This window comes from Cydia fagiglandana, chromosome 18, assembly GCF_963556715.1.
Source record: "Cydia fagiglandana chromosome 18, ilCydFagi1.1, whole genome shotgun sequence".
Classification (NCBI taxonomy): domain Eukaryota; kingdom Metazoa; phylum Arthropoda; class Insecta; order Lepidoptera; family Tortricidae; genus Cydia; species Cydia fagiglandana.
This window is the reverse complement of record NC_085949.1, coordinates 1,620,019-1,880,651: the sequence shown is the minus strand read 5'-3', so window position 1 is coordinate 1,880,651 and position 260,633 is coordinate 1,620,019. Positions and strand designations below refer to the sequence as shown.

At 38.7% G+C, this 260,633-nt stretch overlaps 4 protein-coding genes and 3 long non-coding RNA genes across 13 annotated transcripts; 3 read left to right on the top strand and 4 right to left on the bottom strand.

The window, feature by feature from the left end:
• Window positions 1–21,382: 21,382 nt before the first annotated feature.
• LOC134673217 (senecionine N-oxygenase-like) lies at window positions 21,383–26,181 on the bottom strand. The gene is made up of 7 exons (XM_063531164.1): window positions 25,982–26,181; window positions 24,667–24,805; window positions 24,054–24,225; window positions 23,512–23,784; window positions 23,253–23,413; window positions 22,667–22,795; window positions 21,383–21,583 (listed from the first exon to the last, which is right to left on the bottom strand). Exons 1-7 carry the CDS (start codon window positions 26,179–26,181, stop codon window positions 21,383–21,385), a joined length of 1,275 nt encoding a protein of 424 aa, XP_063387234.1.
• Window positions 26,182–37,433: 11,252 nt separating this feature from the next.
• LOC134673239 (nephrin-like) lies at window positions 37,434–216,946 on the top strand. 7 transcript variants are annotated; one of them, XM_063531193.1, is made up of 17 exons: window positions 37,434–37,634; window positions 73,733–74,242; window positions 137,209–137,332; window positions 191,065–191,273; window positions 191,809–191,922; window positions 192,210–192,395; window positions 192,942–193,090; window positions 193,722–193,866; window positions 203,016–203,146; window positions 208,784–208,943; window positions 209,996–210,153; window positions 210,639–210,795; window positions 211,133–211,239; window positions 211,898–212,090; window positions 212,438–212,615; window positions 213,230–213,408; window positions 213,762–216,946. In XM_063531193.1, the coding sequence occupies exons 2-17, from the start codon at window positions 74,161–74,163 to the stop codon at window positions 213,845–213,847; spliced, it is 2,358 nt and encodes a 785-aa protein (XP_063387263.1). In that variant the 5' UTR covers window positions 37,434–37,634; window positions 73,733–74,160; the 3' UTR covers window positions 213,848–216,946. The 7 variants fall into 7 exon arrangements, with proteins under 7 accessions (XP_063387263.1, XP_063387268.1, XP_063387261.1 ...); XM_063531191.1 differs by having other exon boundaries at window positions 37,436–37,634; window positions 211,133–211,290; XM_063531196.1 differs by lacking the exons at window positions 37,434–37,634; window positions 73,733–74,242 and adding an exon at window positions 136,208–136,243 and having other exon boundaries at window positions 211,133–211,290.
• On the bottom strand, window positions 82,385–85,756 carry LOC134673337 (uncharacterized). The gene is made up of 2 exons (XR_010099465.1): window positions 84,836–85,756; window positions 82,385–84,680 (listed from the first exon to the last, which is right to left on the bottom strand). It is a non-coding gene; the product is annotated as an uncharacterized LOC134673337 (long non-coding RNA).
• Window positions 85,780–88,201, top strand: LOC134673336 (uncharacterized). Its single transcript, XR_010099464.1, has 2 exons — window positions 85,780–87,659; window positions 87,743–88,201. It is a non-coding gene; the product is annotated as an uncharacterized LOC134673336 (long non-coding RNA).
• A 17,049-nt stretch (window positions 216,947–233,995) lies between the features above and the next one.
• Window positions 233,996–236,758, top strand: LOC134673089 (putative nuclease HARBI1). The gene is made up of 5 exons (XM_063531028.1): window positions 233,996–234,576; window positions 234,937–235,072; window positions 235,200–235,341; window positions 235,435–235,719; window positions 236,565–236,758. The coding sequence occupies exons 1-5, from the start codon at window positions 234,467–234,469 to the stop codon at window positions 236,672–236,674; spliced, it is 783 nt and encodes a 260-aa protein (XP_063387098.1). The 5' UTR covers window positions 233,996–234,466; the 3' UTR covers window positions 236,675–236,758.
• A 464-nt stretch (window positions 236,759–237,222) lies between these two features.
• Window positions 237,223–238,231, bottom strand: LOC134673061 (uncharacterized). Its single transcript, XR_010099407.1, has 3 exons — window positions 238,038–238,231; window positions 237,483–237,605; window positions 237,223–237,257 (listed from the first exon to the last, which is right to left on the bottom strand). It is a non-coding gene; the product is annotated as an uncharacterized LOC134673061 (long non-coding RNA).
• A 475-nt stretch (window positions 238,232–238,706) lies between these two features.
• LOC134673574 (uncharacterized) lies at window positions 238,707–239,910 on the bottom strand. Its single transcript, XM_063531571.1, has 3 exons — window positions 239,407–239,910; window positions 239,142–239,274; window positions 238,707–238,898 (listed from the first exon to the last, which is right to left on the bottom strand). The coding sequence occupies exons 1-3, from the start codon at window positions 239,454–239,456 to the stop codon at window positions 238,707–238,709; spliced, it is 375 nt and encodes a 124-aa protein (XP_063387641.1). The 5' UTR covers window positions 239,457–239,910.
• Between the last annotated feature and the right edge of the window lie 20,723 nt (window positions 239,911–260,633).

The window sequence follows — 260,633 nt, the reverse complement described above, 5'->3', positions numbered from 1 at the left end:
TTTAACAATTCTGGCCATGGGCCATGTCATGGGGGGAGAGTTAGGCTCTCTCATAATAACTAACGAACCAACTTTAACATTTGGTTGGCTATCGCGCCACTTGGGACGACATTGTAATACATTCAAATAATACTTATGCCATACCTTCCAAAAGTGGCCTTTAACCTTGTTACAGATCTCCCAGAACTTTAATCTATTATTAGGTAACTCGGCCAAGTCCGCTTCCGGGAAGGATGTCATAGAAGTACCAATCAGAAAGTGGCCAGGCGTAAGGTAGCTGTAATCGTTAATATCGTCAGCAGTTACAGGCAAAAGTGGCCTAGAATTCGGGGTCCCTTCAATTTGACATAAAATAGTATTAAGTTGTTCATACGTCAGTACATAAGCCTGCAATATACGCTTTAAATGGTACTTAGTGCTTTTAACAGCAGCTTCGGCAAGACCAGCAAACACTGGTGAATAGCTTGGCACAAAGTGAAAGGCAATACGTTGCTGTGCCGCATAGGATTGCACCAGAGTCTGATGATCCTGTGATGCATTTAAATTGTACAGCTCAGCTAATTGGTTCTTTGCCCCCTTAAAGCATCCACCATTGTCACAAAATACGTCGGTCGGAAGGCCTCTTCGCGCTATGAATCGCTTGAAACATGCAAGGAAAGCATCAGTGGTTAAGTCTGAAGAGAGCTCCAGATGTATAGCCTTTGTCACAAAACAAACAAATACGCATATATAGCCCTTTGTCTGTAAAGCTCTTCTTACGCGAGAATTCTTTACTGCTATTGGACCTGCAAAGTCGATGCCGACTTTTTGGAATGCTCGGCAGGCCGTGACTCTTTCAGGTGGCAAAGAACCCATCAGCTGTTTTGCACACTGAGCTTTCATTCTGAAACAAGGTAAGCATTTGTTAACTATACTTTTTACATAGCTAAGACCATTTACAATCCAATATTTATCATTTAAGCTTGACAATAATAACTTGGGCGGAGAATGTAGCAGCCTAAGGTGCTCGTGCTTTACAATAAGCTTTGTTATGCGAGATTCCCTCGGTAGTATTACAGGATGTCTTTGTGAGTATGACACATTTGCGTTTTTTATTCTGCCACCAACTCTCAGCAAACCATGATTGTCAAGAAAAGGATGTAAGGAGTTGAGCGAACCTTTAACATTATCTAAGTTAGCCTTGAGACTCTCAATTTCATGTTTGAAGTAAATGCCTTGCTCACGTTTTATAATCTGAAGTAAAGCTAATTGAAGCTCCTTAGCGGAGAGATACTCAAGATTATTTGTGTCTTTAGTTTTTAAATTAGAGCAAAACCTCATTATATAGGCCATTACCCTTACCATTTTGTTGAGATCAGAAAACCTTTCTAAGAAATCGTAAGGATCTGATCCTTTTTGGGTAACTAACGTCACCTTGGCACTAGAGGGCGCCTTTTTCAATTCAGGTAGGTCATCGATTGTAGGAGGGTTAAGCTTATCATTAAAATTATAGTTACCTTCCTGTAGAAAGCTTGGGCCGTGCAGCCACATGGGTATGTGACGCAGCTCATCTGGATCTGTACCTCTGCTCAAGCAGTCGATCGGATTTTCTCCACTGGGTACATACAGCCAGCGCCATCTATCTGTGAGATCTCGAATCAACCTGACCCGATTGGCAACAAAAGCTTGGAGCCTTAAAGGCTCTGTTTTCACCCATGCTAGCGCAATTTGCGAGTCAGAAAACAGATATACATCTTGTATATTTAATTGCAATTTTAGCGATTCATAAACTCGAGCGATTAGTTTAGATAATAGTAGCATGGCACACAGTTCTAAGCGAGCTATGGTGAGCGTATCCTTATTGCGGGGGTTGATTCGAGATTTAGCACAAAGTAATGAAAGTGAAGCATTACCGTGTTCGTCGACCACCCGAAGATACACACAACAGCCGTAACCAGTCGTGCTACATGCATCAGCAAAACCTATCAATTGCAATGCAGAAGCATTGGAGGGTATATGCAGGTTCCTATTAATAGTGAAGGGTTCCATTTGAGATAATTTGGAAGCAAATGAAGACCACTCCTGAAGCAGCATAGCTGAAGGAACCTCATTCCAGCCTATTTTTTCAGCATATATTTTTTGCATGAAAGCCTTTGCCTTCATGATAATTGGCGCTATAAAACCTAGCGGATCATAAAATTTCGAAATATAGCTTAATATTTCTTTTTTGGTAGGTTTTTCCTTTTTAAAGGCCTCGGGGCAAGAAAAAACAAAGACATCGTCTCGCATATTCAGTTTTAAACCTAACGTCTTTAAATATAAATTATCTTTCTGGAAGTCTAAGTCATCAAACTGCCGTTTATCGTTGGGAATGCCCTCTAAGACTCTCTGATCATTAGATGCCCACTTGTGTGTATTAAAACTACCCTTACTTAACAACTCCCTTAATTGCGATTTGGCTTCCATCATAACCTTTAAATCGGAGTTTGAAAAACACATGTCATCTACATAGGTGCAATTTCTTAATATATAAGCTGCAAGTGGGAAATCACTTTCAAACCTACCTGCTAACTCTAGTAAGCATCGAGTGCTTAAATATGTACTACACTTTTGCCCATAGGTAACAGTATCTAGCTGTATGCATTTTAGAGGCTCATTAGGATTACTTCTCCACAAAATATTTTGCAATTTGGCATGCATAGGATTAACATCAACACATCGAAACATACGTCGTATGTCTGTGGAGAAGGTATAGTTGCCTAATCGGAACAAAAGCATTATGTCAAACAACTCTTTCTGTACCGGAGATCCGTTAAGCAAAATGTCATTGAGCGATACCTTTTTGTTAGTTTGCAAAGAACAGTCAAAGACTACCCGGGTACGTGTAGTTTTGCTAGAGTCATTAATTACAGCATGATGGGATGCAAAGTATAGAGGATCATTCTCAAAATCCAATTGATTGAAGTCAATATAGTGCCCATGCTTCAAGTCCACATATTCATTGATGAACTTTTCATAATCTGATAGCAAATTTATATTTTTGTGCAATCTTTTTTCGAGGTTAAGGAACCTATAATAAGCCATATCAAAAGAGCTACCAAGCACATCATTGACCTCATTCAAAGGAACTTTCAAAGGCAAGTCAACCTGAAACTTGTTATTTTCTAACACCGTTGTGCTCTTAAAAGTATCTTCACACATTTGATGCTCTGACATGCGTTCACAAAAGGTTTCAGGTATGCTCTCTACATTCCAAAATCTTTGTAGACTGTCATTAAGACTTGAGTCACATTGTGTACATAAAAGCGTTACCTTATTTTTGTCACTGGTTTGTTGTCGTGGTAAACCCCCACCTATGATGTAGCCAAACTTTGTATTTACAACCGTCGGGTGTGGACTGGCTGGGTCTTCAACAGGCTGCGCAGACCGCTCCTGCTGACCTGGAACTGGCTCCAGAAGGAGGACCTGGAAAAATATGTCAGCACCTAGAAGTAAATTGATCTCAGACGGCTGATGGAAATCAGCATCAGACAGAGTGATCCCATCAGGTATATTAATAGCGTCCAATTTGATCGCATTTTGTGGCAGCTGGCATGTAATTTTTTCCATTACATTGCAATTCGCAGTGACTCGGTAAGGCATGGTCAAAGAATACACATCTAAAGGTATAGAATACTGTGTATCAGTACTTTTTCCTCCAGCACCAATTATGTTGCTGTTGTCCTTGCTTGGGGTCAATCCTAAAACATTTATTAATTTAGTGGTGGCTAAAGAGCTTTGTGAACAACAATCTAAAAGAGCTTTCACATGAACCTCACTACCTGTCCGTGAATATAACTTCACTCTGACTGTGGGTAATAGTACCCCATTATGCCCCAAGTTTGATATTAAAGAAACTTGGGGTTGGTTAGCCGAGTCCGGATGCAGTAAGGTATTATGAGCCTGTTTGCAAGTACTGCACCGGAAATGAAAGCGGCACTTTCCATTGTGTTTGTTTAGACAGACAGAGCATAGGTCATTATTATTGCTGAAAGCTATCCTTTCACTACTAGTAAGCATTTTAAATTTGCTACAGTCAAATAGTCGGTGATTAGACTTACAATAACTGCAGGCAGGCGAGGCAGTCGCTGTCACATTCACCACTGCCTTGTGGTGAGACTTCCCGGGTGTGGGCGACGGCTCAGCACAAGGCAGTGGTGAATGTGACAGCGACTGCCTCGCCTGCCTGCAGTTATTGTAAGTCTAATCACCGACTATTTGACTGTAGCAAATTTAAAATGCTTACTAGTAGTGAAAGGATAGCTTTCAGCAATAATAATGACCTATGCTCTGTCTGTCTAAACAAACACAATGGAAAGTGCCGCTTTCATTTCCGGTGCAGTACTTGCAAACAGGCTCATAATACCTTACTGCATCCGGACTCGGCTAACCAACCCCAAGTTTCTTTAATATCAAACTTGGGGCATAATGGGGTACTATTGCCCACAGTCAGAGTGAAGCTTTATTCACGGACAGGTAGTGAGGTTCATGTGAAAGCTCTTTTAGATTGTTGTTCACAAAGCTCAAGAGCCATATATATATATATCGTATATCAGCGGTCTCTAGTTGAGTTCCGGCTCGAAGGACCAATGTTCAGCGGTGAGGTGGATAATGCCGGTTCAGTTGAGGCGAAGATAATTAAAACCGTCTTGTATAGTCACAAATAATTATATTATCAAAAGCACAAGTTACATATTTAGGTGTAATGTGAAGTATAAAATATACTCGTTCCCATGGTAATATAATTCAAGGATAGAACAATACCATAGATAACTATGAAAAGGAATTAGTCTTCTGTTGGACTTGCCAACAATTACGACTAACTATATAGAGACAAGGTCTTAAGTGCCAGCTCAGTAGATTCCACAATTATGTCTACGAAATTGGACCCTACTCCAACTACATAAGGTCGTAAAATGTGTACATATATATGAGGGTGTCGTCAAAGGCACGTGCACGTGGATTGTGCCGGTCTGGACTTATTGCCCTCGTGGGTCTGTCTTATTTCGACTTTAGAGTTTAACCTGGTAAATACGAAATTTTCCTATTTCCAATTTCAACTTTGTTCTATAGTAAATTAGGATGAATTTCGGTTGTTTGAGGAAGCGATGAAACAAACGAAATGCTACTTTACTTGGTTTTACAACAGTTGGTGGTACAAAAGTTTCTAATTAGATTGAAACTATTTGAAATGGAATGTACTTTCATCATTGTGTTTAATATACATGAATATGCAGTTTTGAGAAAATTGTAATATTATAATGTGACAAAGAAATCATCATCATCATCATCATCATCATCATCATTCTAGCCTTCAGTCGCCCACTGCTGAGCATAGGCCTCTCTTCGTGCATGCCACCTATCCCTGTCCCGGGCTAGTCAAACAAATAGGAAAGATTTTAATTATCTAGACCAATGTAATAATGGAACTAGATTGCAATTATTCAAGGCCTTTTCCATTTCGATAATTCGATATTTCGAGATAGTCATTTTACTGAGTATTAACTGTTAACTTAATGTTTAAATCAATCTAAATCTCAATCGCTCAAGGGTTAATTGGAAGAGATCCCTGAAAGGGATAAGTTCGCCTTTGTACTAATGATGTGTGCTCTTTCATGTTTTATGTTTCTTTTTGTACAATTAAGTATTTTACTACTACTACTAAATTAATATAATACTTATTGCATGCTGTGATTGCCTCTATGTGAGGGATCAATACTAAATGTGCCCTTTTAGTATGTGACTTACTTATAGTACTTACTTATGTAAATTGTATCGTCGCTGCCCTTGTAAAATCCGCTATGTTAAAAAACCCAACTTTACAGGAGACACAAAAAACCTTGTTAATTTTTCAACTGTATTAAGAACGCGAAAACTGGGAATGTCAAAAATTAAAGTTTTCAGTGGGACGTTAAATGATGAAAAATTTGGAAATTTTAACTTCTTATTTTAAGAGCTATGTATATCTTCTGTTGGTGATCCTAATGAACAAAGTGTAAAAATATGTGTATTATATAGTTATCCATGCCGTAATCGGCAACGGCGACCCTAGCTAATTACGAGCGTGAGCTCTGATATGGCTGGCAAAGCCGAACTTACTTTTAAAAACTCTATCGCAGGTGGGACAGTAAAGTTGACCAGAATTATTGTAAGTATAATTATAGGAGGGTTTCGGCCGGGATTTACGTATCTGACGTTTCGCATCAAGGTCAATGAGACGAGCGTCTTCAAAGTTCTTTACGCTCATCTTAACGCGAGAACGCAATGTGTAAACAAAGTGTCTAACGTATAAATGCGTCCCTCGTTGGCGTTGATGTTGGCCCAACGTGAAGAGGAGCCTTTATAGGAACCTATATTATTACAGTTGCCGTAACTGGTGACCGAAGAGCTGGCGGCTACCTCGCACATCGTATCAGCATTGCGATACAGCGAGGAAATGCCGCCAGCATCCTTGGTACAATGCCTCAGGGGCCTATTTTAGATTTAAGCTAGTTATTAATTTCGTTTAGTAGTACCACTGTATATATATTGTATGTAAATAAATGAATAAAAAAAAATTAGTAGAGTTAGGAATAGCCTCCCAGTTCCAACATGTCCTTTCTTTTTTAACCTATGCCGTCCTTTTCTGTCTTTTTGACCGCCACTGCGTGAAATTGAGGCGCGCGTTCACACAACTAACAAATCTAGTTACGAGGCCTTTGGTAAGTCAATAGGGAATGCTTTTGATAATAACACATTCGGGGATACGATTTAAGGATGACTCACGTTAGACCGGGCCGTGCCCGGGCCGTAGCTTTCGGTGCTTACTTTTCTATGACATGACACAATACGCCATAGATAATGATGCGCCGGAATCTCAGGCCCGGACACGGTTCGGTCTAACGTGAGTCATCCTTTAAACTGACAGATTGAAGCGCTGGTGGCCATGGCCTAGAAGCCATGGTAAGAGCGCGTGACTTTCAAACCCAGCTCATACACAGTATATATATATACATATATAAGTATGCAGGTGTAATTGTGTCGCTTAACTTCAAACTCGGGTAAATCCATTGGACCGTCTCAGCAAATATCTACCCTATTACGTTTTCTTAATACCAAAATCGCATAATCTGACAGATGGATTTACCCGAGTTTGAAGTTAAGCGACTCAATTATTATAAGAGTTATATTATAACATAATAGGGCACTTTATCTATCAATCAAATGTTATCGAAAACAAAATCGGCAACAAAATAAAAATCGATCCAACTATGTATCTGACTGTACCTACTTGGTTATTTTTATAACTACCTACATCAATAGCAGATCTACATGAATACAGCACTGTGTGTAAACACTAAACAGCCTTTATTAGCCGGTATATCGAACCATCCACAGACCAGAGATTAAACTAGATACCGCAAACTATCTTAAGACGAAACAGGAGCTGAGTTTTAAATATTTTAGGTAAATATACCCGTCTCGCTAACGAAAGTGGCTCCTAAAACTAGTGCGATAAGGACAAGGCGAAAAATCCTGCGTAAATATCTCAAAAATCGAGGTGTCGTACTTGACTGTTTCCTCCTCCAAAACTTAATCGATCGTAACCAAATTTGGAAATCTAAATGATTATGAAATTATCTGTGTCGGACCGTTTTGCTTTTTTGGCTAATTGAAATCAGTTTTGAATACTACGCCTCTCATTGCGGCATAGTCATGAGGCAATTTTGGCCATTTTTGAAGGGCTCTAGCGCCTTAAAAAACAAAAATATCAAATAATAAGCAGTTTTGACTTATTTACAATATGAGTGGTGGTAATTGCTATAACTGTTCCAAATTTTAGGTATCTATATGTCAAACGGTCTCTGAGAAAAACGTATTTTACTGATTTGCAAGACCGAAGTGATCCCATAAGTGTTCCGTAAACAAAGTTTTGTACGGAACACTAAAAACCAAAACGGTCCGACAGAGATATTGACAATATTAATCTGTGCTGAAAAAAATCATTGCTCTAGCTTCAAAACCCACGGAGGAAACAGTCGAGTACGTTTGTATGGAGAAATGACCACTCCTGTTGGCTCTTAAGGGCGTCCGCTACGTCGCGAGGGTGCAATAAGAGCGGGCGCAAGCACGCGGGTGAAATTGTAGGTAAAATCCGACGCACGCGCGTCGTAAGTATTATTTTATTTGATGGATCTATAATATTGGCTGTGTAATATTTTAGTTTGGTATTGTTATTGGGTATGTATGTATGTAGGTGGATCTGCGCGAACTTCGAGTCAACAATTGGTGACTTGGTGAGAGGTCACAAAGTACCGAGAAAAGTGGCGCTGTCTTGTGTCGGAGGCCAACTCTCTTATTGGGTCGCTGAGCCAACCGAGTAAGTAAGTGAATTATTGTCTTTCGGTTGGGTGGTTCAGTTGGATGGGTCTAGTGCTAGTTGTTGGTCTGTGGGCTCCGTTTGTTTGCGATCACGTTTTATGCTCGCCATGTGTTTTATTCAGGTACTAATTCCAATAGATGGGGATAAAGTTCTCTTTGTCTGATCGATCAGCTCTGACCTCGACAAGAGTACGAATAGAGGACGGTCATAGAACCAACATGGGGCCCGATTTGACTAGAGAAAGAGACTGAATAGATTTTTTCGCAGATCTGCAATTTACAAGATTGCCAATTTGTCAAATAAGTCTCAAAAGTGCGACCAAAATTGGAATGATGTCAAGGACGCTCTAATAGGTTTTTCCACGTACAAGCAACTTCCGTCCTTATAGGAAGCGGCAATGTGGTACATTTTGCTTGAAAGTCACATGTGACGTAAATGATTTGCTTTTCTAACGGTACTTATACTTATTCCAAGATATAATAACCCATTGTATCCTCGGTAGGGTTTGCAATCCGGATCCGAAATGTATGAAATTATCCGGATCTGGATCCGGATCCGCGGATCTTCCCATATATTTCGGATCCGTCGTGCAAACCCTAATCCTCGGAATACAGCATTTCGTATTATCCAGTCCGCTATACGTTTTGGTGCAATTAAGCGGCCGCTAGGGGCCACCCCCTTCTCTTGCTTTCTAAAGTAAATTTGGGAAAGGTATAATTATGCAAATATCTATGTTGTGTTATTGCAAACGAGATGTACCTATGGGAAATTCAGAATAGTGTAAAATCAAGATCAAAAACAAAATCGGATTCCGAAGTCCGAATGATGCTCCTCTTATTTTTGTTCTCAATAACAAAACAGCTTTATTAGAATCACCCATTCAAAAAGTTTATTCAAAAACCTACCAAGAGCGAGTCGGACTCGCGCACGAAGGGTTCCGTACATTTTAGTATTTATTGTTATAGCGGGAACAGAAATACATCATCTGTGAAAATTTAAACTGTCTAGCTATCACGGTTGATGAGATACAGCCTGGTGAAAGACAGACAGTGGAGTCTTAGTAATAGGGTCCCGTTTTTACCCTTTGGGTACGGAACCCTAAAAACCGTCATTAATGAATTGTTTATTTAACCGACACCCAAACTATATAAAGCAATCTCGATAAAGGCCCGCACACACTGGCAAACGAGCGGATTGCGTGTTAGTGTGGAGGTGGCTTAATCCCCTCGGTAATTGTGTGAGGGTGGTAATGGTAATCGTGTAATGTTTCGAAATTTATATAAACATAACCAAGTTTCTGAGGGATATAAGTTTTAATTAAGTCCGTTTTGGTTTTTGTTCTCATTTAAAATAAGAAACAAGATGAGAAAAAATAAAATTTATTTCATTGGACTATATCAAAAAATTAAAACAATCATAATACGCTTAAATTGTTACATAATTATTATAAATGTATAAATTGTACAATGATGGTTTAGAAAAGTAAACATAAAAAGAATACTTGAATAAGCTTAAAATCACATTCGATGAACAGCAAACCGTCGACGAATTGCGACAAATATTGGTAAAATATTGCAAAAAGAAACAAAATATAAACGCGAGCCAACCCAAAATGTCACACGCACACATAACCCATTTAAATCTTCTACCATTTGATGGCACTAAATGGGAATGTTTTGAACAACAATTAGAATGCTATATTGCATTGAATGACGTGCCACAGGAGAAAAAAGTGCCCCTGTTGTTAACAAAAATAACACCTCAGGTTTTCGAAATTTTGACGTCTCTGTGTAACACAAAAAAACCTGCAAGTCTCTCTTATGTTGAGCTTACTACAATTTTGAAAAACAAATACGTACCAAAAAAGTCTATTGTTTTGGAACGTGCGACGTTCCGAAGTCGGAATCAGCTTCCAAATGAAAAAATAGAGGATTATGTTACAGAACTTCGGAAGTTAGCTAGCAAATGTCAATTCAAGGACTCCGAGGATCAATTAAAAGAAAAGTTCATCGACGGTGTGCATTCCAAACTCATTAAATTTGAATTACTAAAAGCGGATACAAGTCAGACATTAGAAGATTACATTACTTTGGCTAGAACGGTAGAAGCGGCATTAAAAGAAACAGGGCAGAAGGCAGAAGTGGAAGCTAATGTTTACTATCAGCAAACTAACAGAAACAAATCATTTCAAGGTAGACCAACAAGAGGGAAGCCAAGCATGAATAAAGCTACTAGGTGTTTCTGCTGCGGTGGTCACAATCATCTGCGTTCAGAGTGTACGCTGCGCCAAAAATATTGTTCGGAATGTGGTCAACAAGGACACATTTTTAAGGTCTGTCCCAAGAAGAAGAGTTTCAAAATTAACTGTATAGAGAAAGAGGAAACCGAGGATATCTCAGAAAACCAAAAAATGGATGAGTACCGAATGTACTATGTAAATGTAAGTAAAGTGCCTCCTCATATGTTAAGTCTTAATGTTGAGGGTTGTATGGTAGAATTTCAGCTGGATACAGGGTCTGAGGTTACCGTTATTCCATTAAAACAAAAACAAATGTTATTACCTGATAAGGACATTAAAAAATGTAATGTTTTATTTAAAAATTTTGATCAAAAGATATCACAACCATTAGGAATAATAGATAACTTGACAGTCACATTGAATAATGTAACTAAACAATTAAACAGTTTTGTAACTGAGAACACACCATGTATTATAGGGAGAGACTGGCTACAGGAGTTAGGATTATGGCCGCCCCAATTTGTAATGTCAAATGAAGCAAATGTAGTAAATAAAAATGTTAATAATGTTTCAGAAGCCAGAGCTGCAATAAAGGAAAGGTTCGCAGAAGTATTTAGTGAAGGATGGGGAAATTTTAAAGGTGAAACCATCAGCCTTAAATTAAAAAAGGATGCCAAACCAAAAAACCTGCCGGTACGCCGAGTTCCATTTGCACTTCAAGACAAGGTAAAAGCTGAAATTTCTAGACTTTTACAAAATGGTAGAATTGAACCCGTGGAGACCAGTGAGTGGGGTACACCTGTGGTTCCAATTTTAAAGGGAGATGGTTCGGTAAGGTTATGTGGAGACTACAAATTAACCGTCAACCCACATTTAGAAGTGGATCACTTTCCATTGCCTCATATAGAAGAGATATTTAATTCCCTTAATAATGGAAAATACTTCTGCGAGCTGGACCTGAAAGAGGCGTATCATCAGGCACCATTAGACGAAGCCTCAAAAGATTGTACAGTTATTGTTACAGAAGTGGGCACATTCAGGTATAATTATCTTCCTTATGGTGTGAGCACAGGACCAGGGTCATTTCAGTGGCTCATGAGTAAAAAATTATCAGATATTCCAAATACTGCTATATTTATAGATAATATTTATATTAGTGGTAAAGATATCCAGGATACAGTAGACACTTTATCTAAGGTTTTAGAGAGGTTACAACAAAGTGAATTTAAGTTAAAAATACAAAAATGTAAATTCTTTGAAAAAAGCATTGACGTGTTTGGCTTTACGATCGACAGCAATGGTATTCGGGTAAATAAAGAGAATATAGAACCATTACTGCAGGCCACACCACCCACAAATGTAACAATGTTAAGGTCATTTTTAGGCAAAGTTAACTATTATTCTCGTTTCTTAAAAGATATGGCCAGCATATTGACACCATTATATGAATGTACCAAAGAAAATAAATTCAAGTGGACGCACCAATGTGATAATGCTTATGTTATGATAAAAAATAAGCTGGCTAACATGGATAATCTAACTCATTACGATCCTAATTTACCTTTAATTTTAAGTTGTGACGCATCAGAGACAGGCTTGGCTGCAGTAATTTCAAATAGAGACAGAAACGGGGTCGTAAAACCAATTGCTTATGCAAGTAAAAAACTGAATGAGACAGAGATTAAATATTCTACTATAGACAAGGAAGCTATGGCAGTAGTGTTTGGTGTGACAAAATTCTATAATTATACATATGGTAGGACTTTTGAGTTAGAAACTGATAGTGCAGCTTTAGTACGCATTTTTGGCCCAACTAAAGCCATTCCTAAAATGGCGGCAAAAAGGTTGCAACATTATGCAATTTTTTTGTCAGCATTCAACTACAAAATTCGACACATTAAAACTGATAAAAATCCAGCAGATTTTTTATCACGGACCCCTATGCTAATTAATAAAAATCAAGATGCTATGCATCCTATTTGTACCGATGCAGAGATAAGTAATATTTATTACATTCAAAATTGTGAAATTAATAACTTGGACTGGAAATCTATACAGGAGGCAACCAGAAAAGATGTAACATTAGCCAAAGTCATAAGATATACCATGGACGGATGGCCTGACTTAATGATGGACAAAGAATTGTCAACCTATGGTAATAAGAAAACTGAAATAAGTTTTGACAGAGGTTGCCTTTTCTGGGGTTATAGAATCATCATACCGGAGTCATTAAGACAGGCAATCTTATTTGAACTACATAAAAGTCATTTCGGTACTGTACGTATGAAGCAGCTGGCACGCTCTTACTTCTGGTGGCCAGGCATAGATGCAGAAATAGAGAAAATCACAAATGATTGTCTTACTTGCCTTTCAGTTCGGAATAATCCCACTAAGGGGCACCAGAAGTCGTGGCCAGTGGCTCCATCTGTATGGTACCGCATTCATGCGGATTATTGTGGACCATTTTACAATAAAATGTACTTAGTGGTGGTTGACAGTTATAGTAAGTGGCCAGAAATTATAGAAATGAGCTCGATAACCTCATCTCGTACGATCGAAGTTTTCAATAGTCTTTTTGCACGTCATGGCAACCCTGTCCACTTGGTAACTGACAACGGGCCGTCCTTTACATCGGCTGAATTTAAAGATTTCTGTAAGCTGAAAGACATTAAACATACCTTTACTCCTCCATACCACCCTGCGACCAATGGAGCAGCAGAAAGATTTGTGGATATATTTAAAAAACATGTCTTAAAAATTAAAGAAAGCAGAGGAAATACAATCCAATCTGCAATTAACTTATTCCTTTTCGATTACAGAGTAACACCACATAGTACAACAGGAGTGACGCCTGCTTCGCTCATGTACAATAGAGATCTCCGGTCCCGGTTCGCTCTGCTACGACCGCCGCCGGTTACAGAAAGAGCTCAACATATGTTAGAAAAGCAGAGGGAACTGGCATCGGGGAGTAGAAACATAGAATTTGTGGTGGGAGAAAAGGTAATGGTTAGGGATTATAGGAAAAACAGACAACCTTGGATACAAGGAGTTATAGTGGAGGAATCGATTCCTAACACGACGTATATCATAGACGTGGAGGGGTGTAAATGGAAGCGACATGTTAATCAAATGTTGAATTGTAGCCTTAGTTTATTAGAATAAGATACTCGCAGGCCATCCTAGGATGTGCACGTATGTGTGATGCCAAGAGTAAACGTAGCAATAAGAATGTTATGTGAAAAGTTAACTACAACTATATAAAATAGGTTTTTATAGTTAGCGAAAGAAGTTGTAAACTTAAGTACAGTCATTTTAAGTTTATATTGTTTTAGGAATAAGTCTAGCGTAAGGTAAAATGTAATGTTAGGGGGGTAAGGGGTGAACGGTAATAACATCTAACCGACCCTACTGTCAACCTCTCCTGCTCGCATCGGTGGTTCGTTATGAATAGCCGATGGCGATGGTTCCCAGCCATCGCGGTGCCCCCTGCTAGATAACAGACGAGGCTCTGGCGACCGAGCAAATGGCGGTATAACCATTCACCTTGCCAGGCAACTGGCCAGAAGAGGCTTCAGCGACCTTGAGGTTCAAATACCCTCTAAAATGTCTGGGGCGGAACGGAACGGGAAACGACCGCATCTAAAATCCCAAGAAAACCACCATGAGTAGAGCTAATGTGATAAGTAACGACTGGTCATGCGACCCGGCTGACGCCCGGCGCCAGGGCGGTTCCGGGTCTCCTGGTGTGAAATTGGCTACCGGCTGCAAGCGAGTTCGTCCGCAGGCTCCTTGCAGAAATTGGGCTACTGCTGGACAGATACCACCAGACACAAGTCGACTCACTACCAAAGAAAATGCTCTCAAGATAGGGACCTGGAATGTGCGTGGCATGCAGATGACTGGAAAGATAGAGATAATAGAACAGGAAATGACTAGATATGGATTGGACGTGTTGGGACTGAGTGAGACGCATATAAAGGAGAGTGGCCATTGCATATCACAGAGTGGCATGCTCAGGATCAATGCCGGTAGTCAGGACAACAGTTTCAGCGGCGTGGGCTTCCTAATTTCTAGGCAGTTGCGTAATAAGGTGCTAGGGTACAATGCCTTCAGTGACAGAATTGCTACCCTGAAACTTGCGGCGCACCCTAACCCGATTGTGCTGATGCAGGTATATGCGCCTACATCAACTTCGTCAGAGGAGAGCATAAGCCAGTTTTATAGTGACCTAGAAAGGCTATACCAGGACGTCCCGAGTAAGGAGACCACCATCATCCTTGGTGATTTTAACGCAAAAATCGGAAGCACTCGTCACGATGAACACCTCAGAGAAGTTGTAGGGAGCTATGGCCTAGGTTCGCGGAACGAGCGGGGCGAGAGATTGCTCGACTTCTGTGCCGAATATGGGCTAACCATCATGAACTCGTGGTTTGAGCAACATCCGCGACGTCTCTATACCTGGCAATCTCCTACAGGGCATCGTAACCAAATAGATTATGTTTTGGTAGGTAGAAGGTGGAGATCGTCTATTCTATCCACAAAAACACGTCCTGGAGCTGACTGCGGCAGCGACCATCAGCTGTTGGTTGCTACCTTCAGGATCAGATTAAAAGTGATAAGGTATCAAAAAGCCACGAGGGTCATAAAGTTACCGACGGGCGCTGAGGAACCCTACGAAGATCTGGTCAAATCCCGTTTGTGCACAATGGATATTGACCCTTTTGAATCCGCAAACGCTACCTGGGAGTCATTGAAAGCCGTTGCTCTTGATGCAGCCAAACAATTTCCTGCAAGTACTGGTGCCAAGGCAGAGTGGATGACTGACAGTACCTGGAACGCTGTCGAAGAAAGGAAAGCATTGAAGTTGCAAGGCCTGTCTACAGAGGAAGAACGAGTGGAATATGCTCAGCTCAACGCCTGCGTTCAGCGTTTATGTAGACGAGACAGAAGCAAGTATATCGACTCAATATGTGACGATATTGAAAAGCATTCGAATGCAGCTCATGCTAAGGACTTGTTCCAGAAAGTCAAATTACTCGCCAAGGAATACAAACCGAAGACATGGTCCATCGGAGATGAGAGTGGCAAACCCGTCGTTGAAAAGGAGCGTGTTCTGGAAAGATGGAGGAACTACTGCCAAAAGCTTTACAGTTCAAATGTGGAAGAGGCACACATTAACAGGCTTGATTATACAGTTAAAGAACCAGATATCCTAATGTGCGAAGTGGAAGCTGCAATTGCGAAGCTAAAGCTGAAAGCTTGTGGTGGTGATGGTCTTACCGCACAAATGATCAAGCATTTAGGTACTGATGGCATAAAAATTCTCCACAACGTTTGCCTTAAAGTCTGGAGGACGGGTAGCTGGCCAGACGATTGGACGGAATCGATCATAATTCCTCTGCACAAGAAAGGTTCCACCCTTAAATGTGAAAACTATAGGACCATTTCGCTCATTTCTCATGCAGGCAAGGTTTTGCTCAGCATTATCAACAAACGACTGGAGCACTTCATTCAAAAACAAATCGCGAAAGAACAGGCCGGGTTTGTTAAGTGCAAAGGGACGCGTGAGCAAATCTTGAACATTAGGCAGCTCATAGAGAAATGCAGAGAATTGAATGTACCGATGGTGCTCTGCTTCATCGACTACGCAAAAGCCTTCGACTGCATCAGCTGGCACAAAATGTTCGGAGTAATGAGGGAAATGGGTATACCAGAACACCTAATATTCCTCGTGCAGAACCTCTATTTGAACGGTAGCACTAGAGTGCGGTTAGATGACGACATTTCCCATCCCTTCAAAACAGAAAGAGGCGTCAGGCAAGGCTGCATACTCTCCCCTCAGCTTTTTAATCTGGTCGGAGAACATATAATGCGCCGTGTACTGGACGGCTGGAAGAGAGGTGTAAGGGTTGGCGGCCAATTAATAAGCAACCTTCGGTTTGCCGATGACACCACCATTATTGGCACCAATGAAGCTGAACTCTCGGAGTTATTGCGCAGGATCGAGGATGTCAGCGCAGAATATGGACTTCTCATCAATAGGAGCAAGACCAAACTTATGTTTGTGGACCGAGCGGACCAGATGCAGAGGACTTACGAACTGCGTGACCTGGATACGGTGCAGGAATTTGTGTACCTGGGGTCACTAATTTGTAATAACGGGGACTGCGATAAGGAAGTGATAAGGCGTGGGCAAATGGCCAAATCAGCTGTCAACCGGCTGGGGAAAATATGGAAAAACAGAAACATCAAGCGCAACACAAAAATACGCCTCATGCGCACTCTCGTTTTCTCCATATTTCTCTATGCAGCGGAAACTTGGACCCTAAAAGCTCGCACAAGGGCAAGAATAGACGCGTTCGAAATGTGGTGCTGGCGCAAAATGTTGGGCATCTCATGGACAGCGCATCGCACCAACGTGTCTATTCTGAACGAGCTCAACATAAAAACCCGTCTATCTACTATCTGTCTCAGGAGAATCCTCGGCTTCTTTGGACACTTGGCCCGGCGGGAACCCGACAGTCTAGAGAAGTTGATGATCGGTGGCCAGGTTGAGGGCAGAAGAGGCAGAGGCAGAATACCTACACGCTGGTTTGATGCCATTGAGGCAGTCACACGCGTCAAGTTCCAGGGCTCTATGCGGAAGGCAGAAGATCGGCCAGGTTGGAGAGCAATCCAAGAAAACGCAACTTATGGCGGTCACGACCCTCAGTCATGAGGTTACGACGAAGAAGAAGAAGAAGGTAAAATGTAACATTCCAGAGAACTGTTTAAAACTGGTGGGGGAGAGTGTGATATACTCGTGTATGTCAGCTTTAAGTGCCTATGGTCGCTCTTATCTGTGGGCTGTCTCGCTCTTCTCCAATATGGCGTCTTGATTGTAAGATCGATAAATTAGTGTTCCAATAAAGAATACAGCATTAATTAATTGCGTGTTATTCCAAGTTATCACACAAGGGACGCAGCCATGTGGTAGAATGACATAGCAATATCACTTGCTCCCTCTAACGCATAAATACGTCCCTTGGAGTGGCCGGTGTTGGCCCATCGTGTAGAGCAGCTATAAGGGTAAAATTCCATTTCTGACCGCAGCTGCACTACTAGTAGGTACGAACGCGTCTGTGTTATTATCAAATTCCATAATAAAATGAATGGTAGTGCTGCTGTCGTTGGAAATGGACTGTCACCTTAAGTAGCATGTATTTCATTTTGAATCCTTGGTAATGAATGCAACAACATCTAAATCGGTCGTCGCGACACAAATAAACATCACACATTTCTTTACATCGATAGCAACGACTGATTTGTGATCGGTGCTATAGGGACCAGAGTAATTATTTGAATAATGTAAGTAGATAGGACAAGTCGACTTAGTATTTGACCGATTTCAATTTTTTTAAGAAGGGTTATCAGCTTTTTCTTAACACTCGTTGCTAGGGAATGCTCAGGGGACTGAGATGGGGAGTCCCTATAATTTCTTGTAGATCTCCATACGTGGCTCCAAATATTGCTCCAAGATTCTAAATTTATAAAAAAAATGATTATATTTTATTGGCTATGTTGATATTTATATGCCGATTAAAGATAAAAATATGTAGTTTATTATTCATGAGGAAAACAAATACGGAAGTATTAAATTTGGTAGGCGAGAAGAGATCTCTGCTAAACACAATCGAAAACAGAAGGGGAAACATGTTGGGGCACCTGATACGCCACGATACTTACATAAAGTTTATAATTGAAGGCAAAATAGAAGAACAGAGAGGCAGAGGAAGACCGAGACGTGCATATATTGACCAGAGAAAATTAATATAGTGACGTATCAGGAGCTCAAAACAGTGGCAGAGAAAAGAACGGAATGGCGACTACTCCACCGACAAGAGCTAGGCTCTTAAGTATAATGATGATGATTATTCTTGTACGCATATTACAATGCGCTTATGAACGTCAAATCAAGCTACACCGGCTCCAACCCTACACCTCTGCCTCGAGAAGATTTAAATCCCCCCTCAATTGGAGGAGTGTATCCCAATATGGGATTTATAAACCATCACTACTACCATGTTGTATCACTTATAATTATGAAGCTGTGATATAGTTATCATATATAAAAACTATTGGAACACATTTACCCAGTAACAAAGTAGGCACATTTTACAGCACATTATTTTGTATTGTTTGTTTCGCTTCTCTGCCTGTTTAATCTTAACTGCATGCGTATATTTTTAGCAAGAATTCAGCATCAAAGTACTGAAGGGCTGGCCTTGAGTGGTACCCCACACATCGTACAGTCAGCGTCAGATCTGTCGGAGCGGCCAAGGTGCTCTAAAATATCTGAATACGTCTGTATTGTCAATTGGTCACTCAAATAATTGTTCTACATGGATGTTAGGTTGGTAACTTGACAATAATCTAGTAGTATTTCCTATATTGTGTTATCTGTGGCAACTCTCTCTTACATCGAAGATGGCGTCAACTATACTTACTTTTGATATGTGCTCCACGAATATTAATTTTAATAAACATAATTAAGTGTACTCGGTCTTTCCTTTCACCATTATAACAATGGAGACATCTCTGTTCGTTAGATTATAAGTACTTTTGAGTCCTTTGACGTGTACTAGTTTTGATGTCAACAAAATAAATAAAAATAAATATGTATAATAAATATGTATAGTTGTGATGTTTGTTTTGTCGTGTACTAGTTGTGATGTTTTGACGGGGACAACGCGGTCCTCGAAACGTCGGAGGTAAATCTTAAAACTTAAATATGCGATTAAGTCCCGTTGTGCAGTTTCATAATAGTTTTGATGTCGACTGTACTGTCGTAGGTACTTTAGTGGTAGTACGTACTTGCTGTTGGCTTAAACACAACGTACAACGTACCTAGGATGGTACGGTCAGCCAAGAAAGTGGTTTACCACTTTTCGACTCGATCAATCAGATGATAAAGTCGAAAAGTGGTAGACCACTTTCTTGGCTGACTTTACATTAGATTTTTTTTGTATCTTTCTCATAGGATATTTGGAATTTATACGGCAATCCTAACAAATTCCCGTTAAGTAATAAAGTTCAAAATTCTCTGACAATTAATCAAATAACTTTGCAAATACTCGACAAAACGCTAATTCGAACTTCTGTCCGCTCAAATGACTCATACCTACTTCAAACTTTAACGCTAGAAACGTCTTATGTCCATACAAACTGCCAGGCACTTACGCCCTTTTATACAAACGAAATCTCTGCTCAGAACAAAAAAGTCTTATGTTTAAATAAATTCCACGGCGCTTACGTAGTTTTAAGCGGAGCTGGATAAAACTAGTGTTTAATAATAGAGATATATCATGTCTCCGCCATTCGCGATTCGTACTCGAGGCGAACTTTCAATTACGAAGTTGGACCTCTGTACCTGGAGTGTAGCCAGCGGTGTGGTGGTGACAGGCAACAGTAGGCCATCCTTTACCACATATAATAAATAGAATAGAATAGCAAGCACAAACACAAAAAAGAAAATTATACAAACATAGAAACATAAAAGTAGAAAGTACCACGAAATGGTCTCACCTCATCATGTTGCTGGCGACTTCCAGCGCTGATCTTCCGATGAGACCATCCGTTGAAACAATCACGACAGGTAAATGACGCTTACGCTTATCCGCCACTTGATGCTCCTCACACTGCTCCTGGCTCTGCTCCTCGCGCTGCCGCGATGTTGCCCTCTCTGGCCACTACTTGCTTTACTCGCCCATTTAATCGCAATGCTCCGCACTGGGTGTTGCCGGTCCTTTGACTCGAGCCAAAATATGTACCGACAGTTAATATCTTACCTGCGGTGTGAATGCAACTTAGAATCTATACAAATACATCAATACAATGTGTCAAGCCATTTCCGACAGTAGAAAAAGCGGCAAATTAAAAATGTAGGCGCGAAGGTTATCATCACATAAAAAAATTGAATTTCGCGCCCTTTTTTACTGACAAAGTTTTTGACAGACTATTATAGAAATTAAGTACCTAAGAAGACTACAACTGACATACTGTGTCTTTCTCTATTCAGCGCAAGTCCGATGCAGTATGAAATTCGAGAACTACCCGCATAAATCCTATTATTCAATCGAAATGCGACGACAGACCAATGTCACAGTTTTCTGACAAAGAACTTCAGAATCGCGCTTTATATTGGCCAGACACTATCAATATCATGAGTACCTAAATATACTACACATATAGTACTATACAGAACAGTATAGTACTATATAGTACTTTTTAAATAAATAACATTATTACTAGTGATATTGTAGGTACTGTACTCGTAGGTAGTGATTGGAATGAAGTAATAACGGCAACGCTTCAGTATTGGAAATGACATTACTATGTCAATAGCGTAATTATTGGAATGATGGAATTACAAAAAATATTAAATTAGAATAGGATAATGTATTGGTGCTTCACCTGCGACAGTCTTTGTGCATTCCGGTTTTTTGAGTTTTCTGGTTTTTACCTAGCAATAATTTGAGTCATGGCTGTCCTATTTAAGAACTAGTTTGTTGATGAATAAAATTTAATTTTCAGCTGAAATCTAAATTAGTTACAGTTTATGGAATTTCAGCAGATCCAAATAAAAAATCGACTGTGGGCCTTAATCAAACAAAATATCATACCACGGGTAAGTTCGACCAAACCACCTCTTTTTTATTAAAACAACTTTGATTCCGGATTAACAATATTTTCGCCGAACTATTAACCATAGTTTGAATCACGATTTAAACAACAATATCACAAATTTCCTTTCTCGGATTGTAAAACCTTTCAAAATTCTGATCATCGAGTATTTTATAGTCATAATCCCTGTAGTTGAATAGATCTTCCAGCCGGTTCTTGGCGTTGAAGTCCCTCACAATAGTTATTACTGGCGACACGCGGGGGATGCTAGCTTCGGCAGAGAGGTTTGCGAAGTACTGGTCCTGAGAAAAAAAAACAGTTTTAAATAATTGACCTGATTATGATACGTTAGGACTAAAGTTCTTTGGTGAATAACATTGTCCGTGACACATGACGTCAGCGTTACGTTACGCGTTACGCGTTACGCGTTACGCTCTATCGAGTTTATGATTTTTCCCCACCTCAAAAAGTGCTCAGCGCCGCTAAAGAAGTTTTTTCACTTCAAAAACCAGACAGGTGCGAGTCGGACTCGCCCACCAAGGGTTCCGTACTTTTTAGTATTTGTTGTTATAGCGGCAACAGAAATACATCATCTATGAAAATTACAACTGTCTAGCTATCACGGTTCGTGTCGTGTCTAGTCGTTCGTCGTCTATTCAGCCTGGTGACAGACGAACGGACGGACGGACGGACAGCGGAGTCTTAGTAATAGGGTCCCGTTTTACCATTTGGGTACGAAACCCTAAAAAACAAAGGCATATAAAATATCAAAACGGGACACTCACGTATCTTTAAGTGGAACAGTGTCCGACATGTTTCGCTGCATAATTTTAACCTTAACCTTAAAATAAGGAACAAGATAATTGGTATTTATGATATAGGTACCGTAAAATGGGGTGAGTTGGGTGAAATTTGACTTTCAAACCTCGATAAAATTTTATTTTTGCATGTGAAAACTGAATGGTGTATATAATAAGTGGTTCGGACGTTTGTATTTTAGTTTCTATTTTATTTTGGGTAGTTCCATTTCATAACTTTGACTATAAAGAGGAAAACCCACCTCACCCCGTAGTGCCTCGTATTTGGGGTGAGAGGGTTTTTCATACAAAGGTGGTTTTGGAAGATTGTTGGATCGATTTTTTTTATTTTGCGTATTACTATAGCTCCATTTTAAATTGGAATACATTATTTTTGTAGCAGTAGCCTTAAAATCCCTTCTCACCCCCCTCTCAAACTTGCTCTCCCCATTCATAACCCACCTCTCTGCGCGAAATCTACTCACCCCGTTTTACGGTACTTACATATTTATCTAATACACATTGACCTAGCCCCAGATTAAGCAGCAGATAAAATTGTAATATGAGTAATATACGCAAATTGCTTACCTGTTGATCAGCCAAGAAGTTGACATCGACGATCTTCCTGCCCCCGGCTACTTGAAGCCAGGAATTCATCATATCATCTTGCGAGGGCAACTCAAATTTACCCGCTGCTAATGATGCTGCGTAGTTTGCCTGCGGTGATAGAAGGGCGAAGTTAAGGCAAGTTTCCAGATGCGACGGCATTGCTGGGCAATTTAGTTGTGGATCTGCCGCTTCAGGAAATGATAATCATCCGAGACATCAACAGTCGCCTCGTACCATATAAACGCGCTGGTTAAAATAAAAGTACTCTATCTTAAATAAGACACTTAGGGCCACTTGCATCATCTCTCTAACCCGGGGTTAAGCGGTTAAACCGTTAACCCAATGACTTGTTGTACTGATAACCATTGTAACTTAAGGTTCCAACGGTTAACCCCGGGTTAGTGAATGGTGGAAGACTGTAAGTGTGCCTTAAGTATGGTTTCGTAACCGGATTATCTGTCTAAACTAACTTTCCACCAACATGGCAAGCGACAGCGCTTCTACTTTCCACTGCCACTTCAGACGTCATCCGCATGTAGACCTAACTCACCTGCACAATACTGACCTGTGCATCTATAAGCTTTGGAATTATCGGCTTGGGCAACCCCAGCAGCACCATGCTAGGTCTCCGAACGTTCACCATGTGCTGATAGACCGGTAACACGAACTTTCGCGACACGGTCAGCCCGCAGCTCTCGTGTAGGAAGCTAAAGTCAAAATCGTATCCTGAAAACAGACATTTGGGACACAGATTTGCAATTCTGATTATAAATCTCCGGAGCCTGTTCCTTTTCAATAAACTATTAGTAGAGGATATTACATACCCGTGCATAGTATCACAATATCCACCTCCTCAAAGCTGTCATCCTGAAACACCACCCCACTCCTCGTGAATTTCTTGACATCAGGCTTCTTCACATAATTGGCCCCAAAGAACGGCTGGTCGTACTCCAAATGGTGGCTGTGGATCAGACGCGAGCTTTGATTGGTTAGATGCATGGCCATGTCCAGCCCTGAAGGGCCAGCGCCAATCAGGAGTATCCGAAGGTTTCTGAACGGTTCAGGGTCTTTGTATTTCTGGATGTGGATTATTTTTCCTGGAATGAAACAAAAAAGATGTTTAGCTGTCGAAATTAGAACGATTAACTGAGATTTCTAGTTTAAAAGTAGGTTATTAGATGGACTAGAGTTGTCATACATGCCAGCTCAACAGCGACGCTATTGTTTCGAGTAAATAAATATATGAAACGGCACTGAGATTTGAGTAAATACAAATAAAGCCTATTTTGCTCTTGGCAGTGTCATCAACTCATCATGGTCATAGGCATGTTATCAATTTAAGGTCTCGCCAGCCCATCAAAATTACCTTCGAATTTCTCCTGACCCTCGAAATTAGGTATCTTTGGCAAACTCCAATGCCCAGTGGCGACTATCACGAAATCACAAGTCATTGTGCTGTTCTCCTTCGAATCCGTCTTGATGTATGAGATCTCCCATTGGGTATCTGCCCATTTCACTGACGTCACTAAAGATCTGAACTGAAAATAAATAAATCTGTGAAAATATTTAATCTTTAGGACTGGATTGGCTTGCCTAAATGTGACTGTAACGCCGCATTGGAAACTGGAAAGTTTCCTCAGAGCCTCCCTTATAAGAAAGGTTTGCCAGGATACAATAGTCTTCTTCTTTTTCCCTGCCCTTATCCCTCGTTACGGGGGGTCGGCTGAAACATGTTTTTCTCTTCCATTCTCCTCTGTCTTTCGTCACATCAGCACTCACTCCTTTCTTTCTCATATCCTCTCTCACACAATCCGGCCCTCGTTCTTTGGGTCTACCAGAAGTCAGGAAAGGGCCATCTTCTACATCTCAACTTTAACTCTTTAGCAGCATAGTTTCTTGTGTTGTTATTTTAGCAATTCCCATGGTCTGTGACGAGCTGTTGAGCACCTTGCTACCTTATTTTTTGCTGTTAACTGTACCTGTATGTATTTCTCTAAGTCGAATGCCTTGGTAAAGTTCTGCATGTACTTGTAGAAGCAGGGTGCGGTTGGATAAGATGGCGTGGTATCAGGGAAGGGCCAGTTGGCAAACTCCATGATCTGCCGGGGAGTGTTGGTCCTAAAAAAATTCTTAATTTACTTGTGGCTCTGAGAGATGTTGACCTCGCGAAACCTCATGGCCATTTTGAAAAAAAAAACAGTTAAAACCGAATCGACTTTTACTGCTCACAAAATTTCACGAGAATCGGTTTAGAAATGCGACCTTCCACTACGCATCAGTAAGCTGAGCGTGGCAGTAGGTATCTCACCCGCAAGATAAACTAGAGACCAAGAAATGTCAAATATTTTGGTAGCCCACGCAGTGCAAGTGTTATTTTAGACATCAAACTTCTTGTAATTATGAGGTATAAATAAATACTTGCACTGTGTGGGCTATCAAAATCGTTGCAGACTTTTCTTGGCCTAACTCTACCCGTATATTTCAGTATTCATTAGAAAGGAGTGGGTAGTCTAGTGCATTGGAGCTAGGCCTATGGACATATTAAGATCACATAAAAATGTTGCATCATAGATAGCAAAGGTATTTTAAATATTTATATTTCTAAATAGACGACGATAGACAAGATGGCGGGATGACCTTGACGCTTTTTGCAGCGACTGGCGGGAACATGCACAAAACCGTGACGAGTGGCGGAAGAAGGGGGAGGCCTTTGCCCAGCAGTGGCACACAAATTAGGTTATTGAAAAAAAAAATTCTAAAGGAAAAGAAGCAACATAACGCGAAGAGTTGAAGACATGGCTTACGTTGCGTACTCTAAGCACGGATACGTGCAGGAGATTTCAATGCACACTGATGGTTTCTAGTACTATGATGCATCTGGTATGGTTTGTACTTTTGAAGGTATAATTTGTAGTTTTGTTAGAGTTAGACCATTTATTATACGTCATCATTTCATAGAAGGTTGACGTTTCAAATAACACTTGCACTGCGTGTGCTATCAAAATCGTTGCAGACTTGTCTTGGTCAAACTCTAGTATAGTTTGATGTGTAAAAACACAGGAAAAGGCCCACAGATTACCAGTTCACCGGACGTTATCAGCCTGTCAGTTGTTCGGAAAAGTAAAAAAAGTAAAAGTAAAAGTATTTATTTTCAAGAATATAGGTTACAGATTATGTCAGGGGTCTCCGCACTAGGCTTTGCCTGTACCACGGGGAACCAGGCACAATTTTTTAACAGAACTAGTATCGTCCGGCGGACTGGTAATCAGTGGGCCCCTTTAGCTAATTAACAACCTCAGTTGCTTATAAACTCCTGTAAACGGTGGCAAGCCATCCTCTTCCAAATCGGTCTGGAACCTCCAGTTACCACCAAGGCTCCGCTGTGCTTCTAGTAAGGAGAACTGGACGCCTTGTTGTTTTAGGTAGCGCGCAGACGCGAGCCCGCCGTAGCCAGCACCGATCACGCATGTCCGTCGAGATAGCTGAAACAGCATAACGGCTCGACATTGAGCGACTTGCGACGGTGGCAGCGATAACCATAGATTGGAGCGGGACACAGCGATCGGATCTTTTGTTCCCTATGGTTGCCGCTGCCGCCGTCGCCAGTAATCCCGTTAGACCGGGCCGTGTCCGGGCCGGAGCTGCCGGGGCTTACTTTTCTATGACATGACTGGTGATCACGTGATGCTTTCCACAGAAAACGATGCGCCGAAAGCTCCGGCCCGGACACGGCCCGGTCTAACGTGAGTCATCCTTAATGTCGTGGCCGAGCCGTAAAGGTACCTATTTATCGTTTGGATTCAGACTTTACCAGCATTACTGCAGCAGTATTGCAGAGCGATAATACTGCCGACAGTATTCCCATTGCTAGCTATTCTCTACAAGAAGGTTAAGCAGGCCACTGACGAGCCTTCTAAATGGATGCTGTTACAATGGATTCATCCAAATGGACGGCATCCTAATATTAAACATTGTACGTGTTTGACATTCACGGACCGATTTTGGATTGCAGCCACGCTATTTTGACTGTTGGAAGGCTCGTCAGTGGTCACATTTACTGAGGTGAATTAGTTAGATAATTTCGACATTAGGTACCTTAGGGTTTTCTTTCGTTGAATGTCATACTTAAAAGAAAATATTGGTAAAAAAATATTTTGGGATGTGATACTTTGGGAAAGTTTTTTGGCCCATTAATTGTAAACCACCTATCTAAGTATACATACATTTTGCCTAATGTGGACATTCTTATTAAAATGCTCAATTGTAATTTAAAAAACTTACCTCTGTTAGACCATCCTTTGCCTCCAAAATCAAAATAACAATAGATAACACTATCACGTGTTTAAACTTAACCATTACTTCACTAACATGTATTTATTTAAAAAAACTCAAAAACTAACACAGCGTTTGATCCGGACAGAATTTTAACAAGACTCACAAAACACGAACAAACAACTTTTGGAATAGGTACCTAATCATCCAAAATGTTAATTGACCACTCTTGAACCTTGTTACTATGAAATAAGGTTCATATTACAACTTTTTGAGTAGGTACCTAATCCTAAATGTTCATTGACCACTCTTGAACCTTGTTACTATGAAATAAGGTTCATATTACAACTTTTTGAGTAGGTACCTAATCCTAAATGTTCATTGACCACTCTTGAACCTTGTTACTAAGACATAAGGTTCATATTAAGAGTGCCGCTGTTACCCAGGTAGACAAACTACTTTGGTTCGACCTTGAGTGTTAAAGTTATAATAAAAAAACCGGTCAAGTGCGAGTCGGACTCGCGTTCCAAGGGTTCCGTACTCAATTTATAACAACCAATGTATTTTTTTATGTGGAACGTGAATGAAATGTCTTTTTTAATGAATCAAAAACGAAGTAATTAAGTCCGTCTCACCCTTGACTGCTCATTTCTAATCGGTTTTCATCTATAGGTAAAGAACTATTGTGTATTTTTTTCACACTACTGGGAGTTTCGGAGATAAACGGGGGAAATGGTCGGACAGACAGACAGACAGGAGCACGAGTGATCCTATAAGGGTTCCGTTCTTTCCTTTTGAGGTACGGAACCCTAATTATAATAATAATCAGGCGTATTCCGATTTTAATAACAGGTTTCGCTTTATAAACCCACAACCAATAGGGAATATTGGTTGTGGGTTTATAAAGTTGCAGTCAATGTTCTGCCGCCAGAGTGCAGCACTAAATCAACAAGTAAAAGCATAGAGTAACTTATACATACTAGGCCTTAAACAGTTTTTTGACAAGTTTTCATTATGACATTGATGCAGTTTACAGGTGGACTATCACGAAACGCGATAACCTAAATTTCGTTATCTGCCTCTCTATCGATCAAATAAGCAAGAGTGATAGAGAGGCAGAAACCGAATTTTCGATTTTCGTGTTTTAGCGGTAGGGCATGTGATTATGCGAGTGACGCCCTCTACGCAGAATTTTGCGTAATATTCCCATATTTACCCAATATTATAAATAGCAAAAGTGGGATCAAACAATTCCGCAGAACAAACTAAATCTAAATCTAAAAAAGTTAAAAGCCCCGATCCCATCGCCGCAGGTCATTTTCCTATCTATTTCCAAACACGACCACGGAGGCCGATTCAGGTATCCAATTTGATATGGGTTTGAGTTGACGCTTTCCGGCCGCAGAGCAGAATTACATAAATATATTTACAATTATCCTCTAGCCGCCCAGAGACCTATAAAAAGGTCTCCTGTTCCATTCTAATTTGAACTTTGTGTTGACAAAATAAAATTCCATTTTGCTTGGAAAGGTTTGACGTATGGGCGGCTAGAGGTTATTTACTACTTTCACGAAATTGAGAGTTTTTAATTTTTTTTCACTGCTTTAATTTTATTTTAGTAGTTAGTATTTGAGTTTGTAGGATTCCCTACCTCAAAAGTAAAAAACGGAACCCTAATAGGATCACTCGTGCATCTATATATCTGTCTGTCTGAGTGTCTGTCCGTCTGTCACAGCCTATTTCTCCGAAACTACTGGACCAATTAAATTGAAATTTGATACACATATATGTATAAGCTTGTGACAGTTGTGTCACAAAGACGGACATGTGACGGAATGGAGCAAACTTGGATTACCTACATTAATTTAGGAACAAATGAAGGATTAAGACGGTTGCTTGCGGACAGCTTGCTGTGGGCTTGTCGGTGGACTAATCGCCACTCTTCTTTTTTCTGGGCCAGCCTTTTAACTTTTTTTTGCTGGGAATTAATTACTCGAATCTTACTCTTACTCCGTTGGCTCAGCGACCCAAAATGAAACTTGGCCTCCGACACAAGACAGCGCCACTTTTCTGGGAATTAAGCTGGAAAAAATCTAATTTGGCGGGCCTATTATTGTTATTATAATATATGTATTTTCATTTCATTTATTTGGCGTGTTTTATCGTTATGATTAATTCTTTATTCCTTATTTTTAAATTCTATTTGTACTTTATTGTGTTTAAGGACTGTTAGTCTGAAATAAACGCATAACATAACATTATTGCGCGTGTGATGTGATCTCCCGTAAGGACTCAAGGTCATATCAAAATAAGACGTAATATATAAATTTCTTGATACAGAATCGGGCCCACGTTATTTGTTTTTGCGCCAATCGATATCGTGTTTAAACTACACTGCGGTTATTACAAAAAGAAAATGGCGGTGGCAAAAACTATGGGAAATGTTGCTTACGTACCTATAATTGCATTGATGGATAATCCTTTATAGGTTACGACACATTGACGACTAGATTAAGGTCGTAAGGTTTTAGGTAAAGGGGTTAGGAGGGGGGGGGGGAACCCCTTATTCATAAAACTTTACGGGCCTGATTTATTTAAATTACGTTTTATCCCTTTCTTACAAATACATAAGTTAAAATGACAAATAAAGACAAACGAATATTAGCTAATTGAGGTTTATATTTATAGCGCGTTTGCTTTGATAATAATGTATCTTATTTTAATTTTTAACAAGCGCAACGTCTGCGAACGATGCTATTAAGCTTAGAATAAATTGAAAAGTGGAAAAATTACTGTCTTGGGTGAAACTTGAACTTACGGCCTTTGGATCGAAAGATGAAAAATGAAATGATGAATGATGGTGGAAAGATTTTCTGGCTATGGATGAGGTCTTCTTGGTGGCTCAGAAGGCATAGCGCTGGAGTATCGATCCAGAGGCCGTGAGTTCAAGTCTCACCCAAGACAGTAATTTTTCCACTTTTAAATTTAATAAATATATCTAATAACACAAAAGTGGCAATAAAGGTCACAATATATAGTGTGGAAAGATAAGTCGGGCCCTGGAGGGAAGCTACCTTAAATCCTTAAGCTGGCTCACTTTACTTAAAGGAGACATTCCTTTATTTTTTAAAAGAAACATAACCGCATTTAAAGATTTTTCTGTTTTTGTTCAATTTGGCTTGTCTAAAACAATCTTGAGTGCTAAACATTTTATTTATTTATTTATTTATTTAAACTTTATTGCACAAAACATAAAAATAATGTACAAATGGCGAACTTAATGCCTAATTTTAACATTTTATGGATATTTTATACGACAGTGTAAGTGTAAGACTTAATGTTTCTTGGAGAAATGTTATCATTAACATTAACTGTATCGACTAGTACAATAAAATCGCGAGTTTTTATTTTTTGGAATTTTTAGTCGTTTCGAGTCCCGGGCGAGGCTAGTGAGTTTAAGAAAATCTTAAAATGCAGTTTTGTTTTTTTTTTAAATAAAGGAATGTCTCCTTTAAGTAAAATGAACCAGCTTAAGGATTTAGGGTAGTTTTCCTCCAGGGCCCGACTTATCTTTCCACACTGTATAAAAATGGCAATAAATACAAGAAACACTCAGCAAACGGCCGCGAGTCTAATGAATCGTGACCATGTCGCCATATTTAAAAGACCCTTCTATAAAATTACAGGTTGTAAGCAATATCGAAGCCTACAATTAAGCGACAGTTCTGAGACAGCCGTTACGTCACGCGACAAGGATATTTCTTTCAATTCCGTAATTAATGAGTAAGATTACGATGTTACAAAAGACAATGTTGTTGAAACTATTCTTAGACTAGAGGTTAAGACTATAGGTCGCCACCGTAGACCGGGGTGACTTTGGACAATTTGGGGTTACTTTGATAGATTTAAAATGGCCATAGAATTAACATTATTCATTATTTACTGAAAATTTTCCTGTTACTAGTTAGATTACTATATATTCATATTCATCTGCTGTAAAAAATCTCGCATAAATATATATTATGGCTTAAAAACTAGAATTTTAAACTCGCCCCTGTATTTGAAAGTCACCCCGTTCTACCGCACTTACTATTTGTTTTAACCGACCTAGGGCCCGATTCGGATTTTGAAATAGACCTCTATTAGACATCTTTTAGACATCACCAAGGTACGATAACGATATGTTTAAGATCTAAGCTGTCAAATTTGACATTTGCGCGATTCTGGAGATACTCTTGAACGATTTCCACAGGATATGACTTAGAAATCCATTTCACATCTAATAGATATCTTACTCTATTTAACGTAAAAGTGACATTGGTTGCCCGAATTGCGCTGCAAAAGAGAACTAGTTGATCTAGTGCGTGTCGTCTCTTGTGAAAGTTGTGAATATCTTGAAGTTCGAATACGGCAGCTAGTTAAAAACATCTAGATTTACACCATGAAAAGTCTGCAGCGATTTTGATAGCCTACGCAGGGCAAGTGTTATTTTTACGTCATAATTTCATAGAAGTTTGACGGTTAATATGACACTTGCACTGCGTGGGCTATCAAAATCGCTTCAGACTTTTCTTACTCGTCTAACTCTAACATTTTAGTTTATGGTGCAGGAGGCAAACGAGCAGATAAATCACCGGATAGTAAGTTACCGTAGGCCATGGACACCTGCAAGACCAGAGGGGTTATAGTGCGTTGCTGGCTTTTAGGATAGGAATACGCTCGTTTTCTTAAGGTTTGAAGATCGCATCGGTTCGCCAATACCACGGGCGATATTTCATTCCACAGAATGGAAGTCTAAGCATGGCTTGTGAAATTCATATATCAATAAAATATAAAAAAAGAATAATAAATATTACAAATTAGATCAGAATTTACTTACAGTGTACATCAGGCGGGGCGCACGCTTCTTTGCCATCATCGAGGTATAAAAAAGCGTAATAAGTCGTCCATCCAAATATATACAATGTTCACTGACACACCTCCAAAACAGACGGCGCCCGTCAGTCCTTTCAGCTTCACAACAAAAATAAATGCTCAGAAACAAACGTACGTATTTTTGTTGCCGCTACAGACATTTATTTATATAGACCGCAATTCTTTATAATTTGATCAGCATTCAGTATAGGTAGTAAGTAAGTCTTATCTAAAAAATAAATTAAAATATATTTATTTCAAGAAATTAGCATTCCAAGAAAATAGGCTCAGCCTGAAACGTGGGAATCTTAGAGAAATATCGAAATGTTGCGGCTCTTGTTTTAACAGAATATATTATTTGTATCTCCTTTGATTTCACAGGCTTATAAATCCCGGTCCTTTGAGAGGCTTGCGTTCATATAAATCCAACACGTAGAGGCCCCTTGAAGACCTTTGATGTCATGTATATAGAACCTTGGAACCCGTCCACAGGCGCAACAATAGACACCCATGAATAGGGCATGCAGTACCGGTCCCGGTACCAAGAATTTCATTTGGGCATTGCCAGAACCGGGATTCCCGGTTCTTCCCGGTTCTCAAGGCATCTTTTGATTACTTTTAAGAAATTGTTTCTGTAGCGTACAATCTTTATGAATGACTTATTTTCATATGAATAAATGCGTAAGAATTAATAAATGACTTATTTTATTATAAACAAAGACTTAATTGGCGTTTCAACCTATTTTACGAAATTAACCGGCACACATTGCCTCCGCCTGGGCCGAGCCGAGCCACACGGCCGTAGCGTAGTCGATGCACTCAGCACTATGACGGCACGAATGCCTACTTTACTAGGTTAGTTTGTCGGGTTATTTGGGTCCCCCATTTCATAGCACCATTATTAAATGTTATATAATGTCCTGAGCTAAAGTACTAAACATTACTACTATTGAAATGGGAATAAATAGTCATATGATGAGAACCGGGAAGTACCGGTACCGGGTCTTCAGTACCGGTTCTTTTGACACCATAAAATTCCCGGGAATTCCCGGGAATATGAGAACCGGGAATTCCCGGGAGCATGCCCTACCCATGAACCGGCCATAGTAGTCATTGGGACTTGGGACTATTGAAGAAAAGGTGAACAGTATACCGGTCTATGGATTGAAGTTTGGGTGGACAATGAGACTGGGCTACAGAATATATTATTATTAAAGCTACTACATAACATTATAATAAGAATTTATGGAATCGCGTTAAAATGGGCTAGTCAGAAAATAGTAGTGTTTCTGCATCAGAATACGAGTATCATACCTACTACGAAAACTGACGGCTTTCGGAATAAACATTATAAATTTGCTCACCAAAAGAGGATTGAAAATATTATTATTTATCTTCAAAATGTACAGATATTAACGAGAATATGATATCTACATCTTCAGCTTATCCACCATGGTATATGGTGTAGAAGTAATCAATACACTGAATGCCAGAAGAATTTAAATTGTTCAAAATTTTGAAGGAGTTATGTCGTTTAGGTGTTGTCAGCCGTTTCGGCACCCGACAATGGCAACCGGGATATGGAAGCATTAATCTCAGCCTTCGTTTGAGATTATCATTTGTAAGACACACCGGTTTCTGGTGAGGTAAACATGGTTTTTAGAAAATTAAGAATTTAAGCAAGTTAAACTAGGCAACCATGTTTTGGGCAATGTAGTTATTTTTTTGGCTAAAACATATATTTAGGTAAAACTTATAAGGTGAAGTGGAATACAGATGTAGTGCATAATTATATTAATTATATTCCGTCATATTTTCACGGAAACGTACGGACGGACGTGACTATTTCAGTAGTCTCAGTACAAAAAGTACTACTGAGGTTGACTGAAGTAGCATGACAAATACGAACGTTTCCAAGAAAATACGATGGAAAACAATTATGCACTACATCTGTACAACGAGTAGTTCTTTCAGGCTCTATGAGCTGTGTATTGTGTGCGAACCCCCATAGCTCCGCCATTTTGGAAATCTTTCCAAAAACTGCATTGAAAACACCATCCATTTTCTAACCTGCCCACAAAATTTCACGAAAATTGATTGAGAAATGTGAACTAAAAAGGTAAATAGCCGAAGAGCGCGACAAACATTTTTGAGGGTTATTTTCCAGAATTGTGCCTGCGTCTAAACTCCGACGAATCATAATAAATGTATGAAAAGTTTGACAGAGTTGAGTCTGACCACAGTCATATTGTTTGAGAACAATTTTTGAATTGCATGCTTAACGCTCGTTCGGTGAAATAAGTTTCTTGGAAAAGAATTGTCTTTTTCAAAAATCCGTCATATTACTCACTTGACCGCACCAGCAGTGTGTCCCATTGTAATTAATTCAAAGAAAATGAACAAACAGTAGATAGAATCCGAGCGTGATTCGAGAACAATTATCATACACACACAATGCTAGCGCGTTTGTTATTTTGTCCTAGGGGAAAAATGTTTTGATAACTGTTTCAACTGAAGAGTTGAGTTTTCGGAGAAATACGCTGGTTTTAAATAAATACAGCGTAGGATAGAAAAACCGGGCAAGTGCGAGTCGGACTCGCGCACGAAGGGTTCCGTACCATAAAGCAAAAAAAAAATGGAAAAAAATGCAAAAAGAAAACGGTCACCCATCCAAGTACTGACCACGCCCGACGTTGCTTAACTTTTGTCAAAAATCACGTTTGCTGTATGGGAGCCCCACTTAAATCTTTATTTTATTCTGTTTTTAGTATTTGTTGTATGTGTATGTGTGAAAATTTCAACTGTCTAGCTATCACGGTTCGTGAGATACAGCCTGGTGACAGACAGACGGACAGACGGACGGACAGCGAAGTCTTAGTAATAGGGTCCCGTTTTACCCTTTGGGTACGGAACCCTAAAAACTTACCAACAGAAAGTTTACATTTACACTTAAAAGTCTGTCTAAATATTCATATCTCATAGAGTTCCTTCGTCTATACTAACCCTGCACCGATATTATAGTAAAAAATCATGATAAAAAAAAAGTCATTTATTGTCGCAACAAAACTTACATCAACAAATCTAACAAAAAGAAAACAAAAAAGGTTACAGGTGCTAATGCTACTAGGGTGATTACTATTGTTATAGGCCTCTCCATAGCAATTGGTCACTCTTAACAAATCAGAAAGAAACAAGACAACGGAAGTCTTATTGTTAAGTGCGGCCCATTACTATGGAGTGGCCAATAACTATAAGTACATATAATAGCAGTCATCTTATAGGTATAGATATCATATTTTCATATGAATTTGGCGTTTATGGATTGACATTCACACTGTCGTTTATAGCATCAGATGTCATAAACCTATTGGAATAAAAAAATGAATTTATTTCAGACAACTTTTTGGGTCCATATTTTGTTAGTAAAAATTTCAGCACTTAAAAATTAAACTTACATATAACTTATAATGATCCGATCACAACTTTTGCCTAGGAACCTAATACGTACCTTTAGGAAATAGCGATATCTGTTTTGAGTTCAGCAATTATGTATAACTGAGTAAGTACAAGTTTTTCTTAAGTAACGAGAGTACGAACGAGTACTTGTAAATCACCGTGTATTATCTTGCGAAACAATAAACAGTAAAACCTCTAAAAATGAAATTTCATGCAATCAATACTTATGATTTCATGAGGCTTTTTCGCAATAACATACCGGGTGTGGCCTGTAATATGAGCAAAAAATTAAACTGTAGGCTGTACTCCTCATACTGACCAACATTAAATGTTTTTCAACGACTTGTTTTGCGACTTTGTTCAGCGACTTTTAAAAATAACTTGTGGTTTGATTTTTACGAATTATGTTATGTTTAAGGCGTGACAAACAACGTCAATCACAATGATATGGCGTCCATTGAAGATAATATTTATTTTGTATGAAAAATAGAGAGTCAAAATACTTCATAATTTTTAAAAGTTGTAGAACAAAAGTGTCACCGTTTGAGGAGTACAATCTATGTTTTAATTATTTGCTCATGTTACAGGCCACACCCGGTATATTATTATGTATACCTACCTACCTAATAATCTTAAACAATATGACCCCAGAAAACTCAATAAATATTTATTATAGAGTTTATCGTAATGAGACCAGACATATGTATACTTTTACAAACCTACACTCAACATCTCTTATAGCAGAAATTTTAACCAACACTGTTAAAATCTGAATTACCGTAAACATTTTTTGTTCCTTTAATAGATGCTCCTTTAATAAATGCTCCTGTAATAAATGATTGGAAAAGGAAATCTATTTGTCCAAGTAAGTAACTATATTAACGGTTGGTACCTAATAATTAGTTAGGGATGGAACGTGAGCCGAACATTCGAATATTACATCTATAAATTTCTCATATGTACTCGTAACCTCCTAAGATCCTGCGTACAATTAAAAAAAATGCTTCTCGGTCTCATGAGTACAATATAAATTAGAATTAAAATCATTTTATTCATATAATTATCTGTTTATCGAGGTGTGACTGTTGCTGCCTATGAACAATAACGCGTCCCCGCCAGATTTCTAAAGAGATATTCTAAACAAATAATTAACATATCAATACATTCCGAACTACACAATATTAGCGGCAAGCAGATTTGTCTCACTAAGAAAAACTGAACAAAATTGTGAGCCTTATTCTTTGTGTGGTAATAACTAGTTTGGTATGTCATGAGTTAATGATAAGATTACAATGCCAGTTATGAGTTTTGCCGCTTTCAAATTGTGTAATATCAAATCGGAGTGAAAATCAAGATGTCAAGGTTTTGTATGTTAAGTATTAAGTAAATATATAAAAAGATAGGTGGGTAAGTTTTATTTATTTATTTATTTATTTTATTAGTTTTAGTTTTAATTTATTTAGTCTATACTTAATTTTAATAATAGTTTGTTAATAAGTTTTGTTATTGAATAAATTTTATCGAAATTGAATTTGATAAAAGTAAATATATAAGGAATATTTCATGAAGTTGTCTACTGTTGTCCCGTACAACGCGATTTTTCTGCAGACCTGCTGGTATACCAGCAAATCTTCAGAAAATTTGCATTACTTCTATAGGAGTTTTTTTTTCTGTGACAAATAACATTTTGACAGCAGATACTTACTTAACCCCTCTTAGTCTATTTTTTTATTAGGTAGACTAGTTAAAATGACATTTCCTAGTATGAACATAAATAACATTTCATAGTATGAAATGTCATTTTAGTCTACCGAATAAAAAATAGACTTTAAGTCAAGGTCACTTTTTCAAGGATAATTTTTCCAGACGCATAAAATGGGTTAGTCATAGGAAATTTTACAACCAGTCAATGAAAAATGTGGGATATCTCACTAATTTGTCAACTCAACCGACATAGTGTCCCATCGTGCCCAGCAGGAAAGCATTTATTTTTAACTATGGTGAGTAAACTAGAGGATTAGTGCATTCCGCTCAGTCCGCGAGCGGCGCGCGCGCTGGCAGTATCCTGAGGCCTTAGTCTCAGTTTAAGAAAAAAATCGCGTTCCCTTTACTTAGTTGAAAATACTGGCCAGTGATAGTCGCATGTGTCTTACCTTTACCTGGGGCTTATAAAGGTTGGATTCATGTCCGTATGCCTTTACTTTGTTGAAAATATTGGCCAGTTGTTGAAACTTTTGTGAATTTGGATTTCGAATGTGACGGTTTGTGTTGTTTGTGTTTATGGATATGCACTGGATGTATTTAAGTATGTCTGTTTTGGTTTTGTTTAATAGTATTGGGGTATTTTATTATTATTATTCAATATTGGTAAGTAATTCCTGGTGATAGGTGAGCAGATATAAATCTACAATGTACAAGATTGCCTATCTTAAATCACGTGTAGGTAAAAGTAAATCAATGAAATACTCAGAAAATATAAAATAACAAAAATAAAACAAGTTATTTTTTATATTAGACATATATTTAAAACTTGCATAATCTGAAAGGCCGGCAACGCACTTGCACCCACTATGGTGTTGCAGGTATCCGTGAGCGATGGTAGTTGCTTACCTATTTGCCTCCTATATGATAAAAAATGTTTTAAGCGAAAAAAGCGTTCAAAAACTGTAAGACCTTCCATAAAACTATATATTCCTAGCCTAAATTAATCCATATTTTTACCATTTATGTAACCGTTATTTAAGAAATTATTAAGTATATAAAAGCAGTAAGTGCCACATTTTTATTAGAATTATAACAAATCCTACGCTTCATTCAAATGTGTAATCCTCTTAACTTAATGGATGTAGCCACTTAATGTAACTTAACGTAACTGAATTAGTAATATTTTTTTCACCACATTTAGCCCGTGGCGATGTCATAATATAAGTTTGAATTGGCTTCCTATCCTATAATGAATGCGTATGCGCATGCATTACAAGGACGCAGGCGACGCGATTCGCGAACAAGCAAGGTCTAATAGCCCGTAATGACGCGGTCTCACGCATAGGGGACTACCTGGCTAAATTCGATACTTCCTCTCGTGTTTTTGCTTTCCAGCTGCGAACGTAGTGTAAATTTTTGTGACAAAGTACAGACTACTCAAATCGTCATCACCATCTCCTAGCCGTTTTCGGCCACTGCGACTGCTTTCTACTGCTAAGAGTGTCGCTGGTGCGCTATCAGGTGGCTAACGTAGACAATATTTACAGCAAATGAGCGGCCACACTCGTTGCAGGTTAGCAGGTGGCCACAGGTGGTCTGGTTTTTAGCTCGTCACGCTTAGCGTCGAGTTCTCAAATAATGCCTGCATGTAGAGGTATCATCATCATCATCATCTCAGCCATAAGACGTCCACTGCTGAACATAGGCCTCCCCCTTAAGGGGGGTGAATGCCATAATCGCCACGCTTGGCAGGCGGGTTGGCGATCGCAGTCGAGTACACCGAATTTGAGGGACGCTGCTGCCCGTCCACCGGTGGTCTTGGACGTGGTTTAAGGACATACCCGGGTCCGTAGTCCGGGTCCGGGTCAATGTAGAGGTATGGTCTCCTGCAAAAATATCTTGCGCTGTGTGCAATAATATCTTGCGCTTGGCAGCATTACTGCAGAGCGACATTACTGCCGACTGCAATACTGCCATGAATGCCAAAATCGATGTTACTTTGTCGATGTTGCAAATTTTGTCACAAGTCTATCTTAGTTGATTTAAAGTGTATTTATCCTTACGTGTCTTATCATGTAAACAAACGTGACGTCAGTATCATTCAATACAACAATACGATTCATAGACAATCTACCTAGACATCGTAATGTCCATTCTCCATACTCCAAGAGCTTGGCATCAAGCAGCGTCTGTCCTCCATCGTTCAAGCTCGCATCCTCACTTTCTTTGGACACGTTTCTCGACGTGGTGATGTTTCCATAGAGCGACTAGTGGTGCAGGGCAAAGTAGAAGGTACCGAGGAAGGTCGCCCATGAGGTGGACGGACCAAATAAAGGCAGCAATGGACGGCCCTTTGCACGAATGCGCTAAACGCGCACCCCTCAGGGAGGAGTGGAGGCGAGCCGTCAAACGTGTCACAAAGGGAGACTTCCAATGATGACCACGACCGCTCTGTCAAGAGTGACCCGATCACGAAGAAGAATCGTAATGTCAGATGTTTTGAGGTGATCCGTTCGTTACTGCGATTTTTCGGTAGTTATTTGGTTGATATACTTTGTTAGTTTCTTTAAGTATTCTATAAGTAATTCCAGAGAAAAGTGTGATAATGTCTTACAGAAGTGTTTGTTTATATGATAGGACAAGTAATAATAAATAAGTACCTACACTTTATCTAGGCGTAGTTTTGATAGGTGTAATACACTAGATAGACATGCACACTGCATCCTCTATTAAGCGTTTAACATATCTGAACTGTGTGTCACTGAGTGGGTGTGTATATTAAACGAGCACTAGAATATGACCGTGTTACAGTATTACACCGATCCATTGCGGCCTTGACATTGCAGTAGGAACTTACTGCTGTTTATTGGAATATTACCAAAAACAATTGTTTAAAGTAGGCACATTTTGCGGTAGGTAGAGGTACTTAATTGACATATCAAACTTTAAATCACTCGCATGCAATAGGCACTTTGTGCGGGCCAGCTGATAAATAAAGATCTATATTTTTCGCTCTTAAAACTGTAATTGGAGAAAACTGCCATTTCCCTCAAAAATTTAAAAAATGTAGGCGCGAAGTGTTCCCGTTGAAAATTTATATATCGCGCCTCTTTCTACAGACATTGTTGTTTGACCGGCTATAAATGGAAATTGTTAGAGAGATTAAACAATGCATGAATAAGTGAGGTTAGAGTAAAATAACGATATCCCAACGCACCTCTAAACGAATGATGGATGTTCTTTATTAATCCAATACAATATTTATCCCCTTGTCATTGGAGACAATTACCGCCTGCTGTGTTATGGGCATTGTAATTAATGTTTGTTCTTTCTGCGGGTCGATTATTAGATTTTTATGGTGTGGCATGTAGATTATTATGGCGGTTAATCAAATTAAATCAATGAGATAAAATAGTGACGAAGGATTTTATAAAGCACACAAAGGCCGTCATGAAATCTCTTCATAAGCATTTTAATGTATTAGTTACTTAGATTAGAAAGAAAAAGACACAGTATTTTACACAAAAGGATAAAACAAAGGCTTCTACTAAAATATCGTTAAATGAACATTAGAACAGAAAGAAAGAAAAATAATATAATATTAATAAATAAATAAAACAATGTAGCAAAAAAAAAGAAAGAAGATTAATTTATTATTTTAAAGAAAAAAATAAAAATATTATTATTCTATTAATTTGAGTGCTAGATAAAATAACCCTTAGTGAAACATAAGGCTCGGTCGTATTAAAGAAGGGGTATTGGTGATTGGAACACAATTAATTTCCACTAACATTCACAGTGTTAACAAGGATAGCTTCAGTAATGCAGCCGGCAGCATTACTGCAAACTCCATTACTGCTGCAAGCTGCAAATGTGAACAGGTATCGCTGTTGTGAAGCAGATTTTACCTAACCAGTGTTGTGCACAATAAAGTGATTACTATTACTAAGTACTACTACTAACGAACTCGGCACCGTCGACTGGACAGAAACGGCTTCGGACAGAGTAGCATGGCGGTCTTTAGTGTCGGAGGCCAAGATCCACTTCGGGACATTGAGCAGTAGTAGTAATACTGTTGCTGGTGTAAATATTCTGAAGCTCTGAACCTGAACGGTACCTTTATGAACACTTTAAAAGCATTTTAATAACTCCCACACCCCAAAAATGCCAGAAACGCGTTAAACGTAATTTTTATCTCAATTTCCCATGAATTATAAAACACCATTTAGCTCACAGGAAGCTAAACGTATTTATCTAATTGAGTCCGTTTCCTGCGTTCATTTTATGGCTCTTCATTTAGTCTGTTTTAGTTTTATTTTAGTTCCGGTTTTAAGAGTTGATTTGCTTATTAGGCTAAATTCTTCGGCCATCCTACCGGCACACTAGGCCTTCTCGTGTGTTTGGTTGCTAGTTTTTTAACATTTCCTCATCTGTATAATTCATACCAAACTAATCTTCTTTTATTTATTAGCTTTAACATTTTCAGATGAAAACTTTTTTCCTAACGTTTTCTACATACCTAAATAGAATCAGTGGGAAATAAACGAGCTCCTATAATTCCGCATTTTGGTGCACATCATTGCACCGTTTTTGAAAAGAAAAACTACTATTTTTCGGAGAAAAAAAATATCGATTTGACAGCTGTTATAGTAAACGGAGAACGGACGCACATTACGTCACCTGGCGTTGTAAAATGTCAAAATTCTCCGAGTCTTATACCTTCAAACGAGCAAAGGATGACTCACGTTAGACCGGGCCGTGTCCGACCCGAAGATACCGGCGCAACGTTTTCTATGGAACGCATCACGTGATCGCCTGTCATGTCATAGAGAAGTAAGCGCCGGAAGCTCCGGCCCGGACACGGCCCGGTCTAACGTGAATCATCCTCAATTCTTGTATTTATATATTTCGAGGATCTCGGAATAGGCTCTAACGATTTCTATGAAGGTTTTCGGGGGCGAAAAATAGATTTAGCTAGGACATATCCCTGCGAAATCGTGCATTTTTTAGTTTTTATATTTATGTTTTCCGAGCAATAATGCTCATGTGTAACCATTATTTGTCTAAATATCGGTCGCACAGGTATAAAAAAGATGCCATTCGGTAGGTAGGGTACTTCATTATTTTTTTTAGTAGGTACGTTTCACTTATAACAAACTTTTATAATTATAAATAGCCACGCCAAACGGCACTGTGACACTGACATGGTGCTACGCGTTTTAATTGCGTTGGCGCCCGGCTTATTTGATTAGTTCCAAGAAATGTTTGTAGTTTCAAAGGGATTAAAGTATGATTGGCAGTGTGACATGTTGTATGTAGGTGAGTAGGTTTTATTTATTTATCTAAAATGTATGCACATAACTACATTTTCGTACTAAGCTGAGATAATCTGATAGCGATATAATTTTTTTTTATATTAATAGTATTAATGCACAAATAAAGAAAAAAATACAAATAGCATACCTACTAAAGGCCAAAAGGTATTCTACTATTCTCACCCGTCAACTATAGGTCAAATAAATACCTTTTTTTGAATTCATTTATTCAGGTAAAATAATTACACCGTTAAGTACAATAAATGCGAAAAAATGTAGAAACCAGTTTGATTTATGCCTACGTCTTTTGAACAGTGGTTGCCCGACACATTCTTTGTTTTAGTAGGTACTAGAGTAGTATAGTTAACTCTAACGATATTTAAGTAGCAAAGTGTAGGAATTACATAGCAAACATCATAATTCATACCTAGTGATTCGACGTTTATGGTATCACTTCCACACAAGTTTGCAGAGTTAGATAGGTCCGATTATTACTTATTAATAATTAATTATTACTGATTTATACCAGGGGTACAGACCTCTAGTGTAAATTTCATTCGATAGCGTGACGTGACATTTTGAGTTTCCAAAACGCCCGGGTATTCAAAATCCTATACAAAATGAGACTTAACGCAAACGCGTACGTCTCTCACCATCGAATGAAATTTACACTAGCACGGCTACCATCAGTTTGGCATTGACATAAACGCTATCGTGAACGTAATTTACTTTCTATAGGTATTTACCGTTTACTCGTACTAATTAAATAATAATTCTTGCTCTTTTTTTTAGTATACTTAGATAGGGACAGTATCGTTTGGAGTGGAGTAAAGTTAGGCACATAAGACCGCAAAGAAACATAAAAACGTGACATACGGCACGTTTATTCACTGAAAGTGAGTGAATAATACTCTGCCAACTGATGGTAGAGGCATAGGAGTTCTGTACAGTCGCCATCATATATATCGGAGCGGCCAAGGTGCTCATAAATATCTGAGCACGCCTCTATTGTCAAGGCGTTAGAGTTCGTGTTCAGATATTGTGAACACCTTGGCCGCTCCGATATATCTGACGGCGACTGTACATTTGTCAAGAACAAAACATCAACAATGACCCAAGCCACAGCGCGTATAATTGAGCGCGTATACTTTGTTTCCGTTTCAAGCCGCACTCATTCTCGGGAAATATTTAAATAGACGGCGCCACCGGAATTAGATTGTGGTATGTGTCATGGCGAAGTTAGAATTCAATTCTAGTTGAGTCATTGGTTAAACAGTTATTTTTATAACTCGCCTAGAATTCCGTAACGTCCGATGTGAACATCCGAGAAAATGACATTTTAACATAACGATTATAATCGACACATTCCCTTTCCTATCCTCCTAAGGCCCAAGGTCCTACCTATAGTACTTATTCAGTTCGATGAAATTTAAATCATATTCAATTGGAACAGAGTCGCATTTGTTTTGTTTCGTATAATTTTCAAACAAAACCAAAATCAACTCTATTCCATGCACTAAGGGTTCAAATTTCAGTGGCAAATTCTGGATTTTTCTTTTGTATGGCTGGGCCTTAGGAGGCTATAAGCTGACACCTTATATATGTATGTGTCGCAGTAAGATAGATAAAGCCGTTATATAGTTATAACCCTAGGGATATAATTATATGTCGTAACATAGTTATAGGAAAGTGATTCATTACTATCTTACTAGGAATATAACTATAATACGTCTTTAGTTTAGTGATATAGTTATATTACTGGATTAAGTTTAGTGAAATAATTGTAGGTACCTAGGAGTACGGCGGTGCGGCGGAGGTATAGTTATATCCCTAGGGATATAGTTGTAACTATACTGTAACTTCTAAAATAAGAGAATGATAAAACTAATAAAAATATATGATATACATTACCATAGAAAGTTCCACCGAAAATTGGTTTGAACGAGATCTAGTAAGTAGTTTTTTTTTTTTATATTCATAAATTGTAAACCGCAATTTTATTATGTTACTTGCTGCTACGGAACCCTTCATGGGCGAGTCCGACTCGCACTTGGCCGCTTTTTTATTTAAGTATGATAAAATAAAGTATGGTAAAACTAAGTATTTCACATAGTAAGCAGTTGCAATATGATTTATGAATCATACGACTAAAAGTGACATTTAGTGTTCATTTCATACTTTGTATTAGCGATCAATAAATATCTGCGATCAAAAATAGAATTTACGTCTCTTTCGCACTTTAACGCAGTGAAAGAGACGAATGCACCCCCTGATCTTTCTGAGAATTAAAATAGATGACACTAATTAGACCGGTCATAAAAAGTTCACTTTGAACTTTAATACTAAAGCAATAAGGTTCTTTATTATTGTAAAAAGATAAGGTTAATTTTATTCTGCTTATTTTTAACTGAATTTATTTGAGTATTTTAAAACTAAGCTTCTGTTGAAACCTTCTTTCAAGTCAAAGCAAGTTAGTGAATGTCAAATTAAATGTAAACAAGCCATTTATTTTAATAAGTAGAAGTTATTTTTATGCTCAGTAAAACTGACGAAAAAATTCAATTAAGTAGGTTTTTTATGATAAAAGATGATTAAAAGTAAACTAAGCTCGTAATAGTTTTGGTGATATTTTTCTCTCTCAATAAGCTATATTACATTAATACTACAATTAAATATTTTCTTGTCTTTTAACAACCGTCTCAAAAGAAAGAAAATACAAATCAGTTTGGCAACAAAGCTGTTGAAAAAAACCTGTCCGCACCTAGTTTTGGCCTGAGTTTCTCATATATCAACACAAATCCTAAAATACCAGGCACTACAAAATTTATTTCAAGCCATTACCATCCATCATAACAGCATTCTTCACCCTTGTCATTCCTCACTCCATTTATATTTCTAACATTAGTTTTAGTTCAATAGTTTTTATAATTAGTAAGACCATAACTCAAACAATGTGCTTCAAATCATACACGGCAGGGGAAAGTGCTACCGACCGGACCAAATCATCTTTGGTTTACGAAATGTCACTAAGATCAAAGAAGTTTCCATCAAACGCCATCATAACAAACTACAATGTTATATTTGCTTCCAATTTGGCCTTTTCTTCATCAACATTGAGTTTCATTTCGTTTGTTTCATCTGTAAACTCCGAAATCTTGAGCAATTTCATACATGCATCTATCGTTACTCTTTCTACTTTGAGTTTAAGGTTGATTTTTCCGTGATTTAAAAGAAATACATTTGGAATTGTACAGGGTGTCAAGATTTATGGCAGCTTTTTTTAACACGATGACAAACTTAGAATCGGCTTCAAATGTTTTTACTAACGACGCGTTGTAGGGATCCCCTGACGTTTGTGACGTTTCCTTTATATTTTAGCCCCTAAATTCCTTTTCTTACGTCACAATTGTTTGTTCCTTGCCTCTTGTATCGTCATTTCCTTCTTGAGTTCTTTTGTTACATGATCTTTGCGGGATAAAGGTTTTTCTTGACTTTGTGCGTGGATTTTTTTAGCGGACGGCAGCGGATGGAAATCTGTTTTATGTGCAATGTAAAGGACAAGTGGTTTTAAAATGGAGTAAGACTTAATATAGCCTTGTGTTGGACCTCAAATGTGTGATATGTATTAAGGTATAATTATCCCTATCACACAAGTATAGCCTGTCCGATTTTCAAGATCAAGTTCGCCATACTTTTACTATGGCGTACTTGATCTTAGAAAAATGAACGGATTATACAGGATGTTACTGACCATGGGGCTTTAAATTCAGGGCTCGATTCTACTCGCTAAACTGAGCTACTTTTATTATGGCACCAACCCCGAAATCCCGAAATTTTTTTTTACTTTTTCATACATTTTGGCTGATCAGATGTCGACGTTTTCTATGGAAAAGCCAAAAAAAATTCCCCGATTTTAGGGTTGGTCCCATAGTAAAAGTTACTCAGTTTAACGAGTAGAATCAAACCGTGGAATTAAAGCCCCATGGTCAGACACATACTGTATTATCTATACTTTATTTTTGAGTGCAACTAACCACAGCGCATTCATAACTATAAAGAGCTGATTTGCATCGCATGCGAGTTCTCGCGTCGTCTAAATGAGCCCTTTAATCGTGATTTCATTCAATAAGATTGTTTTAACAATAAGTACCAATTCATTATTGTTTATATCAGTGTTAGACCTATGACGACCGGATAAGTAACGTAATATAAGCTGTCAAGTTAATAAGGTAAAGGTACAGTCAGCAATACATTGATATCCGTTCATTCAGTCAAGTACCTACGAAAGAATTGCTGCGAAATATTTTGGTAGTACTTAGATAAACAATGTCAGGTATAATAAACTTCGCAAAAATAATTGAGTACTAGAAATACCTTAATAATAATATTATACCTAAATATCACTCAAGGATTTTTCTGCTCCAGGGGTAATCGGTTCTATAAAAATTATGCAACTCTCATATCTAATTCGATCTTACGGAGAACTTCAGACAGAGCAAACTCTCTTAATAAAAAGTAACTTCATTCTAATATTTTTTTCCTAATGACGCGGTTGTAAGATAGTATGGCTGGTAATTTAAGAAGAGTTCCGTGAACAAAGTTTTGTACGGAACACTAAAAATTGCATTCCGCCCATAGACTTGGTATTTCAGGACCGATACGACCTTTAAAACTTCATGAACACAGATGGATCTAGTCCCACAGGAAGCTCAGTTGTGGATAGGTACTAGACGACGACATATATGAATTAAAAAAAGTTATAGCTGACTTTACTTGAATACCCATTCCGTGTCGTGCCTAGTCATTTAACCGTCGCGTCAACCATTGTTAGTCAACTGGGGCCTATTTTTCAAACGTTGTACCAAAATTGGTGTCGAGAATCCTTTTCAAATGCTAATTCCTTTTGGCAATTGTGTAACAAATCAGGTCAAGTCTCGTAGTTGTGTATATTTTTGCTTGTAAATAAGATATTTATAAAAGAGCTGAAGGGTTTTAAGTGAAATGTTGTAATGCCAAGGCATTGTTTGAGTTCTCGCTTGGAAATATGAAAAAGCGACATCTAGGGTAACACCGATATTTTTTCAAGTACTTATTAGTACATTATTGTCGAGGCTCGGAAGTAGCTACTTGCAGGCTGAGGATTCGTTTTAAACGGACGACCTTGGGAGTCCGTTTAATTGAATCCGAAGCCAGCAAGTAAGCCTTCCAGCCGAGTCATATATAGTGCTTTTCTCAAAAATGGTGCAAGAAATATAAATATCATACAAATATTTTACAAAAGCAACGTTGTTACGTATATATTTTCACAGAAGAAAGCCCTTGCCGCCTTTTTATTTTTTTAATAAAAATATAGAAGTGTATTTTTCTGCCGAAAATACGCCAACCTATTTGAGACAAAATAGTCGCGGTACTATACTAATCATCTGTTTGGCTGTTTAAAGCGCATGTGCCTTCAATTGATATGGCCATTTCAACTTTTAAAAAGTTTGGAACTCGACAAATAATGGAATTTGTATGGAACATTGCGGTCCCAAAATCGAGACTGCAATGTATTTAACTTTTTAATTCTTGACTGACCATAAACTAAACGCTTCGCGACCTATTTTTTAGCCGGCAAGGTCGACTTTGCCGTCCATTTTTGAGAAAAATTACTTTATTTATTTATTATCTCAATATGTATGTATGTATGTATGTATAGTTCTAAGTGAGAGCGTTTTAGGAGGTAGGTGCACATCTCTTGAACTGTATAACTTAGCATTAACTATCATGTACTTACTTTTGTTGTTTCTCCAATAAAGAAAATAAATAAATAAATAATAAATTATCTTACAACCATCGTTATTGGTAAGAGCGTCGCGTGCCCATCTCAATTTGTCCAACTATGATTTATATCGCGTAGCTATGCACAAAAGAAGGACACGACGCGATAAGTGTCGCCTCAATTACGGACAATCATCTCGCATAACTGCGGATTATGTGCACTTAACCCCTTAAACGCTATGCGTTGATAAAATAAATATGTCCTAGACGCCATTCACCATAAGGGTTAAAGGTTGTTCTTAAGCTGTTAAATGTTTACCTTAACTTATTTAGAAGAGATTTATGTACATGGTCGTTCACTAAGCTCTATTGACATCTAGATACTAAAATGACAATTCAATTTTACCAATTTGCTGCCCAATGTAAGAATTATGTACTTACTAAAAATGACAGATCGGTCGGCCAAATTGAAGCAGCCTACTGTCATTTAAATTAGTATATTGTTATGGGTCCTTATAAAAAAAAGATATGACTGTGGTCAGACTCAACTCCGTCAAATTTGTCATATATATTTAGTATGATTTTGGGCGTTTTCAAAAATAAATATCGAAAACCCGATTCTCACAGATCCCGGTGTTTTTGGGTTCTTTCAACTCAGAATCACTAGCATATTCAATTCTGATGACAAAATAAAATGTCCCAAAAATTTGTATGAAAATTGTACATTGTGGAATGTACGTCACGCACATACAAGTGAAAAATTGTTTCATACTAAAACGTGACGTAATGGAATGGACATTTTGGGACATCTCTTTTTAATGGTGGGATGGAGAATGCTGTCGATTCTGAGTAGAACGAGCCCAAGAACGTCCAGATGTGAAAGAATCAGGTTTTCAATATTTATTCGCCCTATGGAAAACGAAAACGCCCTTTTACGGAGTTAATAAATCAGGGGAATGGGCCTTATGGTTTGATTAATCCTAAGGATAGTAAATTAAACGGTATGTCGTTTAGATTCCAGACAGTTAAAGTTATCGTACATCGGTTGTTATCTTTTCTTGTAAATCGTTATTCTCTAGTTTATAATGGCCAATGTGTAGCAGCGGCATTCGTTTGTTATTTACACTATTGCACAATATAGGAAAGAAACCGGACAAGTGCGAGTCGGACTCGCCCACCGAGGGTTCCGTAAATTTTAGTATTTGTTACAACAGAAGTACATCATCTGTGAGAATGTCTACTATCTAGTAGCTATCACGGTTCGTGAGATAGAGCCTGGTAACAGACAGACAGACGGATAGACAAACAAACGGACAGACGGGCAGTGGGGTCTAAGTAATAGGGTCCTAGTTTTACCCTTTGGGTACGGAACCCTAAAAATGGTTGTGTTTGGTTGTCTAAACAGAAATGTAGGTGATAGGTGAATAGGTGATAGGTGAATTAAATAGGTGAATAGGTGAATTAAATAGGTGAATAGGTGATAGGTGAATAGGTGATAGGTGAAGAAGTGTTAGGTGAATAGGTGATATGTGAATAGGTGATAGGTGAATAGGTGGTAGGTGAATAGGTGATAGGTGATAGGTGATAGGTGATAGGTGATAGGTGATAGGTGAATAGGTGATAGGTGAATAGGTGATAGGTGAATAGGTGATAGGTGAATAGGTAATAGGTGAATAATTTATTGGTGTGAGCACGGATATTTTGTTCCTGAGTTATGGTGTATGGGTGTTCATAATTATGTATTAAATAATATCGTACTTAGATACCAAGAGAAATACTGTGATGTTTTGAAGGTTTTTCTAAGACATACGGCTCGATTCGGTAAATGAATTAGAGATTCACTAGATATAAAATAGTAAAAATATGTGACGTTCCACGGCAAAAGGTACCTTATGGTGGCTGGCGCTTACATCGCATAGCGCCGCAATATGGAGCGGCGTTAATAATAGCGTAAGCGCCAACCGCCATAAGGTACCTTTTCCGTGGGACGTCACATATCGTATCTAGTTAATCTCTAAGTAATTCTTTTCCCGAATCGCGCCGATACCCACAGTTATTTATTTGTTGTGCATTTTCATGAGGGGGTTTCATTGGCGGGACCTTGCTCAGCACATAGATTGGAAAGAGAGAGAATAAAAAAAATTGTTTTATTAATCATGGAAAAATAATTCATGGCAGTTTATCAAACACACGGTGCTCTGATTTATATTAAATTGGCATCATATTGTTTAGCGCTGAATGAATCTTAGTAACGTTTAGCGAAAATCAATATTTCCTAATTATGAACAGAAATATGTCTTTGATGTAATTATTCTGAAACTAATTTGGAATTCCAACAGAATGTAACATAATTTATATTAATAAAGCTTTTGTTAGGTACTACTATTTTTTTGTAATTAGGAGTTCTGGATAAAAGTATTTAAGGTAAGTCAAGCGTAGCGAAATTAATTAGATTTATACCTTTGATACAATTTTGCTTCGTAAAGAACATTTTTTTAAATCTCTGGGGTCTGGATTTTAAATTACAAAGCATTTTTTACTAAGACGACCGTGTATCGGGTGCAAAGGTGCCCATCACACTTGTCGCGTTACCGTGCGGCGATGACCAACCTTTGCACAACGTACGAACCTTTTACCTTCTGAGATCCATTTATTTTGTTTTTGAATTTGGAACCCTTAGTAACTCTCTAAATGTTCAAAATAGATTGTAGAATATGTATAGTCTACCACTCTACCACCACTACCACTCCCACCTCTCCACCAACACTACCACTTTTCGACTCTATCAATCAGATGATAGGGTCGAAAAGTGGTAGACCACTTTCTTGGCTCACCGTACTAAAATTTGTACGCAGCCCGTACGCAGCTTCTTAGGAGGTTAAGCTTTAGCATACATTATTGTTAGAATACAATACGGATGGTTAGCAAAAATCGGATAACATATTCTGGAAGTGTAATATCTGCTGAATTTATAATCTGTTGTTACATTGTCGTTCTTTTGTTTGTGTAAATATCCTCTCGACAAACAGCAGCGCTTAGATTTCAACCAATTAGCAACCGTCAAGTTGCGAGGATGGCACACACGGACATAGATGAATAGAAGAACCATTATTGTTGTTATAGTAGACACTTAGAACGAAGAATTTCGTACATTGACAGGTCGTTTCCTATCTCTATCGCATAGTTAAGTATATTTTCATATTTCATGCTCTGAAAGTGGGTCGTTGTTGTTCTAAAAGGTGCGCAGAAAGTGATACGTTTATGCTCTAGTGCAGAAAAGTGGTGTACTCCTCTGCGTCCCCGTTTCACGAACAACTGGGTGGAAACAAAATGGAAAAATAGTGTCTTTATTTCCTCGCCTGGAACAATTGGTAATTGTTTAATTTTACTAATCCCACGTTGATTCTTTTTTTATAAAAAATTATGTAAGTGAATTGTTAAAAACAAATTAACTTGATCTTTTTTCGTTGAATTCTATTTACTCGATTTCAAAAGGCGGGAACCAAAAGGAATACACCAAAAATATTTTTTAAACCTTACACTTGCGTAAATGAGCAAAGGCAGAATCTTATACAGCCACAGTTAAACGTTTGTACGATATTAAATTGATTTTTAAAGTTATTTAGCACTATAATATTCATGAAAATAAAATACAAGATAAAAATTACTTATATTATTAATTAAATTGTTATTTCATATTTAAAATACTTTTATTATGTTATTACGTTGTGCGGCGCACCAAGGTCGCGGTGCGGTCCGGTAGTCTATTGCGGCTTTTAGAACGAAAAAGTATAAAATTAAAAAGTAAGAGGCAATCCCGCTAATTTTCATACTATAATGAACAAATCATTTTAAAATTACTGCAGTTTGTTAAAAAATGTGTGTTTTCGTAAATATTGCAATCTAAATGATTTTCGCTAGGGGTTATTAATCTTCACACATGTAAAGTCTCTGATTGCAAGTAAGTCCTAAGGAAAATAAATCATGGCCGTAGATTTATTAGGTACTTCCATTACTGGTTTTGCGAAATTTCCTTGTCTTGTTTGGTTTCCTCGCATTCGATATGAAAAGTAGAGTGTTTAACTCGGGTGAAAGGCACCATTTCTGTCTCGGACTATTGGCGCTCTCACTGCGTTCGAGCGCCAAACTACCTCGACAGAAATGGGTGCCTTTCAACCCTTGGTTAACAATCTACTATTGCTGTCCCGCCGATGATGCCGCGGTCAACATAATATACGACGCAATTCGAGAAATGAATTAGAGATGCACTAGATATGAAATAGTAAAGATATGTGACGTTCCACGGCAAAAGGTACCTTATGGCAGCTGGCGCTTACGCTATTATTAACGCCGCTCCAATATTCAGCCGGGGAAATGGTACCTTTTACTGTGGAACGTCACATATCTTTACTATTTCATATCTAATGGATCTCTAGGTAATCCATTTCCCGAAACGCGCCGATAATCATGCGCGTGCGATAAAGAAAGAAAATGGTGTGTCAATGTACGAAATTCTTTACTAAATCGACTGGTTTCCCTACAGGATAATTTTGTAATGTATGACCGCTTTCTGAGAGGTGAATATGTGGGTCAAACTTAACAACTTTTACTATGGGGCCAACCTTAAAAACCGGGCAAGTGCGAGTCGGACTCGCGCGCGAAAGGTTCCGTACAATAATGCAAAAAAAAAGGAAAAAAAAGCAAAAAAAAAACGGTCACCCATCCAAGTACTGACCACTCCCGACGTTGCTTAACTTTGGTCAAAAATCACGTTTGTTGTATGGGAGCCCAATTTAAATCTTTATTTTATTCTGTTTTTAGTATTTGTTGTTATAGCGGCAACAGAAATACATCATCTGTGAAAATTTCAACTGTCTAGCTATCACGGTTCGTGAGATACAGCCTGGTGACAGACGGACGGACGGACGGACGGACGGACAGCGAAGTCTTAGTAATAGGGTCCCGTTTTACCCTTTGGGTACGGAACCCTAAAAAGTTCTGCTGTCTAATACAGTCAATGTTTTCTATGGAACAGTAGGTTTTCCCGATTTTGTTCAAAAAGTGGTTCAGTATGACCTACATGTTACAGGCAGTTAACTGAAAACTGGCAAAAGTAACGGAAAATCGCTTATTGACAAAAACTGATTTTCCACTCGCACAGTGGCTTTGACCGCCGGCGTCATGAGCGGGACAGCAATATAATTATGTACGTACCATAGTGATAGGAGCAAGCGGGTCAATATACGAAATTCTTCATACTTAGCGTCCTTACTTTGAACATAAATACTTACTTAATTTGCTAGAAGCCTATCTGGGTCATTGTCTCAAGTCCCCTGTATATAAGGGCTAGCGCAGGCCACTCCAAGGGACGCAGCCATGCGGTAGAATGAGACAGCAATATCACTTGCTCCCTCTAACGCATAAATGCGTCCCTTGGAGTGGCCGGCGCTGGCCCATTGTGTACAGGGCCTTCAGAATATGTCTGCGGTGGCGTCTAATTTAATTGGCACGACCGTTTCATACATTTTGTATGGGCAGTGGGACACTCCTGACTTCGGTCGAACTCTGCTCCGCTCGGCTCAGCATTGCTCCGAGCAATTATTAGGGTTGGCACCACTTGACTTCCTTGTGCGTGCACGACCACAGATATGATAATCACTTGAATTTTGACAACCCTAAATAGCCGAAAGGGATACTGCCATATATTAGAAAGGGACAGCATGGTTCGACCCTGAATCGCTGTCAAACTTCGGGTTTGTAGGAAGTGTCCTTTCTGTACGGTAGTACTATTATTTCTTATGTGGTATGGGTCGCGGCAATTAGACCAAAGATATATTTTTGAGACCGATCTAGTAAACAATTTTCCTTAACACGCCAACAGAATGCACGTTCTCATGCACGCTCCACCCTGACGGCCGCAGTCACCGGGAACAGAAAATGGCGTCATACTTCAAGAATATTCATTTGTTCGCGAGTTAATTAAAAACAGTGTGCGCATCTCGTGCGAGCGCGGAGAAAGGTTGGGGTCGCACTGGTGTACAGAAAAGGCAATAAACTATCTAAGTATGACATGGAAATACAGTATGTATCTGAAAGAAAAGTACTTACTCAAACCCGTTAATGTTTAGGTCATACTAAGCAACTTTTACTACGGGACCACCCACGAAATCGCGAAAAAAAAATGACTCTCCCATAGGAAATTTCAACATCAGACGAGCAAAATGTATGAAATATCCAATTATTTTTCCGCGTTTTCGGGATTGGTCCCGTAGTACGAGTAAAAGTTGCTAAGTATGACCTAAACATTAACGGGTTTGAGTAATTGTTTTTCGATTAGATGGATACTGTGTTATGTTAAGAGTTATCTTACTTTATAGGGTTAGCTCCTGCACGCTCGCAGGTTCTTTAGTAAAAGATGATTCACGTTTGACCAGGCCGTGTCCGGGCCGGAGCTTCCGGCGCTTACTTTTCTATGACATGCCAGGCGACCACGTGATGATTGCCATTGAAAACGATGACACGGTCTAACGTAAGTCATACTTTATTCTTGTAGAAACTTCCACTAGCTTTTAATGCTATGGGTGTACAAATTCAAATTACTTACTAGAGAAAGGCCTCAAGATGGCTATTCATATTTTTGGCAACCGTTTAATGATCTCAAAAAACGCTATAATTTTTCAAAAACTGCTGGCTGAACCCATTGAATCTTACGTAGACATCTCAACTAGAGAGCATCATCGGCTAGGCCACGACATTGCGAGACTGGCGGCGGTAGCGGCGGCAACCATAGGTTGCCAGTGTTGCCACAGCGATCGGAACTTTCGTTGCCGCCGCCACCGCCGCTGGAGCTGGACGCGCAAAGCCGTGGCCGGGCCATAAAACATAAGGACCGTATAGGGGCTCGATTCGGATTATGAAATCACCACCATGATGTCTTTTAGACATCACCAAGATACGATGACGATATGTTTAAAGACTAACCTGTCAAATTTGACATTTGCGCGATTCTGGAGATACTCTTTAACGATTTTCACAGGATATGACTTAGAGATCTAATTCACATCTAATAGATATCTTACTCTATCTAACGTAAAAGTGACATTGGTTGCCCGAATTGCGCTGCAAAAGAGAACTAGTTGATATCTAAACTATAACGTATCTAGAATGGATCTAGAACGTGTCGTCTCTTGTGAATATCTTGAAGTTCGAATACAGCAGTAGGTTTGGTACCGGTAAGAAATGTAGCAATATGCACATGTGACATGTTTAAACAGCCCTCAGTCTACCCCCAACATTTACAACACGGGTAATTATATTGTCCTTTGTTACCGTGGACCATTCGGCTCGCAGCGTGTTTTGTTCTCTAAAACGGTAACAAGCAACGTACGTATTGTTGTTCACTCACTGCAGTAGGTCAGTAATGAACTTCAATAGTTTGATTGCTGGTGAATTCCGGACGGTATTTGACGTTTTGACTACTGAATATATTATAATGTACCATAGAGACTTATAAATCTCTGTTATAGTTGGTCAAACCAAATTTGCCAGTAAATAAGAACAAGTAAACTATAACTGCCGTGTCACGCGCATCTCATGTAACTTTAAAAGTTGAGTTTCGAGATAATTACGTTTAAAGTTTTAAAGATTCAAATGCTGTTATCGTTGACGGTTCTTCGTAATTTTTTAATTTTTTCTAATCTACAAGTAGGAAATATGGTCACAGATTGGGCCCTTTAATTTTTTCTCGCATAATTGAATAGTTTTCATTTTATTCGAATTAAATAATTTCGCATGATCAACTCTTCCATACTATAGTGGTCACACGAAGTCATGTAAGTCAAGTTATATGACATACGCGTGATCAAACGTGACACGTATTACTATACCAATATTGTTGTCGTATAAATCAAGCGCTCGGCCAGTTATGCCTAACTCCGGTAACTTAAGAAACGATGTTGATATTTTGGTTACGTAAGTCATACAACTCAATTTAACTGAGTTGTGCCTGACGCCATCGGCAAAAAAATTAAGTTACATGAGTTAGCCATATGCTTTTCTCAGTAAATAATGAAGATTTTCAAAATTTTCTTTTAGAAGATATATATTTAATGGTTTTTAAGACGATTTAGACTGGTTATCCGTAACTCATGTAACTCGAGTTAACGGAGTTTGGCGTGACACGGCAGATAAGTACTCATCCTTTTCTTTTGGGTGCTAGTACCTACTAGTGTAAGACAAAGATAATATGATTCTCTCTGCTTATGTTTGAAATGAGACAGTCCTTTGACAAACTATATAAAGTGACCTGAATTAGAACCGAACAATGCTGTAAAAAAGGTACAGTCGGCAATAAAATTAAGTAACTTTCAATTTTTTTTTAATTATTATAAAAGTCTTGGGGTCAATCCAGAGGCTTAATTAATTCTTAAGAGGCCAAATATCAATGACATTTAAAGCGAAAAGGGCTCGTTAATCGGGTCATTAGAGCAAACATCCCTTTGAATCTTTATTGGAGTGATAATTAAAATAATTAGTCGCTAAATGTCCGATGGGACTTCTACTCCAATGATCTTTTAATTAAAAAAAAAAACCGGTCAAGTGCGAGTCGGACTCGCACACGAAGGGTTCCGTACCATAAAGCAAAAAAAAACGGAAAAAATGCAAAAAGAAAACGGTCACCCATCCAAGTACTGACCACGCCCGACGTTGCTTAACTTTGGTCAAAAAATCACGTTTGCTGTATGGGGACTTAAATCTTTATTTTATTCTGTTTTTAGTATTTGTTGTTATAGCGGCAACAGAAATACATCATCTGTGAAAATTTCAACTGTCTAGCTATCACGGTTCGTGAGATACAGCCTGGTGAAAGACAGACGGACAGACGGACAGACGGACGGACGGACGGACGGACAGCGAAGTCTTAGTAATAGGGTCCCGTTTTACCCTTTGGGTACGGAACCCTAAAAAGTGCTCGCTGTTAATATTGATTGCCTTTTTTTAATAAGTATGTGTTTAAGGTATATTCCAAGTAGGTAGTTGCCAGTTCTCGGCATACAAATTCAGTCCCTGGAGCATTCCCTAGCTGTGTTTAGGCTTAAGTTATTTTCTGTTACGAGTATATTTAATCTGGTATGTCATAAAATTGAAACCCTTTAGACACCTTTCTTGTTAATAAGCTAATTCAATTATGATTAATGATTGAATTAGCTTAGGAACTATTTAGCTACAGATAGCTTAATATGAATTATGCTTAACATCTCATTTGCAACAAAAAGACACTAGTAACAACACGTCCTTTCCAAGATAATTCTTTCTCTTTAATTAATTAGCTCATGTAGGTAAAGACAATTTATACCGGGTGTGGCCTGTAACACGAGCAAATAATTAGAACATAGATTATACTCCTCAAACGGTGACACTTTTGTTCAACAACTTTTAAAAATTATGAAGTATTTAGGTTCCCTATTTTTCATACAAAATAAATATTATCTTCGATGGACGTCATCGCCACGCCATATCATTGTGATTGACATTGCATGTCACGCCTTAAACATAACAAAATTCGCGATACATTGCGTCTTAAAATAAACTTTGAAGTGTATTAAAAATCAAACCACAAGTTATTTTTAAAAGTCGCTGAACAAACGTTAGTCAGTATGAGGAGTACAGCCTACAATTAAATTTTTTGCTCATGTTACAGGCCATACCCGGTATAATAGAGGTCCGCATACGCATAGCCATTAGCTAGTGATTACTGTAGAGCTGGTAATTATTAATTAATTACTCAGTCAAAATATATTCAATAATGTTAATACTCAGAGAGAAAAATGAGGACTACGTTTGTATGAGAAAGGTATTTCTTTTCAGTATCAGTTTTAAGGGGTGACGATGACATGTACGTACATTAGGGTGGTTAAAAAAACTTTTTTTTATTTTCCGACGGGGCACCCCCTTATTTTGTGACATGCTGACAAAATACACCAAGTTTCGCAATTTTATCTCAACTACAAGGGGGTGCTCAACCACTTTGAAAATTATGTATGTTGTATGAAAACCAAAAAAAAAAACATGTCGGTATTTATTATTCAGAATTTTATATAAGTATCTGTTATTTTTATTTTTAACGTTTGTATCTGCCTTATAAATAAATAAGTAGTATCTGTTTTCACATTATTTGCACATGTGATTTATAAGTTTTTAAGTAGAAAAACATTATTCTTTCTATTTTTTATAATTTTTTAAATGTAAGATTTTTAGAATTTCACCTAAAAAAATCATAAAAAATAGAAATAAAAATGGTTTTTCACCAAATAAATAAAAACCAAATAAATCATTTACTTTGCTATCATAATTACTGTAATTGTAAATTTTATTTAGTTATTAATTTTAGTTATTAAGTAACATGTCCTGTATTGTATGCCCTAGCAGGGTGTCATGCACCTACGAAGACTAAATTGTAAGACCTATTGTACTGATGAGCATGAGAACAATGCGCCGTGTGCCTGCTATACTGCCACAATTCAAAATTTTTGATTTCTGGATTATTGCAGATTCGTATTCAAAATTGTTCAATTTACGACCTTATTTCGAGAGCCATAGCAAAAAAGGTCTTTAAGAGCCTTTTTCTCACAAGTGGCCTTATGCATTTGACCATAAATTGCCAGACAATTCCCTGCAATACAGCCACTTTTGAGTTGTGGCTATAAAGCACACGTTTTAAATGAAGCTTTTGAGTTGCGTCCTAGAAAATAATAATTAGCTGAGTTACACATATTATTATTATCGCGTACAGTGATCTTGTTCCTATCAAAGTTGATATAAGTTCAAAAACTAAAACCCGACTACTGCAAATCGCGCTCTAAAAAGTATGAAACAAGATAGAATTCTTATCTGAAGTTATCAAACGGGAAATATTATAAATGTTATAATTTTTTTAATAAAAAAATACAACGTAATAAAATGTATTACATTTTTGATATATTTACAGAGATATTCAAAGGATCGCCGTGCATGGTCGTATGCCACGATTATAAACTTTAAGGTAAAGTGGCATACGACCACAGCTATCCTCTGAATCTCTGTAAAAATATAAATAATGTAGTAAATTATACATATTACGTTGTATTTTTTTATTAAAAAAATTATAACATTTATAATATTTCCTGTTTGATAACTTCAGATAAGAGTTCTATCTTGTTTCATACTTTTAGAGCGCGATTTGCAGTAGTCGGCTTTTAGTTTTTGAACTTATTTTTTATTTAATTAATTTTGGGGTCATGATTTCGTTACTAACTACCTATTCGAAGTCACTTTATATTACTTTTCGAGGGCATCCCCAGTACAGAAATACACGCAGAGCGCCACATATATCGGGCTGCGCTATCCTTTGGCATGGAGGCGCTTTCGGCGCCCAGCTTTGGAACGTGTACAGTGCGCCTCCTACGTCGGGCTACGCCCGACTCTATTACTATGAGGGCGCCGAAGGCGCCCGGCTTTGGAACGCGTAGAGCGTGTCTTGTACGTCGGGCTACGCCTGACTCTTTTAGTATAAGGGCGCCAAAGGCGCCCGGCTTTGGAACGCGTAGAGCGAGCTTCGTACGTCGGGCTACGCCCGACTCTTTTAGTATGAGGGCGCCTTCGGCGCCCGGCTTTGGAACGCGTAGAGCGAGCTTCGTACGTCGGGCTACGCCCGACTCTTTTAGTATGAGGGCGCCTTCGGCGCCCGGCTTTGGAACGCGTACAGCGAGCTTCGTACGTCGGGCTACGCCCGACTCTTTTAGTATAAGAGCGCCCAAGGCGCCCGGCTTTGAACGCATACAGTGCGCCTCGTACGACGACGGGCTACACCCGACGCGTTGAGTATGAGGGCGCCGAAGGCGCCCGGCTTTGGAACACGTACAGCGTGCCCGCACGTCTTTTGTACGGCTGTTTCATGCATTTGCCCGGATTTTGTAAGCGTCCAGCGTGTCACGTATGTCGACACTTTTAGTATGAGAAAGTCGAAGTCGCCTGGCTTTGGACTGCTTGCAGCGCGCCACGTACGTCAGGCTACGCCCGACTCCTCTAGTATGAGGGCGCCGAAGGCGCCCGGCTTTGGAACGCGTACAGCGAGCTTCCTACGTCTCTTGTACGGCTGTTTCATACATTTTGGCTGATCTGGACTTCTATACCTATTCACGTTATAAAATATTGCAGGTCATTAAAAAAAACACTATGTTTATAGCGGCCAAACAAATTTATTTTGCAAATACCTTCTTGTATCGCCGTAGTCGGGTAATACGCGGATAGAATCCAGAGCGCTTGTAGATTCGTAGTTCGAATTACCTACCCGATAAATTAATGTTTTATCGGGTGCATGCAAGTAAAGCCGGTCGCAAAAGCTAACAATATTTATATACCGGGTGTGGCCTGTAACATGAGCAAATAATTAAAACATAGATTGTACTCCTCAAACGGTGACACTTTTGTTCAACAACTTTTAAAAATTATGAAGTATTTAGACTCCCTATTTTTCATACAAAATAAATATTATATTCAATGGACGCTATTGCCACGCCATTATCATTGTGATTGACGTTGCTTGTCACGCCTTAAACATAACAAAATTCGCAATGCATTGCGTCTTACAATAAACTTTAAAGTGTATTAAAAATCAAACCACAAGTAATTTTTAAAAGTCGCTGAACAAATGTTGGTCAATATGAGGAGTACAGCCTACGGTTAAATTTTTTGCTCATATTACAGGCCACACCCGGTATTTGAAATGTGCTAACTGAGCTCTTTCAAATGATATACATCACGTAATCATTACTTATTTTTATTTTTTTCGTTCGTGACTTTATGACCTCTAGAGGACGCCTTGTTCATTTTTTTGTGACTTCATATAGCCTATAACCAGCGGACGATTAAGATAATTCGAATGACATATCGTTTGTCAAATTATAATGTGTACTTTAGAAGTTATGAGGGAACAAATGAACATACATACATACATACATACATACATACATACATACCCACATACATACCGGTCAAAATCATAACCCTCCTTTTGCGTTGCCGTAGTCGGGTAAAAATAAAGGGATTTTCACTATTTTGGTGTTTTTATTTATATTTGCATGGTAACCTTTATCCAATAATTTTGTGTTTAAAATTGGCCGCATCTCAAAATTTTTAAAAAACGTTTCTGCAATACGGCCACAACTCTAAATACCTGTCTTTCGGGCCTTGTGTCTTAAAAAATATACATTTCTTTTAAAAAGTGGCGTGATCATAAGGAAGGTTATATCATTCCGAGTAAAAAAAGCTAAATTTTAAATTCATAGACCTAAAACTAAAGGAGTAAGATCCTATTAAACACCCTGAACTATACTCTCAAAACTTTGAGACGCGATTTCTCGAAAAAACGGTTTTTTGAGATGTGGCAGTGTAGCAGGCACACGGCGAATGGATTAAATGAATATGAATATGAATGAACTTTTGAATCACACTTTCAAATAATGTGAAAACTACTACATACATAAAACTCCTAAAAATAATGACTTAATTTTTTTGGATTTCATACAACTTTGAAAAATTTCTAAGTGTTTGAGCACCCCCTTGTAGTTGAGATAAGATTACAAAACTTGGCATATTTAGTCAACAGAACAAGTGTAACAAAATGAGAGGGTGCCGCTTCTTCTAGCTAGAGTTTGAAATTTTCCCATACAAACGTGAACCACCCTAACGTACATGTATGTGTCACATGTATCCACCTAAATATTTATAGCATGCGACAGACACTTGATACACCCTATCAGAGGTGCTGATTGATTGAGTACCTTATTAGGAAACTGTTCTTAGTTAATGAGAACGTCTTGAAAGTTTTGGAGTGTGCCTTGGAGATGTGGAATCTTAATTGAAGTCACCTATACGTCTTTAGGCAACAAAGAGGGCCCGATTCGGATTATGAAATAGACATCTATTAGACATCTTTAAGACATCACCAAGATACGATAACGATATGTTTAAGATCTAATCTGTCAAATTTGACATTTGCGCGATTCTGGAGATACTCTTGAACGATTTCCACAGGATATGACTTAGAGATCTAATTCACATCTAATAGATATCTTACTCTATCTAACGTAAAAGTGACATTAGTTGCCCGAATTGCGCTGCAAAAGAGAACTAGTTGATATCTAAACTATAACGTATCTAGAATGGATCTAGAACGTGTCGTCTCTTGTGAATATCCTGAAGTTCGAATACGGTAGAGAGATAGGTAAAACACTGATTTAAACGATTCACGATTATCAAACATTATTAAATTGCACAACGGGACTTAATCGCGTGTTTAAGTGTTAAGATTAAAAACAAAGATTAAGTTAATTAAAAGAGATGATGAAAAAAAGTATACATTTGTATCTTATATTACCTCCAAAATACTCAATTTAAGTACCTTACTTGAGTAGATACTTTGGAAAAATGTTTATTTACTTATTATGAAAATTTTGCCATACACTTCTTAATAACATTTTTTTTTAATTTGGATGTTATAAAAACGAAACTTTTGCCGAAACTGTGATTTTTTTTCATTTTTTCTTTATTACAAAAATGTGTCAACGTCATCATCCCAATCCTCCTATCAGAGAGTATCCGAGCCATGCGTCACTCATCCTAATAACCCTAATAATAGGACCCCACGGATGTGCTTCCTTTGTGCCACTAATTATTTAATTCGGTTATTCCCTTTACCAAGTTTTAGGTGGACCTTTGTAGAGTCTATAGAGTAACATCCCTAGTGCGAAAAACTTTCAATTTGATAAACAAGACCAAGATTTCATTGTAGTTTTACATGTATGTAAAATGTATACATAATTATTGGTGCAATAAAGAATATTTACTTACTTACTTACCAAGTAAGTTCGTGTTCGACTGTTCGTGCGTGTAGTTCGAAAAACTCGCGTGGCTAGAAGATGTTGATGTCAACTTTAGCCAGTCTTCTCCGAGAACACGGGGATAACGCCGTCCTCGAAACGTTGGAGGTAATCTTAAATCTTAAATAGGTACGCGATTAAATCCCGTTGTACAATTTAAAAATGTGTAAAAATTGACAAAATTTAAATCAGTGAGAACGTTCTTATCGGGACGGCATTAGACGGACTGCAACGCGACTGAAATTGGTATGGTAACTGCATGCCAACTCCAATGTCAGCCATATACCTACCGACCCTTACTCTCTGCAAACAGCAAAATACCTGCTTTTGAATAACCCAATTTAACGATTACACAGTCATCTATGGCGGCACTTTCATCTCACAATCCGTTTAACCATCATTCCCATTACTTAACCATACTTGACCCTTATGTGAACGGCTTACGGTCTATCTATGGTTAGTTCTGTTGTTTATACAATCGCCAAAACTCCCTGACAATACTTAAACCCTATTTCAAAGACATTAAGGTATATCATTACTCAGTTGTGCTGTACTCTCACTATTACGGCCCGCACGCAGTAGGCCCCTCGTCTAGCTGTCAACGGTGATCACTTAGCGCGGGATCTGTAGGCCCCCCCAGAGTGTGAGAACATGGTATTGGTTAGATACGGGCTGTCAATTTGACAGTTGCGTGTGTCAGATTTACTTTAGTATTATCGTTGATAAAATAGGAAATAAGGATGTAAGGCAGTATTTAATTAAGACTAGTTAATTATTGCTCAAAGTAATGTATTTATTATAGCGACAACTACAAGGTTTAGAATATGAAAAATGGTAGACATTATTTAAGTAATATATTTATATAAGCAGATTGTAAGTAAAAGTATATTGTAGATTTACGGAACAATTAATCGGCTTTATTATCACATCATTCACAAAAATATTATTTTATGCGTAATAAATAGTGGCTTAATAGTTAGTACTGGCTACCTTAACGTACACACTTGGCATAGTTTAAAATAGTAATAAAGATCGAGCAATAAGCCACATGATGTATTACACCGTAATCAGTTGGAATATACGTTACATAGTAACTATTAAAAACTCATCAAAGGGTTATATTCACATTAAAGATTGTAACGTACATACCATCAGACTATAACACAAAGAAAACATACAGAAATTTATAACAAGTCATAAAATCACAATTAAATAAAATTGACACTTAACTTCGTTCGTCGTCGTAGCTCTCCAACTGAGAAGTGACCCACAACTGTCAGACACCCGCTTATATTCGATTAGACTTCACCCCTTCTACCACTTCTTGGTGGGAATAACAAATAAGATGTTTCCTGCACATCCGGTTATTATAATAATTCAATTCAACAAATGTATTTGCTGCATTTAGTTTAATTTATTATAGAATAATTAACGCAAACTAATACAAATTTAATATCATGGCTTATTATTATAAAATACTTTATTTACCTTACTTATGTTCTGACAGTTATGGTCAAGAAATATACATGGAGGGTAGTTGTGTTATTGAACAGCAGTTCTAACTTATTATTTCGATATAAGTACGTATTAGCTTAGCAAAAGTGAACCATCTCGTAAAAATGTAAGTGTGATCTTTGTTTTTATACTACGTATCTCACACGGCCATACTGACAGGTGCTTCGTTCTCGAAGTACCTTATTTCTATATTTATTATTATTTATTTATTATATTAAACTTAGTATATGCAATGACTATTTTTTATTAGTCAGATACTATATCACATATCACATTAATCAAGTGAGAGCTCGAAGGCTCGGCAGCAATTATCCTACTTACAATCACCATACTACTGTTTCACTTATCACATCAAGTGAGCCTCAGTAGCATGTATCACCCTAGGTTGGCTACTGGTCCACTTATAACATCAAGTGGGGCACGCAGGCTCTGCAGCAGGTCCCTATATTGCTACTTTTTCACTTACATCAAGCGAGAGCTCGCAGGCTCGGCAGCAATTATCCTACTTACAATCACCATGCTACGGGCACTTATCACATCAAGTCAGCCTCGGTAGCATGTATCGCCCTGAGTTGGCTACTGGTCCACCTATAACATCAAGTGGGGCACACAGGCTCTGCAGCAGGTCCCTATATTGCTACTTTTTCACTTACATCAAGCGAGAGCTCGCAGGCTCGGCAGCAATTATCCTACTTACAATCACCATGCTACGGGCACTTATCACATCAAGTCAGCCTCGGTAGCATGTATCGCCCTGAGTTGGCTACTGGTCCACCTATAACATCAAGTGGGGCACACAGGCTCTGCAGCAGGTCCCTATATTGCTACTTTTTCACTTACATCAAGTGAGAGCTCACAGGCTCGGCAGCAATTATTAATCGGTTATTATTTTGTCAAATTAGCTTTTTAACTACACTGGAATGATGTACACTGGAAGTTCTCAATCGATCGATAATCAACTCATGTCTCATTCACATAAGTAAACTTTATAAACTTTTCTTTTTTTCTTTTTTTTTTAATACATAAATTACCTTAAGTATATAAAACTTCTTAATCCCATAGTCCAACTAGCTTATGTTTTGAACACTAGAAGATGATAGACATGTATAAATATATTTATGCATATGTACATAATAATATGTTACATATTCATACTTACATACATAAAAATCATTCACGGTTAAGGAACAAATCCTTCCGATGAACACACAGATGTACCCACTGGATATCGAACCCGGGACCTCCAGTTTGGTATGCAGAGATTTCTCTTTTTTTTTGACAAATAAAAACGCCAACACATGAAGTTTACTAATCCAAGACCTCCAATCTTCGTAAACTTACTAAGTTCTTGTGCACTATAGGTTTACAACCACAATAAATAATGAATTTTAAAGAGAGAAAAAAAAAAGCTAAATTTTATAGTATCATTCGCAAACGTTTCTGTTTAATACAAAATTAATTTGGCATTCAGCTGGCAGTAGACGGTCGGGAAGGCATCATGGAGGTGGTCAGTTAAGAAGGAGGCTGGCTCAACTGGACTCGACTGATAGCTGGAAGTAACCGCTTAAGATCGCGACAAATGGAAAATAAATCTGGGAACCCTATGTCTCAAATTAATTTACAATAATTAATGTTTCTAAACTATTCTCCTGCCACAGGTAATGTCTATACCTACTAGGAGTTCTTAACTTTTATAAATTAACCTGAATCGTTTAACAGAAATAAACATTTTTCATTTATTTTTACGTTTTTTTTTTTTCATTCCATTAGAACTTCCTACGTTGGTCACTCCCATGAATTATATAAACCTAATGTAACAGAATTTTAAACTCCGTTCGGCCATCCCACAAAACAACTATTTTAAAAGTCAGTGATCAGTATTATCTATAATGTATTCAATATGTATAGATCTATCTTTTATTTAGCTGAAGCTTCGGTGGCAAAATAAAAATGTGGTTACAAATAATAGGCAACGTATTTCTTTTTATGAAATGGTATTTTGGAGCTTCCATCGTAACTGTCCTTAAACCGCAGGAGATAACGCGATATTCTTCTAGTTGAATCTTAACTTATCGTACAAAGGCGGATTCATCTTACAAAAGTCGTTCTCTAGGATGGGTCTAGGATGTTTTGGGCTTCTGGGTAGGACACAATTAATTCGAAGACATATTATTTATATCAGTCATGCTTCATTATGGCAATAGGTTAGGTATAAATAAAAAAAATAATTGATGTTTGCTAAATACTATAGAATCAGGATTATACGATTCGTTTTATTCCTGAACAGCTCACTCATAGCAACAAGTGGCACCAAAAGGTTAATTCACCTATCTACCTTCCACTTGGCTTTATCAGTATTCCGGTGGTCTTATGTTTTCTTGTATGTACCAAAATTAAAACAAACATTAAAATGAACCAGAAGATCATAGGTACAAAATTGCCATTGTTATAGGCATTTTATTACCGCAGCATATTTAATTACCGCCAGACCAGGTAAATGGTGGTACATATACCCAAGGGCTTATGCGAGTTTACTACGAGAACTGGTAAAGTATATAACAGTTTAAAATATCGTATATACATGGTGTTCACAAGGAATGCGAAAGACCTTAACCACGCATTTCTGAGGTCAAAAGAGAGAAAATAATGTAATATGTGTATATGTCAATTTCGCCCAAAAAAAAAATTTTTTTTTTAATGTACTTGTACATAAAAAAGTATATGTTATTGGTAAACATGTCACTTAAAATACATTTTTAAAAACTTTTTTTTTTTTGTAAATCATAGTTGTTGCAAAGTGTTACTTGTTACTTTTTGACATCTATCGATAAGGATATTTAGACTACGTCCCATAGTAGTAACATCGTCATCAAAAAGTTAAGGCGTTTTGCACTACGTAACAATAAAAACTAGTTTTTTTTTTAATTTTTTCTTTCTTTTCTGTATTTGTATTAAATGAACTCTGAAACTAGGCGAATTTCAAAAAGGTTTAAAGGACTTTGTCTCTAAATATAATCAGGAATACGCTGCTAAAACTATTCGGCCCCCTCATGTTACACCGTGTATATATTTTTTATATTCCTTACAGGTAGGGTTGCCAACCGTACTATATTATATAGTATTGTACTATATTTTGGCTCTTTGTACTATATACATTTGGAAAAATATATAGTACGCTAAAATACTATATTTCCGATCAAAAGTATATTACACTCATGTTTAGTATTTTATCTAAAAGTACTATATTTTTTTTTTTAATGTACTATATTTTTGATGCCTTATTCTGGAAAATACTATATTCCACCAAAAAAAAGTTGGCAACCCAGTTACAGGTCACCTAGATGAATTGTCCTAAAGGAATACGTTTACTTTGTACACATTTATTGTACTCTATGTTGTATATTTACCCCTTTTTTTTGTAAAGTATTTTTATTACCAAGAGAATATGTGCTTTTTATTTACTGACTAATTTGCATGTGCAAAAATCTTTCAACTTCACTGTTTCAAAACATAATTTACTAACACGGGACTTGAATTACCTCTGATTACCACAAGAACAATACTGACTAGTCTACTATTTTGTATGACGTAATTGTCTAAGGTTGTCACTGAGATATCCTTTTTTTTTATAGTCATTTAATATCCATCAATCAGTAAATTTATCAAATTGGAAGCATACTTTCAAAAACGCTTTTATGCCAAACGCGTATTACTATCTGTACACAGAACTCGCAATAAGCACTGTAGGTGCAAAATTGTAAATAGCCGTTATTACTATTTATGAAAGTATCACGACTACCACCGACTGTTTTAATATCGATAAGCTTACGAGGGGCTTGTAACTGAAAACCAAAAGCGTGTTGACTTTATCCTTTACAGTTTTAAAACGACCTGACAGTTTAATATTGTTTACTGTTTTATATTTATTGAAATAGTTCCTTGATAAGATCCTGATCGGTGAGATAGAATCTTTAAGATATGTGCCTTCGATATCAGACTATTGAACCTAAGTAACTGGTGTTATATAAATATTTATTCGTATCAATCGTAACAAAAATAAGAAATAATGTGACTAATAAAATACAAAGGACGTATAAGGGTATTTCCACTTAACTGTATACCGCTAACGGCCGGTTAGGAAAAGTCACAAATCTGAGGACAAATATCATAACCGCGACAATTAAATTAAGTATCAAATTCGTAACTAAACCGACAGCTGAACGTGACTTGATAAACGTACCTAACTTAAGACACGCGGTAAGTTACAATTAAAATGCCCATTGTTATTAACCGCCTAAAATTTCCAACGTAGTCTTTAATGCAGACCTCAAAATCTTATAATGAGATTCGAGTTGTAGCTAACTGATCACGATTAAAATATTTATCCAGGCCATAAATAACGTTATTCCAACGTTTGGAAACTTATTCAAACCAAACTGCTTTTCTAAAATCCAATTTCACAAATAGCTTCTTTTTTTTTATTATTATTCGATTCAGTCATTAACTAAGTCGTCATTTAGAATAGTATAGATTAGAAAATATTTATTTATGCGTCATTATGGTTACATAACAGGTTATGAAAAGGACAGACGTTTACGTTTATCTAACTCGGTAACTATTCGATGTGATTCGATATCTAAACATACCTATACAGTCCTATTTTTAAGTGTAACCAAATTTTAACATACCAGAAACAACATCATTCATCAGTCATCCTTCCAGACAGGCGCCACTCCGCAGCGTCTCACAGGTGCGGCAGTTTCTGTTTCGCGAAGTACTTTTGAGCTGCTTGCTGCGGTTCTCCATAAAAAGCATCATGCTTAGTATACCAAATATCTTGTTTCACCTGGGGTTTTCACTGAAAGTGAAACACCAGTGTCCTTGTGTCCAGGATAGCGCGGCTTACAGTGTCTGTTTGGAGTTGGATGGCGTCCCGCTGTTGACTAGCATAAGCAGTCCTTATACTCGTACTGCTCCTGAAACATTAGTTTTGTAGGCATAGAATGTGTATAATATCATCCCACTTCTGATGTCAGATTTACTTTAGTATTATCGTTGATAAAATAGGAAATAAGGATGTAAGGCAGTATTTAATTAAGACTAGTTAATTATTGCTCAAAGTAATGTATTTATTATAGCGACAACTACAAGGTTTAGAATATGAAAAATGGTAGACATTATTTAAGTAATATATTTATATAAGCAGATTGTAAGTAAAAGTATATTGTAGATTTACGGAACAATGAATCGGCTTTATTATCACATCATTCACAAAAATATTATTTTATGCGTAATAAATATTGGTGGCTTAATAGTTAGTACTGGCTACCTTAACGTACACACTTGGCATAGTTTAAAATAGTAATAAAGATCGAGCAATAAGCCACATGATGTATTACACCGTAATCAGTTGGAATATACGTTACATAGTAACTATTAAAAACTCATCAAAGGGTTATATTCACATTAAAGATTGTAACGTACATACCATCAGACTATAACACAAAGAAAACATACAGAAATTTATAACAAGTCATAAAATCACAATTAAATAAAATTGACACTTAACTTCGTTCGTCGTCGTAGCTCTCCAACTGAGAAGTGACCCACAACTGTCAGACACCCGCTTATATTCGATTAGACTTCACCCCTTCTACCACTTCTTGGTGGGAATAACAAATAAGATGTTTCCTGCACATCCGGTTATTATAATAATTCAATTCAACAAATGTATTTGCTGCATTTAGTTTAATTTATTATAGAATAATTAACGCAAACTAATACAAATTTAATATCATGGCTTATTATTATAAAATACTTTATTTACCTTACTTATGTTCTGACAGTTATGGTCAAGAAATATACATGGAGGGTAGTTGTGTTATTGAACAGCAGTTCTAACTTATTATTTCGATATAAGTACGTATTAGCTTAGCAAAAGTGAACCATCTCGTAAAAATGTAAGTGTGATCTTTGTTTTTATACTACGTATCTCACACGTGTTGTACGGACATAGACGAAGAAATATGTTATATGCACATGCATTGAGTATTGGCTGTGTCCGTGAGCGTGTAAACTTCAAATATTGTCGGGTGACAAGCAAAAAAGTCACTAAGTACTATAAAAAAATTAAAGTAACAATGCACTTTATTACACTTGTTACACGGTTTATTGTCCAATGATTTCAATGGTGTTAGTTAGTGACTTTTCTTGTCACCCGACGATATGATCCTATCTTGCGGAAATCGTATAAAAATCTCCTGAAATACCCTTGTCTTTACCGCTATTTTTCTCCGCAATATTTATGTATATAACCACTCACTTGCTTTTGGTAACTGTAGCTACCAGCTGTCACCTTTATTTTATTATAATAATAGAGGTCACTGAAAAATATCAAGCAAGTGAGTATATTTTACACTTGTATATTTTATTGAAAGTGTTAGGTTAGGTTAGAAGAGTATAGTTCAAAATTCTTTTCTACAGTATAAATATTCTACATTCTACGTACGTGACGTATTTTTAGTTAAGCAGTAAGAAAATGGTAAATACTTTTAGCGCGTAGTCTGATCCGCTACTTTTGAGGCTGACAGTGCAAATACCTATAAAAGTAAAGCTACATTAAATAAGGTACAAAATGTAGGAATACCTGCCTAGCTTTAAAATCAAAGTAGACACTTTAACTGCGAAAGCATCTCGCAATCGTGTTTTGTCTTGTAATTCACGAATAAAGTGATTCCGTCACGACACTTAGCTCAAATTGGGTCGAATTAAAATCAAATCAAATAGCAGAACTAGACTGACGGCTCTATTAAGGCTGTGAAATTGCTTAATTGGGCTTTTAGGGTGAGGGTGAATCGTTTGTTTTTGTTCATTGAACTATTGTTACTAACGTATAGAACCTTCACCGCCTTCACTTACACTTCAGAGTGATGGTAACATTCCATTTCTAACCGCAGCTACACTAAGCCCCCATTCGCACAACAGCTTTTTCAACGCGCGTTAAAAAAGCGTTCGAATGGCACAAATGGATACATGTGTATATTGTGTATTTATTCACACGATGGCGGTGGCGCTTTTTATTAAGCGTTGTTGGATTTTCGACTTTAAGCCCTGGTCTTTAAATCGAATTTAGAGTGCGGACAGATTCAAGCGTTTTTTTAACGCGCGTTGAAAAAGCTGTCGTGCGAATGGGGGCTAACGGAACTGAACGCGTCGCTGTCATTGTCAATTTCCATAGTAAAATGAACAGTAGTGCAGCTGTCGTTGGAAATGGACTGTCACCTTAAGATAACCTTATCTTTAGTGCAACAAAGTTTAAATAAATAACAGTAATGCGGTTAGAAACAAAACTAATAATAAAACAAATAAAAAACCAGCAAAAAAGTATTGCGATCACTAGTGATGTTATTACAATAATTTACAAGGTGCAAGTGCCAAGAACAATAAACTAATGTTACAAAAGTGTCAAATGGCAGTCGTTAATCTTCTGGTCATTGCACTAGTCGCATACACACGAATTTACGAATATCAAAGAGAATAGATAGTATAGAGGGCTATTGCCAAAGTAAATTGTGTAGTCACGGTACATTTACTGCCATCTATTGACACACGATTAAAACTTAATTAATTAATCAAAATATGTTTACGGATAAATGATTTTTAATTTTTATTGTTCCATACTGACCCATGTTCTTTCAATGATATGTGTTAAAATTGTTAAATATCAACGTCATCTAGCCGAGAATAGGCCAAAGGTGTGTGCGCCATCTATTCGAAAATGACTTTTTCTTGATTTCCGAGGCACGTTTTTTTCTTAGACTTTATTTATCTTATACGGAGTTATAGGTATATATTTCTGCGAATATGAACGAGATTCCAGCCTGTAACCTCGATCTTGTTCAAAATACGAGTATGAGGTTCTGTTCCACCGCGTAGGTACCCTAAATCAACAGTTAGTGACATTAGAATGGTACCTACATTGTGTATTAAATAATAAATATCTAGGAGACCGAGATTTGCTCGGAAAACATATAAAAACTCAAAAATGCGCGTTTTCTCAGAGATAAGACCTAGCTAGATCGATTTTTCTTCCCCGAAAACCCCCTCATATCAAGTTTCTTTGAAATCGTTAGAGCCGTTTCTGAGATCCCAGAGACATATATAATATATACAAGAATTGCTCGTTTAAAAGTATAAAGCCCCACATTCACACTCCTACCGTGTAGGCCGCCTCGTAGTCCGCCTCGTTGGGTAGGATTGTGTATGGGGGTTGCGGACTACGAGCCGTCCTACCGTTTCTAGCCGTTTGTAGGACGGCTCGTGGGGCTTAAGATTCACGAACGAGTGTGGATTGAAGACCGAAGCCAAAGCCAAGGGCTTTAGCAACACGAGTTCGTAATTCCTGCACCGCCCTTGCGTCTCGCTCGCGTCAATACAGACAAGTACGAGCGAAATGCACGATAACTAAATGACATAATTTAGATATCACTTTGATGTTAATGTTCGTTCGAATTGGTCTCGTTGTTTTTGTATAAAATGTTTAGAGAAGTAACACTTGTTAGATGAGAAATAACGTAGGCAGATAAGAAGAAAAAAAACATGAATAATTCGACATTCTATAATTATAGGCACCTAATAAAACTTTTAATTAATTAAGCTACCTTTTGTGCTTATACAAAGAACCTTAAGGTAAATTAATTACTAAAAGATAATAAGGCTAATATAGAGCTTTTTCATAGACTACTTAATTAAAATATATTATTTACTTACCTACTGTATCCACGAAGAATTCATAAAATTGTCAACTTACTAGTAAAATCAATTTATATTCCAGGCGTCCCTAGACTATAATTACTCCTTAAGTGCGACACGAACCTTAGACCAAATAATAAATAAATTGCGCTCTGATTATTTTTTTAATACTTACCAATATCTATTAACAAATATAAAGTCGGCAGTTAGCGTTCAAAAGTAGCTCTACAGCGTAATTATTCCATGTGTAGATACTTTTGACGCATAGTCTGATACGCTACTTTTGATGCTGGCTGTACCTTAGCTCAAAAGCAATAATAATGGGTTATTTTGTATGATGAATTCCATACACAATGGACGGCGTTTTTTCTTAAGCGTGTTTCTAAAATTACGTGCAAACTGAAGTGTTTACATCATTAATAATATCATTTCTGTTCCAGATTCGTATCCGGCTGTCCACAGAAATGGACGAAAGAAATCCTTGGAACAGTTCCAAAAACTACGAGCAACAGGACAAAAATAAATCCATATTTTTGGTGATACGAAAATAAACCAAAATTTTTGCGGAATTTTAGAAAGTTCCGCTTGAAAATGGAACTTTTTCCGAATCCGAGTGTTCTTATTTTGAAAATGGATTCAAGTTTATATTGAAAATGGAATTGTCTCTTGTAATACGAAAAACATTAACGATAAAGTATGTCGATTTAAAAAAAAATTAAGTAAACAGTGATGGGAAAAAATTTAACATTGAAGTGTGATGAAATTTCGTTTTTTTTATTTGCTTTTTGACGGAAATTAAGTTTTGAGATTCGATGTGTTCGGTGTCCAGTGTTTTGGAAAATGGTACGGACTTGACTGTGCAGTGGAGATGGCTAAGGATCGGGATCTGTGTGTTATGGTGGTAGTGTTACTTGCCGTGGTCCAGAGAAGCTTGGAGATCACGGATGCTGGTAAGCAACTATTAATTTTCATATTAAAGGAAAAATGGGATAATTGTACAGCAAGACTCGAACTTGCGACTTTTTGAACGCCGGTCCGAACGCTCTTAATCAACTGAGCTACAGAGGCTTACAAGAACCGCGCGAATCTTTCCATTCTTTCCTTTTCAACCGACTTTCAGATTTCAAAGTAGAAGGTTATTAATTCGGTTGTACGTACTTTTTAGGGTTCCGTACCCAAAGGGTGAAACGGGACCCTATTACTAAGACTTCGCTGTCCGTCCGTCCGTCCGTCCGTCTGTCACCAGGCTGTATCTCACGAACTGTGATAGCTAGACAGTTGACATTTTCACAGATGATGTATTCCTGTTGCCGCTATAACAACAAATACTAAAAACAGAATAAAATAAAGTTTTAAATGGGGCTCCCATACAACAAACGTGATTTTTGATCAAAGTTAAGCAACGTCGGGAGTGGTCAGGACTTGGATAGGTGACCGTTTTTTTTTGCTTTTTTTTTTTCGTTTTTTTTTTTGCATTATGGTACGGAACCCTTCGTGCGCGAGTCCGACCCGCACTTGCCCGGTTTTGAATGTTTGTTACTCCATAAATCCGTTATTTGTGGACCGATAATTAACATTGTTTAATTGGTTGTAAGTATATTTACACAGATTTGTCCCGTTTTTGTCAAAACTCAGTTCTGATGATGAGATCTATGAGGAATCGAGGGAACTCTCAAATCTTAAAGGCATACATTTAGTGATTTTTGTTTTTATCAACCAAGCATTTTCATTAAAAAAACTGACATAATGATGTGGAACTGCTGATGATGATCAAAACGGAACTATTCACTCATCGTTATATTTGAGCAAGTTAGGTACTAAGTACTACAAATATAAATCTTAATCCAAATTAGTCAAACTCCACCCAAATTTTGAAGCTTGCTTACACAATTTGTCTTGATCTAAGGGGTCAGTGATAATTTCCGGCTTTGACTAAATAAAGATAAGATAATATAACTTCCTGCCATAGCTATGCGGGTATTGCGGGTCATTTGGATTAAGGCACCATTACATCTAAATAAGCCGTTTATCATTATTACAATTGTAAAATATGAACATGATTTATTTTACAGTACATATGGTGCTACTTTACCTCCCTAGTGCGGTAATTGACACAATACGTGCGTATTCGCAACTCGTGTCGATTTAAAAATAAATAAATGTCGATATAAAATACGAAAAAAAATAAAAGTAAATGTCGATTTAAAAATAAACTTACGGTTATGACCTAAACATAAAATTTTAGACATAGAATGATAATCAGAATGAGAAATAAGTACAGTAAGAAAAATATTTGCGACACGGTATAATCATTAAATTCATAACTATTTATGGAAAGCCGATGTTCTGACCTTGAAACTTAAAGTATCTTTAAGTCGTAAACATTATTGGTTCCATTTTCAAATCGGTTTAGTCCGCTTCGATAGATAAGGAAACATTGTAGAAAAAAAAACCGGGCAAGTGCGAGTCGGACTCGCGCACGAAGGGTTCCGTACCATAATGCAAAAAAAAACAAAAAAAAAGCAAAAAAAAAACGGTCACCCATCCAAGTACTGACCACTCCCGACGTTGCTTAACTTTGGTCAAAAATCACGTTTGTTGTATGGGAGCCCCATTTAAATCTTTATTTTATTCTGTTTTTAGTATTTGTTGTTATAGCGGCAACAGAAATACATCATCTGTGAAAATTTCAACTGTCTAGCTATCACGGTTCGTGAGATACAGCCTGGTGACAGACGGACGGACGGACAGACGGACGGACGGACGGACGGACGGACGGACAGCGAAGTCTTAGTAATAGGGTCCCGTTTTACCCTTTGGGTACGGAACCCTAAAAAGACCGACGAATAAACATTTTCTTTGAAGTCGGTTACAAGCAGACATCGTAAATTTTATAGCATTTTTGGTGCAGAAGAGTGGTGTTAATGGAATTGGTATAAACAATTTCAACCCTAATGATTAATTAGCGTTAATTTCGTTAATATTAACCTTAATTTATTATGGTTGGCAGTGGTGGCCGAGTGGATATGACGTCTGACTTTCAATCCGGAGGTCGCGGGTTCAAATCCTGGCTCGTACCAATGAGTTTTTCGGAACTTATGTACGAAATATCATTTGATATTTACCACTAGCTTTTCGGTGAAGGAAAACATCGTGAGGAAACCTGCATGCATCTGCGAAGAAATTCAAAGGTGTATGTGAAGTCCCCAATACGCATTGGGCTAGCGTGGGGACTATAGCCCAAGCCCTCTCGCGCATGAGAGGAGGCCTGTGCTCAGCAGTGGGACTAGCAATGTACAAATTGCAGAACATTCCCAAAAAGCGGAAACGTTCTCGAGAATGTTCTCAGAACATTCCTGCAACATGGAAATTATTGTTTAAACAAGAGAATATACTTGAAATAAAGTTTAAATAGGCATAACTTAAAACTAAATGTTATTATGCATATATTATTGTCTATTACAGTTAGCTATTTTGTTGATGTGATAAGTTTACCAATAAGTTGCTTAAATTCTCACTGTATATCAGAGAACATTTCGACTTTCGACAATTTTTTCCAAAATTTTTTTTTTGTTTCATTACGATCTAGAGGCCTCTGTCTCCCGCCATGCCAAATCTCAGCGCGCTCGGACCAACTTGAAAAATTTTTAAAAAAAGTCGGCCATTTTGATTTTTTTTAATGCAATTTATTTTGTCTCGGGGCCCTCTATGACATTTGGTCGAGCACCCCCCACCTATCACGCATCGTTTAAAAGTTGCCATACAAAATAAAAGTGGCCCGTTTTCCCGCAATTGTAGCATTTTTCCAAAAAAAATTTTTTTATTAGTATTTAGGGGACCCCGAGATTCCGTGACCAAAATTTCAGCGCGCTAGGACAAAATTAAAAAAGTAAAAAAAAAAGTCGGCCATATTGAAAAAAAAAATGGCGGCGTCAAAAACTGCCAGGGTCCGTCTATGACATTTGGTCGAGCACCCCCCACCTAAGTCTGACCGTTTGGCCGGGCCGTCATACATTTTTCTGACCGGAAGCGGACGACCAAAAGTCGGAATTTTCTGGGGGTAAGGACTACACCTAAACTATCGTGAATATTCATGGTATAAACTACGATAAATAAATAAATTCTCGTTCTCGAGAACATTCTCAGAAGTTACCGAGAATTTCTCATGTGGAAAGTTTCGCAACTTTGGAAAGTTCTCGTGCGTGCATTGCTAAGTGGGACGTATATAGGCTGAAATGATGATGATGATGAACCTTAATTTACCATTTCAGTTGGAATTATCCAAAGGTACAACTCCGTTGCAGCAAAAATGGTATAAAATTTACGGTATCTGGTTACAAGTCATTCGCTGTCCAATAGAGTTGAAACCAATTTTCACTGCACATGGACAAAAAAAAGCGAAGCCTACCCACTAACTAACAATTTCGGCAAATCCACGCTCAATCAAACATTGTTGACCTGTCAGTGCTTTTTTAGGGTTCCGTACCCAATACCCCACCCACAAGGGACCCTATTACTAAGACTCCACATTCCGTCTGTATGTATCTTATGAACAGTTAAAATTTTCACAGGTGATGTATTTCTGTTGCCGCTATAACAACAAATACTAAATAGTACGGAACCGAGCGAGGCGAGTCCGACTTTTACTTGAGAAGAGGTAACATACAGACAGATAAAGTTATTTTCGCATTTATAATACTTATTAGTAGAAAATAAAAATATTAACAAAATAATTAAACTAAACATTAAAATTAAAACTAAAACTAAACTCTAACAACTATATACACATATTTACAGATAAAAAATGGGAGCTAGCTCGGCGCCGGATGGTAGGGTGCCCAGAAGGCAGAAGGAAATTTAATTTTTGTACAAGCTTTTATCGCTGACTGTACTTTTCTTCCCACAGACAATTCTAAAAACCCCTAACACAATTAGGTTCCGTTGTTTCATCACAGAGTTCCTATGGCCACCTTCTGTCTCCATCATCAGATCAGCTCGATGGTACCATAATATTGCATTGTCATCCGATTTATACATGCATGTAAAATTTCAGCTCAATCGGAAACCGGGAAGTGGATCAAATTTAACTGGCAAGATTTGATTACACACAGACAGACAAACAGAAAACGGTCAGGTGAAACTAAATAAAAGCTTGTAAAAATAACCTACTCCATTACACGCATTAAATGTCTGTTGGTACCGAACCCTCAAAGCGCGACTCCAACTCGCACTTGCCCGCTTTTTCGTCTGTTATTGACAGCACATATGAGTGCAGATCCGTTCAATTTGGCCCCCGGCCAGAGGAACCAGGTCGCGCGCGACACTTTCTATATCTCCGTCTGAAATAGCCCCCCGAAAGTTCAATGTGTGTTTACCAATGACGAAATTAATGATGATAGGTAGCTATTTGGTTGATGATTAGGTGGGGGGTTATTATAACTCTGTCTCGTCATGAAATACGCAGCATTTGTCGATACGTCGGTTTAGAAAATGCTCAGCATGCTTGCTCCATTCTACATCAATTCTAATGGCTCCTCTACACGATGGGCCAACGCCGGCCGCTCCAAGGGACGCATTTATGCGTTAGAGCGAGCAAGCGATATTGCTATCTCATTCTACCGTATGGCTGCGTCCCTTGGAGTGGCCGGCGTTGGCCCATCATCGTGTAGAGAAGCCATAAGGCCATGACTACCATGCTCATCAACGTAACAATTTAAGGAAGTACTTGTACTTTTTAGCTTATTCTAGCTTTTAGCCACTACTGTATGTAGAGAAAATTATTATCATCTTATTGGCCTTTGGCGTTAAATTATATTCATCTTTATACACATGTGCTGTTCTGTTCCATTTCTATTCTATATTGTTCAGTTTTCTTTGGTTATATTTTTATCCCACCAAAAACATAAATGTAAAAAAGGAGAGCCAAGTTCAATACAAAAATTATGCTTGGCTGTGGGGCTCGCCGCAAAAAGAATGGAGATCTAAATGAGTGCCACTGCCAAGTTCTATGCAAAATCCAAATATGTATTTATAGGAACAAAATAACATTATAAACAAGTATTAAACTCTATTTCTTTGCTTTATTGGATACCTATAACAATTGCTGTTATTTAAAAAAACGTGAGATCTTAAAGTAGGTTAGATTTGACTTGGCCTTATGGATATAATTAAACACACGTAGTTTTATGTGTTTACGTCAAAGATGTTTTGAGTTATAGAAGGGTCAAAAGTGGCACCAAGTGGTTCGTGTAATATTACACTCGGCGCTGGCTAGCCAGTTCCTTTGCTTGAACTTGGCTTGACACGCTGCCGCGTGTCTAGATTTTGGGTGCCCTGAAAACCAGTATCTAAAGCCCACAGATTACCAGTTCGCCGGATGATATCAGCCTGTCAACTTTCTTCGGAACTGTCACCTTTTGCGATTTACTGACAGGCTGATATTGTCCGACAAACTGGTAATCTGTGGGCCCCTTAATAGACAAGGCTTATGCTCAGCGGCATCCTATTTGGTGACCAAGGCCGGAAATTTAACCAGCGTCCTCTGCTATCGTGGCAGGTGCCATATAGTACGCTGCTATATAGTATATGACATTTATTTCAGTTTATAATTTATATAGTAGTGTTTCTACTTGATAAAAAACAAATTAAAATATTTTCTGAAAAATAATTTAATTTGTTCAAATACTTCTAATAGTATTCTATTTGGTGTACCTACTTGTGATTTATACTTTGTTTTAATTTATTATGTTTTCGTACCAAATAAATATTTTTCTATTTCTATTTCTAAATCTAGCTATACTAATAGGTATGTTTGGTTTGTTATTTTAGCTAGAACACGCGGAATGTTATCTCTACGCCGCAGGTTCACAGGCCGCCCGTAGCTAATTTGCGGCAATTTGTCAATGCGATCTATTTTCTCAGGGTGGACGAACTGCGCTGTGACGTATGTAGTTGGCAAGTGCTAAAGTTTTCGTCGGAGTTATGAATAGACCAACTAATTCTCTAAATAATTGGTGAAAATTATTTCGCTGAATGCCATCGTAGTCACGGTTACGGTGTGGGATTTCACCAGAGTGGGGCACAAGCATATTCAGTCCAAAAATGTCTGTGCCGTACAGCGCCCCACATTGGTCGAATTCCACCTTAACCCGATCCGCTGCAGTTGGCTGTAACGTTGCACGTTGCACTGCAATACTGCTGCAGTAATGCTGGTGCACATTTGGGGCAGCAATGCAGTCGGTAGTTATGTCGCGCTTCAGTACTGCTAGTGGAATGCTACCTACTTTGTTACTGCAGGAAACGTTAAATATTACATAAATAGGTATATCAATAATGTGTTATTTTCGACGTTTTGGCAACAACGCAGTCGGCTAACCCGTTCGGCATTACTGCAGCGGTGAGTAAAGGAACCTGCGCCAATGAAGCTTCATCGTTATTTTTATTATTCTTATGTTTAATATGAACTTGCAATTTTGTCTATGGTACTAGCGAACATGGACGCAATATTTAAAACCCATTCACACTTATAAAAGTTTGTAATTGTAGCCAAGCTTAAGAAGCGGGCCTTCTATGGAGCAGGTAACTTAGTCTAAATTCGAATGATTTAAAACGACATCCAAGCTAGAAGCCCCTGACACTTTGACAGTAACATACCTAAACCCGTCTTAGCACATGTCTCGTCTATATTGGTCGCTGGCGGCCAGCCAACCGCTACTTACCTAAACGCCTCCTTACCAGGATAAAAAGATATTTTCAGAGATTCCAAATACGTCTTATTATTTTGGTGCTTGTCACAGTGACAATTAATAGTATTAGGTTCCTAGCGACTTTCATATTGATTGTCATCTTTGGGCCCAATTCAGTTTTGAAATAGACATCTATTAGACATCTGTTAGACATCACCAAGATACGATAACGATATGTTTAAGATCTTACCTGTCAAATTTAACATTTGCGCGATTCTGGAGATACTCTTGAACGATTTCCACAGGATATGACTTAGAGATCCAATTCACATCTAATAGATATCTTACTCTATCTAACGTAAAAGTGACATTGGTTGCCCGAATTGCGCTGGAAAAGAGAACTAGTTCATATCTAAACTATAACGTATCTAGAATGGATCTAGTACGTGTCGTCTCTTGTGAATATCTTGAACTGCGAATACGGCAGACTGTGACAAGGTACGAAATGGTACGGATATTAATTTCTTTGACTGCACCAGTCACTTTTCTGGAATGCCCTGGAAACAGCCTTAACCTTGCATTTTTCGTCAGTGTTTGGTTTATTTTTTATTTTATTTTATTTTGTAAGGAGTACCAACAGCTGCAAAAACATTATATAGATTTAGGTAACAATACAAAGCCAATTACAGGTTCTCACAGATAGAAATGAAGTAGACAATATATCAAATTTTGCGCGCAATTTCACACATGCTATCACGTTTTATACATTTACAATATATCAAAAAATAAAGACACTTAATTTATAGAACTCATAACTTATCTAGGATGGCTGCTAACAATACAAACAGTAAAAATAGATGATACGTAATAGATACTTAAGCACCCAGACAAATCACAAACCTGCTACTTGAATGTGAAACAAGACAATCGAGATCAAAGTGGGTTAAAAAATAGACTTGCTAATTTTCGCTTCACTGAAGGAATGGAAGTATTAAATATATCAATGTCCAAATCTCTGGATAGAATATTTAAATTACGACTAGCACGACACAAAAAACTATTTTGTCTGTAATTTGTAACGTAGACATTTTCTTAGATTTTAAATTAATATTTTTGGGTTGAATTCCTTTTCTTATTTCAACGATTTTAACAATATCCCAAACTAACTCGATTGATTGCACTTCTTTGCATAATCTGTTGCATTCAGATGCACCTTTTGATGCTTATCTGTTGTCGGGGTTGTCATATGAGTAAAAATAATTAAAACTTGAGATATTTATGTTGTCACTCCAGGAAAACTTTGTATGATTTAGGTATGATTTTTATAGATAGAAAATAAGTTTGATGTAAAACAAAACATATAAATTACAGACTTACAAAGTGGCTCTGAAATGAAACCTTATTAGATTTAATGATAAAAATATATTTCTTAGGCTCATGAGTGAATTTGTCTAAATAATCAGTTCAGAATTTTCGAAGAATTTGTGTCTTCAGGGGATTGGCACCCTACTTTTGTTTTTTTGCCTTTTGTTCTCAACATATGAGAAGGTCATTCTGAGGTGACATGCACTTTTGATGTGTGGACCCCTCCGGGGACGCACGCTCGCATGAGCCCTATTTTGTGATAAGACCACACATTCCACATGGTGGTCAAAATGGTGGAAGCAGTTCGAGTCCTTCGGTGTGTTCCACTGAGTAAGTATAAATGGAATTTAGTTGTGATCAATTCCACAATGGCGCGAAACATTGTGGGTTTGTTCTTAACCAAGTTTTGGTTCTTTACAGAGTTGACTCCTGCTCGAGGGAAGGGAGCGCTCCGCCAGAAGTCCTAACAGCTTCCAGTGCGGTGAGCTAAATTTCGAATTGTTTCATTTTTTCTCTAGCGGCCATAAAGGGCATCGGCTAATATTTCCTTTTCTCGCTTTGCAGGAGCCGGGATGTTTCTAGATGTTTCTAGAAGCTTTTGATGTTTCTAGAAGTTTCAAGATGTTTCGAATTTGAAGTTTTAAAATGATGCTGTGGGATCTGACCCACGTCATCTGCACTGGCCGGCTCCAACCAGGTTAGCAGTCAGCTTCCCGGGGATAGGCGAGGTCACTCCCCGCTGCTCCAGGTCCGGTAGCAGTTTTTGAGGTCGGTCCGATGCATCTTTAATTTTTAAATTGCGTCTGCGCTCGGCTACAAATTTAAAATGTGATTTAGAGCAATAGTTATTTTAATTTAAAGTTTTGAAAGTTCCGGTGCATAAAACTTAGGTATTTCGAAATTTAGTCTTTAGTAATTAATTAATTGGTGTAAACCTTATAACATGAACCTGTGAAGCGACCCAGCTATACCACTGAGCTTTTACACTATAACTTTAGGTTAATAAAGTTTGTTAGATTTAAATTTGTTTAATTGTTTCTCCTCCTGGCTTTCCTACAGCAAGGTTTCCATTTAGTTTATTTTATTTAATTTTATTTTGTTAACATGGCTGTTTTTATTTTTGACAAGCCGGAGCTTTCCATTCATTTATTTTACCCCCTTTCAAAACACCCGTGTTACAATGGCGCCCAAGAATTTTTCAGGTTTCTAAATAATTACTTGCTGCAGGAAAAGTCTAGACTTATTTTTATGCACCAGAAAATAATTTTGTTTAACTCACCTTTTGTAGAGTATTTTGTTACATTTCAAAGATTTTTTGGGTATTGCATACCATACTTTGGGCATTTGCTCACATTTATGATGTTTTCTGCACATTTGCATGGAATTTTTTTTTTGAAAATCATAGAATTTTGTATGATACATTTTGTAGGTTATAAAATTTTGCTGACTTGACAGATGTCAATAACACGTGTTGCATTTTTAGTAAATTTGGATACTATTTTGAAGTTTTGACACTAGAATTTCGTTTGGTTTCACTTTTAACATTTAAATTTCAATGAAAAAATAAGAATTTTGTATTTTGTAACATAAGATAGGAGAACACAATTTTGCCACTTGTGATCACTTGTAGTAATCTATATTTAGTCCAGAATTTCATATTTAGGAGGAAAATATGTGAATTTTAGTAGAATGTTGTTTTGTGATTTTCATAGATTTGATGGAACTGCACTTTCATAAATGTTTTATAATGAATTTTGTAATTTTTTATGTTTTAACAGTTAAGCCGGAAGGCATAATAATTTCACCACATTTCAAGTTTGTTAAGGAAAACAATAGTTATGTTAACATTATTTTATTTTATTTTCTATACACAGCACAGTTTTTGTAAACATGAAGCGCCAGAAATTTCAATGCAGTAGCATATTTAGTAAATAAAAGTTGAAACGCAACACTTAATTTCACAGCTTATTGATAAATACATTTATTTAGGATGGTCAAGCCAATCAGGAGCACATCCTAGGTCCAAGGAGCTGTGGAAGCGGTGTCGGCATTTTATTTTTCAGAACTCTCCGCATAGCCGCAGGGAAACAGTTTATTATGGAAGTCTGGTCTGGCAGTAGTGTCCGGCAAGCTTCTTGTGGTGTTTCATGATCATTTAACTTCTTAAAGGAAGATATTCTTCTTCGGCGTGTTAGCGCTTATAGTTCCAGAACAATAGACATGATTTCATTTTCAAATTTAGAAATTCCTGTGATCCGGCAGTCCAGTTGTAGAAATGGCTGGATGCTTTTCGTTTTTGTGGTGGTAATATCCAAATTCAGCACGGTTTTGATGTAATCTGTAACAAGTTCACTTCAATTTTGAGGTATGCAATACAAATTTTTGGTTAGTTTATTTTATTTGACTTTGAAATGACATTTAGCGTTGATTTTAAGGGAGAGGGATAATCGTGTGAAATAAGATGATTCCTGATCTCAAGATTTAGTGTTTTACCTGTATTTTTGGTAGTTTTCGGTAATCTCTGTGTCGAGTTTTATGTCGCTGAAATCGACATTTGTTTAGCTTATTTTGAGTTGTAAATAATACTTCACACAACGTAAGACTTGTGTTTCATATTAGATGGTAGTTTTCCAAATTAAAATGGTATTTGCAACCAAAGTTTTGTTCTTTGTAGTTTAAAGTGCAAAGTAAGGTTAAGTCATGAATTTGTTTTTTTTTGACACAGAGTAAGGGTGCGTTCGGAAACGCGTAAACTTTAGTAGTGTTTTCTTTAAATCGTAACGAGTTCAGCGTTTATAAAAACGCTCGTTTTTGGAAAATCATTTTGTAATTTGTTTAAATATTGATATTTATTTAGTTAAATACAATATAGTTTTATGGTTCGGAATGTTACGAAATTTGGTTTTAGCACTCAAATTTAATGAGATAAATTGTTTTGAAGTAGTTTTTTTATTTTTTTTAGACCTTATTTCGCCAAGAATACAGTTTGTAATCTCGGTTTCAGAATTGGCGGGAATTTCGAATAAGGCTGGCATGTTTAGAATTTTGACACAAGTTTTGGTAGGTTTTCAAGAAGGTGGTATTTTCCAAGGCCTCGCCTACACAAGAACGTTTTGTTTCACGGTTGTCTCGTATGGAGTGTTGGATATTATGGTAAAATATCCAATCACGACTTTATGCACGGTACGTGGTGAACAGCACTGACTGTATTCACTACTAATTTTGTTGCGGGGATGGAAGAACGGGATTTGTAATGCGTGAAGTATGGTAGGGGCGACAGATGAGATATGAACGGTATGGTAAAGTGCGTGATGTATAAATGGGGCGAAACAACTTGCTCACTTTTAAGGTCAGAGCGAGTCCTTAACATAGCCAAAGGTTTGGATTTCGGTAGTAGGTTTCGAGTGCTTACCACACTCGAGCACGGGTTTGTGCAATTTTGCGTATTTGTGGCTACGCATTTGGTCGGTATGGGGTTCATACCCAGCAGTTACCATTTTTGAGGGGCTGTTTTAAATTGGGTTCTTGCTTTTTTGGACATATCGACCGCGGTACCCCTTTTGGTTTGGTACCTTTTGTTTATCGTGTTGACGATCCAATGAGCCATTTTTGAAGGCATTGGAACGGCACTCGGTGTCTCCGCCACCTTTTTCATGCCTGCTACCGCAATGCAACTCAGTCAAATGGTTGTAGTTTTTTCAGTTTAGTATGGTTTTAGAGTTTAGGGGAGTTATCCTTGGACGCACGACCCCTCGTCTTGTACCAGTCGTCGTGCCGCCAAGGACGACAAACCACTCACCTGCTATATACCTCGTTTTTGTTTAGGTATACCATTTTTTTTGTTTTGGTTTTTGATTCCGGAGAGTTGGGGGGACAGGTGTGCCTCACCAACTCAAAGGGCCGTTTTGGATTTTTTTGGGTTTAATTTGATGATTGTTGTCTACCTGAAGGGTTGGGACAGGCCTTAGTGTCCTCAACCGGTAGGGTTACAAAAAAAGGTTTTCGTTGAAGGCTTATAGTTAGGGGACTATTATGGGTCTCATTTTCGCCCGGTCTAGCTGAGTTTTATTTTAGGAATGCTGAACATCGGTCCTGGCGGTTGGTTTTTGGCTTTCTCAGCACAACAAGCTTTTGTCGCGTTGTACTGAGAAGGCCAACGGTTTGTTTACGGGTTGGAAGGATAGACTGAGGTTTTTTTTCTATGTGCAGCGCAGTTGGCCGCATAGTTTTTTTTCACCTTCCGTGGTACTGACGTGGGTTCGAGATTATTATTTAGATTTTTTTTGTTCGGTCAGAACAGCAGTATTTTTAAATTGTTTAACGTTAGTATGATTTTACTTTTAGATTATTTTAGAGCATTTTTGGTATGTTTTGAATCTCGAAGTTGCGTCAGACTTTTTGTTTAGATTCTAGGTTTTCTAGATCAGTTTGAATAGGTTAGTTTTCTTGCCTTCACTTTGTTTTAAATTTTGTTTTAGGATGAAAGTCGCTGAGGACAGCGAGCGGTTCACCTACGTTGAACCTTAAAATCGGGGAGGGGGGTATTGTAACGTAGACATTTTCTTAGATTTTAAATTAATATTTTTGGGTTGAATTCCTTTTCTTATTTCAACGATTTTAACAATATCCCAAACTAACTCGATTGATTGCACTTCTTTGCATAATCTGTTGCATTCAGATGCACCTTTTGATGCTTATCTGTTGTCGGGGTTGTCATATGAGTAAAAATAATTAAAACTTGAGATATTTATGTTGTCACTCCAGGAAAACTTTGTATGATTTAGGTATGATTTTTATAGATAGAAAATAAGTTTGATGTAAAACAAAACATATAAATTACAGACTTACAAAGTGGCTCTGAAATGAAACCTTATTAGATTTAATGATAAAAATATATTTCTTAGGCTCATGAGTGAATTTGTCTAAATAATCAGTTCAGAATTTTCGAAGAATTTGTGTCTTCAGGGGATTGGCACCCTACTTTTGTTTTTTTGCCTTTTGTTCTCAACATATGAGAAGGTCATTCTGAGGTGACATGCACTTTTGATGTGTGGACCCCTCCGGGGACGCACGCTCGCATGAGCCCTATTTTGTGATAAGACCACACATTCCACATGGTGGTCAAAATGGTGGAAGCAGTTCGAGTCCTTCGGTGTGTTCCACTGAGTAAGTATAAATGGAATTTAGTTGTGATCAATTCCACAATGGCGCGAAACATTGTGGGTTTGTTCTTAACCAAGTTTTGGTTCTTTACAGAGTTGACTCCTGCTCGAGGGAAGGGAGCGCTCCGCCAGAAGTCCTAACAGCTTCCAGTGCGGTGAGCTAAATTTCGAATTGTTTCATTTTTTCTCTAGCGGCCATAAAGGGCATCGGCTAATATTTCCTTTTCTCGCTTTGCAGGAGCCGGGATGTTTCTAGATGTTTCTAGAAGCTTTTGATGTTTATAGAAGTTTCAAGATGTTTCGAATTTGAAGTTTTAAAATGATGCTGTGGGATCTGTCCCACGTCATCTGCACTGGCCGGCTCCAACCAGGTTAGCAGTCAGCTTCCCGGGGATAGGCGAGGTCACTCCCCGCCGCTCCAGGTCCGGTAGCAGTTTTTGAGGTCGGTCTGATGCATCTTTAATTTTTAAATTGCGTCTGCGCTCGGCTACAAATTTAAAATGTGATTTAGAGCAATAGTTATTTTAATTTAAAGTTTTGAAAGTTCTGGTGCATAAAACTTAGGTATTTCGAAATTTAGTCTTTAGTAATTAATTAATTGGTGTAAACCTTATGACATGAACCTGTGAAGCGACCCAGCTATACCACTGAGCTTTTACACTATAACTTTAGGTTAATAAAGTTTGTTAGATTTAAATTTGTTTAATTGTTTCTCCTCCTGGCTTTCCTACAGCAAGGTTTCCATTTAGTTTATTTTATTTTATTTTATTTTGTTAACATGGCTGTTTTTATTTTTGACAAGCCGGAGCTTTCCATTCATTTATTTTACCCCCTTTCAAAACACCCGTGTTACAAATTGGATGAAGTACGTTTTAGCGAGATGGGGGGAGCGTAACGTTTAGATCGGGCGGGCGTATCAAATGAAAGTTTAAATAGCAGTTCAGGGCAATCAATATACCCACTGGTGATACTTAGCATATAGGCAATATCAGCAATCTCTCGCCGTTTATTTATTTGGTTTTGGAGAAAACTACTTGTCTGTCTGTTTGTTACCTCTTCACGCTTTAACTGCTGAACCGATTTAGTTGAAATGTGGTACGGAGATAGTTTGAGTACCGGGGAAAGACGTAGGATAGCTTATATCACCAAATTCAATTCTTTAGGGGGTGAAAAGGGCGTAGAAGTTTATACAAACTTATTATATATTATTATACAATAATTATTAAGATAGGAATTACTAATTCCACGCAGACGAAGTCGCGAGTAAAGACTAGTTTTAATATAAATCTACCTATACTTTGTACTGTAGGTAGTTAGAAGTTCTACTGTTTTGGCAACAACAACAACACGATACGCTAAATGCGACTAGATGAAAGAAAACGATAAAGCAAGCGTATGTTGTTGAATCAAGAGCAAAGCGAGGGCTTTATGTCGTTTATGCAACAAGTTGTATAGACAACTCGTTACCTAGACCTAATATTGCTTTTCGGTGCCGATTTGATTCCGTAAAAACCTAAACGTATTCTTCAAAAACATTTATATTCCCCTAAGGCCCAGCCATACAAATGAAAAATCTAGAATTCGCCACTGAAATTTAAACCTTTAGTGCAGGGAATAGAGTTGATTTTGGTTTGGTTTGAAAATTGTACGAATCAAAACAAATGCGACTCTGTTCCAATTTAATATGATTTAAATTTCATCGAACTGAATAAGTACCACATGTAGGACCTTGGGCATTACGAGGATATTATAATATGTAAATATAATTGATCAACCAAAAGCGCCTCACATTTTATCCTTCCCCTTTAGGCCGGAACACGTTCTGGTGTTACACGTGCTGGCACACAGATCATAAATATATAAGCAGTCAGTTACTTATTCCGAAGAAATAAGAGCCTTTTTTGTATACATATTTATGATAATTTTCAGAAGGAATCTACGACACATATAAACAAAATCGCTTGCTGACTACAATAATATGGCTTGTTGCGAACTATTTGCTTAACTTAAATAATAAATTTTTGAAAATGAGACTGCAAAATAAAATAAAAAAATATTGCAAAGACGCCACCGCCATAATAATGTATTATTTTTCACTAGTTATCGAGGCAGGCGGTGACTTGCCGCCCACTAGATCGACCCCTGAAACTGCCGTTGTGAAGACGACCAGGAGCAATACCGGTGTGAGCGAATCAGGGGTGTCGCCAGGTGACCGCTTTCTACCCAGTGGCTGATAATGATAACAGCCACTGTGCCAACTCGTATCGTATGCATATTTCACTTCCACCTTTGGAGCATTGGTATAGCTCTAACGACTCCTCTCTAGATGGATAATGAAGGCAAGCCAGAATTAAGTCCTGCGGCTCCCCTTAATACTGTATCATATTGTTCTGTGCATAAGCTTCCATTTATATTCTAATAAATAAATAAAATAAATAAATATTATAGGACAATCTTACACAGATTGACTAAGTCCCACAGTAAGCTCAAGAAGGCTTGTGTTGTGGGTACTCAGACAACGATATATATAATATACAAATACTTAAATACATAGAAAACACCCATGACTCATATTCTAATGCAAATATAAAAACACTCAGTTACCACAGAAATCACCTATAAAGTTCACACCTTAACCACTATACCTAATAAATAACCATAAAAATCAATTAACTATACCGAAACTCAACGTGTTTGTATCCAAACAGTCTAAAAATACGTCCCCTAACTGTCCCCAATATAGTGCACCAGCGACATCACATATTTAGGGACCCGATTGGCCCCGAGCCAAGAATCAAACAAAATTAGTTCTGGACTTAGGCGCCACGTGGAAGAGTCGGTTATGCAATTCTGCAGTTTTGTATGAAACTTGGCCTATATTTTACAATGATTCACAAGATTTGTTGATTGATCTTTGTATAAGAAAAGACAGCTTATAAAACATGCGAAACTTATATTAGCTTCAAGTAAATTTTACGTACATGGTCAAATCAACATTGTTATGGAAAGATAATTGTTTTTAGTGTTGTCATATTAAAGCTAAATAAAAAATGTGGTCAGTTTGAGACATACTTTTCCCCTTTACAAACTATAAAAAAATAACGTTATGTTAAATTTATTAGACAAGGTCTTATGGTATTAAGTCCGGCATTTGTACTTACTTATAATTTTATGTGCAATAAAAATAAATAAATTTTATTTAACCATGTTGTTTTTGAACTCTATTGATCCATATTTTGAATAATTTATTTTATTTTATTTTATTTATTCAAACATATTACACAGTATTACAGTGAAACACTCTGGAATGCATACTATATTATTATCATCCTAAAAAACGTTAACATAAAGGCTCCTCTTCACGTTGGGCCAACGCCAACGCCAACGAGGGATGCAGCCATGCGGTAGAATGAGATAGCAATATCACTTGCTCCCTCTAACGCATAAATGCGTCCCTCGTTGGCGTTGGTGTTGGCCCAACGTGAAGAGGAGCCTTAAAGTTGTGTTATACAATAACATCATCATCATTTATATAAGAGTTAGACTCTTGTCGGTGGAACGATTTCCATGTATGTCGGTCCTCTGCCTTCTCCTTGACAGCCTTATACGACACGACGTTGAGCTGTTCCTTAAGCCCCCCCCCCCCCCCCACATCTGGCGTCTTTCGAGCGTCGGCGTCTACAATTCTATGGCCGACGTCGACGCAACGTCGACGCAGCGTCGACGCAACTGCGCAGCGACGTCATTTTCCATAGCGCTGGACCGACGCTGACAGACGCCGACGCTCGAAAGACGCCAGATGTGGGGGGGGGGCTTACTTGATCTATGTACGTTCTCCTTGGTCTCCCGGCACCATTCCGCAGGGGAATAACAATAATCTTAAATACTAACTGAAGATGGGTGATCATCCATCGCCTCACATAACCTCTTACATTCGTCACATAACGTCTTCCAACCACCGTATAATAACTTTTACAATTAATACTCGTACCTACGAAAAAACACAAACACTTTCATAACAAAACAAAACACAACAAAACAAACTAGATAGAACAGGTATTTATACAAGAAGCAGAGTCAAAATTCAACAAATGTGGTTCCTGCATATTCTCAGGTGGCAAATTGCTGCGCAAACCGGCAGCTAACTTGTTCCCATCGCTACCAAGCGTATGGCTCCTCTACACGATGGGCCAGCGCCCGCCACTCCAAGGGTAGCCATGCGGTAGAATGACTGCCGTATTCGAACTTCAAGATATTCACAAGAGACGACACGTACTAGATCCATTCTAGATACGTTATAGTTTAGATATCAACTAGTTCTCTTTTGCAGCGCAATTCGGGCAACCAATGTCACTCTTACGTTAGATAGAGTAAGATACCTATTAGATGTGAATTAGATCTCCGAGTCATATCCTGTGGGAATCGTTCAAGAGTATCTCCAAAATCGCGCAAATGTCAAATTTGACAGGTTAGATCTTAAACATATCGTTATCGTATCTTGGTGATGTCTAAAAGATGTCTAATATACGTAGATGTCTATTTCATAATCCGAATCGGACCCCTAGTCATGGCCGTACGCAACATTTTTTAAGAGGTGGGGCAGAAGTAGGGGAGGCTGGGTACGTTGTAACAGGGTACGGTTGAAACAGAAATTCTTAGCTTATGGTCAGAGACCAGGGTGGGGCAACTGCCCCACCTTGCCCCACCGTGAGTACGCCTATGCCCCTAGTCGTAAACGAGCAAACCAATCAGGCGATTGATTTGTTCGTTTGCGACCTTTCTTAAAAAATACAAAACATATCAATTCAGGTCTGAGCATATAACTAAATGGCATTAGGTACTTAGCTTTGCAAAGGGAATTGCGAACACACGGCAGCTCTGGTTCAGTGGGGCGATATGTCTTGTGTGGTATAACTTATGCCTGTGGGTTTGCTTGCTTCTCACCTGTTTTATTTTGGTCATTTTGGTTCTTGTTCATATTTCGATGACTGTAAAGTTTTGTGGCATGAGGCCCAGGTATTTTTGTAGCTTACTGTACCAACGTATCGAAGCAATGTACAGCCATATTCGAACTTTAAGATACGTCAAATAATAGATATGGAAACGATATAGATTTGATATGTCAGTGTCAAACAAGTGCCAAAAGTGACGTTTTTGTTTGAAGAAACGTCGCTTTTGACACTTGTTTGACACTGACATATCTAATCCATATCTTTTCTAGATCTATTAACTGACGTATCTTAAAGTTCGAACAGGGCCGGTATAATTTTCTTTCATAATGTACGTCACCGTACGGTGTACGTATCACGTGACGTACACTGTACGGTACAGTCAACTGTAAAAGAATGGGTGTACTAGCTAACTTATTCAAAAACATGTCCCATAGTTCTTAATTCGCTGATATAAGAGCTATGGGACATATTTTTGAGATGATTTGTGCAGTTGACTGTACCTGCACGAAAGAAGGCCCATCGTTATTATTTATTTTTCTTATGTGTAACATGGACTAGCAATTTTGTCCTTGGTACCTAGGTACATTGACGCAAAATTTAAACCCATTCACAGTTACGAGTATAAAACTTTGGAAGTTAGCAAGCTTACGAACCGGGCCTTCTTTGGTTCAAGTACCTAAGTGACGATAGTGACATCTACCGTAAGAGTGTTAAGAGTGTTACACTTCTTAGGCCCACTTGCACCATTCCACTAACCCGGGGTTAACCGGTTAAACCTGGCGTTACCACGGTCACCAGTACAATTTGACACTTAGGTTATCGGTTTAACCGCTTAATCCCGGGTTAGTGGAATGGTGCAAGTGGGCCTTAAACTGCTACCAGACAGAATATGTGACGTCCCAAGGGTAAAGGTACCTTTCGGTGACTGGCGCTTACGCTATTTGCGCCGCTTCAATATTATTGCGGTGCTATGCGACGTAAGCGCCAGCCGCCACATGGTACCTTTGCCCGTAAAGCGTCACATATAATATTGAAAATTCTCACGACGTTTGAACAGTCATCTTTGCACCACCCAAAGTCGCAACAGACAGACAGAGAGTTATCACAGATATATGCACTCATTTCAAGTACCGTGTAATCTTATGCAGAGCATATTTGCAGATCTATTCTCAAGATGGCGACTTCTGAATGTACGGATCGTGTTTTAATAATACATTAGATATAGGACATGACACATGACACTGATTTATACTTTCACGATTTTTACATAATAATAATTCACAACGACGGGACTTAATCGCGTAAAGTTAAGTTTTGATATTACCTCCGACGTTTCGAGGATGGCATTGTTAAGAGGACATACGATACATCACGATATTGAACAAATAATAAAGTAGAACTTAATTAAGCCATAGGAGATTTTTTTTTCTTGGATTGCTTAAACTATCTATGGAGAAGCGCTGGTGGCCTAGCGGTAAGAGCGCGCGACTTTCAATCCGGAGGTCGCGGGTTCAAACTCCGGCTCGTACCAATGAGTTTTTCGAAACTTATGTGATATTTCATAAGATTTCAAGAATAAATTATAATTATTTTATGTGAGTTATGTTAAACTTATGGCATTCAGTGGGTAGTGATTAGAAATGTGATTTGTGTTTACCCGAATATTTGTTAGTTAATCTGTTGGTAGTCGCGAAAATGACCCTTCTCTCCTACCCGCCAATTCAAATGATGAAAAAGTATAAATGTAACTTACCATGGGATGGAAGGGGCATTCTCGCTTTGGCGCTTGAACCGGTAACATTGAGTATGAAGGCTTACTGCGTGTTAAGTTAAGAATGTCGAAAGTGTTGAAGTAAGAACTTGGAGCAGAATAAATTTAATTAATTGTACCCAGGACTTTGATTCATCACAAGCCAGAAGTGGTAATAAACTGCGCCCATAAAAGGACCAGAACGTGTGAGTACCTAGTATATCTACATATTCATATTTTATATGCTCTGACGTTATGGTAGTAAGTTTTAAGTTGTGTAATGCTTATAATCTCAAAACCTGATTAAAGATATGCAGATACACGATCACGGTCAAGTTGAAGTAATGAATGAAGACTTGTTACGTAATTTAACCACCGTAACGTTAGGTGTTTACGTAATTTTTAAGACCGCCTGTTGTTTACCTCTGCCTGTATTTCTGTTTTCTTTGGTATTGTCTTCTTTTATTGAGGTGTGCAATAAAGAGTATTTGTATTGTATTGTAATTTAGAACTCTGCGGGTAATCAAAATTAATACAGGCACTAAGCGAGTTGAAAGCCTAACTTTTTACGAGAGTCGTGTTACGATTAGTGTCTACAGTGCAGTAGTATGCTATTTTTATTTAAATTTTTGGGTAATATCAATGTTTAGCAAAGTTGAATACCATGGATACGACTTGCATAAATATTTAATGAATCTGTTATCAATTATCAATTAAAATACAAACATATACTGTACGTGTACCATTAAAGGAAAGTACGTTTATTGTCGTTAAAAAGGAGCAATCATTTGATATTTACCAGTTGCTCTTCGGCGAAGGAAAACATCGTGAGGAAACCGGACTAATCCCAACAAGGCCTAGTTTGCCCTCTGGGTTGAAAGGTCAGATGGCTGTCTCTTTCATAAAAACTTGTGCCTACGTCAAATCATGGGATTAGTTGTCAAGCGGACCCCAGGCTCCCATGAGCCGTGGCAAAATGCCGGGATAACGCGAGGAAGAAGGGGTATTGCTTAAACTATACTTGATGTAGAAGGAACCAACCATCAAAGCACTACCAGCAAGGTTGGCTGGATCAGCTTGGTGGTATGTAATTAATTATTAAAAATTAACTATAAATAAAATAATTAATATAAACAAACAGTTTAATTAAGAGCCCTTCAACGTGCACACTAGCGCCACAGCTAAATAATCGTGATTATTTAAATTTAACGAAATATATCGAAAAAAGGGGGCCACTACGTACTGTATTGTATATATAAGTATCTTTTGAATCAATCAGACTAGTTATTTTGTTGCTGGATTTGTCAATCTATGCGTCCAAAGTTAAAACGGCCGTTTTTGTTTCGAGTTCCTAGATTGACGAAACCAGCAACATACAAACTAGTATGATGTATTCAAAAGGTACTTAAATACACAATACAGTACGTAGCGGCCTTTTTTCAATATCTTTCGTTAAATTTAGTGGCGCTAGTGTGCACGTTGAAGGGCTCTTAAGGAGCTTCTTAAAGAAGTATGATTTAATACTACGAAATAACAATAAATCTCAATATTTTTTTTCAATCTAAGCCAAGTAGGTTAATCTGAGTCAAATGCGACCCATGTGTTTATCTTTAAAGTCCAAAGGAGCTTAACGTGTTATTACCTATGACATTTAGGCCCTCAGCATACGGCGTCATAACGTAGGTAGTAGGTAACTGCCTGATTCGAACTTTATCCATCTCTGGAAACGATATGGATTAGATGTGTCAGTGTCAAAAGTGACGTTTTTGTTTGAAGAAACGTCACATTTGACACGGACACATCTAATTCATATCGTTTTTAGATCTATTAATTGACCGATGTTTAAGTTCGAATCGGTCCGTTACGCTCCGTGTGCTGACGGCCTCATACTAGGGGTACAGATTTCAAGCGATATCATGTTTTGTTTACGAGTATTACAGCTGACTGACGATTATTGCTACCACATTTGGTAAACAGTGGGAATATGGCCGACGTGTTTAATTATCGTTTTAAGTAGGTCAATGCATTGACGTGATGTTCAATCAATGTATTAACACCATCATTGATGGTAGGCACAGATGTATTGTAGTGCATAATTATTTTCCATTATTTTTTTCGTGCCCTTAGAGATCCAATTCACATCTAATAGATAGATATCTTACGCTATCTAACGTAAAAGTGACATTGGTTGCCCGAATTGCGCTGCAAAAGAGAACTAGTTGATATCTGAACTATAACGTATCTAGAATGGATCTAGTACGTGTCGTCTCTTGTGAATATCTTGAAGTTCGAATACGGCAGTTGGGCTAGTGTTAGTTCAAGTCCCACCCAAGGCAGTGAATTTTTCCACTGTTTAATTTGTTTCTAAGCTTAATAGCATTCGTTTATAGACGTTTCTACTTGATACAAAATAAATTTAAGACTAATAAGGAAGAAAACTGATCTATGGAGTAAGCACTCTTCCTTTGGGTATAAAGGATGACTTATGCTAGACCGCGCCGTACCCGGGCCGAGGCGTCTGACATCCGGCTGATCGGTGATTACGTGGTGCGAAGCTCCGGCCCGGCCCCGTTTTGGTCTATCGTGAGTCAGCCTTAACATTATACTAACCCAGTTAAGAAGATCAGACCGCGTAATATAACTGTCAACAGAAATGACAAATTGGACCAGTAGCTGTTAATATACTGCCGTAACTATTCTGCCATGCATTGATGAACGAAACATATGGACTGGTCTAATTTGTCATTCTATGTTGTATGGGAGCCCCACTTAAATATTTATTTTATTCTGTTTTTCGTATTTATTGTTATAACGTCAACAGAAATACATCATCAGTGAAAATTTCAACTGCCACGGTTCATGGGATACAGCCTGGTGACAGACAGACAGACAGACGGACAGCGGAGTCTTAGTAAAAGGGTCCCGTTTTTGCCCCTTGGGTACGCTATAATAATATAATAATAACGCTAACGGATATTTTAATGAACATTTACGTTTTGGCGACACCACATTTTTAGTGACGCTTTCGTGAAGTGTTTACCTACTCGAATGTACCTAGTCCATACGTTTGATGTCGTTGACTCTCATAAAGCTACCAGTCATAAAAACTGCGGTTTTAAAACTATTAATAAGCTCGCTGGCTTACTTCTCCCCAATTCTAAAAGGTCTCAACTTTCATATAACATTAAATGAATAAATATCCTTTTCGTATTAACACCGTTGTTTAATGAAAATAACTCATAGTTTTAATGAAGTGTATAATTGATGACGTCATATTTGCTTGGAATTACTCATTCCGTACTGAAGCGTTTAATTAATTTATTGTTTAGTACGTAATTAATAACAGTTTTAAGGTTTCGTTTTAAAATAGGATATATTATAAGTACTTATAGTTTCTAAGTTTAGATAAGTATTCTTCCTTCCGTATGTTCGTCCGTCCACAGCTTAGTATAACATATAATTATATATTGTGACGTTCCACTAGTAAAGCTTATGGCGGTTGGCGCTTAGGCTATTATTAAAGACGCTCCAATACTAATACGGCGCTACGCGACGTAAGCGCCGACCGCTATAAGGTACCTTTACCCGTGGAACGTCACATATTTCTCGTGCCAAAAAATTGGTAAAACATTTAAGAAAAGTAGGTATATGGTACTAGGTAATATATATCTTTCAAAAATAATATTATATTTTAAAACCACTTTAATATTCTAGGGCCCACTTGCACCATCTCACTAACCCGGGGTTAAGCGGTTAAACCGTTAACCTAGTGTCAAATTGTACTGGTAACCATGGCAACTCCAGGTTTAACCGGTTAACCCCGGGTTAGTGGAATGGTGCAAGTGGGGCTAGGTTTAATAAACCTAACTTTTCTAAGGATTGCCTGTGCTAATAACTTACAGCACGATTCGGGAAATGAATTAAAGATTCACTAGATATGAAATAGTAAAGATATGTGACGTTTCACGGAAAAAGGTACCATTGCTGCTGAACATTGCATCGGCGTTAATAATAGCGAAGCCAGCCGCCATAAGGTACCCTTTGCCGTGGAACGTCACATATCTTTACTATTTCATATCTAGTGAATCTCTGATTCATTTCCCGAATCGAGCCGTTAGTGCATCCTCGAAACATACGATACATTCAGAATTTGCTCTGTCTATATAAGTTTTGAGGTAAACTTCGACACCTGCATAATTCTCGTATTATACGTACGAGTATAAACTTAGTTTAGTTCCGATATCGTACCCTTACGAATGCAAACTTCGTCTGCATGCGAAGCGGATAAGAGGCGCAGACATATATAAGTAGATCTCTCTTTTTTTTATTTTATTTTTATTATGAATGGGCTTACTCATGGCCACAGACTAGCCGAGGCGTAGACGTGGCCTACGATGGAGCGAGCTCGCCCAGAAGGTGCCTGTTCACTCTTGATTTGAAGGTTGCCGGGTTATAAGAACACGGAAATATAGACGCCGGCAAGGAATTCCATTCCTTGGCAGTGCGCATAAGGAAAGTAGAAGCAAAGCGCTTCGTGCGAATTGGTGGAATATCTACCAAGTAAGGATGGAAACCGGCCGTGCGTCTAAAAGTCCGATGGTAGAATGGGGACGGTGGAATGAGCTCGTGTAGCTCTTGGGCACACTCCCCGAAGTGCAACCTGTAGAATACCGACAGGCTGGCGACTTTCCGCCGATGGGCCAACGACTGAAGCTTAGCCGTTAGCTTCTTGTCGCCAATCATCCTCCTGGCTCTGCGCTCCACTGAGTCCAAAGCGGCGAGTTGGTATTTAGCTGAACTCAAGACTTATATCGACCGGAATATGAACCGTGATTACCTTTCACGCACAACTTTTTGCGGTTTGGGCAACTTTGACACCCATCCGCTATCACCAGTTACCCATGAACAAGATGCATATAGCTGCGTTGAAGTATCAGGAGCTCGAGAACAATACAAAAGGAGCATTCCATGAAATTGTCTACCGTTGTCCCGTACAAACGCGAAGTTTCTGAAGATTTAAAGGTATAAGAGTTTCCTTTTCTATGACAAATGGTCAAAAATATGCACAGAAAAATAATCGCTTGGTTTAAATGCCGAGAAAAAAGTCGCAACACAGGAAATAAAATGCGTTTGTACGGGACAGCCCGTGGAATGCTCCAAAAGGTTTATATCCCGGTCGATATAAGTCTAGTGAAACTAACCGTGAATCATTCAAAACTCTTAGATCACTCAAATATTGTAATGTGTTATAAAATTATAGCTGTCGTATCAAGTGCGGTATTTTTCTAACTCGACGGGTAGGTTGACAAGTATCTCTATGTAATTTATAACCTAAAAACGCCTAATCTCGCAAGATTGTACTTAAGGGTCAAACAGAAAACTGTGTTACGTCTTTCCTGGAGACATACACAAGAGTTAAGGGCTATAAAGGTTAATTTTCTTATTTAACCCTTATCCACGTGAAAAGGTCCTCCTTTTATTTAGAGAACTATGATAAAATCATTACTTACATGCCCACAGCTGTTAACTATTTCCCACAGGAGAGAAAACTAGTGTGTTCGCGCGAACTTTACATTTTTGTTATAGTTCTCTAGTTAAAAGGAGGACCTTTTCACGTGGATAAGGCTTAAATAAGAAAATTAACCTTTATAGCCCTTAACTCTTGTGTATGTCTACAGGAAAGACGTAACACAGTTTACTGTTTGACCCTGAAATGACACCTGGCAGCGTACCCATCGAGTTTTAAAAATACTAATACTGCCCTGCTAAGCCGAGTGGCGCTATCTCAAAAGAAAATGCATTGCTAATTTATACTTTAGTTTTTATAACTGAGACTTCCATTTTCAAAATCATTTGTTTTTGAGATAGCGCTTTTCGGCTTAGGAGGGCAGAATATATGTCTTAAAACCTAAAACACACTCTGGTTGCGATGGAGTTCGCAATCCGGCTGTGTCAGGGAGCCGGCCGCGGAACCGCCGAAACATGACACTCTTCGGCCAAACCTCCTCCAAGGTGAAAGTCGCAAAACGTTCAGTCAGAACGCTCACCACAAAAGAATTGAAATTCGCATTGTGTCGATACATGCGACGTCTTATTATTATTATGAGGCTGATGTGTCCCACTGCTGGGCAAAGGCCTCCACCTTCTTCTTCCACTCGTCCCGATTTTGAGCTACATCTGGCCAGTCTCTCAAAAAGGAGTCCAAGTTATCCCGCCATCGCCGACGAGGTCTGCCGGATCCCCGGTTTGACTCTGGGGCACCCACTCTGCGGTTAACTTGGCCCACTAGTCGTTCGGCATGCGGCAGACATGACCAGCCCAGTCCCACTTTAGCTAGGCCGCTTTTCGAGCTACATCTATTTTACAGCGCAGCGTGGTGTTTCGGATCCGATCCCTTAGCGACGTCTATTCTCATATATATCTGTAACCAGTCAGATCATAAGGGGCTACTTGCGATGCAATATCGCGCCAGATGTCATCAACGATTGCTTTATGAACTTGAGATTTTATTGAGAGCGTAAATGTGAACGTGATTCCAATATAATCTTATTTATATGGGGGAGGGTTGCAAGAGTTTGCAGTTTTCCACATTTATATGAAGACCATTGTTATTGGGTTTTCTCCTGGATCCATATTTGTGACGTTCCACGGGTAAAGGTACCTTATGGCGGTCGGCGCTTACGTCGCGTAGCGCCGTATTAGTATTGGAGCGTCTTTAATAATAGCCTAAGCGCCAGCCACCATAAAGTACCAGTGGAACATCACATTTAAAGTGCGTACATAGAATAATTCCTCTTACTTATTTGAATTTGTAGCGCATCTAATAGATTCAAGCAATGAGCGAAACTTAACTTTTTATTTAGTATATGACATTAATTTCAGGTTATAAAAATGAATAGGTATTACTCATGAATGTCTCAACCGATTATGTTTACAACAATTTTCGTAGAAAATATTTTCTTTTTGTACGCCACCAAAATTAAAACTAATGGCAGTATCTTTCCCTGTAAAATATCCGAAAAACAAGACAATCGAATAAGTAGATTGGCAATGAATATTTTTATTTCCGCATACAGTAAACATTTAGGGCATATTTTGGGAAACTTACAGCTAGAGTAACAAGTTAGGAATTAACATACGGCGCGATTCGGGAAATGAATTAGAGATGCCCTAGATAAGAAATAGTAAAGATATGTGACGTTCCACGGCAAAAGGTACCATTGCCTAGGCTGAATATTGGAGCGGCGTTAATAATAGCGTAAGCGCCAGCCGCCATAAAGTAGCTTTTGACGTGGAACGTCACATATCTTTACTATTTCATATCTAGTGAATGTCTAATTCATTTTTTTATTTATTTTTTATTATGAATGGGCTTACTCATGGCCACAGACTAGCCGAGGCGTAGACGTGGCCTACGATGGAGCGAGCTCGCCCAGAAGGTGCCTGTTCACTCTTGATTCCCGAATTCGCCCCGATACTTAGAAACAGTGAGCCAATTACGAGTTTTACGAGTTTCAGGTACGTGTAAATAATAGCCTTCTTTTCTTTTGTTAAAACAGTGACATTTCAACAACTCTTTGACTATATAGAACGGCGGAGACGTCCCTGTTACCTAGTTAGTAAAAATGGGTGCGCTAACATTGCCGGACGCAAATAGAATGCGAAACTTAGAGGCGTCCAACAATCGTATCGGAGTCGAGATACTTCTATGTAGAGTTGGGAATGACGCGAAGTTCCTTTGACTTTTAATTTTATGTCAGTCATGTTTTCTTTCAAAACTCAAAGTCGCTCAACGAGCTATGGAGACTGGAGAGGGCTATGCTCGGAGTTTCTCTACGTGATCGAATCAGAAATGAGGAGATCCGTAGACGAACTAAAGTCACCGACATAGCCCACCGGATTAGCAAGCTGAAGTGGCAATGGGCAGGCCACATAGCACGCAGAGAAGTGCTCGAGTGGAGACCACGGACTAGCAAGCGCAGCGTAGGGCGTCCACCCACAAGCTGGACCTTGTTAAGGTCGCCGGAAGACGCTGGATGCGGGTCGCTTCCAACCGGCATGTATGGAGGTCCAAGGGCGAGGCCTATGTTCAGCAGTGGACGTCTTATGGCTGAGATGATGATGATGACTATAGGTTTTGTTTTATATGTTACTGTAAAACCCCTTTTAACACTAGTTTTCCGTATCGCCTAAGTGAAAACGCGTATTAACTAGTTAAACTAGTATTTTGTCAGGCGTCGATGAAATCTTATTGGTGGAAACTAAGGCTTTACAAAAACTAGTTTTTGACTAAAAAGTCTTAGTTAAAACTAGTTTTCACCGAGGCCTGATGCAAAACTGGTTTTAATTAGTGAAAATGCGTTAAATTGCGTTCAGCGTTTGTCATAGGGACCATAATTCAAGGCAAGAGGTTATAAGAACGCGATAAATGTGTCGAAATGGTTAAGAGAATCCTTAGATATTTTGTTAGCTTTAAGCAGGCCACTGACGAGCCTTCCATATAGATGCCGTTATAATGGATTCATCCAGATGGACGGCATCCTAATATTAAACATTGCACGTTTTCGACATTCACGGACCGATTTTGGATTGCAGCCACGTTATTTGGACTGTTGGAAGGCTCGTCAGTGGCCACCTTTAGTTATTAATTATTATTTTAAACATTTTCTGAGGGATTCTAGTAGCTTCCTAGCTCTACGTTGACAAAGGCTGAATGCTATCAGTAAATGAACGTTCTCGTTCACAAGCATCCGTCTACTACTGCACGCTTTTGTGGTTCCACGGACTTTCTTTGACTGTCACTATTATTTTGTATGAGAGCGACATTTTCCTTTCAAAATTAAAATAGAAAACCTTCTCTCTTTCCACCCCGTGTTGGGGTTGGGGTGTAGGGTTCGAATCTTTTTCTTCCACTGACTCCGGTCCTGGGCAGCTTGGGTAGCCTCCTGCCACCCCATCCCCAATACACCCAGCTCTGGCTCCACAGAACAGCGCCAAGTAGATTTAGGGCGACCATGTTTCCTTTTGGTTAGGTCAGGGCCACTTTGGATCATCATCATCTCAGCCATAAGACGTCCACTGCTGAACATAGGCCTCCCCCTTGGACCTCCATTCGTACCGGTTGGAAGCGACCCGCATCCAGTGTCTTCCGGCGGCCTTAACAAGGTCGTTTGTCCATCTTGTGGGTGGACGTCCTACGCTGCGCTTGCTAGCACATTGGATAGGTTTAGAAAACCCTAGCTTAACTTTAATCGAATCGAATCGGTGGGCCAAATGGGCTAGCGTATGGACACAGCAGATTAGGCGGGGCAGAGGCAGACCAAAAATAAGATGGCTGGATGACTTTTTGCAGTGACCGGGGGGAACATACACCAAACTGTGATGAGTGGCGGAAGAAAGGAGAGGCCTTTGCCCAGAAGTGGGACAAAAAATAAGGTATATTATGTAATATAACTTTGAGTCATACTAATACATATTAGGCTACTTTATTCATCACCAACGCTGACCGCTACCATTGAGAAATAAGTAGGTACAAAATGTGAATGCGCGCCGACTCCTCCTAATGAGGCGCATGGGCAAACGCGAGGAAAATGACATCAATTTGATGTCAAAATGTTAGCTTCAATTGGCCTCAAAGTCGAATTTGACTATTCTCAATAGCAATTTCCGTTAAAAGGTGCCATTCCGGTTGCAGTTGTCTATTGCAATTTAGTAATTAAACTGTCAAGTGAATATCGAGGAAAATCCAAAAGTGCATTTAGGGTAGACTGAGGCGAATCGCAACACTGGGGGAACCGAATCTTTACGAGCATTTTTTGGGCAGACCTGTCGGAGAATTCATTTTATAACTTAGATAAGTAACGTTAAGTTTAACTGACATGTCTGACATGTAAAATTTAATTTATTTTTTTTAAATTTTGACAAGTTAATTTTATGAATAAAGAATTAAATTGAATATAGGTTCCAAATATTTTTTATTTCTCTTTAGACTGTTATCTTTAATTAAGTTTTAATTTAAAAGTAGTTGAATTTAATAATAATTTAGTTTTCACTTATATTCCTGTTTTTACAAGTTTAAAATAAAGTTAGATTAAGCATTTCGATCGAATTCTTAAAACAACTAGAGTTCTGTAAACTAAGCGTCTATTTAAAATATGTTAGGGATCGATCGGGGCGGCATCAACATCGACAAAATTACGTAAATATTTCGATAAGATATACAAGTCTAACTATAAACATTCCTGCCATTACTTATGCAATCATTTTCGATTATTTCGATTTCATTTATTTTTTATTTTTAATACCTACATGTATTATTTTAATACGTTTAATATCTTCTAGTAAAAAATATATCATTCTGTTTATAGGTACTTAATTTGTTTTATTAATTCACCGTCAAAGCCAAATTGATCCGATTTGCCTCGGTCTACCCTAATCAAAATAGATTTCCAGTAATATTCACTGTCAGTGTGAATACTGGTTTTAATTAAGCACAGTTCTAGCCACTTGTAGATTGATGATTACTTGAATAATTACAGGGTGAAGAAATATAGGGCCCACCGTGAACCACGAACGACGTGTACCCGCCTCGTGTGTTGCCTCTCTGTCGCACTTGTAAATTCATACCTAGTGTGACAGGGAGGCAAATACGTCGAACGTGGTTCGCGGTAGGCCCTCTGAATCAACGCATCCAGTAGATTCGGCCATTTTAAGCAAGAAACAATTTGAGATTTAGGCATTTTCAGACTGAGTTGTTTTGTTATTTAGGTGTAATGGCTCCTCTAAACGATGGGCCAGCGCCGGCCACTCCAAGGACGCATTTATGCGTTAGAGGGAGCAAGTGATATTGCTATCTTATTCTACCGCATAGGAGCCATAATAGAACCAAAGCTTTTTCCTCGGCAACATGTGGAGCTATACAATCTCTAAATTGACCAATAATAAGCTCCGAATTAAACTCGTACATAATTAATCCACCGGAAAAGTACCGGAACAGAATTCCGGATTGATTAAAGGCGCCAATTATTTTAGATTAATTGCCGTCCGGACCGGAACTTCCGTTCCCTTTGTACAGGATATCGGTTTTTAGTTTTCCTGCTTAAATTCAAATCAATTTCAAGTGTAATTTTGGATTACTGAAATGACGTTTAGAATGTGTAGAAAATTACTCTTTATGTCATTCAGTTATTGAGTATTTCGCTCGTACAGATTTAGTGCATAATCGATTTCCTTCGTATTTTCTCGGAAACGTTCGTATTTGTCATGCTACTTCAGTTAACCTCAGTATTTTTTGTTCCGAAACTGACTGAAATAGCAAGACACGTTCGTACGTTTCCGTGAAAACACGATGGAAAATAATTATGCACTACATCTGTACTTATTTTAATATTAATATCTGGGAGACCGAGCTTCGCTCAAACTTTACACAAAAACTCAAAAAGATAAGATCTAGCTAGATCGATTTAACCCCCATATTACTTACAGCATATTTCATCGAAATCGTTAGATCCAATTCCGAGATCCCTGAAATGTATATATAAATAAATATACAAGAATTGCTCGTTTAAAGGTATTAGTTATGAACTTATGAAATAAATAAATATAAATCTATATAACTTACACTATAAAAAAACATTACTATACAATTTGCTACTCGAGTAAAATTCTCTCCAAATAGGAAACGATTTCGTTTTCAATTTATCTGATTCTAAACTTTTTGCCCGAACACTTTTAATTTCATCCCTTTGTTCTCTTTGGATTTCAGTAAACGATTCCTGGATTACGAACGCAGGTTGTATGTAAATTCGTGTGAGGATTTTCTGTACACAATGTAGGCGTGTTTGTGGGGGTAAGTAACTTGCAAGGACTGCACAGCAGCAGGGGTTGACTAAAGGTGACAGTCCATTTCCAACGACAGCTGCACTACTGTCTATTTTACTGTGGAAATTGACAATGACAGCGACGCGTTCAGTACCAGTGCCCTATCCCACAAAACTTTACAAGTGTACAATTCGACAAAATTGTTAAATTGTAAACAAAAAAATGTACCACAATACTTACAAATATGTATTCATTACAAGTCTGCAGTATACAAATATGTTATTTTTGCTAAAGCGTATCACAAAGAATAAAAGTATGTCACGACAGCTACATAATTGTAGAATTGTTGATTTGTAAATATACAAGCGAAAAATTGTAATGTTACAACTACAAATATGCAACAATTTATTTTGCTTCTTTAATGTTGAAGGTAGTTTCACTTTATACGCAATACGCAAGAATTACATCTATTATATTTATATAGTGATCTTGATCTATCTACGAGCATTTACATACCAACTGACATTACAATGGATTTGCAAACTAAACTGACCATTATATTATAAACCTCACAAATGAAAACAAAAACTTTAGTAAATTTAGTGATAAATTGACGCACACTATGTAAAACAAATGGAAGGAAAAAGCGCAAAATTTAAATGATTTAGGAATAATGGAGAAAAATTGGAAATACTTAAGGGACACTATGTGGCAAAATTGGAAAAGGCGTACGAAGATAAGCTCAATTTAAGTATACGTATTTTTTTTGTCCATTATATGAGTATTTCGTAAATTAAATTAAAGCTAAGTAAAATTGGGATTATATATGTAGGTATATATGAAATTCATGACACCTAGGATCACTATCACTGCTACTTGAACTAAATATTTCGTGGTAGGTATATATACAGAGGGTTGGAATCGCTAAATATGATAAAGATACTACTGCAATTACTAGTATTCGTATAGTAGCAATTCTAGCAAGAGGGTGCGACACACGTTTAGAGAATTGTTAACTTGTAGGTACAATTCTACATATATGTATAATTATTACTACAATTTAATGTAGCACAAAACAATTGTCAGCTACAAATTTGTACATTTTCCGGAAAAGATATGTAGCGCATGTAAAGTTTTGTGATACAACAAATTGTAGACTTGTGATACAATTTACATATTTGTAAGAATTTTCCACTACAAATTTGTTACTTGTGGTACGCACATTTGTATTATTACAAACTTGTAACTTGACACTTGTAAAATTGTAATTGTAAATTTTGTGGGATAGGCCACAGGAGTGTAGCTGCGGTTAGAAATGGAATGCTACCATAAAATACAATAAGTCAGGGGTATTGATAAGGAAGATTTGTTTTTAATTCAAAAGCGCTGAATAAAAGCTTTATTTGGACTTAATAAGATCGTGTCGATCTGGCTACCGCAGACTCAACTCTCGACAAACTCACAGCCGCTCCAAGGTGTTGCCCGTGCGGCCGTTGAGGGGCCCACTCAATGAGTTATGGTAACATTCCATTTCTAACCGCAGCTGCACTACCGGTACTGAACGCATAGTAAAATGAACAGTAATGCAGTTGTCGTTGGAAATGGACTGTAACCTTTAGCGAGTCACCACCCGTCTTCTACAACTCTTGAGACTAACGGCCCGATTCGAACTTTAATAAGATACGTCAGTTAGTAGATCTAGAAACGATGGATTAGATATATCAGTGTCAAATGTGACGTTTCTTCAAACAAAAACGTCAAATATTTATTTTCATTTCTTGTTTTACCCACTTACTTGCTCTGGGTAGCTGGGGTCAGCCTCTATTATCTAAGCCATAGAGTTCAATGTAATATATCAAGCATTATCTTACGTAAATTAAATGATCAAGATCTAAGACCAATAAAACACTTAGTCTAATATATTAGACGAGATATCCAATCTTTGGTAAACGGTCTATTAGTTCCAATGACTCGCCGAGTAGAGGCAAATGTGACCTTGTGAATCTTTTATATTGTTTTTGAGTGTATGATGTGTTTAAAAGAGAAACTAGCATCCCGTGCAGGGGATTTTGTTGGTTATATGACGATACAATATAATATATATAGTTATACATACATAAATATTTGTATTCCTACATAGAAAACATCCATAACCTCAGTAACCTTATAAAAATATTTGTGATAAATACGCAAATATAGTTTGTTCTTTGACAAGACTTTGACAGTCCTTTGACTGTCTCATTTCAATCATGGACAGAGAGGATCATACTATCTTTGGCTTACACTACTACTAGTACCCGAAAGAAAAGGATGAGCATAGTTTTCCTGGTTCTCACTGACTGACAAATTGGTTTGACCAACTATAGATGCCCTTATTCGAACCCGGGACTCATACCTCGTAGGCAGAGTAGTAACCCTGACCGACGTTGAAACAATTAACCGTTACTGTAAGTCATATTCGCCTACGCTCGTTTAGCGTTGTGAATGATACTACAGAAGGGCAATTTAGATAAACCAATCTACCAACTAATGTTTTGGCACAATTGTTCGCTTAATTGATTGAGATAGAATTACGTCTCGGTAATAATAGGACAAGATTAATGTTAATAAACTTTGTGTGTAATGTCCAGTTAATATAATATTATTGTACCTATTAGTGGGGTTTGTCCGCAACTTTACCTATTTAAAAGATGTATATTCAGAAAAAAGTTTGAATCTATCTATACCTACGCCCTCCGCCAAATTCCATCCATCCGGGTATAAGAACCAGGGGCCTTACCATGATGTCCTTATTACGATTCTGTTTAGGACCTAAACTGAATCGCAATAAGAATATCATGGTAAGGCTGCAGTTCGCTGAGCACTGAGTGAACGGCCGTGCGTGCCTGAGATTGTGGATATCATAGTTATTACAATATGTTTTTAGCTCGTTTTAACATATAAAAGTAGGTACATAATTTTGACAAAGTTATGTCTTATGCATACTGGTCTGGGGCGAAGTAGATGACATATAACATAAATGCCCAACAGTGGGACGTGTATTATCGCGTCTCGTAACTGTCATCATCATCACCATTTATTTAAGAGTTAGACTCTTGTCGGTGGAGCGATTTCCATGCATGTCGGTCCCCTGCCTTCTCATTGACAGCCTGATACGAGTACGACACGACGTTAAAAAGCTTTTCCTTTACTTGATTTATCTGTCTTGGTCTCGTTACTGTATTCGTCTAAAAACTATCTCAGCGTAAACGAGGCTTCAATAGCGTGGTCGCACTGAGCCGAGTTGAGCCCAAACTCCCAGCAAATGAAATAACGGCAGAATGAAAAAGTCCAGTTTCGATTTGTAAAAAAAAACATCTAGGCGATAGTGGCCAGAAGCTGCAGGCTAAACGAGGAAGGGTTAGGCCAAATAGAATTAAATGAGGTTTTCTGGGGTTATTAATGCAAATTGTTGACCGAGTGTTAGCGAAGATCTCCGTTTCAGCTGGGGTAAAAATTTCTTCGTATGTCCGGATGTTCTCCTCTGTACTTATTGTGAAATTTTATGAGCTGGTTCCGTAGTTACATATAAGTTTTCTGTCGCTTAATTTTTAGGAAAACTCAAAGTGGTGGAAATTAGGATAAAAGAATTACGTGCTTGTAAGTCTATGGCACTTAAGACCATTATAAGTTCTATGGTAATGACTCAAATAAACATTTTTTTAAATACATTTTCTAAGCTTAAGTTTATCGTGAGGTCTACAGCTCATAGAGCCAGTAGTTTTAAAACATCGAAAGCTTAAGAGTTAGGATAAAGTCTGTCTGATCTAACTTTGCACCCATTTGAATAGTTAGAACAAAGTGAGGGAGTATATGCTTTTCCCTAAACTACGTCCAGTTATTGACAGAGTCAGACCAAGCTGCTGCATGGAATTTGCAATGACAAAGTGTGTATGTGTCATATTTTCATAGGAAATTGACATCATAAATGTCAATTTCCTATGAAAATATGACGTTTATCTCACTCTCTCACAAGTGAGGGAGTGTTTGGGCAAATGTCATGCATAGTTAAATTGGTCCAACTCAATAAATTTCGTTTCTTATGTATGCGTTCCTATTTTTAAGGTTCTGTAGCTAACAAATTCATACAAACAAACAATGAAATAAAAAATTCCGTCCATCCAGATCCGCTCCAAATCGTACAAAAAGCGGATCGTGAAATATAATTGGCGGCTCAAAACTATGGAGCGGTCTAATTGCGGGCGTGGGCCGAATATGCATGAGTTGCGGGCACGGAAGGTCCAGACAAGCAATAGAAAACATAACTATACGTTAGTGGAAAACAGAACTCGTGAGACGAGAAAGATTATAAATGAATGTGGAGGGACGTACGAGGAAAGGCAAACGGAGGAAAAGGTGGATGGACTGTGAGAGAGATGATAAGAAATGAACGCAAGTGAATGCATGCAAGTGAGTGCATGGTGAGGTCGGGCGACAGAGAGGTATGGAAGAGAAAGACATGCTGCGCCGACCCCAAGTGAATGGGACAAGGGTAAGCGAATGACGTTAGTAGAAAACAAACGTAATCGCTTCATAATTTTTAAGAAAAAAAAACCGACTTCCATGGGGGCCGATGAAAGATTACTGTAGATGGTACACTATGTAGAAAAGGAAGTAAAACCACCCACTTTTCTACTAGCATTTCGCTTCTGTATAATGGCTCCTCTACAGGATGGGCCAACGTCGGCCACTCCAAGGGACGCAGCCATGCGGTAGAATGAGATAGCAATATCACTTGCTCCCTCTAACGCATAAATGCGTCCCTTGGAGTAGCCGGCGTTGGCCCATCGTGAAGAGGAGCCATGAGGGTCGTAGTTCTAGCCTAACCTAACCCACTCCTCAGATAGCGTTCGGTTCTGTGCGGATCGCAGTTCGAACCTAATCAAACCCACTTTTCAAGTAGCATTTCGTTTCTGTAAGGCTCGCAGTTCTAACCTAACCTAATCCTTGTTCGGTTCTGTGAGGATCGCAGTTCAAACCTAACCTAACCCACTTAATGGCGCATGCCGTGCAGTGTACGGGGGTTTAAGCGGGAGGGGCTAGTAAGATTGGCATCATCGTACTTTATACCTACATTAATTTTATGGTAGGTAATCATAGTTGTTTATTTAGTTAAGGTATCATAGTGGTTTTCTGGATCAAGGTCCGGGTCCGAGTCCGGATCCGAGTCCGGGTCCGAGTCCGGGTCCGGGTCCGAGTACGGGTCCGAGTCCGGGTCCGTGTCCGGGTCCGAGACCGGGTCCGAGTCCGGGTCCGAGTCCGGTTCCGAGTCCGAGTCCGGTTCCGAGGTCGAGTCCGAATCCGGGTCCGAGTCCAGGTCCGGATCCAAACCGGATCCGGGTCCAAACCGGATCCGGGTCCGAACCGGATCCGGGTATGAGTCCGAGTCCGGGTCCCAGTCCAAGTCAAAATCGAAATTCGTAATCACCAAACGTGTAGCATGCGTCATTGAAGAGTTCTGTTCTGGTCATCATCAGCAGTTCCACTTCATCAAATGCGACAGTTTTTAATGTAAATGCTTGATTTTATGATGAAAATACAAAAAAATCTATAAGTATGCCTTTAATATTTGAGGAGTTCCCTCGATTCCTTATGGATCCCATCATCAGAACTCGAGCTTGACAAAAATGTGGCTTAAAAACTTAACTTGCTTAACGAACATAACAAAAAGGAAAAATCGCCAAACGTGAACTATGCGTCGTTTAAGAGTTCTGTTCTGATCATCATCAGCAGTTCCACTTCATCAAATGCAACAGTTTTTAATGAAAATGCTTGATTTTCTGATGTAAATACAAAAATCTCTATACGCATGCCTTTAAGATTTGAGGAGTTCCCTTGATTCCTCATGGATCCCATCATCAGAATTCGAGCTTGACAAAAATGTGGCTTAAAAACTTAACTTGCTTAACAAACATAACGAAGAGGTCAAATCGCCAACCGTGAACTATGCGTCGTTAAAGAGTTCCGTTCTGATCATCATCAGCAGTTCCACTTCATCAAATGTCACTTTTTTGGGTGTATATGCTTGATTTGTTGATAAAAACCCAAAAATCACTATATGTATGCCTTTAAGATTTGAGGAGTTCCCTCGATTCCTCATGGATCCCATTATAAGAACTGGGTTTTGACAAAAACGGGACTAATCTGTATGCATATACATTCAATCAAAAAAAGAATTTTCAAAATCGATCTAGTAATGACGGAGATATGGAGTAACAAACATAAAAAAAAAACATACAACCGAATTGATAACCTCCTTCTTTGAGATTTGGAAGTCGGTTAAAAAGATGGTAACTTTTATGAGATCAATGAGTAACCTGCCAGTAACTTTCAAAGATATCATTCCTGCTGATGCGAGGAGCGCGTTAATACATTATACCTATAGAGCGCGGACAAGGTGGTGATTTGCCATGAGATATATATTGGTAGTGCGTGTTTTAGGCATAGCTAATAGATTACAACTTCATGACCTGTTGGTAAAATTGACACTTTGATACCCGGATACCTATAAGGCCTGCTGGTAAAGTCAGTGAAAACTGATGAAAATTGATGGCCCGCTGCGCTGTAACTTCAATGGATTGCCGGCCTATGTAGCCTGCCCGTAAAGTAACTAAAATATACTTAGGTATAGTGGCCTGCTGTACTCGTATGTTTGTAGGCCGACGGCGATATTCTGGGTAGACTTATGTAGGTAGTACAGATCATGAAGAAACAATGTTAGCAATGCACTTATTGCTCCAACACATAAACGTTACGTCACGTTAGACCGGGCCGTGTCCGGGTCAGAGCTTCCGGCGGCGGAGAGTGTTCTATGGAAAACATCACGTGATCGCCTGTCATGTCATATAAAAGTAAGCGCCGGAAGCTCCGGCCCGGACACGGCCCAGTCTAACGTGAGTCATCCTTTATCCTGCCCATATATAGGCAGGATAATGTAAAGTGAGTATACATTACTTGGCGCAGTCAGTAGGTCGGTAGAAAATTAATGAGAATAGCCTGCTATAGTAGCCTGCTCTACTCCAAATTGTTTGGGAGTGTTAAAAATGGACTGACATAATAATATAAATCATATCATTTACTAAGGTTTTCAAAATAACAATCGTTGGGTGAACTAATCCTAATGACCAGGATATGAACCGTGATTACCTTTCATAAGTCTTGTGAAACTAACCGTAAATCATTCAAAACTGTTATCTTTCAATAGGCTCTAGAAATTACCATGAAAGCCAGCACAACAATCAACGAGTATATAGCACGAGAAGTTTATACAGTGCTCAGGGCGAGGGTACGATATATCTCTTAATTATAATACACCACAAACTCGAAAGACAGACATAAATTAAACACAAACAACATGTCCAACCGTTGTCTATCTTGGAACCATTTGCAGGCCGATTCGAACGTATACGATATCAGAATGATATTTGAATCATTTTCTTTAGTTATCGTGCGTCTCGTTGGCGCCAATACACATGTTTGAGTACGAGCGAAATGCACGATAACTGAAGATAATAGAGGGGTGACAGGTCATAGTAAATTTTGTAGTCACAGTAAATTTACTGCCATCTATGGACACACGACTAAAACTCAAAATGAAAACGTGTAAAATGATCAAAAACATGTGTATATATGGATAAATGATTTTATTATTTTTATATCATTTTGATCCATGTTCATTTACTGATTGAAACGGTGTCGTCAAGCCATCTAGCCGAGCGTAGGCTAAAGGTGTGAGCGGCATCTATTCGAGAATGACTTTTACTTGATTTCCGAAGCACGTTTTTTCCTTAGACTTTATTCGTCTTATACGAAGTCACATATGTCTTTGATTATATCAAAATTAATTTTGTATTATGCAGAAACGTATCCTATAAGGGTTATGTTTTTTTCCTTTTGAGGTACGGAACCCTAAAAATGTCACTTTTGTGACATTGACACATCTGATCTATATCGTATCTACATCTATTAATTGACGTACCTATCTGAAAGTTCAAATCGGGCAGTTATTCCACTTTTAATTTTTTTCTAAGCTGAATAACAGTATGATATCATTCTGATGTCAAAGTCCGTTCGAATCGGCCCGTTAGTTTCGCCGGCTAGTTCGTCAAGTAGAAAATTACGAGGGATTTCCCTGTCCCAGATGCTGTAATTATCTTGTCCGTCTTCGGGATAAATGTACGGACGGGATAACGTGTGTTTAGTAGTTATTGAGTTTTTGTGGGTGAGTATTGGACGTAAGGATTAGCGAGCTTAAGGAGTTGCGCTTAGACCTAAGGGCAGGATGAAAAGTTCGCAACGTCAGGCGTGGCTTACTGCGCGATTTCGTTGCGTCGCTACAAGTACATGCGGCCCACACCAATTTTGGTGTCTAGCAGTAGTAGTTGCCGCGCACCGCTACGGAACGGACGCTTGCGCTTGCGCCACCTTGCGGTCATATCTGTCGTAATAGACGCGTTTTGTTAGAGAGTGAACCTTCTGTACCTAGTACTATTATTTATTCTGTGGTAATGTCTAAAAGTGGTGGGAAGGAGGTTTTATTATAAATAGTATTATGGCAGTAGAAAGAACTCAGTAGAAATAAATAAATTTGAATTCATAGGTACGAAAGCGGTGGTGGCCGAGTGGATATGACGTCCGACTTTCAATCCGTAGGTCGCGGGTTCAAATCCTGGCTCGTACCAATGAGTTTTTTACGTACCAACGACAGCAGCACTACCATTAATTTTACTATGGAAATTGACAATAACACCGACGCGTCCGTACTAGTACTGCAGCTGCAGTCAGAAATGGAATGTTACCCATAAGGGCCCCCCCACATCTGGCGTCTTTCGAGCGTCGGCGTCTGTCGGCGTCGGTCCAGCGCTATGGAAAATGACGTCACTGCGCAGTTGCGTCGACGCTGCGTCGACGTTGCGTCGACATCGGCCATAGAATTATAGACGCCGACGCTCGAAAGACGCCAGATGTAGGGGGCCCTAAAATAGAATGCGTGTGTAGTCTGAATCCGAAACGTGTCTTTAGGTTCAACTTGACAAACATTCCAACTTATCCGGCTTAAAAATCAATCATCTTGCTTTTTACCTCCTTACACCCGGAAAACATTCGTTTTATTCGTTATTTATTTTCATATATTTTTCCTGGTAAATTTTACTTGACACGTGTGTCGGTATAAGCAGCTGGTTTATTATAATCGTTATGTACTTATTTATATACCTACAGGGTGTTCGGTACATTGTTTGCCAAATTAAAACGGCAGATAGATTCAGTCATTTGCTATCTTCTCAGGCCTAGATTTCTTTAATTGAACACACATTTTTTTCACTTGCGTAATAGTAAAAAAACCATGGCCAATTTTTAATTACACAAACGGGTCTACCGCGATATAATTTCATTATATCGCTATATAATTTTATTATATTATTTTATATCGCGGTAGACCCGTTTGTGTAATTAAATATGTGTACAAAACGCGAGAGTTTAAAGTGTTACATGGCCAATTTTGTTTATCTAGCCATGAGAAGATAGCAAATGACTCATGGCAAACGATGTACCAAACACCCTGTATAAACATTTGTTATGTAAAAACAGCAACACTCTTAACTGTCCTACGGTGGATCTTTTGCCTTTTGTAATAAGGTTTACAAACTGTCAGTTACCAGTGTAGGCGATGGTACTAAAGTCTTGAGCTTTGTCTATGACGAGTAACTATCGCGGTAACCAAAGACAATATTAAATATTATATTGCATGTATCACCATATATGTATATAATTCTCATGAAACGCATCCTATTCCATAATCAACAACAATTTCCGAACCTCTCTATTGTACAATGTACATCTATCCTGATTACTTTCAAATTCTCGCATTTCGTAAACTCCTCAATCATACGTCAACCTTATCCTCTTTAAGCTTAAGCTCATTTTAAAATATCAGCGGATGTAGATAGGGCCTTTTGGAAGTAATTACTAGATCCACTGAGCTCTAGGTGGGAATGCAGTTGTCTGGCAATTTCCGCCCCAAGCTGGCACAGCTGGTTCTATTCTTGCATCAGTGCCTCCAATCTTATACATGGTGCACATACTCCCTAAGGGAGCGGCGCGAATTGGATGGTTTATGCTGTAACAAGCATGTTAATAAGGAATGGAACTATTGTAACTGTTTATATCGCGTATATTCAATTCATTCTACATCGCGACGTTTCGAACCCTTTACAGCGTTCTTTGCGTGCGTATTTTTATCTTTACTTGAAAATAGTTGTAATGTATAACTATCCTTAAGAACCAATTTCGCATGTATAACTGGCCTTAAAATTTATAGTTGGTTTATGATATAATATTTAAAACTTTCGCGTTTTGCGTAATATTTAAAACATATTACTTCCCATTTATAGACGGGTCTAACGCGAATTTTATTCAATTACCTTTATTTTGACACAGGTTTCAGTCGTGGTCGCGGCTGAATGGTGTCCCAGCAAAATGTCAAAACAGAGATTTGTGCAACTATCCGACGAAAAGTGTATGGAAATCCGTAATCGCCGACCATCTTCTTACATCTGGCACAAATCACTGGATTGAGTTGCATAGACCAAAAGTTGTCTCCACTGAACGCGGTCACTTTGAGTCACGGGGAAGTACATTGAATAGTTTTTGCCGGAAATAATTCTTGAAAAGAGGGAAAAGGGGAATGGAATTGAGAGGGTTACTTAATGAATTGCCTAATGACTGATGTGAGCAATTAAGTTTATGCTCAAATTGAATGATTGCTATTACACTTTATTCAGGCGCTATACTTACTCTAGCTGCGGTTACTAATTCCACGCAGACTAAGCGGGCAAAAGCCAATTTTAATATAAACACGACCACGACTGTCACCACCAAAAATATCAAAACTCGCAAGAGATAACTTAATTAAATTTAGGGGGGATCCTAGTTATATTTCTGTCACTTATTAAAATACATTTAGAGCGCGAAATTCGCAGCAGCCACGGCGGAAATTGTGCAGCACGGGGCCTTATTAACTCGGAATTATTCCTTCATGAAGAATGTTTGAGTAAGGAGAAATATTTCTTAATTTTTGGGAATTTTGAAAGGTTGAGACGTTTTCAAACGACATATATACAGGCCAATTCCAATGTACACTGACATTATAATTCGTTTTTTTTAGCATTAGAAAGAACTTGAAAGAAGGTAAGCGATCTTGACATGTCTTTTAATTGAAAAACTATTCCTAAGGAAAGCAAAAGAATATAAATGATCATATTTGTTAGGTACATATTTGCCCAAACTTATTTTTAAAATGTGTTTTTCAATTAAAAGACACATCAAGATTGTTTACCTTATTTCTAATGCTAAAAAAACGAACTATAGAATGATATTTTTTAGTTGTCGTACGTTTCACCTGTAACCAATACATTAGTGGACAAGTACCTACTAAGGTATATTACAGATGTAATTGCATAATTGTTTTCCATCGTATTTTCTCGGGCACGTTCGCATTTGTCATGCTGCTTCAGTCAACCTCAGTACTTTTTGTACCGAGACTGACTGAAATAGCAAGACACGTTCGTACGTTTTGTGAAAATACGATGGAAAATAATTATGCACTACTTCTGTAAATAGGCTAAATCATTTTTTGTTTCTCCATTTTGGATTTCACGGGCCTATAAATCCCGGTCTTTTGATAGGCTTGCGTAGGGATAAAGATCCAACACGTAGAGCCCCTTTGGAGAGCTTTAATGTATATTTATTTTTCTTCTTAAGTTAGGTTAATTATAATATGAATATAAAAGTAAAATATAAAAACACTTACAAAACAATAAAAAAAAAGTTATAAACACATTATAAAAAACCTAACCTAGGGTGCCGCCGGCAGCGGGGCAGGGCCCAAGCTGCCGGTGGTCAGGGCCGCAGAGTGAGGAACCGACGTACTATACGCGCCGTGTCCAAAATTACCGCCTTCTGCATCTGACCCTTGATCCAACCACCTAGCGAGAGTCTCTCTAGGTGTTGGTCGAGACTTTTCGCTATGAGACCGTTCGCTGACACGACTATAGGAACAATGATCGTCGAGTCAACATCAGTGTTGCCATCTCGGATTTTGAAAAAATGCTAGACTAATGTCTAGATTATGCCACAATTATGCCAAAGATATTTGAAACTCCTATGCTAAAAAAATGCTAAAATATCACTTGAAATTAGACACTTAAAACACATACTTTTTTCAAATTTACCATCTTTTTCTACTGACAAGGTCGGCTTGACCAACTTTATATAGTCCGTTGACGTCCATCCGTCCACAAAAGTCAAAATTCATATGAAAATATGAACCACATAAGGCGATGGGGTATATTATTGCTGCCAAGTTAGTGAAAACTTGGCTTAGACTATAAGACTAAATTATGCTAAAAAATATGCCAGATGCTAAATGGAAAATTTTGGTGCCAAAGCTAGTGAAAATATGCCAGATCTGGCATCATTTATGCCAAGTTGGCAACACTGGTCAACATCCCACATGGCGGTTATGTAATAATGTCTATTATTATTATTACATCTGTATATAATAGTACAAAAACCGGACAAGTGCGAGTCGGACTCGCCCACCGAGGCTTCCGTACTGTTTTGTATTTGTTGTTATAGCGGCAACAGAAATACCTACATCATCTGTAAAATTTCTACTGTCTAGCCATCACGGTTCATGAGATACAGCCTGGTGACAGACAGATGGACAGACGGACAGACGGACAGACGGACAGACGGACAGCCGGACAGCCGGACAGACGGACAGACGGACAGACGGACAGACGGACAGACGGACAGACGGACAGACGGACAGACGGGCAGACGGACAGACGGACAGACGGACAGACGGACAGACGGACAGACGGACAGACGGACAGACGGACAGACGGACAGACGGACAGACGGACAGACGGACAGACGGACAGACGGACAGACGGACAGACGGACAGACGGACAGACGGACAGACGGACAGACGGACAGACGGACAGACGGACAGACGGACAGACGGACAGACGGACAGACGGACAGACGGACAGACGGACAGACGGACAGACGGACAGACGGACAGACGGACAGACGGACAGACGGACAGACGGACAGACGGACAGACGGACAGACGGACAGACGGACAGACGGGCAGACGGACTGGTGGACGGAAGACGGACGGAGTGGTGTTAAGAAGCAATAGGGTCCCGTTTTTACCCTTTGATGGGAACGGGACCCTGAAAGTAGTAAAAATCGACCTTTTAGTTTTTAACCCCGTTAGAGCCTTATCTCATTCATTTTCCATTGTTACAATTTGGCAGCAACAAGCAACTTTGGCGTGTTTTTAAACTAATTACAGGCAGGCTTCCGGTCTGGAGCTAGAATAACCGTTATTAGTCTGGACCACAGATATGAGAATATTATGAGATACGCAATCTTACATGCGAAGCTTAGGTATGCCTCTCGCGTCGAATGTGGATCCTTTTGACGGTTTTTTCAAGTCTCTCTTAGTCCGGTTTTTTGCACAAACTTCGAAATAACCATATTTTCCGAATTATTTTGTACTCGAAATTTCATTTCATTTATTTATTTCAATATAAATTTACAGTTTAGCACCAAAACGTTCACATGAGACTTACGACCATTATATTACATTATTATTACATATTATATTACATTATTATTACATGTTATACCTATATCTAAGAAAGAAAAATAAATAAAGAAACAATGTCAGCTAAATGATAAATTGAATAAACATTATAGATTAAAATTAAATATTTACATCAATAAAAAATATGTCAGGTCATTGCCAATAATAATCAAAATTGAGACACTTAAATTAGACCAATCGAATTACAATAAGACAATAAAAAAAAAACAATAAAATAAAATCAAACACATAAAATACTATTTAAGCTTTGGAGATATTTTCTGCAAAATTCACCAACATGATTGTTAGCGACGCTACGACAAGGCGCGGATTAGTCTAAGCTAGATTTAAAATAAATTCGATTAAGGCTGTATTCGAAATAAAGATTTAAAGATAGGTAGGGAAACCGCGATTAGATTGTTAATAGATATAAGGACTTGTAATATTCGTTAGTTAAGTCGTAAGCTCGTATTAAGTTTTAGGTCACCTAGTACGATAGGTAAAAATGACTAAACTTATTTTCGGAATCCCAAGTAATCCCTATAAACTAGGCAAATTAATGTATAGTCCGTTTTTTTTAGCATTAGAAAGAATTTCGCAGAAGTAAGCTTGTAGTTCCAAATCCGGCACTTTTAGCGGTAATAATTTGAAGTAAATTATATGTATTGACCATGCTACATTAGATAATTCAATAATTATTAACAATTAAAGAACCTGATAATAACTGCACGCTTGCTTCTGTGGAGTTCTTTCTAATGCTAAAAAAAACGAACTATAGACGCTGCCATTGGTCAACCAAAGTGGGCGGGTCAAGACAGAGAAGTCACGAAATGAAAGGGACGGCGCGATACGCTCCCATTGGTCGATCAAATCCGGGCTCAGCGCGACAGTATAGCGCAATTTTCACTATGAAACTAGCATGTTTCCTTTAATAGGTCATTATCCGTCAGAGTTACATCATGACAATGTTTGTAAATATTGTAGATCATTAGCCTAGTTACCCAGTAAGATAAGAATCGTAAGGCAAAACAAGCAAACAAAGCCCTGCGAGCGGGCGAAGGGGTAATAAAACGCCTATTGTTCGTGCACCGTCGGCCTTTTGTTATCGCTCATGGATAGGTCGAAGGGATTACTGAGCTCGTTATTGTTTATTTTTGTAGCTAAGTAACGTGTTTAACTATTTGTAATAGTTTTAAGTCGATAGATAATTAGGTATTTATAATATGAGTCGCGAAGCGATATGGAGATAATGAAAATTCACTCGAAAATGGCCGTGTTAAGTGACTAGCCAATCATAGGCCGAGAAAAACCGCGAATTAAGATTTGATTTTATCTCCCTATCGAAGGTGATTCTCTTTCTAGATTTTTAGTATAAAAGCCAGACGGCACCGCTTCGGATCGTACAGTAATCCAGCAGCAGCCGAAAAGGAAAAAAGGAAAAAGGAAGAAAACCGAAGAAAGCCTGAAGGATCCGAAGCTGTACCGCCTAATCGTTATAGGAGCATTTTTATATGAAGAACGCCGTCAATAAAAATCAGTTTTTTATACTCGGAATCCTTTTATTCATCGTCGGGGCGATCGAGGACAATTCGTTGAGGGCTTCGCATTACGGTGCATCAGAGTCTGGGCCGGCTGCGGTTTCGAGCGAGGCGCCAGTAGACCAGCTGCCTTCTCCAACTGCTATCGTCGGCTATATTGGACGTTGAGAGTTCAATATTTTCTGGTCCTTCGAGCCGGATCTACTGTCAGCGCACCGGGACGTCGTGTTCAAGACTACAGTACCTGCGAAGCAACTATACAAATGACTGACAAAATGGTCATTACGCGTTCGAGGAAGGCAGCGTCGGTGCAGAGCGACGAGGATAGGCGACGTTATCTGGCTGAGGGCGCGGCGGGCGCGGAAAGGGCTGCCCGCGCCGAAGCGGAAAGGGCAGATGGCGCCGAGGCGGTGCGCCCGCTACTGACACCTATATCGTCGGCCGACGCGCTTAGCGATCGTCCGCGGGCCGCTAGCGCTGAACCGTTTGGCGCGGCGACCGCATCACAGAATACCTTCAGGCCAAAAGGGACCCCCTCGCAAGATAATACACTGTTGTGGAGCAGGGAGCTCCGCAAGCGGTTACGACGACTTGCGAGGCCCACACCGTTACCAGTGCGACGGGCGAAGGCGAAGCCCAAAGATGTCGCATCTACGCAGCAACAGGGAGTCACTATGGAGTCGAGCACACCGTATGCCCCTGCACCCAGTCAATCCGTACATTCGTGCGCTAGTACGGTCATCGAGGCTAGGCTCTCTCAAGTCGAGCTTGAAGCGAGCGAACGTCTAGCGGAGATACAGCGAAAGGAGTTGCAGATCGAAGCCGACTTAATAAAGAAGAGGCTAGAAGCACAAAAATCGCAGATTCGAGCGGAAGGAAGTGTAGGCGCAGTCTCAGTCGTAGGGGACGTCGAGCCACAACGGAAGCGGATCCTGAAGTGGATAGACGACTCTCAGGACGATAAGCCGCTAACCGAACATATCGAGAAGAGGTTAGCCAACGAGCCACCACCGGACTACGAGACTCCTAGACGGCCTACGCGGGACGAGCGACATATGCGACGCCGCTCACCGAGCCGCGAGGAGCGTCAACAGCGATCGGAATCGCCACCGGAGGAGCCCCGTACGCCGCACACGGCGCGTACGCAACATACGGAAGGCACAGTTGCGGAGTCTATGCTGCACTTGTTCGAGAAGATGCAGATGGCGGCTCGCCCGGCACCTAAGGATATCTTCGAGCTACCTCACTTCTACGGCGACGTGAGCGAATGGCGAAGTTTTTACAATACCTACGTCGAGACTACGAAGCGCTACAAGTTTACCGACTACGAGAACGTTGCAAGACTGCGTATGGCGTTACGCGGGGACGCTAAGATGTGCGTGTCACATGTCCTGTCTACAGCTACTCGTCCAGACATGGTTATACGTATACTGAAGAAGCAGTTTGGCCGAAGCGAGGTGCTTTTGGATAAAGCAATCGAGGACCTACGAAGACTGCCACCGTTGGGGCCGAGTGCGAACGACCTCAACACGTTTGCAATCAAGATTATGAACGTCGTATCTACTATCATGGACATAGATAGAAGACACTACGCCGACAATCCGTTGCTGATACGAGAAGTAACCGACCGTTTATCGCCTCATCTACGAAGCAGATGGTGCGACTACGCCAACAGACATCGAGATACTGATGACCCCGAGATCCTGCAGTTGGCTGATTTCCTAATGGAAGAGAGCGAGCTAGAGATGTCGTTCTGTCACGCTCGCGCGCCGATGAAGCGCGCGCAGGGACCGACGACAGCACCGTTCGCGCGCGCGCCCGGCGCTAGACTGAACGCGCCCGTAGTAGTAGTGCAGTCATTCGGCACCCTTTTGAAGGGGTGCGAGAGGCCTCTTCCGCCTTCCGGCTGCGGAGGCTGTCTCCGGTCGCGCCCCACCTTGTGGGGCGGTCAATCGCTCGTCATTTTGGGGACGGCTGTGTGTCCATTGAGGGCCAGCTAGCAGGCCCCTAGCCCGGTGATACCGTTTGAGCGGGGCCGGGCGTCGGGGAAGCAGGGAAGGCGACCGGCGGCTTAGGCTGGCGTGTGCGTCGTGCCTACTGTTGTGTAGGCGGCAAAACGCGCCCGCGCCGCGCAACTTCATCCCTACTCCAGCTCCGGCCGCAAATCGATGCAGCGGAGCGCAGAAGGCTACGTACGCGGCTCGACAAATCACCGCGAAGAGCACGTGTCTGTACTGCGGTGGCAATCACATTACTACAGATTGTCGCAAGCTGGCCGCGCAGAGTATAGGCGCTAGATGGGAGTGGGCAAGACTCAACCGTATATGCTTCAGATGTATGGACGCGAAACATTTGAAGTCGCAATGCAACGCGAAAGGGTGTGGCGTGACAGGCTGTCCGCACACGCATCATCGTTTGCTGCACGCCGAGCCTATGCAGGCTAGCAATAATAACAGCGGAGCTACGATGGCGGTAGCTCAATCGACGCATCGAGTGGTCGCCTCACCGAGAATGACGTCATCGTTTGCGGCAGCGGCCGAATCGGAGCCACGGCCTACAGAACGAGAGGACAACGACCCGCGCGTCTACGTGTCGTCAACCCCAAATTTCAACGTGCTACTGAAGGTGCTGCCAGTAACCGTCACGGGGCCGAAGGGTACGGCTCAAATATTCGCATTCCTCGACGATGGGTCAACGCTTTCAATGATCGATCAAGACGTCGCGGACGAAATCGGAGCAGTAGGTGAAGACGAACCTCTATGTCTACGAGGTATAAGAAACCTGAAGCATACGTCCATCACGCAAACTGTAAAGGCGCAAGTGGGACCACTACGAGGAGGCACCGTGCACGAAATCGTCATGAAAACCGTAGAAGGACTTGGAATACGATCGCAATCACTCAACAAGGCCGAGTTGATGAAATACAAGCACTTAGAAGATCTGGGCGACGAATGCTACGTGGGTACAGGAGTACCGCAAATGCTGATTGGAGGCGATTTCTGCCACCTGAAGACCCCCATCGAGATCAGGCAGGGCGGAGAAGACGAGCCATGCGCGATGAAGACACCCTTAGGCTGGGTATTTTTCGGGCGCATGCCGCGCATCATTCGTACAGTCGAGCAAACCGTACTTCATTGCCGCACAGATGACGACGAGTTAATCGATCAAGTGAAGAAGCATTGGTCGATTGAAGCGTTAGGAGTAACGAATAAAGAAAACGTCAGTCCGAGCGATCAGCGAGCCATCGACATTTTCAACGCTACAGTACGCAAGACCGCAGCGGGCCGGTACGAGGTCGGTCAACTGTGGGCGACGGACAACGTAAAGCTACCACCGAGCTACGTCATGGCGCGATCCAGATTACACAATTTGGAGGTGAAGATGCGGCGCGATAAGGATTTCGCTGAAGATTACGAGGCCCAGATACAGAAGCTGCTACAGAAAGGATACGCGGAACGTATCATGGAGCCGCCGCAAACCGACCGGACTTGGTTTTTGCCGCACTTCAGCGTTTTCAATTTAAATAAAGGCAAAAGAAGAGCCGTTTTTGACTGCGCGGCAAAAAGTCAAGGAAATAGTCTGAATGACTATATTTTATCGGGGCCAGACCTACTACGGAGCTTGTTAGGAATCCTACTACGATTCCGCGAATGGAATTTCGCGGTTGTCGCGGACATTCAAGAAATGTTCCTACAAATCCAGATGCGAGAAGAAGATCAACAGAGCCAGCTCTTCTTATGGCGCGGTACTAGAAGAGATATGGAGCCTCAAGTCTACAAACTGAACAGAGTTTGCTTTGGCAACGTGTCATCGCCTTTCCTAGCGCATTCAGTGCGCAATAGGAACGCAATCGACAATCGGGACAAATATCCGGACGCGGTCTACGATATTCACCACAACCATTATATGGACGACTACGTGGCATCGTACGAGACCGAAGATGAGCTGCTACGGGTATCGCAACAAGTGCGAGACTCACACGCGGAGGGCAGCTTTTATCTACGAGGCTACGCGAGCAACAGTACGCGAATGTTAGCGAGCGTCGAGCCTGAATTACACGCAGCGCAAGGACCGACGCACCTGGGCGAAGGTCAACCTACGGTTCTAGGCATGACGTGGGACCCTAGAACTGACACTTTGGGCTACAACACGAAAATGCTGCGAGTTCCCGAGGCTGTGAAGCTACAGGAGCGGCCGCCGACGAAAAGGGAGCTACTCAGCGCGATAATGTCCATTTATGACCCTATGGGACTTATCGCACAATACGTTATCAGCGCGAAGATAATATTTCAACGAGTATGGACGAAAGGTACGACGTGGGACGCACCGCTAGAAGAAAAAGAAGCCGAGGACTTTTTTCAGTGGCAGAACGCACTGAAACACGTAGCGGCGCTACGCATACCTAGGCGGTATGAGTCACCGGGCGGAGCTACGAAATATACGCTACACATATTCACCGACGCGTCAACTGAAGCTTATTGCGCCGTGGCATATTGGCGTATCGAAAATTTAGAAGATGTACGAGTCAGCCTAGCAGCGGGCAAAAGCAGAGTCTGCCCCCTGAAAGTACTGTCAGTACCACGATTAGAGCTGACAGCCGCAGTTATTGGAGTTCGACTGGCCGAGACGATTAAAAAGGAGCAGCGATACGACGTCAAGAGGACTACCTACTGGACAGACTCGCGAGTATTGCTAGGATGGATTAAGGACGACGCGAGAAACTACAAGCCGTTCGTGTCACACCGTTTGGCTGAAATAGCTGAAAAATCGGACCGGCGAGCGTGGATGTACGTGCCAACCGACGTGAACCCCGCAGACCACGCTACGAGAGGAAAGCCGGCAAGAAAAATCACCGCACACGACGAGTGGTACAAAGGACCGTCATTTCTTTACCGACCAGAAACGGAGTGGCCGAGTCAAGAAACAGTCAGACCGACTGAAGACCTTCCTGAAAAGAAGAGCGGAGTCATAGTAGAGACTACGTTATCTACTACTACGTCAAAGTTAGATCCGTCGAGCGTGCTACCGGATATACGACGCTTCAGTAACTACGATAGACTGATAAATTCGACAGCCTACGTACTGCTTTTCATAGAGAAGCTGAAAACCAGAAATAAGACGCTACAACTGCAAGTGAAGCACATAAAGCGAGCCGAGCATATGTGGCTTCAGAATAGCCAGCGACGAAGTTTTCCCGACGAGCTACGTACACTAAGCGCAGGACGTGATTTGGACAGGAAATCGCGAATATATACTCTAGCACCCGAGCTGTGCGACGACGGCGTGCTACGCATGAAGACAAGATTGGGAAACGCTCCAGTGTTGTACACATCGGTACGACCCGTAATACTGGACGGCAAGGACTCATTTACCAGATTAATGGTCCAACGCGCACACAGGCGAATGGCGCACATTCACAACGAGGCGATAATAAATCAGCTACGTCAAGATTACTGGATCCTACAACTACGACCTACCGTGAAAGCTGTAGCGCGAGACTGCGCGCTGTGTAAGCTACGTCGAGCTTCACCGCGAGCGCAGCCCCTTGGCGATCTACCACCCGAGCGGCTACAGGCTTACCAGAGGCCATTCACCTACACCGCGCAAGACTACCTCGGGCCTATGTACGTGACCATAGGACGACGACGAGAGAAACGCTGGGTGTGTCTGTACACATGCCTAGTAACACGGGCTATTCATTTGGAAACAGTACATAGCCTGTCGACCGATAGCGCTTTACTGGCGTTAAGGCGCTTCGCCGCACGAAGAGGATGGCCGAGCGTTATGTACAGCGACAACGCGACGTGCTTCAAGGCGGCATCGAACGAGCTACGCGAGGCCTACAGGCAATGGCTTCCGCAGTTGCAACAGTACGGCGTACAACAACGTATGGACTGGAAGTTCATCCCCCCTGGCAACCCATCTGCAGGCGGAGCCTGGGAGCGGATGGTACGCACCGTGAAGACAGCGATGCTCTATACATTTAACACTAGAGCGCCAAAAACCGAAGTGTTCGAGACTCTACTGGCAGAGATCGAAAACATCGTCAATAGAAGGCCGTTAACGCACGTGAACGTCGATCCGGACAGCGAGGAAAGTCTCACACCTGCGCACTTTCTTCTACTTCACAACGCGAACCTACCAATGATTGGCGCTTACGACGAGAACGACAAGCGACAGTGGAGGGCTGCCCAGGCGCTAGCAGACCACTTCTGGCGGCGCTGGACCAAGGAGTACTTTCCACTGCTGGCACCGCGCAAATCATCCGACGACGGAGGACGACAGATCCGGCCGGGAGATGTAGTCATCATTTCCGAGCCCAGTGGACCACGCAGCGTGTGGCCTAAAGGAGTCGTCGAGACCGTCTACCATGGACCCGACGGACGGGTTCGCTCCGCAGACGTCAGGACGAGGCACGGAACGCTGCGCAGGCCGAGCTGCAAGTTGGCAGTCATCGCGTCGCAACCCATGCACCAGGAGTCTTCGACTGCGGGGACAAAATGTTAGCGACGCTACGACAAGGCGCGGATTAGTCTAAGCTAGATTTAAAATAAATTCGATTAAGGCTGTATTCGAAATAAAGATTTAAAGATAGGTAGGGAAACCGCGATTAGATTGTTAATAGATATAAGGACTTGTAATATTCGTTAGTTAAGTCGTAAGCTCGTATTAAGTTTTAGGTCACCTAGTACGATAGGTAAAAATGACTAAACTTATTTTCGGAATCCCAAGTAATCCCTATAAACTAGGCAAATTAATGTAGACGCTGCCATTGGTCAACCAAAGTGGGCGGGTCAAGACAGAGAAGTCACGAAATGAAAGGGACGGCGCGATACGCTCCCATTGGTCGATCAAATCCGGGCTCAGCGCGACAGTATAGCGCAATTTTCACTATGAAACTAGCATGTTTCCTTTAATAGGTCATTATCCGTCAGAGTTACATCATGACAATGTTTGTAAATATTGTAGATCATTAGCCTAGTTACCCAGTAAGATAAGAATCGTAAGGCAAAACAAGCAAACAAAGCCCTGCGAGTGGGCGAAGGGGTAATAAAACGCCTATTGTTCGTGCACCGTCGGCCTTTTGTTATCGCTCATGGATAGGTCGAAGGGATTACTGAGCTCGTTATTGTTTATTTTTGTAGCTAAGTAACGTGTTTAACTATTTGTAATAGTTTTAAGTCGATAGATAATTAGGTATTTATAATATGAGTCGCGAAGCGATATGGAGATAATGAAAATTCACTCGAAAATGGCCGTGTTAAGTGACTAGCCAATCATAGGCCGAGAAAAACCGCGAATTAAGATTTGATTTTATCTCCCTATCGAAGGTGATTCTCTTTCTAGATTTTTAGTATAAAAGCCAGACGGCACCGCTTCGGATCGTACAGTAATCCAGCAGCAGCCGAAAAGGAAAAAAGGAAAAAGGAAGAAAACCGAAGAAAGCCTGAAGGATCCGAAGCTGTACCGCCTAATCGTTATAGGAGCATTTTTATATGAAGAACGCCGTCAATAAAAATCAGTTTTTTATACTCGGAATCCTTTTATTCATCGTCGGGGCGATCGAGGACAATTCGTTGAGGGCTTCGCATTACGGTGCATCAGAGTCTGGGCCGGCTGCGGTTTCGAGCGAGGCGCCAGTAGACCAGCTACCTTCTCCAACTGCTATCGTCGGCTATATTGGACGTTGAGAGTTCAATAATGATCTGCGAAAACATCAACGTCAGAAATTTAGGATATGGTAGTGTATTTAGGTAACGACTTCGCATTATTAGATTGCCCAATTAGAAATAAAATAATTAATAGAGAACAAAAAAATCATTTTTCGTTCCCATGCAAAAAATACCGACATCCGATCCCTGCTCTCTTGGTTAGGCTTAATTTTAAAAGTAATTGATGAAATTTGTTTTTACCGCATGTTATTTAAAACTTCAAAAAATGTCTACAAACTATTTAAGTGACAGAGACTACAATTGAACTGTCAGAAGGACCAATGCCAATGGACCATGCGAGAGGTATATTTCCCTACTGTTGTAAGTTACCTACCTTTAGGTATATACCTATCAGAAATGTATTAAGGTACCTACATCCCTTTTTAGGGTTCCGTACCCAAAGGGTAAAACGAGACCCTATTACTAAGACTTCGCTGTCCGTCCGTCCGTCCGTCCGTCCGTCCGTCCGTCCGTCCGTCCGTCTGTCTGTCACCAGGCTGTATCTCACGAACCGTGATAGCTAGACAGTTGAAATTTTCTCAGATGATGTATTTCTGTTGCCGCTATAACAACAAATACTAAAAACAGAATAAAATAAAGATTTAAATGGGGCTCCCATACAACAAACGTGATTTTTGACCAAAGTTAAGCAACGTCGGGAGTGGTCAGTACTTGGATGGGTGATGATGGGTGGTTTTTTTTTTGCTTTTTTTTTGTTTTTTTTTTGCATTGTGGTACGGAAGCCTTCGTGCGCGAGTCCGACTCGCACTTGCCCGGTTTTTTATTTTCGCCTGCTCGTTTACCTTCCTATATATTATCATGAAATAAAACGACTTCCAATACAAAATGACTGTGGCATATCTCTTTTAATTATCAAATAGGATCTGCGGCCAAGCCTAAAGTATCGGCATAATTTCATAGCTTCAGTAATAGCACCATGTTTGTAGTGTGGTGTAAATATTTGTAGCATCGCCCTGTACGTGTACGGCCCGATTCGGATTATGAAATAGACATCTATTAGACATCTTTTAAACATCACCAAGATACGATATGTTTAATATCTAACCTGTCAAAATTGACATTTGCGCGATTCTGGAGATACTCTTGAACGATTTCCACAGGATATGACTTAGAGATCTAATTCACATCTAATAGATATCTTACTCAGTTATTACATTACATACACTTAGTTGTTAAACTATAACGTATCTAGAATGGATCTTATCTAGTACGTGTCGTCTCTTGTGAATATTCGTTCGTCTGGTCTGCCTGCGCCCAGACCAGACGAACCCCCTCTGGCTGCTATTCCAATCGGGACACAGGAGAAAACAGCGCTTGAGTGAACCGCCAACAAGATACTTTTTTCCTTTGAACTTAATATTATCGCTGACAACTTGTATAATTATGTTAATTATATTCTTACACAAAAAAATATTACTCACAATACTCACATACACAAACAAACGACACTTATATAACACTTACACAACTACCTTCCGATTCCCCAACACAAACAAAACACGCCTGGTTAGAGGTTATATTTTAATATACGGGAAAGTTATGACTACCTACTCAAATTATTGAAGAGACAAATACTACTACATTTTACTTCTACAAAGATGGTATTTCGTGACCTTGAATATAATATAGACCAATCTTTCGTAATTGATTGTCATACACTAAATACGCTTGATCAATGTAAAAATATTCTTACCTCCAACCATAAATTTAAAGTTTTTACTACAAATATAAGAAGTATACAGCGTAATTTTGACTCCTTCTTAGTAGCAATAAAGCAAACTGATGTCGTCTTTGACGTTATAATACTGACGGAATGCTGGTTGAGTGAGGGGCTGAGGGCACAATAATCGACCAACTAGAGGGTTACATCTCATTTAATACCACTAAGGTTATAAATAAGAGTGGCGGAGTTGTTGTATATGTCAGGGAGACCCATAATGCAACGGCGGTTGAACCACAGTTCGAAGGTGCCAATTGTTTGACCGTGACTATATCAAATGAAATTGTACTCTTTGGCATTTACCGATCCCCATCCTTTACGAACATTGATGGATTTTTGAGCTCTCTCGATACATGCCTAAGACAAGTAAAAAATAATCAGCATATAATTCTGGCAGGGGATATCAATATTGATCTATTGCAACAGTCAGCCTGCAACCAGACGGAGTACCTTTGTCTTTTAGCCTCCCATGGTCTACTTCCATCAATTACCAAACCTACCCGAAATAATACATGTTTAGACCACATTTTCGTTAAGTACAGCAAGGGCACTGTGGGCGCCGTTTGCCCATGCTCCGTCACTGATCATGACTTCGCTATGGCTGGTCTACTGGACTACAAATCGGAAACACGGAACCGCTTTACAACCAAAATTAATTATGGTAGGGTAGCAGTGGAGCTGGGAAACGCCGATTGGAGTGTCGTCACTGAAACTAGCAACGTGAACGAAGCAGCTGCAAAGTTTAATCACCTTGTAACGATGGCAATCAAGAATAACACACAATACGTCAAAGTCAGTCGCGCAAAATTCAACCTTAAGCCGTGGGTTACACCGGGATTAATAAGATGTATGAAAAATAGGGACAGATTGCACTTACAGGTCAGAGCTACACCAAACAATCATATTCTTCGTTTGTCTTATACTAGATACAGAAATTTCTTGGACAATCTATTGCACAATCTTAAGAACGAATATCAAAACAAGCAACTAATCGATAGCAAAAATAACCCTAGTAAGCTCTGGCAATCAATTAAAGGAATTTGCCAAAATCCTAACCGTAAAAATTGTGCAGAGGAACTTATTTCTTCAAACGATAAACCTGCGTTAGATATCCTAAACAATTGTAACACGTATTTCGCCACAAATGGTAAAAAGCTAGCTGACAGGATACTGTCCACAACGGGAGAATCACAGGCTGCCTTAGCTGCAAAATTCAAACCCACGCGGATAATCTCAAACTCTTTCTTTATGCAACCAACCGACACCCACGAAGTTGATAAAATTATTTCCCAACTTAAGTTAGGCAGTTCACCTGGTCCGGACAATGTGAAAGCGCTACTAATAAAGGAGTCTAAGGGGGTCATATTAGAACCACTTACCTATATATATAACCTTAGTATGCAATCAGGGTGTTTCCCCGACTGCTGGAAAGTAGCAAGTGTCTCGCCCATTCACAAATCCGGGTCTAAAGATACGCCAAATAACTATAGACCGATTTCGCTTCTATCGGTATTCTCCAAAATATTGGAAAAATTAGTAAAGGTTCGGTTGACTCGTTTCCTTGAGAGCAACCACTTAATTTCAGACAGACAATTCGGCTTCAGATCAGGGATGTCAACGGAGGACGCGGCTTCCCTCCTTTTAAATTTAATCTCAGGGAACTTAGACGGTGGCAATAAGTGCATAGGTATCTTTTTAGATCTGGCAAAGGCCTTTGACACCGTCTCGGTTAGCATCTTACTTAAAAAGTTAGAACATTCGGGGGTCCGAGGGGTTGCATTGGATTGGTTTGCTAGCTACCTTACCGGTCGCACGCAAATGTTGAAAATAGGGAAACTGGTCAGTAACGAGATACCGGTTGACTTTGGAGTGCCCCAAGGGAGCGTGCTCGGCCCATCTCTATTCACACTATATATAAACGACATCTTTGACATCGATTTGCCCAACTCAAATCTTGTCTGTTACGCAGACGATACTGTCATTCTGGTGAGTGGCAGATCTTGGGATGATGCTCATCATGGAGCCGAGGTTGCTCTAGCAAAGGTATCCACCTGGCTGAATAATAATCTACTGACTCTTAACGCTGACAAAACCAATTACGTAGCTTTCACAAAAACCTCGGCCTCTGCACCACCAAAGGAAAAAAACATACAGCTTCACACATGTGATCAAAAAGCAACACCAGATCGATCCTCTGCAAGTCCTGCATGTAACTGTCAGCTAATTAAAAGACAAAAGGTAGTCAAGTATTTGGGGATTCTGTTTGATGAGCATCTCTCTTTTGCACAGCACATCGCTGCTCTTACTACTAGAGTCAGAAAACTCATTTATGCGATGAAGCGGCTCCGTGACTGTGCAACAATGGACATGCTTCGAATGGTTTACCACGCATTGGGTCAGTCCATCATTCAGTATGGCGTGGCCGTCTGGGGTTGTGCTTGCAAGACCCACCTGCTGCCACTAGAACGTGCACAGAGAGCAGTACTAAAGGTTATGGTAAAAAAGCCTTATAGGTACCCCACAAATCTGCTGTACCGTGATATTAAAGTCCTAAGAGTCAGACAACTCTTTATCATCAAGGCGGTCACAAACACTCACAGTAACATTATAGGCTCTAATATACATGAAAACATGTTAAGCAAGCGAACGTACAGGGCGGCACTCCCTCCTTACAAGTCTGCACTCGCGAGGAGATCACCCGCTTACGCCCACTACAGAATATATAATCATATCTGTAATAAGTGTAACATCAAATGTCTATCGGTCCCTAGAGCGAAACACGAAGTAAAACAGTGGCTACTCACACTATCTTACGACGACACAGAGGACATCATCAAATGTTTAAAGGCAAAGTAATGCTGCAACACGCAAATAGGTAACTCTTTCTCTCTCTCACACACACACACACACACACACACACACACACACACAAACACACACACACACATATATCACAAACTCAGCTATTATAATTATTTAGGTCCTGCATGTAACATGCCCTCTTACGGGAACAATTGTCATTCCATAAGTCTAGCTATAGTTATATTATACACGAGTAGATATAAGGTTGTTTTTGTTTAGTTTCAGACATTTAACTATCAAGTCACCTATCTTAAAGGTAAAATTGTACATTGATAACCACACTCGCAGATCAGATGGCCAAGATACAGGCTCAGCCTAGTTTGGTCTCTGACGGATATAGTTATATTTTTGTATATTACCTAAATTTGTAAATAAACTTTTTTGTATTTTTTTTGTATTTTTGTATTTTGTAATATCTTGAAGTTTGAATACGGCAGGTAAGTACAGTCGACGTCAAAATATATGGATACACTTTTGCACCTTACTCTTTATTATTACGAAAGCAGACATCGGATTTATTTATTTGGGGATAATTTTACAGCTGTAAAATTAAATATGTTATAATTAAGCTATAGCTCTAGTCTAATACCTTTAAACGAGCCATTGTTAATTATTTATTTACATATATCTTGGGCATCTCGGAAACGGCTCTAAAGATTTCGATGAAATTTGCTATATAGGAGTTTTCTGGGGCGATAAATCGATCTAGCTAGGTCTCATCTCTGGGAAAATGCGCATTTTTTGAATTTTTATGTTTTCTCAGCAAAGCTCAGTCTCCCAGATAAGTAGTAGTAGTAGTAGTAAACTCTTTATTGTACAAAAAGACATATTAAAAATAACATACAATTAGCAAGAAGTACAAAGGCGAACTTATCCCTTTGAGGGATCTCTTCCAGTATAGATAAGTATTATGATTAAACATAAACAAGACCTTAATGTTTCGAAGTTGCTAATTAAGGATATCCAAACACATAAGACATGATACGAAACAACACATACTAATCCAATCATACCTATCCCTTATATGATTCATATATTTACGTGTAGTAAGAGCAAATGTCTCGTATTTCCGCTTACTAAACCATTTTCCTATAATCATTCCTATTATATAAGGAATAGAGTCTAATTTGCAAAAGCCACGGATACAATGCATCATGGAATAAATGGCGGCAATTCTAAATAATTGTATGAACCTTCATCACGCACGGACCGACATTACATACGCGAGACGCTTGTTGTATTAGCTTATAGGGGAAGCAAGTCATAAGCGGCAGTGGAATACGAATAAATAGAATATTATAGTAATAATAATTCAGCCTTTATACGTCCCACTGCTGGGCACAGGCTTACCTCTCATGCGCGAGAAGGCTTGGACTATAGTACCCACGTGGGCCCAAAGCGAGATCTAGGTAAGACTACATAACAAGTAATAGAGTAGTGATCCCTCTTTTTTTGAAATTTAAAATTGAAAGTATTAACACAAATCTAAATAGGTAATTTTTAAATTTCCACTTTCTTTCGTTTAAAAGTATTCTTGAAACTTTATCATTAACTTAATTTTATCATCGACCCCGAAATAATACTTACAAATAACATACTGTACAGTTTAAAAAAGAGCCGGGAGCGATCACTCTTATTCGGGAAAAATATCACTAATTGAATTAAATTAATCGATATAGGAACTCTACCTGTTTATGCCCAGAAGATTTCAGGAATCCGAGATCTGAATACGACCTATTTTTCTGATGTCAATAGAAATCGGAAGATAATATGTGACGTTCCACGAAAAGGTACCTTATGGCGGACGGCGCTTACGTTGCAGAGCGCCGTAATACTATTGGAGCGACGTCAATAATAGCATAAGCGCCAACCCCCATAAGGTACCTTTACTCGTGGGACGTCACATATTAATTAAGAGCCCTTCAACGTGCACACTAGCGCCACTGCTAAATAATCGTGATTATTTAAATTTAATGACAGGTATTTAAAAATGGGGGCCGCTACGTACTGTATTGTGTATTTAAGTATCTTTTGAATACATCAAACTAGTTTTTATGTTGCTGGATTCGTCGATCTAGGAACTCAAAACTAAAATGGCCGTTATTACTTTGGACGCATAGATTGACAAATCCAGCAACATAAAAACTAGTTTGATGTATTCAAAAGATATATAAATACACAATACAGTCCGTAGCGGCTTCTTTTTTTAAATATCTTTCGTGAAATTTAAATAACTACGATAATTTAGTAGTGGCGCTAGTGTGCACGTTGAAGGGCTCTTAATATGCTGGTTCAGAATGAGATACAGTAATGTTAAGTTTTTTGCGTTTTTCCTCCCCTTTGGGTAATTGTGCTGCATTTTACGGTCAAAACTCGATTTAGGGCAAATCTTTAAAAAATAAATCTATATTTTTTTCAATAGTTAACGATAAGACCGCCTATTTATTTGTCTGCCTCTATCTTTAATGAATAGTTTTTCTTTAAGCTGTGTATTTTACTGAGATGTGCCAATAAAGAGTATTCTATCTATCTATTATCTACCTATGTATCTCTTATGACTTGGACCACAAACCAACCATCGGCAATTTGCGTTAACACCACTAATGGCGAGCGAACTCTTATTCCACTTCATCTGTCTTCGCCTGCCAGATGTTCACGCGTCTCAATGTACGTACACGTATGTACATATATTAGTACATTGTGTATTAAGGGCTAGTATTTATAAACATATTAGTACGAGATTAGTAGTAGTAGTGAAAATTTACGAACGAGTGTGAATTGAAGTCCGAAGCCGAAGCGAGTTCTTGTTAAACACGAGTTTAGCTGTCCGATGGCCGTTTGACGCCTTAATTGTACAATCACAGAATTTCATGAAAATCGGTTGAGAATTGCGTCCTGACATACGAAAGCAGTTTTGCCCAAACTGAAACCGAGACCTTCGCTAACGCTCGTTCAATAATAAAAATACAAAGTTACCCGTTTAACTGCTCCTCAGTGTACAAACTTAAGTGAAAACCTCAAGTTAAAATGATAAATGTTCAAACTGAAAGCTAAGTACCATCGCCCACAATGTTAACTGTACATCGGTGGACTTTATGCCTTTTGTAATGAGGTCCACCGATGTACAGTTAGCAGTGTTGCTATTTGTACCTCAACTGAAATTTTAATAACAATTTTACTTCGTCAGTATTCGACGGTTTAAATTAAATGACGATATTTGTTATCAGAATTTGATTTATTCGTTTTGTGATATCGCTTTTATGTGACTGCGACAGTTATTGATATATTAGTATAAAATATGCGTATTGGAAATTGTCAAATAATACGTCAAATTTATCACTTAACCCGAAAATAATAGAAATTCAATCGTGAAATGATTCTATCAGACGTTACATATCAGATATGTTAATTAAGTTAATCTAATTTAATTTATAATAGACTATAAAACGTAGACTCATTCAGACATAATAATTAAATTGTTTTAAGTAATAAAAAAAAAACTCACAATTTAAAACATATTTATTCCATAGCTTCGATGTTACATAGGTGAAGTACAGTGATCCCCACACTAGGCTTGTATAAGTATATACAATATGTAAAACAAATAATAAAACACATTTTGCTTGTTCCAGGAATCATCCAGGTCTGGTCTGCGCCAGGCGGGGTGACCAGACTGCCCTGCAACCTGGCAGCGCCATCCAGAGACGTGGCCATGATGCTGTGGTTCAAAGATGGCGATCGGATGCCTATATACACGTAAGTGTTATTGTTGTATATGTAGTTTCAAGTGTCCAGGTCTGGTCTGCGCCAGGCGGGGTGATCAGACTGCCCTGCAACCTCGCTGCGCCCTCCAGAGACGTGGCCATGATGCTGTGGTTCAAAGATGGCGATCGGATGTACACGTAAGTGTTATTGTTGTATATGTAGTTTCAAGTGTCCAGGTCTGGTCTGCGTTAGGTGGAGTGACCAGACTGCCCTGTTATTCGTTAATACCTGTCTTTACATTGTCTTCAACCTCGCTGCGCCGTCCAGAGACGTAGCCATGATGTTGTGGTTCAAAGATGGCGATCGGATGCCTATATACACGTATGTATTATTGTTGTATATGTAGTTTAACGTATCCAGGTCTAGTCTGCACCGAACGGGGTGACCAGATTGCCCTGAAACCTGGCGGCGCCTTCCAGAGACGTAGCCATGATGTTGTGGTTCAAAGATGGCGATCGGATGCCTATATACACGTAAGTGTTATTGTGTACGTTGTTTCAAGTGTCCAGGTCTGGTTTGCGTCAGGTGGAGTGACCAGACTGCCCTGCAACCTCGCTGCGCCGTCCAGAGACGTAGCCATGATGTTGTGGTTCAAAGATGGCGATCGGATGCCTATATACACGTAAGTGTTATTGTGTAACGTCGTTTCAAGTGTCCAGGTCTGGTTTGCGTCAGGTGGAGTGACCAGACTGCCCTGTTATTCGTTAATACCTGTCTTTACATTGTCTTCAACCTCGCTGCGCCGTCCAGAGACGTAGCCATGATGTTGTGGTTCAAAGATGGCGATCGGATGCCTATATACACGTATGTATTATTGTTGTATATGTAGTTTAACGTATCCAGGTCTAGTCTGCACCGAACGGGGTGACCAGACTGCCCTGAAACCTGGCGGCGCCGTCCAGAGACGTAGCCATGATGTTGTGGTTCAAAGATGGCGATCGGATGCCTATATACACGTAAGTGTTATTGTTGTATAAGTAGTTCCAAGTGTCCAGGTCTGGTCTGCGTCAGGCGGGGTGACCAGAATGCCCTGTAACCTGGCGGCACCGTCCAGAGACGTAGCCATGATGTTGTGGTTCAAAGATGGCGATCGGATGCCTATATACACATATGTATTATTGTTGTATATGTAGTTTCACGTGTCCAGGTCTGGTCTGCGCCAGGCGGGGTGACCAGACTGCCCTGTTATTCGTTAATATCTGTCTTTACATTGTCTTACTTACTTGTGGCTTTCCATATAAAAGGGTCCTTATGCTCCATAGTAGAATCATAAGGAACTTTTTCTAATAACAATACATACACCAAAGAAAAACAATATCACCTTTAACCCTTCACGACAAGGGGTACCTCCCCCTCTCCCAATCTTAACTCACGTACAATACACTCACGATTCATCTCTGCCAACACTTGGCAGTTATTAATTAAACGGTTTAAGCGCAAAACTGTGACATCCGACCTCGCCCGATGACGTGCCGTCGAATGGGAAAGGCCTGTAACTTGAATTGTGGTATATTTACCCGACTACGGCAACGCAAAAGGAGGGTTATGATTTTTACTAAATTTCTTCACGATTTTTTTATGATTTGTTAACGAACAGCAGAATTGCCCTTTAGTAAAGCAATTACTGTTCCCCATGGACACCTGGCCGCGTAGCCAAGATGCCAATCGCTTACGCTCCGTAGCGATCGAAACGCAACTGTCACTGTCACACTAATATGGAAGAGTGATAGAGAAACGCACAGTTGAGGACTAAAGGATGACTCACGTAAGACCGTTTTCGGGCCGGAGTTTCATGCGACTTTTCTATGATATGATAGGCAATCTTGCGACGCTTTCCACGTATACCATCCCGCTGCTCTACAGATTAAGCATGCTAAACCTGTCGATCAAATATTTGTATTAATTATAATCTTCTTCTTCTTCTTCTTCCTCGCGTTATCCCGGCATTTCGCCACGGCTCATGAGAGCCTGGGGTCCGCTTGACAACTAATCCCATGATTTGACGTAGGCACTAGTTTTTACGAAAGCGACTGCCACCTGACCTTCCACCCAGAGGGTAAACTAGGCCTTATTGGGATTAGTCCGGTTTCCTCACGATGTTTTCCTTCACCGAAAATAGTTCGTACATAAGTTCCGAAAAACTCATTGGTACGAGTCGGGGTTTGAACCCGCGACCGCCAGATTGCAAGTCGCACGCTCTTACCGCTAGGCTAGCAGCGCTTCCAAACCTGTCTATCAAATATTTGTATTAATTATAATATTAGGAATTATTGTATCTCTTAGAAGGGCTACAGTTACCTTGAGTACTGCAGTTGTTGACAGCAATTAGATTCTCATATTAGGTACTTTTAAGCCATCAACCTTCCTCAACAACTGGCCAAAAGAGGCGTTAAATTGGGGGTCGTGAAGATCAAGGAGAGAGGCGTTTGCCCAGCAGTGGGACACTAAAACAGACTTACTTACCGTAAATTGGGGTGAGTACGGTCAAAACTGAAATTCAAACCTCGATAACATTTTATTTTTACATATGAAAACTGAATGCTGTATATAATAAGTGTTCCGGACGTTTGTATTTTAGATTTTATTTTATTTTGGGTAGTTCCATTTCATAACTTTGAGATAAAGAGGAAAACCTATCTCACCCCGTAGTGCCTCGTATTTGGGGTGAGAGGGGTTTTCATACAAAGGTGATTTTGGAAGATTGTTTTTTATTATGCGTATTACTATAGCTCCATTTTAAATTGGAATACATTATTTTTGTAGCAGTAGCCTTAAAATCCCTTCTCACCTCCCTCTCAAACCTTCTCTCCCCATTCATAACCCACCTCTCCCCGCGAAACCTACTCACCCCGTTTTACGGTATTTACTTACTGCTGTGACGCAACGACCCGAAGTGGATCTTGGCCTCCGACACCAAAGACCGCCATGCTACTCAGTCCAAAGCCGTCCAGTCGACGGCGCCGAGTTCGGTAGGGAGTCCGTCTGAACGCCCTAAGTACCGCTGGAGAGATGAAGTGCAGAAAGACACTAAAACAGGCTAGGAAAAAATGCATTAAAGAAAAGTAACATCATTTCGATGACATTTTGATGTCAGTGTACGTTCGTATTACCCCTAAAATAGGGTATTTCGGATTTACATCATTTTACTACTTAGCGGTACGATCCCGATGACACACGAGAGTTGATTGATTACGCTTATCGTGTGTTCGATGGGGACGAATCGGTTACAGCGAACTATCAGCCGACGTTTGTGAGTAATTACACTACAAAATATGTGTGTTTCTGATTGAATGATTAATTTTGGGATTTTAATACAGAGAGTACCGTAAAACGGGGTGAGTAGGTTTCGCGGGGAGAGGTGGGTTATGAAAGGGGAGAGAAGGTTTGAGAGAGAGGTGAGGAGAAATTTTAAGGCTACTGCTACAAAAATAAATAATTATTTAAAATGGAGCTATAGTAATACGCATAATATAAAAAATATCCAACAATCTTCCAAAATCACCTTTGTATAAAAACCCCTCTCACCCCAAATACGAGGCACTACGGGGTGAGGTGGGTTTTCCTCTTTATCGTCAAAGTTATGAAATGGAACTACCCAAAATAAAATTAAAACTAAAATACGAACGTCCGGATCCGGAACACTTATTATATACACCATTCAGTTTTCATGTGTAAAAGTAAAATGTTATCGAGGTTTGAATTTCAGTTTTGACCCTACTCACCCAATTTTACGGACCTACTCTTCTCCAGGCAGTTGTGCCTGGGGACTGAAGTCCAAAGAGAGTTGGTTAGGAATTGCATATGTTACTGTAGAAACCCGTTTTAAGTGTAAACGCGTTTTCCCCGGTTATACTTACCTCGGTAAACAATCTTGACGCGTCTATTTATTGAAAAATACTTTTGAAAGCAAATACTACAAATATGTAACAATTATATAGCAAGGATATATATTTACATTATTTTGGTTTCATAAGTAATACATAGTTGCAAATTTTTTTAGTGCGTTTTTCAATAAAAAGGCATGTCAAGATTGTTAACCATTTTTCTAATGCTAAAAATTATAATGCGTACTTAAGGAGTTCTGAGGGAACAAATAAACATACATATATACATACCCACATACATACCGGTCAAAATCATAACCCTCCTTTTGCGTTGCCGTAGTCGGGTAAAAAAAATGAGGTTAACATAATACTTCTTAACTTATTCAGCGTACTGTGGGCTTAGGTCCATCTGTGCCAAATTGTCCTATGATATTTCTCTTCACAAGCTTTTATTTACTTTCACCTGACCGTTGTCTATCTATCTGTCTGTAATCAAATCTTGCAAGTTAAATTTGATCCACTTCTCGGTTTCCGATTGAGCTGAAATTTTGCATGCATGTATAAATTAGATGACAATGCAATATTATGGTACCATCGAGCTTATCTGATGATGGAGACAGGAGGTGGCCATAGAAACTCTGTGATGAAACAACGCAACCTAATTTTGTTAGGGGTCTTTAGAATTGGCTCGATGAGTATTAGTTGTGTGTCCTAAGAAAAGTCCAGTCAGCGATAAAAGCTTGTACCAAAAATGAAATTTTTGCCAAAAACTTTTTATTACTAACCCAAACTAAAGCACCAAATTGGTCGCGAAGCAAACGTGTTACAACATTCCAGGCATTTGCGAGTGAACACATGAAGTCTTAGTGACATTCCATTTCCAACTGCAGCTGCAATACTGTTCATTTTCTACGGAAATTGACAATGACAGCGACGCGTTTCCATAGTAAAATGAACAGTATTGCAGCTGCAGTTGGAAATGGAATGTCACTCTTAGGGTAATATTCCATTTCTGACCGCAGCTGCACTACTGGTACTGAACGCGTCGGTGTTATTGTCAATTTCCATAGTAAAATGAACAGTATTGCAGCTAGCTGTCGTTGGAAATGGACTGTCACCTTTAGTGACAATGCACAGAAGCCTTGTTCCTATGCACTGATTGTGCCATTGATGTCCGACGTATGCACAATAGTGTTACATCTGTATCGTGCTAAGCGGATTATCGTAACAAAGCATTGAACTAACCAGGGTAAGGGCAATCTCTCTGGCAATTAAACCGTAGATACTAGCTTTTCTCTATACCAGAATCCCTAATAACGTGACGAGCGTTCGCGTTTCCGTTATCTATTTTTGCATGGGTTTTTAACAGCGCGCCAAGCGGGACGTTTTGGAAACTCAAAATCCCATACAAAATGACACTTAACACAAACGCGTACGTCACGTCACGCTATCAAATGAAATTTACACTAGGGGTACACTCCTAAAGGTTCTTGTTAACGTTAAAGTAGGTACAATACTGATTAACTTACACTTGTCTTACCAAACTCGTGATTCCAGTAAAAAACCGGGCAAGTGCGAGTTGGACTCGCGCACGAAGGGTTCCGTACCATAAAGCAAAAAAAAAACGGAAAACAATGCAAAAAGAAAACGGTCACCCATCCAAGTACTGACCACTCCCGACGTTGCTTAACTTTGGTCAAAAATCCACGTTTGCTGTATGGGAGCCCCACTTAAATCTTTATTTTATTCTGTTTTTAGTATTTGTTGTTATAGCGGCAACAGAAATACATCATCTGTGAAAATTTCAACTGTCTAGCTATCACGGTTCGTGAGATACAGCCTGGTGACAGACAGACGGACGGACGGACGGACGGACGGACGGACAGCGAAGTCTTAGTAATAGGGTCCCGTTTTACCCTTTGGGTACGGAACCCTAAAATAGACGAAAATTGTTTAAAGGATTCACAAGTTATTTTAGCTTGAAATCTTACAAGTAGTGGCCCAACAAAATCTGTACACTAAATTATAGGCGACCTAATCCCAGCTACAAGCAACAAGCAATTAAAATAAGCAAGACGAATGCTTGGAATTAAGCGGGCGATATGCAACAATAATTACGATACCGGATTCATTTCGGCAAAAGCGCTATCATCTGGATTGGTGCGGTGCGGCGCAAGTTTTTTGGACCGTGGCCAGGGCCCTACTATTGGCTTAGTCACTTTTCAAATCCTATGCACATAGGTTACTTTTTAGGAACTCTATTTTCGAAAGAGGAAAACGTAAGGGCAACATTCCATTTCTTACCGCAGCTGCACTACTAGTACGTAAGCGTCGCGTCGGTGTTATTGTCAATTTCCATAGTAAACTGAATGGTAGTGCTGCTTCGTTGGAAATGGACTGTCACCTTAAGACTGCCACTTCGTGTAAATTATTTGCTCAGATTGTCACTTTTACAACAGGTTGGTTCTTTGTACCGTCACGCTCCGTGATTGTTGCGAAATTTCGGGTTCTAGCTAAATTAGACATCCTAGACATCCATGGCTTAAGTATGGACCAACCAATTTAGCTAGAACCTTAAATGGCATAACAATCGCGGAGCGTGATGGTACATTATATTTTAATTAGAATTGGTGCGGTACGGCGCAAGTATTGAAGCAAAAGCATCATTTGTATCGGATTAAATATTATTAAAGGATATGAAATTGACCATTTATTTTAATCTCGCGCGAACAACTACAAGCAACAAGCAATTAAAATAAGCAAGACGAATGCTTGGAATTAAGCGGGCGATATGCAACAATAATTACGATACCGGATTCATTTCGGCAAAAGCGCTATCATCTGGATTGGTGCGGTGCGGCGCAAGTTTTTTGGACCGTGGCCAGGGGCCCTACTATTGGTTCACTTCTCAACCCTTTTTTTTTATTATGAATGGGCTTACTCATGGCCACAGACTAGCCGAGGCGTAGACGTGGCCTACGATGTAGCGAGCTCGCCAAGAAGGTGCCTGTTCACTCTTGATTTGAAGGTTGCCGGGTTATAAGAACACGGAAATATAGACGCCGGCAAGGAATTCCATTCCTTGGCAGTGCGCATAAGGAAAGTGGAAGCAAAGCGCTTCGTGCGAATTGGTGGAATATCTACTAAGTAAGGATGGAAACCGGCCGTGCGTCTAAAAGCCCGATGGTAGAATGGGGACGGTGGAATAAGCTCGTGTAGCTCTTGGGCACACTCCCCGAAGTGCAACCTGTAGAATACCGACAGGCTGGCGACTTTCCGCCGATGGGCCAAAGACTGAAGCTTAGCCGTTAGCTTCTTGTCGCCAATCATCCTCCTGGCTCTGCGCTCCACTGAGTCCAAAGCGGCGACCCTGTGCAAAATAGGCAAATTTATTGGAACGTCACTTTTGTGGTAGGCTTTTAAAGGCTATCTGATATAAGTTACTTTTGATATAGTTTGCTATAGGTTGTATTCTTTGAACATTACATTTTGACTAGGATTGGTGCGATGTGGCGTAAGTTTTTTGGACCGTGGCCACCAAGTGGTTTCGGGAAATCCCCTTTCTTAAAGGAAAATTGTGACTTTTCTCAACCCCAACAAAGGAGCAATGTTTACCTAAATTCTTTTAATGATAATAAAAAAACCGGGCAAGTGCGAGTCGGACTCGCGCACGAAGGGTTCCGTACCATAAAGCAAAAAAAAAAAACCGAAAAAATGCAAATAGAAAACGGTCACCCATCCAAGTACTGACCACGCCCGACGTTGCTTAACTTTGGTCAAAAATCACGTTTGCTGTATGGGAGCCCCACTTAAATCTGTATTTTATTCTGTTTTTAGTATTTGTTGTTATAGCGGCAACACGGCAACAGAAATACATCATCTGTGAAAATTTCAACTGTCTAGTTCGTGAGATACAGCCTGGTGACAGACAGACGGACGGACAGCGAAGTCTTAGTAATAGGGTCCCGTTTTACCCTTTGGGTACGGAACCCTAAAAATAACCACCAAGTCATTCAAATTCTTATAAAGTATTTTTCTAGCAAAAGCAATATTTTCTCCTGATTAATTAATTAAGTATTAGTTAACCTCTAGCCGCCCAGAGACCTATAAAAAGGTCTCCTATTCCATTCTAATTTGAACTTTGTGTTGACAAAATAAAATTTCATTTTGCTTGGCAAGGTTTGACGTCTGGGCGGCTAGAGGATAATAATCTCATCTACCGTGAGTTCCTAGACATTGGTAGTGGCAACGAACTGCATTCGGGAAAATGGCAATGTTTTATTAAGTTTAGACGTACTACCCGTGCCTTAGTAATTGACCAGCGAACCATGACTATAGGCAATCTAACAAAAGGCTCTATAATAACACTTACAAAAAAATATTACGACGTCCGCTAGCTGGCGCTGTTGCACGGAACGGGTGAGCGGGTTAACGAAAAATTGTACGAGTAACGTTAAAAAGGCCCACTGATTAACAGTCCGCCGGACGGTGTCGGCCTGTCAGGTGTTCGGAACTGTCAAAATTTTGTTCTAACTAACGGCTTAATTCTGAAAATGTATTAGATCTTTACTAGACCTCAACAAGTTACGATATGGATAATTTAAAGATAATTGTAAGATAGATATGTCAAATTTGACGTTTCCGCGATTCTGGAGGCCCTCTTAAACTATTTCGACAAGTTATGACTTTTTTTTTTATTGTATAGGGAGTTATTTATTGATAGAGACAAGGAAATAAATTAACAAACATAATAAAACTTACAAAAACTATAGTTATGACTAAGATATCCAAGTCACATCTAGTCGATATCTAATGTAAATCCAGTTCATGTCTATATCGTTTCTAGATCTTGTGATTATCTCGTTTCCCGAATACGCGTCTAAGAGGCCGATACCGTCCGGCGGTCTGTTAATCAGTGGGCCCCTTAACGCGCTGGCCACGATATTGCGCGATTTTTTTATGAGAAATGATATTAAATATGACCTGTTTTCAATTGCTATAAAGTGTAGTATACAGATCTGAATCTACAAAACAGTACTAATTAATAAAATTCATAGTGCATTCAAAAAACTAAAATGACATGGTCATAAATCGCGCACATTAACATCGCGGGGTTGGCAACGCGCCAGGTGCCTCGGCTACTGGCAGTGGAGGGTTAAAGTTAACCCGTTACTGCAGTGCTAAGGTAAATACTAAAGACATTAGTATTGCCCGTGAATGCCAAAAAGCTACTTACATTTCATAGTAACGTACGCGGGTGCTAGTAACTAAAATATTTATTTATTTAACCTTTATTGCACAAAAGAAAAGCTTACAGTACAAAAGGCGGACTTAAGGCCATGAGGCATTCTCTACCAATCTACCTTTAGACAAAGCAGAGAGATTATGGGCGGTGCTACTTTAATGAATATCATCAGAACAAGTACCGGTGTCTGTCCTAGCATTTTCAAAGTATCAGGAAGTATTTTACGTTTCTAAATCATGCTGCCGTATTCGAACTTCAAGATATTCACAAGAGACGACACGTACTAGATCCTTTCTGGATACGTTATAGTTTAGATATCAACTAGTTCTTTTGCAGCGCAATTCGGGCAACCAATGTCAATTTTACGTTAGAAAGGGTAAGATATTCTATTAGATGTGAATTGGATCTCTAAGTCATATCCTGTGGAAATCGTACAAGAGTATCTCCAGAATCGCGCAAATGTCAAATTTGACAGGTTAGATCTTAAACATAAGATAATATATGTAGTTAATAGATGTCTAATATTTCAAAATCCGAATCGGGCCCAGAGTCCATAAAACAATAGTCATTCGACGAAGCCGTCTAGACAGGGCAATCGTACGTGTGCGAGGTGCGAGGGGTGGGTCGCGCGCACCCGAGCTACATACATCGTCATTGTTAGTAGCTCGGTACTACTTTCAGGGCTAGCGCTAGCTTTTTGGGCCGTTTTGAAAAAGTCCGTGACAACCCTACTGTGTTCCTGTGCGGTGTCGGCATTTACGCCAACATCAAAGGCGTCGGTCCACTGTTACTTTTTACAGTCTCATGGTCATGTTACCAATGTCCTGGATTTCATACTCGTAGACATCGTAAGCTGTTTCTATTTCCCGTGTCGATTCAATTAGGAACAGTTCTGGAAACCTTGCAGTACTCGTTGGATCATGTTCCGAGGATTGACACAGTGGCCAATGAAAAGCAGTATGGCAATATTGACACAGGAAATATAAACAGCTAACGATGTTCACGAGTATGAACTTTCCAGGACATTGGTAACATGACAATGACACAGTGTAAAAAGTAAAAGGAACAGTTGCCATATAAATAAGGGCAATAAGGCGTAAATAGTATTACGAGTATAAGGATTTGATGATGATGGAGTTGTTGAGAGGTCTATCCTCAGATCAAAGTAACTCCACTTTCGTTCATAAGAGGACGCTCAATATTGGAGGAACGCGACATTGCATTTTATGTATAGTTGCAAGCAAATGAGCCAACATGTTACGTATTTGAAGATACAGTCAAATAATTTAATATCCGTAGGTATCATTCGTGCCTTGGCACAGTGACAATCAATATGAATCACTAGAAACCTCATAATATCGTCACTGTGACAAAGTACGAAAATGAAATTTCTTGATCGTACTACGTATATACGATAAAATACTACTGATCTTACACGGTCACTGTGTCTAGTAAGCAAGTTGTATTATAAAAATCGCAATACCTTTCCGTACGTGCGAAGAATGCCAAGAGCTTAGAAGATACCTAAGTACGAGTATTATCGTCTAGTGAATGCCTCAAAGGTATTTTTGAGATTCAAAACATAGCCATTTTGGGAAGGCAAAGCTGGAAGTCCTGAGTTCTAATCCGGTAAGGACGATTAATCATCATCACGAATATTTTGTCGGGTGACAAGCAAAAGTCACTATCTAACACCATTGAAATTATTTAATAAACCGTGTTACAAGTGTAATAAAGTGCATTGTTACTTTAATTTTTCGATAGAACTTAGTGACTTTTGCTTTTCACCCGACGATTTGTTCGAGAGTTATGGTAACATTCCATGTCTAACCGCAGCTACACTACCGGTACTGAACGCGTCGTTGTCATATCAATGTCAATTTCCATAGTAAAATTGACAGTAGTGCAGCTGTCGTTGGAAATGGAATGTAAGAGTGACATTCCATTTCCAACTGCAGCTGCAATACTGTTCATTTTACTATGGAAACGCGTCGCTGTCATTGTCAATTTCCATAGTAAAATGAACAGTATTGCAGCTGCAGTTGGAAATGGAATGTCACTCTTAGTGTTGTCCATATAGATCTTTTCTATGTGTTTATACGTATTTGTCAATATATATACAGGGTGTGTCTTACCATGGGGCTTTAAATCCAGGGCTCGATTCTACTCGCTAAACTGAGCTACTTTTATTATGGCACCAACACCAACCCCGAAAACTCAGATTTTTTTTTACTTTTTCATACATTTTGGCTGATCAGATTTTTTATGGAAAAGTAAAAAAAAATCCCTGATTTTAGTTTTAATTCCATAGTAAAAGTAGCTCAGTTTAGCGAGTAAAATCAAGCCCTGGATTTAAAGCCCCATGGTCAGACACACCATGTATACGTATAAATCCATAAATGCGTATAATCGACGTCTAGTAGGTACCCATAACACATTAAATCAAGCCCTGGATTTAAAGCCCCATGGTCAGACACACCATGTATACGTTTAAATCTATAAATGCGTATAATCGACGTCTAGTAGGTACCCATAACACATTAAATCAAGCCCTGGATTTAAAGACCCATGGTCAGACACACCATGTATACGTATAAATCCATAAATGCGTATAATCGACGTCTAGTATGTACCCATAACACATTAAATCAAGCCCTGGATTTAAAGCCCCATGGTCAGACACACCATGTATACGTTTAAATCTATAAATGCGTATAATCGACGTCTAGTAGGTACCCACAACACATTAAACGCCTTATAATGCCGTCTTTACGAAGTAATATATAAGTCAATCGTTGATTAATTTGTGAGAAATGTCCCATATTTATTTTATAATCATTATTTTAAGTATTTCTTCTTTCCCTTCTGCAAAGCTAGTAAACGATTGTAACAATACAAAGTACCATGTTACATTGTAACGTTTTATTAATAGTATTTTCCACCGAGAATCACTCTCATCCAATTAGTGGATCGAACACATGTACTGAAATAAGCGCCAATAATACATTTTTTACTCGAATTGTAAAAGCCAGTGAGCAACAGAAAATAAAACATTCGATATTAACCGACCAACACATATAGACCCGTCATTAATATAAAATGTAATCCAATCGATAGTCCAATTGATTTTGGTTAGGTTATAATGCTGACGCTTCAATTTGCGTCACATTTGTGAGATAAAAATGAATGTTTTGTTTGAAATCGGTATCTGCATCAAAGTGAGAATTTTCGCGCTTTTTTATATAGGTAGTCAGTGGTTTGTGTGTAGGTAATATTTGCATCAAATATTTTTACTGATCTATGCTCTATGGCAATGATAAATGTTATTTTAACAGTGTATATAGGTCAGGGGATATATGATATTTAATTTTTATAAAATAAATACGAAAGGCTTATTCGTCAGAACAAATTATTTTGTAAAAATTTTGACGTTTCTACATAAAAATTTGCTAAAATATATTTTGATTGGGCTTAATTTTAAAATAATTGAAGAAATATATATTTTTACCCTGTTTTTATTAAGAAGATACTTAGTTGCCTGAAAATAAATATTTTCATTGATTCATTAGGCACAAAAACGAGCAAAATGCAAGCGCGAATAATTAAAAATCACACAAATTAGTTATCCAAATGTACGTTCTAATTGACCTCCTAGGCGATATAAACCCATAAAACAAAGTGTAACTACTGCATTGAGATTATTGAGAACATAGGGCAGATATTTTTGATAGCCAGTACGTCTCGGTTTCAAATTAAAACTAGAAATTTTCTTCCACACACCCACCAATAAGCTCTTATATGTCATGCTAAAATTCTCAAACAGCTTTTTAAACAATTTACAAGCTTGATAGTCAATGTGCCTCCCTTAGGATTAGGTAATTGCCTCTAAGTCAGGCGCTGGCGTGGTGCCAAGAGGCTTCACATGCCAGAAAGAATTTGATGCCTTCGTTAGGGCGATAGATTTAGTAGGTTTAGTGGTCATTAACTTACTCGATAGGCGAAGAGAGGGTTGTGTTATTAAAATGAATAATGTAGGTAAGTTGGGGTAAGACTACCATAGTTTATTTTGTTCGGGGCAAGATCAACAGTCATGAGGATTCCATACAAGTGCTAGTAACCCCACCTTACCTTAGCTGTTTGATTGCTTATGGTTTTTAATTGTCGATGAAGATAAAAGTACTTGACGGTATTTGATGGACAGTAGGGTGTCCATACATTTGTAGAAATTATAGGACATATATAATAAATTATAATTATTTATCTCTATACATATAATAAAGCTGAAGACGGTCGAAAGTCTGTACTTGGAAGATATTTGAAAAAAAGTTGGCTGGGGATACTTAGAATCGATAACAGAACACGTTCCAACAGTTTTTAGAATTTTTGTCTGTTTATCTGTTTATCTGTTTGTCTGTTTATCTGTTTGTCTGTTTATTTGAACGCGCATCACGTGAAAACGGCTGAACGGATTTTGATGAAAACTTTACTAATCTGTCGAGAAAATCCCCGGCCAGGTTATAGGCTATAAAAATTCAACCCCTAAAAGGGGGGGTAGCCACAAGACTCGATTGACTTAAGTTTGCCCCTGAATCTTATGGCGCTACTTAGGAAAGAGGGGCAAACTCTTTTCAACTATTGCTCAATAGTTGTGCTACAACTATTGAGTATCCTGGTAAACTAACAGATGGCGCTGAATTTAATACATTGTGACATGAATAAGCCACCGAGGAAAGATTTTGCCAAATTAACTCTAGGTTTAGAAAGGGGGTACGGATATATCAACAAAAACAATGGAATAATTATGTTGATTTAATAAATTAATAATACAACAAAATTAAACGACAGTAAATTAATAGCCCCTCATTGCACAGTGCCATCTTTTGGGGAATTGAGTAAACATTAAGTAATCAAGAAAACTAAAAATGAGTTTACATAGTTACGTAGAGGTAAAATAAACACACATATCAACACGCGTATAATTGCATAGTTATTTAAAATTATTAATTTTCTCTATCATGAATTAAACCTAATCGTAATTATTGCACCCATATCAAATCTATATTCATACGTATCGCCTACTTTAAGCACTTAATAATAATAACCACGAAGGTGGGTACTTTGAAAAAAAACATTGACCTCTGTCATTTGCAGTGCCGGATTAACCCTTTTAAGCAAAATAAGCACTTGCTTATGGCACCAAAACCGTAGGCAAAAAAAAGCGCAGGCTGCATTAGCACTGCAGTCGTCGTGGAGTAGGTACCTACATGAAACTTTTATATGTGTACATACAAGTACCCATCTAATAACGAAGGGCCGTATATAGGGATCAAGTAAGAGAGTGAGGGTACGTAAGAACATCTCCAACGTAGGCTTTCGATTTGACCTTACGCGGAGGCCCTTAAAGTCATGGAAAAAAATCTTGCTTTCGGGCTTGCGGCCAGCCGATTTTTTCGACATAGGTTACCGATTTTATAGCGAATTTTGCTCTCTTGCACGCCAGATTTGTCGGCCAAGCCGAGTTGCTCCTTAGCCGCGATCCTGAGATCTAACTGTCAAAGTGTTATAACGGGCCCCGTGAAAGCCGAAAACTAAAAGCATCCTATGAAGTAGCGCTTTCGAGTGAAGCCAAAGAGCGAGCAGTAGAAGAGTCGTGATTACATGCATAGATTCGATTTCAAGCCACTCCTTTGCAGTTCGGCGTAAGGTCTCACGCGAGGTCTTCTGCCTTATGGCAAAGTTGATCTTCTCCTTTAATTACACTTGGGCGTGGATCCAAATCCAAGCTTTCCTCTTTCGCAGCTGGGCCTTCTGCCTTGCTCACACTTCGCCAATTCAATTCACTTGGTCAATTCAAAGCTCTGCTTTCTTGCATCTTTTCTGTATGAAAACAACCTCGCTGAGACCCTTAAATGTCGAGCCCTATGCGAAGCTAGGCTGATAGAAAACTGTCCCGTCTCTTCTCTGTATGAAATCCTGGATTCGCGCCTGGTTGGGACTAAAAGTAAAAAATAATGTATAACTGTCTATCAAATTGCGTTTTTTATATCGATAAATTTTCGCGCTCGCTTCGCTCGCGTTTACAATAACATTATAAGTTACGATCAAAGTGACATTCGGGTGGCGACTGCAGCAGCATTAAAGTGACATTCCATTTCCAACTGCAGCTGCAATACTGTTCATTTTCTATGGCAATTGACAATGACAGCGACGCGTTTCCATAGTAAAATTAACAGTATTGCAGCTGCAGTTGGAAATGGAATGTCACTCTCACTCTGTTAAACGTTACTGCTGTAGCACTGTCGATTTTCGTGATAAAATGATGTGACTGATTTCCATACTAAAAGTAAAAATGCACAACTATCTATCATATTGCGTTTTTATATCGAAAAATTTTCGCGCTCGCTTCGCTCGCGGTTTCAATCACTTTCTAAGATATGGCGACTGCAGCGGCACTACTCTGTTGCAACGTTACTACTGCAGCACTGTCAATTTTCGTGATAAAATAATGTGACTGATTCCCATACTAAAAGTAAAAATATACAACTATCTATCAAATTGCGTTTTTATATCGAAAAATTTTCGCGCTCGCTTCGCTCGCGTTTTCAATAACTTTCTAATGTATGGCGACTACAACAGCATTACTCTGTTGCAACGTTACTACTGTAGCACTGTCGATTATCGTGATAAAATGATGTGACCGATTTCCATACTACACGTAAAAATATACAACTATCTATCAAATTGCGTTTTTATATCGAAAAATTTTCTCGCTCGCTTCGCTCGCGTCACAGAATAAATAATTGTACTAAGTACTTCAACTGACTCTCTAACAAAACGCGTCTATTACGATCAGCACAGATATGGCCGCTAGGTGGCGACAGCGCCACGCGCAGCTTATGGCAAACCCCAAAATTGGGGCCGAACGGATGTACTTTTAGCTACCTGTAGCAAAGCGACGAAATCGCGGAGTGAGACACGCCTGCTCGCGTTTTCAACAAGTTTCTGATGTGTGGCGACTGCAGCAGCATTACTCTATTGCAACGTTACTGCTGCAGCACCGTCAGTTTTCGAGATAAAATGATGTGACCGATTTCCATACTAAAAGTAAAAATTTACAACTATCTATCAAATTGCGTTTTTATATCGAAAAATTTTCGCGCTCCCTTCGCTCGCGTTTTCAATTACATTATAATTATGGCGACTGCGGCAGCATTACTCTGTTGCAACGTTACTGCTGTAGTACTGTTGATTTTCGTGATAAAATGATGTGACTGATTTCCATACTAAAAGTAAAAATTTACAAATGTCTATCAAATTGCGTTTTTATATCGATTTTGTTTTATATCGCAAAACTATTGATTTTGGATTGTAGTTTTATTTTGTGGTACCTAATTGTAAAATATTGTATCTGGACTGCAGTCCTCTAGCATATCCATCAGTCAACTATACTTCAAGTTCTGCCTCCAGGGGAGAGGGAGAGAAATTAGGATTAGAAATTAGCCGCTTACTGACACAGATCGAATTCCACGCGGGCGGAGCCGCGGGCACAGCTAGTTGACACTATATCAGATGGTTGTTACGATTTAATATTGGATCAGCCTATATTTTCATCTTAAGTCTTGCTTCAAGCAAATTAATTTGCTCTTTAAAATTATAACCTGTTAATGTAGATTCATTTGAAAAAATATTATAATAACTTAGCACAATACTTATACTATAAACCAAAAATTATATTCAGAACAACTTGCGAGCATGTTTGAGTATTCCATATCGTGCAAATACTTATTCTAACTCATTGTGAAGTTTCAAGTTATAAGCTGCCTGGCAAACTTACGTCAAACTACTATTTTGAACAACGTCATTTTCCTCTGATACTAAAGTGCAACTATTTCCAATATAATTTAGGTATATTGTTAGTTCTGGCAGTAGCTACGAAGTTAGGACATGAACTCTCAAAATTGAATGAGTAGGTAAAGCAATGAACTAGAATAAATATAGAATTAGAAGTCTGACTTGAGCTGAAAAATAACACCACGTGTGCCCCGAGCGAGTGCCTCACTGCGCGCAGCTAGACAATCGGCGCGATTCGGAAAGTGAATTAGAGATTAACTAGATACGATATAGTAAAGATAAGTGACATCCCATGGATAAAGGTACCTTATCGCGGTTAGCGCTTACGCTATTATTAACGCCGCTCCAATATTATTGCGGCGCTATGCAACGTAAGCGCCGGCGGCATAAGGTACATTTTTCCGTGGAACGTCACATGTCTTCACTATTTCATATCTAGTCAATCCCTAATTCATGTCCCGAATCGCGGCGCCAGCCGCCATAAGGTACCTTTTGCAGTGGAATGTCACATATCGTTACTATTTCATATCTAGTGAGTCTCTAATTTATTTTCCGAATCGAGCCGAATGTCAAATATTGTAATGCCGCGATTTTTGACGTATATTTTTTTTTCATTTTTCGTAACCAATCACAATTTTCTTTTTAGGGGAGGTTGTGATATAGTTTTCATTATATAAAAAAACTGTCGAAGCACAATTACCCAGTGGGGAGAAAAATAGGGACATTTTACTGTATACAGTAAACCGTATAGGTACTGTATAGTACTGTTGACTGTATCCATACACCAAAATCTAGCTAGTGAAAATAGGTATGATGTCAGAATTAGGTCTTTAGAACTGCATGTTACTATCTAATGAAGTGGATGCATACTTAACAAGCTTTCATTGAAGTCGACATGACCTAATTCTATTACCATACCATGCCATGATCTAATGTGTTGTAAACTGGTCCTATCTTGCTACTTGATAATGTATTTTAAAGGGGCCCACTGATTAACAGTCCGCCGGACGGAATCAGCCTGTCAGTTAGAACATAATTTTGACAGTTCCGACAGGCGGATACCGTCCGGCGGACTGTTAATCAGTGGGCCCCTAAAGATAAGGAGTACCTATAATCATTTAACTGAAATAAAATTGTATTAGCTTCAAAAAAACTCTCCTTTTGATTTGAGACACAAACGTTTGTGAAAATTAATAATATCAACAACTAAATAAAGTGTATTCATCCTTACTTCTCCTATCATGTATACAAACACTTCTCGAAGACATTATCACACTTTTCTCTCGAATTACACAATAATCATCACTTAAAATGTTATTGTATACTTAAAGAAACTCACAAGGTATTGAAATTAACCAAATAACCACTGAAAAATATCATTTCTATTAAGATTTTCATCAATAATCGCAGTAACGAACGGATCACCTCAAAGACATCTGACATTACAATGTCTAGGTTGTCTATGAATCGTATTGTTGGAATGACACTTTGACGTCACGTTTGTTTACATGATAAGACACCGGATGAATACACTTTAAAAAATATTCATTGTCAACGTATTATTCGGTCACCCTGTACGCGTAATAGATGCCCACAGCCGTCTTATAAAAAATCCCAAAGGTCCGAATCGTAAAAAGCAACAATGCGCTTATTGTATCATCAAAATGATATTAAACCGCCGCATGGCGCAAACCTGCCGGTACCTTGTTTGTTGAAGTTAATATTAAAATGTATCCAATACTCTTTTTTTACGATTTTTTAAACATTTAATACTCCGTATTTAACGCTATATCAAATAAATCTCCAAAATATTCCAGTCTTATTGAATATATTTTCTAAAGAATTCTTAAAAAATGTTGTGTCCCAAAATTTCCATCACAATTTTATGCCTCATGCAAGTCATATTTCGCTATTTATGCAAAATGAAGATAAAGTATTCGGGAATTTATGGTCCCGAAATTTATCTACTTCTTTATGGATACTGTAAGAAGTGCATTGAGAAATCTTGTTCTTTAATTAAGAGCCGTATTTAGAAGACTTTAAGGTTTGTTTTTGTTTATTTTGCTCTTTTTATAAAGTTAGTGCAGTAGTGAAGGTATTTGGATAAATTAATTCCGAGTGAAGGTTATGTACCGTGAAATTTTATAGAAGTGAATTGTCGAAATAGTTCTTTAGTCGTGCCGGGCATAACATTGTTGGAAATATTTGAGATCTTTTACTTTGAGAACTAAATTTTGTAATAAAAATAAGATATTTACAATACTTTGGACTTATACTAACCTCCATAAAGCATGACTCACGCTAAAACAGTCCGGGTCCGGGCGGACGCGTCCGACACTTTATTTTTTAAACCCCCGACGCAAAAATAGGGCTGTCAAACGTTTGACGCCATATCTTCAACCAAAACTGTCACTTTTGACACTGACAGATCCGATCCATATCTATCTAATACAGGGTGCTTCCTGTAACAGGAGTAATAAATTAAACTAAAGGCTGTACTCCTCAAACGGACCAACATTTGTTCAGCAGCTTTTAAAAATTATGAATCCTTTAGACTTCCTCTTTTTCATCCAAAATAAATATTGCCTTCAATGTACACTGACATCATTGTGTTTGTCTGAAGTTACTTGTCACGCTTTTAACATAACAAAATTTGCAACACATTGCGTCTTAGAATAAACTTTAAAGTGTAATAAAAATCAAACCATGAGTTATTTTCAAAAGTTGCTGAACAAATGTTGGTCAGTTTGAGGAGTACAGCCTACAGTTTAATTTATTGCTCCTATTACAGAAAACACACTGTATAAAAATAAAATAAAATAAAATAAAATAAATAAAGTTTTATTTTCTGGCATCACGTACAGTAAATAGTACACCCATATCAAACTAAATATAAAAACTTAAAACTAAAATAAACTAAAAGCACATTAGGTAATAGTACATTACGATACAACTGCGAAAAGTAGGTAATTCGCAACGAGTGGCGATAATTAGAAACACAACCGAAGGGAGTATTTTAAATCGATACGAGTTGCGAATTACCTTTTTGCACGTGTATTGTCACTTGAGTGCATAAATATTTATACATTTTTTCACCTTATTGCAATGGGTTAAGGTGAAGAAATGTATACATACTTAACTTATGCACTCGACTGTACAACGGTCCTTTAAATTTTTGACATACGCACGTATTTAATTGTCCTTAATCCCGCCCTATAGTTCGTTTTTAGGGTTCCGTACCAAAGGGTAAAACGGGATCCTATTACTAAGACTTCGCTGTCCGTCCGTCCGTCCGTCTGTCACCAGGCTGTATCTCACGAACCGTGTTTTAGCATTAGAAATAAGGTAAACAATCTTGATGTGTCTTTTAATTGAAAAACACATTTTTTTTAAAATAAGTTACGGTAAATATGTAGCAATTATGAATCTACTTAATACGATCTTTTATAGTCTTCTGCTTTCATAAGTAATAGTTACCTATTGATTTTTAAAAAGTGTAAAGATCGCTTACCTTCTTTCAAGTTCTTTCTAATGATAAAAAACCGGGCAAGTGCGAGTCGGACTCGCGCACGAAGGGGTCCGTACCAAAAAGCAAAAAAAAGAAAACGGTCACCCATCCAAGTACTGACCACGCCCGACGTTGCTTAACTTTGGTCAAAAATCACGTTCACTGTCTCTTTGTATGGGAGCCCCCTTAAATCTTTATTTTATTCTGTTTTTAGTTTTGTTATTATAGCGGCAACAGAAATACATCATCTGTGAAAATTTCAACTGTCTAGCTATCACGGTTCGTGAGATACAGCCTGGTGACAGACAGACGGACAGACGGACGGACGGACGGACAGCGAAGTCTTAGTAATAGGGTCCCGTTTTACCCTTTGGGTACGGAACCCTAAAAAAACGAACTATAGAGCGGGAAAACATTGTACGATCCACGTGCAAATAAGTAATTCGCAACACGTGTCGATTTACCACCACTCCACGCCACTCGTTGCAAATTTGATATTTTTCCCACTTGTGCGAAATAACTATTATTTTATGCTGGATCGGACAGTGTGAAAACGCTCTTAGGCGTAATGTACAGCCAACATGTACTCGTATCTATATTTGCCAACGAAGATTGAGCACTGTTAATCCGCTAAGTGGTTGTTGTTTAATATCCTGAGTCGGGAGATAAAAACACCATGCACCGGATTGTGTATATTAGGGAAGTGCATATTTGCATTTTTAGGGTTCCGTACCCAAAGGGTAAATATGGGACCCTATTACTAAGACTCCACTGTCTGTCTGTCTGTCCGTCTGTCCGTCTGTCCGTCTGTCCGTCTGTCCGTCTGTCTGTCTGTCCGTCTGTCCGTCTGTCTGTCTGTCCGTCTGTCCGTCTGTCCGTCTGTCCGTCTGTCCGTTCGTCCGTCTGTCTGTCTGTCGTGTCTGTCACCAGGCTGTATCTCGTGATCCATGATAGCTAGACAGTTGAATTTTTCACAGAAGACGTATTTCTGTTGCCACTATAACAACAAATACTAAAAAGTATTTACGGAACCGTCGGTGGGTTAATCCAACTCGCGCTTGTCCGGTTTTTCGCTGTTTGTCTAAGTTTAAAGGATATAGCGAACTATGAGTTTTAACGATAGCTCTACCTACTTATATTGTATATACGAAAGTACCTCTGTCTATCCGTCTATGTGTTCCTGTTACCTCTTCACCACGCTTAAGCTGCTAAACCAATTTAGAGAAAACTTAGAATAGAGATAGATAGTTTGAGGCCCGGTAGTATAGCCACGTAAGACCCAAGTAAATTTTTGCGCTTTTGAGTTTGGAACTTTCTTTTATTTCTAAAAGAGTTCAAAACTCGAATTTAATTTGTATTTGTACAAGTACGCGGGGACTTACGAGGTTAAGATAGTTTTTATCAATCATCATTATGTAGTATAGGTACAGTCAAGGAATTTAAATTCCGACCCATTTCGTACTTTGTCACAGTGACAACCGTATGAGGTCTCTAGCGGCTTTCATATTGATTGTCACTGTGACAAAGTACGAAATGGGTCGGAATTTAAATTCCTTGACTGTACATAATCTTATTTTATTCCGAATTTATTAAATGAATTTACACAAAGACTAGATAAAACCCAGACTAGTTATTGAACTGTTTCAAGCGAAATTACCATACAAACGCTTTATTTAAAGATATTCAAAATAATAACTTCACCAACCTCGTATCTGACTCTTTAAAACACCTCGAAAATGAACTTTACACTGCGAACTTTAAGCTTGTGTTTACAACTATTACTATTTACAGAGAAATATCCTTAATAAAGTAATTCGAAATGTTGAATGTAAGCATCCAAATACTTCATCATCATCATCATCATCCTGGCGTCAATCCCGGCTGTGCGCCCGCGCGGGGCGCGAGGACCCGGGGTCCGCCTTCCGACTCCTTCGTGACCACTTTGCCCGATCTTCGGCATCCCTGGTAGTGAGTCCGTTGGCACGCATGTCCTCCTTGACGACATCAAGCCATCGCTTCTTGGGCCGGCCTCTTCTTCCCGTACCGGGAGGAGGCGGCATGGCCAGGCATTTGTTACCCACGTAACTTGCCGGTCTGCGCGAGACGTGGCCATACCAACGAAGGCGACACTCTTGCAGTTTGTCTGCGATGTCACGGACGCCAAGACTACCCCGAATGTGGGCGTTTCGGACGCGATCCTTGCGTGAAACTCCGCACATCCACCGTAGCATCTTCATTTCCGTGACACGCAGTTCCTGCTTGTGCCGCTCTAGTAAAGGCCAAGTCTCGCTGCCGTACAGAAGGGCAGGTCTAATGATGGTCTTATAGACCTGTCCCTTCAACTTAATCGGCATTTTGGGGTCACAAATAACCCCAGTCATCTCCCGCCATTTGACCCAAGCAGCGGAAATTCGGGCTTTGACGTCGCTGTCGATGTCCCCGGTAGTGCTAAGTACAGATCCTAGGTACTTAACTTGATCCGTGCGCTCGACCATGTCCACGCCTATGCGGACGGGTAGAGGATCTGTACTATTGCAGGCCATGTACTCTGTCTTCGCCACATTTAGTTTAAGACCGCCGTTCTCCAGCGACCCCCTCCATCTGTTCACACGCTGGACAAGTCGGCCCTTATCAGAGTCTGTCAGCGCGATATCATCAGCATACATGAACAGCATCCAAATACTTGGCGTTGCCAAAAAATCTGCGTAAATAATTTCAGTCAGTCTAGACATTTTGTGCACTAACTTAGAATTGAATATTATAGTTTTAACTTGTAACTTACAGGTCAATTCGAAAGGATACTGAAAACAGGATGATATTTGAAACATGTTATGTAGGTATAGTACAGTTATCGACTCAGGGGTCGGACAAAAAGTGCGGATGACGTAAAAATGACGTAATCTTGCACACAGGATGATGTTTGAGTTTGTATTTAAACTTCCGTGTCACGTACCTCCAAAAACGGAAAATTGCCACAATATTCGAGTAAAGATGACATTTTAGAGCGTTTTCTTATACATTAGTAAATATAAATTTTAGCTAAATATAATTGTGAAGATACAATAGCTAAACAATAACGAAGTCAATTTATTGTTCATCAGCACCTCTAGCACATCTTGCACCCGCGACTTAGACCGCGACTCGAGTCGCTATTCCCGCGGCTGTCAAATCTGTCGATTTCCGTAGCATAACTTGTACCCGCGACTGCAACAGCCGCGTAGAGAACTCAAAGTCGCGGCGCGACTCGTCAGTGTTACCCGGCGAAATCAAAGTCTAAACAAATCGATATTTGCAAGTGGCAACACTGAATCGGAAACCAGGGATGCGCTAAATCATTCGTTCTTTGGTGGTAAAAAATCTAGTTTTTTGTTATGGTTAAGTTTTTCCTGTCAAAGTCAAGGAACTTTCAAATTTTGTCAACATTTAATTACGGGAAAAAATATGAAAAAATGTAAGTAATAGAGCCTTATATAATTAATATTGATAATATTCCTTAAAATATATATTGTTTAATAAACCTTTTAAATAAAATATTTTTGTAAGTAACTATAATAATGGAATTGCTATTATTGGGTTTGTTCTCATATTCCTGTTGTAAATAGTGTTTTTTTTTTCAGAATAAGTTCAGCATTATCCTAGACACGATTGATACCCCAGCACCCAAAGGAAAATATTATTAACAGGAACGTGCCAACGGGACCCGAAGTGGAGATTCAGGAAAAGAAATACACTAGGCAAGCTTGTAGGTTTCAAACGCGGAGCTGTCCCCTTTTCTAAATTAACTAAGATGTGAGAAGCGCTTTAGCTTTAAGAACACCACCGACGAAGTGAACTATTAATAATAACCCTAATGGTTATGGCATACCTATCTAAGCACCTCTCAAACAGTAACTCTCAAATAAGTTTCATATAGTTTTTCTTGTGCCAATAATGGATGGCATGTGTGTGTACTGTGTACCTAACTGTTTATGATTTGACAAATTGATATGAGAAGCTTATTTCATAGTCCTCGATGAAGTCATGACCATATTTTATTGTCTTGTTTATAAACCAATTTTCTTTCCAAGGTGATATTTAATTGTCCTACGCCGCATGTCGAAGAAAAAGGAAGAGAGAAAATACTTTTCAAGGGTAATAAAGAAGATTCTTACAATTTGTCTATAGTGGTTCTAGATGTTAATATATATTAGGTTTAATAATAAGAAGTCGAATATTGCAAGAATATATAAGGCAAAGCAATATACTATTAATTTAAATATTGTTTTTTTTCTCTCCTGTATTTTTACCTGAAAAGAAACAAAAATAAAGTAGGTAGGTCCCTAGAACTCCTAGAAGCCATGATTAATTAGCTCCCCAAGGCCCACTTCATACCTAATGCTGACAGCAACGTATCATAGCATGATTGTATCAGGCCCTGTCAAACATGAAGTGAAACATCTAGAACACGGGTTTGATCTAGAGGAGTTTCAATATGGTAGACCATATGATAACCGTACCTATGCTACCTACGCAGACTATGACATGAGCGTAATAACTCCTTCAAAATATTGTTGGTCGGCTCGGTCCAGTCACGTCACGGTATGGTGTTGGCAGGGGACGGAATGGTTTAGTGGGTGATGACTGATAATATTTCATACAAAGCATGATTTTGAGCCGGACATGATCCTGTTATAGCCACGTATTACATCATTATGTTACAGAACGATGCAGCGGGCACAGGCCACATGTAGGTATGTTTTGTTGAAGTCGAGGAAGGTTCCAAACGGTACCTAAATAGTAAGAGATTGTTGAAATTAGACATCTAACCGTGATCCTAAATATTACTACTAAGACTATGGCTTACTTAATAAGTTGGATAGTTTGTTTTGAACATTTGTACCTACCCACCTCATCGGCTTCATTTATGTACAAGCAAGTGGGCTCCGTTGTTAGGTTGATGAAAGTTTTGTGTAAGGAAGTCTTAGGATTACTTTTACAAACTTACGAACCTGAATTGAAATTTAAAAATCCTACATATGTACCTAATTACTTAATTGAGTACCTACAAACTAGCTGTTTGAAATTAAAGTTGTAAACATGATGGGTGTGTTGTGGTACTTGTAGGTATCACCGTGCATAATCAATATAAGAGTGCGTAAAACGCATTTCGTGATTGTTCCATACTTCGTTATTCCTTAGGGCAATAAGTAATTATACAAATTGTATTATTACATAATATATGAAACTTGTTTTTAAGTTATAATTATCATGAGTTCAGTTAAAAAAGTACAAGCAAACCACCCGCGAGAGCGAGTCGCGTTATAAAGTCGCGTAGACTTCGACTCGCGGATTGACATAAAGACGAGAGAATATTTTGTCTCAAAATAGGCAGTTGTGCTACGGATTTTAGTTCAAAGTCGCGATCGTTGTCATTTTCTGACAGTGACACCTGATCGCGAGTTTGTCGCGGCTCTCGCGCGTAAGTTGTGCTGCCAACACGCGACAAGCCGCCAAGTCGCGCCGATCTGTCACTTCTCACGCCTGTCGCGGCCAGTTGTGCTAGAGGTGCTGATTGACAATGTGTCTGTCAAAAACGTACTTACTCATTTCAAGTGGCGATATCGTTTAATAAAGAGGTTGATAAATGATAAGTGATAATTGTTTATGAAAATCAAAAATACTATTTGAAATCATCCTATAAGTGGTTTGACGTCATCCGCACTTTTTGTACGACCCCTGGTTATCGTGCATCGTCTGGCTCGCTCCAATACTTGTGCGGGATAGTCTAAATGAAATTAATGCGCGAATGACAGCTAACTAATGATTCCAATATCATTATAATACTTATCGGTTTGATATCAGTGTATGTTCTAATTAGCCTGTACGAAAACGATTGATTTCTAGATTGGACTTATGCTTTTCACCCTGAATGTAGAGCTGTATACCAGTGGCGGCGCGTCAAACATATCCATAGGCAAGCCGGGGCTAATTTGGCATACATATTTCCTTTACAACTCTGCTCAAACGTCCAAAATCAGGCAAGCCGGTAGGAATCAGCTTTTATGGACGCGCCGCCACTGCTGTATACAGACTTGTCTAAGAGGTCAATTCGAACGCACTGACATCTGAATTATATTTGAATGATGTAATTTAGTTATCGTGCACCTCGCTCGCGCCAATACGTACATAGATAAGTACGAGCGAAATGCACGATATCTGACTGACATCATTTAGATGTCAGTGTAGGTCGAATTAAATATGCCTGGAAGTCTCTATGTAGATTGGAATTATACTCTTCACCTCTAATGCAGGCCTGTAGACTTATCTAATTTGAAATACATTTATGCATATCTAAACCTCTTCTTTTAAATATTGGCGCATTGCCAGCGTATTCTCGATGTTTTCAGCCAATTAAATATGCTGTTCAACATTTAATGCGTTTGTGTTTAAATGTTTTGAATGTATAATGTGTTTATTGGTGATGTTTTGTGGTTGTAAAATGTTGTAATTAAAATTAATCAATGATTTTAGAGAATAAATGCAAATAGCTTTGATAACAATTCGTAGCTACATGTTGCTTTTTTTAACATTAAGCTAAACTTAATTACATAATTATTTCAAAACGAAGAATAGTCATTAAAATTATTATATTTTGTTCATGTGCAAAATGAGACAGAGCTTGACGTAACAAAAATGTGGATATTCGGCCTTTATTCAATTGTTAAGTAACCAGTAGTGTATAGCTTTTCGTATAGTACCTATATTATGCCTTGATCTTCATATTATGTGTTGCGATTATTTTTTAGTTTAAAACTCTAATAATGCGTTAAGTGTATGAACTGTTTATGGTTATTTATTTTTCTTCTTTCTATGTAGGTAGGTACTCGAAATTTGAGATGACATAGCATATGTTGCATGTTCATCCGTATTGGGTGGCGTGTGACGAGTACGCGTGACGCGGCCTTCACGAGTCTGGTGCATCCCATTAATCATATCATATGTTTAAGTTGATTAGTAGCTAGTGTTCATATGTTTGTGTTACTTTGTATGTTTTGTTGTTATTGGTAGTTTGTTGGACGTGATTTTTGATTTTTTTATTTGAGTAATAGATCCGTGGACTGAATATTATTGATATATAAATGTAAGTTAACGTATGTTAATGTAAGATTGTTATTTATTTACTTTAGATTTAAAAATAAAATATTTACTCTGATTGACTACATGTCATAGAAATTAGTTATACCGTTAATTAATAAAAAAAATTGAAATCAAATTTGTAAATTGAATAGATAAAAAATATGGATTATAATTCGCAACAAAGGTATTAAAGTATATGTAAGTTGAAATGATTTGACCTAAAATAATAATAATATTCTGTACGACGGCAGTTTCAGGGGCCCATCTAGTCAGCGGCGAGTCACCGCCTGCCTCGATGACGGTGTTAACATTGTTATGGCAGGTGTCCGGACCTCTTTTACAATAGCCCAGTCTCATAGTCCACCCAAACTTCAATCCATAGACCGGTATACTGTTCTCTTTTTCTACAATAGTCCCAATGCCTGCTGAGACCGGTTCACGGGTGTCTATTGTTGCACCTGTGAACGGGTTCCAGCAGGCGTTCTACATGACATAAAAGCTCTCCAAGGGGCCTCTACGTGTTGGATCTGTGTCCCCACGCAAGCCTATCAAAAAACCGGGATTATAGGCCCGTGATATCCAAGGAGATATTCTGTGTAAGTAATGTTTTCATGTATAAAATAATAATATGTTTTGTAATTGTAATAAAGTGTTGACATGTAAAATACTTCTAATTTACCAATAAAAGTTTGATTGATTGATTGTAATAGCGAAATGATTTGATTGGGGTTTTTTTGTTTGTTTTTCTTTTGGAAAACACGAAATTAAATTGTAACTGGTTAAGAGGGCCTTTAAAGAAATATATTAAATATGTTGCGTATTGAAAACCAAATGGTGTGAAAGCTAAGTTTTTGAACGTTAAATTGGTTAATAATTCGAAAAGATAATAAGTGATGCTGTTTTATGTGTGGAATAGTAGATTCTAGTGTTTGTCAGTTAGTCCAATGTTTGGTTAGTGTGATAGTGGTTTTGTCTTTACGTTGGGAAATGGGTTTGTTATGTTTTAATCGATGCTAAATAATATTATTGTTGAGGTGTTTTTTTTTTTTGATTGTGGTCTTTTAGATACCTATATGAAGATATATATATTAAGTTAACTGTAAAGATGGAAATAATGGAATGCACCCCCGTCTCAATTATTAAAAAAACGTCTGATTGTATAAAGCTGTTTGAGTTAACCATGCAACGCGTTATATGTGTTTTGTTTGTTTTAATTTTGTTTATGTGTTTTAAAATTTAACGAATGATGCCTCGGTAAAATTTATTGATGGTTATTAGAAAATATTTTTGTGTTATTAATTGTTTTATTTTAGCAAGTTTTTGGTATTTAATTTTATCTATATGTATGTTTTATTACTTGTTTTATTTTAATAAGTTGTTGATATTTAATTTTATCTATATGTATGTACTTGTTTTATTTTAATAATTATTATTTATCGTCAACTGGTGAATATATATTTTTTAACATACATTCATGTCCTGGTTTTCGTCATCAAGTAGTAATCGTAAATTAATTATAATTTTTATTAATAGATAAATAGATAGTAGAAATTGAAATATCGCTCGCAGACGGATCTGCATGTTTAAAGAATAGATTATTCATTATTATGATTATAGATCTATCTTTACATAGATAGATAGATTATGGATTTGATTAATATTATACTTAATGATAATTTTAACTGATAATTGTAATAAGGCGAAAAAAAAAATATTCTTAAGTAGTTGGTGTGCTTGCTTACTTGTTAGTTTTGCGTTTGGCTGCGGTATACGTAACGGCTTCGGTATTGCCTCCTGGAAGTGTGGCCTCTGCCATGTCCATGAGGTGGCTGGTGATCCGGCCGAGTTCGTAGTTGGGGTCGACGGTGAATACCTGGTGTTTTTGTGGCCCACTGGACTGTTCTTGTTGTGGCTTTCTGTCCCGTGGTATCCACCGTTATTATTATTGTTATCATCGCCCCTGTGCCGCTGTGAGCTTGGCTAGTGCTTGCGCTGTTGGACGCTTTGTTCGGAGCAATGATGACTTTTCCTTTTTGGCTGCTCATGACCTTCTGGACGTAATCTTCTCCCTTGACGAGCTGAACGTACGCGCACCGGTCGAACCAACGCGCGTGCTGCTCCCATGGGACGTCGTCCTCCTCCCAGTCCTTGAGTCCTCCGTCGCAGTAGAAGCACTTGGTCTTGTCGCTCTGGCCGGTGTAGTAGAAGCCGGCCTCGGCGAGCTCCTCGGGCTTCTGCTTCATGCTCTTGGGCCAATCTTCGAAGGTTCGGAGCCGGGCGGCCTTGTTGTTGTAGCGCGGGTGCGGGTGGGGTTTGGGGAGCACACTGGCGCCGGTGTCGGGCGGCGCGCACATGCCGCACTCGTCCTGGCCTGTAGTCATCTGGTGTTTGCTGTTAGGCACAGGCGGTGTTGGTAGTGGCGGCGGGGCTGGTTGGCTGGCTGGGCTACTATGCGGCGTTTAAACTGGGCTAGCTGGCTGGCTGGGCGGCTGGGTGGCTGGCCGGCTGGCGGTGGGCGGCGTCTAAGCCGGGGCTGCCTCGAGCAGCCCGACTGGCAGGGTCGCCATGAAGTGTAAGCCTTCGGCTCGGGGAAGGTGGTTTATGAGTGATACACGCAACGGTTGGATATCAATTGTATTTTATAATTAAATGTGCGGTTTATATAGGAAAGCATTTCCTTTGTTCTTTACACTAGGTCTAAAGTACAAGGTTGAGGAAATGTAACATTATTTTTATGTTTGCAATATCGGATTACATGGTATCATATTACATTTGGAAAATGAACAATTAATTTATTAAATCGATTCGCGGTGGGTAGTCAGCTGTGTGTGTGAGTCACTCCATGCTACACTGTATAAAAATAAAATAAAATAAAATAAAATAAATAAAGTTTTATTTTCTGGCATCACGTACAGTAAATAGTACACCCATATCAAACTAAATATAAAAACTTAAAACTAAAATAAACTAAAAGCACATTAGGTAATAGTACATTACGATACAACTGCGAAAAGTAGGTAATTCGCAACGAGTGGCGATAATTAGAAACACAACCGAAGGGAGTATTTTAAATCGATACGAGTTGCGAATTACCTTTTTGCACGTGTATTGTCACTTGAGTGCATAAATATTTATACATTTTTTCACCTTATTGCAATGGGTTAAGGTGAAGAAATGTATACATACTTAACTTATGCACTCGACTGTACAACGGTCCATTAAATTTTTGACATACGCACGTATTTAATTGTCCTTAAGGTGGTTCGATTTTCATACAAAATTCAATCAAAGCTCATTAAGTAACTACACACTATTAGTACATAAATATTTCCGCATTTATCTTCCTTCGAATATTCGTTTGCGCGAAATTAACAGGAAAACAATGTTTCATACAGAAATCATGCAAAAATCATAGTTAAATTTTCATCAATTTTACGTATGTGTGTGTCACAAATGTCGTGTACAGATACATTTGCGACGTTGCCATACCATTTCCGACGTTGCCGGGCTGACCACGGCGTGAATTTGGAGTGCCGTCATGTTTAGTGCAATTTTGTTGACACTGACGTTTGACAGGTACTTAATTGACCTAAGCGAGAATAAGTACCTGAAGTTCGTCAGCTTAGCTAAGAACTATCATGGCGTGTTATGCAAACAGTCGCTTTTTTGCTTACAAACGGAAGATTCCCGGTTCGATCCCCAGTCATTGTATGCTGGAACATAACATTTGTATTTTTGTTACATCTAAATTTCGTATTGTTTTTTTATTTTTATTTAATTTTTCTTATTATCATAAATCGATTGATTAAGTATGGGCTACACGTATTCGTTTATTTTTGACAAAGAAAATTAGAAATTATACTCTACCTAATCTCTCTTATTTTTACAATCAGGACATCCTCACTGCAATGAAAAAGATATGTATAAAATTTCCTGTGGTTAAAAATATTGGATTTTGTCTATGAATGAAAAACATAATTATTACTATAGTTTGTTTTTTTTAGCATTAGAAATAAGGTAAACAATCATGACGTGTCTTTTAATTGAAAAACACATTTTAAAAATAAGTTACGGCAAATATGTAACAATTATAAATCAAATACGATCATTTATATTCTTCTGCTTTCATAAGTAATAGTTTTTGATTTTTAAAAAGCGTTTAAATCTGTGTGCCTAGCCAAGATGCCAGTCGTTTGCTCCGTAGCGAACGTTAGGGTAATACCTCTCTCTATCACTCTGCCATATTAATGCGACAGACACGGCTGCGCTTCGGTCGCTACGGAGCGTAAATCATTGGCACCTTGGCTAGGCACCCTGGTCATCTGGAAAGAGAAACACATACGGAACGCGTTTCTATTACTCAATACAGTGGCCAGCTGCAGATTCGGCGGCAATCCTAACTATACCTAAATCTGGGTGCCTAGCCATGATGCCAGTCGTTCGCTCCGTAGCGAACGTTAGGGTAATACCTCTCTATCACTCTGCCATATTAATGCGACAGACACGGCTGCGCTTAATTCGGTCGCTACGGAGCGTAAACCATTGGCACCTTGGCTAGGCACCCTGGTCATCTGGAAAGCGAAACACATACGGAACGCGTTTCTATTACTCAGTAAAGTGGCCAGTTGCAGATTCGGCGGTAATCTTAACTATACCTAAATCTGGGTGCCTAGCCAAGATGCCAGTCGTTCGCTCCGTAGCGAACGTTAGAGTAATACCTCTCTCTATCACTGTCATATTAATGCGACAGACACGGTTGCGCTTCGTTCGCTACGGAGCGTACACCATTGGCATCTTGGCTAGGCACCCTGGTCATCTGGAAAGCGAAACACATACGGAACGCGTTTCTATTACCCAATACAGTGGCCAGCTGCAGATTCGGTTTTAAAGTTAACTATACCTAAACCTGGGTGCCTAGCCACGATGCATGCTAGTAGAGTTCTCTTTCACCTTCAGCAGAACCGGGAGATCCAAAGCTACCTACTTTTCATCTAATAATCTCAAGAATCAGTGCATGATTCAAACTTTACCGGTCGCCGTGTATTTACCTAGGATTTACCATATCGGTGTTGGTAAAAGCCCGAAGTAAACTAGTAAGATTTTTACATTTCGGGCTTTTACCGATCGGCATCCGGTTTTACCGGTAAATCCTAGGTTTTGCCGTACTTCGGGCTTTTACAGTAACATATATATAATAATAGTTCGTTTAAAGGTAAGATAACACAAAGGAGAAACAAAAAGAAATTACCTACTCGCACCAGTCTTGAACCCCAATCCTCTTGCACGTATTTCCACGAACATACCGTTACGCTATTGCAACATACTTACGTTGTGTGAAATTGTCTACTACAAGGATCACGGAAACACTGTTTGCATGTGTGAGTAATAGTAGGAAAAAGCGTGACAGCAACACTCCGTCGAATTAAAAAGGTTGTTTTTGCACAATGAAGTATTCAATGTTTATTTTAATAGTTCAATATTTATTTAAAGAGTGCGCGAAACATACTTTTAAGTATACAAATACCATGACCATTTCACAAAAAAATAAAACCTGAAATTTTGCAAAAGTGGTGCCATCTAGCGAGAGTTAAGTTTTGAGTAACCTAGGCGAACCACCTTAATCCCGCCCTATAGTTCGTTTTTAGGGTTCCGTACCAAAGGGTAAAACGGGACCCTATTACTAAGACTTCGCTGTCCGTCCGTCCGTCCGTCTGTCACCAGGCTGTATCTCACGAACCGTGTTTTAGCATTAGAAATAAGGTAAACAATCTTGATGTGTCTTTTAATTGAAAAACACATTTTTTTAAAAATAAGTTACGGTAAATATGTAGCAATTATGAATCTACTTAATACGATCTTTTATAGTCTTCTGCTTTCATAAGTAATAGTTACCTATTGATTTTTAAAAAGTGTAAAGATCGCTTACCTTCTTTCAAGTTCTTTCTAATGATAAAAAACCGGGCAAGTGCGAGTCGGACTCGCGCACGAAGGGGTCCGTACCAAAAAGCAAAAAAAAGAAAACGGTCACCCATCCAAGTACTGACCACGCCCGACGTTGCTTAACTTTGGTCAAAAATCACGTTCACTGTCTCTTTGTATGGGAGCCCCCTTAAATCTTTATTTTATTCTGTTTTTAGTTTTGTTATTATAGCGGCAACAGAAATACATCATCTGTGAAAATTTCAACTGTCTAGCTATCACGGTTCGTGAGATACAGCCTGGTGACAGACAGACGGACAGACGGACGGACGGACGGACAGCGAAGTCTTAGTAATAGGGTCCCGTTTTACCCTTTGGGTACGGAACCCTAAAAAAACGAACTATAGAGCGGGAAAACATTGTACGATCCACGTGCAAATAAGTAATTCGCAACACGTGTCGATTTACCACCACTCCACGCCACTCGTTGCAAATTTGATATTTTTCCCACTTGTGCGAAATAACTATTATTTTATGCTGGATCGGACAGTGTGAAAACGCTCTTAGGCGTAATGTACAGCCAACATGTACTCGTATCTATATTTGCCAACGAAGATTGAGCACTGTTAATCCGCTAAGTGGTTGTTGTTTAATATCCTGAGTCGGGAGATAAAAACACCATGCACCGGATTGTGTATATTAGGGAAGTGCATATTTGCATTTTTAGGGTTCCGTACCCAAAGGGTAAATATGGGACCCTATTACTAAGACTCCACTGTCTGTCTGTCTGTCCGTCTGTCTATCTGTCCGTCTGTCCGTCTGTCCGTCTGTCCGTCTGTCCGTCTGTCTGTCTGTCCGTCTGTCTGTCTGTCCGTCTGTCCGTCTGTCCGTCTGTCCGTCTGTCCGTCTGTCCGTCTGTCCGTCTGTCCGTTCGTCCGTCTGTCTGTCTGTCGTGTCTGTCACCAGGCTGTATCTCGTGATCCATGATAGCTAGACAGTTGAATTTTTCACAGAAGACGTATTTCTGTTGCCACTATAACAACAAATACTAAAAAGTATTTACGGAACCGTCGGTGGGTTAATCCAACTCGCGCTTGTCCGGTTTTTCGCTGTTTGTCTAAGTTTAAAGGATATAGCGAACTATGAGTTTTAACGATAGCTCTACCTACTTATATTGTATATACGAAAGTACCTCTGTCTATCCGTCTATGTGTTCCTGTTACCTCTTCACCACGCTTAAGCTGCTGAACCAATTTAGAGAAAACTTAGAATAGAGATAGATAGTTTGAGGCCCGGTAGTATAGCCACGTAAGACCCAAGTAAATTTTTGCGCTTTTGAGTTTGGAACTTTCTTTTATTTCTAAAAGAGTTCAAAACTCGAATTTAATTGGTACTTGTACAAGTACGCGGGGACTTACGAGGTTAAGATAGTTTTTATCAATCATCATTATGTAGTATAGGTACAGTCAAGGAATTTAAATTCCGACCCATTTCGTACTTTGTCACAGTGACAACCGTATGAGGTCTCTAGCGGCTTTCATATTGATTGTCACTGTGACAAAGTACGAAATGGGTCGGAATTTAAATTCCTTGACTGTACATAATCTTATTTTATTCCGAATTTATTAAATGAATTTACACAAAGACTAGATAAAACCCAGACTAGTTATTGAACTGTTTCAAGCGAAATTACCATACAAACGCTTTATTTAAAGATATTCAAAATAATAACTTCACCAACCTCGTATCTGACTCTTTAAAACACCTCGAAAATGAACTTTACACTGCGAACTTTAAGCTTGTGTTTACAACTATTACTATTTACAGAGAAATATCCTTAATAAAGTAATTCGAAATGTTGAATGTAAGCATCCAAATACTTCATCATCATCATCATCATCCTGGCGTCAATCCCGGCTGTGCGCCCGCGCGGGGCGCGAGGACCCGGGGTCCGCCTTCCGACTCCTTCGTGACCACTTTGCCCGATCTTCGGCATCCCTGGTAGTGAGTCCGTTGGCACGCATGTCCTCCTTGACGACATCAAGCCATCGCTTCTTGGGCCGGCCTCTTCTTCCCGTACCGGGAGGAGGCGGCATGGCCAGGCATTTGTTACCCACGTAACTTGCCGGTCTGCGCGAGACGTGGCCATACCAACGAAGGCGACACTCTTGCAGTTTGTCTGCGATGTCACGGACGCCAAGACTACCCCGAATGTGGGCGTTTCGGACGCGATCCTTGCGTGAAACTCCGCACATCCACCGTAGCATCTTCATTTCCGTGACACGCAGTTCCTGCTTGTGCCGCTCTAGTAAAGGCCAAGTCTCGCTGCCGTACAGAAGGGCAGGTCTAATGATGGTCTTATAGACCTGTCCCTTCAACTTAATCGGCATTTTGGGGTCACAAATAACCCCAGTCATCTCCCGCCATTTGACCCAAGCAGCGGAAATTCGGGCTTTGACGTCGCTGTCGATGTCCCCGGTAGTGCTAAGTACAGATCCTAGGTACTTAACTTGATCCGTGCGCTCGACCATGTCCACGCCTATGCGGACGGGTAGAGGATCTGTACTATTGCAGGCCATGTACTCTGTCTTCGCCACATTTAGTTTAAGACCGCCGTTCTCCAGCGACCCCCTCCATCTGTTCACACGCTGGACAAGTCGGCCCTTATCAGAGTCTGTCAGCGCGATATCATCAGCATACATGAACAGCATCCAAATACTTGGCGTTGCCAAAAAATCTGCGTAAATAATTTCAGTCAGTCTAGACATTTTGTGCACTAACTTAGAATTGAATATTATAGTTTTAACTTGTAACTTACAGGTCAATTCGAAAGGATACTGAAAACAGGATGATATTTGAAACATGTTATGTAGGTATAGTACAGTTATCGACTCAGGGGTCGGACAAAAAGTGCGGATGACGTAAAAATGACGTAATCTTGCACACAGGATGATGTTTGAGTTTGTATTTAAACTTCCGTGTCACGTACCTCCAAAAACGGAAAATTGCCACAATATTCGAGTAAAGATGACATTTTAGAGCGTTTTCTTATACATTAGTAAATATAAATTTTAGCTAAATATAATTGTGAAGATACAATAGCTAAACAATAACGAAGTCAATTTATTGTTCATCAGCACCTCTAGCACATCTTGCACCCGCGACTTAGACCGCGACTCGAGTCGCTATTCCCGCGGCTGTCAAATCTGTCGATTTCCGTAGCATAACTTGTACCCGCGACTGCAACAGCCGCGTAGAGAACTCAAAGTCGCGGCGCGACTCGTCAGTGTTACCCGGCGAAATCAAAGTCTAAACAAATCGATATTTGCAAGTGGCAACACTGAATCGGAAACCAGGGATGCGCTAAATCATTCGTTCTTTGGTGGTAAAAAATCTAGTTTTTTGTTATGGTTAAGTTTTTCCTGTCAAAGTCAAGGAACTTTCAAATTTTGTCAACATTTAATTACGGGAAAAAATATGAAAAAATGTAAGTAATAGAGCCTTATATAATTAATATTGATAATATTCCTTAAAATATATATTGTTTAATAAACCTTTTAAATAAAATATTTTTGTAAGTAACTATAATAATGGAATTGCTATTATTGGGTTTGTTCTCATATTCCTGTTGTAAATAGTGTTTTTTTTTTCAGAATAAGTTCAGCATTATCCTAGACACGATTGATACCCCAGCACCCAAAGGAAAATATTATTAACAGGAACGTGCCAACGGGACCCGAAGTGGAGATTCAGGAAAAGAAATACACTAGGCAAGCTTGTAGGTTTCAAACGCGGAGCTGTCCCCTTTTCTAAATTAACTAAGATGTGAGAAGCGCTTTAGCTTTAAGAACACCACCGACGAAGTGAACTATTAATAATAACCCTAATGGTTATGGCATACCTATCTAAGCACCTCTCAAACAGTAACTCTCAAATAAGTTTCATATAGTTTTTCTTGTGCCAATAATGGATGGCATGTGTGTGTACTGTGTACCTAACTGTTTATGATTTGACAAATTGATATGAGAAGCTTATTTCATAGTCCTCGATGAAGTCATGACCATATTTTATTGTCTTGTTTATAAACCAATTTTCTTTCCAAGGTGATATTTAATTGTCCTACGCCGCATGTCGAAGAAAAAGGAAGAGAGAAAATACTTTTCAAGGGTAATAAAGAAGATTCTTACAATTTGTCTATAGTGGTTCTAGATGTTAATATATATTAGGTTTAATAATAAGAAGTCGAATATTGCAAGAATATATAAGGCAAAGCAATATACTATTAATTTAAATATTGTTTTTTTTCTCTCCTGTATTTTTACCTGAAAAGAAACAAAAATAAAGTAGGTAGGTCCCTAGAACTCCTAGAAGCCATGATTAATTAGCTCCCCAAGGCCCACTTCATACCTAATGCTGACAGCAACGTATCATAGCATGATTGTATCAGGCCCTGTCAAACATGAAGTGAAACATCTAGAACACGGGTTTGATCTAGAGGAGTTTCAATATGGTAGACCATATGATAACCGTACCTATGCTACCTACGCAGACTATGACATGAGCGTAATAACTCCTTCAAAATATTGTTGGTCGGCTCGGTCCAGTCACGTCACGGTATGGTGTTGGCAGGGGACGGAATGGTTTAGTGGGTGATGACTGATAATATTTCATACAAAGCATGATTTTGAGCCGGACATGATCCTGTTATAGCCACGTATTACATCATTATGTTACAGAACGATGCAGCGGGCACAGGCCACATGTAGGTATGTTTTGTTGAAGTCGAGGAAGGTTCCAAACGGTACCTAAATAGTAAGAGATTGTTGAAATTAGACATCTAACCGTGATCCTAAATATTACTACTAAGACTATGGCTTACTTAATAAGTTGGATAGTTTGTTTTGAACATTTGTACCTACCCACCTCATCGGCTTCATTTATGTACAAGCAAGTGGGCTCCGTTGTTAGGTTGATGAAAGTTTTGTGTAAGGAAGTCTTAGGATTACTTTTACAAACTTACGAACCTGAATTGAAATTTAAAAATCCTACATATGTACCTAATTACTTAATTGAGTACCTACAAACTAGCTGTTTGAAATTAAAGTTGTAAACATGATGGGTGTGTTGTGGTACTTGTAGGTATCACCGTGCATAATCAATATAAGAGTGCGTAAAACGCATTTCGTGATTGTTCCATACTTCGTTATTCCTTAGGGCAATAAGTAATTATACAAATTGTATTATTACATAATATATGAAACTTGTTTTTAAGTTATAATTATCATGAGTTCAGTTAAAAAAGTACAAGCAAACCACCCGCGAGAGCGAGTCGCGTTATAAAGTCGCGTAGACTTCGACTCGCGGATTGACATAAAGACGAGAGAATATTTTGTCTCAAAATAGGCAGTTGTGCTACGGATTTTAGTTCAAAGTCGCGATCGTTGTCATTTTCTGACAGTGACACCTGATCGCGAGTTTGTCGCGGCTCTCGCGCGTAAGTTGTGCTGCCAACACGCGACAAGCCGCCAAGTCGCGCCGATCTGTCACTTCTCACGCCTGTCGCGGCCAGTTGTGCTAGAGGTGCTGATTGACAATGTGTCTGTCAAAAACGTACTTACTCATTTCAAGTGGCGATATCGTTTAATAAAGAGGTTGATAAATGATAAGTGATAATTGTTTATGAAAATCAAAAATACTATTTGAAATCATCCTATAAGTGGTTTGACGTCATCCGCACTTTTTGTACGACCCCTGGTTATCGTGCATCGTCTGGCTCGCTCCAATACTTGTGCGGGATAGTCTAAATGAAATTAATGCGCGAATGACAGCTAACTAATGATTCCAATATCATTATAATACTTATCGGTTTGATATCAGTGTATGTTCTAATTAGCCTGTACGAAAACGATTGATTTCTAGATTGGACTTATGCTTTTCACCCTGAATGTAGAGCTGTATACCAGTGGCGGCGCGTCAAACATATCCATAGGCAAGCCGGGGCTAATTTGGCATACATATTTCCTTTACAACTCTGCTCAAACGTCCAAAATCAGGCAAGCCGGTAGGAATCAGCTTTTATGGACGCGCCGCCACTGCTGTATACAGACTTGTCTAAGAGGTCAATTCGAACGCACTGACATCTGAATTATATTTGAATGATGTAATTTAGTTATCGTGCACCTCGCTCGCGCCAATACGTACATAGATAAGTACGAGCGAAATGCACGATATCTGACTGACATCATTTAGATGTCAGTGTAGGTCGAATTAAATATGCCTGGAAGTCTCTATGTAGATTGGAATTATACTCTTCACCTCTAATGCAGGCCTGTAGACTTATCTAATTTGAAATACATTTATGCATATCTAAACCTCTTCTTTTAAATATTGGCGCATTGCCAGCGTATTCTCGATGTTTTCAGCCAATTAAATATGCTGTTCAACATTTAATGCGTTTGTGTTTAAATGTTTTGAATGTATAATGTGTTTATTGGTGATGTTTTGTGGTTGTAAAATGTTGTAATTAAAATTAATCAATGATTTTAGAGAATAAATGCAAATAGCTTTGATAACAATTCGTAGCTACATGTTGCTTTTTTTAACATTAAGCTAAACTTAATTACATAATTATTTCAAAACGAAGAATAGTCATTAAAATTATTATATTTTGTTCATGTGCAAAATGAGACAGAGCTTGACGTAACAAAAATGTGGATATTCGGCCTTTATTCAATTGTTAAGTAACCAGTAGTGTATAGCTTTTCGTATAGTACCTATATTATGCCTTGATCTTCATATTATGTGTTGCGATTATTTTTTAGTTTAAAACTCTAATAATGCGTTAAGTGTATGAACTGTTTATGGTTATTTATTTTTCTTCTTTCTATGTAGGTAGGTACTCGAAATTTGAGATGACATAGCATATGTTGCATGTTCATCCGTATTGGGTGGCGTGTGACGAGTACGCGTGACGCGGCCTTCACGAGTCTGGTGCATCCCATTAATCATATCATATGTTTAAGTTGATTAGTAGCTAGTGTTCATATGTTTGTGTTACTTTGTATGTTTTGTTGTTATTGGTAGTTTGTTGGACGTGATTTTTGATTTTTTTATTTGAGTAATAGATCCGTGGACTGAATATTATTGATATATAAATGTAAGTTAACGTATGTTAATGTAAGATTGTTATTTATTTACTTTAGATTTAAAAATAAAATATTTACTCTGATTGACTACATGTCATAGAAATTAGTTATACCGTTAATTAATAAAAAAAATTGAAATCAAATTTGTAAATTGAATAGATAAAAAATATGGATTATAATTCGCAACAAAGGTATTAAAGTATATGTAAGTTGAAATGATTTGACCTAAAATAATAATAATATTCTGTACGACGGCAGTTTCAGGGGCCCATCTAGTCAGCGGCGAGTCACCGCCTGCCTCGATGACGGTGTTAACATTGTTATGGCAGGTGTCCGGACCTCTTTTACAATAGCCCAGTCTCATAGTCCACCCAAACTTCAATCCATAGACCGGTATACTGTTCTCTTTTTCTACAATAGTCCCAATGCCTGCTGAGACCGGTTCACGGGTGTCTATTGTTGCACCTGTGAACGGGTTCCAGCAGGCGTTCTACATGACATAAAAGCTCTCCAAGGGGCCTCTACGTGTTGGATCTGTGTCCCCACGCAAGCCTATCAAAAAACCGGGATTATAGGCCCGTGATATCCAAGGAGATATTCTGTGTAAGTAATGTTTTCATGTATAAAATAATAATATGTTTTGTAATTGTAATAAAGTGTTGACATGTAAAATACTTCTAATTTACCAATAAAAGTTTGATTGATTGATTGTAATAGCGAAATGATTTGATTGGGGTTTTTTTGTTTGTTTTTCTTTTGGAAAACACGAAATTAAATTGTAACTGGTTAAGAGGGCCTTTAAAGAAATATATTAAATATGTTGCGTATTGAAAACCAAATGGTGTGAAAGCTAAGTTTTTGAACGTTAAATTGGTTAATAATTCGAAAAGATAATAAGTGATGCTGTTTTATGTGTGGAATAGTAGATTCTAGTGTTTGTCAGTTAGTCCAATGTTTGGTTAGTGTGATAGTGGTTTTGTCTTTACGTTGGGAAATGGGTTTGTTATGTTTTAATCGATGCTAAATAATATTATTGTTGAGGTGTTTTTTTTTTTTGATTGTGGTCTTTTAGATACCTATATGAAGATATATATATTAAGTTAACTGTAAAGATGGAAATAATGGAATGCACCCCCGTCTCAATTATTAAAAAAACGTCTGATTGTATAAAGCTGTTTGAGTTAACCATGCAACGCGTTATATGTGTTTTGTTTGTTTTAATTTTGTTTATGTGTTTTAAAATTTAACGAATGATGCCTCGGTAAAATTTATTGATGGTTATTAGAAAATATTTTTGTGTTATTAATTGTTTTATTTTAGCAAGTTTTTGGTATTTAATTTTATCTATATGTATGTTTTATTACTTGTTTTATTTTAATAAGTTGTTGATATTTAATTTTATCTATATGTATGTACTTGTTTTATTTTAATAATTATTATTTATCGTCAACTGGTGAATATATATTTTTTAACATACATTCATGTCCTGGTTTTCGTCATCAAGTAGTAATCGTAAATTAATTATAATTTTTATTAATAGATAAATAGATAGTAGAAATTGAAATATCGCTCGCAGACGGATCTGCATGTTTAAAGAATAGATTATTCATTATTATGATTATAGATCTATCTTTACATAGATAGATAGATTATGGATTTGATTAATATTATACTTAATGATAATTTTAACTGATAATTGTAATAAGGCGAAAAAAAAAATATTCTTAAGTAGTTGGTGTGCTTGCTTACTTGTTAGTTTTGCGTTTGGCTGCGGTATACGTAACGGCTTCGGTATTGCCTCCTGGAAGTGTGGCCTCTGCCATGTCCATGAGGTGGCTGGTGATCCGGCCGAGTTCGTAGTTGGGGTCGACGGTGAATACCTGGTGTTTTTGTGGCCCACTGGACTGTTCTTGTTGTGGCTTTCTGTCCCGTGGTATCCACCGTTATTATTATTGTTATCATCGCCCCTGTGCCGCTGTGAGCTTGGCTAGTGCTTGCGCTGTTGGACGCTTTGTTCGGAGCAATGATGACTTTTCCTTTTTGGCTGCTCATGACCTTCTGGACGTAATCTTCTCCCTTGACGAGCTGAACGTACGCGCACCGGTCGAACCAACGCGCGTGCTGCTCCCATGGGACGTCGTCCTCCTCCCAGTCCTTGAGTCCTCCGTCGCAGTAGAAGCACTTGGTCTTGTCGCTCTGGCCGGTGTAGTAGAAGCCGGCCTCGGCGAGCTCCTCGGGCTTCTGCTTCATGCTCTTGGGCCAATCTTCGAAGGTTCGGAGCCGGGCGGCCTTGTTGTTGTAGCGCGGGTGCGGGTGGGGTTTGGGGAGCACACTGGCGCCGGTGTCGGGCGGCGCGCACATGCCGCACTCGTCCTGGCCTGTAGTCATCTGGTGTTTGCTGTTAGGCACAGGCGGTGTTGGTAGTGGCGGCGGGGCTGGTTGGCTGGCTGGGCTACTATGCGGCGTTTAAACTGGGCTAGCTGGCTGGCTGGGCGGCTGGGTGGCTGGCCGGCTGGCGGTGGGCGGCGTCTAAGCCGGGGCTGCCTCGAGCAGCCCGACTGGCAGGGTCGCCATGAAGTGTAAGCCTTCGGCTCGGGGAAGGTGGTTTATGAGTGATACACGCAACGGTTGGATATCAATTGTATTTTATAATTAAATGTGCGGTTTATATAGGAAAGCATTTCCTTTGTTCTTTACACTAGGTCTAAAGTACAAGGTTGAGGAAATGTAACATTATTTTTATGTTTGCAATATCGGATTACATGGTATCATATTACATTTGGAAAATGAACAATTAATTTATTAAATCGATTCGCGGTGGGTAGTCAGCTGTGTGTGTGAGTCACTCCATGCTACACTGTATAAAAATAAAATAAAATAAAATAAAATAAATAAAGTTTTATTTTCTGGCATCACGTACAGTAAATAGTACACCCATATCAAACTAAATATAAAAACTTAAAACTAAAATAAACTAAAAGCACATTAGGTAATAGTACATTACGATACAACTGCGAAAAGTAGGTAATTCGCAACGAGTGGCGATAATTAGAAACACAACCGAAGGGAGTATTTTAAATCGATACGAGTTGCGAATTACCTTTTTGCACGTGTATTGTCACTTGAGTGCATAAATATTTATACATTTTTTCACCTTATTGCAATGGGTTAAGGTGAAGAAATGTATACATACTTAACTTATGCACTCGACTGTACAACGGTCCATTAAATTTTTGACATACGCACGTATTTAATTGTCCTTAAGGTGGTTCGATTTTCATACAAAATTCAATCAAAGCTCATTAAGTAACTACACACTATTAGTACATAAATATTTCCGCATTTATCTTCCTTCGAATATTCGTTTGCGCGAAATTAACAGGAAAACAATGTTTCATACAGAAATCATGCAAAAATCATAGTTAAATTTTCATCAATTTTACGTATGTGTGTGTCACAAATGTCGTGTACAGATACATTTGCGACGTTGCCATACCATTTCCGACGTTGCCGGGCTGACCACGGCGTGAATTTGGAGTGCCGTCATGTTTAGTGCAATTTTGTTGACACTGACGTTTGACAGGTACTTAATTGACCTAAGCGAGAATAAGTACCTGAAGTTCGTCAGCTTAGCTAAGAACTATCATGGCGTGTTATGCAAACAGTCGCTTTTTTGCTTACAAACGGAAGATTCCCGGTTCGATCCCCAGTCATTGTATGCTGGAACATAACATTTGTATTTTTGTTACATCTAAATTTCGTATTGTTTTTTTATTTTTATTTAATTTTTCTTATTATCATAAATCGATTGATTAAGTATGGGCTACACGTATTCGTTTATTTTTGACAAAGAAAATTAGAAATTATACTCTACCTAATCTCTCTTATTTTTACAATCAGGACATCCTCACTGCAATGAAAAAGATATGTATAAAATTTCCTGTGGTTAAAAATATTGGATTTTGTCTATGAATGAAAAACATAATTATTACTATAGTTTGTTTTTTTTAGCATTAGAAATAAGGTAAACAATCATGACGTGTCTTTTAATTGAAAAACACATTTTAAAAATAAGTTACGGCAAATATGTAACAATTATAAATCAAATACGATCATTTATATTCTTCTGCTTTCATAAGTAATAGTTTTTGATTTTTAAAAAGCGTTTAAATCTGTGTGCCTAGCCAAGATGCCAGTCGTTTGCTCCGTAGCGAACGTTAGGGTAATACCTCTCTCTATCACTCTGCCATATTAATGCGACAGACACGGCTGCGCTTCGGTCGCTACGGAGCGTAAATCATTGGCACCTTGGCTAGGCACCCTGGTCATCTGGAAAGAGAAACACATACGGAACGCGTTTCTATTACTCAATACAGTGGCCAGCTGCAGATTCGGCGGCAATCCTAACTATACCTAAATCTGGGTGCCTAGCCATGATGCCAGTCGTTCGCTCCGTAGCGAACGTTAGGGTAATACCTCTCTATCACTCTGCCATATTAATGCGACAGACACGGCTGCGCTTAATTCGGTCGCTACGGAGCGTAAACCATTGGCACCTTGGCTAGGCACCCTGGTCATCTGGAAAGCGAAACACATACGGAACGCGTTTCTATTACTCAGTAAAGTGGCCAGTTGCAGATTCGGCGGTAATCTTAACTATACCTAAATCTGGGTGCCTAGCCAAGATGCCAGTCGTTCGCTCCGTAGCGAACGTTAGAGTAATACCTCTCTCTATCACTGTCATATTAATGCGACAGACACGGTTGCGCTTCGTTCGCTACGGAGCGTACACCATTGGCATCTTGGCTAGGCACCCTGGTCATCTGGAAAGCGAAACACATACGGAACGCGTTTCTATTACCCAATACAGTGGCCAGCTGCAGATTCGGTTTTAAAGTTAACTATACCTAAACCTGGGTGCCTAGCCACGATGCATGCTAGTAGAGTTCTCTTTCACCTTCAGCAGAACCGGGAGATCCAAAGCTACCTACTTTTCATCTAATAATCTCAAGAATCAGTGCATGATTCAAACTTTACCGGTCGCCGTGTATTTACCTAGGATTTACCATATCGGTGTTGGTAAAAGCCCGAAGTAAACTAGTAAGATTTTTACATTTCGGGCTTTTACCGATCGGCATCCGGTTTTACCGGTAAATCCTAGGTTTTGCCGTACTTCGGGCTTTTACAGTAACATATATATAATAATAGTTCGTTTAAAGGTAAGATAACACAAAGGAGAAACAAAAAGAAATTACCTACTCGCACCAGTCTTGAACCCCAATCCTCTTGCACGTATTTCCACGAACATACCGTTACGCTATTGCAACATACTTACGTTGTGTGAAATTGTCTACTACAAGGATCACGGAAACACTGTTTGCATGTGTGAGTAATAGTAGGAAAAAGCGTGACAGCAACACTCCGTCGAATTAAAAAGGTTGTTTTTGCACAATGAAGTATTCAATGTTTATTTTAATAGTTCAATATTTATTTAAAGAGTGCGCGAAACATACTTTTAAGTATACAAATACCATGACCATTTCACAAAAAAATAAAACCTGAAATTTTGCAAAAGTGGTGCCATCTAGCGAGAGTTAAGTTTTGAGTAACCTAGGCGAACCACCTTAATCCCGCCCTATAGTTCGTTTTTAGGGTTCCGTACCAAAGGGTAAAACGGGACCCTATTACTAAGACTTCGCTGTCCGTCCGTCCGTCCGTCTGTCACCAGGCTGTATCTCACGAACCGTGTTTTAGCATTAGAAATAAGGTAAACAATCTTGATGTGTCTTTTAATTGAAAAACACATTTTTTTTAAAATAAGTTACGGTAAATATGTAGCAATTATGAATCTACTTAATACGATCTTTTATAGTCTTCTGCTTTCATAAGTAATAGTTACCTATTGATTTTTAAAAAGTGTAAAGATCGCTTACCTTCTTTCAAGTTCTTTCTAATGATAAAAAACCGGGCAAGTGCGAGTCGGACTCGCGCACGAAGGGGTCCGTACCAAAAAGCAAAAAAAAGAAAACGGTCACCCATCCAAGTACTGACCACGCCCGACGTTGCTTAACTTTGGTCAAAAATCACGTTCACTGTCTCTTTGTATGGGAGCCCCCTTAAATCTTTATTTTATTCTGTTTTTAGTTTTGTTATTATAGCGGCAACAGAAATACATCATCTGTGAAAATTTCAACTGTCTAGCTATCACGGTTCGTGAGATACAGCCTGGTGACAGACAGACGGACAGACGGACGGACGGACGGACAGCGAAGTCTTAGTAATAGGGTCCCGTTTTACCCTTTGGGTACGGAACCCTAAAAAAACGAACTATAGAGCGGGAAAACATTGTACGATCCACGTGCAAATAAGTAATTCGCAACACGTGTCGATTTACCACCACTCCACGCCACTCGTTGCAAATTTGATATTTTTCCCACTTGTGCGAAATAACTATTATTTTATGCTGGATCGGACAGTGTGAAAACGCTCTTAGGCGTAATGTACAGCCAACATGTACTCGTATCTATATTTGCCAACGAAGATTGAGCACTGTTAATCCGCTAAGTGGTTGTTGTTTAATATCCTGAGTCGGGAGATAAAAACACCATGCACCGGATTGTGTATATTAGGGAAGTGCATATTTGCATTTTTAGGGTTCCGTACCCAAAGGGTAAATATGGGACCCTATTACTAAGACTCCACTGTCTGTCTGTCTGTCCGTCTGTCTATCTGTCCGTCTGTCCGTCTGTCCGTCTGTCCGTCTGTCCGTCTGTCTGTCTGTCCGTCTGTCTGTCTGTCCGTCTGTCCGTCTGTCCGTCTGTCCGTCTGTCCGTCTGTCCGTCTGTCCGTCTGTCCGTTCGTCCGTCTGTCTGTCTGTCGTGTCTGTCACCAGGCTGTATCTCGTGATCCATGATAGCTAGACAGTTGAATTTTTCACAGAAGACGTATTTCTGTTGCCACTATAACAACAAATACTAAAAAGTATTTACGGAACCGTCGGTGGGTTAATCCAACTCGCGCTTGTCCGGTTTTTCGCTGTTTGTCTAAGTTTAAAGGATATAGCGAACTATGAGTTTTAACGATAGCTCTACCTACTTATATTGTATATACGAAAGTACCTCTGTCTATCCGTCTATCTATTCCTGTTACCTTTTCACCACGCTTAAGCTGCTGAACCAATTTAGAGAAAACTTAGAATATAGATAGATAGTTTGAGGCCCGGTAGTATAGCCACCCAAGTAAATTTTTGCGCTTTTGAATTTGGAACTTTCTTTTATTTCTAAAAGAGTTCAAAACTCGAATTTAATTGGTACTTGTACAAGTACGCGGGGACTTACGAGGTTAAGATAGTTTTTATCAATCATCATTATGTAGTATAGGTACATAATCTTATTTTATTCCGAATTTATTAAATGAATTTACACAAAGACTAGATAAAACCCAGACTAGTTATTGAACTGTTTCAAGCGAAATTACCATACAAACGCTTTATTTAAAGATATTCAAAATTATAACTTCACCAACCTCGTATCTGACTCTATAAAACACCTCGAAAATGAACTTTACACTGCGAACTTTAAGCTTGTGTTTACAACTATTACTATTTACAGAGAAATATCCTTGACAAAGTAATTTGAAATGTTGAATGTAAGCTTCGAGACATCCAAATACTTGGCGTTGCCAAAAAATCTGCGTAAATAATTTCAGCCAGTCTAGACATTTTGTGCATTAACTTAGAATTGAATATTCTAGTTTTAACTTGTAACTTACAGGTCAATTCGAAAGGATACAGAAAACAGGATGATATTTGAAACATGTTATGTATGGTATAGTTATCGTGCATCGTCTGGCTCGCTCCAATACTTGTGCGGGATAGTCTAAATGAAATGAACGCGCGAATGACAGCTAACTAATGATTCCAATATCATTAATTCATTATAATACTTATCGGAAGCAGTGGTGGCCGAGTGGATATGACGCCCGACTTTCAATCCGGAGGTCGCGGGTTCAAATCCCGGCTCGTACCAATGAGTTTTTCGGAACTTATGTACGAAATATCATTTGATATTTACCACTAGCTTTTCGGTGAAGGAAAACATCGTGAGGAAACCTGCATACATCTGCGAAGAAATTCAAAGGTGTATGTGAAGTCCCCAATCCGCATTGGGCTAGCGTGGGGACTATAGCCCAAGCCCTCTCGCGCATGAGAGGAGGCCTGTGCTCAGCAGTGGGACGTATATAGGCTGAAATGATGATGATGACTTATCGGTGTATGTTCTAATTGGCCTGTACGAAAACGATTGATTTCTAGATTGGACTTATGCTTTTCACCCTGAATGTAGAGCTGTATACCAGTGGCGGCGCGTCAAACATATCCATAGGCAAGCCGGGGCTAATTTGGCATACATATTTCCTTTACAACTCTGCTCAAACGTCCAAAAACAGGCAAGCCGGTAGGAATCAGCTTTTATGGACGCGCCGCCACTGCTGTATACAGACTTGTCTAAGAGGTCAATTCGAACGCACTGACGTCTGAATTGAATGATGTAATTTAGTTATCGTGCACCTCGCTCGCGCCAATACGTACATAGATAAGTACGGGCGAAATGCACGATATCTGACTGAAGTGACTGACATCATTTAGATGTCAGTGTAGGTGGAATTAAATATGCCTGGAAGTCTCTAAATGTAGATTGGAATTATACTTTTCACCTCTAATGCAGGCCTGTAGACTTATCTAATTTGAAATACATTTATGCATATCTAAACCTCTTCTTTAAAATATTGGCGCATTGCCAGCGTATTCTCGATGTTTTCAGCCAATTAAATATGCTGTTCAACATTTAATGCGTTTGTGTTTAAATGTTTTGAATGTATAATGTGTTTATTGGTGATGTTTTGTGGTTGTAAAATGTTGTAATTAAAATTAATCAACGATTTTTGAGATAAATGCAAATAGATAACAATTCGTAGCTACATGTTAACAATTCGTAGCTACATGTTGCTTTTTTTAACATTAAGCTAAACTTAATTACATAATTATTTCAAAACGAAGAATAGTCATTAAAATTATTATATTTTGTTCATGTGCAAAATGAGACAGAGCTTGACGTAACAAAAATGTGGATATTCGGCCTTTATTCAATTGTTAAGTAACTAAGCTGCCAGTATATTATTCAGGTTAGTGGCATCCAAAAGGGCCTAGCCAATATGATCTTTAGAGAACGCCAATCGAAACATTATATACCCACATATGGAAATAATCACAAGACTTCTCGTAACATGACAGATGTTAGGAGAAATCTTGACTGTACCTAAATTGTTGACTGTACTTATATCGACAAACGCCAAACGAATTGTTGTCGATGTACAGTCAACTAATTTTCATTTTAATACAAATTTCTATGCAGGGGGTACCTCTTTTCTACAGCTGACTGCACGATTGCTATCTTGACTAGGCCCCCCGATATTCATCACCGAAATCGTAGTCATAATTGGCGTTACAGCCAGGCAGGCGTTCGTTAAAACGCAGCGCGATTCGTATGCGGCGCGACCGACAGCTACGTGCCAAAAGCGGCTCGGATATGCTGATCCCAGTCGACATATTAGACATCAGTAAGGCATTATTCGCTCTATATTTTCCATTTACCTATGAAGTATTCCTCCTCCTTGCTTCGTTCTTCTCAGTGCTGAGGGTCTTGACCTCCTACGTGGAGTACATGATTCCGGATGTCAGATTTCCAGCTTTCCCGATCCCTTGCGACTTCTAAAGGTCCATGGACCTTGATGGATAGCGATTTGCTAACTTGGTCGGAACATCGCGTCTCTTTCCTTCCACTTCACACTTATTATTATACAACATTTTGCTTCTCGTAATATTTTGTGCATAAGTTCTAAGGAAATTAATGGTACGAGCCAAGGTTCGAACCACTCACCCAAACACCAACCCCCAAGTCCCACTACGCTTGTGGATATACGCCTATATTTACCTAAGTCATATATCCATTACCTATTGCTCTATACCTATGGCATCATATGCAAAACTATGATAAACACATAAAGTATCCACAAACTAAATATCCAGAATTAAGACATCGAATAAACCCATGCTTGTCTTGCTAAGACAACAAGCAAATCTCTCTCGTCAGGCCTGTATACCCCTTCTGTCTGTCTCGCCACTATACACTATACAGCCACCAAAAACGGTGTCTCTCCGGTGTTACACCATGAAACATCTGCCATAGACGCAAAGGCCAATAATGATGATGTCTTACTGTTCAATAACATTTCCTGTGCACTATATAACCACATAGTGACTCCGTAAGTCACACATTTTAAAACAAGTCGTACTTCCTAAAGGAAGGAAGCAATACAGTGAAAGAATCCTTCCGTCTTGGATGGCATCCAGCGGGCCAGTGAATCAAAAGAAAAATATTTGTTTAGAGCAGTGCGGAGCAGAGTCGATATCGATATCGAGCAGTCTAAAAATATTCAGTTACAGACTATACCAGCATTAATGCAGAAGCATATTGTAGCGTAAACGTGACAGTCCATTCCCAACAACAGCAGCACTACTGAATGGTATGGCGTTCGCGCTTCGGTGTTATTGTCAATTTCCATTAAGTACGAATAATGGTAGTGTAGCTGCGGTCAGAAATGGAATGTTACCCTTACATTACTGTCGTCTGTGTTGCTGTCGTAAATGCCGAAATTCCTGGCAGAAACAACTACGCAGTAATGTCGCACTGCAATATACTTCATATACTTATTGTTTTACAAGGGGCCAAAGTGGTTGATTGACGCCTCGTGCAAATGTTGATGCTAAGGTACTCAAACAAGCAAAAGATTCTTAAATTGCCCCACGAGCATAGCGAGTGGTTCGAAAAGTGTAATTTGGAGCGTTGCGTAGCGAGGATTTTAAGTAGGTAACTTTAAACCAACTTTGTTCGCGAGAGAACAAAATGTTTACTAACTGTGAAACATTACACATCAAATTCAAATGAACGTTATTAAATATTTATCATTAAAAATCATCACTTAAAAACCAACATCCAGGAAACAACTCAGCATCAATTTATTTTGCTACTCTTGTGGATAAAATACCTCACACCGATAAACCGAGGACAGGAACACTTGGAATACCATGGTACATCGCGCAGGAAACTTTTCAAACTAGACACGACCTTCAGCAATGAAGACGCCAATTAAGAAGAAGAAGAAGTGGATAAAATACAATTTCTCATCAGTTTTTTAAGCATAGAGAAAGCATTTACGAGCTGGTGCGGCGAAAAATAAGTTTCTTATTTTCGACAGCATTATCGATGTCTAATAATATCTATTTATGCATTCACCTCCCTACTAGCCTTAGGAAGCTGTTTTGCCGAACCGAATCAATAAGCCGAGCTATTTGCTTGAAAGCAAAGATATTACGTACAGATGAGATATGGGGACCTGTTTTTGTATGCTCTTTGATCTGTATTAAGTTATTAAGGAGGTCTTAGGCGGGATGGTGGTTAATTATGCTTAGGCTTGACTTAATGCACGTATAACACGGTTATGATGCACTGGTGGCCTAGCGGTAAGAGCGTGCGACTTTCAATCCGGAGGTCGCGGGTTCAAACCCCGGCTCGTACCAATGAGTTTTTCGGAACTTATGTACGAAATATCATTTGATATTTGCCAGTCGCTTTTCGGTGAAGGAAAACATCGTGAGGAAACCGGACTAATCCCAATAAGGCCTAGTTTCCCCTCTGGGTTGGAAGGTCAGATGGCAGTCGCTTTCGTAAAAACTAGTGTCTACGTCAAATCATGGGATTAGTTGTCAAGCGGACCCCAGGCCACAAAACAGATAAGTACAGAAGTCAATCACATGTATGTACTTTACATTTCATAACTACGCTCGGCGGTCGCTCTAGGGTTGCGATTGTTGCGAACTATGACTTATGCACAAAAAACTATCGTGGTAGTGGCACTCGTATCCACCGTAACGTATCTCGTATCTAGTTGTTTGATTTATTGTTGAGGATGAAACGGGAAGAATGGAAATATAGATTAATAATAACATTAATAACTCAAATAGGTATTTTAATTTTAATGTCATTGTTATATTACAAATTTGCCACAGAAAATATCTTGCGATGATTTCGAGATTGGCGAAATGCACGATTAATATATTTTAAAGTGTAATAATTTCGCATTCTCATGTACAATATAATAAATTCGCATACGCATTCTCTCTGAAACCACTGGCAGCTTAAAAAACGACAATTCACCGGTTAATGTTGAATTTAAACAACCGTCCACTGTACAGTTATAATAACTTTTTGTTTTGTTTCTCCATTATTGCACAAAAAAGTTTACAGACGCGTGTCTCAAGGAGATGGCACTCGCGCTCGCACTGGTCCCAACTGGTCCGAGATATCGTGTCCGTGAGCAGTGTCTATGTGTGCGTTGCTCGAGCGCGCTTTGTATGTAGATTGATTTCTGTACCTATCTCTTTTGTGCCCAGGCTCCCATGAGCCGTGGCAAAATGCCGGGATAACGCCAGGAAGAAGGAAGAAGAAGGATAACACGGTTATGATGGTTATAAACTTTGTTACTATAAAATATAAGTGACGGTAGATACTTTTGTACCGTAGACCTTATAAAACAAAGTCCCCAGCCGCGTCTGTCTGTATGTTCGCGATTAACCTAAAAACTACTGAATAGATTTTCATGTGGTTTGCATCAATAAAGTGATTCTTGAGGATGGTTTAGGTGTATAATTTAAGGTTTTGTGTAACCCGTGCGAAGGTGGTGTTATCGTTGTGAGGTATTATCGCAGAAATTACACAATTTATTTATTGCACAGCTAAACTGCGGGAAGAACTACTATCGCCTATGGTATTTCCGGGTCGATACGACCTTCAAACCTTTCATAAAAGAGCGTACTCCCATCTTAAAGGCTGGCAATGCACTTGTAACACCTATGGTGTGTGGGTATATCATCGCTCGTGGTCGGGTGTTTCATTTATTTTCAGTTGTACACCGTTACCCTGTATATCATAGCAATAATTTTAGTTAAGAAAATTCGATACTTTATTCAAAATAAGTATTTTGGTTTTTCCTTGTTCCAGAGTGGACTTCAGGAACGGCCCGCCGGTCCACTGGGCGGTCGCCGGCGAGTTTGGAGCACGGACCCACTTCGTGCTTAATGAGTCTGACACGTCATCAGCTCATCTGGCCGTGGACAAAGTGGCTCACAGGGATGAAGGCGTCTATAGATGTCGGATAGACTATGTGGACTCGCCGACTAGGAATTATAGGGTCAATTTGACTGTTATTGGTAAGTTTTTCTGTATTTTATAGTTTTTTAGGGACTTGATTTGTAAGGAACAGAAGACTCAAGGAGTTGTGTTTGACACCTGAAAAGTTGCAGGCGTCCATTGGCAACGATAATAGCTTGCCACCAGACGGGCGTAGACTGTTTTGCCAGCGGTGTACTATAAAATAAGTGTGTTATTAAAGAGCTGCGCTATAACCGCGAAAATCGAAGTTCGCAAATTGCGGGGATCTTTCTCTTTTACTCCAATGACGGCGTAATTAGAGTGACAGAGAAAAATCCCCGCATTTTGCGATTTTAGGTTTTCACGGTTATAGCGATTCTATGAGACGAGTTTTCAGATTCTATGGGAACAATAGAAAGTAAATCAGTGATAGCAACAATAGCAGCATTGACTTGGAATCCGTGTGCAAGTCCCTCATCCTCATATGCACCTGTATAAGTTGTCCCAAAAGTTCTCCTATCTTTTTCGCTCTGACAATTAATATATGCAGAATTACAATTCAGAATTTGATCATTAATTAGTACTTTTTTGCAGTTCCTCCTGAATCTCCAAGAATTTACGATTCCGAGGGTCGTGAGATTCTTGGCACAGTGGCAGGAACGTTCAGGGAAGGACAGGATCTACTCCTCTCTTGCCAAGCTTCTGGTGGTAAGTGATATTATTTTAAAATTTGAATAGACACGAATTATATGAGGGTGACTTTTAAACTCTTTGTACAGATTATCTATTGGTTTATCTTGGAAATTCTAAGGATTCTAAATTCAAAAACCCCAGATATAAGAGTTTCTGTGATACAAAAGTTTTTGAAAGGTGGTCATCGCTTAACCTAAAACATTACACAGGAACTTTACATGAGACTGTAAATTATTTTGTACTTTTACGGAAATGCTTCTGCCTTTGAGTTTTATTTCACTAAAATAAACATCTATTCTCAGGTAAACCGCCACCAGATGTCTCTTGGTACCGAGGAGAAGAACGCCTGGCCTACACGAAGGAAGGTTCAGTCTGCCAGCTACTCCTACCAGAGCTGACGAGGGAGATGGCCGGCACGAGGTTCCAGTGTCGGGTGGAGCCTCCGCTTCTAAAAGCGGTGTATAGAGATGTTACACTTAAGTTATTTTGTAAGTATCTCTACATTGTATTTCCATTTCTGTTATTAACATTTTCAGCATTTATAAATATTACTTATCCATTATGTTACTTTGTAAGTTTTTCATCGGTCATGTTTATGTTACTTTCGTTATAACAACTGTTATTGACATCGTCATTATCTTCATATCTAACATCGTTTTTGACTTTGTCGTCAAAACAACTTTATCGCTCAAAAAATGCATTAAACCTATTAGGTATCAAAGCAATTGTAATATTATTTAATGTTTGCTGTTGAATCCACTTCTTGTGCATATTTGAAAATCTATTTATACTATTCGCTGCATTTGCATGCATTTCTGTGATGGGTGCGTTATTCACAATCACGTCCAAGTTTTCATTTTACCAATATAATTTCTTCTATTTATGGTAAGCATGCAGATTTAAACTAAGCTTCGCCTGCTTGCTTTCCTTAAATTTCGTCAGCGTTATAAAATTTAACTAGCTAACTAGCTGAATCAATATTATTATTATCACTTTCCATTCCATCATCTTCTGTATTATTATTTTTATTGCAGTAAAGCCACAGTTCGTGAGGGTCACGGGCAATGGCATCAGCAGAGCTGGACATGACCGAGCGTTCGTTTGTACCACGCGAGGGTCGAAGCCAGCTCCCAATATTGACTGGTTTATCAACTCACAAAAGATTGACTCCACGTTAACAGAGGTAGGAAAACGTAAAATATTGAAGGCATGGGTGTGAAAACGTGAATCAAAAGACATTTAGGTGAACATAAAATACGGTTTATCCCAAAAATATATTATGAAATGAAATGAAATGAAAGCATTTATTTCGGATACAAATACATCCATAATTATACAACTATCACGCCAACTTTAACAAAAGTGATTATAAGATGAGGTTTTGCTTGAGGTCTGCCCTTGCAAATATAGTCTTACTTCCGTGTGATTTTTTGCATGGCGTTTGCCTTTATAAATACTTGTAACAATTTAATGTAAAAAGTAAAAAATTGCGTTGGCCCTTTCTTAATGCCGGCGGTTGATCTTAATATCAGGCAGATCGTAATGTTCCTGTGTAATGTTTTGATGATAGTCACATTAAACCAATATTTAGGTAGGCTTGGTTTGTTAGGTTGCATCTGATGGCCGAAGGGCAAACTGCCCCGCGCAGCGGGGCTTCGTCGACTCAGGGAAAGAGTCAAAGATTTTCACGTTTCACGATATGCTTGATCTTACGTTCGGCCGCGGACATTAATAACGAGCCAAATAGGTTTCTAACTTTTACATTAAGTACCAACTTTATTTCTGGACGTCATATCAAAAACGTTTTCCGTCAGGTGGATGTTGATGGCGAGGTGACAAAGAGCATCCTAACCTGGAGAATAAGAAGGGAAGACAGCGGAAGACAGCTGGTCTGCCGAGTCTCCAACCCGTGGTTCCCGGCATACACGCTGGAAGACTCGGTGGTGTTGGATGTTATGTGTAAGTTTATGGAACATCTTTGTAATAAGAAGGGAAGACAGTGGAAGACAGCTGGTCTGCCGAGTCTCCAACCCTTGGTTACCGGCATACACGCTGGAAGACTCGGTGGTGTTGTATGTTATGAGTAAGTTTAATTATGGAACATTTGCTTATATTTAAGTATAAAACAAGTCTAAATTAGTTAACTTATGTTTTATCCCTTTGATTTCTCCCTATTTCTTTCCCCGATTTTGGTCTGGCTGCCATATCAGAAGCCATTCCTGACCTTTTTAGGGTTCCGTACCCAAAGATGCCCAAAGACTAAAAACGGGACCCTATTACTAAGATTCCGCTGTCCATCTGTCCGTCTGTCCGTCACCAGGCTGTAACTCATGAACCGTGATAGCTAGACAGTTGAAATTTTCACAGGTGATGTATTTCCGTTGCCGCTATAACAACAAATACTAAAAACAAAATATAACAAATATCTAAGTGGGGCTCTACTACAAAAACGTGATTTGTTTGCCGTTCTTTGCGTAATGGTACGGAACTCCTCGTGCGCGAATCCGACTCGCACTTGGTCGGTTTTTAGTGGAAAACACACGCCCGATCCCAACTTCTTTTCAGTCTCAATATGTACCTTTTGCTGTAGTTTCCTCATATCTGCAGAGCTGCTAAATTAAACCTATATTTGCCTGAAGTTCCAGATCTGGAACAAGTAACAAGTGCTACAACTCTTCACACGGTATTTAAACTAAGTGCAAAATTGTATGTGTTTAAACGTACGTTTGCAATGTAACTGCTGGGAGTTGCGGTTTTGTAACTTTAACTTTTGAAGACCAAGTTAGCCACTAAACTAATGGTAAAGATAAAGTTACAAATACTTACTACTTTCTAAGGGCGTAGCCGTAGGGGATGTTGGGCCGGAGGCCTATGGGGGGCAGAAGCCACAGAGGAACATACATTGCATGTAGAATTACCCAACACCCATAGTACAAGCTTTGCTTAGTTTGGGGCTAGGTTGATCTGTGTAAGATGTCCACCACTATTTATTTATTTTCTTTATTTATTTTTCTTCTTAAGTTAGGTTAATTATAATATGAATATAAAAGTAAAATATAAAAACACTTACAAAACAATAAAAAAAAGTTGTAAACACATTATAAAAAACCTTATTTATTAATTATTTATTTTATTTTTATTTATTTAATTTGTGCAGTTCACCCCCTTACCCAGGGGTGCCTCCTACCTGCCTACGCCCATGTTGAAACTTGAATTTTAGAACAGTGTTTTTAATTATTTAGTACAATATTTCAAAATAACTCTATTTAATATCAAGCTCAGAAAACAAAAAGATATTTTAGCGTTAAGGTCACCCCCTTTTTAGGGTTTCGTAGTCATCTAGAAACCCTTATAGTTTCGCCATGTCTGTCTGTCTGTCGATTTTGAGTTACGTATTGCAAAAAATATTATTCTCTTAGTAAAAAGACGTACAAACAGACGCGATGCAAAGGTAAAGGCTTCCTTATGGTTGTAATACTTGTAATGTAGTACATGACAAGTAACATTCCGTTTGGCCTATTTTTACAGAATGGTAACTACAAAACCCTAAACTGAGCATGGCCCGACATGCGCTTGGCCGATTATTTTAATTAAAACAACGTTACTAGTGAAGCAAACCTTAGCAATGTATCGTATATTGCATGCAAGTTCCTGAACCGTCTAAATGGGGCTTAAGTATGACATAACACTAGGAACACCACAAATACGCCAAGTTAAGAGATAAATCCAACCGGTGCCAATTTGGACGACGTTCAAATGTGCGGCGCTGTATCAACTATGAGGAGTCACTCAAGCAAAAGATATAAGCTCTTACCCGACCGGGGAAGGGAAGGCTATGTTTTCTTCGAATTAAAAACTATCCTTAGTAATCAGAATATAGCCGGTATAGCCTAGTCGGTCTAGTGACCCTGCCTACGAGGCAGGAGGTCCCGTGTTCGAATCCTGGTAAGGGCTTTTAATTGTGTGTGTATCATAAAGATTTGTTTCTGAGTTATGGATGTTTTTTTTAATTATATAAGTACATATTTGTATATAACTATAAATATGGGTAATGTAATATATAGACTTTATAGTATAAAGTCTATATATTACATTACCCACAACACAAACCTTATTTATTTATTTATTATCTTGGGTTTCTAAGACTCATCATGGAAAAGATATTTATGGAATACGATATTTTCCTCATTGGAGGTTTCCGTAGCGACATTAATAAATTAATTTGGACATGCACAAAATACATGACTTAATTCTATATAACATTATCAAAAGACGACCATTTTCAGTCATTTTAATATTTATAAGTAACATTGTTTTATCGAACGTTCTGAAAACCTAGTGTAAGTTTCATTCGATAACGTGACGAGCGTTTGCATTTGCGTTGTCTTTTTTTGTATGGGATTTTGAACAGCGCGCCAAGCGGGACATTTTGAAAAATCTAAATCACATACAAAATGACACTATCGAATGAAATTCGCTCACGCTATCGAATGAAATTTACACTAGGGTTAGATTACTAAAAGCAAAACGCGTCTTTTATAGTTTCTGATTTGCCCCGACCCTTTTCAACTGCTGAAAACTGAACAAATTGAAACTAGTCCGCTAAAGCTGGTTAACCCAAAAACAGAATCTTTTATCTAAAATTGCACCGACCAATTCAGCAAACAGGCAACATTTTCTAATCATGAGTAGGGTAGCCAGAAAGTCCTGTTTGCGGAGGACGGTCTCCGACCGCGACCGCGGCGTGTGGTCACCGCAGTTTACTACAGCGATAAAGCGGACATTTTAAATGTAGTTGCCGTTTGCGTAGTGTTTTTAGAAAGTTACTTTGTCCTAATTGGTTGTTTAATTGTTGTTAAAATAAGAAATTTTTTTTTGATAACTTGTATTTTGAGTTATTAAAATTCTATTAGAATAAAGGACGACTTACGCTTGACTCTTGAGCTTTCGGGTCCAGCCTGAGGCGTCCTCATCGTTTTCCAGAAAAAAACTTCACGTGATCAGGACCAAGTCCGTTCTGGTTTAAGTCTTAGGTACCTACTTAAAAGCGACTTTATATCACGTGTATTTGTATAATAATTTTTTTATTGTTCCCGCCTGACATTCCAAACGTGAAAATTACGTTCATTTTCACTTTATGTTACTTTCGTTTTATGTTAAAATAATGAGTGTAAAATTGTGTTCATTTAAATTAATAAACCTTTAAGTATTGTTCTGTATTTGATAAAAAATATAAACCCGCAAACTATAACGATGCAAAAACATCAAAAAAATTATAAAGAATATTTTCTTAGAAAATTGCTCTTCAAGATTACTCGCGGTCAAAGTTAAAGGGTCAAAAATAATCTACGCTCTCGGTATAACTTTCCAATTTAAATAAAAATGAGTCTGTTATTCAACCACTTACCCTAAGGGCCCTTAGTTGAATTTATAGTTAAGTGTTTTTCAATTTTATTAACGTGGCGGTACTTGATACGTGGAATTTGATTAACAGGCATTCTTTACAAAACAGAACTTAAGGGGCCCACTGATTAAGAGTAGTCCGCCGGACGGTATCGGCCTGTCAGTTGGAACAAAATTTTGATAGATCCGAACAAATGACAGGCCGATAAGTTCCGTCCGGCAGACTGTTAATCAGTGGGCCCCTTTAGTTATATCGGTTCATCGAAGAGTTTTTGATCGTTTTAAGGTAGGGTCAGAAAAGATGTGACCCCCTAGTTTGACAGCCGAAAGTTACTAGAGAAAGGCCTCAAGATTGCTGTTCGTATTTTTGGCAACCGCATTATGATATAAAAACCGGCCAAGTGCGAGTCGGACTCGCGCACGAAGGGTTCCGTACCATTACGCAAAAAACGGCAAAAAATCTTGTTTATTGTATGGGAGCCCCACTTAAATATTTATTATATTTTGTTTTTAGTATTTGTTGTTATAGCGGCAACAAAAATACATCATCTGTGAAAATTTCAATTGTTCAGCTATCACGGTTCATGAGATACAGCCTGGTGACAGACAGACAGACAGACGGACAGTAGAGTCTTAGTAATAATGTCCCGTTTTTCTAAAAACTGTGTTTGGAATTGCTTATTACGTTGGAATCGATCTTCATCTCCGGACAGTTATCTATCGTTATAACATCACGCGAAAAAAATAACTTTGTTATTTCATTAACGTAATTTGATCAGTATCATCATCGGCTTCGTAAAAACGAATTTTTGGGGACAAATTCAATTTGGTCTTCGAAAACTGGGGGATTCGCAAAAGAGCTTTAAGTGATCCAGGTTTACTCTGGCCCTGAATGCATAATAGCATATTGTGATACAAGTGGCCTACGTTGGTCATTACACACGAGGCGATTTTGTGCGTGCGAGCTGAAAGCGAGCGCGCAATTAAAAAGCTATATTTAGTTTTTTTTGCATTAGAAAAAAGGTAAACAATCTTGATGTGTCTTTTAATTGAAAATCACATTTTAAAAATAAGTTACGGCAAACATGTAAAATTTATGAATCTAATAGGATAATTTACATTCTTCTGCTTTCATAAGTGACTGATTTTTAAAAAGCGTTTTTCAATTAAAAGACATGTTAAGATCGCTTACCTTCTTGCAAGTTCACAATCCACTTGCGAGGAAAAAACGAAATTTAAATATTAATCAAATTTTAATTATATTGCCTTCCGTTACCGCGATAGTTACTCATGAAATAAAACTATTGAAACGGAGTATATCGCGTATATTGAATTCATACTATTTACATCGCGACGGGTGACGGGTGGGTTGATCACGAACGCTGTAAAGGGTTCGAAACGTGAATGCGATATAATCCGTTTTAATAGTTTTATTTCACAAATTTTAATAGTTAAAACAGTAAAAAGTCCTGCCTCTGTTACACTGCCTACCGCCGCCCTCTCGACCCTGACCCCGTCGGCAGGGCCCCGAGGTGACGAGTATTCATTTTTCAAAGGTTTCGACCAGATCCTCAGTTGCCTTTGTTGGGGCTTGGGGACTTTTTGGTACGTTTCAACTTATACTGGATACCAAATGAAGAACGAATACTAAGTTTCGTGAATGTATTAAGTGTCGCGCCTCGCGGCACTTTTTTATTGAAAAATGAGCTTTGCGAAACAAAAATTGAGGATATTGGTTAACTTTGGCGGTTATTAATATGTAACTGAATTTGTAAAAGGCGAGACTGAGGGACTTTAATGTGCCTTTTATAGTACAGTTAAAGAACTTAATTTCCTACCCATTTTGTACTTTGTCACAGTAACAATAGTATGAAATCTCTAGCGACTTTCATATTGATTGTTACTGTAACTGGGTACGAAACAGACAAATCAAAGCAAACTAAATTGATCCTTATCAACATTCGCAGTAGTGATTGCTAAAATGAAAACTAAGTTTTTGATTAGATTGCTTTTCACTCATCTGGGAAATTAAATGACATTTTTGTTGGAAGATGGCAGGTGCCAGTCTTGAAGGTACATTGGGTTTTGAGCACGATACATCAATTTTATTCCAAATTATGCTCCCTTGATTTTTGCGTCATGCGTGGGTTGGAGTAAAGAGAATAGAGTGTATAGAGACGGATTGTCAAAGTAAATTATGTAGCCACTGTAAATTTACTGCCTTCGCGTTTGGTCCATGCCACGGGTGACCAAAGCTAGCCAGTATTTTGCCCAGAGAATTAGCATCGCCACTCAACGGGGAAATGCGGCCATCCTCCTAGACATAGGTATAGGCTATTTTCTTATCAATCGGGTTTTTTAATGTTTAATTTTAGATTCAATACTTAAGTTGACGAAGCATATTGCAAATTTTATCGCTATATTGTTTTGTGACGAAGCCTGCAGCTGATTGTGAGTTTGAGTTCACCTGTCGAAGCCTGCGTTGCGGATATAAAATTACGGTCCCTGAATAAAACTTTTTACTATGATACACCAATGTGTATTATAGTAAAAAAAATGTACATTAGACCCCGTGCATGAACTATAAGGGGCAGCATAGGAACCGTCAGATTTTTGGCGCAAGGCGTAAATGTGTCGTTTATGCTTCCGATTTAGCCCACAAGATGGCAGAACCTACTATGCACAAGTAAACGTACCGACGAGAACGGTAGATGGTAGCACTCGCTTTGGCAATGTGCAAATATCTCTCCGATTCAGGCCAAAAGATGGCAGACCTGCCAACACGCACGGTCTCTATACACACAATTCGAAATGATACAGATGGCAGCTGAGCTCATAGCCCCTGAAGAAATAAGTTTCATGAAAGTAGGTTCAACGTTTAAAGTGAAATCTACCTGGAATCTAATATCTCACTTTGTTATTCTACAATTGGATCGTTTGATTAGTTAAAAAGACTGCTTTTATTAAAACTGAACGTTCATTTCAATTGAAACCGTTTCACATTTCTCTTTTGTTTAAAAAATATCAAGTTTCAATGAGAGAAGATTTAAACCGGAAAAGTGAACGATCGCTTCTGCATATACAGGATGAGTTCTGTAACACGAGCAAATAATTAAAACATAGATTGTACTCCTCAAACGGTGACACTTTTGTGCAGTAACGTTTAGAAATTTTGAAGTCTTTAGACTTCAGGTCCTATTTTTCATACAAATTAATACTATCTTCAATCTAAAAATTCAAATTCAAAAACATGATATCCGCTATCATGAGCACACGCATCCATCTTGCTCACGCTTACGCCCAATGAGAGTGAGAGAAAAACCTGAACCTACGGGGCCTTAACGATAAATTACATTGCCAAGTCACCACACACAACCTATGTGTAATGAAATTGACCAATTCCCCGTTTGTCCCGATATTTTATTAACACAATTCCTAACTTAGCACACGAAATACAATAATTCAACTTTGAAAATAAACAAACAACGTAATTGTACTGGTCTCTAGGCCCCGGTGCCAGAGAGAACAGCCACTTTACGAATAGGGAACAAATCAAATTGCAGTGTTATGTTTTTAAGTAGTCACACTAATATCTTTTTCCTCGCGTTGTCCCGGCATTTTGCCACAGCTCATGGGAGCCTGGGGTCCGCTTGACATACTAATCCTAAGAATCGGCATAGGCACTAGTTTTTACGAAAGCGACTGAGGGTAGGGTAGGGTTCCAACCTAGAGGGTAAACTAGGATTTATTGGGATTAGTCCGGGTTCTGAGGATGTTTTCCTTCACCGAAAAGGGACTGGTAAATATCAAATGATATTTATACATAGTTCCGAAACACTCATTGGTACGAGCCGGGGTTTGAACCCGCGACATCCAGATTGCAAGTCGCACGCTCTTACTGCTAGGCTACCAGCGCTTCACACTACTACTATCTATAAATTATAAACTGAAATACTGCCGTATTCGAACTTCAAGATAGACACGTACTACATCCATTCTAGATACGTTATAGTTTAGATATCAACTAGTTCTCTTTTGCAGCGCAATTCGGGCAACCAATGTCACTTTTACTTTAGATAGAGTAAGAAATCTATTAGATGTGAATTGGATCTCTAAGTCATATCCTGTGGAAATCATTCAAGAGTATCTCCAGAATCGCGCAAATGTCAAATTTGACAGGTTAGATCTTAAACATATCGTTATCGTATCTTGGTGATGTCTAAAAGATATCTAATAGATATCTATTTCAAAATCCAAATCGGGCCCCGGGACGCCTGTGCCCAGCTAGGGGACATATACAGGCTGCATTATTATCATTTAGGTACCTACAGCTGCAGTTGAGTGCATAATAAAATTATTTTCCATCGTATTTCCACGTAAGACACGTTCGTAGGTGTCTTACTATTTCAGTCAGTCTTGGTAATTACAAAAAGTACTGAGGTTGACTGAAGTAGCATGACAAATACGAACGTTTCCGGGAAAATACGATGGAAAACTATTATGCACTATATCTGTAGGCTGCCTTTTCTGTCCCCCGCCCGTTGTGGTTCGGACTTTGTCAGGCGGCGTGCGGCGAATATACAATTTCTACCGTTGTCAAGCAGTTGAAATATTCCACCCGGGCTTTGTTAAAATGCGATTTGGTTATTCTGGAGGATACAACGGTCAATGCCTTTGATGCTTCGGAAATACCAACTTATCAATATCCTAAGTGCAAGCTGTTGAACCTTTGATATTAACCTCAAACTTATGTATTAAGATGTGTACTTGCGCGTTGTAATATACTACAGATGCTTTTTAGGGTTCCGTACCCAAAGGGTAAAACGGGACCCTATTACTAAGACTTCGCTGTCCGTCCGTCCGTCCGTCCGTCCGTCTGTCTGTCACCAGGCTGTATCTCACGAACCGTGATAGCTAGACAGTTGAAATTTTCACAGATGATGTATTTCTGTTGCCGCTATAACAACAAATACTAAAAACAGAATAAAATAAAGATTCAAGTGGGACTCGCATACAGCAAACGTGCTTTTTGACCAAAGTTAAGCAACGTCGGGCGTGGTCAGTACTTGGATGGGTGACCGTTTTTTTTTTGCTTTTTTTTGTTTTTTTTTGCGGTATGGTACGGAACCCTTCGTGCGCGAGTCCGACTCGCACTTGCCCGGTTTTTTATGATATAGGAGGCAAACGAGCAGACGGATCACCTGATGGTAAGCGATTACCGCCGCCCATGGACACCCGCAACACCAGAAGGGTTTTAAGTGCGATGCCGAGAGGCGAAACACGTGTCGAGTATTGTTCTTTTGGTGGTGGTTTGTTATTTATTTGTGTATTTATTCTTGCGGTGGGAGGGTGGGAACATTCATTGCATGTAAAAAATGGGACACTCCTACAAGCTAATAAAAAAAAATACAGAAGTAAGGCCCACTTGCATTGCACCATCCCACTAACCCGGGGTTAAGCGGTTAAACCGTTAACCCAGCGTCAAATTATACTGGTAACCATGGTAACTCCAGGTTTGACCGGTTAACCCCGGGTTAGTGAATGGTGCAAGTGGGCGTAAGTATAACGGGTTAGCACTGATTGACTAGCACGTTATCTTTTCGCGGATTAGCAAAGTAATATTTTTGGTTTTAATTAAGTTGGATTTCCGCAAAGTAACGCCTGATTCTATTCACGATATAAGTCTAACAATGCCCTTGTTTCAGATCCACCCGTGGCTCAGATATCATTGCTGGAGCCGAGAGAAGCTCGTCTGCTGCGGGAGGACGAGAATGCAGAGTTGCTGTGTTCTGCTGATGCTTCACCGGCACCAGATAACTTCACCTTCTATAAAGAGGTACGCTATAGAGATGCAACGGATAGTTGTTTGGCCGGATACCGGATCCCTGACCATCGGCCGAATATTCGGTATCCGAACGCCGAATATTTGGCCGGCGGAACTATACCTACTTTTCGGTTCTTCAGGTGTGCATTGTGAAGGGTTTGACCTGTTTCGTAGTGAACGTTTGCGCGGACTTATTTCTAGGTTTGAAATGAGTGTGCGTGCAAATGAGGGGAATGTTTAAATTGTTTTAAAATAATAAACAAGTACGATTATGACCGTGACTGTTCCTTAAATCCAATTTGTTTACTCCGAAATCAAGCAAAATTATTATCCGGCCGGATGTTAAAATAACGGCTGGATAAGTCGGATACCGGATGATAACCGAATATCGGGTGCATGTCTAGTATGCTTTACATATTATACAGTCGCCATCAGATATATAGGAGCGGCCGAGGTGCTCAAAAGTAAATATCTGAACACGCACTCTAACGCCTTGACAGTAGAGGTGCAGGCGACACCTTTGTCTTCCTAAGGGGTATTTGAGGCCAGTTTAATACCTATTCAGACTGCCCCAGCTCTACTGCCGACTGCATTGCTGCCGCAAATGTCAAAATTCCGTGCAGCGACGTCTATTTTAACATTTGCGACAGTAATGCAGTTGGCGGGCTGCAATACTGCTATCTTTATGTTTATTTTACTATTATTATTATTAAATTCAGGTCCAGTTAAAAAAAGCTGCAATTTCTATTCTAATAAAAGTTGAAAGCAAAGGAATCCTAACAAAGTTTTCATAATTTTCATTTTATTACAAGTAAATTGGATAAATGTAATCTAAATTAACTAAAAACTTTTTCACTTTTTACCAAAACAAGAAACATTATTACGGAGTTAGCAATTTTTACAAAGCAAACTTTCTAAACTTAATTACAATTTGGATTGAGATAAGTTTAAAAAAGTCCAATAAAAGTAATTAATACTTTAAAATTAATCAGAACCTAGTGTTCATTGTGTATGACGACCGGTCTGGCCTAGTGGGTAGTGACCCTGCCTGCGAAGCCGATGGTCCTGGGTTCGAATCCCAGTAAGGGCATTTATTTGTATGATGATACAGATATTTGTTCCTGAGTCATGGGTGTTTTCTATGTATTTAAGTATTTGTATATTATATATATATCGTTGTCTGGGTACCCACAACACAAGCCTTCTTGAGCTTACCGTGGGACTTAGTCAATCTGTGTAAGAATGTCCTATAATATTTATTTATTTATTATTTTATTCGATAGCGTGACGAGCGTTCGCGTTTGCGTTATGTCTATATTTGTATGGGATTTTGAACAGCGCGCCAAGCGGTACGTTTTGGAAACTCAAAATCCCATACGAAATGACACTTAACGCAAGTGACGTGCATACCTATTCATAGGGAAATAGTCAAAGAAACCGTGGTTATTAGAAAATGCAATTTACAGCAAGTCCATCGTACGATTTGAAGACCACTTTGTAAAAGCACTGAAATCACTGGGTAAATCTATTGAAATAGTCAATTGATTTAAAAAAAACGGTCAAGTGCGAGTCGGACTCGCGTTCCAAGGGTTCCGTACATAACTCCGACTCACGCTTGCGACTTTCTAATAGGTTTTCCTGTCATCTTAGGTAAAGTACTATTTTGTGTATTTTTTTTCAAAATTTTAGTTTCAGAGTTAATGGGGGGGGGGGGGGGGTGGTCGGACAGACAGACGCACGAGTAATCCTACAAGGGTTCCGTTTTTTTCCTTTTGAGGTACGGAGCCCTAAAAATGAAATTTATTGAAATCAAACTTCCTAAGCACCCTTCACAAACGTTTGGAAAGTAATTACATTAAATATTTCAATCGGCGAATGGTCCACAAAATTCATAGGAAAGTAATAAACTAGGAATTCATGCTCTTTATGGCTCTAGCTCTCAGCAAATGCTTGTAGAGATGGGAAATGTTTATCGAATTATTTAAGTTCTTACTGCGCCTCTGGATCCCTTATGGTTTCGTTTAAAATTCTCTTAAACTGGTTCGACAAATAATTCATAATAATTACCGAACCTGCTCACAAGAGGAGAACAGCCGAAATTAGTCCGGTTTCCTCATGGTGTTTTCCTGCACCGAAAAGCGAGCGACTGGTAAATAAATGAAATGATATAATTGGTACATGAGTCGCAAAAAAGTCCTTGATACGAGCCGGGGTAAACACAAGACCTCCGGATTGAAAGTCGCACGCTCTTACCATTAGGGCACATTTAGACGGCGCGCGAACTCGCATACGATTTTAGTTACAGTGCGGACTATTGTGGTTGCATCAGCTCAGCCGACCGATCAAATAACGCAATGTAATAAAACTCATACCGTAAATTGGGGTGAGTAGGGTCAAAACTGAAATTCAAACCTCGATAACATTTTATTTTTACATATGAAAACTGAATGGTGTATATAATAAGGGTTCCGGACGTTTGTATTTTAGTTTTTATTTTATTTTGGGTAGTTCCATTTCATAACTTTCACGATTAAGAGGAAAACCCACCTCACCCCGTAGTGCCTCGTATTTGGGGTGAGAGGGGTTTTCATACAAAGGTGATTTTGGAAGATTGTGGGATCGATTTTTTTTATTATGCGTATTACTATAGCTCCATTTTAAATTGGAATACATTATTTTTGTAGCAGTAGCCTTAAAATCCCTTCTCACCCCCCTCTCAAACCTTCTCTCCCCATTCATAACCCACCTCTCCCCGCGAAACCTACTCACCCCGTTTTACGGTATGCGTTCTCGCACCGTCTAAATGAGCCCAAGGCTAGTAACACTTTTTACTTAATATGTATTAACATCAGACCGGCTAGCATGAGATGCGATCTCGCACGCCAGTCTATAGGTACTTAAAGTGGCGCGCAAGAACGCAACTTATGCTAGCGGGTCAGAATTCTAAAATTAAAAACGTTACTAAATTTTCTCTTCTATCACATTTTCCCATCCCTATTCCCAGATATAATAGAATATTTGCAATAACATTATGTCAGTTTAGCATTTTCCTATTCCTTTGAACGAAACTTTCCACTTACAGTGCATTTTGTACGAATAATATATTTAATGTACGACTACAAGTTTAGTTTTGCATTGTAGGTACATTTTGTTGAGTTTAAAATAGCGTCTGTGTGCTTATTGATTTTATCAAACATGTTATTTAATTTTTATTGAATACCGTATTGACCTATACATTTGTTCCAATATCTTATATGTGAAATCTGGAAAATATACCGTAAAATTGAGTGAGCACCGTGAGTGCTTTGTATATGTAGTATCTAAGTTATAACATAACACTTTATTTTGTTCTTAGTTTTTCAGTTTTTTTTTTCTTTGTTTTTACACTATTTAATTGGTGTCCTGTCACCGGTAGTAGGCTTTGATTATGTAAGCGAATGTTGTTAGTTTTGGTTTGAGTCTTATCTCTTTCATGTGTGCGATGTGTGTGTGTGTGTGTGTGTGTGTGTGTGTGTGTGTGATGCGTGTTACTTAAATTAAGTATATGTTTTTACTACATATCTATTTGCGAGTTCCTGTAATTGGCTCTATATATCTATTTATGATTCCATTGTCATTTAGTTAGCTGTTGGATCTCCTTATGTAAATATGTAAATAAATAAGTAAATAAGTAAAATGGGGTGAGTTGGGTGAAATTTGACTTTCAAACCTCGATAAAATTTGATTTTTACATGTGAAAACTGCAAGAGCAAGAGCTGGATCAGAGTTGCCGCAAATCGTGCTCAATGGCGTGCAATAGGAGAGGCCTATGTCCAGCAGTGGACGAGAGTAGGCTGATGATGATGATTATGATGATGTGAAAACTGAATGGTGTATAAAATAAGTGGTTCGGACGTTTGTATCTTAGTTTGTATTTTATTTTGGGTAGTTCCATTTCATAACTTTGACGATAAAGAGGAAAACCCACCTCACCCCGTAGTGCCTCGTATTTGGGGTGAGAGGGTTTTTCATACAAAGGTGATTTTGCAAGATTGTTGAATCAATTTTTTTTTAATGGTATTACTATAGCCCCATTTTAAATTGGAATACATTATTTTTGTAGCAGTAGCCTTAAAATCCCTTCTCACCCCCCTCTCAAACCTTCTCTCCCCATTCATAACCCAACTCTCCCCGCGAAATCTACTCACCCCGTTTTACTGTATCTAAAAGAAAAAGAAAGGATAATTTGAAAAGACTGAAGTAAGGGAAAGGGGTTTGTAAAAGAAAGTGTTCTCCTCTGACTACTTATAATTTGTCAAAGGATTGTCTCATTTCAATCAGAGACAGAGAATCATACTACCTTTGTCTTACACTACCTACTAGCACCAAAAAGAATAGGATGAGTATAGTTTTCCTGGTTCTTAATAACTGACAAATTGATTTGACCAACTAATAATTGACGAACAAAGCCTCGGAAGTACGCTTACATCAGAATGACATCTACTTAAATTAATGATATCGAGCGAAATGTACAGTAACTAAATGACACATTCTGATGTCAGTGTACGTTCGAATTGGCCTGTTAAACGCCATAATTAAAGCAACACCCTCAACCGTTATATAAAGTAATAGTTTCACACGACTAACAATTTTCTTCCAAATTGAATTCTTGAAGTACTAATTATAAACTCATTATGAAGTTGGTCACGCGATGTGGGATTTAAGAAATTATCAATTCTAAAAAGACTTATGTGCGTATTTTTTCGTGTGTAGTTATGATGTTTAAACTAATTTTGATATTTTAGGTACATGTTAGTGCTAAGTTTCTATTTGCGTGAATGTTGGAGCGATTAAAGTCTTATAAAGTAAGGGTTTTTATAAGATAATTATGAGTGTTAGGTTATTAAAATACTGCAATATTATGAAATGGAAATTTTCGTATTATATCGAATTGAAAAAACTGATATTTGTATACATGTTTTATCCAAATAATAATTATGTAGTCTATATTTTACCCAAGCAAGTCACGATTTAAATAACGAATGATACAACCTAAGAAGATTGTTTATATTTAATTTCTCGTTTCATACCTTATATTTACTTTTCATTACTTAAGGCAAAAATAGTAATATGTTTTTAAGGAAGCTTGAAGATAAAAGCCCCAAAAAATGTTTTTCAGGTAGCTAATTTCACGACGGCCTATTCATTCTGAAAGTATATTATCAAAGGAATATATTTCGGTAATAAGGGCAACATTTAAACAAGTGAAAACATGAAAGTTTTTTTTAAGATAACTAGCTCTTTAGCAACATTGCCCCAAGAATGGGCACAAACAACATTAACAGCCCGTCAAATATGTGGTATCTAGGTATCGTCTTGGGTCGTCCCATTCGTTTTTCGTCAAGTTCTTAAATTAGTCCTATTCTGCTTTTGTCACTCATTCTACATTCATCACAATCGTCGGTGGCTTTCATTGTAGAATGAGTGACGAAAGCAGAATAGGACTAATTTAAGAATTTGACGAAAAACGAATGGGACGACCCAAGACGATACCGGTATCTAGACCAAATATTTGACGTATCTTAAAGTTCGAATCTGGCCGTAGACCTCTCGGATCTCATAGAGACCATCAATCTGAGAGGTGTAGTTTTCGATTTCTTGCTGTTACAGGACCACATAATCCGCGATGATCCCATCGGTGGGATAGCAGTGGAAGGCAACAAGCTGATTCTCCGAGGTCTGAGGAGGCACCACTCTGCCCGCTATCGGTGTAGGGCGCGAAACTCGGAGGGAAGCGCTTTGAGTGAGCCGCTGACACTAAATATTCTGTGTAAGTTTTACTCTCTTGCGATCTCCTGAGAACAGTGGTAGACCGCTTTTCCATACATTATACGTAGTCCTCAATTTTCTCTTTTTTATACAAAGTCCTCTAATTTTTATTAGGGTTCCGTACCCAAAGGGTAAAACGGGACCCTATTACTAAGACTTCGCTGTCCGTCCGTCCGTCCGTCCGTCCGTCTGTCACCAGGCTGTATCTCACGAACCGTGATAGCTGGACAGTTGAAATTTTCACAGATGATGTATTTCTGTTGTTAACAACAAATACTAAAAACAGAATAAAATAAAGATTTAAATGGGGCTCCCATACAACAAACGTGATTTTTGACCAAAGTTAAGCAACGTCGGGAGTGGTCAGTACTTGGATGGGTGACCGTTTCTTTTTTGCTTTTTTTGTTTTTTTTTTGCATTATGGTACGGAACCCTTCGTGCGCGAGTCCGACTCGCACTTGCCCGGTTTTTTTATAAGTCCTCTCTTTTTTTATTTAACTCGCTTTGTTAGTATGTAAGGGACACTTGCACCATCCCACTTACTTGGGGTTAACCGGTTAAACCTGGAGTTGCCATGGCAACCAGTACAATTTGATTCGGTTAACCCCGGGTTATTTCCAATTGAGCACTTAACAATCAATTTGTCGGGTGACAATGCAATATTATGGTACCATCGAGCTGATCTGATGATGGAGACAGGAGGTAGCCATAGTCTATGATGAAACAACGCAGCCTAATTGTGTATGGGGTTTTTAGAATTGTCTCTATGAGTATTAGTTGTCTGTGGTAAAAAAAGTACAGTTAGCGAGAAAAGCTTTTACAAATTCTTTTTTTTGTCAAAAAATTATTGTTTTCATATCATGGAACTAACAATTTGATGTATATTTAACCATAGCTATCTTCTCTTGTTAGACCTGTGGTACACCGTGTCGATCTCGCATCGGTCTATTCAGCCATCAAAAACAGTGTTACACCATAAATCGTCTGATATAAACGAAAAGGCCTATGATGATGATAATGATGATGATGATGCCCCTTTGTGTGACCTTACAGCCAGGCCAGAATGCTCAGCCGGCAGCGTGGTGCAGCAGCTAGCTGGAGCCCCAGGAGGCGAAGTCAGGGCTCGGTGCTCGGTCACAGCGCCGTCCATACACGACGCGGGGCCGCTGAGGTTCTACTGGACCTATAACGGAACTAAGGATGTTTTACCAGTAAGTTAACAAGCGCAAAGCAAGTGTCAGATATTACCAGTTAATTAATTTCGTGCTTACTTTATTGTTTTCGATTCCATAAAATTTAATCTTTCTCTATTAATTTTCTCGTAATTTTATAGAAAGTGCAATATTTTTAAATCTTAACGTAAATCGTTAAAATTTAAAGAGTTTAAGTATATTCAGTTTCAGTAGGCGTATTATGGATCGCTTTATCTACATTCATATACGTGATACTGTCACTTTTTAACTCCGCGGGATAGAAAGTGAGGAACACCGTTTTATCACGATGTCACGTAGACAAAAACGACCATCATATCCGTACAGGGTAGTAGATGAAATGACAAATTTTACTTTTGATTTTAATTTTACTTTTATTTATAGTTTAATGCATTCTTTTGTAGATGTATTTGTACAAAAATAAATATTTTTTTACGTAAGAGACCTTACGAATTCTCTTAACTCAATTTTAATTCCATTACTAGATACCACCATCAAACGTGACAGTCATGGGTGCCAGCAGCACAGTGGTCCACGGTCTACCGGCAGACACTGGCGAAGATCTCGGCTGGTTGGCCTGCTGGGCCAGCAATGACGTGGGGAATCAGCGGGAGCCGTGTTTATTCAGGATAATGCCTGCTGGTATGAGTTCATGTTCTATACCTCAAGACAGTTATAATAACCACGGCTGACTTCGACCACGGCGACTGCTGTTAACTCCGTTGCTGACGCTAGTGTGCTCGCAAGTGGCTGATGTAGCCGATCTTCTTGGTTAAAGTTCGCGAACATTGCGGGCATGTGAGCACACCGTTAACATAGTTATAGGGTATTGCCCATGTAATACAGGATGTGCATTTCTACCTCAGTGTAAGGAACGGGACATCAATTAATTTAGATCATTTAACAAACCTGAAGTTGTTCTTATCATCCTTTCTACTTGGCCAGTTGCATGGTTGCTAAAATACCTCCTATTCTACAGCACTCCCAGAACCCCCAGTGAACTGCGAACTGGACAACTCCCTCCTCCACTGCGAGCCGGGCCACGACGGCGGTCTACCCCAGCGGTTCCTACTCGAGGTCCTCGAGGTACGGCCCTCGGAGCCAATCACCAATGAGATCGCTACGATGAACGATCAGGTGAGCATGTGTGGCGTGCCTGTGAATATGAACTGTCCGACCTGGGATAATTGAAAATTTTGTGTGGAAATGACCATGTGAATTTTCGTTCGCATCTGTTAACACGATACCTTTTTACTTTTCAATCTACCTTGGATCCTGTCGTTATTATACTAAGGCAACCCTTATGTGAGGTTTTAAAGTCTTGGTATCTTCAGCAAAACAATTTGCTTTGTTTCACCTAAGTATGATTGTGGTTAATGATTTAACACTTGTCTTCTGGACATTGCTTTGAACAAAAATCTTAAAACCCAAATATAGTGTATATCCTAAGGTGAGTTAGAGATACAGAAAACCTTTACACCTTCATGTCTTTAACAACATATATTATTTAGAATTTTGAGTGCTGTGATAATTTAATTCTTGTTTACTAATTTATCATGAGTGCTTTGAATCAAAAAAATTATGGAACCCAACAGCTTAAATACAAGTTTATCATCGCCTCAAAAAATTATTAATCATCATTCACACCTAAACAGTTGCATTCGCATTACATTCGTCTTCTCGATCTGCTGCCTTCTTTTTCAGATTTTTTATTAACATTCGAGTACTGGTCTATCTATTTTAGGGCATATCCGCTCGAGGACTCACAGAAGCGGTCTACAGAGCCAGCAACGATGCTCCTCAGTTCGTGCTTGACGCCTTGTCCCCTGGACGCTATACATTCCTAGTCTACTCGGAGACGCCCAGGGGACGGTCTCCCAGGCCGGCAGCGTTGCACAGCGTTGCAATCAATCCGTCGGATGACTTGGATAGGCCTGGTAAGAATTTTGGAGTTGGACATTTGAGTAAGATTAAAGTATAAAATTTGGTGTATTCTTTGTGATGACAAATAATGAACTTTCCTGATGACCAGATCCACTGATCAAAATAATACTAGTCCATAACTAACAGTACTAGAGAGCTTATGTTGATCATGGTCTGTCTACTGATGATGGTACCAACTTTGAAGTGAAACTAAGGAAAAAATATGCTACTAAGTGTTATAACTACATGATTATTACTTCAAGACTGAGAAAACGGGAAAATACCTGTTTGCAAAAATAATATGTTTTTTAAGACAAGTATCCTGTTCAATCAATGGCATCAATGCCATCTGTTTTTCCAGGTTCTCTTCAAACTATGACACCAGCACCCCCACCAATGACAGCTGGTGACAACAGCGTCGCGTTACTGGTCGGCGCAGCACTGAGTCTGATCTTACTGACCATTCTGACTACTTTGTGCGTCGCGCTGGTCGTCATGTGCAAGAAAAAGACGAGGCCTTCGAGGGACCCTGAACAGAGGTAGTTGTTCATATGTTTAGGTAAGCATTAACTAAAGCTCCTCTGGTAAAACTAGTAGGCACAACAGGAGCACGTGGTGAGGTGGATAATTAAAAATTATGGCTCCCGCTTATTGACCGGATTGGTTCCTTTGTTGGTTGGCGTCCGTTGGCTCGTTGGGTAGACAATTTTTGGAGGATATTTGAGGGATATATCAGGGCACTTCTGGATGTGACTAGCCCAAGACCAGAATAAGTGGCGTAAACGAAGAGAGGCCTATGCTCAACAGTGGGCAAAAGGAGGCTAAAATGATGATGATGACGATGGTTCCAATTTTGGAGATGACTTGAAATGAATAAAACCTTTTTACATTTTGTACTTTCTACAAACTGATAAATATTTAAATTTCTAAGTAGTTTACAAAATGTATATAAAAAAGTGTTGGAAGGTTAGCTGCTTTATATGACAACATAATAAACTTTCAGACAACTACGGGCACATGGACATAAACCGTAGAACACACTGTGGCTACGATACGCGGATCGACCGAGCCGCTGAATCTTAACACACTCTGGCCAAACTTTCGGGTTGAGTCTACATGGTAAACTTTCTAAAAACATGTTTTCCCTTTCCAGTACAATCCTTCGACGAAGCGTCGGAGTGTCAATGTACGGAGGATCCTCAATATCTCCCAGCGTCGTGCCAACCGTCGTTGTGAGAGGACATCGGGGGTCACGAGTGCTTGCTGCGAGATGGTCAGGCGTTTTAGATGACGCACCTTTAGCTGTCCTGGCTTTGGATACCAGAGCTCATGGTAAGGAGAAACAGTTTTATTCACCACAGCAACTCGAAAAGACACGGCACTTCTAGGCTGCAAAGTAAATTTTATAAAGTATGATGATTTTAGATGAATCTTTAAGAATATTAAATTTGATTAGATTGATAAAACATATTTCACACCTATTAATTATTTTCATCGCTACCTATCTTGTGGTGATAAAAATTGTGTTGCTCTCGGCAGCAAAGTTTTCTAACTTTTTGTGCCTTGAAACCTAACGCTCAATATTCCACTTTAAGTCTCGTTTCATTTATTTTGAAATTTGTTTTCTCCAAAACGGTTAGCTTTTGGAAATTGTAAGTTTAATGTGAACGTGTGCTTTCTTTCAGATGATACAGATAGTCAAGGTGACGAACATCAGGAGACTGAATTCACGAAGAGTATGGACGATATGGAAACTCAAACAGATTCGTAATCTGAACAAAAAAAAAGTTAGCTTGAAATAAGTACTTTAAATTTGTCATTTAAAGGCTAGTACATTTGAAAGAAAAACAATATACAAGATAATGATGGTGATCTAATAAGATAAAGCCCCATCCAGACGGATCAAGAACTTGTAAGCGATTTTCGTTATAATGCGGTATTTGCTTGATCGACTGAATTGATTGTACTCTGCAGCTAGCAATGTATCGAATATTGCACGCAATTCTCGCGTCATGTGGGTTTAAATCTATATTCATCAGCTAGCAAGAACGACAATGTTTGAAAAAATTTAAATCGTCACTGATTTAAAATTTTAATTTGAATGAAAACTTGAGGGTAGTGTGAAATATGATAAATTGCATGGTTCAGTATTATTTTATTAGTGATAAATATTGAAAAAAATAATAGATTGTTTTAAAAACAAGAGGTAATTGAGTGAATAGTTAGTGTTCTGTTATTCTGTATGTGCACGTAGATTAGAGTTAGCAAGTTTTGTCAGACTATGTATTTTAGTAATAATGTGTAAATTAGCAGAGGCAGAAACGATCTTATTATATTTATGTATTTATTTTGGATTTCAAATTAATATTTGGTGCCTTATATAAATGAAAATAAAACATTTTGTTTTCTATTTAAAGAAAAGTGAACAAAAATTTGAACAGAGCTGCCGATTGAAATAAGGTTTATGTTTTCCAATGTTACTATAACTACCTACTGTGTGTTTGTAAATAGAACAATACGGGTAATATATATATAAACTTAAGTATACATATTATACTTACTATATTATATTTCCCATAGATTAGCTAAGTACCTACATATTTATTAAGATGCGATATGCCTAGGCCGATTTCTTGTATTTTTGGTTCGTTTTTTGGGTAATGAATTATGAATTATAATTTAAAACGATGTAGATTTGGTAATTCTGCCCTTAGCCAATTTATTTTATTGTTTATAAATTTTTCATATTTAATAATTTTAAACAACCATCTCACCGATTACAAAACGTTTGTAATTGTCCAAATCAAATTTAATTACATTTTAGGGCCACTAGCGCCGTCCCACTAACCCGGTTAAATCTGGAGTGACCATGGTAACCAGTACAATTTGACACTGGGTTAACGGTTTAACCGCTTAAACCCGGGTTAGTGGGATGGTAGAAGTGGCGCTAAGACAGTTGATTTCTTAAATAAATAAATAAATATTATGAAACACTCTTACAAATTTGACGTTGCCCCACAGGTAAGCTCAATGACGCTTGTATTGTGGATACTCGACGACTATATAAATAATACTTAAACACAGATAACATCCAAAACTCAGGAACTAATATTTGTGATGGACACAGAAATTATAATAATAATTTGAACCCGGGACCTCCTACTTCGTAGCCAGGGCACAGAATAAATAGGTAATAGTACTAGGTACAGAAGACTCGCTCTCTAACAAAACGCGTCTGTTACGATCAGCACAGGTATGGCCGCTAGGTGGCGACAGCGCCACGCGCGGCTTATGGCTTTCTCTAAAATTGGGGTGGAACGGTTGTACTTTTAGCAAAGCGACGAAATCGCGGAGTGAGCCACGCCTGGCCAGGGTCACTACCGGCTGCGCTAGGAGGCTGTTAATGTTTAAAATAGGTTACACATTTGACTTTTAAATTCCTGTATACCTTCTCTCTTAAAATGGAAATAGTACATTTATAATGTTATCATAAAATGCAAAACTAGGAACTTCAGTTCTGAGCTCATAATATATTGAAGTCATTTTACCTCCATATGAAATGGAATGGCTACATTTTCCTCAGGAAATTGTGTTAAAGCAAATGTTTATTTACGTTACTATTGTATTTCTAAAGTTAATATATTTCAGCTTGAAATTAAGGAAAACATGTTTTGTAAGAGTAACGCTAAAAAACTGTAACCCAACAAGGGATTAAAATTATATAAAGATCGTCAAAATGTAACGTTTGGTAAACAATGATATTATCCAGAAGTATCCAAAAAAAAGCGGCCAAGTGCGTGTGCAAGTGGGTTGGATGAAAAACATTTTTTGAGTTTCAGTTCTAAGTATGGGGAACCCCCAAAATTTATTGTTTTTTTTTATATTTTTGTGTGAAAATCTTAATGCGGTTCACAGAATACATCTACTTACCAAGTTTCAACAGTATAGTTTTTATAGTTTCGGAAAAAAGTGGCTGTGACATACACGGACAGACGGACAGACAATGACATGACGAATCTATAAGGGTTCCGTTTTTTGCCATTTGGCTACGGAACCCTAAAAATGAATGATACACATGTATTACCTTCGTGGAATTAAATTCCAGTACCCCTAGTGTAAATTTCATTCGATAGCGTGACGTTACGTACCTACGCGTTTACATTAAGTGACATTTTTATTGGATTTTGAGTTTCCAAAACGTGCCGCTTGGCGCGCTGTTCAAAATACCAAACAAAAATAGACATAAACGCGAACGGAGTTAAGAGTGTTAAGTAATTAGATGCGGATTTTAAGTTGTTTCCTCGTGATGGCTGGTAGTTTACTTACATATTAAGTGATGATTTTGAATAATAAAATTTACTTGCCTTGATTTCAATTTGTCTGTAATGTAGTTAGTATTTTCCTCGCGTTGGTGCAAAATGTTGTGTTTCACTCGGTAGCAAATTTTGTTTAACCCTCGTGCCTTGAAACCCTCACAAGGCTCTAGGTTCAACTTTTCAAACCACTCGTTACGCTTGGATTCAATCTTAGAATTCGCTTGCTTAAGTATAATTTTAATACTAGCGAGGGGTTAAACAACAACATTGCCTTGTGAAACAAATGTATTGTGTGTTTTATAGTAAAATAATAATAACAATTACAGTTTTACTTTGATTTGGACATATGCATTCGTGATTGATAGTTGATGTAATAGTTAATTTTAAGAATTGATGTTATATCTTAAGACATATCCCTACGTAGAAATATTACTACACCAAAGAATAGAACAATGAAAAAATCGACAAAATATTTCTGATGTATACGTTTTAGTATCACATTGATTAGACGAACGTTTGTATTGGAAATAAACTTTATATTTTATGAAATATAATTGTGTTTTTAATGAAAAAACCTTTTTACGGGCCTAATTAATAAGACCAAGCCGAGAAATCAGGGAGCGTACTAAAAAGGAGATCCCTGAAAGGGATAAGTTCGCCATAATGAATGATGCATGTGTGTTCATGCATCATGAACACACATGCATTAATGATGCATGTGTGTTCTTTCATGTTTTATGTTTCTTTTTGTACAATATAGTTATTTGTACAACAAGAGATTAAAGTTTGATATTTCTTCGAGTGCTTATTTTGAGTCCCGTGCAAGCGAAAGATTCTATAATATATAATCTAATTTAGAATCTTGAGCGTTGTAAGGGATTCAAAAGCGCACGAGATGTAAATAACTTTGATCTCGTGTAGTACACAAAGTTTTTCACCCTAAGCAGTGAGAGCATACCTAGAGGGACAGAGATAATAGAACCCAAGTATATCGAACTTGTTGTATCGAACCCCGCATGTTGAAATGACATTTGACTATAAAGGTCACTTGAATGACATTTTGTCTCACTCAGTGAGCAAAATGCGATTTTGCTCACTCATTTTGTTTCGTCAGTGAGCAAAATGCGATTTTGCTCACTGAGTGAGACAAAATGACTCAGTGAGCAAAATCGCATTTTGCTCACTGTTTTTAAGAAGCAAAGTACCCTTGTTCGAGCTGCTGAGGTGAAAAAGTATTTTACTACTACTAAACTACTAAAAAGAAACAAAATAAATAATCCAACAAAATGAGAACCTCATTAGAAATTTAGAAATAGATACACAGTTAGGTACTTACTTCAAATGCCATAATAAGTTGTTGCGCAGTCATACACACAGAGACACATTAATTATTATTTATTACTAACCTATAGAACCGACACACAGAACTAGTTTTTTGCGCCACGAGTTGATGTTATTTTGACAACAAACCATAGAAGCGTAGCGCGAGTCTCGCGACCTAAACGCGCAAGCGCCATGAATTTTACGGTGCTTAATTTTACATTCTTACGGTAGATGTCGCTAGGGTCCCCGTGACCCATAATATTTATTTAAAGATTTGCTGGCTATAGATGAGGTCTTGGTGGCTCAGATGGCAGAGCGCTGGAGTATCGATCCAGAGGCCGTGAGTTCAACTCTCACACAAGACAGTCATTTTTCCACTTTTAAAATTATTCTAAGCTTAATATCATCGTTCGCAGACGTTTCTGCTTCTTAAAAATTAAAATTACGACGTTTTGTTTGCAGGTTGCGATTGTGATAATTTTATTGTTTGGTATGGCTTCTCTATAGTCATAATATCTCAATGTACCTACACACAGGCACAATTCTTTTTTTTTTTTTATTATGCATGGGTTTACTCATGGCCACAGACTAGCCGAGGCGTAGACGTGGCCTACGATGGAGCGAGCTCGCCCAGAAGGTGCCTGTTCACTCTTGATTGATGAATTCGATTCTCAAAGCCTTTATGACCCTCTTAAACTTCACAAAACGTAGCAGCATCGCAAGCACAGATATTACCCACTAGATAGCGTATTTAGTATCTCTCGCCTACTACACCACAACCACTACCTACCACGTAATTGCTCTATCGGGTATCGTCTTGGGCCGTCCCATTCGTTCGTCAAGTTCTTAAATTAGTCCTATTCTGCTTTCGTCACTCATTCTACATTGAAAGCAACCGACGATTGTGATGAATGTAGAATGAGTGACGAAAGCAAAATAGGACTAATTTAAGAACTTGACGAAACGAATGGGACGACCCAAGACGATACCCTCTACCGCATAACTGAGGCGGTTCATCAATTCATCATGGTTATTTTGACTAACTAAAGAACTGATAGGGTCGGCTGCAAAAACTAGTATTATGTTAAGTAGACAAAAATTAAATAGGTACAGTCGCCATCAGATATATCTGAGCAGCTAAAGTTCCCACAAATATCTGAACGCGCCTCTATTATAATGTCAAGGCGTTAGAATCCGTGTTCTGAGCACCTCGGCCGCTGATACATATTCTGATGGCGACTGTACCTAGTGTACATAATACATACTTTGAAGCTGCTGTCACAGCCAACCACTTTTGAATTTGGAGTTTAAGAGCCAACAGGAGTGGTCATTTCTCCATACAAACGTACTCGACTGTTTCCTCCGTGGGTTTTGACGCTAGAGCAATGATTTTTTTCAATACAGATTAATATTGTGTCGGACCGTTTTGCTTTTTTTGATATTTATGTTTTTTAAGGTGCTAGAGCCCTTCAAAAATGGCTAAAATGGCCTAATTGACTATGCCGCAATAAGAGGCGTAGTATTCAAAACTGATGTCAATTAGCCAAAAAAGCAAAACGGTCCGACACAGATAATTTTATAATCATTTAGATTTCCAAGTTTGGTTAGGATTGGTTAAGTTTTGGAGGAGGAAACAGTCAAGTACGAAACCTCGATTTTTGAGATTTTTACGCGGGATTTTTCGCCTTGTCCTTATCGCACTAGTTTTAGGAGCCGCTTCCGTTAGCGAGACGGGTATATGTAAAATATTTAAAACTCAGCTCCTGTTTCGTCTTAATAGTTGAGTAGGACAAACAATTGAATGAGGAGGGTGCAGTGTGGATGCACGGAGGCTGCACAAGGCGCTCAGCAAACGCTTAAGCGAAGTCACAGGTTGGTAACTCACCGCTTTCTCGCGCAAAGATTTTCAGCGTATGAATGCTGCCTGCGTGATGGGTACCTACAGCAAAATTACATACAGCATAGCTACAGGGAAAAATTATTATATGATATTAGCCTTTTCATCCTGAATTGGTAATTTGTGATTTTATTTTGCATCAGAGTATGTCCCTCAATTCAGTGTGCCTCTTGGCAAAGGCCTCCTCTAGCTGCTTCCACTGTACTCTACAGCGGGATACTCTCCTCCAGTTGGGTCCCGCAGCAAGTTTTAGCTTATCCTCCCATCTTTTGAGTTGTTTTCCCCTATTCCTCTTAGCGTTTCTGGGGTACCAGCCTGTTATAATTTTGCTCCACTTCTCTCGATTTTCCCTCATCATGTGTCCAGTCCACCTCCACTTTTGCTGATCGACAGGGAAAAATTAAGAAAGACCTTTTTTCTGAGTATTTTTAATGTTATTAAATTCATCCATTGGTTTAATTTGACATTTTATAACAGCAAGGTCCACCTAAAAACCTATTAATAACAAGAGCAGAAGAGTACTTTCCATCACAGGTGTGGTGGGTTTATAAGAACCGACATGGCATTGTAGTATACTACAATACCATTTGAGAACCCCTAATGTATTTCTATGTATTTAAGTATTTGTATATTATATATATCGTTGTCTGAGTACCCACAACACAAGCCTTCTTGAGCTTACTGTGGGACTTAGTCAATCTGTGTAAGAATGTCCTATAATATTTATTTATTTATTTAAAGTAAATTTCATTCTATAGCATGACAGACGCAGGACGTCTCATTTTGTATGGGATTTTGAACAGCGCGGCTAGCGGGATGTTATGGAAACTCAAAATCCCATACAAAATGTGACTTAACGCAAACGCGTAAATCACTTCACGCTATCGAATGAAAACACTAGGGGTACAGTCATTTTAAATCTAAGAAACCACGAAGCGCCAAAACAAATCATTACACGAGGTCTATTGTGAGGAAATCAATATCTACCAACAAACTAAAGTTAGGTTTCCCCATTTACCCATTAAAAAGCAATTTAAACTAACAAGTACCGAAGCAACAATAACTGTATATCTAGGCAATATAAGCTTAGACTATTATCTTGTGTTTAGGCTATAACCTGACTGTTTCAGTCATAAAGTTGGTGCAGCAATAAATCGGTGTTACCGGAGACAGATAGAAAATATAGATATACTCACATTTATAGACGGGTCTACCGCGAATTAATTTTATTACTTTTATTTACCGACGGGTTTCAACACAGGTTTCACTGGTCGTGGTCGCGGCTAGATGTTCCAGCAAAATGTTAAAACAGAGAATTGTGCAACTACCCGACTTATTGTCAATAGTCCGACACGCAACCCTCACAATATCCACGCACACACCCGAAGATATAAATCCCCGACTCCAAATGTAAGTTAATATGTGTTCAAAATGCGAAAGCTTTAAATATTATAAAAATATAGATGTCGTGCCCAGATCTTACAATAAATAATTGATAATTTCAAACTTACTCTGTTACTCAGCGACCCAAAATGAGACTTTGCCTCCGACACAATCATCAATTTCATGATGTGGTTTTTTGGCACGCTTGTATTTTTCTCGTTACAAAATACAATTATTTGAGGCGCATTGAGTATATTCCATGCATGAATACTTTCATGCTAATGTTTACTTTCAATGAAGATTGTTGTCTTTATTAAGTGATAGTCTCTGGTATTAGCAACAATATATCGGTGCAACTAAGGTGCGCGTTTGCAATAAAACGTCGGATACCGGGCCTTAGGTTACTTAAACTTGCATTACTATGAGCATTATAGCATAAGACAATCTTCTAGAAGTATCTAGGACGAAGATTAGAGCATTACCTATTTATTTTACTTTTTGCCCGACTACCCAAAAACGGATATGTAATACGTATCCCACCAAAAACATAAATGTAAAAAAGGAGAGCCAAGTTCAATACAAAAATTATGCTTGGCTGTGGGGCTCGCCGCAAAAAGAATGGAGATCTAAATGAGTGCCACTGCCAAGTTCTATGCAAAATCCAAATATGTATTTATAGGAACAATATAACATTATAAACAAGTATTAAACTCTATTTCTTTGCTTTATTGAATACCTATAACAATTGCTGTTATTTAAAAAAATGTGAGATCTTAAAGTAGGTTAGATTTGACTTGGCCAATTTTCATTATATCAATCATTTTATATATATTGTAATTCTGATAAAACCTGGCCAAGCCGAATCTAACCTACTTTAAGATCTCACTCTCTCCTTTTTTACATTTATGTTTTTGGTGGGATATCAATACTTTTTGTAAAGAAAACTAGGCAGGTATTGAGATTTAATGTTTTTTCTTGTGTTTCCGCTGTATGGTTTTTACTTCTGTTCTTTGTATAATTATGTGGTACCGCGCGCCGCCGACGACACACCGTTGGCCGGTTGTTTAGAGCGTATTAAAAGTTTTTTGTATGGGGACACCACTTATTTTTTGACTAAACTTTATTTTAATATAGTAAATATAATAATACATATATTGGGGTAGTTTCAAATATCTGCTTGTAACGGTTCCAATGCTACAATAAAAAAATATTTTTTTTGTATGGGGACCCCCCCCTATTTTTTAAGTTTTTTTTATTTTTAGATTTTTTCCTACGCTTACACACAATAACCGAGCTGGATTCCAAATTTCATCCTTCTAGGTCATCTGGAAGTAGGTTAGGTTTAGGTACTTATATCAGTCCCAATAAAAAATGGTTTTTTTGTATGGGGACCCCCCCTATTTTTAAACTTTATTTTATTTTTAGATTTTTTCCTACGGTTACACACAATAACCGAGCTGGATTCCAAATTTCATCCTTCTAGGTCATCTGGAAGTAGGTTAGGTTTAGGTACTTATATGTTAGTCCCAATAAAAAGTGGTTTTTTTGTATGGGGACCCCCCCTATTTTTTAACTTTATTTTATTTTTAGATTTTTTCCTACGGTTACACACAATAACCAAGCTGGATTCCAAATTTCATCCTTCTAGGTCATCTGGAAGTAGGTTAGGTTTAGGTACTATAAGTCATAAGTCAGTCTTAAAATTTACGACTTTTTGACCTTCATACCTTTATAACCGTTTGAGCTAGCTTCATGAAATTTGGGCTTCTAGATATCCTTATGGATATAATTAAACACACGTAGTTTTATGTGTTTACGTCAAAGATGTTTTGAGTTATAGAAGGGTCAAAAGTGGCACCAAGTGGTTCGTGTAATATTACACTCGGCGCTGGCTAGCCAGTTCCTTTGCTTGAACTTGGCTTGACACGCTGCCGCTTGTCTAGATGTATAAATGTCATTGGCAAATTGTAAGAATCCGCCGTTTACAAACGGCGTGGGTAATCTACAAACGTTTCGCCGTTTGCAAATTGCCGAAGACATTTTGTAAAATATCGGCATTACGAGTATGTATTAACGGCGCCGTTTGTAATTTGCCTTGGAATTTTGGTCGAATTAGTGCTTTATTTTACCATGCGTGGCGCTGCACATCAAAACTAGGAAAAACGCTGGGGTGTCCATCAAATCTGGGCGGATTCTCCTAATGATAATACATTATATTAAACTTATCCCAAACTGTAAATTACGAATTTTGGCGCTAAAATGTATGATTTCAATTATGCATCAAACATCGGTTTGATATCAGGTGCAAAGGTGGGTTTAACGGTATAATAATCAAGCTTAAATTCAAACCCTTAATCCAGTAAAAAGCTAGTTCTAAGCTAAATGCACTATATTGTCCTTTAAATCATAAAATCGAACACCAAATTCGCTTTAACTTGTGAGATGGGAAACGTTGCACTTTTCCAATTTTCTCTATTACGAGCCACCGCGTTAGGTCGGGTTGGGAATTGGAGTTCTATCGAAATAATACGTTTTATATCTATAGAAATACGTGTCCGCTATACACCGTGAGCCTGTTAGACCACATTATTCATTTATCAAAGGCAAATTATACAAATTATGGATTTACAAACAATATTTTTACAATTTGAAAATTGATTACTTACCTAGAAATTCCCTTTTAAAACGAATAATCATTAAGACGAACGTACACCTGACATCAAACCGATATTTGCATAATATTGGAATCATCAGTTAGTGTTAGTCGTGCTTTTTTTTTACATTTCCGTACATGTATTAGAGAGAGAAGACGCCAGCGCTAATGACGATAATTTATAATTGGGTAGGTAAAGTTTTTTGAAGATAGGCAAATTATATTTTTTCCCGGTAGTATTCATTATAGCGATCACGGAAATGCAGCTCTTTTATTTTTATATCATTTTATTGATTAAATATAATTTTTTAAATGATCGATATGACGTTTGTGAGGTGAAATGGCAGACTCGAGTAATTAATTCCTTTGCGCGCAGTAAATGGGACGAGATAGAAAAAAAATCGATGTCAACTGTCAGTGTCATTCTTGGAAAATAACTTGCAAATAATTGGAAAATAATGGTCGGACGAAACATTTGTGTTTTCTTGTAATTGGATGTCGGTGTGATTTCTAGAATAAGTATTTTTAACGTCCCTAGCACGATCAACACGGATATTTTGATAATGATAACGATTGCTTTCGACTACTTGGCACTGCTTCTTGGAGAACATTTTCATTAACGCCTTCACCACGACTCTTGGACTGCTACACGAGTCATTTTGGATCTCAGTATCAACACAATAGATGGAGACGATCCCGGAAACGTTCGAATGGAAATAGAATTTTACAGAGATGAACTCAAAAGTCTTGTCTTGTAGGAAGTACAGACGTTACTTTCCAAATTCAGCGTATTTGAGCACACCAAAGTCTTTAACAGCGATTCGGTGCCAAGCTTTGAAGATATATTGGCCAAAATGGTAACTTATACGTTTGTGAGGACTATATAAACGTGATTGTTGTATTATACATACATAATGATTAAGATTGTAATAGTCTTATAACTAGGTCGTTATTGGCTATTATATATGGGCTCGGCATTCTCGGCAAGGTGTTCACAATATCTGAACACGCACGCCCTGATAATAGAGGCGTGTTCAGATATTTATGAGCACCCTAGCTGCACCAATATATCTGATGGCGACTGTACTTTAGAAAACTTATAATATAAATCCAAAATAATATAATATAAATCCAGTAAATTTCGTTTCGTTTTATTTTATAAATCCACAAATTATTATCCTTAAGCATTAACATTACAACAGTATATAGGATCACGCTGTGTGGCGTGCCCTTGAAGAGAGTTGAGAGGTTGAAATATGGTCAATATGGATAAGTATGTCTGTAGGGTAAATGTGCTTCACGTTGGGGCCTGTTTACATATTGATTAGTGTTGATTGCGGGTTTAATACATTTGCCACTATACACAAGTAGCAAGTGTATCAACTCGCAAAAATACTACATTTTTGCTTCCATTGAGGTATACTTAGTAAGCACTATTCTCAAATTATGTGAGGAAATAAAACAAATTCAATTTAGTAAAGCGTATTTAATAGGGGTAAAGTGACGCGAATACAATTAAAAAAACAACGCATACCTATTCTTAGTTTATATTAAATGTAGATGGCTTTTTAGTTTTCACTTGGTCACAGAAATACGCTAAAAACCACTTTCAGAGTAGGTGTTTCTTGCGTTTTGGCTGTCCTTCTTGTGTCCTTCCACAGCATGAGCATGTCGTAAGTCCTGTTGTATTTGGTCGTTTCTCAAAAAGTTGGCACCGCCAGGTTAACGTTAACGTTTTTCAAAAATTTTGCATTTTCGCATTTTTTTTTATTGGGATCGTTAAAAGGCAACTTTAACTATTAGAAAATGTGGAAGGGAAGCAATTCCTTCAATTAGTTTAGGAGATATAGGCGTTTGAAATTCAGGTTAATGATATCAAGGACAGGTGAAAGATATTTTGTCTCCAGGTTATCGATAGTAGAAGCAGGTTATCGAGAAATAAGTACAAATTCCAATGAAAATATTGACAGGTTATCGAGAGGCGTCATTAACCTGTGTCCGTTGCCGTTAACCTGGTTTCTTGTCATCGTTCACCTGTAATGAGTGTCATCCACCTGTCCACCACATCATTTTCAATGCCTTCTAAAAATAATCGAAAAATGTGTCATCTTCTGTAAAAAGGGACCTTATTGTCCACCATGATGATTAAAATTTTGGATTCTGACCCACCTCACCTTCGATTCGATTCCCAATTTAACAACAAGTTTCTGTGAATAAGTAAACATTCAATCTTACTGTCAATTCACCCTGGCAGTACCTAGTGGAACTCAGGTTTGGTGCAACATAGGCACATGCAGTTTTGGTCATCCAACTCGTCTTGGTGAGCACTTGGGAGAGCAGAACTCAAGATAGAGCTGATGCTGGACCATCGCAGTACCTAGTGGAACTCAGGGGTCAATTTTTGAAGAGGGTGTTTTTTCGACATTTGTATGGCAATTTTTTATTTTTGAAAAATCTGATTTATAATCATCGTTTTAGGAAGGGTTTTTAACAACAAAAAATATACTGTAAGAGGCACCTCTGTACTTTTTATAGTTAGCTAGATATGGACGTTTAAAGATCGACATTTGTATGACACTATTTAGCCATTTGTAAGGCGCTTTTGACATGTATACGACATTTTTTCGACATTATATGGCAGTATCAACATGTATATGCCACTATTTATTATTTTTGTTGCATTTATAAGACCCTGACGACATATGTATAACACCTTCTCGACATCTGTATGGCACTATGTCGACATTTGTATGCCACAATCGACATTTATACGGTCAAAATAGCCGTATAAATGTCGCCATACAAATGTCGCGACATGTCGCCAATAATATTTTTTAGCGATATTTTCTACACAATACAACAGATTCACTTATTTATTTTACTATATATTTTAACACTATATTTGCAACTATTATTATAAAAGAAATATTTTTATTCCAACTATGTACCAACGTATTCAGCGTCCATACAAATGTCGTTGTAGTCGTACCAAAATATATAGAAAGAGATTTTTATCTGTTTTTAAATAAATTAAACTGTTTCCGGGTTTACATTTGATGTCAATCGATGCCCAACTAACCGCACTATTGCGTTGTAAATTTAATCTAACCGTTATTCAATAGACAAAGAAGATTATAGGGGGTATATTTAAGTCATAACAAAACAGGTGCCGCGCGGGACAGCGATAAAAAGGCTTCCCTTGTTTTATTAAATAACGCATTAATTTATCAATATGATTAAATCAATTCTCTAGAAAATGCTCTTTATAGAAATACAAAGTTGTTTATAATACGTTGCCTACATCCAAAGTTATGATTTTTTTTATTGCGCGATGCCGCCACTGGGACACGCGAAAAACGGCAAATTTCGCCGTTTTTGGAACTTCAAATGCGATTTTGTCAGGACCAAATAATATTTTTGGTACAGTTGTGCATGATTTTTAAAGCTTATAATACACTGAATGAAAATATATACATACCCAGTCTTTTAGTCCTATGGACTTCGAGTTTTAGCCGTGGGACAGCAAAAAATGCCTATTTGAAAATTGACCCTCAGGTTTGATGCAACATAGACACACGCTGTTTTGGTCATTCGACACGTCTTCATGAGGACTTGGGAGGGCAGTACCCAAGATAGAGCTGATGCTGAACCCTCGCAGTACCTAGTGGAACTCAGGTTTGGTGCAACATAGACACACGCTGTTTTGGTCATTCGACACGTCTTGATGAGGACTTGGGAGGGCAGTACCCAAGATACAGCTGATGCTGAACCCTCGCAGCACCTAGTGGAACTCAGGTTCGGTGCAACATAGACACACGCTGTTTTGGTCATTCGACACGTTTTGATGAGGACTTGGGAGGGCAGTACCCAATATCGAGCTGATGCTGAACCCTCGCAGCACCTAGTGGAACTCAGGTTTGGTGCAACATAGACACACGCTGTTTTGGTCATCCAACACGTCTTGATGAGCACTTGGAAGAGCAGTATCCAAGATAGAGCTGATGCTGAACCCTCGCAGTAACTAGTGGAACTCAGGTTTGGTGCAACATAGACACACGCTGTTTTGGTCATTCGACACGTTTTGATGAGGACTTGGGAGGGCAGTACCCAAGATAGAGCTGATGCTGAACCCTCGCAGCACCTAGTGGAACTCAGGTTTGGTGCAACATAGACACATGCTGTTTTGGTCATCCAACACGTCTTGATGAGCACTTGGAAGAGCAGTACCCAAGATAGAGCTGATGCTGAACCCTCGCAGCACCTAGTGGAACTCAGGTTTGGTGCAACATAGACACACACTGTTTTGGTCATCCAACACGTCTTGATGAGCACTTGGGAGGGCAGTACCCAAGATAGAGCTGATGCTGAACCCTCGCAGCACGTAGTGGAACTCAGGTTTGGTGCAACATAGACACACGCTGTTTTGGTCATCCAACACGTCATGATGAGCACTTGGAAGAGCAGTACCCAAGATAGAGCTGATGCTGAACCCTCGCAGTACCTAGTGGAACTCAGGTTTGGTACAACATAGACACACGCTGTTTTGGTCATTCGACACGTCTTGATGAGGACTTACGAGGGCAGTACCCAAGATACAGCTGATGCTGAACCCTCGCAACACCTCGTGGAACTCAGGTTTGGTGCAACATAGACACACGCTGTTTTGGTCATTTGACACGTTTTGATGAGGACTTGGGAGGGCAGTACCCAAGATAGAGCTGATGCTGAACCCTCGCAGCACCTAGTGGAACTCAGGCTTGGTGCAACATAGACACACGCTGTTTTGGTCATTCGACACGTCTCGATGAGGACTTGGGAGAGCAGTACCCAAGATAGAGCTGATGCTGAACCCTCGCAGTACCTAGTGGAACTCAGGTTTGGTGCAACATAGACACACGCTGTTTTGGTCATTCGACACGTCTTGATGAGGACTTGGGAGAGCAGTACCCAAGATAGAGCTGATGCTGAACCCTCGCAGCACCTAGTGGAACTCAGGTTTGGTGCAACATAGACACACGCTGTTTTGGTCATCCAACACGTCTTGATGAACACTTGGAAAAGTGGTTACTAAGATAGAGCTGATGCTGAACCTTCGCAGTACCTAGTGGAACTCAGGTTTGGTGCAACATAGACACACGCTGTTTTGGTCATTCGACACGTCTTGATGAGGACTTGTGAAAGCAGTACCCAAGATAGAGCTGATGATGAACCCTCGCAGTACCTACTGGAACTCAGGTTTGATGCAACATAGACACATGCTGTTTTGGTCATTCGACACGTCTTGATGAGCACTTGGGAAAGCAGTACCCAAGATAGAGCTGATGATGAACCCTCGCAGTACCTAGTGGAACTCAGGTTTGGTGCAACATAGACACACGCTGTTTTGGTCATCCAACACGTCTTGATGAACACTTGGAAAAGTGGTTACTAAGATAGAGCTGATGCTGAACCCTCGCAGTACCTAGTGGAACTCAGGTTTGGTGCAACATAGACACACGCTGTTTTGGTCATTCGACACGTCTTGATGAGCACTTGGGAAAGCAGTACCCTAGATAGAGCTGATGCTGAACCCTCGCAGTACCTACTGGAAGTCAGGTTTGATGCAACATAGACACATGCTGTTTTGGTCATTCGACACGTCTCGATGAGGACTTGGGAGAGCAGTACCCAAGATAGAGCTGATGCTGAACCCTCGCAGTACCTAGTGGAACTCAGGTTTGGTGCAACATAGACACACGCTGTTTTGGTCATTCGACACGTCTTGATGAGGACTTGGGAGAGCAGTACCCAAGATAGAGCTGATGCTGAACCCTCGCAGCACCTAGTGGAACTCAGGTTTGGTGCAACATAGACACACGCTGTTTTGGTCATCCAACACGTCTTGATGAACACTTGGAAAAGTGGTTACTAAGATAGAGCTGATGCTGAACCTTCGCAGTACCTAGTGGAACTCAGGTTTGGTGCAACATAGACACACGCTGTTTTGGTCATTCGACACGTCTTGATGAGGACTTGGGAAAGCAGTACCCAAGATAGAGCTGATGATGAACCCTCGCAGTACCTACTGGAACTCAGGTTTGATGCAACATAGACACATGCTGTTTTGGTCATTCGACACGTCTTGATGAGCACTTGGGAAAGCAGTACCCAAGATAGAGCTGATGATGAACCCTCGCAGTACCTAGTGGAACTCAGGTTTAGTGCAACATAGACACACGCTGTTTTGGTCATCCAACACGTCTTGATGAACACTTGGAAAAGTGGTTACTAAGATAGAGCTGATGCTGAACCCTCGCAGTACCTAGTGGAACTCAGGTTTGGTGCAACATAGACACACGCTGTTTTGGTCATTCGACACGTCTTGATGAGCACTTGGGAAAGCAGTACCCTAGATAGAGCTGATGCTGAACCCTAGCAGTACCTACTGGAAGTCAGGTTTGATGCAACATAGACACATGCTGTTTTGGTCATTCGACACGTCTTGATGAGCACTTGGGAGCGCAGTACCCAAGATAGAGCTGATGTTGAACCCTCGCAGTACCTAGTGGAACTCAGGTTTGGTGCAAGGTCAGGTCAGGTTAGGTCCGGGTTCAGGTTCAGATAAGAGCCGGGATCCAGGTCCAGGTCCGACTCCGGGTTTGAGTCTAGGTCCGGGTCCGAGTCACAGTCCGGGTCCGAGTCCGGGCCCGAGTCTGGGTCCGGGTCCCAGCCCCAGTCCCAATCCAAGTCAAAATCTAAATCGCCAAACGTGTACTATGCATCGTTGAAGAGTTCTGTTCTAACATCATCAGCAGTTCCACTTCATCAAATGCGACAGTTTTTAATGAAAATGCTTGATTTTCTGATGTAAATCCAAAAGTCACTATACGCATGCCTTTAAGGTTTGAGGAGTTCCCTCGATTCCTCATGGATCCCATCATCAGAACTCGAGATTGACAAAAATGCAGCTTATAAACTTATCTTGCTTAGCAAACATAACGAAGAGGACAAATCGCCAAACGTGAACTATGCATCGTTGAAGAGTTCCGTTCTGATCTTCATCAGCAGTTCCACTTCATCCAATGTCACTTTTGTGAATGTATATGCTTGATTTGTAAATAAAAACACAAAAATCACTATATGTATGCCTTTAAGATTTGAGGAGTTCCCTCGATTCCTCATGGATCCCATCATCAGAACTCGAGATTGACAAAAATGCAGCTTATAAACTTATCTTGCTTAAAAAACATAACGAAGAGGACAAATCGCCAAACGTGAACTATGCGTCGTTGAAGAGTTTCGTTCTGATCTTCATCAGCAGTTCCACTTCATCCAATGTCTTTTGTGAATGTATATGCTTGATTTGTAAATAAAAACACAAAAATCACTATATGTATGCCTTTAAGATTTGAGGAGTTCCCTCGATTCTTCATAGATCCCATCATCAGAACTGGGTTTTGACAAGAACGGGACTAATCTGCATATACTTATACTTTTTACAAAACATTTTAATATATGTCTAAAACTAAAAACCCTCATAAGGTACCTTCTCCCGTGGGACGTCACAAATCTAGTTTGAGTATATGTAACGTGGATTTTAAATAATTATCGATCACCTGTCATATGGCAGGTGAAGGACGCTTCGTTCACCTGCCATTGCATCATTCACCTGACTTTTTTGGACAGGTTAACGAGACTTAAGACAAAAGTACAAAAATTTCAATAATATGCAGCTTTAACAGACAGGATAGTTTTTATTCCTAAATTAACACACAAAAGCGATATAACCGCTATATAATTATATAGTTACGAGTATTAGTTGTGGTATCAGTGACATTAACCTGCCGCAAAATCTCATCCACCTGGCAGTTTTAGCCAGGTGGACGATATGCAGGTGATGGGGAAAATGGCAGTTATATCGCGAATACACAAAATGTATTAGCTTGATGAACTCCATACTTAGGCATATAAAACTAAACTATTGTTTACGTTACATATCTTGATAGTAATGCGATAGGTTACATAATTAGCAAGATATCGACTCCAGGATAAAGAGTACTTACCCATTACAAACTCCAATTTCCGATACTTTGTCGTTTGTGTTTTATTTGCGAAGCACAATAACCACGTCTTCGTCCTACCAGGTGATAGCTGATGAGTGACGGCTTCAGCTCGTGCGGAGTGAGACGGGAAAGGTGCGGTGGGGGTTATACAATCGTCGTGAATGTAACGCGCCAGGTGACTGTTAAGAATTGCCTTGGACAAACTTTGAAGCCGAATAACTTAAAATATAAGTATAATATTGTTATGCGATAGTAATACTTTAAAACTTAAGTATATATGTTAATAAAATACGGTAATGCCGTTAAATTAAGTTAATATTTTGTGTGGTTTTCATAGCTCGGAACATCAGTACCTCGCGTTGGGACACGGCAGGTTAACGGATAAACGTAGTTACAATATTTTTTTTTGTAATCAATATTTATTAAATTTTTTTCAAAGTATTAGGCCTCTGTGTAAAAAGTCTCTCTAAATATGTATTAATTTTTTATATATAAAAATAGTACATAACGAAAAAAAAGTTCTAACATAAACCTATTTACAGGTGGCGGTGCCAACTTTTTGAGAAACGACCATTTGTCCCTGGACTTAGCAGGAAGCTAGTTATTCATTATTAAGTTTGCTTCTGCTTTCAAATGAGGCGGTGTGCCGTCTATTCCAGGTCGTTTTCGTCACTTGAACTCATTTTGTTTATTACGAGTAGGTATTAAAATAAGCGGTAACTTATTGAGTATTGCACAACGAATAAACTTTGCCGCCTTTTATTTGCATATTTTTTAAAATTATATTACCATAGATACTAAGCATACGGTACGCGCATGCGTCAATCCGCGCGCACCGCGCAGCGCCCTTTCGCGGTGCTAAAGCGGTATCCAGACGGGACTGATCAAATCGGTCGATTTGATCAGAAATGAAATTGGCGTCAATCTCCAATTTTAGATTTATGGTGATATTAGAGCCATTTAAATTGAAAAAATGCCCCATAACGAAAATACTAGCCTCACAAATAGGTGTTCTTGTGTCCGCACCTCATTTTATCGGTCATTATCGGCGGTTGAATTCGGCGAGCCAAATTGGCGTTTGCGTCCGTACGTCCCGATTCGATCGGGCAATTTAATCAGATTGGCGAAAAATTGACTAATCTGGATACGCCTTAAGCAACATCCAGTTCACGATAATTTGACATATAATAATAATAGATTTTTAGCATAAGTTGCATTTCATAAAACTTAACCCAAATCATTTGTACATTTTCAAGTCAAAGATAAAGACATGTTGGTTTTAAAATTTTAATAAGTATAGACCATAACATTGTCATGATCTTGTAACATTGTTAAAATAAGAGAGTCTCCCATTTTCATTTTATTGCATTTTTTATAAAATGTCTTTAGATTCTCGGGATATCTTGGTCCTAATTCGATTGCTCTTTTTTATGGAAATAATTATATCCTTCAGATTCACAGGATGCTCGAGGCTTAGCCGAATAACACTGCAAGGAAGTATGTCATGGCTCAATGGTTCTAATTAGCCATCAGTATAATACCGCCAATGAATGTTTACATCCACCTGAAAATAAGAACAACATTCATAAAATGAGGATAACCACACAAAACTAACAGATGGTTGAAATTGTTAGAAAAAATTAGACCGATTTCTTGTTTACGAACTTAACAGCTCATGGCAATTTAATAATAAAAATCAAAACACAAATGAAGAAAGTTTTATGTACCTATGTATTTCACGGATACGTACTCCTGTACGGCCATTGCTCCTCTAATTCAACGGCATTGTGCTTATCACTGTTATGATAATAATTTCAAATTTGTAGAATCTGCTCGCAATCTCGCATGAACTCGCTTATTTTTCTTGCAAAACTCTGTCCAAGGGTCAGCGCAGGGGCCGTCGTGTAGGGGTGGGGAAGAAAACGTTGTCCAATAATTATGCAGTGCCAAGTTATCGAAAGTAAATTCAATCTTTGTCCAAATACGCGCAGATGTCGTGGGGAATCAGTACCATTACCATGAGTTTACAGTGACGATGCTCGCTAGCGACTGCGTAAATGATTTCTATGGAGAATAGTACAGCGCCGTCGGCGGTCACTCATAGAACTAAAAATCGGCAGTATGAGTTCAACGCTAGCGATTACTTTTCGATAGGTATTTTACCTAGCTCGCTAGCGAGTAACGTTTGTAGCTGTTGCCTATAGAAATTGGTACCATGAGTCACATTTTTGACATACGCTACCGAGCAATACGTTATCGACTGTAGTAATCTATTTCACTGGCATATTGGAGCGTGAAAACTTATTAGGATTCGTGTTATAGTATATTTTCTTATCATTATTTATGTAAATAATGTCAGCAAGGCATTATTTGGCATGGGATATGTTAGCGAAAGCTGCATATGAAGACGAACGACGTGAACAAGGAAAATATCAAGCCGATATGAGAAACATATTAAGAAACCCACTTCAACACATAAGTGAGAATAATTTTATTAAAGAATATAGGCTTAGCAAGGAAGCTTTTGAGGATTTGTGTGATTTGTTAATAAATCATGCGGATTTGAAATCCACTCAAAGAGTGTCAGTGGAATCAAAGTTAAGTATAAATTCTATAAAAGTGTTAAGTACTTATACATTTTATTTGACATTTATGAGTGTTATTTTGTAATTAACCAACAAACTAACTCTTGCAGGTTTTATGTGCATTACTATTTTATGCACAAGGTAGTTACCAACGTGTGACTGGCAAGGCACACCATTTTTCGCAGGAAGCAATGAGTGTTTATATTGAAGAAGTAACAACCGCTTTGAACCACCCCAATATTCTAAAAATGTTTATCAATTTTCCAACCACACGCCAAGAAAGAGATGACATTAGACACAGGTAAAAATAGACGAATCACAACTTAAACTAGGTACTGACGTAATTTACGGCAGTGCCCCCGCCAAGTCGAGCAAAACAAAGAGGCACGGCCGTACCATCCTTTTCTCGAAGCGATTCAGGCCATTTTCGACGTCCTGTAATATTGTGCTGGCTGAAGCTAGAACCCTGAATTTTCATTAATATATAGGGCTTAACATGCTTAAGATATATTCTCAAAAACATTCAATATGTTCATATTGTAGTTTAAGAATTATTGTGCAACAAAGTTCCTTATTTTCGACACTGACTCACTCACTCACGTAATATTCTTTCCTCTTATGACCACAATACAATACCTACAAACCAATCTTCACATTTTAGTTTTTTCAATAAATATGGAATCCCAGGGGTGATAGGAAGCATTGACTGCAGCCACTTCAAGATATTTACACCCAAAAAGGAAGAAGAACACTTATATTTCTGTAGAAAGCATTATCACTCAATGAATGTACAAATGGTAAGTAGGTCTGTTTTTATCTGTATAGGTACCTAACCTACTCCTTAATAAATTTAGATTGACATGTTTATCTAAAAGCTATTTACTTACTACTCGTAATATTATATACAATATATTAATTTTTCAGATATGTGATCAGGATTGTAAAATTTTATCCATTAATGCTAAGTTTGGAGGTGCAGCCCATGATTCTTTCATATGGGAAAATAGTAATGTTAACAATTATATACAGTCTTTACACAGGCGTAATGAAATTGTCTGGCTTTTAGGTAAGACAATATATTTTGAATATAATTTAAATTATGATTAATTTAAAACAGCATTTATTTTTGTCCTTAATAAAAAATATTCCTATTTTACAGGTGATTCTGGTTACCCTCAACGGCCATGGCTGATGACACCATATTTAAACCCAACTCCCAACTCTATTGAAGAAACCTTCAATGCAGCCCACACTTCTGCAAGAGTTGTCATTGAAAACACTTTTGGGCGATTGAAGAACCGTTGGCGCTGTGTACACCGAGATAGAAATTTACATTATAGGCCAGAAAAATGCTCACAAATTATTATAGCATGTTCTGTGCTACACAACATTGCCTTAAAGTACAATGTTCCGGATCCCGAAGAGATATGTGAACAAGATCAAGGTATCTATTATATAAGAAAACAGCACTAATAAAAAGGGCCTTCGGGATGGGATATAGGCTATACATAACTATGTATAGCCAGTATAGCCTATATCCCATCTCGAAGGTCCTTTTTATTAGTATACTAGCTTTTTCCCGCGACTTCATCTGCCTGGAATCAGTAATTTGGGTAGGTATTATTTTATCCAATGTGCGTTTTGTTGATTCCCCATATAAACTTCCACCCCCTTAAAGGATGATTTCTGGGATAAAAACTATTCTATATCCTTCCCCACAACTCAAACCTATCACCATACCAAATTTCATTTAAATCTGTTCAGCGGTTATTGATTGCCCATACAAATTTCCACCCCCTTTAGGGATTCTGAGATAAAAAGTATCCTATGTCCTTCCCCGGGAGTCAAACTACCCCTATACTAAATTTCAACTAAACCGGTTCAGCGGTTTAAGCGTGAAAAGGTAACAGACAGACACACTTTCGCATTTTTAATATTATTATTATTACTAGCTTTTGCCCGCGACTTCGTCTGCGTGGAATCAGTAATCTTGTTAGCTATTATTTTGTCCAAAAGGACCGTTTGTCCTTCCCCGGGATTCAAACAATCTCTATACCAAATTTCATCTAAATCGGTTCAGCGGTTTAAGCGTGAAGAGGTAACAGACAGACAGACAGACTTCCTTTTATAATATTCGTATGGATAGTATGGATATACCTACTGGTGAAAGAATGTATGAAATCGGATAGGAACCTAGTTTAGGATAACATACAAAACTTCAAGATTACATTTTTATAATATTAGTATATAAAATAAATAATTACCTATAGAAGAGCTCTCTCTTTTCAGAATTTCATCGAGAGGAAGTGGTGTTGGAAGATGGAGGTGCTAGCGAATTATTAATGGGGAGAGCACTACGGGATCAGTTAGCTAGAAGACTTGCATCAAGACGGTCATAGTATAATTGTTTAAGAGTGTAATGTTTGCAAATAGGTACCAAGTATCATTTGTTAAATAGGTAAAACAAAAATATACATACACATTTATAACATTTTTATTTTTTTTCCCAATGACTTACAATTCTATTTCCCAATACTAACAATTGACTAAAACAATCTAACCATCTTTCTTGCATCCTTATCTCTAATTCTCTTAACCTATTCCTCTCCCGCTCTGCCTCCATTTGGAAATTTCGCCATTCACAGTCAGACCTGACGAAGGCTTGCCTTGCCAAATCGGACTGTGTCTGGGTACGAGTACGAGAGGAGAATGTTGGCGTCGGACGTGTTCGCCGCCGCCGTGGCGTAAGTGGTAAGGGCGTAGGACTCTGCGGCGCATGCTGCCTGCCTCCAGCAGCCATCCGCGCGGCCCGAGTCGCAGGCTCCTGCGCCTGTGTCATGCCGGCCTCACTCCTGTCTAGCATCCGCGCGGCCCGAGTCGCAGACTCCTGCGCCTGTGTCATGCCGGCCTCACTCCTGTCTAGCATCCGCGCGGCCCGAGCCGCAGGCTCCTGCGTCTGTGTCATGCCGGCCTCACTCCTGTCTAGAGGATACAAAGTAATGATAAATCAGTATTTATTGCACATACATACATTCATACCTATTATAAATTGCAGGTTAAAAGAACACCTCTGCAAGATTAGAGTTTAAGTGTGTTGTGGGCAATGGGCTATAATATTACTGAGCAGTACTTACACCTATAAAATGTGTCAATAAATGCAAAATTTATTATCTGCTTCTAAATGAGGTTTAGTAAATAAAACTCTACCTGGGCTGTTAACTATTTCAGGCTCCTCTCTGCCCGCCAAGTCTTGGTTATTCCTGTCCACAGGTAAGGGTGGAAAAACTGGGGGTTGAGCCGATGTCCCTGGCCGATTCCAATCTTCAACATCTGCAATAAAAAATAAAAACAATAAAATAAATACTTGGTAACAAAATTACAACCAAAGAGAGATTGGTCTGTACAGTCAGCTGCATAGAAAAGGTACCACCCCTGCATAGAAATTTGTATGAAAAGGTGCAAACTGCTAAGCTAATAGTATTGCTGACTGTACATTGATACTGGGCAATAATATTCATACAAAAATATAAATCCAATAATTGTTACACATAAAATCATTGTCATCATAAATGAAGAAAATATATTTGTGCCGCTACCCTTTCCAGGATACCGAGTCGGGACAACCAGCTTTCTAGGCAGAATCAATACCAGCTAGGCTATGGTGACTCTTAACTATGTATGTTGTTAAAATTTTTCTCAGGACATACATTAAATTAATTCCATTGATCTTATTTTTATAGCAACAATGATACGGAAACTCACTGGAACAAGTTTGTTGAGCAAACTCATCATGTAGTATAAAAATAGATGGGCTGTCATCATTATCAAGTGTCGGTAGTACAGCCAGTTCAGTTACTTCTTCCTGTAAAATATTTTAATTTAGGTATGACCATAGAGTAAGATTAAGGGTCGGTTCCACCAAACTGTTCGTATCGTTAAAGAGTTCGCTAAATTTTTATGTATGGAAAGTTTCATAGAAGCGCCTGGGCGCGCCGGCTGACTTTGATCAGTCTGTCAAATGTGGTTGGTGCAACTGGCCCTAAATAAAGAATAACAAACTCCCATAGGACAGCATTCTCTGTGTAGGGGATTAAGTATGGGAGTTCTTACTTTTTATTTTATCCTTAGGGTAACATTCCATTTCTGACCGCAGCTGCACTACTGGTACTTAATGCGTCGCTGTTACTGTCAATTTCCATAGTAAAATGAACAGTAGTGCAGCTGGGTTTGGAAATGGACTGTCACCTTAAGTGTAAGGCCTGAGTGGACGCTCAAGTGGGGAGTGCAGCGGGGCGGGGTGTGCGGATTGCATGTTAAGTAAACAAATGGAAGCGTATAGGAGCAGCCTTAGTACACGCTGCTCAAATTACTTGTGAGCCCGACGCCATGCTGCACACCCCGCCGAAATTGTTATTAAGCATGAAGTACCCATTACCCTACCTCCAGGCCAACCTCCGGAATTTCTACAATGCCTGTAGCTGCCCGTGTCCCTGTTATAGACAGCACCCTCTGCTCTAGGTCGCTTAATTTTATTTTACAAGCAGGACCACCACCAGTTCCTGCTCCAGCTCTGAATATTCGAGCAGCCTTTTTCTTTGTATTGTTCTTCAGGTCACTCCACACCTTCACACCCAACACGCACACACACACACACACAAAATCAGTGAAGAGCGAACCAAATGTACATGCAAAGAAAAAAATGTGATGAATGAATAGGTAAATGAAAACATAAATATAAAGCTAATGGGTTATACACACAAAACTTCCGTGAGAGACACACATATTATATATATTAAAAACCTGACATTACTCCAAACCCGATATTAGTGACCCGTTTTTAATATATTTAATATGTTATACACATACCTTTCTCCACTTATCCGTATTTTTGGTGACGCCTGTCGCATCCGCGTTTAAAAGTTGTGTCAGCTCGGCCCACCGTCGGGTATTGAGCTCCTTCCCATGTGGCCCATCGCTGGGTTTGCTAAGGTCACCATGCCTGTTAACACATGAGATGAGAGGGACCTTAAAATACTTTGCTAACCACTTGAAACTAAAATATTTCATCATATTATTATAAACTAGGGAGACTGTATAACTCAAATTAAAGTTAAAGTACATAGATACTTACTTTTCCATGTAGTCAACAAGAAGTTGAAATTGCGACGTACTAGTACGCATTTTTTAGTGTTCCGTACAAAACTTTGTTTACGGAACACTTATGGGATCACTTCGGTCTTGCAAATCAGTTAATTTTGAAGTGAAAACTTCTTTAGCGGCGCTAGGCACTTTTTTTTATACACAGTAACACAATTTACGTCATGCCAGTCGACTCAAACTTAAGTAGAGAACTGTCACATTGACAAAGTAACCAACACAAATACAAGACCCCCACTAACACTTTACATAATAATACTGTGCCATGACGCTTTAAATTAGCACGGTTATGTTTATATTTTTTAAACGAATGCTTGGATACTTAGCTTTTTGCCCAATATCGTCCTACTCTGTCGTTTCAGTATAGTCAAAAAGAGATAGCTTTCTTTGCTGTGAAGTTAGGCACGTCACTCCAAGGTAATTCGCTATCGTAACGTTAACTACACGATGAATCGAGCTTACGTTAGCGAGTATAGTAAACGAGTAATTAACTCATGGTACCAGTTGTTTCGAAATCTACACGAACCGCGTTTAGGCGCTAGCGATTGTAGTAACGTAATGTAAGTTCTCGATAGCAACTCATGGTAATGGTACAGAAGTCCGTGGGTCGTGCTGAGGTCGTCGAAAATCTCAATGATAACATTAATAGCAATTCGCAAGGTAACATGAGGCTAGTCCGTTATTTTTTGGGAATGAGAGCTAAGTGACACTGACAGTTGACATCGTTTTTTTTTTCTATCTCGTCCCATTTACTGCGCGCAAAGGAATTACTCGGATCTGCCATTCCATCTCACAAACGTCATATCGATCATTTAAATAATTATATTTAATCAATAAAATGAAATAAAAATAAAAGAGCTGCATTTCCGTGATCGCTATAATGAATACTATCGGAAAAAAATATAATTTGCCTATCTTCAAAAAACTTTACCTACCCAATTATGATTCCAATATAATTCCAAATATCGGTTTGATGCCATGTGTAGGTACATTGAAAATTTCAGTTGGGCTAACGAAAATTTAAATTCGATCCTTAATATTGACCTCAAACATGAGTAGTTAAATCCGAATCGAGTGTTCTATATCCTATCCAGCATCACTGTGTATACTAGTTTACTATCCCACTATCTCCAACCCCGATTATGCAAACTCCCTTCAACGTGACTAAGTAAACAATCTTAATAACCTCCCCATAAAGCTTTGCCATTCTTACCTCATAAAAAAGGGATATTTCCCTACTAAACCGAGCTATAAACAGAAAGCGGGGACCAAGTTAACCTTACGTCCCCAAAACCCTTATTACAATTCAGATAAGGTTCTTTATTATCTAATGAGTGGTATAGTTAGTTTGGTCGTTTGTTTCATGTAATGCCCCCTAATTCTGCTATAAAAGTATGGCACACTTCACTGTATTGCAATCTAAAGTTAATGCCCTAAGGTTTATGCTCTCCTAGTATGATTACTGCTTATATGCTAATGAATAATAAATAACCAAGGCATGGTGTAACCTTGATTATGTATGTAGTTTTGGTAATATTATCTCATCAGTTATGAAATTTCATTTATATATAGGGCGATTTAGTTATATCTGACCAAACTCTGGGTGTGAATACGTATGAAGGCCATACGGAACAACTTTTACTATGGAGCCATTCCCGAAATCACGAATAAAAACTGGTATTCCATAAAACATAAAACACTGACATACTTATTACCTATGATTTGTCGAAATGTATGATACAGCATTTTTTTATTATTATTTTTGTCTTATATAAATTGACATCCCTCAAGGCATAGTCATTATCAGATATAACAAAACACTTTACCCTGCTAAGATAAATAAAAAAAAATCAAATTGACCCTTATCCTTATGACACAGTTCTTCATAATATAGCTAAAGAAGGAACTTTCAAGCATAACAAAGGACGGACTTAAAGTCAAACACCATTATCACCAGTCAACCGTCCGATCTTTAAAAGTAAGCTTCAATTTTCCTCAAAGTTCGCGGAAAAGAAAAGTGGGTAAAATCAAGGTTCCCGCTGGGAGAAACTTTGAGAAGGTGGGGGTCGTTAGTGATTGAAAAACTTTTGCGTTTAGTGGACGTGAAAAAGTTTGGGCGTTGCAGGTTTTCATGTTATATTAGAGACAAATGAGAATGAAAGACCCCCATGACGGGCAAACTAACAAGCGATACTGGCCTTTAGACTTCGCTTTCTTAATAAGTAGAAGGGGTGGCAGTGGGAGCCAGTTTTTAGTGTTGCCAGTATAAAAAAAAAACTTAAAAAATCGTGCAAGGCTGATGCGTGGGGGTCCGGCGTAACTACAATATGTAAACCATAAATCGCAAAGAATGAACTTGCGAAATATAATGGCCTTTAGACTTCGCTTCCTTAATAAGTAGTAAACTTCTTAATAAAGATTAAAACTCACTCCTTTTAAAATAGGTAGATTAGTAAGGGTAGTATCAAATAAAGGATGACTGATGCTAGACCGGGCCGTGTCCGGGCCGAGGCGTCCGACATGTCATTTTCTATGATTGCTGATCGGTGATCACGTGGTATTTTACATAGAAAATGAAACCCATGAAGCTTCGGCCTGGCCCCGGCTCGGTCTAGCAAGAGTCATCCCTAAGCTGTTCATAACAATCATAATATGCGCGTTGGCTTCCTTTTTGCACACTGCATTTATATCATTTAACTTTAACCGTAAGCATCACTCTAGATTCCATTTCGATCAGTTGAGCAGAGCGTGTTTAAGAAATGTAGGTGCGAAGAGTCATCCCTAAGAAAATTTTATTTTCTCGCCTTTTTCTACTGACAAACTTGTTTGACCACTTGGTACCGAATGAAATTTGCACTAGGGGTACTGTATACATGGATAGACTTATTCACGTCACATCTAATGGAGAAGAGTTAGGTTGTTTTAGTATGTCGAATATATTGTCAATACATTTTCGGTTGTTGCCTTTAGGTCAGATTAAAGTGAATTATAACATTTCGCAACACAAATGCGACTTAATCTACTTACCCAAAATAAACACATCCAGCCCAGAACCTCAACGAAAATGAATTCCAACTAGCCATAAATCGGTGACTTCGCGACGCAATGAAATTTCATCTGTCAAAAAACAATTTGGCCCAAGAAAAAGTCCGGGCGAAATATTTTGCACTGCACGTCACGGGGCGGGATTTACTGCAGGCTGTATACCACGATCTATTGCTGTGGTGGGGCCACAGTAGCGTTGTAAGAACAGTAAGTAGAATATGACCTCAAAGTTTGATGGATAATTTTTTTTTTCATGTGCATTTTTTTATGTGTGTGCCAGATATAGCACTAAACAGAGACGAGTGGAGAAGGGGGGAAGCCTTTGCCCAGCAGTGGGATACAGTGGGCTCTGGATAATATTTTTCATGTATGCTCCAGAGTGGTCCATCCGCCATCTACTCGGGTAGATGGCGGATGGCCATAGGCCAAACGTGTGGCGCCATCTATTTGAGAATAACTTTTTCTTGATTTCCGAGGCACGTTTTTTCCTTAGACTTTATTCACCTTATACGAAGTTACATAATATGTAACTTCGTATATTATATCTTTGAAAGTACTTACGGTATGGTGAAAATCACGCATACTGTTCCATCCGTGCCGACTGCGCCAGATACATGGTTGTGCAAGTTATGAGCGCAGCCGTGTTTGGCCGCGGGCCAGCGCGCTTGTCACGCTCATTTCATTTGATTAGCTTGCTCCGATGAGGCTTAATGCGCTTTTTAATTCAAAACAAGCAGTTGCTTTATTGGACTAGGTTCAGCCCTCGATTTGCCTTTCGTATGTTACTCGGGACTGAAACTGCCTCTAAACCCAATTTTGATTTATTTGCTAAGCAGCTTAAGCTTTAACAGACATACCATAATATAAACTTATCTAAATGTATATCGTTGTCTGAGTATCCATAACCACCCGTAATACAAGCCTTCCTGAGCTTACCGTGGGACTTAGTCAATTTGTGTAAGAATGTCCCTATAATATTTATTTTTTTATTTAAAGTTTTAGCCTTTGGGAAAAGTATAATATGGAAGCATTTTTTCCTAAATACCTATTTTTTATACCGAATGATTCAAGAAAGCTTACATTGTCTCTTCGAACGTTCCTATAAGAATCTTTACTTTTCCACTTCGTTCCCAGTCGTTAAGTCGCAACTTTTCTTATAAACCGAACGCCTTATTACAGTCCGCGTTTAGTTTGCCACAAACTGAACAAGTTTCCTTGAGGTCAATTCTGATTTAACTTGTTTAATTTGTTTACCCCCTTATTAATATGTGGATCCCTTAGGGATACTAAATAAATAAATAAATATTCTTACACAGATTGACCAAGCCTCACAGTAAGCTCAAGAAGACTTGTGTTGTGGGTACTCAGACAACGATATATTTAATATATAAATACTTAAATACATATAGAAAACAACCATGACTTAGGAACAAATATCTGTGTCATCACACAAATAAATGGGATTCGAACCCAGGACCTTCGGCTTCACAGGCAGGGTCACTACCCACTAGGCCAGACCGGTCGTCAGGGATAAGTGGCGTACTCGAAGAGAGGCCTATGCTCAGCAGTGGGCGATAAAAGGCTGATATGATGATGATGACCCCCTTATTCATAAAACTTTACGGGCGTGATTTAGTTAAATTGTTATATTCCTTTCTTACTAATACATAAGTCAAAATGACAGAAAAAGATAAACGATTATTAGCTAATTGAGGCTTGTAGCGCGTTTATGATTAGGGAGGTTAGACGACAATGGACGATAGCTTCTTCATATACCGGGTGTGGCCTGTAACATGAGCAAAAAATTAAACAGTAAGCTGTACTCCTCATACTGATCAACATTTCTTCAGCAACTTTCAAAAATAACTTGTGGTTTGATTTTTAATACACTTTAAACTTTATTCTAAGACGCAAAGTATTGCGATTTTTGTTATGTTTAAGGCGTGTCAATCACAATGATATGGCGTGGCGATGGCGTCCATTGAAGGTAATATTTATTTTGTATGAAAAATAGAGTCTAAATACTTCATAATTTTTAAAAGTTGTTGAACAAAAGTGTCACCGTTTGAGGAGTACAATCTTATGTTTTAATTATTTGCTCGTGTTACAGGCCACACCCAGTATATACGTACTGTACGAATTTTCCTTCCTAGCTATTGACACTACAGAAAATATTTTACAAAATTTGTGTGTTGACACTTATACCCCTTAAGAGGAAGAAGTCCCCATTTTCTCCCCAAAACTATTGAAGCTCATATTTTTACACAAATTTTATATTAAAGTAAAAATTGAAAAATGTTCGGCTTCGGACAAGACTCGAACTTGCGACTTCGACTCGGAACACCGATCTGATCGCTCTTATGACCTCTGTGTAACAATCCAATATTACTATGGATAATATTAACATCAATAAATTGCTCTGATAATTAGCTTAAGATAATATTATACTAAACGGACTAGCAAACGCAGCGTAGGACGTTCACCCACAAGATGGACAGACGTTGTTAAGGCCGCCGGAAGACGCTGGATGCGGGTCGCTTCCAACCGGTACGAATGGAGGTCCAAGAGGGAGGCCTATGTTCAGCTGTGGACGTCTTATGGCTGAGATGATGATGAATATTATCATCATTCTCTTGCCCTTTTCCCATTCACTTGGGGTCGGCGCAGCGTGTCTTTCTCTTCCAAACCTCTCTGTCACCCGTCATCTCATCATTGACTTTCGTTCGTTTCATATCATCTCTCACACAGTCCCATCCACCTTTTCCTCGGTTTTCCTTCGTACTTCCCTCCACATTCATGAATATATTAAATGTATATGTAAAACGTTCATAAGTGCTTGTTGCTAGGCTTACATAAATAAAGCATATTTGACTTTGGCTTTGACTTCAACTGAGCTACCGAAGCTTACCAGAAGCATGTGAATCTTCCCATCCCATTTCCGTTCGAGGGTCAAACAGAAAACTGTGTTACGTCTCTCCTGTAGACATACACAAGAGTTAAGGGCCATAAAGGTTAATTTTCTTATTTAACCCTTATCCACGTAAAAACGTCCTCCTTTTATTTAGAGAACTATGATAAAATCATTACTTACATGCCCACAAGCTGTTAACTATTGCCCACAGGAGAGAAAACTAGTGTGTTCGCGCGAACTGTACATTTGTCTACAGGAGAGACGTAATACAGTTTTCTGTTTGACCCTCGAACCTTATTTATAGAAATAAAACATTCATTAAAAGATACCGACAAAATAAAAAGTAAACATCTTGTTCCTGGAGGGTGAAATACTAGCGGTACGGATAAATAAATAAGGTTGCCAATCAGGCTAAGGGCGTCTGCTCATGATGTAACATGTAAAATGATACTTTGACGACCGGTCTGGCCTAGTGGGTAGTGACCCTGCCTATGAAGCCGATGGTCCCGGGTTCGAATCCTGTAAGGGCATTTATTTGTATTATGATACAGTTATTTGTTCCTGAGTCATGGTTGTTTTCTATGTATTTAAGTATTTATATATTACATATTATATATATCGTTGTCTGAGTACCCACAACACAAGCCTTCTTGAGCTTACCGTGGGGCTTAGTCAATTTGTGTAAATATGTCCTATAATATTTATTTATTTACTTATACTTATTTCCAGTTGCATAAAATATAAGAATTTTGCTGTAATAGTTCATCTTTATGGTGGTACAAATTTGCGGTTTTTTAACGCTTTATAGAGAATTTATGACTATGTATGTAAATAAAAATAATAATATGTATTAAGACTGATTTCAGTATAAGTATAACCTGCAATAATATGTTACTCTTAGAAGGCCAAAAACATATTCGACACGCTCTTATGGCTCTACAAATAAGATCGTGATACTTTTGCGGGCTTCGTTCTGTAACGTATTATTGCAGGTGACTGTACTTATCTATTTTGACTTCCAGGCCCTGAGCGCTTTATCTTATATGGTGTGGGAAGACAACTAGACACTCGGCTCGATTCGGAAAATGAACTAGATTTCTATTAGACTTCAACAAGTTACGATACGGATAATTTAAAGATATTTGTAATATAGATATGTCAAATTTGACGTTTCCGCGATTCTGGAGGTCCTCTTGAACGATTTCGACAAGTTATGACTTAGATATTCAAGTCTCATCTAGTCGATATCTAATGTAGATCTAGTTGATCTCTAAATCGTCTCAAGATCTTGTGATTATCTCGAAATCCGAATAGGCCTGACTGTGCTTTAATTAGACTAAATAATCCTTGAACAGAACTCGTAAGGCCCAGCGTACATAATTTTCCTGTTTTTAATTTGAATCTTTTTATATAGTTAATTGGGATGACTTTCGTTTGTTTCACAAAGCAATAAATAAAGAAATGCTACTTTATTTGGTTTATGTAAGGTTCTGATTAATTTGACACGAAGTGTATATTGTAATGCCCACTGGGCTTTGGGTAGTTACAAATTACGTACTTTTTTCCAGGATTGGAAGCATTTTCTATAAATAATGTAGACTCTAGAGAGTATAAAACCGCCTGCGATCGTCCTACACAGACCGGGTCTTTCTGCTTTCTTACTGTTATTTGTAACCATAAAATATTAAATTTCTTTCTTTTATCGCTGACCTTACTTTTCTGTCCACAGAAAGTTTCGAGACAATTATAACAACCCTAAAAAGGCCACCACCCGTGTCCGTAATCAGATCAGCTCGGTACCATAATATTGCATTGTTCAATCGAATACTGGAAAGTGGGTCTAAATTACCCCGTAAAATTTGAATTGAATGTTATTATTTGTAAAGTAGGCAAGCAGTTGATATAACTGATAATGCCTGTATCCAGAGTCATCCACTGAGTTTTCAGTTTTGAGTAGAATTTGTATAGATGTCGCAGTAAGATAGATAAAGCCGAGAAAGAAAGATCGTTATATAGTTATAGCCCTAGGGATATAATTATATGTCGTAACTATATCCCTAGGGATATAACTATACCTCCGCCGCACCGCCGCACTCCTACCTACTTAAAATTATTTCACTAAACTTAATCCAGTAATATAACTATATCACTAAACTAAAGACATATTTATAGTTATATTCCTAGTAAGATAGTAATGCATCGCTTTCGTTTAACTATGTTACGACATATAATTATATCCCTAGGGTTATAACTATATAACGGCTTTATCTATCGTACTGCGACATAATACATACAAACATTGATCCATGAGGAAACAGTACTTAATAAAATATTGTGAAATATGTAATATTGATAATGTAATTTAACGGTATATTGCTTAAAAAATAAAAGTTTTTCTGGTCGAAACGGGAAAGATTCGATAAACAAGAGAGAAATAACGTTTACCCAGCTGCAGTGGTCGTCAAATGAAGCGAAAAATGCATTTTTGTTTACTCGCGATGGTTTTGTTGAAAAAATAACATCTTTTATTTAAGTATTTGAGTGTGTAAACAATATTTGGTTTTCTATCAAACTTTTATTTTTAAATTTTGTTTTTTTATGCCTTTTTTATACCTGACAACATTGTAGGCATAACTTATTCATAATTATCACACCAATAAATACTAACACTAAAATTGATTTTATAATGCATTTCCGCATAGCCCGGAAACTATACCGGGAACGGCTATGAGTGACATTCCATTTCCAACTGCAGCTGCAATACTGTTCAGTTTACTATGGAAATTGACAATGACAGCGACGCGTTTCCATAGTAAAATGAACAGTATTGTAGCTGCAGTTGGAAATGGAATGTCACTTTAAATCGGAGTCGTAGACAAGGGCCAGCACTACCAACTCTTCTTCCTCGCGTTATACCGGCATTTCGCCACGGCTCATGACAGCCTGGGGTCCGCTTGACAACTAATCCCATGATTTGACGTAGGCACTACCCAAGTAGCACAGATAGCTCTATAACTACTCACTTTTAGTTCTATCTAACGCTCTGTGCGTATTAAGACACTTATAACAGCACACTCGTGGTCCTACAGCTGTATAATAGATTTCAGTGATATTTATATAGCTTAGGGCTGATTAAAAGCTGCATTACGGCTCTGAAAACTACCATTAATACGCAAAGAGTGATATAAAGGTATATTTGCTACGAACCTATACAGCTTTAAGGGTTATCAAATGCTTTAACCGTTATAAGGTCTGTTTAGTGGATAAAATTACGCCATGTGCTGTATAAGGAGGTAATTGTGGACTTTTATTACGTTGACTTATTAAGGGAGCACAAGTGAACTATTATGAAGCTAATAGATGTATAATGGAAAACATGTGGCACATTATACAGCTTTTCGCTTAACATGTTTACCGCTAAGCAGCTTTTATTACGCTGACTTTTAAGGGACCACGAGTGAACTAATATGAAGCCAATAGACGCATAATGGAACACCTGTGGCGCATAATACAGCTTATCGCTGAACGTGTTTACCGCTAAGCAGCTTTTATTACGCTGACTTTTTAAGGAAGCACGAATGAACTATTATGAAGCCAATAGACGTATAATGGAACATACGTGGCGCATAATACAGCTTATCGCTGAACATGTTTACCGCTAAGCAGCTTTTATTACGCTGACTTTTAAGGGAGCACGAGTGAACTAATATGAAGCCAATAGACCTATAAATGAAACACATGTGGCGCATAATACTGCTTATCACTGAAGATGTTTACCGCTAAAGCAGCTTTTATTTTGCTGACTTATTATAAGGGAGAACGAGTGAACTGTTATGAAACCAATAGACGTATAATCGAACACATGTGGCGCATAATACGGCTTAGCGCTGAACATGTTTACCGCTAAGCAGCCTATTATACTACCATTGAGACTGTGTGTATAGCGGCTATTTAAACGTTCACAAGATGCCTTATAACTGTTTAGAGGTTCACTAGTGTATCGAAAGAACGACTTGGACTTTATAGTGGTTCACTTAAGTATCTTAATCAGATATATAACAGTCGTATGCTGCATATTAGAATTTTAACGGTTCACGTTGCTTTTTAACATTGACCGCCATTTTATTGTATATAACCTACAAAATTTAAATTACTTTTCCAACTTTTAAGGGCAACAATAACGTTTTGTGCATGAGTTCTTAACCTAAATCACTAGTTTAGCACTTCCTATAACGTATTATTAACTTTTTATCTCATAATTCCGTCCAAACCACTAAAGTAGTTTTTACACAATAGCTTATTTATATCATTAATTTAAATAAATCCTGATTATTCTCGTGGCGCATTGAAATTTTCTTAGATAATGTATATATATAATGTCAATAAACTTGCATTCCCAAACATCTTTCTCACATTAATATATAAAAGATCATGTACTAACATTTAACTAAACACTTTAACAAAATGACTTATGGTGTTGTTGCGCTAAAGGTTTTTGCTTCAATATAAATATGTTTTTTAAGGCAGAGGTGTAAAAGTATGTTAATAATTATCTTTTATTCAGCCCAACGTCAATCTTTCCCGGTATTAGGGCGCACATGTGACATATTAACTGAATAAAGGGTAACTGGTGATCTCTTACCCAGTCAATATACACCTCTTATAACTCCTGTTACCCCTTATAATTCCATTAAATTGCTGCTACAATGCTCTTAAACAGCTATGTGAACTTAAGGCTGCATAATTTGTGCCCATTTAAGAGTTATAAAAGCTGAAAAGAGGCTTATACAGCTCTTATGCAGCTTTTTTATTACAGCTTCAAGCGTATTCGTACTTCATTATGCGGCTGCTATACAGCTAATCTGTGCTACTTGGGTACTTTTTACGAAAGCGACTGCCATCTGAACTTCCAACCCAGAGGGTAAACTAGGCCTTATTGGGATTAGTTCGGTTTCCTCACGATGTTTTCCTTCACTGAAAAGCGACTGGTAAATATCAAATGATATTTCGTACATAAGTTCCAAAAATCTCATTGTTACGAGCCGGGGTTTGAACCCGCGACCTCCAGATTGCAAGTCGCACGTTCTCACTGCTAGGCCACCAGCGCTTCCTACCCCCGCACTACCATACAGTATGCCTGTCTGTAAAGTTGGTGACGGTGAACACTGCCTTTTGTGACAGCCGGTACCCTCCCAAAGACCGCGCTGAAGCTCCGAGACATGGTATAATAATATACTCAGCCTGGTATACGTACGTTTCGTGGTCATGTGACTGACACAAGCCTACGTCATCATGCGACAGCGCTATATGATAATATACGATAGCGCTATATATAGCGGCCATGTTATTGTGACTTAGGCTTGTGTCATTCTGGGAAGAGAACACCATGTTTTATTAGACTATGCTCCGTCACGAAAGTTTTGTGCAGGTGATACCATACACCATCCCCTCGCGGTCGCCATGTTGGGACCTGGGACTGGGGTATATGTATACCATTTATATTTTGTTTTCATGACTTAAATTACCACCATATAAACATCTTTTGGTTTTTCATGAAGAATTTTTAGGATTTCAGACGGCGATGAGGCTCTAATCATGTATATTTTTTTATCTAGCACGATAAGGGCATATCTTCAAGATAAGATCATGATATCCTATGAAGTATTATATACATATACCGGGTGTGGCCTGTAATATGAGCAAAAAATTTAACTGTAGGCTGTACTCCTCATACTGATCAACATTAGTTCAGCGACTTTTGAAAATAACTTGTAGTTTGATTATTAATACACTTTAAAGGTTATTCAAAGACGCAATGTATTGCGAATTTTGTTATGTTTAAGGCTTGACAAGCAACGTCAATCACAATGATATGGCGTGGCGATGGCGTCCATTGAATATAATATTTATTTTGTATGAAGAATAGGGAGTCTAAACACTTCATAATTTTTAAAAGTTATTGAACAAAAGTGTCACCGTTTGAGGAGTACAATGTATGTTTTAATTATTTGCTCATGTTACAGGCCACACCCGGTATAAAACAAACAACTGCTAGAAGATATACCAGATTTATCGGTCCATTCGTTACCAGAAACACTTGAATTTTATTGCGAACAATATAAAATATAGTGTTGAGATACGGGATACACTCGTGAGATGCGGTTTGAGATATTGTTTTCGCTCGGTTTAGATCAATACAGCGAAAACGGTGGAAACTACGGGTATATATTTATAACGATCAGTTTACTCAAACTAACTAATAGCATTTCTGTTGTATACAAAAACATGTCCTAAGGACATACGATACGAGTCCAATTTTCCACGTTTTTCTAAAAGGACGGTTAAGTTTTGGGTACTTACTAGCTAATTTTAATTTCATTCAATAATTGCAATGCTACAGCTACATGCATGACAAATATTTTTATCATCATCATAATTTTTGAACAACACGAAATTAATGCAAAAATGCAAACTTATCATTTTTATTAACGTTTTAGTAAGATATTAGAGTTTAAAAACGTAAAATTTAATATATTTTATTGCCCTAATAAATATGACCATCCTAAAGCCTTTATTTTATTTGTAATTGATTGCTTTTAGTAGTATTTCGTACGTAAGGAACAGAAAGACGTAGTATCAAACGGTATTGGTAACGGTAACGGTAACAGACTTTCACAAAATTAATTCATGCAAGGCAGCATGCCATTGCACTAGAATAATCAATTGAGTTAGTGCACAAACTCACTCAATCGTCACCTCGACGTCGCATGTAACGCAGCATAGATAACAGCACTCCGTACAGAAGTCTCACTGTGTAGGGGCCCACTGATTAACAGTCCGCCGGACGGAATCGGCCTGTCAGTTGTACGGAAGTGTCATAATTTTTTTCTAACTGACAGGCCGGTACCGTCCGGCGGACTGTTAATCAGTGGGGGTGTGTAGAGTTAGACCAAGAAAACTCTGCAGCGATTTTGATAGTCCACGTAGTGCAAATGTTGTTTAAAAACGTCAAACTTATATGAAATGATGACGTATAATTAACACTTGCACCGCGTGGGCTATCAAAATCACTGCAGACTTTTCTCCGTATCACTTTAACAATACCGGCCATAGGTTAGATGACAGGTGTTTTTTAATGGTATCAGTCGATCCGGTTTGTTTTAAGGGTCAAATTTATATATAGGACCCATTGCATTAAAGCAATACAAAATTCAGAAACGACATTTAAAGTTTGACAATCGTATATGACGCAAAAAACGCCCCTTACTTTACGGTACGTCATTGTGACGTCACATATCTTTCCTTTCATTTCTACTTGAAAGCATATTCTCTATCCGTAACTAGTTTTGGGTTGCCCATTTTGCGAGTTAGCCACTTCTTTCATAAACAGAATTCATTTTAGTATAAGGTGTCAATAACTGGCCACCCTGGATTTTTATTACTATAGCCACCTCATACTAAAATGAATTTGGTTGATAGGTGAATAGAATTCATTTTTAGTATAAGATGATCAGTTATTAAACAGTGCCCATTAAGTAATTGCAAGGGGCCGAATTACCCTAATATAAATTTAAACTTGCCAATACTTTTCTAAAATAAATACCTATAAAATAAAAATAAAGGTTCAGATCGAGTCATACAAGAAGGTTAAGGAGTTGGCAGAGGACCGGACGAGTTGGAGATTGCTCCACCGACAAGAGCACGGCTCTTAAATATAAAGAAGAAGAAGAAGAAAATAAAAATAGGATATTATAGACTATCTAGAACAGTCGGCGAGCCGAGCACGCCCGAACAATTGAGTGATATACCGTTAACGCTCCCATAAGTCAATTCGGACTACATATTGGTATACTGTATTGTATTGTGCTATACGGGACGTCTTAATGGGTAAACCACAGCCACTCTACCGTATTCTCAAACACAGTATAGGTATGCAATTATAGGTATATACCGTAAAAGTATACAACTTTGCCATATGCAACTATAGGTATATACCGTAAAAGTATACAACTTTGCCATTTAACATAACTTTGCCCACCGCGTCACAGTTCAGTAAAATAACTTAAAAGTATTTACAAATTTATTTCTGTAACTAATTTTCACTTTCTTCAGAAAGTGTATCTGTAACTACTTTTAAGTTATTTTGCTTTTATTGAACTGTGACGCGGTGGTCAAAGTTATGTCAAAGGGCAAAGTTTTATACTTTTACGGTAAGTAGTTGTTGTTATGTTAAAGATGATCACTATCTATACAAATTTATGTCCAAAAACTTCTTGCAATACATTAGTAGGTAAACGTTTGCTATAGGTATTGTATTCGAATCTAATTCAAGCCTGTTCTAGATTTTCATTACCCGATAAGATTCACGGCGCAATAGCCACATCGATCAACATAGCCACGGCCTGATTCTAATTTTAATAAACGTCAAAAATTATATCTCGATACGATATCGAATCTGTCGGTGTCAAAAGTCACGTTTTTGTTTGAAGAAACGTCGCTTTTGACACCGACAGATCCGATCCATATCGTATCGAGATCTAATTGTTGAAAATTTGAATCAGGCCGTCAAGAGCTCGTAAATAATGTCGGGTCAGGCTGAAATATAGACCAAATCCTCGCCTAGGATATACGTCTTAGATAACGTTGTTGTATCGAGGATCTTTATACCGGGTGGTATAGAGATGGGGTTATAAATTCGAAATTGGACTATTTTTAGAACTGGACACCATACAAATAAGACATAGCTTACATTTTAGTCTTACGAAAATAATATTTCATGCCGGAAGAGGTTTTATACAGTATTAGCCCGTATAAAACTTCTCCAATTAGCTCGAGTTGTATATAGGTGAAACAATCCTTAATTTTTAAGTCCCTAAACTCCGAAGTACTCTGTATAACCCCATCAAATAATGTAAATCCTAATATAAAATAAATTACGTTAATGTATAATATATGTTTTTAGTTTAAGGACAATAATATTGTGTGTGTAATACCTTACTGTAATGAACATGAGTAAAATGAAATAAAGAATAAATAATCAACACTATCTCTAAATTGTATGAATCTGTCTGCCCAAGTACCAAATCTAGTTTTACAGCTATACAGCTGTTACATATACAGGAAACACATCAGTATTGCATTAATACGGTCCTTTACATGCCGCCGACAGCAAGCACTGAACGCGTATAATCAGGTGACCTAATTCCAATGTCATCCTGTATGAATGGTTAAACGTCAATTAGTACTGAGATTAGCTGGACGTTTATTTGTTTACATGATTCGATCAAATTGTGTTTTTTGAAAACAAATTATAGCCAGCATTCAATGTATGTAGTATGATAGTCATAATTTCATACAAGTTTGACGTCTGGAATAACACTTGCACTGCGTGGGCTATCAAAATCTCTGCAGACTCTTCTTGGTCTAACTCTAAATGCACTGAATATTCTATTGCGATTCGCTGTTTGTCAAGGAATATGGTCTTTGATACTACGCTAATTTCTTTTTTAAACTTTGCGAGGTATGTAATAATAGTTATTTGTTTTACAAGGGGGCATAGTTGTTGTTTAACCGCTCGTGCTAATATTGTTACCCGAGCAAGCGAAAGATTCCAAAATTGAACCACGAGCGTAGCGAGTGGTTCGAAAAATGGAATCTTGAGCGTTGCGAGGGTTTCAAAGCACGAGGGTTAAACAAAATTTGCCCCCGAGTGAAACACAAAATTTTTCACCACACCAACCCGAAGCAAATATTAAATGTAAAATATCAAACAAAATCAAACCAAATTAAATCCAAAATAATGTTATTAAATATTTATCATCCAAAATCATAATTTAAAAGTCAATTCTACCAGCAAACAAGAAAACAACTCAAAATTTGCATTTGATTACTTTGCCTCACATGTGAATAAAATGCAACTTTGCTATTAGTCTTTGAAGTGCAAAGTAAGCCTTTCCGAGCTGGTGTGGTGAAAAAAATATTGCATTGTATTAAATATAATTATTCATGTGGTGTGTTAGTCAACACTCAACAGTTAATAAATTCTAGTACCGTAGTGTATTTCGATTTGCTCCAAAATTCTGTATTTAATTTAAATTTAATAATTATTGTATTGTGCTAGGTATGTTGATACTCGCGCCCTGTAGCCTGTAAGAATACAGCTACGGTATCCCATGCCTGTCGTAAAAGGCGGCTAAATGGGGTTCTCGGGGTCGGAGACAGTCGCAGCTAGGGACTGCGGCTGAAAAAAGAGGGGACCCCCAAAGGGGCATACTGCCGTCCTAGTCTAAAAGGCAGTTTTTCGACAAAAGCTAGTTTCGAGATAATCGCAAAAAACCAACTCAAACATCTTTCTTGAATTTCTACGAAACGGTAAAACATTTACCATTTTTTCTTTTTGTATGTGGTAGGTATATATATGTACTTATTTTAGGTATTTATAGTATGTTTCTAAACAGCTCAGTTTTTTTTTATTTTATAAAAAACACTTTAAATTAGTATTAAGCTTAAAAATGAGTAGGTCGTACTAGTCAAGAAGGCGGTAAACATGCGTTATGCGGCGTTCTAACTTAGTTCCAAAGTAGAAACTAGGTAAAAACGCCGTATATGTCACATGCTGCCTTTTTGCTTAGTACCAATGAATAATTCGCACTTGAGATCCTAAGTTAAAAGACCCTATAGCAGCTATTCGGCCTTTTTGGTTAGTATACTAGGAAAAATTATGAATTTGACCAGATTTTCGACTAGCGTGCTAGTGTAAAAAAACGTATACCAACAAAAACACCGAATATACGGTTTTATAGATTAGTATTTATGGAAGAAATGGGAATAAAAAACAGTCACGTAGTTTAAATGTTTATTTATATACGAACAAAAAACGCCATACTAGTAGGCTATTATTAAAAAAACGAGATCCAGCAATTACTTTTTGGATTATAATCTCAGTTACCATACAAAATTAACATATAAATTGGGTTATTTCCACTAGTTACGATCAAGTTGTTACCAGTGGTAACTAATGGGAGTAGTTACTACTACAATCTTGTTAGGGTTCAATAAAGCCTCTATATTTATAGTATTCTACTTATACTGTTTTTATTACTATTGAACTGTAACAAAATGTTGGTGGTAACTACTAGGAAAAAAATCCAACCTTTTATCAGTGGTAACTACTGGAAAACATATCTCATTAGTTACCACTGGTAACAACTTGATGGTAATTAGTGGGAAAAACCCGATCTATGTATTAATTTTGTATGGTAATTAAGATTATAATCCAAAAAGTAATCGCTGGATCTTGTTTTTTTAATAATAGCCTGGTAGTATAGTGTTTTGTGTTCATATAATAAACAAACATTTAAACTGTACTGTAAAAAAATGTTGGTGGTAACTACTAGGAAAAAATCCCACCTTTTACCAGTGGTAACTACTGGAAAAAGAAGTTCCCAGTAGTTACCACAAAACTGAGTTGGTGGTAGCTACTGGGAAGAAAAGTGGGATATAAATTCCCAGTAGTTACCACTGGTAACAACTTGGCGGTAGATACCTAACTAGTGGGAATAGCCCCATAATATTTAACAAATTTTTAGTGTACGGCCTTTCTGATTTTATTTGTATAATAGACTAGATTTACTCGACTCTACTAATGACATTACATATACTTCTAATGAGCATGAGCAACGAAACTTAACAGAGTCCGCAGTAAGCTCAGCCGAATTTTTACTTCCCATAAAAACGGAGATTCGTACTCATTTTAAAACAACGTGTTGGATTATACTAAATTGCACATACAATGACATGAGGTATATCTATGCCAGTACCTAATTAGTTTATATTCCAACAAAACTAATGAAATAGAGGAAAAATAAGTTTTGTATGAAAAACTTATTTTCGCTGTATTTTTTCTATGGTATCTGAAGCTACACATTAATTACAGGCATAGATATACCTTATCCTTTACTGAGTACAAAGTTTTAGAGCAATCTAGCTAATCGTTTTAAAATGAGAGCGTAACTACAGTTGTATGGAGAACCCAGCTTGCTGCTGACTTAAATCTTAGCAAACATTTATCTTTGTAGGTGACCAGTTTTTGCATACACGTAACTCAAACAATACATAATGTTTTACCGAATTCGTGGCATCTCTAATAGTTATTTCAGTTTGTTATCAATAGGCATGGAATTTCATCGCACGGTAATACGTTAGCGAACTATGTAGTCTACATTAGCAATAAAATTAATACGAGTGTATTAATTCCTGCACATACTCTGTCATTTATTTAATTCTAAAACGCCTTTTAGCGGTTGTTATTAAAAATTAGATTCACAATAAAATTATTTTTCTATTAGATTACAAACTCATAGCTTTGACTATTTTAACATACAACTATTATCTAATACACAAACATACCAACCTATTTTAAGATACATAGTGTTTTTTTATAAAACGTAATAGATAGTACTGTAATATATAAATATTATGATAAATAAAACGTAATATAATTTGCAGTCATTAATTTACGATATTTCTTATCGAAATCTATTGGTGCGATATGAACCAGATAAAACCTACTTAAGTATTTCATTTAAGTAAAATATATCGCCGTGTGCCTGCTACACTGCCACATCTCAAAAAACCGTTTTTTCGAGAAATCGCGTCTCAAAGTTTTGAGAGTATAGTTCAGGGTGTTTAATAGGATCTTACTCCTTTAGTTTTAGGTCTATGAATTTAAAATTTAGCTTTTTTTACTCGGAATGATATAACCTTCCTTATGACCACGCCACTTTTTAAAAGAAATGTATATTTTTTAAGACACAAGGCCCGAAAGACAGGTCTTTAGAGTTGTGGCCGTATTGCAGAAACGTTTTTTAAAGATTTTGAGATGCGGCCAAATTTAAACACAAAATTATTGGATAAAGGTTACCATGCAAATATAAATAAAAACACCAAAATAGTTAAAATCCCTTTATTTTTACCCGACTACGGCAACGCAAAAGGAGGGTTATTACCCGACTACGGCAACGCAAAAGGAGGGTTATGATTTTGACCGGTATGTATGTGGGTATGTATGTATGTATGTATGTTCATTTGTTCCCTCATAACTTCTAAAGTACACATTATAATTTGACAAACGATATGTCATTCGAATTATCTTAATCGTCCGCTGGTTATAGGCTATATGAAGTCACAAAAAAATGAACAAGGCGTCCTCTAGAGGTCATAAAGTCACGAACGAAAAAAATAAAAATAAGTAATGATTACGTGATGTATATCATTTGAAAGAGCTCAGTTAGCACATTTCAAATATATAATTATTGTTAGCTTTTGCGACCGGCTTTGCTTGCATGCACCCGATGAAACATTAATTTATCGGGTAGGTAATTCGAACTACGAATCTACAAGCGCTCTGGATTCTATCCGCGTATTACCCGACTACGGCGATACAAGAAGGTATTTGCAAAATAAATTTGTTTGGCCGCTATAAACATAGTGTTTTTTTTAATGACCTGCAATATTTTATAACGTGAATAGGTATAGAAGTCCAGATTAGCCAAAATGTATGAAACAGCCGTACAAGAGACGTAGGAAGCTCGCTGTACGCGTTCCAAAGCCGGGCGCCTTCGGCGCCCTCATACTAGAGGAGTCGGGCGTAGCCTGACGTACGTGGCGCGCTGCAAGCAGTCCAAAGCCAGGCGACTTCGACTTTCTCATACTAAAAGTGTCGACATACGTGACACGCTGAACGGTTACCAAATCCGGGCAAATGCATGAAACAGCCGTACAAAAGACGTGCGGGCACGCTGTACGTGTTCCAAAGCCGGGCGCCTTCGGCGCCCTCATACTCAACGCGTCGGGTGTAGCCCGTCGTCGTACGAGGCGCACTGTATGCGTTCAAAGCCGGGCGCCTTGGGCGCTCTTATACTAAAAGAGTCGGGCGTAGCCCGACGTACGAAGCTCGCTGTACGCGTTCCAAAGCCGGGCGCCGAAGGCACCCTCATACTAAAAGAGTCGGGCGTAGCCCGACGTACGAAGCTCGCTCTACGCGTTCCAAAGCCGGGCGCCTTTGGCGCCCTTATACTAAAAGAGTCAGGCGTAGCCCGACGTACAAGACACGCTCTACGCGTTCCAAAGCCGGGCGCCTTCGGCGCCCTCATAGTAATAGAGTCGGGCGTAGCCCGACGTAGGAGGCGCACTGTACACGTTCCAAAGCTGGGCGCCGAAAGCGCCTCCATGCCAAAGGATAGCGCAGCCCGATATATGTGGCGCTCTGCGTGTATTTCTGTACTGGGGATGCCCTCGAAAAAGTAATATAAAGTGACTTCGAATAGGTAGTTAGTAACGAAGTCATGACCCCAAAATTAATTAAATAAAAAATAAGTTCAAAAACTAAAACCCGACTAGTGCAAATCGCGCTCTAAAAGTATGAAACAAGATAGAATTCTTATCTGAAGTTATCAAACAGGAAATATTATAAATGTTATAATTTTTTTAATAAAAAAATACAACGTAATATGTATAATTTACTACATTATTTATATTTTTACAGAGATTCAGAGGATAGCTGTGGTCGTATGCCACTTTACCTTAAAGTTTATAATCGTGGCATACGACCATGTACGGCGATCCTTTGAATATCTCTGTAAATATATCAAAAATGTAATACATTTTATTACGTTGTATTTTTTTATTAAAAAAAATTATAACATTTATAATATTTCCTGTTTGATAACTTCAGATAAGAATTCTATCTTGTTTCATACTTTTTAGAGCGCGATTTGCAGTAGTCGGGTTTTAGTTTTTGAACTTATATCAACTTTGATAGGAACAAGATCACTGTACGCGATAATAATAATATGTGTAACTCAGCTAATTATTATTTTCTAGGACGCAACTCAAAAGCTTCATTTAAAACGTGTGCTTTATAGCCACAACTCAAAAGTGGCTGTATTGCAGGGAATTGTCTGACAATTTATGGTCAAATGCATAAGGCCACTTGTGAGAAAAAGGCTCTTAAAGACCTTTTTTGCTATGGCTCTCGAAATAAGGTCGTAAATTGAACAATTTTGAATACGAATCTGCAATAATCCAGAAAATCAAAAATTTTGAATTGTGGCAGTATAGCAGGCACACGGCGATATATGTATATGTATGTATATAATATTATCTTTAATTCTCAGTTAGTTTTCGGATGGACCCAGGTTCCATACAAAGATGCCCATGGTCCTTTGTCCTGGTTATCTAAATAC

Coding starts and splice junctions, on each gene's coding strand:
- LOC134673217 (XM_063531164.1), bottom strand. CDS start 26,181: ATGCTGTTTCAGCTATCTCGACGGACATGCGTGATCGGTGCTGGCTAC. Junction 24,226..24,666: donor ACTTAGAGAAATACATACAG/GTACAGTTAACA, acceptor ATTTATTTTCAG/TTCAGATCTTTAGTGACGTC. Junction 21,584..22,666: donor ACTTCTTGGCTGATCAACAG/GTAAGCAATTTG, acceptor TTTTTTTCTCAG/GACCAGTACTTCGCAAACCT.
- LOC134673239 (XM_063531191.1), top strand. CDS start 74,161: ATGGCTAAGGATCGGGATCTGTGTGTTATGGTGGTAGTGTTACTTGCC. Junction 74,243..137,208: donor CTTGGAGATCACGGATGCTG/GTAAGCAACTAT, acceptor TGCTTGTTCCAG/GAATCATCCAGGTCTGGTCT. Junction 212,616..213,229: donor TCGAGGGACCCTGAACAGAG/GTAGTTGTTCAT, acceptor TTCCCTTTCCAG/TACAATCCTTCGACGAAGCG.
- LOC134673089 (XM_063531028.1), top strand. CDS start 234,467: ATGAGTGTTTATATTGAAGAAGTAACAACCGCTTTGAACCACCCCAAT. Junction 235,342..235,434: donor TGAAATTGTCTGGCTTTTAG/GTAAGACAATAT, acceptor CCTATTTTACAG/GTGATTCTGGTTACCCTCAA. Junction 235,720..236,564: donor GATATGTGAACAAGATCAAG/GTATCTATTATA, acceptor CTCTCTTTTCAG/AATTTCATCGAGAGGAAGTG.
- LOC134673574 (XM_063531571.1), bottom strand. CDS start 239,456: ATGCGTACTAGTACGTCGCAATTTCAACTTCTTGTTGACTACATGGAA. Junction 239,275..239,406: donor CTTGTTGACTACATGGAAAA/GTAAGTATCTAT, acceptor ATGTGTTAACAG/GCATGGTGACCTTAGCAAAC. Junction 238,899..239,141: donor ATACGGATAAGTGGAGAAAG/GTATGTGTATAA, acceptor TTGGGTGTGAAG/GTGTGGAGTGACCTGAAGAA.